General features: G+C 35.9%; 11 protein-coding genes, 6 long non-coding RNA genes and 2 pseudogenes across 22 annotated transcripts; 15 read left to right on the top strand and 4 right to left on the bottom strand.

The window, feature by feature from the left end:
• Window positions 1–10153: 10153 nt before the first annotated feature.
• LOC138138631 (uncharacterized) lies at window positions 10154–15626 on the top strand. The gene is made up of 2 exons (XM_069058620.1): window positions 10154–10430; window positions 14821–15626. Exons 1-2 carry the CDS (start codon window positions 10154–10156, stop codon window positions 15624–15626), a joined length of 1083 nt encoding a protein of 360 aa, XP_068914721.1.
• Window positions 15627–19317: 3691 nt separating this feature from the next.
• On the bottom strand, window positions 19318–20142 carry LOC138139385 (uncharacterized). The gene is made up of 2 exons (XR_011162281.1): window positions 19910–20142; window positions 19318–19852 (listed from the first exon to the last, which is right to left on the bottom strand). It is a non-coding gene; the product is annotated as an uncharacterized lncRNA (long non-coding RNA).
• Window positions 20143–26409: 6267 nt separating this feature from the next.
• Window positions 26410–27332, top strand: tsu (40S ribosomal protein S12 homolog tsunagi). The gene is made up of 4 exons (XM_069057671.1): window positions 26410–26602; window positions 26655–26798; window positions 26858–27119; window positions 27171–27332. Exons 1-4 carry the CDS (start codon window positions 26542–26544, stop codon window positions 27196–27198), a joined length of 495 nt encoding a protein of 164 aa, XP_068913772.1. The 5' UTR covers window positions 26410–26541; the 3' UTR covers window positions 27199–27332.
• A 4035-nt stretch (window positions 27333–31367) lies between these two features.
• On the top strand, window positions 31368–56165 carry LOC138138009 (uncharacterized). Its single transcript, XM_069057670.1, has 6 exons — window positions 31368–31509; window positions 49987–50355; window positions 54369–54921; window positions 54979–55307; window positions 55357–55712; window positions 55763–56165. The coding sequence occupies exons 3-6, from the start codon at window positions 54806–54808 to the stop codon at window positions 55934–55936; spliced, it is 975 nt and encodes a 324-aa protein (XP_068913771.1). The 5' UTR covers window positions 31368–31509; window positions 49987–50355; window positions 54369–54805; the 3' UTR covers window positions 55937–56165.
• On the bottom strand, window positions 37437–39614 carry LOC138138399 (tigger transposable element-derived protein 2-like). Its single transcript, XM_069058313.1, has 2 exons — window positions 39398–39614; window positions 37437–39032 (listed from the first exon to the last, which is right to left on the bottom strand). The coding sequence occupies exon 2, from the start codon at window positions 39030–39032 to the stop codon at window positions 37611–37613; it is 1422 nt and encodes a 473-aa protein (XP_068914414.1). The 5' UTR covers window positions 39398–39614; the 3' UTR covers window positions 37437–37610.
• Window positions 56166–59124: 2959 nt separating the features above from the next.
• LOC138138287 (juvenile hormone esterase-like) lies at window positions 59125–62721 on the top strand. Its single transcript, XM_069058121.1, has 8 exons — window positions 59125–59347; window positions 60513–60638; window positions 60689–61222; window positions 61274–61442; window positions 61882–62060; window positions 62116–62266; window positions 62318–62450; window positions 62505–62721. The coding sequence occupies exons 1-8, from the start codon at window positions 59159–59161 to the stop codon at window positions 62674–62676; spliced, it is 1653 nt and encodes a 550-aa protein (XP_068914222.1). The 5' UTR covers window positions 59125–59158; the 3' UTR covers window positions 62677–62721.
• A 6053-nt stretch (window positions 62722–68774) lies between these two features.
• LOC138138633 (esterase FE4-like) lies at window positions 68775–70137 on the top strand (annotated as a pseudogene).
• Window positions 70138–70749: 612 nt separating this feature from the next.
• LOC138138995 (esterase E4-like) lies at window positions 70750–71365 on the top strand (annotated as a pseudogene).
• Window positions 71366–71828: 463 nt separating this feature from the next.
• LOC138138334 (juvenile hormone esterase-like) lies at window positions 71829–74098 on the top strand. Its single transcript, XM_069058176.1, has 8 exons — window positions 71829–72075; window positions 72170–72295; window positions 72346–72879; window positions 72930–73098; window positions 73277–73455; window positions 73506–73656; window positions 73712–73844; window positions 73895–74098. Exons 1-8 carry the CDS (start codon window positions 71899–71901, stop codon window positions 74046–74048), a joined length of 1623 nt encoding a protein of 540 aa, XP_068914277.1. The 5' UTR covers window positions 71829–71898; the 3' UTR covers window positions 74049–74098.
• Window positions 74099–78709: 4611 nt separating this feature from the next.
• LOC138138320 (esterase FE4-like) lies at window positions 78710–81339 on the top strand. The gene is made up of 8 exons (XM_069058159.1): window positions 78710–78948; window positions 79003–79128; window positions 79176–79712; window positions 79759–79927; window positions 80137–80315; window positions 80596–80749; window positions 80803–80935; window positions 80992–81339. Exons 1-8 carry the CDS (start codon window positions 78766–78768, stop codon window positions 81152–81154), a joined length of 1644 nt encoding a protein of 547 aa, XP_068914260.1. The 5' UTR covers window positions 78710–78765; the 3' UTR covers window positions 81155–81339.
• A 2785-nt stretch (window positions 81340–84124) lies between these two features.
• Window positions 84125–121240, top strand: pyd (polychaetoid). 5 transcript variants are annotated; one of them, XM_069059353.1, is made up of 16 exons: window positions 84125–84297; window positions 110902–111065; window positions 111117–111355; window positions 111949–112524; window positions 112575–112638; window positions 112692–113461; window positions 113510–113735; window positions 113786–113963; window positions 114024–114245; window positions 114733–114942; window positions 114994–115367; window positions 115418–115550; window positions 115603–116295; window positions 116348–116682; window positions 120210–120652; window positions 120865–121240. In XM_069059353.1, exons 1-16 carry the CDS (start codon window positions 84190–84192, stop codon window positions 121086–121088), a joined length of 4959 nt encoding a protein of 1652 aa, XP_068915454.1. In that variant the 5' UTR covers window positions 84125–84189; the 3' UTR covers window positions 121089–121240. The 5 variants fall into 5 exon arrangements, with proteins under 5 accessions (XP_068915454.1, XP_068915458.1, XP_068915456.1 ...); XM_069059354.1 differs by lacking the exon at window positions 84125–84297 and adding an exon at window positions 90692–91036; XM_069059357.1 differs by lacking the exons at window positions 120210–120652; window positions 120865–121240 and adding an exon at window positions 118663–120197 and having other exon boundaries at window positions 84126–84297.
• Window positions 84471–87991, top strand: LOC138139166 (heat shock protein 68-like). The gene is made up of 3 exons (XM_069059359.1): window positions 84471–85234; window positions 85741–86616; window positions 87400–87991. The coding sequence occupies exons 1-3, from the start codon at window positions 84739–84741 to the stop codon at window positions 87915–87917; spliced, it is 1890 nt and encodes a 629-aa protein (XP_068915460.1). The 5' UTR covers window positions 84471–84738; the 3' UTR covers window positions 87918–87991.
• Window positions 121241–121345: 105 nt separating the features above from the next.
• Snoo (Sno oncogene) lies at window positions 121346–177643 on the bottom strand. Its single transcript, XM_069059360.1, has 2 exons — window positions 176240–177643; window positions 121346–123505 (listed from the first exon to the last, which is right to left on the bottom strand). Exons 1-2 carry the CDS (start codon window positions 177083–177085, stop codon window positions 122519–122521), a joined length of 1833 nt encoding a protein of 610 aa, XP_068915461.1. The 5' UTR covers window positions 177086–177643; the 3' UTR covers window positions 121346–122518.
• Window positions 163701–209634, top strand: LOC138139168 (uncharacterized). Its single transcript, XR_011162218.1, has 2 exons — window positions 163701–164109; window positions 209287–209634. It is a non-coding gene; the product is annotated as an uncharacterized lncRNA (long non-coding RNA).
• Window positions 184620–195841, top strand: LOC138137938 (dyslexia-associated protein KIAA0319-like protein). 2 transcript variants are annotated; one of them, XM_069057549.1, is made up of 9 exons: window positions 184620–184797; window positions 184867–185022; window positions 185075–185311; window positions 185361–186134; window positions 186198–186368; window positions 186426–186965; window positions 187469–187884; window positions 194616–195072; window positions 195172–195841. In XM_069057549.1, exons 2-9 carry the CDS (start codon window positions 184869–184871, stop codon window positions 195321–195323), a joined length of 2901 nt encoding a protein of 966 aa, XP_068913650.1. In that variant the 5' UTR covers window positions 184620–184797; window positions 184867–184868; the 3' UTR covers window positions 195324–195841. The 2 variants fall into 2 exon arrangements, with proteins under 2 accessions (XP_068913650.1, XP_068913649.1); XM_069057548.1 differs by having other exon boundaries at window positions 184622–184797; window positions 195169–195841.
• Window positions 209635–211393: 1759 nt separating the features above from the next.
• On the top strand, window positions 211394–212082 carry LOC138137841 (uncharacterized). The gene is made up of 2 exons (XR_011161892.1): window positions 211394–211852; window positions 211909–212082. It is a non-coding gene; the product is annotated as an uncharacterized lncRNA (long non-coding RNA).
• Window positions 212083–212229: 147 nt separating this feature from the next.
• LOC138137838 (uncharacterized) lies at window positions 212230–213358 on the bottom strand. The gene is made up of 2 exons (XR_011161889.1): window positions 213203–213358; window positions 212230–213043 (listed from the first exon to the last, which is right to left on the bottom strand). It is a non-coding gene; the product is annotated as an uncharacterized lncRNA (long non-coding RNA).
• A 31207-nt stretch (window positions 213359–244565) lies between these two features.
• On the top strand, window positions 244566–245535 carry LOC138137839 (uncharacterized). The gene is made up of 2 exons (XR_011161890.1): window positions 244566–244932; window positions 244990–245535. It is a non-coding gene; the product is annotated as an uncharacterized lncRNA (long non-coding RNA).
• An 11064-nt stretch (window positions 245536–256599) lies between these two features.
• LOC138138991 (uncharacterized) lies at window positions 256600–258029 on the top strand. The gene is made up of 2 exons (XR_011162176.1): window positions 256600–257422; window positions 257481–258029. It is a non-coding gene; the product is annotated as an uncharacterized lncRNA (long non-coding RNA).
• Window positions 258030–288358: the final 30329 nt, after the last annotated feature.

Consider the following 288358-nt stretch of genomic DNA (forward strand, 5'->3'; position numbering starts at 1 on the left):
TTGGCATATCAAAAAATGTCAATGTAAGCTGCCCTTTAAGTACCTACTGTTATTATGACGTTTATAAATTAAATCGAAAAATTAACGGTTTGAAGTAAACGTCTATCAAGTTTATAATAATAATTTAGTGATACAATGCCAGCCGTATCTGAATTTACTAAAGCCAAAATAGTAACCCTTCACCAGAGGGGTATGTCGTATGGGCAAATTTCGACGAATTTAGGGTTATCGAAGGGCACTATCCATGCCATTATGCGGAAGTGGGAACACACTGGGACGGTGGTTCGGCCTCCAGGTTCTGAAAGAAGGCGGGTGTCTTCCGTGGAACCGTAGAGGGATACGTGGAACAGAACGAGGCACCCCCGAACTATCACCGAAATCTGTGCCTGTTCATGAAGGAATAGATTGCTCTTGGTTGTACAACAAAATGGAGCAATGATCAAATATTGACTTCTTCAGTTTTAGTTGTAAATTTTTTTTTATTTTAAACTTTTAATTTTAAGTTTAATAAATAAATGTTATAATTTGTTAGTATTGTGGATTGATCTGTACTTTGAATTTTTTGATATTTGCGTACCAAAATACAACCTGTTGGGTCGTTCTGTCTTGACGTAAATAGAACTAAATTTGGTTTCATCTATGATAAAGACATTCCTGATTTTGTGTTGATGCTAAACCTCTAAGAACTATACTTGGGCCAACCAACAGATATAGTAATAAAACCGCCCACTAGTGCCCGCGTATTTTAAATAGCAGCTTCCAATTGGCTTATTCAAAACGTGCGCAGATTTTCGAAAGCCTGATGTACATCCACAAAAATTACTTGACGGCATCCGGCATCTCATTCGTTTTAACCTCGCTTCGGGAGTTTGACCACGTGTTTATGTTTGTTTGTTTTCCTTGTCATTTTTCGATTTGTATTACAAAATATATTTTTTTCAAGACTTTTGGTTCTCTATTTGTTAGAGAGAACCTGCTTCATTGTGAAACAGGTTTCGGCGTATATCGTTCTACGCAACTAGGCCACATCCCCTTTTTTTTATTACTATATCTGTTGGTTGGCCCAAGTATAGATAAGTACGGTCGGTGGACAAATAAAACTGGGACACTTAAAATTTAATCTGTGTAAATCAGACGATTGAATTGTCAATATATCTGTCAGTGTCTATATAATATGTCATACCAAAGTTAACCTATTTGTCATAAAGCCGTAATTAAACGATGCAAATTTGTAAATTTTGACTTATGTGATTGTCATTTTTGTCCCAGTTTTATTTGTCCATCGACTGTACGTACAAGGCGGAACGTTATAGATATGGATTGGGGACTTGTCGTTAAGTTGGCACTACCAGCAAAAGTAACTAGGCGCGCCAATAAGGTTATTGGAATTTATGACAGATCTCACTAATGTACAGTTCAATCATAAGTTTTAAGCGACCTTGAGTTTGACAACGGACAATCCATATCCAAAACGTTTCGAGTATATGTACATTCTACACCATTCGATAGCCTAGGGGCTGCAGCGACTTTCCCAATTTCGACGGCAAAGACGAAACGATTAAGATTCATCCACGTTCACCATTCGTGAGCCGACATAGGCACACCAAAATTTTTGTGTTAATCTATGATTGTCACTGGTGACATGACAAGAAAGGCAAAAATAAAAAATGAGGTTAGTTAACCATAAAGCCAGTTTTACATTTATATGTCAAAAGAATAACAAGTCCTTCAAAATTTTTTGTCCGCCATAGTACATTACAAATGCGGTAGGCTTCATTTTAACAAAAACCATTTTGACATTTGATCAATACGGTGTAACTTTTACCAAGACGGTCTCAAGGCCAGGACACTGGCTGTGTACACGGGGACACATTCAGTTGTCAAAATTTCTAAACCATACCTTAGCTACTCATAACCAAGCTTAAGTTAATTACTTAATTTGACAGTTTTTTTTAAATATCAATCACACGACCTGCTGTATAATAACCGGCCTGTTCATTTCATTAAAAAAGCATTGCGAAAATGTTTCCGAGAAAGAGCCAATTTTCGCCGATGAGGGCGCCACAGTACGGGCGCTTCTAAAGAATAAAAATGCGGAAAAATATGTTTAGACATGATTTTAAAGTTAAGATTGAGTACAGTAAGTTCATATTTTCTTTCTAAAACAATACCGAATACAACTGTATTTTTTAATTTTTTATTTTAAATTCGAATGTCATTTGAACGAGAAAAACTCTCGGTGACAAAAACTTAAGATGAATAATATCCCCAAAAAGCGCCCGTACACTAGCGCTCTGCGGGGATCACTCAAATTACACTTTTGAACAGGCCGGTTATAATACAGCTGGTCGTGATCAATCATAATGACAGTAAAGATGCATTACAGTGACACTTTTTGAAATGATATCCCCCTTCGTGAAAAACCAGTTATCGAACTTTCAACACGGCTTTGTGAAGGGCCGATCTACTGTTACAAACTTATGCAGTTTTGTGCAGTTTGTGGCTGATTGCATGAATGATCGTTCTCAAGTTGATGTTGTATTCACGGACTTGTCGAAAGCGTTTGATCCAATACTGTTAGGAAAACTTTCCAAATTTGGACTCTGTACCAATTTTGTCGAATTTTTTAGGTCATATTTCAGTGGTCGTTGTCAGTATGTTAATTGTGCTGGCTTTCAATCACACGTGATCAATGTTTCATCTGGTGTACCGCAGGGCTCCATTCTTGGACCACTTTTGTTTAATGTCTTCATTAATAATATAGCGGATGTTGTTGACTCTCAAATTTTATTATATGCTGATGATTTCAAAATTTACTCAAGAATTGACCATGCTGTTGACTGCCTGCGAATGCAGGATTCCATTGATGAAGTGGTAACCTGGTGCAACAGCAATGGTCTAAAACTAAACAAGGATAAATGCTGTATTATGTCAATTACCAGAAAGACTCAGCCTATTCATCATCATTCATCACTATACTATTGATATCTCAGACCTACAACGCTGTACAAAACATGTTGATCTAGGAATAACTCTCGACAGTAACTTGTCCTTCTTAGATCATGTTGACGGCATGGTTACCAGATCGGTTAGATCCCTTGGGTTTGTCATCAGAAACTCTCGGAGTTTCAATAATACTGATACTGTGAAACGTTTGTATTTTGCTTTCGTGAGATCGAAATTGGAATATGCTAGTGTGGTTTGGTCTACTGGTTATAAGTCACAGATTGAGGATCTTGAGAAAATACAAAGACGTCTTCTAAAGTACTTGAGTTTCAAAGTTGATGGTACTTATCCAGAGAACGGCCATCCACAACATGACTTGTTACGTCGTTGGAATGTAGACAGTCTTTTGCATCGCCGCGTTTGCCATTCCCTTATTTTTTTACATCGACTAATTAACAACGTCTTCGACTGTCCTGAACTGCTGGGTAAAATTAATTTTCATGTACCTAGGCTGGCATCCAGAAATCAGCTGACTTTTTATATGGATACTCCTCGCATTAATACGCAAAAATTTTCTCCGCTCTTCATGATGTGTCATAATTCTAATAAGTTGCCTTCCCTCGATATTTTCAACTGCACTATTAGAGACATAAAGGGGATGTGCTTCAATACAGATTAATATACTGATTTTGGTTTTTCCTACCCTCTAAATGGACTACATGTCTGTTGGGTGGTGTAATAATAATAATAATAATAATAATAATAATAATAAAATGACAATAGCAAACTGCCCAGGATTCCATGTCCCTCATTGTAGCCACATTCCCTGTTACAGTTGGCTTAAAAAAAAAACGGGAAATGAAATTTGACCTAATGTGAATTGGAAATTTAATTTGCCATTCTAAAAGGCCATTTCAAACTATAAAAATTTAATAAAATCTGACAGAACTTTTTCTGGCAGTTCCCGTTTTTTTTGAAGCCAACCATAGGCCATTCCATGACCTACGTTGTTTCTAAAACTTTGAAACTGTTAAGTACTGTGTCCCAGTACGAAACGAACAAAATACGCAGTGATAGTGTTAGCAAAATATGTATTTGAAATGAAGAACAGATGCTCACTTATTACATAACATTAATTGACATACAAGACAAAACTGAATACAAAAGTGAGTGAGAGCACACAACGCTCTCTCTTATACCTATGTAGATAAGCGACGGCCCTTTTTTATAATGTGGTATCGCGCACCACGGACCCCCGATAAGGGTGACCTAAGTTCCAACACTTCCCCTCGAGTCGAAGGTCTCACAAGTCACATGACAGTCCTTGATACAGTCCTTTTTCACATTACACTCAGACCTGATGACTCGACACACCACGAGTGCTTCATCTTGGGCAAACCTTTTGTGAGAAAGTCGGCTACTTGGTGATCCGTGGGCACGTGCTCCAGAGTCACCTTCTTCGTTCTCAACACGTCGCGTACGAAGTGCTGACGAATGTCGATATGCTTGCTCCTGGCGTGGAATGTGAGGTTCTCCGCCAATCTCAATGAACCTTTGTTGTCGCAGAACACGACTGAGCCTATCATTTCGTCGGCCCCCAGCTCCTGCAACAAACGTTGGCTTCTTTGACACCTTCAGACAGAGCCATGTACTCCGCCTCTGTGGTGGATAGGGCAACTGTTCACTGTTTCCTCGAGTCCCACGAGACTGGGCCGCCGTTCAACAGAAAAATGTATCCGGTGAATGACCTCCTATCCTCGGTACAGCTTCCCCAATCCGCGTCGACGAACCCTGTCAGGGGCTCGGAGTCGGGCTCGTAGACCAGTCCCAGGTCCACGGTTCCCTTCAGATACCGTAACACGCGTTTTGCCGCCGTCCAGTGTTCTTCGCCATAGCAGTTGTTGAACTGACCCAAGTGACTCACGGCGAAGGAAATGTCGTGTCACGTAGTGGTACTCAAATACGTGAGGCTCCCCAGGAGCTCACGATATGGAAGCCTCAACTCCTCGTTACTCTGCCTCTGCTTCTTGATCAACTTTGTCCCCGGCTCCACCGGAGTCGCGACTGGCTTGCACTCTGACATGCCGAATCGAGTCAACATATCCTTGATATATCCCGGCTGGTGCAATGTCACACGGCCGTCGGCACGACCGAACTCGACGCCCAGGCAGAAACTTGCGTCGCCAAGGTCCTTTATTTCAAATTTCCTGGATAGGACCTTACTAATCTCGGCAATTTTCCGTTGGTTGCGGGAGGCGATCAGAATGTCATCGACGTAAATCGCTATCAACGTCGCATCTTCCCCTGAACCAATCTGAAACAGACACGGGTCCGAAGCTGTCGCCACGGTCCCACTGTGCCTCAGCGTCTCGTCCAGCTTCAGATACCAGCTCTTTCAACTCACCGTTGAGAAAGGCTGTGGCGACGTCAAACTGCCTGATCTTCATGCCATATCGAGCTGCGAGTGAAGCCATAATGCGTATGGAGCTGAAACGAGCCACTGGAGCAAAAGTCTCTTGAAAGTGAATGCCAGGCAGCTGGCTGAAGCCTTGGGCTACCAAACGTGCTTTCCTTCTCTCCAGCGTGCCATCCGGTTTGAATTTGTTCCGGAGAACTATACGACTACCGACGATCTTGCAACCTCGTGGACGATCCACGAGCGTCCAGATGTCGTTCCTTATCACCGACTTCATCTCTGCCGCGATGGCGCCACGCCACTCGCCTGCGTCGTGTCCGGCCATAGCGTGCTTCATTGGAATTTCTGACAGGAACGTCTGCTCGTCACTTTCAACCTCAGTTGGATTTGCTTCTGCTGGAGCGGGACGAAACACCTTCTTCGGTCTCCCCTTGCGTCCAGCTCTGACAATTCGTGGACGACCTGGACCCCTAGCTTGATGTTCTGGAACGTTTTTGCGATCCGCTGTGGAAGACGTACCCTCGTCCCCGCTTTCGTCGGTCTTGTCGACATCGTTGACGTCTTCGCCTACGTATTCTTCTCTAACGTCTGCCTCGACTTCTTCTTCTGTGGTCTGCGGACTTTTGTTGTCGTATGTCGAGTGCTGTTCAATTTCGGTGAATCGTCGGACGGGGCTTGGAATGCTACGGTCACCATCCGCGCGGTTGTCGGACGTTTTGACATCAGAATGGGATCTGACTTCCTCCACAAATTTTACGTCACGACTAATTACGACCTTGCGCCCCTTTGTTGACCACACTCGGTAAGCCTTGGAGTGATCCGCGTAGCCTAGAAAAATTCCTTCCTGGCCGCGGGAATCGAACTTTCCTCTTCCGGACTCTCGATCCAGATAGAAGACTCTAGCTCCGAACACCCTAAAATGAGATATGTCTGGGACCTTATCTGTCCATACCTCGTACGGCGTCCGACCGTCCAGACTCTTGGTTGGCAATCGGTTTCGAAGGTGATTTGCAGTGTTAACCGCCTCTGCCCAGAACGAATTCGGCAGATTGGACTCTTTCAACAAACATCTCGCCATGTCGAGTAGAGTACGGTTCTTCCGTTCTGCGGTGCCGTTTTGTTCGGGATTGTACGGCGCCGTCAACCTTCGCGTGATCCCCCGTTTCTTCAGGTAGTCATCGAATTCTTTGCCTGTGTACTCGCCGCCGTTGTCTGACTGCAAGCATTTGACCTTCTTCCCCTTCTGATTTTCGACGAGGGCGATATATTCGGTAGTCGCCTTGAACACCTCTGCTTTCGACTTCAGGAACCTGACTTCGCACCATCTCGACGCGTCGTCGATGAATTCGATGAAGTACTTCGCACCTCCCAAAAATTGTGTTCTCATCGGCCCGCATACATCTGTATGCACCAAATCCAAAACTTTGTTCAGTCGATTCGATCTCCTCGGGAATGGGCTTCTCGACATCTTCCCCTGTAAGCAGATCTCGCAATTGAATTTCTCAGGCGAGTTCGCGAGGCGAACTCCTCTCATGACATGCTCGCGCACGGCACTCGAAATGTCTTTTGTGTTCGCGTGGCCCAACCGTCGATGTAACAATTCCAACGTTACCTCTTTGTTCTTCGAGACGGATGACGTCGCGCACACTTCTTGTCCGTTCTCGTTTACAAAGTATAAGTCCCCCACGCGATTGGCAATCAACATTATGTTTCCCTTCGAATCGAGTATCGTGGCGTCGTTTTTTCGGAAGTGGACCTCCAGCCCGCGATCCGTTATCTTACCGATTGACATTAGGTTTGTTCTTAAATCCGGGACGTGTAGCGTGTTGCTGAGTGAAACGTTCGTCGTGTCGCCGTACACGTTCGCAGTAAACTCCACCGTTCCTTCGCCCATTGTTTTTGTTGTCGTGCTATTCGCCAGATTCAACGTACTGCGTTTGGAGTCGTTGATTGTGCGAAAATATCGTATCTCGTTGCATAGATGCGAAGTCGCGCCGCTGTCGAGGCACCAGCTCCGGCTCGAACTCTCCGATCTCGTTGACGAAGTGTTTAAACAAACGCTCTTCGCGCATTTGACGTTCTCGCTTCCGTTCTTGCTGCGACATTCTGCTGCTTTGTGTCCTGGTCGGTTGCACTTGAAACAACGAATTTTGAATGTTCCTTCGCGTTTCCCGCCGAAGGTTTTGCTTCCTGTTGGTTTCTTTCGTTGCTCGCGGTTTTCGCTGTTCCTCGAGAACATGGCGCCGCTGGATGAAACGTCGTGCGCACCACTCCTGCGCGCCTCACTTTCCTCGATTATCTTCACGCGTAACGCTTCCGGTGTCGGGAAATTGTCACGCGATTCTACCGCACAGCGAAAAATCTCAAAACTCGAGGGTAGGCTGTACAGCACGAGTATCGTTAGCAGGTCGGCGTTGATTTCCACGTCCACCTCGTTCAGCTTATCAACCGCATCAAAAAATTCGTTCAATGCTCGCGCACGTCTCCATTGTCCGCCATCTTGTGCAAAATCAGGGTTTTCAGAAGCGTGGCTTTTCTCGTTGGTCCTTTTGACTGGTAGATTTCCTCTAACCGTTTCCACATGGCACGAGACGTCTCGCACTGTTTTACCTGTTTCAGCTCGCTCGAAGCGATGGATAAGATGATGTCCGACCTTGCTCTGAGATCCTTCCGTGTCCATTCCTGCACCTTTGCCGCGTTCTCATTATTCTGTCCTGGTTCGGGCTTCGTGGAGATGCCGCTGACGTGTTCCCACAAGTCTTCTTTGATCAGCAGGGCTTGTATTCTCAACTTCCACGTATCGTAATTGCTCTTGTCCAAGAGCTCAATCCTGTTGGTGGCGTTCATCATGGCGTCTTCACCACGTATTCGTCCTCGGCACGTGTTTCACTAACACTCACGAAATTCTGGACTCATAACCTGTTAAGTACTGTGTCCCAGTACGAAACGAACAAAATACGCAGTGATAGTGTTAGCAAAATATGTATTTGAAATGAAGAACAGATGCTCACTTATAACATAACATTAATTGACATACAAGACAAAACTGAATACAAAAGTGAGTGAGAGCACACAACGCTCTCTCTTATATGTAGATAAGCGACGGCCTTTTTTTTATAATGTGGTATCGCGCACCACGGACCCCCGATAAGGGTGACCTAAGTTCCAACAGAAACTAATTTAACATTTGAAAGAAATTTTGACAAGTCCTTGGTCAAATTCGTCAAATTGAATTTAAAATGTCATTTAAGTGTTGCGTACCAAATTGCAACTTGCGTCTTCTTTTTCATATTACGTACTAACGAATTCATGAAAAACTAGTACAGCAAAATTTTGTTGGAGTAAATTGGGCTATATGAAAATGTCATTATGACAGTTCGAATTTCGTAACGTTCTATCCCACCGCCGTCTTGATGATTGACCGTAACCTTCGAGATAGATAGAGGCCGCGACCAAAGCTTGTGTCACGTGATCTGACGTCACAAGCTGAGGCCCACGCGCCCACGTTGTCCATGCGATGCGTCGAGCGGGAGCTCAAAACAGTCTATTTGTTCGTTTATCGCGGCGTGTAAATAGTCCCGTTTTCGCAAGTTTTCTTTGTAAAAAGTGTCAAAAAAACTGCAAGAAAGTAAAAGTGATAAATTAAAGGTGGTAGTCTTTTTATATTTACCTATCAAATTTATGTTGAAGACAATTCTTGAAATCAGTGAAAAACGTTAATTAATTCTCAAGTGATTGATTGATGCTGTTAGCGTCAGCGGCGTTAGCTAATATATGGCCGCTGGCTGTGTTTGAAGTGCACCGAAAATTTGTGTTTTTGCAACAAATGAAAACAGTGAAAGCTATATATTATTAGTTAGGTATAAAATAAACTTTTGGTTGGTGCCCTTTAGGATATAATAATAAACATCATTTTATCAAAAGCGCTAAAAATTTGACTAAATAATTACCAGGGTGAGTCTTTTTCCTTTCATTAAATATGCCTGAAATTTATTGTTCAAGCAATTGCGACAGTACTAATATGTATGTGACCGTCTTTTCTTTTCCAAAAGATGAAGAAATAAAAAAAAAGATGGATTAAATGCATTCATAGGGAGTCATGTAATCCAACAAAACATTCAGCAGTCTGTGTCAAACATTTCGCAGTCATCGGTTCTAAGAGTCGATAAAATGACAAGAAACAATGGATCCCTATTACAGGTGGCAAGAAAAAGACCAACAATAATTAAAACTTTTAAGCTTTCTTAAATTAAAATCCGCGAAATTTGGAACATTTTCTTTAAGACTTTTCAGTTTGGATGACAGAAATAAAAATGATAATGGTCTTTTTCGGTTATCTGAAAACATCTCTTTCTTTTCAGATATACAGGGTATCCCAGAACTCGCGCGTCAGTCGTTAACTGCAAATTTTAATATTTAATCCGACAAGGATTCTACAACAAAAAACGTCAAAAGCATGTTAGTTTTGAAATGAAAACGATTTTAAGATAACCAATCACACACGCCTTCCTGAAGGTAACTGTGCAGTTTACCCGCACAAGGGTGGGGACACCGTAGGAGTAAGGAAGGGGAGTTGAGGCTGTCTCGCTCGTCCAAGAGTAGAATAAGAACTCCAAGAGAGCAGAGTAAGCGAATTGTAGTCACCATAATTATGTATCAGCGAACAATAAAGCAGTGAAAACCATCAAGCATATTTCAATCACATTTTCCTCGTTGCATGCAACACTGTAGTCAGCAGCAGTGTCCGCAACATTTGGTCTTTCGAACACGGATTTACTCAAAAAACAACGAATGTTGTATGCAACATCTGTGGTCAGCAGCAGTGTACGCAACATTTGGTCAATCAAAACGAGTTTAGTCAAAAAACCAACGAAAACACCAGTGCAGTTCTTCAAAATCGAGAGCAATCAAGCACCAGGGATCCAGAGCTCGCCCATTCCAGGAACCAGATGCATCATTCCGTTGGGAGACGCAGCATCAGCATTCAGCAGCAGGTTAGAGTTCGTTCCTAAAATTCCTTTCACATTCCGTTCAAACAACGAAAAAGCGAGATCAAACACGTACGTCAGTAATCGCAATTGTCTCTCACTCGTTCGTTAACAGTGATCAATTAGTTATCAGCGGAATGATTGAAACAGAAAGTATCGCGGAGTCAGTCACACAGACTCAATTACAAGCCGAATTAACGAAGTTAAACATTAAAAGAGGCGCAATAAAACGAAAGCTAGGATATACAAAAACATTCTTGAACAATTTTCAAAATAACGACGTCGGTCAAGTTCAAAATCGCATCAACAATTTAAGTTCCATGTACGAAGAATTTTTCGAGTGTCAATACCGCATTGAACATTTAGAGTCACTCTTAGGCAAAACATCTACGGAAAGTCAAGCTAAACAATTCGATGTTGAATACAATGAAACGTTGAGCGGGTTACAATCTTTAATCGAAACTCCGGCGAGCGCAAACCCCGGAAAGGCAATTGGTCACCAATTCGAGCGAGCTATCGGTCAGGTTACCAACAATCAATTTACCTAGTTTTGACGGGTCATATTCGGAATGGACTTCATTCAGCGACACGTTCGAAGCATTAATCGATAAAAATGACAGAATTCCAAATATTCAGAAATTTCATTATTTAAAATCTTGTCTAAAAAACGAAGCTAATCGCATAATCGAATCATTGACGGTATCAGCAGCAAATTACAAATCTGCATGAGAGACATTACAAAAACGATACAATAACAAAAGACTAATTGTACAAGAGCATCTTTATGCCATCTTAAACGCACCGACAATAAACAAAAGTTCATAGTCGACGCTCAAGCAATTAAGCGACACATTCATAATCAATCTAAATGCTCTTAAAGCTCTAAACATCGACACAAAGTCATGGGATCCTATTTTAACCTTGATATTAACGGAGAAATTGGACTTTGCAACAAAAAAAGAGTGGCAGGCAAAATTAACTGCAGAGCTACCAAAATGGTCCGATCTTACAGCATTTCTAGAACAACGGTGTCAAACAATAGAGTCGTTGGCAGTCAACAATACATTCTCAATGGCGAACAATACAAACAAATCGGGAGTTTCAAGATCAAACGGCGAAAACAACAAAGGTTACACTAGATTCGCAGCATTAACACTCGACGAAAAAACATCCGCCTGTGTTATGTGTCGCGAGAATCACTCATTGTTCAAATGTACAAATTTTCTAAGTTTATCCATACATGATAGAATCAACTTCGCAAAATCGCACAAGCTATGCAACAATTGTCTTAAATCAAACCATTCCACAAGGGACTGTAAAGCAAGTAACTGCAGAGTCTGTCAAAAAAGACACAATACGTTACTACACCTATATTCAAATTCAAACACACAAGAAAATCAAAATCCTAACAACTCGACAGAAAGAATTACAGCCGAACCGGCGGTGGCCAACTCTTGCGTCACAACCGCGTCCGCAAACACAATAAGTAAGTCGTCATTTACAAATGTCCTTTTGCCAACAGCCATAGTAATCGTCCCAGATGCAAACGGAAAAAAAAAACATTCCGAGCGTTGTTAGATAGCGGGTCTCAATTAAATTTCATTACGGAAAGCACCGTAAATAAACTTGGCCTACCAGTCACAAAGAAAGAGCTAGCAGTAAACGGAATTTATCAAACGGTCAAGCAGATGAACAAATCAGCTTCATGCGTGATACAATCGAGTTACACCGAATATCAGAAAAATTTAACGGGAGTCATTGTGGAAAAAATCTCAGAAAACCTACCGCAGTGCACGTTAGACGCGAGCAGATGGCAAATTCCGGACGGCGTCGATCTGGCCAACCCGACCTTCGCAGAAAATCGTCCTATAGACATCCTAATAGGAGCCGATACCTTCTGGGAACTCGTTATGCCCGGAAAAAGCTATTCAAAACCGCACGGAACTATTATTCAAGAAACAAAACTCGGTTGAATTATTTCAGGCGTCTGCCCAAACAACAAAAGAGCACATTTTAATTGCAACACGGTCAGTATCCTGCAGAAACAAATCGAGAAATTCTGGGAAATTGAAAGTTTCGACAATAAAATACCGTTATCCGAAGAAGACCGCCTTTGTGAAGAAAATTTCGAAACGACATTTGAAAGAACGTTCGCGGGTAACTTCTCGGTAAAATTACCATTCAAAAACAAATACGCAGGAGGAGCGGGCCTCCATTCTAATTACACGACAGCCCTCACGAGATATAAGGCATTGGAAACTAAGTTCAAAAAAGATCCGAAATACAAGCAGGATTATTTTAATGTAATGGAAGATTATTTGCAGTCTGGTCATATCGAAAAGGTTTCCGCAAAAAACATTCAAAATTCATTCAGATGTTTCTACTTGCCCCATCACGGAGTAATAAAACCAGACAGTCTAACAACGAAATTACGAATAGTTTTCGACGCGTCGTGCAAATCCCACAATCAGTTAAGTCTCAACGACATGTTGAGCGTAGGTCCGAAACTCCAGGAAGACCTCTTTCACATTTTACTACGTTTCCGCAAACATGCAATCGCATTCAGCGCAGACATAGAAAAAATGTATTTTCAAGTTGAAGTACCTACACCCAGAGCACAGGGACTTTCAACGTTTGTTTTGGCGCGCGCGAGATGACGGCCCAGTGGAAACTTATCGGATAAGAAAGGTAACGTTTGGAATCGCCTCGGCACCCTATTTAGCAATCAAATCCATGCAGAAACTAGCAACCTTGGAGTCCACTAATTATGGATGACCTTCTCACAGGAGCGGAAACAGTTGAAGAAGCGCTAGAATTAAAATCACAATTATCAAATTGTTTAAGTAAAGGCGGGTTACGGCTGCGGAAATGGTCGTCCAATGACGCGCAAGTCATAAAAAATTCTCAGCAACACGATATCACATTAAATTCAGATTCTTCCAAAATTTTAGGCATGTTTTGGAATGGTAACTCAGATAATCTATTCTATTCGACAAACTCAAACAGCGGTTCTCCATCAACCGATGAAAATTCAGAATAATATACAAAGCGACGCGTACTCGCACTCATAGCTCGCTTATACGACCCCTTAGGATTAATCAATCCGCTCTTAGTAACGGCAAAGGTAGTATTGCAAAAGTTATGGACATTGCAGCTCGGTTGGGATGATCCCATTCCTTCAGATTTGCAAATTACCTGGCGTCAATTCACCGAAGACTTGCGTAACATTGACAAAATTTCAATTCCTCGACGAGTCATCGGTATTCATTTGCCAGAGGCGCTAGAGATACATGCATTCAGTGACGCATCTCAAGCAGCATATGGAACTTGCATCTACATACGCGCGGTCAAAGGAAAACAAATATCAATGCGTCTACTTTGCGCCAAATCCCGGATCGCTCCCATTAAACCAGTAGCGCTACCAAGGTTAGAACTATGCGCGGCAACATTGCTAGCACGGCTTTTGCATAGTGTCAAACAGTCAATGAAAATAAATTTCTCAAAAACAGTTTGTTGGACGGACTCAACCATAGTATTGAGTTGGATAAATTCAGTTCCAAACACATTAGAGACATTTGTAGGCAACAGAGTTGCAGAAATCCAGGACAAAACAAACATTACAGATTGGCGGCATATACCAACCAAATTCAACCCGGCTGACGTGTTTTCGCGAGGATGTCGATCGGCAGAAATCCAACATAACAGTCTTTGGAATAGTGGCCCAGACTTTTTGCAACAAGCGGACGGGGTTTGGCCCCCAAATATTATGAACAAGGCGGTATCATTAACCAGTCAAGGTTCGGATCATAACGGAAATGTATCCTTGATCAAACGGTGACAAATTTTGGATAAATTTTCGCACTTTTGTAAATTGGTTCGTATAATTGCATGGTGCAAGCGCTTCACTAATAAATGTAGAAAGGATAAATCTTCGGGACCCTTAACAATAAAAGAATTAGATCAAGCGACAAGTATCAGAATTAAACAAGTTCAAGCTCAAAGGAAGTAAAAAAATTATCAGAAAATAAACAATGTCCACCAGAGAGCAAGATGCTTGCATTGCATCCATTCATAGATGAGGACCTAATTCTCAGGGTAGGGGGCAGGCTGGCAAATAGCACCTTGCCATATAACAGAAAATTCCCAGTGGTACTCCCAAAGAACGATTACATTACAAAATTAATAATCAAACAAATTCATTCTCGAGAGCTGCATGCAGGGCCGCAGGCAACTTTAGCAGCCATAAGACAAAAATATTGGCCGTTATGTGGTAGGAGCACGGTGAGACAAGAGATTCACAAATGTGTGAAATGCGCAAAGGTAAATCCCATAAAAATTTCGGAGTTAATGGGTAACTTACCGGCTTATCGAATCACTCAATCAACCAGACCATTCATTAACACTGGAATTGACTACGCGGTCGCGGAACGAAGTCGGTAAAATCGTACATCTCATTATTTATCTGTTTAGTTACTAAAGCGATTCACCTCGAACTGGTATCCGATTGCACATCAGAATATTTCATCAATGCTCTCAAACGTTTCATGGCTCGACGTGGAAAACCGTCAATCATAGTATCAGACATTGCAACAACATTCAAAGGAGCCGATCGCGAGATTCAAAATTGCATCAAGGCAGCAAAGGTTCGATCATTCATAGATGATTTGTCTCAGGACAAGATAGAATTCATTCCACCTCGTTCGCCTCATTTTGGAGGTATTTACGAAGCCGGTATAAAATCTGTCAAATACCACTTGAAACGGATCGTCGGACAATCATTACTAACCAACGAGGAGATGTATACGGTTTTAACTCTCATCGAAGCATGTTTGAACTCGCGACCTAAAACACCCTTACCAGAATCCCCTAGCGAACTCGAAGCATTGACCCCTGGCCACTTCTTAATTGGCTTATCATTGACGGCAACCCCGGAACCAGACCGATGTGAGACCAAAGAAAATAGACTCTCTCGATGGCAACGCGTGGAGCAGATAAGGCAGCATTTTTGGAAGCGATGGTCGCAGGAGTATCTAACCGAGTTGCAGCACCGAACAAAGTGGAAGACAACGAACCAGCAACATCTCAGTGTAGGCACCATCGTTTTAGTGCAGGAAGACAACCTCGCCCCGCTGCAGTGGCGTTTAGGCAAGATCGAGGCACTCCACCCAGGCAAGGATAATCTTGTGCGTGTTGTGTCTGTGAAAACCAAGGCCGGCACCTTCAAACGCGCCGTCCAAAAAATATGTGTGTTGCCGATAGACACTGACGCTTTATAGCTAGCTAATCGGTGGGTTTTTAGTTAAGTTGAGTTATACTTGTTAAGTCGAGTCATACTTGTTAAGTTAGTTAAGTCGAGTTATACTTGTTAAGTCGAGTCATACATGTTAAGTTAGTTAAGTTCAGTCATACCTGTTAAGTTGAGTCATATTTGTTAAGTTAAAATGAAGCAAATTTTTAAGTTAGTCATTGGCGTAGGTCACAAGGTGTTTCTTTCTCATCAAATTTTGTTGACCTAATGTATGTAGCATTCAATAAGTCATGCATGTATTACCATGTTCTCCCGCGGTGGGACCATGTGCAGTTTACCCGCACAAGGGTGGGGATACCGTAGGAGTAAGGAAGGGGCGGTTGAGGCTGTCTCGCTCGCCCAAGAGTAGAATAAAAACTCCAAGAGAGTAGAGTCACCGAATTGTAGTCACCATAATTATGTATCAGTAAACAATAAAGCAGTGAAAACCATCAAGCACATTTCAACCACATTTTCCCCGTTGTACGCAACACTGTAGTCAGCAGCAGTGTACGCAACAAATTAGTTTTCCTGCTTTATTTGTAACTATGGATGCATTTCAAATGATGCATATGCATTGTTGGATATCCTCATTGTTTGTGCAATGACGGACGTTTTTAGGTTATAGTATTTTTCAGGTTATAGTATTTCTGCTAGGATGTTCCCTATTGGGAAAACGAACTGCGTACTCCTGAGCGGCAACTGTGGCACTGTCATCATACTGTCCATATAAGACAAGCATATCAAAATATTCTGAAGAAGTAAACATTAAGCGTTATTAATGACTTTTGTAATTTATATAATTTATCATGACATAATATTCAATTATTATGTCTTTGCAACAATCAAATTTGTTTCGATAGTTGATAATATAATTTTTTAAGGTAATTTTATATCTACACGCGATTGGTCAATTAAAAACGTTCTTATTTTAAAATCCAATAAAGATGGATTTTTTTGTCAACTATCCCACCTCCACCCGGCGGCACGGCAATTTTGCCGGAATACATACACTATTACGGATATTACTATCAAGTAATAGTGCAGTGCTTATCAACATAATTACCGGCGTCTCGCCTCCGCATTATGACTTTGTTGTGTATTATGTTCTGTGTCAATGTTAAGGAACTTCCTCACGATGTGACATGAGTATAATAATATACCTATTATACTATTTTTCCTATTATTCCCAGAAGATTATGATTTCACCGTCTTATTTTGGTCCGCCAGTTCTGATAGACCCTGTATTTAGGTGCGTTTTATGGCCCCCTATCATCCATCTAATTGATCAATCCAATCGTTTTATTGCAAAAATAGTGTCAGCCGCTAGCTATCTTCGACATCGTCTCTGGAGACGATAGGACGCGCTAGAAATGGAGGGGGAACTGTCATCTGCACGTCAATTCTGTCAAGTCTGATATGGTTTGGTTTTGTTATTGTGTTCATTTATTGCCTTTTGTGTTCTACGCTGTTTTTAAAGATTAATTGACTTGAGATGGATAAAATACTCCAATTAGAAGACGGGAGTTTATTGTGGTACAATTCAGAAAGTAAGTTCAAACTTCTAAAAGAGAAGAACATGCTAAAAAACTGTTCCTAAAAATGTTTTTCTTAGCAAATGTTTATCAAGCGGTATCAACAGCCACTCCGTCCACAACTGCAACTTTTCAAACTACTGAGACTGTAAAGCATGATGATGATGATGTCTTGGATGAAGATGAGCATGAACTCGAAGTGCCCAATGAAGTCTCATCCAACATTTCAACTTGCAGTAATAACATTACAACTTCTACAGGGGCTATGAATAAACAAGAAACTGCATTGTTATTGACTTTGTATGGAGAATTGAGTAACAATAAACTTAAATATAAAAAATGAGGGACGGAGCCGAGTCGAAGACCCGGCCTAGTAACTTACCCGACATCAATTTAAACCAATCTGAATTGACCCGAGATACCTACCTTATCCGTGTTAACCCACATAAGTCGTCTTCTAATTCTCGCAAATAGTAAATATCATTTCCAACATAAAAACACATGCCCTTTCAACTGGTAATGTCAAATTTCCATGTCACCTCATTATTTTTTCGAGCAACCCCCACCCTCTTCCACCCCTCGTAGTCGGATTGACACCAAACTCTATTCGGTGGTCACTACTACAGAGTTATTTCCAATGGCAAGATCCGAGATTTTTTTGTTAAAAGTTTCAGCAGTTATCGCCGTCGACCTATGAAGACGTAAATTACTTCATAAGTCCGCCATATTGGAAAAATCCGCAAATGGTAAACATCGTTTCCGACATAAAAACACATGCCCTTTCAAATGGTAAAGTCAAATTTCCATGTTCCCTTATAATTTTTTCGACCTACCCCCACCCTCTTCCACCCCCCGTGGTCCGATTGACACCAAAAGTTTTTCAACTCGAGAGACCACGGGTAAGTTTGTGTTGGTCAAATTTGAAAGCAATCGGTCAAAGCGTTTTTGAGTAATCGTGGGAGAACGAAAAGTGGGACAGACAGACGCACAGACAGACATCATTCTAAAAACTTCATAAACGTGTTCAGAGGACCTCAAAACGTTAAGATCTGATGAAATTAGCAATTCGAAATTTTGGACCGATCACAATAACTTACCTACCTTTGGTCGGGTAAGTTAAAAAGACATTCATCAAGCTATTTCTATGAAAATGAAAGAACATGGGTATAATTTTTACCACTAGACAAATTAAAAATAGGATAACCACTCTAACAACTAAATACAAGGAGGTCAAAGACCACAACAACAAAAGTGGAAACAGTAACAAGGAGTGGGAGTACTTTGAAATTATGTCAGACTTTTATGAAGATATGCCTATCATAACTCCTGTTGCACCTTGCAGTTCCATTAGTTTAAATGTGGAAGCATCATCAAATGGTACTTCTTTAGAAGTTTCTACTACCAGCTCAAAAAGAGCCAAACCTTATACCAAAGTTTCACCACGCCAAAATATGCTGAAATGGTTGGATGTGTATAATAAAAATAATGCCGAAAAAGAAAAAAATAGACTTGAGATAATGGAGCATCATCATCGTGAAAATCAAGACCTTTTAAAGAAATTTCTCGATGTTCTTAAAAAATAATGAAATTTTTGTTTCGTGAATTAATTTTGCTCGTTTCTCGTTTTTAAGAGTACAAAGGATTTATTTATGTTTTTATAAAATATGTCTGAAGGGCAAACCACCAAATTACTGTATAGAATATTAATGTTAAGTTCCTTTTGTTGACCATTCAGTATTTATATTGTTCAAAATAAATATTAATATTTTTGCATGTTTGGATTTTATTTGATAAATTAAACACATATGTACTTAATAATTACAAAGTGTCAATTGGGTGTCTCCCCTAAGTAATAAATAAAAAATTTCAACTAAAGTCTATTTTTTCCTGGTAGGCGCGAGCGTGCCCATCTCCGAAAGGTAGAATCACATAGCTAAAATTTTTAGCAGGGAGCAGGAATTGTAAGTATTTTTGGTTGCATATTATCTAGGGGGATCAGTATTTGTGGTTGCACATTAAAACTCATGTTTATGATTTAATTTTTGTATCATTTCTAAAATGTAAACAAAAAAGTTTATAAATGAACTCGTGAAAAGATTGATAACAAATATTATATGTACAACATTTTTTATTTTTATTTTATACATACAGGAGTTAAATTGGGTACAAAACAACTCAATACTTTTGGATTCAATCGTTAATTTAAAAAAAAATAAAATAAAATAATCATCACCGCACTTTTCACCTAAAAAAATTAGTGACATCGACAAAAATTGACAGTTCACATGTTTGGAATTTCTTCCTTGTTTTGCAATTCCCTGTACACAGCATCAATTGTTGGAATTTTGTTTGCAGAGAAAAATGAGTGCACTGTTTTTCGAATGAGATATTTTGGATGTTCATCCAATTGAATCATACATTTCCTATCAGGTTTCTTCGGTGCCTGTAATTGCCCACACTTCTTTTCTTCAGCCAAGTATCGTTGAATGGTTCTATATCCACAACCTTCAACACAAAGTAATTAAGCTGTGATACAACAAAAAAAAACTCAGAAATCAATACCAGTAGGTATAATCTGCAGTTTTTTCCATTTGAGCCGTCTTGGTTAACTTGGCAAAATTCTTGGAGATCCCAGGAAATACTTTAACGATCATTTCTTTCTCGGCTTGTGAGAAATTTGCTATAAATATGCATTAATAAAAAACGGTTACTTGCTGTTAGCATAAATCCAACTTACGCCGTCTATTTGGTGATCGAAATTGAGACATCTTGTTGACATATAAAAACTTCTTAACCTCTAAGAACTGTTTTTTTAATAAATAAACGGACACAACACAAAACACGAAAGGAAAACTAAGACACGATGAAACAAAAATGGCAGCTTGGACCTGATTGACAGTACAGAACACTGCAATATTGCACATTTCTCTAGTGTAAGTAGAAAAATAAAGTAACCAATAGGAAAGTCGCATTTCGTTACAGGATTTTGTAAATGTGCACGCACGCGCCTACCAGGAAAAAATAGACTATAATTATTTTAACCAAATCTTTGGTTCCACAGTAAATTTACTAAATTATTTCTAACTAGATTTCCCGTGTTGTCCATTGCATTGTTGTTAGGAATCATATGTATGTCTCTAGGGTCCTCCCCCTCATCAATAAATGGTTGCAAATCATCTTCATGTTGCAGTATACAAATGTTATGTAGAACACAACATGCAACTATGGTTTTGGTATAATCAGCAATGTGTTTTCTTTCTAACATGTATTTTAATCGGCGAAAGCGACCCTTTAACAATGCAAAAGCGTTTTCTATAACAACCCTGGTTTTTGACAAGTGAGTATTGTAATAGACTTCTGCAGGTGTTAGATGTCCATTATTACGAAATGGTGTCATAACCCAGGACTTGCAGGGATATGCAGCGTCTCCTATTATGTGATAATTTGGTTCACATAAATTTTGTCCAATTTCATATATGTCTGAAGTTCTAAAGACTCTTCCATCATGCACGCTTCCGGGCCAACGCACGTCGCAGTCGATAAACATCAAATTTGGAGTACAGATTGCTTGCAATACAAGGGAATGATAATTTTTTCGATTATACAAGGTGATTTACGAGGGCTCATTATTCCTCGTAAATCACCCTGTAATAATCATTTCCATTTTCTTCAGGTTTTTTTATAGGAATATGGCTACCATCAATTGCGCCAATGACATTTGGTAATCCATATTTAGAAAAGCGTACAGCAATAATTTCTTTCTCGGCATCATTCGGCCAGGTAATAAAATGGGGGCACAAATTTTGTAATATTACCGATATTACTATGTTGATAGAAGTGAAAACTGACGATTTTGAGACATTAAAACGATCGCCCACTTCTCTGTAAGACTCTGGCGTTGCCAAAGTCCATAATGTAATTAAAAGCGCTTTCTCAGCACAAATTTGGTGTCGTCCTCCATGTAATTGTGGATTCTTCTTGGTAAATGTAACATTTAGAGCAATTCTATTTAAAATAAATGCAAATTGTGTTGGGGACACTCTAAAATGCGATTTAAACGTGCTGGAATTTTGATGGGGAACGTACTCTTCATAATAATTTTGCATTTTCACTACATGGTCATTACTCATACTAAACATTTTTTATTTCAATATTTTATTTTTGTCTTTATTTGAATACTTACTAAACAATTATTTGATGCAAAATACCTTCCGTTAGTTCTACGTTATTTGCACAAGAATTTAATTCGTGCTGGTGCACAGAATTAAAAAACTGTTTTAATGTTAATATCAGCGATATTTTTGTTGATCCATAGTTATGATCGCAACCTCAAATAAATATAATTTCCTATAGATACATTACGATCTGTCAAATGTCTATCCTGTTACCAGCAAATCGTTTTGTGCGAAATGTCATTTTTAACCTATCCTAAGATAGATGATAGGCAGCAATAAAACGCACCTATCATCCCATCAGTCAAACAGTCATCATATCCTATAATCTTCAACATTATAAGCGGGAAATTTAAATTTTAAAAATGACTGGTCAAATACGTCAAGTCATTGACAATTATTGACCGGTCAAATGGGTCAATTACCGGACCTCACAACACTACATTTTTGTTCCAGTTTTATTTGTCCATCGACTGTACGATTCTGTCCATGACCACCTTACACAAAAAAAAAACAGAATGTGTCGTGAAGACGCACGATAGAAGTGAAACTTTTGTATTACAGGGAAACATTGTAATTATTCATCAATCACTTTTAAATAGCATATTCACAACAAAATTGTATATTTTAATGAAGAAAATAAATTATAAACAACGATAACACTAAACAATATCGAAATGCCTAGAGTGCCTATAGGCTTTGCCATTTCTATTGAAACACCACCTGTTGATTGTCAGTTTGGCAACGCTGCAAATATGTTTAGTAATTTTTTGACTATTATTGCCAGTAGTGATGGATAAATGACCGGTCATTTATTTTTGGTCAAAGTTGACCGGTCCTTGATCGGTCAATTACCAGTCATTATTGGTCAAAAAGTAGGAACTAGTTAAACATCACAAAATGATTCTTTCAATGTCAAGGATTATTTTAATATTTTTAATACCAAATAATGGTTCTTAATTCCATTTTTTATAAGATTTATTGGTCGATAAATTATTGTTCTAAAATCGTGTAAGTGAGGTTAAGTTTGAATTGTTTGAAGTTATACTTTGTTTTTTCTTTAACATATTTGCTTGAATTTGAACTTTTTGTTAATTTAAAACGGTTTAAAACTTTCAACACAACTGTGTGTATTTTCAGTTTTTTAGTTTCTTTTAAAATACTTAAACATTCGTTTAGAATTTAAAAAAGTACTTAGGTACTATTGGGGACACGGAAAACTGAGCAGATGTGTCATTCAGTTGTCAAAATTTCTAAACCATACCTTAGCTACTCATAACTAAAGACCGGATAAAAAAGCATAAAAATTTAAGAAATAAGCGCTTAAAATGGCACATCATTTTGTCAAAAAAAGCATATAAAAAGACATAAAAAAGCATATAAACCCAAAAATAAAGCTTAAAAACCTGAAAAACGTATAAAATTTTATTAAAAAATACTTTTATTATGAGCATACCAAACTGTATTTTAACATAACTACAAAAATAAAATTATACCTTATTCTTATGCTATGGTAACAATCTTCCTATACAAGTAAATTTTAAACATATTTTGTGTACCTAATACAAAAGTAACTAACAAAAACCATATAAGATTTAAAAGTCAGATTCTTGTTCCTGCTTGAAACAGCTGCTAATAAGATGTTGTTCTATACTGGCCATTGTGAAATCACTTAAGATTTTTTGTACGCTGAAAAACTTCTTTCTACATCGACACTAGTGATAGGTGCGTATTTCAATTTAACAATTATGTCAGAATCCACATCGATATCAGCTTCTCCATTTAAGATTTTACAGATGTCCTGCAATTTAAGAAAACCTTCGTTTTTTGAAAATGTTTCCTGTTTTTTTTTAACGATTTCTCCTATTTTACCCGGGACAGAAAGAATCCTCTCTTTAAATTTCTCAATAATTTTTATCGATTCAGTTAACAACAACTGCTGTTTTTCAAGATATTCTATAGTTTTGCTCACAAAATTGTAGTTTACTTTAATAAACACCAAGTTGTTTTGTAACTCTTGACGTTGCATAACATCTTTGCAGTCTGTTATGGCTTTTGTAGTTGTATCAGTAAAATCCAAAACAATTTTCTTAAAATCTTTGCATAATAAACTGCGGCGTCTAACCAAGTGCCCCATCTTGTGAGTACTGGTTCCGGAGGCAGCGAAACATTAGGTAATGCCCTTTTAAAGTGCTGTACTCGTAAAGGTGCTTTCACGAAAATTTTCTTACCACTTTTTACCAACCCGTTAACTAATGGAAATTGTAAGCGAATTGTTTCAGCGACCAATTAATTTCTTATAAAAAAATTTAATATTAGATGCCGCTTTAACCATGCGCTGCATCTGAAAGCATTAACAAAATCTTGTTTTTTGGTACTGCATTTGGTAGGAAAAACCTTGCCAATTCTTCAGTAATAAATTGTGAAATTGTTACAGCATTGGTTTTATTCAACTGTTCCCATGCATTGTAGCTGTGCCGGCATATCATAAATAAATTAGGTACACAAGCCCTAGAAATTAAAATCTATGAAAAATTGATAAATTAAAATTAAGTTTTATATAAGCATAAAAGTCGAAAAAAAGCATAAAGATAAAAAATAAGCGTAAAACTACAAAAAAAGCAAAAAAAGCGCAAAAAACATAGTGTCAAATAGTTTGTTTTTATACGATTCATAAAGAAATGAATTGATTTTGTTGCTGCTTTTAATTTTTGTTGTAAGCATAAAACTTATAAATCCGGTCTCTACTCATAACCAAGCTTAAGTTAATTTGACAGTTTTTTTGAAAATAGTAATCATAATGACGGTAAAAGTGCATTTACATTGACACTTTTTGAAATGACAATAACAGACTGCCCAGGATTCCATGTCCCTCACAGTAAGTATTTTATAAAAATAAAAATATTTTGTATGTCATGTTAAGAAGACACAAAACGAATGAAAAACAAAAACCACTTCTTCCTAATAGATAAAAAGCTTAATAATCGTTTTCCACAATGATCTTTATTAATGTTTTAGATGTTTCATTGTCATAATTTACATATTTATTGTCATAATCCATTTCTTCATTGTCAGCAGCTACGTAAATGAAATCAGACAACCCAACATAACCTCATCTTATCAGTCAAACAGTCATCATATCTTATAATCTTCAACATTATAAGCGGGAAATTTAAATTTTAAAAATGACTGGTCAAATTCGTCAAGTCATTGACAATTATTGACCGGTCAAATGGGTCATTGACTAAGTCAATTACCGGACCTCACAACACTAATTGCCAGTCTTGATTTTTGTTGAATGTCATGTCATATTTGACTCAACGCGTCTTTCGTTCAATTATAAACCAATAATTATCAAGAATTTATTGTTTTTTCGCGAAAATAGAGCAAAATAGAAAAAACGAGTCCTTATGGGTGCTGACATGAAGAGAGCTCTTATTAAATTATATGATAAACTGCATTTAAGTCACCAAATGTGGTCAGTCTGAAAAATTTGTGTTGAAATTTCATAAATCTTTTCTGTAAGTTAAAAAAGGCGTCTTTCTATCATTCTAAAAAGCGTGAGCGTCTTCGGCTTAGAACGTATTTACATTTGCTAACATTTAGCTATAACATCAAAATTAAATCCCGCACTTTTTTTCACACGCCACTTGGCACATGCGCCTTGAGGGGACATCTTAAATTATTGTTCTAAAATCTAAATTTTAACTTTGATATTCATCTCTTCAGCTAAACTTTCAGCGAGTGCAGTTTTATTTGTTATTATTATAACTCATTTAACTTTAACAGCAGAAAAGTGAGGTTACGTGTAAGTTTCGTTCATCCTCTGTGGTTTCACCATAACAAAAATTCAATAAAAAAAAAGCATTTCAGCAAGTGTAGTTTATTAAAATACTTAATACATATAAGTACATTGAAATAAACCAAAATAATTATTTTTTTACTTAAACTTTTCCCCAATTCATTCAATTATGAGTTTTGAGTTCCTCCTGATTTTTTTTAATCCTTACAATCTTACCCCACATTGCCCACATACCCCCATAATACCAAATTCTTTTTCCAGATATCTGATATTACTGTCTACAGAATTATCCAATCACACCTGAGAGGCGAAATCCTTCAAGATTCCAAAACTGGCGCCAATCCTTTGATTTTGTAATTTCCTTGTTCATTGATTAAAATTCTTTGAGTTTCCCTTGGGTTTTACCTTCCAGCAGGAACACTAACAACGACAGATAACCACGCTAAAAACCACTCACTCACATTTGTGGTGGTAGGATTCGCAGGCGTAAAATTTTTAGATTTCTATTAACATTTATATTAAATTATATTAAGAATGCAGGATGCGTCGACGAGATAAATATGTAATTGCTATAAATGTGTAGTTAGATCATTGATTTATCAATTTAAAATATTTATTTTGACAGCGATTTGCTTTGACGTTTTAGGAACTAGAAAATGTCAAAATTTCAAATTTCTCACTAAAAGCCGTTTTACAACCAACCGAACCTGTTACACATTGCTAAATTTTAGGAAAAATCCAACAGGTGGTGTTTCAATAGAAATGGCAGAGCCTATAGACTAACTCATTGTTCATTTTTAAGCCTCCAAATTAAAAGAGAGGACATGATCGATAAATGCCGTGAATGTGACAAAGACAGAAGTATACACAATTTTAAGAGATGTTTGTATCGTGTCAAACAGATTAACTTACATTTAAGTGAGATGGAAATATTGGCGCAACCGTTGTGCGAGACACTGCTCCCACTCGACCCGATAGCAGACCGATAGTGTTTAACCCCACCACTTTTCGTCACACAAAAAGGTTGCCGATCAGAATTTCAAAACCCTCCCATAAAAAGTTTCATTTCAAAAAAAAATCACATTAAAAATTTCATATTTGCTGCCGTCCATACTGTTCTGCATCCCAGAAAACTATGTACCATATTCATTTGATTTGCCCCTTTTTAATCCTTGGACTTTATAATTCAAATCGCGTTTTCTCTCGCACATAACGTCCACATCGCACATTCTGTGTCGCACATCCTCTCTCTCTCTCTCTCTCTGACTCTGATTCAAAACCTTACCGTGTGACGCGTCGATTGTCATTTGTTGTACCGTGTTTTAAAATATTTTGTATTTTCCTCAAGAAAACATTTTATATCTGTAAATAAAGTGTCTTCAATACAAGATATCAATGGCAGACGTTTTGGACATTAACGACTCGGTGGAATTAGACGTCGAAGACGAAGGAGACCGTGAGTACTCCACTTATAACCTCACTTTTCCTAACCTCAAACTGTCTTGCAGAGAGCGTTTTACGCCTTAAAGACAAAGTAGTCAAGCGAAAAGGACGCGGATTCGGTCCCGGAGAAGCCAAAGAGCACGAGAAGATCCGCGGTTACGAAACCATAGATTCGGGGGACCACGGCGACGAACCCGGACCACAAAAATGTAAAAAAATGGTTAGTCTACGAACAGGACAGTTGTGAATAACTTTGTTGTGTTTGTAGCCGTCGAGGGATGGATTTTGTTTGTCACTTCGGTACACGAAGAGGCCAGCGAGGACGATCTCAGCGAGAAGTTTTCCGAATTCGGGGCCATCAAAAATATCAGTATCAACTTGGATCGACGTACAGGCTTTTTGAAAGGGTACGCTTTGATCGAGTACGGGTCTTACGAAGAGGCGTTCGCTGCGAGGGAGGCCCTGAACGGATCCCTACTTCTAGGACAGACAATAGGTGTTGATTGGTGTTTCGTTAAAGGGCCAAAGAAGTGAGTTTCTACAAGGTTGATCGCACCTTTCTAATGTTTTATTGGTTGCAGGTCTAAGAAACGAACCAGAAGGCATTGATTGTAAATTGTAATTTATTCTATTTTTTTCCACTTACATTAAGTCATAAAATTCTATTAATCCTGAGAGGAAGGTCATTTGGTGTTCTTTTTCTATTTATTACAGTGAGCGTAATAAACTGATATTTTCTATAAGATGAGGTTTTTTGAACCAGAAACAATTGAATGTTAAAAATCCATGCATCGTTGTCCTTTTTTCCATATAAAAATAATAGAGACCAGAAAAGAAAAGTTCCGTCTGGTACATCTAGATGGCAGTCGGATTCGCCACGTGATAAAGTCACTAGATATACAGTATATCTATATCTACAGATATACTAATAAAAAAAGGGGGATGTGGCCTAGTTGCGTAGAACGATATACGCCGAAGCCTGTTTCACAATGAAGCAGTTTCTTTGCCATTTGTCATTCTTGTAAGTCTTGAAAAAAAAAAATTTGTAATACAAATCGAAAAATGCCAAGGAAAACAAACAAACATAAACACGTGGTCAAACTCCCGAAGCGAGGTTAAAACGAATGAGATGCCGGATGCCGTCAAGTAATTTTTGTGGATGTACATCAGGCTTTCGAAAATCTGCGCAAGTTTTGAATAAGCCAGTTGGAAACTGCTATTTAAAATAAGCGGGCACTAGGGGGCGGTTTTATTACTATATCTGTTGGTTGCCCCCCCCCCCAAGTATAGTGACTTTACGACGTGATAAGTGGATATATCTATGGCGACGTGACACTAACGTACACTGGCGGCCATTAATTTGGAAACACCGGCCTAATCTAGTTTACTGGATATTTCTAATATTTGATAGTGTAAGTGTTATGTCATGAACTCATGTCACTCATGTCATCGTTGACCGCATTCAACAGACTGTCGCAGCCGAAATTGATAAGTCAACAACATTGTCAAAGTGACAAACAATTTACAATAGAAAAATCTTGGTGTTTCCAAATTAATGGCCGCCACTGTACATAGATGCACATAAATGGCGTTGAATTGATTATCGTTTGATTTATGCATTCTTCATCTCATCCATTATTACTTTATTCTCGCTTATTTAACTAAAATTCTGTTGTAGAAACGTCACATCAATTCCTCTTTTGACAGCTTTAACTTTTTACTTTGTAATAAAGTTCCATTTCCCTCACAGAATACCTATGTTATTATTATTATTATTAAATTAAGTTAAATTGCGGAGGCAAACCTTTTACGCAATTTTTGTTTAAGCAATTAAGCAGTAAAATTTAATTAAACAGTATTGTCGGATGAACTAAAGCGGAGGCTGGTATATTCAAATTTAGCCCTTGTGTTGATCATAACGCTTTTTAAACTGGCTAACATTTTCAGCATTGACAATCAAACTTGGAAGAGCGTTCCAATTTCCAAAAGCACGGTTTGTTAGGAAATGTTGCCAGGTAGTTGTTTTAAATGATTCCTTGGCAACTTTTAATTCATGCCCACGTAATCGTCTTCCTTCACTAAATAAACAAAAGTTTTCCACTTCTTCAGGAAAAAAATTATGCGTTAATCGAAACATTTGAATCAAATCAGCTCTATCGAATCTCTCTTCAAGTTGCGGAATTTTTAATATTTTTAAACGTTCTTCATATGGCAGGTGTGACAAATCGGGCGACCATCTAGTTACTGCATGTTGCACTCTTTCTAATAAAAGTTGGTCTTTCTTGTAAAGGGGAGGCCAGACTGATATGGCAAAGTCCATTTGAGGTCGTATATAGGTGCTATATAAATTACTTACTAAACTGTGAAGTGGAAGGAAAAATTTTCTTCAAAAGGTATAAGGTGCCAAAAGCTTTCCTAGCGGCGTTATTTGTTTGCTCTGTCCAAGAAATATCCTGCGTTATCGTCACTCCAAGATCAACTTGTGATGCTACTATTGGAAGATCAGTGTTGTCTATTTTATGTGATCTTTGGATTTTTTTTTGCCAAAGTGCATCACTGTACATTTGTTTGTATTAAGTGGAAGTTTCCAGGTTATGCACCACTCGTGAAGTATATTCACTTTGTGCTGTAGGTCACACTCTTTGTCTGTTGGACAACCAAATAATTTAAGATCATCAGCATATGCTGAATAACCAGTTTGCTGTGACAGTAACAAATCAGACGTATAAGCAAGGAATAATATTGGACCTAAAACTGAGCCTTGGGGAACGCCGCTGGCAACACTCTTTTCTAAAGAAAAATGACTACCAACACGAACCACAAATGTTCTCGCCGACAAAAACGCTTTTATCCATTCAATGCATCTACCCCTCACACCAAGAGCTTGAAATTTGTGCGGCAACGGGATGTGGGAAACTTTGTCAAACGCCTTGCTAAAGTCTAAATATACGACATCAAGAGAGCCTTTTTGATCCAAGATCTTAGTCCAACTATTAAGTGAAGATACAATATTAGTGATAACGGATCGATTAGTCAGGAATCCGTGCTGGTAAGTTGGAATATGACTGTTATCATGAAAATGATGAAGCAAATAATGAGTTATTATTCTTTCCACTAACTTACCAACAAGGCAAGTCAAGCTAATGGGTCGATAGTTGCTGACATCGAGTTTGTCACCTTTTTTGAGAATTGGAGCTTGTCGCCACAGCTTGGGAAGTCTATCAGTGAGAAATGACGTTTACAGTATTTTTGTTAATGGTTCCAAAATTTGGTCGCAGTTTGTTTTTATAACTTTAGAAATTAATTTATCCGAACCAGGAGCTACATTTTCAGACAAGTTGTTAATTTGTTGTCTAACCGTCTCTTTAGTTATACTTATGTCAGTTAATAAATTCTTATATTTGAAACTACTGATATTAGGCAGCAATACAGTTGAGTCTGATGAGTAAACAGATGCGAAAAAATCTGCAAATGCATATGCTGTTTCTGAAAAATTAGACCACAACACGTTGTCTTTGTTTCGAATGATAGGTATAGCTAGGTACTTTTGACGAGGTATGTTTTCGAACATACGAGTAGAATGATTGAGGTTTTTTAAGTAGTTTAGCTTCGTATTTACTTCTTGCATTTCTTATTTCAAAGCTCAAATTGTTTGAAAATTTTCGGTGGATATTATAATCACTGTTATTCTTACTTTGTTTAAATTTATTCCAGAGTTTTTTCTTTAAATTTACTTTGTTAAGCAGCTCGTTTGTAATCCAAGGTTTCATAAATAAAGATTTACTTACTACCTACTGTTTTTGTGTTTTTGGTGGTTAAACTGTTAACCGTATTTAGAAAAAAATTCCATTGATCCTCGACGTCAGCAGAATTGTATAAGATGCTCCAATCTGTTAGATCCAGACATTTAGAAAGCGATGCATAGTCAGTAAATTTATAAACAAAAGACTCAATATTACATTTAGAGTAAAGAACCTGCAAATCTATTTCAATTGTGCAATGATCAGATAAACCGATGGGATCAGGGATGCTAAGATTAGAAATAAGATTACAATCTGATATTAAGACAAGATCTAAGAGAGAGGATTTTTGGTTATGTCTAAATCGTGTAAAGTCTGAAACAGCTTGAGAAATATTGTTATCATTTAACATATCAGTAAAAAGTGAATCAGAAAAAGAACTAGAGGAGTAACAGTCTGCTTTCCATTTGATATTGGGATAATTAAAATCTCCAACAATTATTAAATTTGAGAGGTTTTTAAATTGATCTTCTACTCGTATAACGTTGATTAATTTACGATCATTTTCGATTGAGTTTGAAGAGGCGTTAAGTGGAGGTCTGTAAACGCATGTTATTACAAAAGAAAATAAATTACTGGAAAATTTAATCCAGAGCGTATCATACGGTTCAACTGATATATCTAAAACAGTTATCTGAAACTTATTTTTTATGAGATTTTCATTTACGTATCTACATACGCCTCCTCCTCTGCCATTTATTCTATCTTTTGTTTTCTCATTGTTGCATTATTTGTGCTAATGTGAGTTTGATTCTCACGTGGAATTAAAAGAAAAATGTATTTGTTTGAACTCATTATTAACGTTATTAATAATTCGTCCAGTTCTGGGAAACAGCGGAATCGATTGATGGGTTCGTCGTATTTCGCTGAACTTTGTAGAAAAGTTGTAATAATAGTGGCTGGGCATGGAAACGAGTCTGTTGCAGATAATAACGAAATTGATTATGGGGACGTCACATACGTCCTTAACGCAAACGCAGACGTCAGCATATCGATTTTCGGGTAATAAGTTTGCCGCCGCCGCCGCCACACCGCGTAGTTGGCGTCGCGACGCTATTCCTGGAGGACGAGGGAGGACAAGATCGAAATGTTGCCTAAACTACACACCCGATTGTAAAAGGTACAGTGCATTTTTATATTACGTTTTATCTTTATTCTTCGTTAGCTACAATGTTGTCAGTTCTTGCGAAACATGTGAAGGATTGCGGCTGGCGCTTCGATTTGACGAGAACAAAATACCTACTTTTGATTTTTGCTAACCACTTACTTGAACAAGAATTCAACTAAAGCTAAATTGAAGCTAAATTAATTTTTATTCCCTTACGTATGTTTCGTATATTATAGAATAATATATTATAGTACCGCAAAAACAAAAAGTGATTTGTGATATATAATAAATACAAATGGATCACTTCCATTCTAGTTATAAATAAAAATTTACGATTTACGTAATTAAAACATCTAAAGGAAACAATTTGTTCAATAAATTGAAAATTATGGATCGATTTGACACAAGCGCAAATATTTTAATTTTAAAAATACAGTTATAAACTAAAATTGTTTAGGTATATTTTGTAATTTATGGCTGTTGCTATTGCTTCACTGTGTAACCAAAAATGTTGAACCAATTTATAACCCCAGACTTGTAGATCGTAACTTATTATAAAACCGTGATGAAGTCAAGATACTGCCTTGAGGAACCCCATCCAGAATAACCTAAATTCAAACATCTTTGTATGAATATTCTGCATTAGCACACTTGAAATGTATTTCTTTAGTCTTTTTGATAAACCAACACTAACATTCTTACTTATTAAATAAATTGGTAAATTTCGCCTTGGTTCCAGTAAAGTTTGTGTTGCTTTTCGCAAAAAAATGAACTTATTTTGGAAAATTAAAATATTTCTTAAAAGTGGAGAATTGTAGCGTGTTAAAATTATTCGAGTGATGCTCGTACATGTCGGACGTGTTTTCACAGCGCTCCTAGTATTTTGCGTTATAATCTTGAATAGTTTTATACTTTTCCCTTGAAGTTTAATATCGATCTCTTGGTGATACAACGAGGAATCCAGTGCAATTGCTGTTTTTCTGACTTTAGTATTGGTAAGTTTTCTCATTGAACTATTTATTTAGCGGTTTCCGTTCTGCGACAAAGTGCGACAAACCTTATCGCTAGCGAGATAACTTTTTGTTGCGTTTCGGTATCGGTTGGCGACTAAATAATCGATTGGTTTTACAACAATGAATAAAAAGTGCTGTCACTGCTTTGAAAATATCCTGGATTCAGATCAATTTACTGGTTGTCATGGCTGTAATAGTTATTTATGTATTAAGGGCGTAATGAAGGCGTTTGTGGACACAAACGCCAATTATGCCCGTGGTACATACAAAATTTTATGTCCGGTGGAAGTTTTGAATTTTATAATAATTTAGGTAGATTCAATTTTAAAATAACGACACAAAAATCAGGAAGGTGGAATAAGCCAGTTATTGTTATTACTGTAGTAACGGCATAAACACGGGCCATAAAAACGTTTACAGCCCGGGGCTATAATATACTGAATTACGCCCTAAAAACTAGTCCATAAGTAGGCAAAATTCGCCCGATCGGACATAAATTACAATTACATGTTGACTGTTTAACTTTAACAGAAATAGAAAAAAAAGTTTTACCATCATTGCGTTCCAATAATATTAAAATGTTTTGTAATCGCTGCAATGTGACGATCTCTGCTGTTTCTGAGGTAATAAAAACCATGATTAACGACTTGAAACAATCATTTGATACCCGTTTAGAAAATTTAGAGTCTCTGATAAAATCTAATGCTCTTCAGACTTCAGATCAAAAAGAAGATACAATCAATGAATCGGTTGAAAGATCGATACGCTCTTGCAATGTGGTTCTTTACAACGTTCCAGAATCTACCTCTGATGACGATTTCAATCTGGCAAACGATATTTTGGAAGTTCTGGATCCATCTCTGGCTGTTATGCCAGATGATGTGTCCAGAATTGGGAACTCAAAAAGTAATAAACCGCGATTATTAAAGATTAGATTCAAGAATGCTGACATGGCCAGATTATGTTTGAGAAAAAAATCAGTGCTCTTGGGTAACAAAAATGTTTCTAAGATATATATTAGCGATGATAAAACAAAGCAGCAACAATCTTACTTGAAGCAATTACGTGATGAGTTGGCCGACCGCGTTGGAAAGGGTTAACCATAAAATACGTAAATAAGACACCAAAAATAGTAGAGAAAAAAAACTAATCACTGGCAAACCTTTTACTTGTAAAATAATGTATACTAATATCGCTTCTCTCATGGCTAAGTTTAATGATTTTTCAATGGAAATAGCTATGGGAATAGCGTATGTATATACGTAAATGAAAATCTCATAAAAAAATAAGTTTCAGTTAACTGTTTTAGATATATCAGTTGAACCGTATGATACGCTCTGGATTAAATTTTCCAGTAATTTATTTTCTTTTGTAATAGCATGCGTTTACAGACCTCCACTTAACGCCTCTTCAAACTCAATCGAAAATGATCGTAAATTAATCAATGTTATAGAAGATCAATTTAAAAACCTCTCAAATTTAATAATTGTTGGAGATTTTAATTATCCCAATATCAAATGGAATGCAGACTGTTACTCCTCTAGCTCTTTTTCTGATTCACTTTTTACTGATATGTTAAATGATAACAATATTTCTCAAGCTGTTTCAGACTTTACACGATTTAGACATAACCAAAAATCCTCTCTCTTAGATCTTGTCTTAATATCAGATTGTAATCTTATTTCTAATCTTAGCACCTCTGATCCCATCGGTTTATCTGATCATTGCACAATTGAAATAGATTTGCAAGTTATTCTTTACTCTAAATGTAATATTGAGTCTTTTGTTTATAAATTTACTGACTATGCATCGCTTTCTAAATGTCTGGATCTAACAGATTGGAGCATCTTATACAATTCTGCTGACGTCGAGGAACAATGGAATTTTTTTCTAAATACGATTAACAGTTTAACCACCAAAAACACAAAAACAGTAGTAAGTAAACGTTTATTTATGAAACCTTGGATTACAAACGAGCTGCTTAACAAAGTAAATTTAAAGAAAAAACTCTGGAATAAATTTAAACAAAGTAAGAACAACAATGATTATAATATCCACCGAAAATTTTCAAACAATTTGAGCTTTGAAATAAGAAATGCAAGAAGTAAATACGAAGCTAAACTACTTAAAAAACCTCAGTCATTCTACTCGTATGTTCGAAAACATACCTCCTCAAAATACCAATATACCAATCATTCGAAACAAAGACAACGTGTTGTGCTCTAATTTTTCAGAAACAGCAAATGCATTTGCAGATTTTTTCGCATCTGTGTACTCATCAGACTCAACTGTATCGCTGCCTAATATCAGTAGTTTCAAATATAAGAATTTATTAACTGACATAAGTATAACTAAAGAGATGGTTAGACAACAAATTAACAACTTGTCTGAAAATGTAGCTCCTGGTCCGGATAAATTAATTTCTAAAGTTTTAAAAACAAACTGCGAGCAAATTTTGGAGCCATTAACAAAAATACTGCAAACGTCATTTCTCACTGGTAGACTTCCCAAGCTGTGGCGACAAGCTATAGTTACTCCAATTTTTAAAAAAGGTGACAAACTCGATGTCAGCAACTATCAACCCATTAGCTTGACTTGCCTTGTTTGTAAGTTAGTGGAAAGAATAATAACTCATTATTTGCTTCAGCATTTTCATGATAACAGTCATATTCCAACTTACCAGCACGGATTCCTGCCTAATCGATCCGTTATCACTAATCTTGTATCTTCACTTAATAGTTGGACTAAGATCTTGGATCAAAAAGGCTCTCTTGATGTCGTATATTTAGACTTTAGCAAGGCGTTTGACAAAGTTTCCCACATCCTGTTGCTGCACAAATTTCAAGCTCTTGGTGTGAGGGGAGATGCATCGAATGGATAAAAGCGTTTTTGTCGGCGAGAACATTTGTGGTTCGTGTTGGTAGTCATTTTTCTTTAGAAAAGAGTGTTGCCAGCGGCGTTCCCCAAGGCTCAGTTTTAGGTCCAATATTATTCCTTGCTTATACGTCTGATTTGTTACTGTCACAGTAAACTGGTTATTCAGCATATGCTGATGATCTTAAATTATTTGGTTGTCCAACAGACAAAGAGTGTGACCTACAGCACAAAGTGAATATACTTCACGAGTGGTGCATAACCTGGAAACTTCCACTTAATACAAACAAATGTACAGTGATGCACTTTGGCAAAAAAAATCCAAAGATCACATATAAAATAGACAACACTGATCTTCCAATAGTGGCATCACAAGTTGATCTTGGAGTGACGGTAACGCAGGATATTTTTTGGACAGAGCAAACAAATAAAGCCGCTAAGAAAGCTGTTGGCACGTTATATCTTTTGAAGAAAATTTTTCCTTCCCCTTCACACAGTTTGGTGAGTAATTTATATAGCACCTATATACGACCTCAAATGGACTTTTGCCATATCAGTCTGGCGTCCCCTTTACAAAAAAGACCAACTTTTATTAGAAAGAGTGCAACATGCAGTAACTAGATGGTCGCCCGATTTGTCACACCTGCCATACGAAGAACGTTTAGAAATATTAAAAATTCCGCAACTTGAAGAGAGATTCGATAGAGCTGATTTGATTAACGCATAATCTTTTTCCTGAAGAAGTGGAAAACTTTTGTTTATTTAGTGAAGGAAGACGATTACGTGGGCATGAATTTAAAGTTGCCAAGGAATCATTTAAAACAACTACCAGGCAACATTTCCTAACAAACCATGCTTTTGGAAATTGGAACGCTCTTCCAAGTTTGATTGTCAATGCTGAAAATGTTAGCCCGTTTAAAAAGCGTTATGATCAACACAAAGGGCATCATGACTAAAATTTGAATATACCAGCCTCCGCTTTAGTTCATCCGACAATAATTAAATTTTACGTCTTAACTGCTTAATCAAAAATTGCGTAAAAGGTTTGCTTCCGTAATTTAACTTAATTTAATAATAATAATAATAATAATAATAATTACTTGATAGTATTATCCGTAATAGTGTATGTACTCCGGCAAAATTGCCGTGCCGCCGGGTGGAGGTGGGATACGAAACATAATAATAAAATATTTTTCACTTTCTGTACGAGTTCCATAGAAAAATACACCGCAAACCCTTTGGTTAGGTACTTTTCCCAGTCGAGCACTTGCGTTGCCACCTTCGAACGATTTCAGCAACTTTGACAACATTGTCCAGACTTTGACTGGCCACTTGCAAATTTTTTAGTTCACCGTCAAAACGCAAAAGCACTGTCAGAAATATAGTATCGAGAAAAATAAAAGACGACACATCAGTTTTTCCGAAACAAACAACGTAACAAGTCAAGTCTTTTTCGGACGCTGACCGTGGCGCCATCTGTTGGCCTGTTTAGTAAGTTAGCAACGAAACCGATAAAACCGTTGCTTGTCCTGTGTCCTGTCACCATAAATTATGTAAATAAGTAATTGTACATATTGCAAATAATCAGTTTCTAGTTTTGTTGGCAAGTTGATAATAAATACTATTAAAAAAAAAATTGTTAATATGTATTAATAAATTTATCTTTGTATGTATTTGAAAAAAGTAGATACTCGTACAAAATAAATTTGTAATTTTTCCAATGACGTCTTTTGCTATGTAATTCGCGCGATCGCGTAAAAAAATTAATGTGCACCTCAGCTAAAAAGTGTCTTTTGTTCTCGCCTGTTTTAAGCCTCGGCTGCGCCTCGGCCAGAAAAGAAATCTTTGTAATTAATTAATAAGTGGTAAACTTCTTATCCTCGCCATGTCTACATATGAAAACACCCTTTTTAGCAACTAACAAAGTAAACCTTCTTTATGTGTGGAGAAGATGACACAAAATGTGCAAATTTTAATTCACTTGTGTCAAAGTGGGGAAATTCCGATCATCTATTTAAAATTCGTACAGTGTAAGAAATAAAACAAAACTGGTAGTTATTCAAAATATGTACTTTTATCAATGTCCCTTCATATCAAGATACTCGAGAGTAAATTTAAATAGAAATTCTTACAAAATGAAATCCTCCGACTATCTCTAGTGTCCAATTTCTGCATTTCAGTTTAGCCCCTCGCTTGATTTATGAATTCTCGACGTCCCTAACCCCCTCAAGTCTCCATCTTCCTTTTTTTAAACTTCTTTTCACTATCTTTGTGCTGAGAGCAATCTAAAACTACACAAGACATTTTCCCATTTCTCTCAACCTCTTTTGCTTTTGGACAAAGAGCAACTTCCTGGGAACACGAAGGTTCTCCCAAATCGGAAGAAGCTACATCGCAGACCTGAAAGGAACGGGAAGATCCCGGAGAGGTGGTCGATTGTGGCTCAAAAACACCACAGGACTCGGGACTGCTAGTTTGGTTGTCACATTCCTCGTCCTTCAGTCCTGGAGACAAATCCTCTCGGTTGAAAGCCTCAGGGTCCGCGGGGTACATTCCTGTCTTCCTGAAGGCACTGACGGCGTTTTGACGGGTTGCCACCCCCACAAACGCAGTATTGAACAATCCTGAGATTTCTTCAGTGGAGATTTTTTCGCCGGGGTGGTCACTCATCCACACCCTGCACGCTTCGTAGAATCTGTTTTTCAACGGCGCGAAGAGGGCGACGTCTAGCGGTTGCATTCGGTGCGAAGTACTCGGGGGCAGAGACACCAACACGATTCCGGTTTTTCTGCAGATTTCGTGCGATTCCAGAGAGATGTGACTGCAGTCGTTGTCCAGAACGAGTAGAACAGGATTGGCAAGATCCGGTTTGGAGAAGTTTACGAAGTGTTGCAGCCACACTACAAATAATTCTTCATTTATCCAGCCAGTTTTTGAGCGATGGTATGAAGATCCAGCGGGGCCATTTTTCTTCATCTCTTTGGTCAATTTCTGACGTGGGTAGATGAACATTGGTGGTACAAAAGAACCACTCGCGCTCATACCACACACGACAGTTATGTGCAATGCACTTTTTTCGGCAAGGACTCTGCTCGACATTTGAACCGTATTGATTCCTGTTTCGTCCATGTTGTAAACTCGATCCGGCGGGAATTTGTACCTCTCCATCGCTCCTTCCAAATTGTCGAAAAACATCTTCACTTCCTTTTCATCAACAGTGCTTCTGTTCTTTCGAGACCTTCTGAGCGGTATGCCTGGATTTCGCTTCAGAAACCCTTCAAGCCAATCCTTTCCAGCCAATCTGTCCTCTTTGTTGAAACTGTGATTTAAGTTCATTTTCTCCGCATAAGAGAACGCGAATTTTCGGAGTTGTGTTGTTGTGACCCCGTAAAACAACTCCGACAAGAGAACCGCTTGTTCGAACAACTCCTTTTCTTGGGTGCGGTTCATCACTGGAGGTCTCCCAAACGCAGGTTTTGTTGGATCGTCCAGTTTTAGTCTCTCGTTCAGAGTGGTGTATGGAATGCCGAAACATTTTGCAGCTTGACGAATTGATTTTGCACCTTCTTTGATCGATTTTATGGCTTTGGCCAGCGAGTCTGCGCCCCAAGATGCTTTCTGGGTTGTTCGTTCTCTGTGACGTGGCATCTGCAACAAATATTTGTCTTGGCTTCATCCCTCATCACAACTACGGGGTAATTCCGATCACTCAAATTACAACTCACGCTTGATTGATATTTTCGATTAAAAATGAAACAAAGCTAGTAATTATTCAACAGACTCTTATCACATTAAACCACTGCAAGTTTTTTAGTTATAAGCTCACAAGAATACATACATTTTGCTTTTTATAATATTTTTTTAACACAAGTTAAAAATAAAACTCAAAACTCATATAAAAACTACAAGAGACAACCGTTTTTTGCTCTCATTGACAGTTGTGGGGTGATCGGTATTCCCCCACTCTCTATGTTAGAATTGTTAAAATTAATTTGGCACCAATGGCACCTTACCTGTAAAAAATTGTGCTGATTCCTTTGAGGAGAAATTCACAAAGAACAAAACCACATCCTCAGTGCGAGTGAACAGTTTTTGCGGCTTCGCCGTCGCACAAAAATGTTTCAAATGTGTTCCTCTAATGTCAGTAATAGCCACACCACATCGTGTTTTGAATGTTCTCACTGATGCAACGATACATGACGCATTGATCGGAATTTCCCCGATGATCGGAATTCCCCCACTCTACTGTCGAATGATCACCTTGTGGGTGGGACCTAACGGATGCGCTAAAAACTGAGTGGAGGTTGGCCAGCAAGCGGCGTCACCTAGAGGACAGTAGAAGAATCGGAAACTTTTGTCCTCTGGTTCTGCTCTGCGTGTGAAATTTGTGTTTTTTTTTTATTCTCAATTATACTTTATACTCGAGATTAACAATAATTATCTTTTCATTGGACGACTTTATCCTATTAATACTCGTAATATTAGGTAGTTAGAGGAATGACAATAACATTGGGTGGGACTTAATGATTGTAAAATTTATACAAAAAATATCTTATCAAGCGGAGCGGTATCTACGTATTAGAAGTACATATGAAATAGTTGAAGAAACAAGATTTTCTGAATCATAATAATTTGAGCATGAGGTTTTTCACAACGCAATAATGGTAATGATGATAATAAGTAATAACTTCATAGCTTCATTATCTAATTTTAGTACCTATTATCTGTAATCCATAACCAATAACCATAATGTTGTATGAACAAATTCCAACAAGATAAAATAAATGAAAGTATTGTCGATATAAATCCGTAATAATAAATAAAATTCGGCCTCGATGCCGTGCCCGCCTTTGATGATTTATAATCAGTAATATGTGATTATGAGTGAATAAGAAGCGCCACAATACAGGGTTGTAATGATTTGAATACATTACTTTTTCCGCCAAATATTTGAACCTGCGCAAAACGGTAACAAATGTGGTCGTGATCGTCATCGAATCGGAGGAGCCCTACGTTGTGATTTTCTTTTGGCGGAAAAGGTTCGGAATGCAAACGGTGAGGGTTCCAGTTGGAAGAGTGCCGCAAATAAAACACACATGTGAGGGACGCAAAATACCTTTTATTAAAAATGCCTGTAATAACTTTGATGAAAAAGAAATTGAAACGAATACAAAAGACAGAAATTAAGGTTAACGAAGTACAAGAAATTAACTAGTTGAGTACATCACATCACAAAGATAAACGACAAGATGAATGCAACAATATTTAAAATAGCAGAAAAACGGGCACATGACAGACAAAATGACAGTTTAAAGCTTGCGAAACAAGTAAACAAATTATAAGGCAGTTATTACAGACAGGGACGGATGAAAAACCCTCTTCAAAAACCGTATCCCAGGTATTACTCATATTTTACAATTCGATTAATGACAAACAAAGTTTAATTTGGAACTACGCGGTCAAGGTACGCCAACGGGAACTTAGAGCTGGAGGTAACAAACTTTCGGCCGCGAGGGGACTCAGAAGAATAATCTAAATCGGCTTGAGACCAGCGACGTTTCTAGATACTCAGGTTAGTAATGAACGTCGGGCTATTTCACCGACCCAGCAATAGTGACAGAGCGCCTCGGGGTTGTACGATGAGCTTCCCAAGCCGCTTCGAGCAGAGCTTGCTCCACCTTCCCCAACCAACCGTTTACCGACAAAAACCTAAGATCTCTAGAACCGCGACGGAGGTTTCACGTCAGCATCCCAGAGCCGCATCGAGCAGGACTTAGGTCCGCCTCCGCTAACGGCTGTAACTTAACCGTGGCCTCCCCAGAAATTTACTAGACAACCCCACGACTTCCTGATTGAAACCTAACCCCCCATAGTGGCGCACTTACAACATTTTACTTTAACTCTTCCGAAATCTAGCGGTGCTTAACAACAACATAAAGAAAACCCGAGTTTAATTCAATCGAACGACGCGTAACATTCAACTATGCGAAAATTCGACACAACAAAGCGCAACATTAAACAATGATGAAATACACAAAACATAACGCAACATTAGACAAGGATAACATAAGCAAAAACAAACCGCAACATTAAACAAGGAGGAAATAAAAGAGAACAAACGTGCAATTCAATAACGATAGAATAGAATCACTTTAAATGGCTCAAATATCAGGAAACAACATAAATCACGAATACAATAATCGCTGGTAATGTTAAACAAAAAAAGATGGCGGGTCGAGTGCCGCGAAAGTAAAATGTTAGTGAAGAAAAAAAGAAAACAAAATGGACGCTCGCGGTTCGGACGACGGCTCCTAATTTCCGAAATTACAAGATTACAAAAAAAGAACCTCCCGGGAGAAATTTAGGGATAACGCTTAAAATTAACAAATGGGCGCCTCTTAAAGAAACAGCATGCAACAAAATGAAATCTACAACATACCCTTACCACGTGGTCCTGGTCCCAAAACAAAACACAAAAAAAAACAACGAAAGTGGGATAAATTACCCAGGTGAATTAAAAACGTTGAATTCTTCACGGGGACACAAAATATCTACTCGGAACGGTAGTGTAATCGGTTCAGATGTAACTTACAGATTTTTGGAATATTGGATCGCTCTTCGCAAGGTCTGTTCGTTTCGAAAAACCAAACAAAAGTGCCCTACCCCCTTCAACCACCCGCGCGAGCCCGTTTTCTCCCCGCTATATTTCCGCTAGTAGTTCCCAGTCTAGCCGCTAGTACCTTCACATTTGGCGCGCTGTTGTGGCGGTACCGGAAACTTAAATTTAAATTTTAAACTGGGTCACTACAGGGTGATTCATCTTTTACCGCCGGTGGCAAAATTGTCCTTAAAAATTATGATTTCGTTTTCATATTGTGCAGACCTAAGTTATAAAGCACATAATATCAAAAAATGAAATTTATAAGTTAATTAGGCATTTTCTCAATTATCAGTTGTTTATTTTCAACCTTGTGGCATATGGTATATGTATATTAGGGGATCTTTATTGCTCTATTCGTAAAATGGAAGAAATTCCCCTAAGCAGATCAGTTTTACAGGGTAATCATTGTTAACAAGACCACAAGCCAAAGACTACCCAATAAAAGCAATTATTTCATTAAAATCGATTTAATCCAAAAACTGTCAAACATTTTTCGAAACGGATTGCAGATATTGATTTTTTACGCCATTAGCCATATTCTGATGTAAAAATTTAAAAACATGATTTTTTTTTAAAACAAGTTTTTTACAAATATCTGCTCATAAAAGTACTATATTGTAGACCTAGGCGGTAAAGTGACATTTTTCCAGGCTGAAAGAAGAAATGTACAGGCGAGCTTTAGCGAGGCTGGACACTTCTTGAAGCCTGGAAAAATCACTTTACCGTCAAGGTTTACACATTATTTTTCTTCCTACACAACATGACTGCAATAATTTTATACTGAAGCTGGTATTTACCTCTTGATTTTTCCGGTAGCAAATTAAGCGAAACGTCGTGCGCTTTGTCTTGAATTTCAGGCGGCGTGCAATACTCTATCTCTTCTTCACTTGGATCTTCCACATGTTCCATTATTATGGCTTTAAAATTTAAATCAAATAAATACAAATATTTTTATAGAAACAAAATTTGTTTTGTCTGTCCACTGTCAACAATAACCATTTGATATAATAACAAAACAAACAGTCCGAAACGCAGCGGCACCTACACACAGTTAGATATAACTTTCTGCAGAAATCTATATCTGTTGGTAATTTTAAAATAAAAATTTACTTATATGTATTAGATTTTATTAAGCAGGTTATTTTATAAAAAGAATACAGCTTTTGTCTGAACTAAAAAAGTTACCTAAAATCGTAAAAATCTTTTTTTTTGTAAATTTAATTTAACATATTATTGTAGCGCCTATTGAAAAAAGTTTTAAAAAAATGTACTGCCTAGCTATTTGTGTTTTTTTTTTGCAAGGCTAGCCGTAGAAACACCTACTTTCTCGTCCCTATGGAGACGGTAAAATTCAACTTTACCATAGTGTAGGAAGAAAAATAAATTATATACCTACATATTTTTCAATTTTTAAAGGTCATTTTACCCTGTATACCGGCTGTGCACGCGAAAAGTTTGCGTTAGCAATAATTTTTTGTGCGAAGATAAACTAAAAGATGTGCCATCTTTCATAAATCCGTCATTAGCAATGTAGAATGTCATTTAAAATTTCGAAGTGGGGGCGGCTGGGAGCGAAGCAATGACGTGACAACCGCAATAAATTGCCTCCCCCTATGTGCTGACTCACATCCTATAATTTCGAATTGGTCATATGTAAGACACCACAAATAAACCCATCCGTACTTTTCGCTACGACACCTGGTACAGACACGTGAGCATTTAATCATCTGTAAATATATTGTCCAAACAAGCTTTCCACATGTGGGTTTTGCAACAGTTTGTTGTCAATCACATGACCCAGATGTCAACTGAGATGTTAGTTTGTTTCTGCGAAATACAAAAATTAACAGGGAAGTCGCGAGTTGCTGTGATGTACCTAATTATTGATAATTGTCGTATGATTTAACAGAAACGCAAGTTTACAGAGATATGTATCAGCCACGATTGGGAATTTGATTGTTTGCAGTAAAAAAAAATACTTTTTTACATTACGTATGCGGTAGGCTACATTTTACAGTGCTGTAAAATGCCTACTGGATTAGAAATGTATTAATCTTTTGGCCAACGACCCACAATTTTGCAAAACCTGTCAACAGACTGACATTTGACAAATGAAATGGCAGAAAGTTATTCTATTATACCCATAGACTGACATGCTTACGATTTACACCACAAGATGCCGCCATCAGACTTCAGACGAAAACAATTAAATTAATTAAATTAAATGCTAGTGGTATCTTGTCCTAGTACAGGGCCATTATAAATGATTGTACCATCGTAGTTGGCGTTGAAAACCCACACAAATTTTGGATGTGCCGCTAGCTTCGCAACGTTAGACAAACTATAGTACTTTTAGTAGACAAATTTCCACTACCGCTAGCAGCGCTACCTATCGGTGATGCTAGTCTCACTCATGTTTCAAGCTTGCGGCACATTCAACTAAGCCACCAACGCCTACTACGATGATAATCATTTATAATGACCCCGTATAAATGGACTTTATCATAAGCTAACAGTTTTCTTGGAAGTCCCGGAAAGCTTAAAAAAATTTCGTGTTAGTTTACACACTTCGTGCGGTAAAGTGACAGTGTGTGAAAATCAAGATACTGTAGCTGTTCAAAATGTGTGAACATGTGAATTAGAGTTGAGCAGGTCAAAAATGGAATTTTGGAAAAACAAAATAAGTTTAATAATAAACAATTACTACAGAATTGTTTATGACAAATTAGTAAAAAAAAACTTTAACAATTAATAATCGTCATAACCATTTAATAATAAATTTCGTAATTGATTTGTTTTAATTTTTTTCCCATAATATTACAAAAATTCACTGTACACTGTACCATCATTTAGAGTAAGTAATCTGCAACCGAAAAATAGAATAATAATTTTGCAATAAATATCGGGCGTTCAAATGAAATCCTGGGCTGAGTAGGTGGAAAAATTAAACCGTTTAGAACAGTGTAAAGTTTGAATTTCCCGCCGTTTGACACGAATGACATTTGTTTATGTTTAATCTGGACATAATTGAACATGTTTGTTTTCATCAAAGCGTGCCCTTAGATATTTGCTTCGAGAATAGGAATTGTTAAGCTATTCTATTTTTAATGTAAAACATTGCAAAGAAAGAAAAAAAAGAAAGATTTTATGGCTCTAAATTTTAGGTTAGCTGTCAACATCCTCCAATTGATCTACGCTGTAAAAAAGCACAACAATTGACGGTTTCCAACAATTCCAACGCCTCCCCAGCCCAGGATTTCATTTGAACGCACATAGTACACATTACTAACACTAGGGAGCGTTTCAAAATTTTGTAAAAAAAAGAACGTGTGCTTAAGACCGCACGACAGAAGTGAAAACTTCTATGATGCTCGTTACTGGTTTTAAAAGTAATATGTAGGTATTCTAAATTAGGTATACATATTATTATGGATGATAGTACTATTGCGAGCATGGAATTTCGGGCAGCAATTTACATGTCATTTAAAAAAACCCAATGTAGTCTAAGCTTTATTGTCATAAATGTCATAATAATTAATTTTGAAGGAACTTCAAAATAAACTGTCACAATTATGCACAATTATTATTTTACATTTTAGTTATTGATTTCCAAAGTTGAATAAAAAAGACGGTTTAGTTTTCGGAAAATCACATCTAAGCACTTGCAGTTTTTCAGAAATGACGAATGCAATTTGCAAAATGATATGAGGCAATAGTAGATATTAAAATGAGGTTATTAATACGTCTAGCACCTAAAGTCTATTTCACATTTTATATCAGTCAAATTTCAAGTCTGCCCGAAATTACGTGCTCCCAATAGTACTTGGAGGAATAAGGAGCAAGGCATAAATAATTATTATTATTTAAATCCAATGCTGTTTTTAAATTAACATCAAAAATCTGTATTTTTCGCCCGTTTTTAGAGGTAGGTACACTCTGGCTAAATTTGTGAGCTTAGGTTTGTTTGGATGTTTAAGTTTTATTTTCTTGACGATGATATTGAACACACCACAAGTTTTCATAGCAATACCCTGTATTATGATAATTTGTCCATTTCCTCTTCACATTTTACTACACAAATTTTTCCAATAGATGAATTGTTGAAGCCATATAATTGATAATTACGTATTAAATCCTATCCTACATTCATCTGTAAACTTACAAAATTTGTCGTGTCTATCGTTTATATTATACAGTGTGGAAATTACTTATGGAATAAATTCAGTAATTTCAAAACTAATGACATTTGCCGAAAACGCTGAAACAGGTCATTTTTTGTTTTTAATAATGCTTATTTTAAGTTACTTCACTTTTTCATGACGGCATCCATTTTTGAGCTATGACGTCATCACCAATTTTTTTAAATAATAACCCCTACTTTTTTCTTCTCTTTCTGATAGACCTTCCTACTACCTAAACGATGAATGAAAAAAATTGGTACCTTACAAAACAATTTTTTTGAAAAAATAACAAATTTTATTTCAAAAATTTAATTTAATTTTTAATGTAATGTCATGAACACGTGAAGCAACTTAAAATAAGCACCATGAGAAATAAAAGTCGACCTGTTTCAACGTTTTTGACAAATGTCATCAGTTTTGAAATTACTGAATTTATTCCATAAGTGGTTTCCACACTGTATAAAACTATACAGGGTATTTCACGAGTGATAATGCGCCTGATGGAATAATAAATTCAATCCACAATACATTTTCAAAAAAAGCCGGACATTTTAATGACAGTAGCCAGCTTTTTTCGGAAATATAGTGTGGGTTGCATTTTAAATTACGTCAGGCTTATTATCACTCGTGAAATATCTTGTATATATTATATACAGTTACTCCTGCAGCTCTGCACTGAGGTCAGTCAGGTCACAACACAATTATCACTGAAAATTGAAAACTGACAAGTGACGCACAGCTGATTGTTTTTCGCTCGCTCCGCAAAAAATCTCGACTCCTTACCGTTACCGTGTCGTTCTGCGGACGATTTGCGCTGATCTGCGTTACGATTTTACCGTGTCGCATGAAACTAATTCACTGCCCGGAAATAAAATGTGTGTAGTGCGCCTAAAGAAGTTTTCACTTGAAAAAGTGGAAGTAAAAATCCATCTAATTCAGTGTTAAAAATTGAAAACGATTGGAAATTACTTCTAGTTCCCATTAAAAACTTTTTTAATAGCTATTTATTATACAGGGTGATTCATCTTTTACCGCCGGTGGCAAAATTGACCTTATAAATTAAGATTTCGTTTTCATATTTTGCAGACCTAATTTATTATTCACAAGGCACATAATATCAAAAAATAAAATTTAAATTTTGGCATTTTCTCAATTATACACTACCCGATATGATTTTTCTAACTGACCCAACTATGAAAATTTCTTATACCTTTCATTTATTAGAACTACCTAAAGTTGACTCAAGTTGCAAAAAACCACTTGTCATTTGCAACAGCATTTTTTCAATATTTTGGAACCAAATAAAGGCACAAAGGGACCAGCAAATGATAGTTTAGATTGAATATTTTCCATATAAGTACAGTTTTAAAGTAATTTCGAAGGATTAATGGCATAAAAATGCTGTTGCAAAGGCAAAGTGGTTTTTTGCAACTTGAGTCAACTTTATATGATACCCGATTTCCATATTCCATCACGTCACGGTTGCGAACTAGCTACCTATGAACATTTTTTATGTACTCGTGTATAATAAAATAAAATATTCATTGTAAATTAATTTCTCTTACAAGCATAAAGAGTACACTAGAAGGTGCAAAATTAAGTAGGCTTAAGTTGTGTTTGGCATATGTACCACAGGAGATGGTATCCCGCTATGATGGGTGATTTTTGTTGGGTTCTTCAAAAGGAAGATGATAGCCCGCATAAGAGGAAAAAATACATTTGTTTTGTGCCGGATTGTACTGGTACTTAATCGTCCTTTCTGTGCATTTTGCAACAGAATTATTATTGGTTTTTATGTTTTTTTACTGTTTTAATAAAAATAACATTAATGCATATGGGTTGTCACATGTTGTTCATAACTCGAAATCTAGACGTGCTAGAATAGATCTGTTGACGTTTATAGGATCAGCAGACCCTAATTACCCCAGATTAGGTGTTTTCACTGCAGTTATAAAAAAAAATTCAAAAACGTCGGGTAGTGTTATTAGTTTAATTTATTCAACCTGTGGCTTATGCACACTCAGGTATTTTCTCACAATTTTACCATGTTAAATTAATGTTAGCCTAATATGGTATTATTGAAATAAATGCATTTTGATATTCAAATTTGTATTTGCTTCATGATTTACGACATAATGTCCCAACATCTTAACAATAAGATCTATTAGGGGATCTTTACTGTAGTTTCAATTTGGTTGTAGGTCGTAAAATTTTATGGGATATTATGAGCGATTAACGGGCACAATGGTTCGGTTTGAAAAGGTTGGGAAGCGGCGCGTGCTGTTTGCCGTACAATGCAAATATACCAAATGTACAATACAACCCTGCTTAAAATATTGCATGCTAGTGGTAAACTAGGATTTATAAGCCCTGCAAGATCTTTGACTTAAAGTACCATAAAATTTTACGACCTACAACCAAATTGAAACTACAATATTGCCAAGGCAGTGGGTTCTTTACAACTCTATTCGTAAATTGGAACAGGTCAGTTTTACAGGGTAGTTGTTGTTAAGGAATATTTACAACACCAAAAACTAACGAGTAAACGAGTAGCAATAAAAGCAATGTTTCCATTAAAATCGATTTAATTCAAAAACTATCAAACATATTTTGAAACGAATTGCAGACTTTATACGCCATTAGCCACATTCTGAAGCAAAAATTTAAACATGAATTTTTTTTTTAAACAGTTACATATGTATTTATAAATATGTATCTGCTCATTAAAAAAAATGTTTGAAATTAATATACCAGCCGAAAGTAAATTTTTCGACAAATCAAATCTGTAAATTTCATAAATTTTTCTCAATTCTTTTAAGGGTCGGTAAAAGATGGGTAATTGTTCACTTTAACTACTTCTGGAATTTTCGCGTTTTTTCTGGCTAGACAGCCTCAGGGCGTCTTCCTAGATCATGTCCCACCATTCAAACCTTGTGCAAATGCCTTTTTTTCTCTCTTGTTGTGTTTCAAGGTCGCGTCAAGGTCGCGCCAAGTCTTAGTATAACTAAAGGATAAGGAAAATGTTTATTTGCACAAGGTTTGACTGGTGGGAAACGATGTAGGAGGACGTCCTGAGGCTGTCTAGCCAGAAAAAACGCGAAAATTCCAGAAGTAGTTAAAGTGAACAATTACCAAAAGATGAATCGCAAGTGTCTTATAAGGAAAATTAGTCACGAAAGAAATGTTTAGCCACGAGAGCTTGCTCAACAGAGGGGGTGAGCCGAAAGTGGTTGGACGAAGTTCCAACAATAATAAACAGGTGTTGGATAATTTATAAAAACAGCTTAATTGTGGGTTCATAAGTCCACTAGTGTTTTATAGACCTCATAATACATATATTCAAAGTCGGCATTATTATGACTTCATAATAAACAGGTGTTGGATAAAATATGCATCACATTAGGTGGTTTTTTTTGTTGCTAAACTAACACGCGAAATTGTAAAATTTCGCTCTTTCCCGTTGTTGAGTTTTTTCTCTGAAATGTTGTGCTCTATGCAACATCCCGAGAATCGACAAAATTGGTCGAGGTGAATCATTAATCATCTCACTTTTTGGAATGACGTGCAAACATTGCCTTCCAAGAAATAAATGTGTATTCTCGTCGTATGTACATTGCCGCTTCAACAAGGTAACTGAACTGGCAGCGCATCATTTTTAGCTCAATTGATCCACGTGACGATAAAACCCTCGTCCTTGAAAAGCAATTGAAAAGGAACGTGTGAGCGATCCTTATCACTGATTGGACGTTTTTTGTTCCAGACATGTCCAGACTCAGCACAACAATAATGATATTTCCGACTCCGGACGACATTGTAGTGGTTAATAATAACAAGTTGTGTAATCCCCATAAACACTTTGTTTACAAGTACCATTTGCGGACTGTGTGCTACAGTGGTTAAGTGTCTACAGAAATACGTCACCTGCTATAGACAAGGCCTCCATATCCGAGTGGGGATTTCATTGTTTGTACTACGTCAGACGAGTGGGGGGGCCCCCTCATTTTAAACGTCTCCCCAGGCCGCTTTTTCACATTGAATCCGTCTGTCGTCGGTTGGAGGTAGTAGTGAACACAACCTTCTCGACTTCTTCGTTTTCTTTTTTTTATTTTGATCGTCCCACATTGTATGGGTGAGTACTCTTCATCACTTCCGTACTAATAATTCTAGTGATCTCGGTGCTGATCGTGCTCTCCCGAAATAAACGTTGCCATTTTGCGGCGCAATACTCCAGGGGATGAACGACCTCCAACTGTGCCAATTCGCAAAGGGACTCGACCATCGTCCATCAAATTCCGGGAAAGGACGCAAAATGGTGTTTCGCTGATGGCGTGACGCACCATTTCTACGTATTCGGCGGCTTTGTGACGCACCACGTGCTCGCGTTCAATTGTTTCCGGGAGTTCAATGAATCGCGACCATATTCAACACAATTGAGTTATCAATCACCTGTGACGTCCAAGCACAAAATCCCGACGATTTTCTTTCAATTACGATCTGAACCGTGAACGATGAAACTGCAGCCTTGGATCGATTCGTACGATTCAAATGTCAAAACAAGAGTAGGTCACTTGGACTTTCCGAGAAGTTAATTGCGAGGTTCAAAGTTTTCCCGGTGATGCGTCACGGCTCAAATAGGGTTGTGCAATGCCACGTGACGGTGTTATTCACATGTTTTGACTTATATCGACAAGTCGTGCTTCTACAATGTTTCATGAAAAATTGAAGTCTTGTCGTTGATGGATTCGTATGATTTCAAGTGTCAGAATCAAAATAGGTCACGTTTGTCAATGACGTCAATTAAATTGAATAAATGGGTGTAATGCGGAGTGAGATTTGAATCTTGACGGTATGAAAGAGGTTTAGAACGCGGTGGTGATCGGTTGAAAATGTTTCGAAGCTTAATTTAAATACAATTAAGAGTGTTAAGTATCACTCAATTTGCTTATCATAATGGGATTATTAAGAGCTTTGTGGAATGTGAATGGTGACTGATAATCTCGCGTTTTGTTCCAAATTAAATCGATTCCAAAAAGTTCGAGTATTTGCTATTGGAAGCATGGAATTTCGGGCAGGAATTTATGTCATTTAAAAAACCCAATGTAGTCTCAGCTTTATTGTCATAAATGTCATAATAATTAATTTTGACTGAACTTCAAAATAAACTGTCACAATTATGCACAATTATTTTATATTTTAGTTACTGATTTTCAAAGTTTAATAAAAAACTGTTCAGTTTTAAGAAAATCACATCTAAGCACTTGCAACTTTTCTGGATTGATGAATGCAATTTGTCAAAATGACATGTCACAATAGTAGATATTAAAATGAGGGTCTGACACAAGAAATGTCATTATGTCTGACGTAATGAATGAAAAGTTTGGCATTTTGCTTGCCTCGATGACATCAAAATTGACAACAAGAAGGATGAATTAAACTGTAGAAAATTTGATGTAGGGATGTGGGTACTGTACGTCATCAACTCATCAATTAATTATTATTAAAGAAAATTAAATTTCCATGAAAAAGTTAGGGTAATTGCTCACTTTAACTACTTCTGGAATTTTCGCGTTTTTTTTTTGGCTAGACAGCCTCAGGACGTCCTCCTAGATCGTTTCCCTCCATTCAAACCTTGTGCAAATGCCTTTTTTCTCTCCTGTTGTGTTTCAAGGTCGCGTCAATGTCGCAGTATAAGTAAATGGTAAGGAAAATTCGTTTGCACAAGGTTTGAGTGGTGGAAAACGATGTAGGAGGACGCCCTGAGGCTGTTTAGCCGGAAAAAACGTGAAAATTCCAGAAGTAGTTAAAGTGAACAATGACCAAAGTTAGGTTCAATTTGACACTGACAGAGTGAGAAACTAACAACTGTCATTACGTAACATAACCTGAAATATTGAAAACAAGACGATTTTGAACGAACTTTTTTGGAATTGACAAGCGTAATTGTTATGAAAGGTGTGATTATCTTTAAATTGGGCAATTAAAGTTTTACGAATTAACGACAAGATTTTTATCTATCGTGACCATTTAGACGTTTAAACATTCTTCATTGTCCTGTAGATGTTTATGTAGATTAGGTATTTTGTGTGTTTATATTTGAAAAGTTTGTTGTAGGGTGGCTTGCCAAAAAGTAATAAATTTGACATGTGCTCGAGAACCGTTGATAATTTGGAAAGTTTATTTTAGCATTAGTAAGTACGGTCGATGGACAAATAAAACTGGGACACTTAAAATTTAATCGATGCAAATCAGACTATTGAATTGTCAATATATTGGACAATGTCTATATAATATGTCATACCAAAGTTAATCTATTTGTGATAAAGCCGTAATTAAAGGATGAAAATTTGTAAATTTTGAATTTATGTGATGGTCATTTTTGTCCCAGTTTTATTTGTCCATCGACTGTACATTAAAAATAAACTGTGACGTTTAATTACACCCTTATTGCGCAGATTATTGAAAAAACGAGTGTATTACATTTCATTTGAACGATTTTTATTTGACAGCAAGCACAATAATTGTACTGTGTAACAACAGCGCTTACTCGTGAAGTTGAATAATTTTCGATAAGATAACATTTATTTTTTGTTTTGCTTACATATTTTTAGTGAACAGTTGGGTATTTTTTAACATCACAGCATTGTTGAAATTCCTTTTTCACACTTTCACCCTGTTGAAGTCAAATTGACTGATGTTGGGTAAACAATAAATGCCCCTAAAATCGTACATAGTAATTGAAGTTGGCACAACTGAATCGACAGTTTAATTTTGATAAATTGACAGATGTGCTTTAGAAAAATTTAAATTTAATGTAATCGAAACGAAAGAAATTTGCATCACAAAAAATTGCAAAATTAATTAATACGGTGTGCGGATGAATGAGAAATTAATCTAACTTTTCATTCTCCATTAGATCACGTGTATTTTTCGTTTAGTTTCGAATAGTTTATACGGGTGGTCCAACACATACCATTTTTGCGATTACAAATTTAATAATTGTCCAAAAATTCCGAAACTCGGTTTTTTTTCACCACTAGTTACAGAGCTCCTCACCTTTTTGATTAATCCACTTCCGACTTTGAGTAATAATAATTAGGTAATAGTGAAAATTATTACGATCAAATATCAAGTTGTAGAAAGCTGGAATCCAAGACCGTTTATGGTAGGGCTGAATAGGACAGCTCATAATGATTATGGCCCCCAATAAATCTTTTTAATACATTTTTTTATCCCGCTTGCAAAAGACTCCTCTTTCATTATTTTTTAGTTCAATTTTGGTTCGAATCATTTTATTTTTTTTTTACTGACTTTTAACAGAAAATCTAAATGTTTGCCCAACATACCTATTTACCACAAAACATATTTCTCCCTTTCACCTACAATTATGTACCTAATTATTATATCACAAACTAAATTATAGACCAGGTTCAGTGTCAACGGTTCTTTTATTAGTCAACAAAGAGTCAACATTACTATCTACTTTCAATGCCAGTGATTTATGAAAACCTTGAAATATTCGAAGTGATATTTACATATGTATTTAAAATGAGGAAGACATTTTTTAGCACATGCAAATTTATATTTTAGAATGTTAATTTTTCAACTAAGCACGTTGTTTATCGTTTTTGAAAGTAATGTCTCTTTTTTATACCAGTTCTTTAAAATGTAAACACCAAACTAAATTAGAGCAAGTAATTAGTTTTTTCATAAAACTAAACACAGTGTAACTTCTTACATTCAAAGAATTCACTTCAAAATCTATTAAAAACCAACGATTTCGCCAGTTTTACACCTAGTTGAATAATTTTGGGAGAGTACGATTCAGACGTGGCGCCATTGCAGTTGAGATTTGGACATCACAAATTGAAATTTTTTTGACGTTTACGAATTACGAAAACATTACCAAACATGCGAGAGAAGAAAAAAAACTGTTGCGCTGTTCCAAAAGTACAAATATTCCACAATAATTTCTAAAATTTCCATGACCGCTCGAGTAAATCGTCTTTACTTTGCAATTCTATAAATACAGTTGAAGTCCAAGTTTCTCTCGCGACAGCCGCCAATGAGCCCCAACCCGTGCGCTATTTATAAACCAAATTTCCCCAAATAACTGTTGACGTCTTTGTCGCGTTCGTTTTCCAGAGCAGGAGGATCAATCGCACAGTAAAACGTCACCGTGTCCAGCTGTTTACGATGCAGCTGCACCGCAACCTCGCTTCGGGGCTTCCCCTTCCGGGGGGGCCTTCCTCCCAGTCGGGGAGACGAGCGCCGAGCGTGCCTACGTCCCCACCGTCGGCCGTTGGGGCTGTGAATGGCCGAGTTGACTCGAACACGCTGCACGCTGGGGTCCAAATTGCACCCTCCTAGGGGGGGCGGCCGTGCCCCCCGTCGCGGGGGTCCACTATGACATATTCATCAACAACAACGCCGACCTGTACGAACTCATTGAAAGAACACAGATCGAAGGACCGTGGCCCATCGACCATCCCCTGCCGCTGCCCAGATGGGCCTCCAAGCCCAAGGACTGCTACCAGCTGGGCTCCTTGACCCAGTATGAGAAGCTGGCCGGGAGCATCGAGATGCACGTGCAGAGGCTGCTGGAGGAGCACAACTACAACACTGTCGGAAACTTCGTGGACCTCTACCAGAACTTCAAGAAGAGTGGATATTGCACTTTCTTCAAGTTCTTCCAAAGGTACAACACCCCCAACCCCCAAATCTCCACCTGTCATTCTATTGGTGTTTTTCACAGCTACGCCCCTCCGATCACTCCGGATCATCACACATGCGTCGGCTTGGCTCTGGAGCTCTGGAGCAGACTCCACCAGCTGGAGTTGCACTTCCCGGAGCTGAGCAAGCACCTGTTTCTCGTCTCCTGCGAAGAGAACATCGAGGCCTTGAGCGAGTACACCGCGTTGAGTGAAAGACTAGACACTGCCGCCTACGATTTGGAAAAAGAACACGTCCTCTTATGCCTAAGATTCCAAATAAACGAACGCCAAGGACTGTTGCTTTGCGACCCCGGCTACCACGTCAGCCGAGTTGTCACAGTGATGCAAGACAGAGCGTACCCCAACACAGGTGAGTACCACGGACTAGTCACTCCTCCTCCTCTGACTCTCCGGTGCAGGTTGGTTCATACAATCGGAAGAGAACAACATTTGCAAAGAGTACAACTACCAGTTCTCGCCGATGAACGACAAGTTCGTCGAGTGGAACGAGAGGACCACGCGGAACGGCATCCAGGAGGCCTTCACGGGCCTCATCTACGTCGCACACCCCTACGCGACGGCAGTCGACGTGACGGAGCGCCGAAACTTGGTCTACAATTTCAGGAGTCTTCTGTCGAGGGACCAGAAGGGACACTTGATCGCAGGGATCTACTTCAAGGTGAAGGAGAACTGCGACGAGTTCACAATCTTCTACCAAGACATGGGGAAGCAAAGGATCAAGATGAAGTTCTCCAGTTTCACTCAACCCTTCGAGGTAGACTTCCAAAACGAAACCTCTCCAAGTTAATCGATCTTTCGTTCTAGATTAAAGAAAAGGCTCTGAACATCATCACCATTTGCAACGAACAGCTCAACCTTCCCGAAGGTTCACTCCTTAACATCTTGAGACAAGTCGGAGAGCTGATGAACGACAAATCGTATTTGCGACAGCTTTTGGAAGTTAACGATAGTGTCAACATCATGTCGGCTAACAACTAGCACATAGCAAATACAGATCGTGATTCTGTGTCCTTTTTTGTTACCGTGGTTGGTTTGTTTTTAGCATTCTTCCTCACGTTTCTTTTACTTTAGATTAAGTTACCTTAAGTGCATATTTACACAACTATATTAAGTCATTCTACTTATCTTAATGGAAATTGTCTCGTAAACGCTTATATTGTTTATTACTGTACACTGCTATTGCTAGTAGAATAGACTGGAAGCTTGATCCTGTATTTTTTTCTTTACACCTGATACTAAAAAATTCAAAACAAGCACCCGACGTAGGCCGTTGCGGTGGCAACTTGAACAGCATGACTTAAATCACTTCTCGGGACCAGATCGCTTTAAATAAGCCCAAACTGCTGATTTATTTTTTTTGTTTATATAATTTTGTCAGTGTCTGAATAACTGCGCCTTTAAACTTTTATTGGTTTTTTTACCTTCCACGGACAGTTAACAAGAGCGTTAACACTTTACGGTCCATAAAATATTAATCGCAGTGATTGTGTAAACGCGTCTTGAAAAATCGACAAATCTCACTGTCTTATGAGAGACCAGAAGGTCAAGATGAAATGTTTGTGGTGTCTCTTGTGTATAATTGCGATCGTTGCAAGTGCTCCACAAGTGCAACTTACTGAGTGGTTAGATCGATTTATCGAGTCCCTGAGGAACACCGACAACATCAAAGAAACGCTGTCGACATTTATCAATGAGAGTAGGTAGGGATTTGGGAAATAAACCTGTACTGATTGATTTGATTTTAGGGCCTGTACGGAGGGTTAAGACTGACATAGACTACAACGAGCAACTGTACATATGATTTCCTGGGAGTAGAATAATTTATATTTAAAGATTGCGCTTTTGTATCTAACTTAACATAAACAAATGTGTGATGAGTAGATAGATATCGCTTTGCGTTTTTTGAGTGGGTTTGTACAAAATCATAGACAAAATAAATATTATAGTCTATATTAAAAACGATTCTCTTCCAAGTGCTCTTCTTGCATTCACACATTCCAATCCCGTTCCTTTTAAATTCCCCAGCTCTTTTTCTGTTCTCACTTTCTCTTTCAGCTTCGCACGTTGTGGTGTCACGTGCTCCATTGTTTCCACATCCTCTCCACACATCCTAAATATTCCATCCCAAATTTGTTGCGTCTCATTTCATTCAATCACCCTTCTACCTTCCCTACTGATTTTATTATACCCTCCGTTGTAGCGGGATTCTCTATTCTTTCTGTTGGTCAGCATGTCGGATCCTAAATTTGCTATGGCATCTTCAATTGCTTGTTGCAGTTCTTGTAAATTGGCTGTCTAAACATTGCGTTTTTTAAATGAATAAAAAAATCAAGAAGAGTCACGTAAGGTGCTTGGTTTTGCCACAATCCTACACTTCTCAATAGGACTGTGAAGAACTCCTCTAAATAGTTCATTGTTGTTTATGCCGCGTGAGGAGTAACTGAATCTTGTTGGAAATAGCCCATTGTTAGTTCCACATCATACAGGTGATTTATAAATTATTCAAAAACGACTCTTTGGTATTTTTGATCGTTAATAGTTTCATAAAGAAGTTGATTCGTCTTCAGGACGTTGCAATCCAAACACCAATTTAAATTTGCTTGCAAGATAACCAAATTCTATAATTTTGAAAGTTGACGAAACCAGGAAAGTGAAACCAAGCCTCATCACTCATCAGAAACAAGCAATGTCTTGCACGTCGTTAATGAGTAAATTGTTATTGTACCAATCGCAAAATTAGTTTCGTGGAAAAATTTGAAGATAGGATCCAGGAAAATTTCTAAAGGTGTAAATGCAAATTTTTCTTTAGGATTCCTCTTGGGGACTCATCGGAATGTCTTAAAATGAAGAAAATTAATTTATAATAAATTATAAAATAGTAGATTATATCATAAAGAGTAGAAGTGAATCTTTTTGTGCTAAGTCCAGAGATTGGAGACCGACACGAGGTCGAGGTCGCCAACTGGGCGAAGGTCACACTCATTGATTTATTAATAATTTTAACATGTAGTATCATAATTTTTACTATTTAACGTGTTAATTAGTAAATAAATAATTTTATCATTTATAAACACAAAATTAAAATAATCTTTTGATAACAATGTCCATTGCATATTTCCAAGGAAAACATATCAAGTTGTAACCCTATTGAGTTGTAGAAAAAATAAAATTTTGTGATAATAAATATTAGGTAAATCGTAAACATAAATCTTCAGTTGTATTTTTTTTAAATTTCATCAACACCAAATTTACAGTTCTTTCTTATCACAAATACAAATGTAGAGAACCAGTTAAAAATTTCAATGATTTATTTAAACATCATGATCATGAATATTTAGGGCAAAATTAAATAAACTTTTTGCTCGACACCAACTCTACACAACATGTGTACAACACAACGTTCTTCTCGTTATTGTTGAAAGACCTGCTTCTTTAGAGTAGTCGTAAATCTCATGAATAATTTATCAGTAATTGTCAAGACTTCTGAGGGAAATTCCCGATCATTTACTACACGCAGCTGTGACAAGTCTGGTTTACACTTCGAATAATATATTCAAATCCAATTAAGAAGATAATATAAGAAACATTTCTTCTTTGTAACGCACAATCTTGCAACAATGCGGTTGCCTCAACTTCTCATTTTTGTTATCTTCATAAGTGTCTCAAGCGCAGACGTTTAGGTTATGACACCTCTGGGTAAAACCAAGACTCTGCATTGACATCAAGGTTGCGCAAAACAATCTGGGACTTTCAAAGAATTAGCTAGGCAAAAGCACAATGAACTCAGATTTGAAATAAGTACCTAAGTGTATTTTCTTCTCACTTTGTTACCTCTGGTTTAATTTGTAAATATTAATTTAATTATTTTTCTCTGAAACATACATATTTTCACACTAGTGAGGAAAGAAAATTTGTTTTCACAGTAGTGCGTTAATGATGTTTCTCTTTTGGAGCCACTGGAAAAGACGACCAGTTCTATGCACCAATGCTTTGTTGAAAAACCCATTTCTCGATAAATACCTAGATATTATGAATTATTTATTTATATTGTTAAAGTTATCACGGTGAAATTCCCGCCTATTCATTATTCATAAGTTTGATGTCTGTCTCATTCTTCGAACACTATTTACAAAACAAGAGAGGGGATAATATAAAATAATAGAATTCTTTATTTCGAAGACACAGTTCACAGTTGCTGAGATGATGTGGTGGTATCCACTTCTGCTGTTGGTTGTCTTAAAATGTGTTTCAAGTGCGCAAAATGTTCACGTCAAGACACCCTCTGGTGAGATTGAAGGTTCAACTTTAACCTCACGATTGGGCAAGACCATTTATTCATTTCGGGGAATTCGCTATGCCAAAGCACCAATCAACGAACTCCGATTTAAGGTAACTAAAGTGCCACCCTTATTTCTTTACAAAGTGATTCCCCACACATTGTCAACTTCTCGACACACTCCTACTTACAGCGTGATCAACAATGACTGAGTCTGTTGGCAATGAAACAATTGAAAATACTGGTGATTTTTGGGTAATTGTTCACTTTAACTACTTCTGGAATTTTCGCGTTTTTTCTGGCTAGACAGCCTCAGGGCGTCCTCCTAGATAGTTTCCCACTATCTACCTTGTGCAAATGCCTTTTTTCTCTCTTGTTGTGTTTCAAGGTCGCGCCAATGTCTTAGTATAACTAAAGGGTAAGGAAATTTTTCATTTGCACAAGGTTTGACTGGTGGGAAACGATGTAGGAGGACGTCCTGAGGCTGTCTAGTCAAAAAAAATGCGAAAATTCCAGAAGTAGTTAAAGTGAACAATTACCGATTTTTGTCTAGTAATTGGCACTGACCACGCACTGACCGGATGTTCTAACTTGAGATGACATTAAAAACATTCTTGGTTATGCAGGTTATGTTTATACTATTACAAAAATGAACCTTTGTTGGTAAATTTTAAATTGGCCAAATTTCATTGTTAGTAATTGTTACCAACAGACTCAGTCATTCTTGATCACCCGTATAAAATACAAAAATACTCGTAAGTTATAAGATTTGTCATCATTTTTTCCAAAAATAATTTCAAGAGAGAAAAATAGTGTAGTATTCAATGAGCGGATAATGATGGCTATAACTGGTGAGGATGATTTTGGGTCACGAGTCGCAGGCGAGTGGCGTAATTCATCCGAGCGAGTAATAGCCATTATCAGCGAGTAGAATACTATACTTTTTCTACGACTATGAAGAGAAATTGATACATAAGTTTCATTATTAGACAATCTGAAACTGATAATTATTACTTTGTAGTTTGTATACTTGGTACCGTTGCATTAAAATTTGCTATGATATTTGCAGTGAGTTTTGAAATTATTATTCAACGGGCCGTAGGTAATGAATCCTGTTATCCAATGAAAAATACTTTAATAATAATTACAATGTTATCCAATAGCAGTAGAAAAATAAAATTCAATTCAAAGTGAAAGATTTTGTACCAGAATTTAAAAAATTAATCAAAGAGAAGTACAAATTGATTAACAATTGTTATCAATATTTTTTTTCTGTAGCCTCCTGTCCCGGTGGAAAACTGGAATGGTACCTACAACGCCACCGCCGATGGTCCTAATTGTCCACAACCCGCAACAGATCCAGTTTCGGAAGATTGCCTCTTCTTAAACGTCTACACCACAAAAGTAAATGTTTAATTTACTTCTATCTTCCAACTCAAAAAATTAATCTTCAGCTTCCTGATGGTACCAACAATCCCAAACGTCCGGTCATCGTTCATATCCATCCAGGAGGATTTTACGCTTTCTCTGGACGAAGCAACTGGGTAGGACCTCAGTATCTCATGGATAAAGAAGTAGTCCTGGTCACTCTAAATTATCGTTTGGGCGCTCTAGGTTTTCTCAGTCTAGGCAAAGAGTCTCCTGGTAACTACGGTCTTAAAGATCAAGTGGTAGCGCTGAGGTGGATCCAAAAGAACATCGAAGCATTCGGAGGTGATCCTGGTTCCGTCACTCTGCACGGCTACAGTGCAGGTGCTTGGAGTATTAGTCTTCACATGGTGGCACTTATGTCGCGTGGTCTCTTCCACAAAGCTATTCTTGGCAGTGGAGCAGCTTTGGGACAGTGGGATTTACCCTATGCTCAATTGGACCTGGCCAAGAAACAAGCACAGATAGTAGGATGTCCTGATACCACTCCCAAAGAAATTATTGATTGTTTGAGGACCGTACCGGCAGAAAAACTAGGAAATTCGTTATTCCAGTTTAGGGTAAAGAAAAATTCTCTTGTTGTAAGAGCGAGAATTAACAACTGTTGACAGGAATTCGGTTCCAACCCTGTGTTAATATGGTCACCAGTTGTCGAAGACGATTATGGACAAGAACCGTTCCTTGATGAACCTGCACTTAGATTGTTTAGATATGGAAATTTTCAAAAGATTCCAATAATGACGGGAATAACCAAAGATGAGTTCGCCGGTTTAGCTGTTGGTAAGATTATAAAGTGACTACAACTGATTACTTTATGTCAAAAAAAGTAAATGTAGCAGGTGCATGACTAGTTTCGTGACAAACATTAGAATTAGAATTCAGATTCTAAAGCAACAGTCAATTTCGAGAATTCAAGGAGAGTTACTTTTGCTTTTTACTTTTACCTGTAAAGAATAACTCATTATTTCCTTCCTCACTTAAAGGTGATTCCGCTTTGTTTTTTTTTTTTTTTATTTCATTAACTCTGAAAACTTCTTAAGAATGCTTGCAACAATATTTCTGAGTTGGTGAAGGGTTTCGCCAATATTTCTCTTACAAATGAGTTACGACCACGTTTTTCGAGGAACCTTAGATTAGATGAAAATAATAAAAATGATTTTTTACATATCACGGTTAAACGTAGCTTTAACGGCACTTGATATGTCATATTTGTTGACAGAACTGGTCCAAAATGCAACACTACTGAAACAGTTAGATGACGATTTCGAAAAATACGCTCCCATCTGTTTTTTCTACGAAAGGGGAACAGAAAGATCCAAAGACATTAGCAGAAGCATACGCGATTTTTATTTGGGAGACGAACCATTAAGCAATGCCTCTTTGAATGGATTGTCCAAGGTAATATCTTGTAAGATTGGAGCATACAATATTTAATTTCAGAAAATAATTCTAGATCTATAAGGACATTGTTGGATTTCCAGTGGACAGAGCTGTGGAGCTTATTTCTAGAAAAAGTAGTAAACCGATTTATTACTACGAATTTACTTATCAAGGCCGGTACAGTTTTTACTACCTTCCTGGAACCAACAATACAGTTCCCAACGGTACCTACAATCAGAAATTATTTTTTATGTTGATTAATAAAATTGTTGCAGGAGTGGCCCACCATGACGATTTGTTGTATTTGTATTACATCTCTATCGCTTTTCCATTTTTTGGTCCAAATTCACCGGAGAGTAAAATGATAGAGAAGATGACTTCGATGTGGGCCCAGTTTGCCAAAACTGGGTAAGTTATCGTTATCAGTTTATTTTAAGTTGGTGATTTATCACATTGATTTAGAAATCCTACGATTGCTGGTGAAGTCGAGTGGGAACCATACAGTAACGACACTAAGAAATATATGGAAATCGGTGAAAAACTGACTTTGAAAAATAATTTGTCCGAAGAGAGATATGCACTCTGGAGAAAACTTTTCCCAATTTTTCCTAAAACTGTCTATTATACATTTTAATTATTGTATTACACGAATAACCAATAAAATTGATTGATTGATCAACTCCAAACAATCAAAACAGCGATTTATGAATACTAGTGTGAAAAGTGCAGCTTTAAGTGTCTTAAACGCATTACCTTCAAAATGACATTTCGCGATCGCATAGTAGTGCGCGAAATCGACGTTCGCCCACCACTATGCGGTCGCAGGCAATTTTGAAGCACTAGTGCGCGAAATCGACGCTCGCGCACTAGTGCTTCAAAAAGAATTCGCGTTTTTGTGCATTCTGAAAATAATTTGACTTGATAATAATAAAATCTGGTTTACAAAATGCCATTTCTTCAATTTGGATGATACATGACAAATCAGACATAATGTTCGTTTCAAAAAAATTGTACAAACTTCGATGCACACTCGAGTAAATGAACACTCGCTCCTTCGTCGCCCGGGCCTCAAATAATGCGCTCATGCCCGAAAAATGTTTTCTCGCACTCATTTCGTAAATACTTAACTATTTTCGAAGACTATCGTACAAGATTTTATCTTTACGCCATTTAAGAATGAAAAAATATTTTGACGTTTCTTTGAAGAATTAATTTCATAAAATATCAAAAGTGCCTCAGATTCTCAATCCGATGTCAAACCGTTTAAGATTTTTTCTGTAATTAAGATACTTAATGAAAACTTGTTTTTATTCTTTGGTTACAAACAACCCTTTTAAATTATCATGTTTCCATGACTACAATAAATTTTGATTAATTAATTTTTGCAGAAACATTTTTTCACACTAGTGGGAATAGAAAAGGTGTTTTCGCTCTAGTGCGTTAAGGTGACCTTTTTCAACCTAAAATGACAAAACACCTCTTTTGGAGCCACCGAAAAAGACAGCCAGTGCTATACAACACAGGTGCAACGTCTTTATCTATAACATTTTGATTCTTTGTTGAAAAACCCATTTCTCGATACCTAAATTCCATTCAAAAATCAAAAAACCACCAACGTCGCTTTTACAGGGATGGGCGGTGTCGACAATTTGTGTCGACGCGTCGACAATTACGTAGATGTCGACAAATTGGGAGCTGTCAACAATGTCGACAATGTCAAAAAAGTCGAGATTCCGACAATTAAAGTTTTAATTGCATTCAGAAAACGTCCTTACTCTCGAAATAAAAATTTAAGAAAAGTGATGGTTTTAAATGCACTCTTCATGTAAAGTAACGCTTAAGGTATAAGATTATATGGCAGCACTAAAATTATCCCAATAATGGAAACCAATATTGGCGTTAAGATGGTTGTCTTGGCTCGTGCAGCTGCATCCCTTTTCTTTCGTTCAGGGCAGGGATTAAAAATTTATGATAGAACATGTTTTTGCTGTTTATTGTAAATTTTGTTATTGTAACGAAATTCCCTTTAGTACTTTGTGTCTTGGAAACAGTAAAGATAATTTGTAATAGTATTGTATATTTAATAAATAAATATAATTTCGTCGGTACGCATTTGTTTTGAGGCCGGCTCTGGAATTCACAACAGAGAATTGCTCGAAGGATGATTTATGGTTGGGCTGACCGCCTACTGCAATTGCGACAAAAGGAACGTTTATCTCCGGCCAAATACTTTTAAAGGGCCATATAATCTTATACCTTAAGCGTTACTTTAAATTTTGTTCTAACGGTATACAGGCTGGTCCAACACTTACCATTTTTGCGATTACACGTTTAATAATTGTCCAAAAATTATGAAACTCGGTAGGCACAATCTACAATTAATATTCTATGATTGAGCATCAGCAATTTTTTTCAATTAAATTTTTGTGATGGAGCTAACTTTATAGCGATTTAATATCAAATTGGTCCAAATATTGAAAGCTTTTTTTTTCTCTATTAGTTACAGAACTCCTCACCTTTTTGATTGATCCACTTCCGACTTTGAATTATAATTAGGTAAGACCGTTTATGGTAGAGCTGAATAGGACAGCTCGTAATGTGATGGCCCTCCAATAAATCTTTTTGACGCAGGGCTGTCGGCTCCCCCGAAACCACCAGTACTGGTGAAATTCCAGTTTATTATAGAAACGATTCGCAGCAAGTAAAGGATTTTTCTTTAAATAAAAAATAGATATTTTAGAAAACTGAATATTGAATAATTTCAACTTCATTACGTAATTTATTTGAAAAAAGAATGTTTGCCGAAATTGCTAGGCGTAAAATAGTCGAGTTCGGCCCTGACCTGCAGTTTGGCGATGGGGTATTGTAAATCTTACTTCTGGTTTGGTTTGTGATTAGGCACTTAGTGTAACTGCGTCATAAATTCCTGTCAGTTGTGCGGCACCTTCTTTAATTGCAAATAAATCGGCAATGTGATACGTTTTAATTTTTTTTATTTTCAGATTTCTGTTTTCTGTATTAGTTTGAATCTATTTAGAAAAAAAAAATTTTTTTTGAATTTTGATTAATTTTACTTTATCGCGTCTTGACGCGAAACCCAATTGATAATAATAAATAAAATAATGGGACAGGCTTATAGCTCAATAATGTGTGTCTCTTCCTAGCCAAGCGTAAATTTTTTCGATAATTAGAATTAGAATTAGAAACCGCGTAATCGCAAAAATGATAAGTGTTGGACCACCTGTATGTACGCATTTCAAAATAAATTCAATTCTGAAAAATTAAGTAAGGTTATGTCATGTTGTTAACGAACATCAACTACTTTCTAGAAGCCTTTTTTGTGATAAATTAATAGGAATGTCAGATTATTATCAACGCATACAGTTTGGATAAATTTTAAAATAAAGTGGAACAAGTCTTGCTGCAGATTTTCGCTAATATTTAATTGATTACAACCGGTTGTAAATCTAAAGTTTTAAATTTGACACTTGTCAAAAAAAAATCCAAAACAATCAATTCGAACAAATATCGGTATCATACAGAATAACAGAATATCTACTCGAATATGTATATGAATCAAAATCTGATCTAGCTTGCTATGAAAACTTGTCTAATTTTGAGTCTGCAGCTTTATATGTAAAATAAACAAGAGAACAACGAGAAGGCACACTACCTTGATTTGCAAAAATCACCTTTATTGACTATGACATCAGATGACTCCCTCAATGATTATTTATTCATTTTTACCGTTATGTTTTAAAATTTTTCGCTACGGGACTGCGGCCGGTCGGGACCGAGTTAGGTAGAAAATTTCAAGGCAAAACCGAACATCTGGCAGCTTCAAAAAATTGCACCCTTTAACGCTCCAAATTGTTGTAAACAGCACCGACCCAAACAAAGCCTTTAATAAACATTGCAGTGCCGAGTATGACACTTTATGACATTTATCTGACTCTGAAGGCCGATTTAATAAAACTATAATAATCACCACATACAGGGAGCGGCATTGTGTAGGTGTATTTCCCAAAGTATTACAATTAAATCTGAATTTACTAAAAACGATCCCTGTACTGTAGTTTCAATTTGGTTGTAGGTCGTAAAATTTTATGGTACTTTAAGTTAAAGATCTTGCGGGGCTTATAAATCCTAGTTTACCACTAGCAGGTAATATTTTAAGCAAGGTTGTATTGTACATTTGGTATATTTGCATTGTACGGCAAACGGCACGCGCCGCATCCCAACCTTTTCAAACCCAACCATTGTGCCCGTTAATCGCTCATAATATCCAATAAAATTTTACGACCTACAACCAAATTGAAACTACAATAATTGAGGAAATGACTGTTCGTTCGGAGTTTCTACCTGATTTGACAAGAATTATGAATGAGACAAAAATGACCCTTATGGTAAAACATTTTTAAGGTAAAATTACAATGAAACGGTCGGTACCAACATCTTCATCTGATGTCCCATCGGTTTATTAGTCTGGCCTTCAGAGTCACATAAATATCCTAAAAGATGTTTGCAAATTTACGTTTTTAATTTTGATGCAACGCCAAGAAAACAATTTGCAGACCTTTTGACGGCTTTCAATTAGTTGTTCTCTGATGCCATACCCGCACAAAGCTTCCGTATTTGGTATGACGTCATTTCGGCGCGGATGAATCGGCGCACAGCGTTTCGGCGCTACGTCAATTCGGCGCAAAGACAAATCGGCGCAATGACATATCGGCGCACTAACATCACTAGATCAACACACTACGTGTAAGGTAGCGCCATTACATTCCTTCCATCATATTAACAATTTCCCTCCACCACTAAAAATAATTGACAATAATTATTTTTGTATTATTGGTCATTGTTCACTTTAACTACTTCTGGAATTTTCCCGTTTTTTCTGGCTAGACAGCCTCAGGACGTCCTCCTACATCGTTTCCCACCACTCAAACCTTGTGCAAATTAAAATTTTCCTTACCCTTTAGTCTTTAGTTATACTAAGACTTGGCGCGACCTTGAAACACAACAAGAGAGGAAAAAAGGCATTTGCACAAGGTTTGACTGGTGGGAAACGATGTAGGAAGACGTCCTGAGGCTGTCTAGCCATAAAAAACGCTAAAATTCCAGAAGTAGTTAAAGTGAACAATTACCGTATTATTACATAATATATGTATACATATTACTGTAATTATTAAAGTGCGTTTATTGGATAACAGGATTTATTACCCACGAGTCGTTGAATAATAACTTCAAAACTCACCGCAAATCATAGCAATTAGTACCGTACAATCAACAATCATTATAGCAAAGAAGCATTTGAAATTTTAAACGTATGTCCAAATCTGAAGTTCAGACGTTCAGATTGCTCTGGAAAGAATAATAGTACAGAATGAGCAACAATAACTGTTTCAGTTGGCAATAAAAAAATTTACATAAAATTTTCAAGACTGTGAATTGTACCTATTTCGGTTTGTTTTATTGACATTATTGACAGCTGGTATACATTTTAAATTTAAACGTCTTGGTTTTTGTAATCTTTTATTAATAAAATGGTTTTCTCGTTGGAATATGGCATAAAAGTCACCAAAAATCACCAGAATTTATTGCCAACTCAATCAGTACTTGTTGCTTGTTGCTCACACGGTAGTACTATCGCGGCCAAAATAGTTTGGTCGTCAATGTGATATATTATATGAAATTGAGTATAAATGATATTCAATTGTAAAGCAAGCTTTAGGATGTTTAACCTTATTTTTTACTGTTGTCAAAATTATTTCAATCCAGCAGTGTCATACGGGTGGGGTACCTAAATCCCAGCTGCGGAGGCAGGGTTCAAAAGCAAAAGATCAACATGGTCGCGGTTTAGACAACCTTCAGAAGCAAGTAAGACGATTCTATATTTATCAAAAACTGAAGATGCCATATTTTTGACAAGAATAATTTGAAATTGTCATGTATATTGACATTAATACTTTATTTACATTTGAAGTGTCAAAAAGTGACGACCAAAGTATTTTGGCCGCGATAGTATGTTATTATAGATACTCCCAAAACACAAATTTCGACATTAGCGCCTATTTATCGTTGCGCCGATTTGTCGTTGCGCCGATTTGTCTTTGCGCCGATTTGTCGTAGCGCCGAATCGTCATACGCTGAATTGTGGGGCGCTGATTTGGCAGCGCCGATTTGTCGTGGAACCTCCGTATTTACATAGTTGCCTGTTTACCTATGACACTTATCGCTAACATTTAAAATTACAACTAATATGAAGTACGAGTAGGGAGTAGGAGCAATTGTATTAGCTGTTCACGATTGATTTAAACACGCAGCAGGCCAAAATATTTTTTTGTTAGTTTGGCGCAAGGTCTCGTCATCGGTCATATGACGTTTCGTTATTAAATATTCGTCTTGTTGTCAATTCTGTAATTGATTTATTTAGTACAATTCAATTATACCCTAAAATCGATTTATTATGCCACATCAGTCACATCACAATCTTGCCAACAAAATGTCAGATTTTCATAGACATTACGAATTTGAAACAATCGTGAATAATAAACTGTTGGCATATGTACGACAGTGCATGTGATATTTAAGACATACATAACCTCACATTATTACATTCTCCGACATTGTCGATATTGTTGACGCAGTATCGACGTTTTATCGACATTGTCGACATTGATGACATTTGATGACATTGATGACGTATTGTCGACGTGTCTATGTCGACAAATAAAGTCGACGCGTCGACGCCCATCCCTACGAGTCGCGTTTTCTTCGATAATTACTAATATTCCACGTATTCATTATTCATAAGACCACATGTCTAATAGGAAGTCCGTTTCATTCTTCGAACACTATTTACAAAACAAGACATGGATAATATAAACAGAATTCTTCATTTAAAAGACAGAGTTGCTAAGACGATGTGGTGGTATCCACTTCTCCTGTTGGTTGCCTTAAAATGTGTTTCAAGTAGGCAAAATGTTCACGTTACAACACTTTCTGGTGAGATTGAAGGTTCAACTTTAACCTCACGACTGGGTAAGACCATTTACTCATTTCGGGGAATCGTTATGCCAAAGCACCAATCAACCAACTTCGATTTAAGGTAAATAAAGTACCACTTTTTCTTCCTTACTTAGTGGTTCCACACATATTTGCAACATCTCGGCACACTTCTATTTATAAAATACGAAAGCAAAAGTTTGCAAAGAATAGATTTGCAATGAAGTATTTTTGTACTTCAGCCTCCTGTCCCGGTGGAAAATTGTAGTGGTACCTACAACGCTACCGTCGATGGTCCTCTTTGTCCACAACCCGGAGTAAATCTATTTTCCGAAGACTGTCTTTTCTTAAACGTCTACACCACAAAAGTGAATATTTAATTTGTTGAAATCTCCCCAATCAAAAAATTTATCGTCAGCTTCCTGATGGTACCAACAATCCCAAACGTCCGGTCATCGTTCATATCCATCCAGGAGGATTTTATTCTTTGTCCGGACGAAGCACCTGGGTAGGACCGCAGTATCTCATGGACCAAGAAGTTGTCCTGGTCACTCTAAATTATCGTTTGGGCGCTCTGGGCTTTCTAGGTCTAGGTAAAGAGTCGCCTGGTAACTACAGACTTAAAGATCAAGTAGTAGCGCTGAGGTGGATCCAAAAGAACATCGAAGCATTCGGAGGTGATCCCAGTTCTGTCACTCTGTACAGTGCAGGTTCTTGGAGTATTACCCTTCACATGGTGGCAACTGTGTCGCGTGGTCTCTTCCACAAGGCCATTCTTGGCAGTGGATCAACTGTTGGACAGTGGAATTTATACAACAATCAGTTAGCAATAACCAAGAAACAAGCACAGATTGTAGGATGTCCTGACACCACTCCCAAAGAAATTGTTGATTGTTTGAGGACCGTTCCGGCAGAAAAACTAGGAAATTCGTTGGTCCAGTTCAGGGCAAAACTCGATTCTTTGTTTTGACAACTGTTGACAGGAATTAGGTTCCAATCCTGTTTTGATTTTGAAAAGGTTCCGGTCATGGCCGGAATAACCAAAGACGAGTTTGCTGGTTTAACTATCGGTAAGATAGTGGATTAGCTTTGAAAGTTGCCAAATACGTATGTTAGCAACTGGGCGCTTGATGCCAAAGAAAAGTTAAAGCGTTGGGTTCATGACTAGTTCCGTGACAAAAAAGATAGAGAACATTTCGAATTAAATTCAGATTCCAAAGTAGGAGTCAGCTTCGAGAACCCGAAGAGAGTTGGCTTTCTTTCTTGTTTAAAGTTTACCTTCAAAGTACGACGTGGTCTTTCTCCTTTTCCCCAAAAGCAGTTTTGCTTGGTTGATTTTTTTTAATTTCAATAACCTCGACAAACATTTCTAGAAATGTTTTGAAACAATAGTTCTCTCATAAAGAGTGTACAGTTTTTTTCCAAAAAAAACTTGGTCTAAATGAAAAATGATAAGTGATAGATCTCTACAAAAAAGGGTTTTATGTAGCTTTAATGGCACTTGCAATATTATATTTCTCCTCAGAAATGGTTCAAAATGCAACATTACTGAAACAGCTAAGGGACAATTTCGAAAAATACGCTCCGATTTGCTTTTTCTACGAAACAGAAACAGAAAGATCAAAACAAATCAGCACAACCTTACGTAAATTTTATCTAGGAGATGAACCTTTAAGCAACGCCTCTTTGAGTTGATTATTGAAGGTACTATCTTGCCTCAATAGATTAAACAATACTGCATTTCCGAAAATAATTCTAGATGTATAAAGATGTGGTCGGATTTCGAGTGGACAGAGCTGTTCAGCTTATTTCCAGAATGAGTCCCAAACCGGTTTATTACTACGAACTTGCTTATCAGGGCGGTTACAGTTTTTACTACCTTCCTGGAACTAACAATACAGTTCCGTATGGTACTACCAAAAATAGCTTTGATTTTGGTTCTTGCTATTGATTTTATTTTGCAGGAACGGTCCACCACGACGACTTGCTTTATTTATTTTACATGTCTATTGCTTTCCCATTTTTCGGTCCAAATTCGCCGAAGAGTAAAATGGTAGTGAAGATGACTTCGATGTGGGCGCAATTTGCCAAAACTGGGTAAGTTATCGTCATCAGTGTATTTTAAGTTGGTGATTTATCATTTTGATTTAAAAATCCTACGATTGCTGATATAGTCGAATGGGAACCATACAGTATCGCCACCAAGAAATATATGGAAATCGACGAAAAATTAACTTTGAAAGAGAATCTGTCTGAGGAGAGATATGCACTCTGGAGAAAACTTTTTCCTATTGCAGGATCTTAGAAGCTTTGTGTTATACATACACATTAATTATTGTATTGGTTCAATAACTAATAAAATTGATTGATTGTTTTTTTAAATCTATTAATTCCAACAAACCGCAAATATTGTTTTGGCCTCCTCAACGATAAATGACCTGTTTACACATTTTGAACAGCTTTGCGGTCGTGTCTCAATCTAAAAACCTCGCTCTGTAAAATGTAGCCTACCGCATTTGTAAGACCGAAAATATTTTTAAACGTCATCAATACTTCTACATAAAAAAAAACTTCCAAATAACTCATTGAAAAAGACTTCCGATTCTATAATCGTAGGTACGATGCCTTTACGTGTAGCATCTTTACGTTTTGTTAAAAAATAGCTTCTTAAAATACCTAGATTTCATTAATAAATAATGTATTGGTGGGGTTATCACCGTGAAATTCCCGTTCGTTTATTATTCAGGCCTCTGATAAGTAGGTTTCATTCCTCGAATAATGTTTGCAAAACAAATTATTGGATAATATAAATAGCATATTTTATTTGGAAGACTCAGTTGTCAAAACGATGTGGTGGTTTCAACTTCTCCTGTTAATTGTCTTAAAATGTGTTTCAAATGCACAAGTCACAACACCGTCGGGTAAGATTGAAGGTTCAACATTAACCTCACGATTGGGCAAAACCATTTACTCGTTTAGAGGGATTCGCTATGCGAAGGCACCGATCAGCGAGCTTCGATTTAAGGTAAGTACGACCCTCTTGGTTCCCAACATATTTACGAACCCGCGACAGTCTCCTATTTATCGAACAACAACAAAAAAATGTTTTTCTACTGCAGCCCCCTGTCCCTGTAGAAAATTGGAGTGGTACCTATAACGCTACAGCCGATGGTCCTCTTTGTCCACAACCCGCAGTAAATCCAGTTTCTGAAGATTGTCTCTTCTTGAACGTGTACACCACAAAAGTAAATGTCTAATTTGTTTGAATCATCCCACTCACAAAATTAATCTTTAGCTTCCTGATGGTACCAACAATCCAAAACGTCCCGTCATTGTTCACATACATGCAGGAGGATTTTACGCCTTCGGGGGACGAAGTGACTGGGTAGGACCTCGGTATCTCATGGACCAAGAAATAGTCCTGGTCACAATAAATTATCGTCTGGGCGCTTTGGGCTTTCTAAGTCTAGGCAAAGAGTCTCCTGGCAACTACGGACTTAAAGATCAAGTGGTAGCGCTGAGGTGGATCAAAAAAAATATCGAAGCATTTGGAGGTGATCCTGGTTCTGTCACTCTGTACGGCTATAGCGCGGGTGCTTGGAGTATTAGTCTTCACATGGTGGCAAATATGTCGCGTGGTCTCTTCCACAAGGCTATTCTTGGTGGTGGGTCAGCTTTGGGACAGTGGCGTCTACCCTACACTCAATTGGATCTTGCCAAGAAGCAAGCTCGCTTTGTCGGATGTCCTGACACCACTCCCAAGGAAATTATCGACTGCTTGAAGACCGTGCCGGCAGAAACACTAGGAAATACTTTGTTCCAGTTTAGGGTAAGTATATTTCTTTATTTTGTGACAGAGTGTATTGGAAGTGTTGGCAGGAATTCGCTTCCAATCCTGTACTGATATGGTCACCAGTTGTCGAAAGGGATTATGGACAAGATCCATTTCTTGATCAATCCCCAGTCAGGTTGTTTAGAGATGGGAATTTTCAAAAGATTCCAGTCATGGCGGGAATAACCAAAGATGAGTTTGTCAGTTTAGCTGTTGGTAAGTTTGTACGACTAGATTTAGACAAACCTATCTTGTAACATTCTGAACAAAAAAAAAGTTCTTGGAACTGTTAGTTGTTTGCTTGATGTCAAAAAGAAGTGAAGATGATTCTTTACACAAAACTATTTCATGCAATTTTAGTAGAACTTCCAATATTATATTTATTCGGTTCCAGAACTGATACAAAACAAAACTCTACTAAAACAATTCAACGATGATTTTGAAAAATACGCTCCGATCAACTTCTTCTACGAAAGAGGAACAGAAAGATCAAAAGAAATTAGCAGATGCTTACGTGAGTTCTATCTGGGTGAAGAACCTTTAAGCAACGCTTCTTTCAGTGGATTATCTAAGGTACAATTTTGCATAATACGAAAAAAAATAAATTTCAGAAATCATTCTAGGTCTATAAAGATATAGTGGGATTCCAATCAGACAGAGCCGTGGAGCTAATTTCTAAAAAATGTTCCAAACCAGTTTACTACTACGAAATCACTTATCAGGGCCGATATAGTACTTACTATCGTCCTGGAACCAACGACACAGTTCCTTACGGTACTACCAAACATTATTTTTGATTTTGGTTCATGTTGAAGAAATTATGTTGTAGGAGTGGCTCACAATGACGAATTGCTCTACTTATTTGACATCCCTGTAGGTTTTCCGTTTTTCGGTCCAAATTTCCCGGAGAGGAAAATGGTAGAGAAGATGACTTCGATGTGGGCGCAGTTTGCCAAAACGGGGTAAGGCGTCTAATGTGTTTTGAATTTGTGATTGATCAATTTGAAATTAGAAATCCTACGACTGCTGGTGACGTTCACTGGGAACCATACAATATTCACACCAAGAAATACATGGATATCGGCGAGAAATTAGTGTTAAAAAACAATTTGTCCGAAGAGAGATATGCTCTTTGGCGAAAACTTTTTCCAGTTTCTGGATATTAGAAGCTTTCTCTTGAATAACCAATAAAATTGATTTAAAAAATGCAAAACAATTTTTAACTGTATGTATCTAAGTTTATACGTCTTTAACATCTTCATTTCTTGTCGAAAATACAAACACCTAATTACCTACTTATTATATCGTATCACGGTTATCAGGGTGAAATTTCTCTTCATTTTTGCTTAAAAGTCTGATAAGTTTGCTCCATTCTTCGAGTAATATTTACAAAAGGAATCAGTAGATAATATAAATAGAATTCTTCACATAGAATTTCGAATTTAAATTGTACCTGTCATTTGATCGGGAGGATCCTGAGGATCTAGTTCGGCCTTCAAAGAGACGACTATTGCAGATTTTATTTCATTTCACATAGAAGACATAGTGACAAAGACGTTGTGATGGTTTCGACTTCTTCTATTAATTGTCTTAAAGTGTGTCTCAAATCAACAAAGCATTCAAGTTACCACACCTTTGGATAAGATTGAAGGTTTAACTTTAAGCTCACGATTGGGCAAGCCCATCTACTCATTTAGAAGAATTCACTATGCGAATTTAAAAATTATATTAAATGTCCAAAGAGGAATAGAAGGATGTTCAAGTAATTATTATGTCAAACAATATTTTGTTACTTCAGGCCTCTCTCCCAATGGTAAAATGGAGTGGTACCTACAACGCCACCACCGGTGGCCCTCTTTGTCCATAACCGGCAACCAAACTAGTTTCAGAAGATTGCCTATTCTTAAATGTCTACACCAACAAAGTAAATGTTTCATTGCTTCAATTTGTCCAATCAAAAAATTAATCTCTAGCTTCCTCATGGTACCAACAATTCTAAACATCCGGTAATGATTCATTTACATGCAGAAGGATTTTACGCCTCCACAGAGTGAAGCAACGTATGGATGCTTTGAGGTTACTAGATCTAGGCAAAGAGTCTTCTGGTAACTATGAAATGTTGAAGCATTTCGTAAAAATTATCAGAATTCACAAGAATGGTTGCTGTGTTGGCACACTCCAGTAGGAGACAAAACTGAGTCTGAAGAAAAATCTGCTCGTTCACGCCTAGGCTATTTAATCTGCTCTACCATAGGAGTTCTATCTTATTTTGTAACTTTTGCCTTCTCTATCATCTTCTATAAGACTTTTAAACGAAAGCAAGACGTAACTTTGTTTTACTCTAATCCTGCTCAGGAGTGAGTAATTTTGTTTTTCTAATTTTGACATATAAAGTGACACTTTTCAAAATTAATTGACGTTTGTAAACGTCACACTTTTCATAACTGGTTACGAACTGACACTGTCATGTTTTTTGTTTTTAAGCAAAATAACCGTGCCTACTTACCTACTTGATATTTTAACACAATAATAATTTATTATTAATGAAATTCATTACTTCGTTTAACGTTTGAAGAAACTTTTTTTTGTCAAAATTAGAAAAAATCTTGTATGTAACACGTTAGGAAATGCAATTTTGTGTAACTCGTGTGATTTTGCGGGATCTCGCTGCGCTCGTCCCGCAAATATTCCACTCGTTACACAAAATAACGCATTTCCTAACTGCTTACATAAATAGCTATTGTCTTTTCTGTTTTTAAAGTTTCAAAATTTAAGATAATTGGGAAAAAATTTTCAACTTCCTGATGTTAAAAGCTCTTATCACATATAAACAATTATTTATATTAAAAAACCTTGAAAGTTGTGTTTTACTTGATTTATCAAAACTGATAAATAAATAATTGTTTATTTAAATAAATTAATTAAGTGTGTTATCAGTTGTTTATTTTCTGTGTTTAATGTTTTTTTGCAAAGCCGAGACGCTAGTAAATACATTGATGACAGCACAGGTAGTCTAGGACCTAAACTGGACACTTGTGGCATGCCAGATATCTCTCCTTTCCTTGCACACTGTTCAACTAGCTAAAGAAAAAAGGAGTTGGTCCCAAAACACTTATAAATCTGCTACTTCATTAATTGTTTATCAATTAGATTTACCAATTTGCAAATCATTCTTAATTATTTTTTAAACCAATTCTGACATAACTTTGATAAGCGTGTCAACAACGATTCAATGCATGTTTAGAAAAAAAAAATCAAAACGGAATATGGAATACTCTTTATCACAGTGCAATGTTTTGGATAATGTATTCTTGGTGTCATTGATGAAAAACCCGCACAATAACAAATTCTCGAAACGTGTAAATAATTCATGTGACGATCGTTCTTTTAAATCCAATTTATGTATTAATGCTATTCAAACCTTAACAAATGCAATATGACATTCCAAGATATATCAATACCACACATAATAACAACCAATACGAGTATGTATTAAAACAAGTACTGTTTATAATGTGTAACATTTAGACAATGCGGTCTTCACAACCACTTATTTTGCTTTTTATAAAACATATCCAAGGCACCACAGCTTTGGGAAAAATTGTGGATACTACCTTGACCATTAGGTTTTCCAAAGATGTTTGATTAAAGACAATTCAACCATTTTCTACTACAGTAGTACCTTGTAGTACCTTGATCATGTGGAAAAAGAACTAACGTCTATTATAACACCACCATCGACCCATCGACGCCTCTGCTGTCAACAGTTCGGCAGATATCTTCTCCGAGGATTATCTCTTTCTAAACGTCTACACCACCAAAGTTACCATTTCTGATTTGGTATAATTCTCAAACTAAAATTTCCATTAGTAGCTTCCTCGAGGCAAACCTAACAATGCAAAACGTCGTGTCCTCGAGTCTTCATTTCTTTACACACAGGACGTTTTTACAGTGGTACTAGCCGAAGCAAATAGGAAAAACCTCGGTACTTCTTGGACCAAAAAATCGTCTTGGTCACTCTGAATTATCGTTTAGTTTGTTCCATAGGCTTTATAAGCGTGCAAAGAAGATCCTGATAAAAATGGTTTCAGAGACCAAATTGTCACAATGAAGTAGGTGAAGATACAGTGTAGGCTGCAGTGAGTTGTGAAGAATCAATTTCAGCACTCCTACTTCTGCCTCTGATAGAGTAGAATAGAAGGCATGCAATAGTAAGATAATAAAGGCTACACACCTTTAAATTTAAGTGATAATATAATTTCAGACATTGTTAAGCCAAATATACCTGACACAATAGCAAATATAAAACAGAAGTCTTTACATGGGAGATACTTTAAAGAACTGGAACAACCAGAAGTTAATATTCAGGCATCTCATGCATGGCTTAAGAAATCAAATATTCACCCTGAGACGGAGGGTTTTATATTTGCAATACAAGATCGTGTTATAAATACAAGAAATTATAAAAAACACATATGCGGTTTACAATCGATAATTGATAAATGTAGGATTTGCGGAACTGAAGGGGAAACAATTGAACACATTATTTCTTCTTGCACCGTTTTGGCTCAAAGCGAATATAAAAAACGACACGATATATTCGCTAAAATTATACACATGAATTTAGCTGTTAAATTCAATTTATTAAAGAATACACAACCACATTATAGTTATACACCAGAAAGTTGTTTGGAAAATGACAGTTACAAGTTATATTTTGATAGAACAATTTTAACTGACATTCATATTAAGCATAACAGACCAGACATTATAATTTTAAATAAACAACAAAAGCAAGCATATCTTTTAGATATAGCTGTTCCAAATTCACATAATATAACACAGACATATAACACAAAAATTAATAAATATTTAGAGCTGTCCGTTGCTATGAGAAATCTTTGGTGTTTAGAAAAAATTTCGATTTTACCACTTGTAATTTCAGCAACGGGAATAGTACCGCAATCTCTTTTTAAAAATTTAAAAATTCTGGATTTAGATAACACATTGGTAGTTGAAATTCAAAAAGGTATATTATTATACTCATGTCACATCGTGAGGAAGTTCCTTAACATTGACACAGAACATAATACACAACAAAGTCATAATGCGGAGGCGAGACGCCGGTAATTATGTTGATAAGCACTGCACTATTACTTGATAGTAATATCCGTAATAGTGTATGTACTCCGGCAAAATTGCCGTGCCGCCGGGTGGAGGTGGGATAGTGTATTTGAACATCAACGAGAAGCTCGTCCTGAAGGATAGGTTATTCGAAGATATTACTTCTGGAGGAAACTATTAAATGTCTGCGTAAACTGAGACACTTAAACAGTCTTGACAAAAATTTCTCATGTGAAATTAGGAAGCAACGATTTTCTCTTGAATTAAAAAAATCAAAAGTAAAACCATTTAATTTCAAAATATAATTTGAAGCGTTTGTTTTCAAGTTGTTATTTAAGTACCTAGTCTATTTTTTGAGAACCACCTAATATGTGGTCAGAAATTATTAAGAATTATTTTCTTGGCTGCCTAAATAAGAAGTTAATTGTAAAAATATTCTCATTAAGAAATCTTCAAATTAGAAATGCAAGACTTTTGTTATTATTATGATTATCGGTTAATTTGATAAAAACAATAAACCTTGACATGCAGTTAGCACGTTATAATATTAGTGCGGAATTATAAGGTCAACATGTTGTTTTCTTTTGTGAAAACCCATAACTTAGGAAATTCATAAATAAATAACTGATAACGTAATAAGTGGCATTTTTTTAAATTACATTCACATATTTGATAAGTGTGGTATGACATTCTCGGAATCATAAATATGTATTAAAAGAAATACCAGATAACACCAATTGCTTTTCACAGTTTAAGACAATGTGGTTGCCTCAAGTGCTTCTCCTCTTGTTTGTAACCTACAGTTCATCCCGAAATGTGCAAGTTAACACCCCTTTGGGGAGAATCTTGGGGTCCACTTTGACGACACGATTGGGCAAGACCATCTACGCCTTCAGAGGAGTTCGTTACGCAAAACCACCAATCAACAACCTAAGATTTAAGGTAAGTGAAATTGTTTTGACAGTTTTTCCAAAACTATTTTTTCTCCTACTGCAGCCCCCTGTTCCAGTAGAACAATGGACCAATATTTATAATGCTACAGTCGATGGACCTGTGTGTCCACAGCCCAGCGACGATCCAATTTCTGAAGATTGCCTCTTCCTCAACGTCTACACCACTAAGGTTAGTTCCAGTTCAAGAAATTTTAACAGTCACTGGTACACTTGCAGCTTCCTCCAGATGGAAAAACCAATCCAAGACGTCCAGTGATCATATTCATACACGCTGGAGGGTTTTATAGTGTCACAGGACGAAGCAACTGGGTAGGGCCTCAATACTTCATGGACCAAGACATAGTCTTGGTCACTATAAACTACCGTCTAGGTTCTTTGGGCTTTATAAGCGTGGGCAAAGAAGCTCCCGGTAATAATGGTCTCAGAGATCAAGTCGTAGCAATGAAATGGGTCAAGAATAATATTGAAGCGTTTGGTGGCGATCCTAGTTCTGTTACTCTATTTGGCTACAGCGCAGGTGCTATCAGTATAACTCTTCACATGGTATCTCCCATGTCTCGAGGTCTTTTCCACAAAGCCATTCTCAGTAGTGAAGCAGGAGTGGGACCCGCACCTCTGCCTAGAAACCAACTGGATTTGGCCAAAAGGCAAGCCAGAATTGTAGGATGTCCTGACACTAGTCCAAAAGTGATTATCGACTGTTTGAAGACGACGTCAGCTGAAGAACTAGGAAACTCTTTGCCTCAGTTTGCGGTAATCTTAGTTTTGTCTTGTAACAATAAGATAATTCATGATTTAGGAATTTGGTAACAATCCTGTGATAATATGGACTGCAGTTATCGAGGAAGATTTTGGACAGGAACGCTTTCTTACGGAACATCCCATCAAATTGATTAACAGTGGGAGATTTGAAAAAGTTCCAGTTTTGGCTGGAATAACCAAAGACGAGTTTGCCTACAAGGCTTTCTGTAAGATTTTACAATAAATTTTCAAGAGTGTGAAATAGTTTAAAAATTGTTAGTCAATTTCTAAAGAAAAAAGAATTCAAAAACAATATTGCCAAGGGAAAAGAAATGTTAAAAAATATAATAATGATAACTATTTGTATTCTTATAATTTTTGATAATATTTAACGGACCAACGTAAATATAGTTTGTTAATTTTTGTTCAATTTTAGCCATAGTTGACAATGCAACATTGTTACACGAACTCAACGACCATTTCGACAAATATGCTCCCATTTGTTTTGGTTACGAAAGAAATACAGAAAAGTCGAGAGAAGTTAGCCAATCAATACGTCATTTTTACTTGGGTAATAAAACTTTGACCAAAGCGTCTTTAACAGGATTAGATGAAGTAAGTTTTTAAATACCTAATTGTGATAAATTGTGGCCATTACTGTTATTTAAAATTTTAATTAAATATACTGATCGCTCATTGGGTTCGAGAGCAGAAAAATTATTACGATAGTGGCAAGGTTGTGTTCTAGGACACCTTCTTTTTTGCTAAACTCATTACTAAAGAGTCCTTCTGCACTAAACAACTTGAAGATTTATGTTCCAAAGCTATTTTCTCTTAAACTAACAATGCTGTCCAAATTTTTTCCTTCTTTTATATATTTTTATAATATTTTCAGGCTTTTGCTGACTCAATCACTGGATTTCCCGTCAACAGAGCTGTGGAACTACTTTCTGAAAAAAATCCCAATCATGTTTATTACTACGAATTTACCTACCAAGGGAGATACAGTCATGTTTACCTTCCAGGCTCCAACAAGACCATTCCTTACGGTATCTACACATAATTCATTTATTGAATAAAATATTTTTAAGAAATTTTCTAGGAGTGGTCCATCACGACGATTTAATTTACTTATTCTACATCTCTCCAATGTTCCCATTTTTCGATTCAACTTTTCCGGAGAGAAAAATGGTAGACAAATTGGCATCATTGTGGGCCAACTTCGCCAAAAACGGGTAAGTTGCGCACTGTGATGTTTCAAATAGTTCATCTAACGATTGTTTGAATTCAGCAAACCTATTTCTGCTTCTGGGAGTAAATTGAAATGGACACCATATGATAATTGTTCCAAGAAATATATGGACATTGGTGAAAATCTTCAAATGAAGGACCATCTGTTTGAAAACAGATATTCCTTGTGGCGCAAGCTTTATCCACTTTCTGAATATTTGTAATTTTATTATTATCCAAATATGGCTCCAATACAAAAGACGAGTGACCAAACAAGTGTTTTTATCATTATTATTTGATCAAGAAAATTCTAAGTACTGGCAAATAAATTCGCAGCATCTTTACTTGGTTTCACTGATTTAAAATTAGAAGAAAAATATGAATACTAAATAAACGTTGTATAAATAGATACTTTTGTATCAGTTTTTACACAAACATCAACAGGTATACAAAAGTATCTAAAATATTTAAGGTTAACGTCTCTGTCAAAATGAAGTTTCCTTGCTTTCCTTATCTACTTCATCAGTATTAAACTGATGGTTCTGGGTTTGGTGAAGCAATTTCCACGTCAGGTTTTACTGAATTTGCTTCCTCTTCCAATTCTGTTGCCTCTCCTTCCAGTCCAGATTCCATCGAATTCCTTTCCCCTTCAGGTTTTCCTGTCGTGCTTTTCACATTCTCTTCCGTTGAAGCAGTATTCACTTCCACTTTCGGTTCCGTTGAATTACTTTCCCCTTCAGTGTTTCCCGTCGTGCTTTTCACATCATCTTCCACAGAAGCTTTGTTCAGTTCTACGTCAGATTCTGTTGGATTACCTTCCCCTTCAGGTTTTCCCGTCGTGCTTTGCACATTCTCTTCCAGGGAAGCAGTTTTCACTTCGTCTTCAGATTCCGTTGCATTACTTTCCCCTTCAGGTTTTCCTGCCATGCTTTTCACATTCTCTTTCACTTCTGACGACGGAGTTGTCCCTTCCCCTTCAACAGCAATACTTTCCGGGATAGTTTCCGTTGAAGTAATTTTCACTTTCATTTCTGATAAAATGGTATCCCCCTGACTTATTCCTGTAACCTTCAACTTTGGTAGTACATGTACATTCTTAAGGTGTATATCTGACACATCTTCAATTTCTTTATTTTTGCCAGAGTTCCACCAGTTTTTAACGAATCTAACAACTCCGGCTTGAGACAAACTAACTGTGAACGCAGATAGTAAGAAAAAGCAATAAAACACTTTCATTTTTACTTCTTAGTTGACGACAGAGTCCATGCTTATTGTGATTAATGTTATATACTTCATATCATCATTAAAAAGTTTAGAGGCATTTAAAAGTTGATTACAGCGTAAACTTATCGTGTGGAGCAAAGTAGAAAATTAATTGCCATTACGAAATATGTGCTGCTTACAAATTAAAAACAAAATTAAAGAGAGAAATACCGGGTGTATTATGAAAAACCTTTGGTGCTATAACTTTCTTATTTTTTATCCGATTTTAATAAATGATACGTCAAACAAAATCGTTTTAAATGGGCTACAATTTGAATTGATCCAATATTTGTTCTTGAGTTCTGTTTTTGACAAATGATAGTCAACTTTTTTTTTTTCAAATGGCACTATTAACTTTGTTTGCTCAGTTTTATAGAGATTTTTATTTTAAATATGAAAATGTAAACAACCATGCTCATGCATAGAAACAAAAAAAAGAAATTAAAAAATGATGGTTTTTTTTTTAATTAAGCAGTCACATTAAACAGTAATAAAAGTGCATTCTAATTTTCCAAAGTGATTAAAGCAGCTACGAACATTCAAGACAATGTCTATTTGACTCCGGCCAATAACAGAGATGATTTAATAAAAAGAATCATAGCAGTATGTGAACAAATACCACCAGAATTTTTATTAAAGGCCGCAATGGGCGTCAGTGGAAGGTGTCGAATGTGCCTTAGACAGAATGGAGGTAATTTCAAACATTTGCTGTACTAAAGTTATGGTTACTTGATTTTTGGAAATTCAATTTTTTTATTAAAAACAAATTTTTGATTTTTTATTTTAATGTTTATGTATTCAGAAGATAAACATCTATCAGAATAAAGATAAAAAAATATACAGTGCAACTTAAAAAAACAAAGTTAGCTGCGGTTTGTCAAAAAATATAATGTTAAAAAAAATCATAGCATGTCGGGCTATAGTGTTTCTAAAACGATTTTGTTTAACGTATCATTTGTTAAAATCGGATAAAAAATAATGAAGTTATAGAGGTATTTTCATATTTGGTGGCGGAAACAAAAGACTGAGAAATGTCACAAAAATGTTTTGTCAGTGTCAAATTTCTCATAAGCGCCGTAAAAAGGAATGTCTAGGTAAATTTAAATTTTCGCTAAATAGATTGAAAAAACAAATTCTCAGGAAACCAATTTTTGTCAGTGCTTCAAAAGGAAAAGTTATTCTCATATAATCAAACGTATTACAAATTATTTCTCTAGTTCGACGATGAATAACTTTCTTATTGCCAATTTGCTGCATTTCTGTCAAAATCACGAACGTCTTTGAGAAATTTGACACTGACAGTACAAATTTGTGACATTTCTCAGTCTTTTGTTTCCGCCACCAAATATGAAAATATCTCTAGCACCAAAGGTTTTTCAAACTGCATATTAAAAACACGCACAAAGTGGGGTTAAACAGCTGTCAAACTTGTAATCCGGTGGTGCGTTCACAATCGACTCTTCAACGCCAGATTTAAAAAAATACCCATTACCGTAGACCTGTTACTAGAATACTTGAGATCATAAATGGGATTTTAGGAAATGTTTTGATTTAATTTGTGTTAGTTATGGCGTTATTTCTTGTTAAAATCATTTTTTGGGATCCGCTAATCCTTATCATGAAGATTTCCCTGACGAGTTCTTCTTGATTTTGGAAAATAAAATTCTTTCATTAGACAATCCCCTACAAGGTTTAACATTTCGTTTGTCTTGTAACAAGCAAATGCCATCGAGACGAAGTTAAAAGAGCATTTGCTTCTTATTATGCGTTCTAAATTTTTACAATGCAAAAATTTTGACCTTGCAAGTTCGCCAAATAAATGTCACGAGCCGCCACTGCGTACAAGCTCAATAAATAAATCCAAATATGCAATAACAAATAATATTCCATTCTTGCATTTGGTGTGTATATCTAATATTTGTGGTAGGCGTATACGCCAAACGCCGATTAAATTACTAAACGAATTGATCACTGTTCAAACGCCTTTTAGTGAACGATGTTCGAAAAAGTGGTCAAAGTGAAGACTCACAAGAGCAGACAGTCCAAAAGGCCGAAACGAAGACGTCCGAAACCGTTCAACCCACGAAGCTTCGTAATCAAAAGGGTGAGTCCTTAATTGCTTCATCTAGATTGTTTTGTGACCTTGCCTTGCTCACCGATGAGTAAAAAGTGCAAACATTTGTTACGTTACGTTTAAAAATAAAACAAACCCACGACAAACATCCAAGTTTGTTTAAATCGGTAATAACAAATCACCGGCGAGAATATGCGATTTTTTAGTCCTTGTTGAAGCTTCGTCCTGGCATTTTTTTTTTGGTTGATTTATTACGCAAAGTGCAAACAAGTGCTGGATCAATTTTCTCCGAAGTGAGTGTCCCTGCAACCTTCTGGAGCTTTCGATTTATTTAAACAAGTTGTTGGATCAATTCCTCTCCGAAAACAGCCGAACGGGTCGTCTCCTGGTCGCGATCTGCCTTGATAAAAGCTGGAAGTAGGCGCGACTCAATTCAAAATCCTGACCGTGTCAAGCGTGAAGAAGTGCAAAATGGGCAAAACACCGGCCATCGGCATTGACCTGGGAACGACGTATTCCTGCGTGGGAGTGTGGCAGCAGGGCAAGGTGGAGATCATCGCCAACGACCAGGGCAACCGCACCACACCCAGCTACGTCGCTTTCACCGACACCGAGCGCCTCATCGGCGACGCCGCTAAGAACCAGGTCGCCATGAACCCTAGCAACACCGTATTCGACGCGAAGAGGCTCATCGGGAGGAAGTTCGACGACTCCAAGATACAGCAGGACATGAAGCACTGGCCCTTCAAGGTGGTCAACGACGGGGGCAAGCCGAAGATTCAGGTGGAGTTCAAGGGGGAGGCGAAGAGGTTCGCTCCGGAGGAGATCAGCAGCATGGTGTTGAGAAAGATGAAGGAGACGGCGGATGCCTACTTGGGGCGGGAGGTGAAGGATGCAGTGATCACGGTGCCGGCGTACTTTAACGACTCGCAAAGACAAGCCACCAAGGACGCTGGGATGATCGCAGGTTGGTACCAATGGTATAGAATTACTCCATTCTATTGGCTTTTTTTTCGTTGTTGCGTCATTTACGGTGTTTTTTGCTTTCTTGCATAAATCTATACTAAATGAAGAATCTAAATTTTCTAAATTAATTTTCTATTCTTTCTCTTCTATTTCTCCGTTCTTCTTGCAGTACTAAACACCTTTACTTTAAAGGAAAGGGACCTTTCTTGGATGTGATTCATATTTACATGTGTTCATATTTACTTGGTGAAGACAAAATTGACCATTTGAAAAAAAAATTAAATAAGGTTTTAATGATGAAGATCTTTTTCAGTTATAAACTTAGCTTTCCCCCGTTACACCTTCACAGTCGTTTCTTTGAGACTTTCTAGACGATCGTGCGTTCGTGTTTCTCCGTTGCACCCCATTCACATTCATCATCATTTCTCTTAATTTAAATTTAAATCACTTGCAGTGCTCTATCGATCGGCGAGACTCCAGTTCAAGGTCCATTTTTCTTCATTGCAGGAATCAACGTCTTGAGGATAATCAATGAACCAACAGCTGCAGCTCTAGCCTACGGCTTGGACAAGAACCTACGAGGCGAGCGCAATGTCCTCATTTTCGACCTGGGAGGCGGAACCTTTGACGTCTCCATTTTGACAATAGACGAAGGTTCCCTCTTCGAAGTGAAATCGACAGCCGGAGACACCCACCTGGGAGGCGAAGATTTCGACAACCGCCTGGTCAACCACTTTGCCGAAGAATTCAAAAGAAAATACAAGAAAGACCTGACGAAGAACCCCCGAGCTTTGCGTCGTCTCCGCACCGCGGCAGAAAGAGCCAAGAGGACGCTAAGCTCTAGCACAGAAGCGTCTCTTGAGATCGACGCGCTCTTCGAAGGAATCGACTTTTACACGAAGATTTCCAGAGCTAGGTTCGAAGAGCTCAATTCGGATTTGTTCAGAGGGACGCTCGATCCGGTGGAGAAGGCGCTGAACGATGCCAAGATGGACAAGGCGTCCATTCACGACGTGGTGCTGGTCGGGGGGTCTACCAGAATTCCCAAGATACAGAATCTGCTCCAGAATTATTTCTCTGGAAAGTCTCTCAATCTGAGTATCAATCCGGACGAAGCTGTGGCTTATGGTGCAGCGGTTCAAGCCGCCATCTTGAGTGGAGATAGCAGTTCTAAGATACAAGACGTGTTACTGGTCGATGTTACTCCACTCTCGCTTGGTATAGAGACTGCAGGTGGGGTGATGTCCAAGATTGTGGAGAGGAATGCGAGAATTCCGTGCAAACAGACTCAGACGTTTACGACGTATTCTGATAATCAACCAGCTGTGAGTATTCAAGTGTTTGAAGGGGAAAGGGCCATGACCAAAGACAATAATCTTCTAGGTAAGACATCTGTGGTGTTGAAGTTGAACAAAGTCTAGGAGCAATTAAAATATAAATATTTTTCTTTCCAAATGGCAAAAGAATTTCTGTGCAGTTTTCTTTGCTAGGGTGTCTTACGTTTTTCTGATTTCGTTCCATTCTCCATCGAAGAGTGCCAAAATTGTTTCCAAATTTATTCCATTTTCCCATTAGTATTCAATCGAATTTAAATCTGGACTTTGTTGTGGCCATCTAAGACGTCTAGTACTAGAGCTTCTTTCCTTTTTCCTTTAACACCTTCCACCGCTTACATTATACTCTTGAAAAATAAACTTTTACCAAATAATTGTTCCAATAGTAGCTACTTTATGGTGCTTTAGCATCGGTAGACACACAGATATTTATTTTCTCTTCATTCTTCCTAAATCTTCTTCTATCTTAGAAGCAAAAACGTAACACCGAACCATCATTAACACTTTCTAATGGTTCACAGGTATTTGAAAATCTGGAATCTTCTAAGCCAATTTCATCAAGTACTTTTTATTTTTTTCAAGTGCAGTAAACCATTTTTGAAAAGAAAATGTACAAGAGAAGATCGAATGTTCATCATTTTTCCAAGCTGCCCAAGTGACCCAAGTTTTTTTATCGCTTCTTTGGTTGGTCTTTGCTCATGAAGAGTATTTACCTTTCTGGAATCTTCTAGGATTATTTTGCCTATCCTGTCAAAAGCAAATTGCTCTAAGACCTTGTTGACATGCTCTGGGCTCCATATTGAAGATGAGATCTGTTAATTTTGTATTTTAGGAACTTTTGACTTGTCCGGGATCCCCCCGGCCCCCCGAGGCGTCCCCAAAATCGACGTGACCTTCGACCTCGACGCGAACGGCATCCTAAACGTGTCTGCCAAAGAAGTCAGCACCGGCAAGTCCAAAAACATCACGATCAAGAACGACAAGGGTCGCTTGTCGAAACGCGACATCGAGAAGATGTTGGCGGACGCCGAACGATACAAAGAAGAAGACGACAAACAAAGAGAGCGCGTCGGTAGCAAAAACGCTCTCGAGAGCTACGTTTTCAACGTGAAGCAAGCAGTCGAAGAAGCCGGAAGCAAACTGAGCTCCGACGACAAGAAGAAGGCGATAAAGGAATGCGAAGCTTGCATCAAGTGGTTGGACCGCAACCAGACGGCAGAGAAAGAAGAATTCGAGTACAAGATGAAGGACTTGAGCAAGATCTGCGGCCCCATCATGACGAAGTTGCATCGCGGTGGTGGGGGCGCTGGTGGGGGCAGCGAAGGACCCACTATCGAAGAGGTGGACTGAATCACGTTGCCGGTCGCAATGCAACTTTTGGCTTGTAGTAAATTGATTTGTTGCAAATAAAGCACTCGACCAATCGATTGTGTTTGCTTATACCGGAAGTCATCGTCACGGCTTATCGATCTTGAATAATGTTCCGGACAATGACAAATCAAGGTCTGGCGCTATGAAATTTGCATCGACTTTCGTGTGCATGGAAATAGTTTTGTCGGGAGATTAAGAGCACGCGAACCGGAGCCAACAAATCGGAGGTTGGTTACGTGTTGCCTATATACAGGGCCGCCAAATATTAACATTGCTCTCGGTTTATCTCGGGCTTGATCGCCACCAGTCGAACCCGGAGCATTCTAAAAACATCCCATTTGAATGTTTCGTAACGGATAATACACGAGAACACCAGTGTTTGGCTGTGTGCTAATGCGGAAAACACTTGTTGAGTTGCGGAGGAGGCGCATTGCGGAGCGGCACCTGTTAAAATGGCAGCTCAACTCTGATAACATTTCATATCGATCTCAACTGTTTGTATTTTTTTTTTTTTGGAAATTTGTTTTTCTATTTTTTATCTTTGAACTCCCAAGTAAAGCGCGAAGGTGTAAACAATGTCAAATTTGCATTTGGATTTGCATTAAAATGAAACGCAGGTGTTGTGGTGATTGTCTAGAAGAAAAACGTAGAAGAATAAATCAATTAGTTCATAAATTATCATTATTTGTGTCTGTAAAAGGTGTGTTACAATATCTGAACCTGGATATAAAAAAGGACACAAATATTTTAAGGCAAAAAAGTGTTATTTGTGACACAATAAATCAGTAAGTGAGAAGTTGTACATTTTTTTTTAAATAATGAAAACAGGTTTAAAATGTATGTAGGAATATGAATTTAAAGAATTCACCCAAATCTACTAGAAAGCTTTTATAAGAAAAAAGCTTTCTAGTAGATCTGTGAAATGTAAAACTTTTAATAAAAAATATCTCGCCTGGACTATATCTCTCGTTGACTTAAGCTTTAATAGAATCACGTGATCACGCTAAAATTCCACAATTAAGCTTTTCCATCTCTTCCTCATATTTTCATAGGCCTCAGCTCAGTGGATCAACAAAGCTTTACTAAGCATTAATGGCATTAATATGTAGTTGAGTATTGAGAAGTTGTTTTTTTATGCGTCATTTTAAATTCCTACTGTTTTTGCAATGTTACACAAGTTTGTATTCTATAAAAATATAAAAGCAGCACAATTTCAAGTCCTATTAATTAGACGATAAATAAGTACATAACAATTTTCAACATAAATAACAAACAATCACTTCTATTTACTAGAATTTCGTATTAGATCTTAGAAGCAACAAATTTCACGGTAGATCATATGAGAAACATTGGTTTGTTGAATCAGCGAACAGCTATTTTGACAAATCCGCCATACTGTAATGAGGAGTAGAGTTGACCGATTAACGGAAAGAAAATGATTGTAAAATCATTCGTTGAGTATCAAAATCGTTATCCCGAAATCTTTATTAATTATTACCGATGTTAGGCCACTGTCCACTGAAGTCTATTACTCAAACGAGGCGCAACAAGAGACGGAGCTTCTTCGGCAGCCAGTCACATTGGAGAGTGGTGTGCACGTGATCCTTATATTGCTTAAATGAATGGAGTATTATGTAGTGTTAGTTAAAAACCAATTCACGCAGTTCAGTTTAGACAGATAATGACTTACTTTACTGCAGGATGTGCCATAATACATGTTTTACCGCACGGCGTGCGATAAAAAACTAATATAAAAAAATGAAGGAAACTAAACAACCTAATTTTTATTTGATTTGTGATTCTTCGATGACGAGAACCGATTGTCTGAAATGAGCTCTTCATTTCCTTTTCGCAAACTTTCCCCGAAACAAAAATCTAAATTTTATCGTTTGTGTAGTTTCCATAGCAATGATTTTGAAAATAATCAGCGCCTACTTCTACTTTGACTTTAAATAGAATTTTTATTCAGATAAATGTGTGGATTTTAAAACAGTTTACAGCCTCGTGTAGGAACTTCACAGGCCTGAGATAATCATATCAATATCTCACTTGTTGCGTAAATAACTATTACATATTAAAATACAAGTGTGATATGAAGTATACTTATACTTATAGAGCTTATACTTGTCATATAGTATCATAAAAAAATTAAAAAAAAAATATGTTGCTGAAAATGTTAAAAATTTGAAACACTCAAGTATTCCACTTAAAGTGACAGTTTCGTTTAATTAAAACGTCAAAAAACTGCACCTTTTCACAAAATCTTTACTACTTTACGTATTTATGATAATGTTGCTTTAATAATATCAAAAAAACTGTTGAATTTTAAAAATTTGTCTTGAATTAATTTTATGATTTTTTTTATTGATCTGGACATTAATTAATTTAACTTTATTAATATGACAAATCACGTACATATTTATGTTAATAAGTTTAACACTATCCAGAATTACAACAAAATACAATTTTCAATCTTAATTTACAAATTTCTTTAGTCGAACAAAGCTAAGACTCGAGTTTATTCGCCCAAGTGTGAATGCATTAGCATTCCCTGACGATTTATTCCGATTATTTTCTATTTTACTCGTGGGGCAAAAAATCGAGTGAACAAATGCATTGTTCACTCTTTTGCGTCTTTGCTGCTCACCAATAGTCAAGGTTACAGAGTTTAAGAAACTTGGAACGGTCGCAGCGGCTGATTAGGTGTCGCATTGTTGGTCCACAGCCTTCACCGGCTACAGAAAGAGAAGGGACCGTCGACTTTCTTAAGTCAGTTTAGTTGGTAGAGGCGTGCAGAAAAGACGCTAACTGTGTTGCTCACTTAACACAATTTTTTTTCCTGATAAATATGTGATAAAGTTTAGAAAGGGATCGTAACTGTACTTGTGCGTGCGAGCGTTTCACCCTTTCGCGGATCCGGAGACTGTAGCGACCACTTCTTGTCCAGCGACAACGTGTTGTGCGGTTTAAATGTCCATCATCAGTATCGGTGTTGTGCTGTCGGGTTGAATCGATGTGTTCCAGTGCGGTTGAATTTGTCAGACTCAACAATCATGGATAACATTGCGAACAACAACTTGGTCTCCAATTTACCTGAGGTGAGTCAAAAAACTTGATCTCGGGATGGTGTTCACGCTTTCGGGCCAGGTGTTTTAAGGTTTTTTCGATCTTGTTGCTTCGTGATTGTTTTTTAAGCAGGCATGGCCAGCTTATTTATAGGTTTTTGCCAAATGTTGGCGTCCTGTCGTACAATATGATCCGAACATTTTGCCACATTGATAAGTTGAAAGAAAAATTGCATTCTTTGAATGTACGAGTATGTATAAAGATAAAACACCTTCCCACGGTTGTATTGTAATTGAAACATGATACACCACCATTGTTTGTATTTTTGTTTATCTTGAGTTTTTGCAATCAGGTTCTGATTTCATAAAACGCTTCAAAAAAATCCAGAAAGCTTTAATTTGACTGCACGAAGATTATAGATCGATCGATTTTAATCACAATTGATTCTTCCACTTAAAATTGCCATTTTTCAAAACCTGGTTTTGAACATTTTCATTCCCAAGATTTTTTTCCTAAACCGAGATAAAAAAATGTTTCGCATTTTTGTGGAAGTTGATTTCTGTAATAAAAATTCGAAGGGTTTTAATTATCAATAAATATTGCCATAAAACAGTGAAGACAGTTAAATTATTTTCTCTTGGCTGAGTGATGTAGCCATACTGTGTGTTCTTGTCACAAATAGTTGACTTAAGAAGTATTTATGATTTAATAAGAAATGCAATAAAAAAGTTGTCTGCCAGCTGTCGTCTGTCTCATCTTAAAAAGAGAAAAAGAATTGATGCTTTATGGTCGTCATTTTTTAATTATGCGGTTTGCGGTTTTTCAAAATAAAATTGCTGCGCAATTCTTTCTTTTTTAACTGCATTAATGTTGACTTTTTTCAATGATTGATTTATTCTTGAAATGATTTTTTGTATCAACTTCGACAACACACACAGAAAATGTGTATATTTTCAATCTAAAAAAAATACTTTCAGTTGCTCTTCAGTACTAACAGATTTTTTCATATTTTGTCACTTTACTAAACTGGCAAAGATACAGATTTTGGTAAAAATGTAAAATGCATTCACGTTGTTTTGGCATAATGGGAGGCCCTGGAAATTTTGCATTTAACTTGGTAGTAAAGCTCTCTGTTGAATTAGGTTTTTCTAAGTTTGAGGTTATAAATAGCGTCAATGTCTAATGCATTGCTGTCAGTTTTACTACTCTGCAATAGAATACTAGGACATCGCGGAAAATTCAGCAACATGTTATGTTTATTTTGATAGGTCCGCATGTCAGGCACTTAGTGACGAAAATCAAACAGTGCGTCCAACGGTAAAAAAAATAAATCATAACCTCCCATTATGTCAAAACAACGTGAACGGTATGTATCGTATTTTTCTAGTGAGCACATCTTTACTGTACTATTGCGAGCAAAAATAGTGGGACATCAAATTTCTGTCAGTTTTGAAAAATTCGATGTAGTTCAAGCTTTATTGTCATTTTTTTGACACTATTCCAGCTGACAGTTTAAAAATTTATTTTATACTCGTATTGTCCTTTTCCAATTGCCCTCTTCTTTTGATAAAGGTAGATTTTGATTGGAACTTTGCATTCAATAAATATTCCCTACGTGCTTACTTACAATCATTCCCTACAACCTACAATACTTAATGACAACGTCAATCAATTCAAAGTAGGGTTAGAATCAGATAAGGGTTATTTCACATTAAAAGTCAAGAGTTCAAGACAATGACGTTGATGTCCCACTTTTTTTTGCCCGCAATAGCACCTACTATGTAAAAAAATAAGTTACCGTGTATAAACAAATTTAAAACAATGAACGGATGAAATAATTCAAAACGTTATGGTATTTTAAAATCTTTTCATTTTTCAGCTGTGACAAATTGGTCTTTCTTTTGGCACCCGTGAATCATTCTAAGAAGGTTTCAGATGTCTTTATTGCTTGTGCCTGACTTCACACAAAAGCAACAATCATGAAAAAATAAATGATGACACTACCTCAGAAGTGAAATCACTGAGAGGAACAGTTCAAAAAAATTTTTTTTATACATATTTAGATGTTTCGTAAAGTCCTACTCGTATATGTTAAGCAATTTTTATTTTGTTTTAATCGTGAGTTAGCACTTTATTTTCTAATTGTAGGTTAGAAACCTATTATGTAATAAAAATATTTAAAAACGGTTCTTAATTTTTCCTGAAATAAAATTTTCAGCCGAGTTTCAGAGTACCAGGAATCACGGAAAATGTGTAGAAAAATCGTGGTTTATTTTTAAAAGTTGGCAATAATAAAATCAAAATTTTTATCTGTTAATTTGTCTGTTAAATGCTGAAGTTTGGCCAATATTTTATTTTAAAATTTCATAAAATTTATAACTAAGTTATTTTTGAATGAAATATTTTTTTCTGAAAACACTACTTTGTAGGTTTCCATATCTCCGAAAAAAATTTTAATTGGATACCTTGTTTTCCAGTTAGATATAATAAACGTTTTATGTACATATTACCTTGCAGGATAGAATAGAAAATATGCTTTTAAAATGCGTTTTCTCTTAGACTTTTTTTAAGTGGATTACGGTTAAAAATGATTTACTGTTGCGCCGTGGAAAAAATAGCACATCGTTAGCAAAGATTTATTTTATTTTTGTCAAATAAGTGTAGGTTCGTAATAATACTGGAATTGCTGAAAACAATGAAATACACGTGTAATTTAAACCTGCTTGTTAGGGATTTTTTTGTTGACACTAATTTGTCTTTAGTTCCTAAATTAGTTCAAAATTGTGACATTAATCTGCACACGATTGCAGAGTTCAGTAACAAATGAAAATTAAACTTTTATGTTTTTCACTGTTACAAATAATAATTAATTATTAAAATTGTCTTATTCTAGTCTAGCCATCGTGAATTTTTTGAAAATGTTTACATAACATTTAGATTTGTTTTCGACTAATTATTATTAAGCTGGGGCCTACTAACAAATCTATAAATCAGGCTAAATTGGAGTATTTCGCGGCGTACTTTAAATACTCTTATCTCTCTATAACAAATGTAATACGGCCGTCCCTGGTTTATTTTTAAGAAATTTTGTTCTGTAAAAAAAGGTCGTATACAATTTTGCTCTATGTACGTTTTAAAACTAACAATTTTTATACGAGTATATTTTTTTAACATTTCCTAAGTAGATATTTCCTCCGGTGCAAATGTATCATACGTTTTAATAAATCGATTTATACTATAGTCGTGTTTTTATAATTTTTTGTTCGACACTGTCGGAATTTGAGAATTTTCTTCTGTGTGAACGAATTTTGATAAATTTGACAACTTGTCAAAACGAAACATCCAGCTAATTTTAAAGATTTTAAGCGATTTAGAGCCTTTAAGGGGCTCGTCGACCAAAAAAACGTTGTATTCAACTCGTTCTTGTGTAAATTGGCCTTTTTTTAGGCACTCGTGGGCCTTTAAAACGCCCGTTTTAAACTGGCCCACTCATGCCAAAAAAAGGCCAATTTACACACGAAGTCGTTAAATAAACTATTATTTTTAAACAAGTTGTTAGTTATTACATGGGTGCCATCGTAAACTGGACTAAAATTTAAAGTTCATGAATCTTTCAATTGAATTGTGTACGTGTTTTAAAAATCAAGTGCGAAATATTCGACTATTATTAGTACTATTAGACAAAGATGAATAGAAGAGTGGTAGACCATGAAGAAACAATATTAATTGGAAATGAATGGCAAAATTGCTGTGGAGAAATGTTGTCAGCAACGTTTTGTCATTCTACTGAACTGTGAAAATATTTCTAATGTAAAAGTGACAATAATTGCTTAAGTTTATAAATATTACAGTGGTTTCACATTAGAAAATTCTTCTGTTGGGAAATCGATTTTTTTACAAAATCGGTTGAATAATTTATTTTGCACAAAGATAATTAGGCCTAAAAGAAGTGAAATTGTAAAATCAAATAAATTATGACTGTTATCTGTAAATCTGTATCTTCATGAAGTTTGACAAATTGATATTTCTCCTGGTACCTGCACACTCTTCCAAGAAGGATTTACACTTGTACCTTTATTGCTTCTACCTGGTTTTTCACACTTACATTACCACTGTGATTGGTTAAATTTTGAGAATATAGCCTAAGGGAGTCCGTTTCGGCTCAGGGACGCGAGGGTCGCGGGTTCGATTCCGACCCAGGGCGAAATTAAAAAATGAAAAAAAAAAGGCTATATTCTGTCTGGTGATTCGGAAGTCACGTTAAGCCATTGGTCCCGGTCTATTGAGTTGGTCATCATGCCCCTCATAGATTTGTAAACCAGTCCTAGACTGTGTAACAAATTTTTATTCTTCAACAACATTGCATTACCAAAAACCATCAACAATCATTCAATCACAATAAATAAATTCACTCCATTTTTCAGGAGAATTTTTGTTTGATTACATTTAGTTTTTTGTTCCTAAAACATATCTTATTGTTATGAATTAACTTGTAGCTGAGACTGTTTAATGTCAAACGTTAATGTGTATTACTCCAGCTCCAACACATGTAATTATTCTAGGACCACACATACAATTTTTTTTATCGCACATGTCATACCATACTAACGGAAAATAAAATTAAACTACACTAATAGTAGTGCCATAAAAGATAACAATAAATCTATTTCGGAAGTTTGTTTTTTCTAGAACGTAAATCTACAGGCGCACTGGGATGTTAATATGGGGGCAAAAAATTAAAAACATATCCATTTCCATTTAAGTGCAGTCTGTGAGATTTAGATGTTTAAATCAACAGAAGTGGAAAGAGAAATGTCAAAACAAACACCGTGTAATTACATATGTATATGTAGTGCTTTTGATTATTTAATTTTATTGTGTTTAACATGTGTGTTAAGATTGTTGAAAAAAATTAAACGGTAGCAATTATATGCTTACAAGACTAAATTAAGCTCTTCTGCTCTCTTTGTCATTAAAGCATTAAATCGTGGGTGTTGACACCGAGTTCCGTATTTTTTTGACGTAAACAGATGCCCCAAAAATTTGTATCAAAACAAGCTTCTAGCCCAAAATCCCATGTCTATACCTACATATGTATTTTCTTCTGAAGGTTTGTTTTGCAATTCAAGATAATTTTAGTGCCGTTTAGTTGATTCGTGCTTCTTTCATCTATGGGAAAAGAAATCTTCTTCGATAATTTTAGTGCCGTTTAGTTGATTCGTGCTTCTTTCATCTATGGGAAAAGAAATCTTCTTCTGCATCTCCTACCAAGACATTTACTGGAAGTTTTTAATGCCTGACGACCATAATTATGTATTTCTGTTTTTTAAAATCTTCCTCATTTATAAGATTGAAAGTAAAACAGCAGCAAGAAGATCAGCAGAGTATGATTTTCGCCCAATGGCAATAGGTACTAAAGTTTAGCCGGCCTGAGATATGTCATTTGGTGGGGGAAATCTGCGCGGACAAATCACTTAAATTACTCAAAAAACAGCTAAATGGAAACTTTTACTCGTTCACCGGTCACTGAAAAAATCAGCTGATTTTTAATCTGTTGAAACCCCTATTTTATGAAAGATGGACTCGTCCGACTGTTTTCCGTCTTCGCGCACTCCCACCAAATGACATATCTCAGGCCGGCTTAACTCTACGTCATTCATTTTTCCATAATTTAATCTCAATTGTGGCATACAATACGAATCATTTATTCTTCCATTCCCGCCGATTTTTTTTACCGTTGTTAGTTCATGGATTTTTCATTCTCGCTGCTGTGTAGAAAGTCTTCTCGTTGCTGCTGTTAAAATACATTTTGTCAACAAATCTTTGCATTGTAGATAATTTTTTTACTTTTTTTCCGACGCTGTATTTTAGATTGACATTGTGTAACACCGTTAACAACATTTTTTGGTTCTTTTAGTAGTTTTATTCTCTGTGGGTAGAAGATTTCCAAAGTTTCAAGATTTCTTAATGTTCAGTAAATGTCACTTTCCTGGTTAATCAATTCATCAGTCCCTTCTTTAATACACGCCCAATAATAATTTGAATTCACTTTATGAAATTCCTTTTTTCCATAAAAAGTTTGTTGTGGGGGGGTACAAACTATCATCTACAGATTGAATTTTTTTGCTGAATTGCAATGTTTGTGCTGCAGAGAATTAGTCAATGAATGGTAGGGAATAAATCTTCATTATTTCATTACAGCATGGATTGTATTATGCAATGGGTGAAAATCAAATGCAATTAAGTAGTGTTCCGCAAGGGTCTGTGCGCGGTCCTCTCTTTAGAATAATAATTCTCAACTAGAGGACTAGAGCCCTCGTACATTAGCTCCAAATCAGTTTTTTAATTGCATTCTTTCCTTTCCAGCCAAAGACCAAATGATCAGGAACAAACCAAATAAATTGATAATAAAAGACATTCTACCGTGATATAGTATAGAACAAAATATGTCTTCTAAGTAATATTTTCCAAAGAGTCGTGTTCCTACTGATTTATGCAGAAATCCAAGAATAGTATTTAATGAATAATTCGTTGATAATAGATTCGTTCACGTGTTGATAAGATTCAAGAGTCTTAAATCCCCCCTCGATTGTTTCTATTCCTGGTTCGAAAAACTCGAACTATTACTTTTGACAAAACAACCTATTTGACTACTACATCCTAATCAACGTGTAAACTAGTCGAAGCGCACTCGCTAACACCACGTCCAGACAAACAGGTGACGCCTTCTTCAAGGTTGATAACGAGAAGAAAGCTATTTATTCGAATGTTTATTTTATTCAGCTCGTTTAAATTACTTTCACTAAATGGCGTACGACTGTCGGGCGGAAAAAATCTTGGCCTATCCTCCGACAAATCCGTTGCGCGTCGACCCTCCAGGAATTCGGTCCCAAACCCGAAGGGTACATTCCTCCCTCGACCTTGAAGGTTATCCACCTGCTCGTCTACAAGAATGCCGCTCAGATTAGGCCTCCGCAATCCCTAGCAAAGTGACGACAATAAATTCAGGCTCACGCAGGTGTCGTTTACAGCCGTGATAACGAGCCCGAACCGTGGCGAATCCGAGAGCTTTCAAGAAGAAGAAGAAGAAGTGGGTTATGTCGTCCGGTATGGAAGATTTTTTCGTGGCGCGGCCACGTTCACTTCGGATTTTGTCCGAGTGAATTTCTCTGGTTGGGTGTGTCTAATGTGGATTATGCGGCTGCAGTTGCGAGGAATGCGCCAGCGGAGATGTGCCCCGACGAAAATTATTGCGTCTGTGTGAAACTGGTGCAGGCCATTTTAGTATGATCGTCGGAAAAGTTGAATTGTGGATAACCTTGAATGTGGTTTGTTGTTGATAATTGTCACTCCATTTGTGCGAGGTTATGCAGATTGGGTAGTCACGAATTGATTGGATAATGATCCACTCGGGATTGCGGTGGAAATTGGAAAATCAGAAAATCGGGGTTAGCGGGTTTCAGTGCTGAAGATGGACTGAATGCAGAATTTTTGGGTCAGTTTTGATAGTTGTGATACGATTGATACGAGGCGGTCGAAGTGTGCCACGGTTGATAATTGTTCAAATTGGATGATAATTGGAGAGAGGAAAAGTGAGAAAAAAAAAGTTAAACAAAACTGTAGTTTTTTTTAAATGACAATTTTGAAGTGTTTGAATAGAAAAAAATATGTAATTCAGTTTTCAAATTTCCGTGGAAATGTTTTAGTGTTTTGGGTGTGAAAATTGAAGTGTTGTTGCCTTTGAATAACTGGCAAAAATTGATGATAATACTCGTAATTGGACAGAGGAAGAATTTGAAATTAAAAAAAGGAAACGTAAAACAAAACTATAATTTTTTGGACATGACAATTTTGAAAAACGTTTGGATAAATCGCAAAACTCACTTAAAAACAAATATGTGAAACGCGAGGGAGAATTTCGATAGAAAGTTTTTTCTATTTTGAATGTCAAAATTAAAGTGTTGCATTTGCATAACTTTCAAGACTAGATGATAAATGGACAGAGCAAGAATGAGAAATAAATAGAAAAAAGAAATAAAAATATGTAAAACAAAACTAGTTTTTTTGACATGACAATTTTGAAAATTGTTCGAATAAATCGCAAAACAATAGAAAGAAAATACATATGTAGTAAACGCCAGAATTAGAAATAAAATGAAAAATAAAACAAACAATAAAATAAAATTTCAAATTTCGATGTACCTAGGTATGTAAATATTTTGGTGTTTTGGATGTGAAAATTGAAGTGTTACCATTTGACCAATTGTCAAAAAAGGATGATAATTGGACATAGGAAGAATGAGAAATAAAAATAACAAACGAACAAATATAAAACAAAACTGTAGTTTTTTTGACATAACTCTTAAAAGCGTTCGAAGAAATCGCAAAATTCGTTCGAAACAAAATATGTAAAACGTAAGAATTAAAAATGAAAAATAAAACAAACAATAGTTATTTTTGTATTATGTGCGCAAAATCAAATCAAAATCAAACATTTCAAAAATGAAATGCAAAAATAAATAAAATCATATTTTCAAACATTGATGGACTGAATTTGTTTTTTTATCGTTTCTCTGCATTTTTAGGCTGATTGTCAATTGAGCGATAATAATGGTAGTAATTCATTATACAGGGTGATTCTGAAATAAGTTTGGAAAAAAACCGGTAATTAGTGATGATGAGAAGAAGTCATAAACAAAAAAAAATTCTTATAAAAGTTTTTTCGTTTTCGAGATACAAATGATTGAAAATTTGGTCAGAATTGCTAGTACGCTGCTGAGTTACAGCTGATTACCTGATTATCTTGGTAGTTTACCAACAATAATAATCAAAGGTAAAATGTGCCCGTCAGTCACAAACGTAACATTACTCCTCTCGATCATTTCCATAGAAACATTTACAAAGCAGTGTGCTTGCACCTACAACTTTATTGTGGAGTTGATGTAACAATGGTTGCTAATGAAGTGAACAAATTCGGACAAATTTTCCCTATTCATAGGCATTGAAAATACAAGGATATAGGGTAGTTTCCATCCTTTTGATTTCACCTCCAAAAGTCATTTACCCAGAATTAATTTGTGTCAATGGTACTCCACATTTTTTTCCAAACTTATTTCAGAATCACCCTGTATATAAGAAAAAACAATAAGGAGTAAAATATTACAAGACTCAATAATATTTAGAGGTACAGATGAAAAAATGTTCTTCCAGATGAAATAATGTATTGTTTGATAGTTATACCTATAACACATATACCAATTCACAATTTCTAAAATGGTATATCTAAGTTTTCATTATCGTTGTGTCCTGTACACAAATGGATAGTTGACGTCCATCTGCATACAATAGTGCATTTGACCTAGGGTCGACACCAACACCGCTAGTTAAAATACGAAATAAAAGTGGACCAATAGCTCAACCTTGTGGTACCCCGGACGTTCTAAAATACAATTAGGTATCTACAACACTGGAGGATTTAACGCACCAGGAACATCTTCAGCACAAGTGGACAATCTATTTTTAAATGGTTATTGAATGAAGTGGATGAATGAAATCTGATTGTCGTAAACCTTTCAGGAAGTGTCGTACTCCAAATTAATTTAAAAATAAGACGAGGTGACATGTGGTCTCACGAGTCACACGTGCGTAACAATAAATCTGGAAATAACCACCGAATAGAAGAAACTAAAAGTGTTTTCTTGGGTCACTGTTTAATTGCAGGCGAAGTGCCCAACAAGTTGATCAGTCCAGATTAATTTACAGATGACGATGTGTGATGTCATAATGTTAAATAGTCTTGAGGTGAAGGTTTTTTTGAGACGGTGGTGACGATATAAACAACACAAAATATGACATAAAACAGGCTTCAGATCTTCAGGATGTTGCATAGTCCCCTCTTGATGCTTCTTCAACAAGTTGGAACCTGTCAAATGTTAGTGGGCACCTAAAATACTTCGACTCCGGTACTAAATTCTAATACAAAAGATAAGATGTTCGAGTATTTAATTAACTTATCTGACATTATGACATTTATTGGCTTTTTATTATTCTTATTATTATGTTAGATTTATTGTTGATTTCATTTTTTTCTTCATTCCGACATTCCGTTAGAATACAAACAATTGTCTGTTGGGTCACTGTTGGTTGTGTGCAAGTCACATTTTCCCGGATGTAACCGTGGCAAAGTGTAAGAAGTGTCCATTAAAGTTGCATAATAATTAATTAGGTTTTCGCTTCAGTGTTCAAAATGTCGGCTAAAGTCGCTTTTTGTTAGAACTTTCATGAAATAGTTTTCAGTTGAGTCACAAATGTATGAGGAATCGTGTTAAAGACTTGAATTATAACTAAGAGACACATTTCATGATGAAATCTCCACGTACATCGCCTTTTCTGTTTCGTTTCAATTTTTTTTTACTACACTTGAAGATACATATGTATTCACCGCATAAAGTTTAAATCATTTTTAATTACAGTTCCAATCTATTTTGTTCGTTTTATGCTGTTTCATTTGTAGCACCAAATTCCACGAAGTGAGATCATACAGTGCAGGTTTCTTCTTATTTAATTAAATTTTATGAGTCGTGAAAATATGTATTGCAATGAATGTTATTTTATTATTTATATTGACTGGGAGAAACTTTTTGACATGTAGCGAATTTTCATTTCTTCTAATTTCTGCAAAATGCTAGTTATATTTGGAAGAATTGTGACTCTTAAAATCAAAAACCAAAATCATAACAGCTTAGTAATAATAATCATGACAATAAATACATTAAAACCCTCTTAATTTTACTAAATTATAAATACATTTTGCCTCAACAGTTTCATATCCAATCAGATGTCAGTGGTTACTACTGCAACTTTGTAACAAAGGAAATTTAAACGTACAGGGTGTTTTTATTTTTCATTTTTTCATTTCCGACGAAAACAAAAGAAAAGAAAGTATAATTAAATGTAGATATTTATTATGTAAGTTTAGGATTACCTTTCAGTTTTTTTTTAATTCTTTCATTGTTATACTGACCTCAATAAGTCAGATTAACAATAATTAAATTATGGCATTTGTGAATTGAATGTTTCGACCTTAACTAATTAAAAATGCAGATTGTGCATTTTCTGCCAGAACTTTCTCATTTGTTCATTTGTGATTTTGGACGTCCAACTGTTCCTTATTGTTAGATTACCGTACAATTTTTTTTTTAATTACCTTTTTTATGTACCGGGTGAGTCAAGTTTTACCGCCCACACGATTAACCCTCTTAAGAAATTAGTAAAAATTACGAAACTTTAGGGTTACGTTCTCTTGATATAAGATAAGGCTTCAAATGTGTAATCAATTTTCAGAGCCATAAAATTTAAAAATCGATTTTGAGAAAAAAAATTTTTTCGTACACGCTCTTAATTCACAATTAATTCAAAGAACACATTTATGAAATTCGCATCAAAATAAAATTATTAGTTGTTGAATTATTCCAATTTTAACATTAATAGCGAAAAATGACCAAGATTTGTCATAAATAAATACCTCATTGTTGGTAAACAGGCAATAGACATCTGTTGAGAAGTTTTCTAGTAATTCTTTAGTCCCTAAAGGGTACAATAAAGAACCCACGTCAACATCTTTGATGGAGGTGACCGCCCAGTTTAATAATAAATCATACCTAACTTTTTTCACTTTAATATCAAATTTCATTTATTTCAAAAACCAGTAATGTTTTCATGATTTCAATGATATGAAATTTTTCCTAAATGTTTGAAAGGACTGAGTAAAAATGTTTGTAAATTAATGTAGCGGTTATTGAATTAAAACGAAATATGTATTTACCTGTTTCATTAAAAAATTTGAAATTTTTACAAACTGTTCTACACCGATACACAATCATTCTTGAATTTTTTGAGAATTTTAAATTGATTATAAGTGGGTGTTTTCGCTCGGGCGGTAAAACTTGATTCACTCGGTATATAGACCGTGTGTAAAAAATTGTTACTTCTATGATAGGGAGTCATTCATTGGAGGAAATAAAACTTTACCTTAGACAGCTACGTGATACATACAGTGCGTTCGTAAAGTTCGGAATAAAATTATAAGTATTAATTTCTGAGAAAAATCCTCGGAGAGGTCAACTTTGTTTTTAAAAAGTGCATGTTGTACAGTACGTTATTTAAGTTGACAGCTTGTCGTCTCCTAATAATGACGTCATCAATAATTTTTTTAAATGACAACCCTCACTTTTTTCATCTTTTTCTGATAGACCTTCTTAGTACTTAAACGACTAATGAAAAAAATTGATACCTTACATAACAATTTTTTTGAGAAAATGACAAATTTTACTTAAAAAATTTAACTTAATTTTTAATGTAAAAATTTTAATTGACCTCAAACAAAGTCAAACAAACATCTCAGGTTAACAATAAAATTTAACGCAAATGTTGAAATTGTCTCCCGCCAACTATTTGGCGCTCACCGACACTTTGTACACTGCGCTCAATAATGTCAGGGCTTATTTGTTCCGTTTCAGTGCGAATTCTCTACCGCAAATCATTCTAAATTGTTTGGTCTATTAAAATAAACCTTCAATTGTAACTAAATCTATTGGAAAAAAAATTAAGTTAAAAATTAAAGTAAAATTTGTCATTTTGTCAAAAAAAATTATTATGTAAGGTGTCAACTTTTTTTTATTGATCGTTTAGCTAGTACGAAGGCGTACCAGAAAAATAAGAATAAAATGTCATTTAAAAAATATTGATGACGTCATTATTAGGAGATGACAATCTGTCAATACAAGCAAAGTACTGAACAATATGCATTTTTTAAAAACAAAGTTAAATTAAAACTTACAGTTTTATCGAATTTATTCCGAACTTTACGAACGCACTGTATAATTTTCTCTACAGGTAAATTTAACGCAAATTATAGCATCCACAATAAGCACTCTTGGCGTTATCAAATACATTTTTACATTAAAATAGTGCACGAAATCTCCCAGTAAATCTTGTTTTCCTTAATCACAATTGATAACAATGAAAACTGCTTATTTTAGCCAGTTCTTATTAAGCACGTATTTCAAACAATAAAGGTATTGTTTATCAATCAAGCTAAAACAAAGTAGAGGTGTACTGCTTCAATGGTTTTACACCTTTTGGTAAGCATTGATAACGTGTTATTAGTTATTAACTATTGAGTTTTCATTGTGTGTTATAAGATAGTTAAAAAAAAATAACCAAATCACTGCAATTGTGAAAAGTAAAAAATTTTCTCTTTTATAACCGTTTAGAATTTAGGTGATATCTTTTTATTCAAATGAAAAAATCCATCAAAAGACTAATTTTGAAGTGGCTTTTAATAAAGTGAAAATTAACATAATTTAAAAAAATATGCCAGAATCTTGTAAATACTTGTAAATTTTATTTTGATAAAGAACCTGTTTACATCTTTGACGTAATTTAGAGTAAATCGAAAACTCGAAAATCAACATCATAGTGAATGGGATACTCAAGGCACCATTTAGGATTAAAGCCATGGAAGAGAAACCGGTTCTCTTGTGCATAAAAAATGTAAAATACATTTGTATTTCTTATAGAAATGGGCATTTGTGTAACATCACCCGTAGTTCATTTGCTAAATATAAATAGCACAAAAAAAATGTAAAAAGTGTCACTACGAGTATATAATAATTATATTAATTCCACTGGACACATTGTACATTTAAAAAAAATCATACGCAGACCTTTTCGTCAATTTATATCGTAGAAGATAAAAAATTCTACGATATAAATTGACGAAAAGGTCTGCGTATGATTTTTTTTAAATGTACAATGTGTCCAGTGGAATTAATATAATTATTACATACTCGTAGTGACTTTGCCCAAAATTATCTTTGTCACTTCTGAACATTTTTGAGTATCTACCAAGGCATTTTTTTTTAAATAAATCGTTACAGTATAAAATCACAAAAAAAATTTGAGATGCATTTCAAGAAAGACAAGTTTTTCATTTGGATGCTTCATATGCTTCAAAGAATTTTTAAAATCAAATTATTACAGTACATATAATTTTTTTTTTTTTTTCAAAATATTTGACGTTCACCCGGTGTACCGAGCTGATAAAAATGAGGAATAAGGTTATCTGTGTTAATTTTTTTGTCGAGAGCGAGGTCAACACTCTTAAATAAGAGTACAGCAATTAATCATATTTTATGAAACGATTTTGATTAATGAATGACGGTACATTAAGAATAAAGATTTATCAAATAAAATAAAAATGATAAATACTCTACTAGTGTGGAAGATCTTGAATTCTTTTAATTAGATAATATTGTGTGAACTCTGACCGCTTGGGTAACGCCCGATCAAAAATATTTCTCATGGAGGTGCGTACGTTTCAGCTTGATTAGCACAGGTCTAATCATAACTTCAACGACAAATCGATTCAAGTCTTAAGAATCAATTCTTGACAAAAAGAAAACGACAAATTCTTTGATAGTGAGGCAATTTCCGTCAACTGGTCCAAATGTTTTTACATCAAGCAAACCCCAAACGACGAACAACCGTTTGGCGAATCCTTATTTGGCATTTACAATTCTAATCAAAGACGTGCCTTTTGTGTCTGTTGTAAAAGTACATTTTTTGCATTCAAACAAACACCAAATAACGAGCAAACGTCTGTTGAATCCTGATTTGACATTTACAGTTCTAATCAAAGACGTGCCTTTCGTAGTTCTCGAAAAGCAGTTTTTTTGCATTCGAACAAACGTCTAAACGACTGACAAAAGTCAGTCGAATGTGCTGTCGTCTTAATTCGACGTAGTCTAGCCGCAGAAACGGTAAACTGGTCCTAATTACGACCACTTTCACTGGTCCACGAAAAAGCCATCACCACATCAAGTTTTTCGATCTGGTCGTCGGGTCATCACTGACCTTGGTCTTGTCTCAGCTTCTTTTATTTCTGCAGAAATCGCGTCCTTCGACGCCACTTGAATGTTAAAACCGACTTGCCCCTTAGCCACCAGTTCCAGCCCCCTCTCTTCGGGCCCCCCCTTCCTCTCCTCATTGTCTTATTGGAATCAATGACTACAGTTTACGATTTGGAGAGTCTCTCCGGCCGGAAATTGCTCGATTGTGACTGCGATGACGACTGAGGGTCGCCATCTTCTCAAATCACACATTATTTATAGATTTTCAGGTGGACCACAGCCAAACGACTGTTACATCTAAATCGGTCCATCGGAACGGAAGAGCGGTGTCTTGTACGCGACTAATGATCGGCGGAGGGGGCATTGATTAATTTGAAATGTTTTTAATTCATTTGAAAGTAATAATAATAATACTGTGAGATCAAGAAGGCTTCAATTAATTTTAAATAATGATAATAGTCACAATAATAATAAATTAAAGCGGCCTGGATGCCGTGCCACCGGATGTGTGATGGTCTAGCGACAATTTGAACCATGTGCAAGAGAATGTTGACTAAAACTTTGTGTTCTTTTTTTGTCCAGTTGGCAGCCGCGATTTCATATATCTTAGCACCACTGCCTAGAAAATGTACACATTGTACGGAACAGTTCGACACTTTCTAAAAACACCTGTTTATTCCATAATTTTTTTGTAACGTTTTCCGTTTTGTGCGATGCTTTCTGTTTCCATTCGCATTTTTGCATCGCCGACCATTATTATTATTATTGCGCTCCGGTCTTAATTCATGTCGTACAGGTGTTCCCCGTTGTTACCACACCGTAACAAGGGTCGGATTACACGATTTACAATTTAACAGCTGTTAATAATTTAGTGCCGTTAAGTTAGCGACGGATTGAATTTCAATTATCTCAGGTGTGATGGGCGATCGAGTGACAGATGTGGAGGTGAGATTCACTGTCAACGTCAAGGTCGACGAAGTAATCGTCGGATTTGGACAGCAGACGCGATAAGGTTCAGTACCCCGGGTTCTCACGATTTTAATTGAGAATAATACACAACAGTCGGATGATAATTAAGTTCTAAAGTCTGGAAGTCGATAATTGTGGGAATTTGCGTTTGTTGGGTTTGCGCTGGGGAGGCGGCTGTGGTGGCAGAATCGGCTGTCATCGAGTCAGCTGCCAAAGCATTTATAGTTTATACTTCTACGTGAAAAAAAAATTACTGTGTCAATGTACGATACCTACTACACACACACACACATCTCATAACTCGTATATGTGTATTTGACAGCTGTCAAACTTGTCATGTGACTGTAATAACCAATACTATGTGACATATTCTGCGGACTACTTTGACAGCCTTGTTTATTAATTAATCGTTATCTAAGTGGTATTTGGTTTTTATTTATTATTTTTTAAAGAATTTCACAGATCACTGAATCAGAAAAACGCAAGTCGCTTCGATAATAATTAAAAACTAACTGTGCTGAACTAATCGGTGGATTACAAATAGTGTTGGTATTTTCGAAAGTAACTGCAGTTCAGAAAATGAGTGTCCTTCAAGTGATGATTTTAATTTTATATAAGTTTAAAAAGTCTCAGTTTGGAGAATTGTTTTCTTAAACAACTAAAATCGTTTAAAACTTGGTCAAAAAATATTTTTCAAATAAGTACACAATAATAATCGTGATAGAATGTCAAAGAACTGAAGTTAAAAGTTTGACTTTTGAAATAATTCTTTTTTAACCAATATGTTATTCTTCTAGGTTTTTTTAACTTTTGATGCTTCAAAAAACTATTTAAATTCAAAATGCACCTATGTTCAAATGAACCTATCAAATTGTGACTAGCATTCGTTTGTTGCTTGTAGTTCGTGCGGTCGCCTAAAAAATTTAATATGCACCTCTGCCAAAAAGTGCCTTTTGTCCTCGCCTGTTTTCAAGCCTCGGCCAGAAAACTGACTCGGACAAAAAAGATGCTCTTTTGGCCTTGATACACAAATAACTATTTTGCAGAACCATGAGACGAGGTTTTAAATCTCTGATCTTTTTTGAGCTTTTGAGAAATCATCTACTACGCAGTAGTACTGTTTCCGAAATCACTTTTTTGACCCACCTTAATCGCGATTTCTAAATCCTTCCCGATTTTTCTATTGCACGAGTGATTGCGCAACATTTGAAAAACTCAATTAAAACGGAAGAAATGTCGAGCTTGCTTAACTTACAAATGGCGAATAAGATTGCAAAAGACGCTAGAAGCACAGAATCGCACGGATTATCTCACTTGCATAATTGTCGCAATTAAGAAACAATAAATATCAATCGCATGAAACTGACGTCGGCACCTTTTGTTTCTCAAGGAAAGTGAAAAACATCAAGAATAATTAATACCGCAGATAATTTTTCTGGGAAAATGCATTATTACAGTTATAGAATATTGTGAAGACGTCTCCTTAAAATCCTTTATGTCTCATTTAGCTCTGACACGGTTCTGTAAACAGATCTAAATTTACTCATCAAAGAGCCAAAAATTCGACGAATCTCCACCGAAACAGAAATTTTTTAATCCCACAAATCTCTCACGCGACCATCCATCTTCAGGACCCGAGACCGTCGTGTCTTTCATCTCCGTTGATTCATGACGGTTTAATCGGATTCTGTTAAAAAATGTACGGCTCAGACCGTTTCTAATTGGAATTTTTACCTGTTCGTTGTTACGAACATGTGGATGTTGGAGACTATTTTTAACGTATTTAGAACGTGCAAGTCTGATGCTACCGCAACACATAAATAAAGCACTTCTATACAGTACCAAGCAGTCTAATTAATCTTCAATTAATCTAGCGTAGAAAATTGTAAAACAAAATTTGCAGTTGGGCTGAGAAAAAAAGAACCAAAAAGGAAATAAGAAAAAATAGGCAACAAAGAGAGGTCAGAAGCAATAGTATATTGTTATATAAGTGAGGAAAGGGATGCATTGCTAAACGAGAATGACAATTGGATCACGAGCGATAGCGAGTTGATCTAATCATTCAAGTTTAGCAATGGACCTTTCCTCACGTATATAACATACTATTTTTTCCAACGTCAAGAGCTTTCGGTTTATCTTGCATAGGTATTATCAATTTATTATTTTATGCAAATCAATATAGAAGTAAAATTTGAAAATCACGTTTCCATGCTCACAGTAAACAATAAAATTTAATTAATGAATGTCAAGTCGTGTTTTTACCAAAACTTGAAAATTACTCAGAATTTACTAAACAAATAGTGATGGAAGTAGAAGATAGTGTTGTAAATTTACCAAATCCAGAAATTAAAGAAGCAGCGAAGTACAGCTTGACCAGAATAGCTTGGCGTATGAGATGCGCACAAGAGGAAACGAGCGAGTCTCTGTAAGACAAGGATATGGCTATGGTTGTAGGTACGGTACACTCAATGAAGCAAATCTGCTCAAAACAGCCCGGACATGCTGTTCCCTTGAAGCTACAAGACGTACCCGCTTTTCTTAATAAATATTCTTAACTCTTTCCCCTACAGGTTTGAAGCTTGAAGCGCTGATTTTCGCCCCTTAGTACACGATCTAAACACCCAACAGACAAGTGCGCTCCGCTAATGGGAGGGATTTCAGTCCACTGCGTCACTCGCCAAGCTGTTCTGGTCGACCTGTAGGTATCTTTGGAATTATTACCTATAAAATCTCGAGCACGCTACGGAAAGGAATACAATGCGTTACTGAGATGGAGACAAGTAGTAAGAAGCGCTAGTTTGGCGTCAACGTCAAGCTCTGTACCGACACGTTATTTAGAAAAAAAAATCAGGAACATTTGGAGTTTTAATTCGTGTAAAAAATTGTACATTTAATTTCTATAATACTGATAAAAAAGTTAAGTATCTTTGTAAGTGCTAATTGTTAATAAAGAATTCTTACAAATGTATATACATATATGTATATTTGAACGTTATTTTAAAGAAAGTATGTACATACCTAAATGGGGATCAATTTTTTTTTTACTTTCCCCACTAGTGAGGGAAGTGATTTACTTTCCTCACATGTGATGCAAACGCCTACTTTCATCTCTAAATTGAGTGATGGAAATGTCATTTTCAGACTTGACGTTGGAAAAAAATTATTACATCACAAACAAAAATAAATTTAGATTATGGCCTAATGAATAGCACTAAATAAATTAAAACCTAACTTTAATCCTTTTTAACGGCTTTGATTGTCAGGTGTATTCGATGGGACTAGTAGAGGTCCAAGAATCGATCCTGGGGGGTACACCCGAACTGCAATAACAACATCCTAACAACATATTTTGTCATTTAATCCAGTGCTGGCAGCAGAAATAAGATTAAACGAATTTTTTTCACGTTGAAATCAGAACAAAGAAATTTTGTAAGAATTCTGTCATGTTCAAAATTTACCAAACTTCTTGGGTCATCAAATTTTTCTACGTGGAAGTTTTTTCTCTCTTGGTTTTTATTAGACCAAAGCTTTCTTAAGAAATTCTTGTAACGCACAAAATTCTCTTGCTCTAAATAATATCTTTCTCGTGCACAACAATTTGACTTGACTTTACTTGACCAAAATTCAGCAAGATTATCTTAAGTGTCTTAAATATATTCTGCACTATAAGATCTGTCCTTTCTCATGGAACATGAAAATACGCCCTTCTTAGATCAGCAAATTGCTAAAGTAAGAGTTTTCGTCTTTCTGGTCTTTCATTGGACGTTTCATTAAATTACTGAACAAAAAGTGTTTCTCTTTCCATTATTTATTTTTATTTTATTTTTGTAATAACACGAACCGCCGCTGCCGCACACAATTACCTCCAATTGCAGACTTCACAGAACCCTCTTTCACAATTCAATAAAACAGCACTTAACAGTGCAACCGGCAATGGTACCATTAATTTACGCAACACCACACATTGTTCTTGCATGACTAAGACTTCTTTATCTCTATCTGGAAAATGCTTACAGGAACGCGGCTGGGAATACAAACAAATATGCGTGACCAGAGTCCCGGGCTATGGCTTCGGAATTGCCGTTTCCGGCGGAAGGGACAATCCCCATTTCGCCTCGGGCGATCCCAGCATCGCCGTCAGCGACGTCCTGGCCTCAGGTCCGGCCGAAAGAATTCTACAGTAAGTCGTTGCGGTTTTTGTTGCGGTCGTACTGACGGGGTGTGCTGTTAGGGTCAACGACAGGATTATTTCTGTCAACGGAATATCGCTCCAGAACGTTGACTACGCCACTGCGGTCCAAGTCCTGAGGGACTCGGGGGACACGGTCACGCTGGTCATCAAGAGGAGGACCATACAACACCAGCACAGTCACAGTCTGAGTGCGTCGTACACCGGAACCCCGCTAGCGGCGCTCGGGATCAATCCGTTGCCGGCCAAAGTCACCCTGACGAAGAATTCGAAGAAGGAAGGTAAGAAACCAATAAAATTTAACACAAAGACCTGGAAGGCGGGCCTAGTGGGCACGCTCCAATCGTGCAAAAATGCGCTAGAGTGAACACGAATCAAAGAGTGAGACTTTAAGGATTTTATTGTTAAAAGAATGTTACGAAAACATAACCTCACTCACTCAGTGACAGTCGAATTTCTCACTTCTTGTGGTTCGAATTTCTTGTATTTAACTATCGCACTCACCGAACTTTTACAGTTCACTAGATAAACACAATCACAGTCAGAGATTTTATTAAATTACTTTAAACAATTTTGTAAATGTCAGCACAAAAATTCAAAATGTCAGTATTGCCAATATGATTATGTGACTGAACCGTTTGTAATTTCCATTGAAGTAAGTTACTTGAGATTTGTCTAGAATGCAAACTGATATGGGTCTGATCAGATCAAATTTATTTACGTAACGCAGGTCAGGTCAGATGTGAAAAAATCGACAGGAAGATTTTAAAAATATTGCGATAATAAGGCGTGGAAGGAATTCTGCGGCAGTTTACTTCAATGGGAATCACAAGTGGGTTGGTAGCAATGGCGATATTTTTAACTTTTTCTTCAGACTTTGGAATCGTCCTCGGATGCAAACTCTTCGTTAAGGAGATTTCTTCCAAGGCCCGAGACCAACTCCTCAACTCCAACCAGGTGTTGGTCGAGGGCGACTTCATCACAAAGATAAACAACACCAACTGCAACGACTTGATGTCACTAAAAGAGGCTAAAAAGATAATCGACAGTACAAAAGACAAACTCCACTTGACCATAGCTCGCGACTTCTCTTCGAACGTGTCGCATCAGACCCAAAGCTCGATCAGTACCACCGGCGCTGTCAATAACTTCTACAAAGGCGACGACTTCTTGACTTCCCAGAGCTACTCCAATCAAAATCTTTACGTTCAACCCCCTACGAGAAATCCAAACTTGAATACTAGTGGAGGGTTTGAGGATAAACTCGAACCCAACAGTGGTCCCAATTCATTGGTGGACGACAAGAGTAATCTGGCTCCCAGAGGGAGATCTAGAGGACCTCTGTCTGAAGCTAATTTGAATCAGTTAGAGAACAGGAACAGTTTGGTTGGGTATGGACGAGCGAAGGGGAGGGACGAACCTCCGAGACCGCCGCCCCCCAGAGCAGAAGGTAAGTCGAACTTCTTCTGGGACTGTTGGATTTGATGAAACTCCTTGTAGACTACTACAGTACTCGGAGGCAAATCTACGAGGACGATCCCATCATCCAGAAGAAGCAACCAATGTAAGTACTCAACCTGATGGTATACGCAGTACTGATCTACATTTTCGTTCTAGTCCCGACGCCAGATTTGTAACATTCCACAAAGAAGGCTCTGTGGGTATTCGCCTAACTGGTGGCAACTTCGTCGGCATCTTTGTCACAGCGGTCCAACCCGGCAGTCCGGCGTCCTTGCAAGGACTCCAACCCGGGGACAAGATCTTGAAAGTGAACGACATGGACATGACGGGAGTGACCCGCGAAGAAGCAGTTCTCTTCCTTCTGAGCCTCCAGGACCGCATAGAACTGATAGTGCAATATTGCAAGGAAGAATACGACGGCATAGTGGCCTCCCAGAAGGGTGACAGCTTCTACATCAAGACCCACTTCCATTACGACAATCCCGCCAAGGGAGAAATGTCTTTCCGATCTGGTGACATCTTCCACGTGATCGACACTCTGTATAATGGGGTGGTGGGGTCTTGGCAGGTCTTCAGAATCGGTCGGAACAACCAAGAGGTGCAGAAAGGGATTATTCCCAACAAAGCGAGAGCAGAAGAGTTAGCCACGGCGCAGTTCAACGCGACCAAAAAGGAGATGTCGGCGAACGAGTCGAGGGGAAGCTTCTTCAGGAGAAGGAGGAGTTCTAACAGGAGGTCGAAGAGTTTGGGCAAAGAACACTGGGATGACATCCTCTTCTCGGACACAGTTTCCAAATTTCCAGCCTACGAAAGGGTCCTCCTCAAACATCCGGGTTTCACAAGACCTGTGATCCTCTTCGGACCCATTGCGGACGTCGCAAGAGAGAAACTTCTCAAGGACTTCCCTGACAAGTTTATATCGCCTCGTGAGTCTCTCGGTGTGGACCAGTTCCAAGACTAATTGTTTCTTCTAGAACTAGACACCACGCCTGAAGAAAACACAAAATCGCAGAAGACTTCTTCCAACATTATTAGACTGTCGGCGATTCGCGACGTCATCTCCACCGGGAAGCACGCTCTGCTGGACATCACTCCCAATGCCGTGGAGAGACTCAACTACGCCCAGATGTACCCGATTGTGGTGTTCTTCAAAGCCGAGACCAAGATCGTGATCAAGCAGCTGCGCCAAGGCTTGCCAAAGTGAGTACCGTTAAGTTGTTTCTTCGAAAATTAATTGTTGAATTGTGCAGATCTGCGCACAAGAGCTCGAAGAAGCTGTTGGAACAGTGCCAAAAGCTGGACAAAGTGTGGAACCACGTCTTCAGCGCCACCATCACCATGAACGACAACACGGACAACTGGTACCGTAAGGTCAGGGACATAATAGACAAGCAGCAAAGCGGCGCCCTCTGGATGAGCGAGAGCAAGGTCAGTCTTCCTACTGTCAAAGCTTCAAGGTGATGGTTTCTTCTCTCTTCACTTTTTCAGTTGGGGGCAGATATTTTTTCCGACATTTATTTCCCTTTTCACACCTCTAGATATAGCAGATCCAGTTCCTTGCCCAACAGGCACAGACCCTCGCGAAGTCGTACCAGGAGAGTACCTCTGTCCATGTACAGCACTCCCCAATTTGTCTATCCCGTCGTACATTCCCGATTCTCTCCAAGTCAGAGTACTTTGTACAGTTGTTCCAGTACCGGTCTGCCATATGCAAGTACTATTCCTTACTTTGATGCTTGTGCCGAGTTTAATAACACTAAAGCGCTAAAGCAACTTGCACAGAGTGATAATTTTGACAGTTTTGAAACCATTGACGAACCATTGTATTACGATTGCGACCATTTGTCCAGAACTAGGACTTTCGGTACTACTTTTCCTCCCATCATAGAGGAAGTGTACGGAGAAGTCTAACACTAACACGAATAACGTGCATGTTGATGTGGCATGCGGGCATTTTGTAATGTTCAGTACGTATCAGTACCGTCTATAATTGAGTACTCTACAATGTTTCCACCACTACTATCGTCTAGTAGGACATTGTAAATGACTGAACATTATTAAATACCCTAATTTATTGGCAAGATCTAGCCTCTTCTAGATCTAGCACTTTCTATTGTAGCTTTTGTACCGTTTGTGTGCTTTTGTGTCGTTTCCGCTCTTGTTTCTTCACTCATCGTCATTCTCGCCGTCATTTTAGCCCGAAGAATCACTCTCAGATGATTTCCTATTCCCCATGTCTTCTCTGCGGCTGTCGTACGCCAGTAGCCCAGAAAGTGACCTTGAACACAGTCCTGGACCTCCAGTTTCGTCGAACTCTCCAACCGCCGGTCGGCTGACCAAAGCTAGTTCAGATCCGAGCGTCGTTATGCCCGACAGTAGCACCACGGATGTACTCCCACCCTACCAAGTAAGTAGTACCGCTTCGTAGCAGTACCAGAATCTCAATTGGTGGTTGTAGCCCAATTACGACTCGAGATACGGCTTCAATAACAATCAGTCGACCGATAACCAAGTCAATCTGACCAAAGAACCCAACTACACTTTGTCCAATCAAGATATACCAGGGTCCATGGATCAGTACGGGAAGAGTGGACTGTACAATGCCCAAATGGACACCAGGAACGATTTTGGGAATATGCAGCACAAGAGACAGGCCAGTACTTTGCACCATGGGTCGTACAGCCATGCCAAAGGGCACAGCATCAGTGAGCAGAGTCCCAGAAGGAGTCCCAAGGACGTGGTATACGGGCAAGTACCAGATTTGCCTCCCAGGATCGACCGTGCGATTAAACCTATTGGATTGTTGACCACGCCCAGTAAAATTCCCAATGGGTCGGTACCACATGCATTGTCAACATTTTTTGATAACATTGTCGTTCCAGGAGGTCCGCCCATGAGAGATTGTTTGGAGTCAAACCAGGACAAACTCCGGAGAGTGCAGAGCAGAACAATAATGAGAATAACAACTTCAGCAATAAGTTGGGCTCTTTGGAGCGCAGTCAGAACTCCAAATCTGTAAGTACTATGGAGGTAGATGTTTCCAGATTGATAGTACTGTTTCAAACAGGATTCGCTCTCGAGTTACGACTCCTTCAACAAGCAAAGCAATAACAGGATAGGACCGAACGCTCACGACGATCTGAAGACCACTCTGTCCAAGATCGAGCCAGGATCGGTCCAGAACAGTCCTTCCAAGTACAACTCTGGACCTAGATGGGAGCAAAACTCGCACCGTCACAACTCCAAGCTGGACCTCAAGTACGGTTTACCGCAAAACGACCACAACGAAAACAGTCCGAGGAACTCCCGAGAGATGGAGAAAGAGTCCAGACCTGTAGAAAACATGAGTCCGCGAGGGTCGGTCGAGCGCGACATCTATCGGTACTCCAGGTCTCCAGCGAAGTCTAAAGGTCACGTCGAGACCAAAACTGACTACGGGAAGTACAGCAGGAACAACAGTTCGGCCCAGGACTACGCCAGGACCTCGCACCAGGACTTGAGCCAGTCCCACTTGAGCGTCCACCAAGTACCACCGCACCACCACTCACCCATGAAGAGCCAGCCGGTGCACCACAACGGCTTCGATAACGGTCCCGTGGGGCACATGCCCCCGCCCAACGCGAACGGGTACAAGCCGGTGCCGCCCCCCAAGCCGAAAAACTACAAGCCGCCGTACAAGGGTCAGCAGGGGTACGGGGACGGGATGGTGCAGCCGCCCATGCCGACGTACCAGCACGGCAAGAGTCACAGCAATCCTGTGGTAAGATCGTTTTCACAGTAGAGAGTGTTGGATTGATCGGGTTGTGATCCAGGACCAAAGGACCCAAAACATGAACTATTACTACAACATGCCCCAGAATAACAGTTGGCACACCGAAACCGCCGTCAGGTTCAACTCGGACGTGCACGGCCACTACGACATGGCGCCCCCTTACGAGACTCGAAGGCACCCCAGCATATCGTACGCATCGAGGAGCGAGATCACCCCCATCGCCCAGCACGACAACCCCTACGGTCTGGACGGGGGAGACATGCTGATGGACGCGCGGCCCCCCGAAAGGAGTAACATCGTTGATCTGCAAGGGTCGAGGGAACAGAGAGGATCAGCGTTCGAACTGTACAGAAAACCTGTACACCACAACTTGAGGTAAATCTTGACATTTATTCCTGATTTTGTTCGTATCTGTGTAAAGTAAGTGTGTACACTGGTTTGAAACCATCTGATTTGGGTTTAAAATGTGTTGTTGGTTGGGTCGGGGTAGTTTGTCTGCATGCGTTGCATGGGGTGAAGTTGACGGTCCAATCGGTGGGGACCAAAAAAATATATATATTTCACACTAAGAAGGGGAGATTGGTTGTTGTAGACTTCAGTGTCGGTTGGAACGAAAATGGCACAGAGAAAATGGGTAGTTATTTTGCAAATTTGTGCTGTTAGCGCCATATCGACGACATGAGTTTTTGAATGTGTTGGGTTCACACGAGAAAGAAATCGAGATATAAACGAAAATGGGGAAGGTAAAGTGTTTTCTGTGGAATGTTACATAAATAACAGTTGCAAAATTTTTACGAAATCGATACATTTGCGACAGAGGTTCTAAGAAAATTGGTCTAAAATGAAATGTTATGTCTCGTGATTACAAGAGAAAGTGTAAACAGAACATTGCCAAATAATTTAGATAAAATGTTCCAATATACTGTCTGTTGTGTTCACAAACACAAAACAGATTAGGGAATTGAAGACAGTTCGTGTAAGATAGATAATTGAGAAAATAAATTCGGAAAGAACATGCAATTGAAAAAATAACAGTGTTAAAACTGTTTGGGCCATTTGACAGATAAAAACTAAAGAAAACGAAACTGTTAAATATATTCTGTGCGGAAATGCAGAAGCAGCGGCTATCCAGTTGGAAATTCATAGAAATTCTGAATTATAAATGACATTTTTTTTGATGAGTTATGAAAGCTCAGTTTCTTGTGTTCTTTTTGATTAGGTTTTGTAATCTAATAAAAAAAAACACTTGGAATGTAATTTTGTACATACTGAACGATCAAAAACAGCAAGTAATGAAAAACAAAGGTGGAGTCGTAGATTGAATCGTGGGAGTTTGAAATTGCAATTGTAAAGGAAAAAATCTATTACCAATCTGTTGTGTTATTTATACGTTTTTTTATATTAAAATTTCGCTTGTTATAATTTTATTGTCATCTCAACAAAAAGAGAAATCGATTCGAGACGCTGTGTGGGTTGTCAAAGCTGCACCTAACCTTACATTATACCTACATAAAGTTTCCTTAATTTACCTGAAATATGTGAAAGTTTCTACAAAATTTTAGAATTCTTCAAACACTGAAATCTTATAATTGTGAAATTTCCAGTCCATATGAAGTTTAACATTCGAAATGTTTTAGCCATGACAGCAATACCGTGAGATCATTTAAATTTATAATTAGAGTAGGCTATGACTTTAAAATTAGATTGGCAACACAGTTGACACCTTGATTTGATTTGTCAAAGTGACGTTTCAAAATTCAATAAAAAATATGAAACGGCGAGTTTATTGTATCGAACACCCGGTGCGTTTGTTTGTGTGTTTTGTTTTTCTTTTCCAGTTGTCATTATCTTGGCGCAAACATTTTTGACTGACATTTTAATTTCGTAGTTTTAAGTCAGCTTATTTTGACTTTTACAAAAAATGTATAAATGATGGCCGCGGGAAATACCCACCGAAATGACGTCAAAAACTTTTTGTACGCCATATTGTCAATATGGCGCGCTAGTAACAAATGACAACAAGGAACTTGTAAAATAAGATTGTCGTTGCAGATACTGAAATCTACGAGATCGATGTATTAGTCTTATTTATTTTCTTCTTATTTATGTCACAATGAGGATTTTTTTAAATTTACTTACGGCAGTGATGACATTAATAAAAATAATCTTAGGTTAAAAATATTAAAATAAGACTCTGTTGGTAAACTATATTACAAATGTCGTAGTTATCTACATAAAAAAGTGTAAATAAAAGCATGCTTCGGTGTTAGTACTAATTTGCTTCAAAAAGTGTAATGTTGATGAAGTTAATGTTGTATTTTAGTTGGTTAAAATATTGTCTTTAATTGGTTACAGAATGGTGGAATTTAGTTCAGGTTTGACCACAGTTTGTCCAGTCAGACTTTAAGTAATGTTTCTACAGCTTTTAATATATTTTTCAAATAATAAATAATAAATCACAAAAAATGTACCACATGCCATTTGTAACGTCAATCTTTTCTTTTTTACATTTTACTTCTACTGACAGTTTTGGGACTTCTAAACTTCCAAAATCAACTTATTCTTCGATCTATACTCGGCGTTTTTGGTATCCACGGCCTTGCAAAATTGGGCGATGCAAGTTATGTTTTGCAGTACCTAACTCTTAAACATAGAAAAATTGCTTCAGATCTCGCCTCTGCCGCGCGGTCAAAAATCAAAGCTACGTGTGGCCAACCACATAAAACAAAAAACACTAGAAGATTCTGCCAATATTACTTTTTATCTTGTAGTGTGGGGATAGTAATGAACGCGTGCTAGGATAATAAAAAATATTTGGCTCATCACATTTATTCAAATCTTCAGTTGCTTTTCACATTACGTAATTTGGGCCAAAACGCGCCAAATTTTTAATCTGATCAAGGTTTTGGTCAGGGAGCCTCAACAATTTGTAGACTTTCATGAAACTGTCACAACCTTGTTAAGAATGCAGTTCTTCCCCTAAAACAAAATGTTCATTATTACTCTATGTAACATTTTTATAATGCAAGAAATTTTACATTATATAAATTGCCAAGCGACTACAAATGTTTGTGATTTTTTTTTAGGTTGGCTACATATTTTAAGTTTTATGTTGGTATATCCGATTTTCAAATTCAAATGTGTCAACCCAAGGCGGTCTCAAGTTGTAAATGATGATCGCCTTGGTCAACCCTGTCAAGATTAGAACTTATTTTATAAAATTTTAATTACAATAACGCTGAACTTCCAAAACCCTAGCCTAAAAATTAATCAAGAGTTGACATGTTGACCATGATGAGGCTTACCAGTTGCTCAGGGATGCCAACCCACTAAATTTGTGTGAATCATTTATAGTCAATTTACACTGTGGCTTTGTATGAAGTAAAAAGATAAGCAAAATAAAAGATTCCGCATTAACAAATCGATTCTAATTATTCTAGTCGCAATTTAATTGCAAATTTTCCTCCGAAAATCTATATTTGGAAAGTTAACTCAATATTTTAAATTTTTTCTTAATGAAACCACAAGATTTTGTGCACCACAAGTTAAATTTTCTATCCAATTTAGTGTATTTTGCTAGCACGTATCATTCTGAAGTTTAGAAATTCTTCGGTGCTGCCATAAATTTTAGAAAACGTAGGTAAAGAATATTTGTACATTACTTAACTTCGTCACTGGTCAAGCTTTTTGTACCATAAATCATCAAGCTTAAATAGATATATAAAATATTAATACTCATTGTTGAGCATCTGACTTGCTGACGAGTAGTGTTTACTAATGTTTTCGTTGCTTTTATTTAAAGTTTGTAGATGGTAATAATAACCGACTAACGTTTAGGTAGAGGCGGCCAAAGTCCGGCCTAGGAGGACATTTCATTTTGATTTTTTTTTATCATTTTCAAGGGTTCAGGATGATGGCGCTTTGTTCGGATCACAGCCTAACATAGTACAAAAACTAAACACTAACTCGCCTAAAGTAACGCCAAAACTAACCAAAACCCAATCGTTCAAACATCACCGCACCGAGGGCGGCGGCGGCGGCGGCCTCATCACGTCGAAAATCTTCCGAAAATTCTCGTTCAAATCGAAAAGTCGAGAGACCACCCCGAAGATGTCGAAAAAATTAACACCGAGACCGGACGACGACCGAATGCGACCGAGCAAACGCGATATCACGTCGGCCATTGTCGACCATCGGGGTGGCACGATGACTAACGAGTACTGGGGGGTTTCCCTGGAAGTACCCGAACACGCCATCCCCCAAGGGGACCAAAAAGAGATTTATTTCGTTATATCCGATCCGAGGCTGTGCGATCACGACGGACCGCCGCTGGATTTGGAAAACGGTAAAATTATTTTTTGAGAGCCAGTGTACATGCGCAGCTTGACCATATTCCTCCCTGCGTGTGGTCCTGGAATGTTGCATCGAGAATATTCAAATCCGAAGATTGTTCAGGTTACGTTTGAAACGTCAAGTTTGTCCTGAAGCTGCAAGATTCCATTTTCGCACGTGCAGGGCAGCCGCCCCCGGTCAATCTGAATGTTCGTGATGTTGTAGGTGAAGCGATGCTGTCACCGATCGTGATGTGCGGCCCCCAAGGTACCGAGTTCTTGAAGCCGGTGATCCTCCACATCCCTCACTACGCCAACACCCTTCCCAGCCTGGGGATCAGTCTGAAAGCGACGGACTCGGAACAGGACGTGCACACCGACTGGGACAACATCCTCCTGCCCAGCAACCACGCCGCCAACAGCGTCGCCGTCAAGGTCGACCACTTCTGACGACAAATTTGCTCAAGTTTGCCATTCTTTCTTCTTTGTAGACCCTAGAACTTATGTTTTTATTTTAAATGTAATTCTCTTATTTTTAGACTGATGTAACAACTGATGCATTGTTCATAATTTTATTTGTAAATAAACGAAATTTATTTTAAGTAGCGGTGGCATTGGTTTTCTGCGGCGCCCTCTGGCGGCAGTTCGCGAAACGGCAGCAGGAATCTGCGATCGGGAATAAAATGACAGGTGGTAAAAATGACCGCTTATAAATTAATGCATTTATTGTTGTTTGACACATAAATTCAGAAATATATATATTTATGAAATAATTTGTGTTGATCGATAATATACCTATATAACACACAAGCTTATCAATCTTATTAATATTTAACTCAACTGCATCCTTACATATTTTGAGATCACAAAATATATAATTTAATAACAAATTCAACAATTTCCGTAAATTCTCCAAGAAACTTCCAAACGAACACAATATTGCTAGAAATCGAAAAGTTCGGCAGTAGTAGTCGCGCAGACTGTTTTGATAATTTTAGGAACAATTTGGAGTCGATTGTTTTATGCTTTGTAGTGGAGACCGACGATTGCCAAAAGCTGCCAAGAGTGGTGTTTCGTAAACTTCCTTACAGAATACTGCAACTCGATAATTCAATAATAAATGTATCACATAGTTGTCAACAAAAGAAAATATAAAAAATATCTATGATTATAAAATTAAACTTATAAATTTAACAAAAAGGCTCATGCAAAATTAAGAACAAACTTACGATAAAATAATTTAATATAGTACAGATAAAATTTATTGTATGGCATGTACGCACTCACTCCGGGGGCGGTGCGCTCGACCGCCGTCCGGCCAATAAACTTTTGATATGCGTCCCGCGCATTTTAAAACACCTACAAAATTTGATTGCGAAAATTCCTGAGTGAATCGGAAAAATTTGGTCGAGGCCGGAGAGGGTCGGGCTCGCCGCCCCGCCACTCACGCTTCATTAAAACTCTATTTTAAGATTACAATAACGGATGCTTCCAAAGCACCATCTAGTTTGTACTTTTCTTCGTAATTGATAAAAAATATTATCTCTGTAACAATTTCACGAATATAAATTAAAAACAACCATAACAAGAACAATTTTGAGAGACAAATCAGATGAAAACGAACAACTCTCGTCCTCTTTTTTTCTTTGTAAACATACAAATTTTACACGCATTTACAAAAGCAAATTAAAAATAAGAATCTCTAGTGCGCCTCATTACAGTAACCTATGACTAACGGTAGTACGACGGGTGGCACCCCAACTATGTACAGCGGAATCGGACAGTGCTGCCCCCTCTTCCGGATTGCTTCGATTAGAACTAAATAAGACACAAAGAAAAAAATTGACGACCGTTCATCGACGGCACAACACAATTACAGATCATTCGGGAGCAGTGTTTATTATTGCTTTGGGTTCCGCGACGACACCTTCCAAACTTGCAATAACACTCGTTTTTTGTCCTTCGACCTCACAACTCTCGTTCGTTTTGATTATGGAAGAACTATTGTTATCATCGTCTTTGACCTCCCCGTTGCATATCACTTTCGCCGCCGTCACCGTCGCAGCCGCCACCTCCTCCTCCTCCTCCGCCTTCGGCTCCACGGGTGGCCGCTCCAACTCCTCGATCCTTCCCTCCAACTCCCTGATCTTCTCCTCCTTGCTGCGACACTCCCTTATCCACCTCTCGTTCTCCTTCAGCAGCACCTTGAACGCCTCCAACACCCGCTCCCTCACCCCGCCCTCCGCCCCTTTCAGCATCTCTTCGATCTTCCCCATGTCGCTCGACTGCTTGTCCGAAGTCTCCGAAGCGCTGTCTTCGGTGTCCGTCGACAGTTCGATCTCCGAATTGTACCTGGGCAAGTTGGTGGTACTTTGCACCACCGACACGACCTTGGGGGGCTCCGGAACCTTCTCCTCCACCTCTTGTTTCACTATCACTTCGGTGTTGTTGTTCGTGATCTCCTCCTTCACTTCCACCGCTTCGTCCTTGACGAAGTTGTTCGTTTTGCCGTACCTGTGCTTTTTGGGGGTGGTGGGGGCCAGGGCGACGTTCGGCTGGAAACTCCTCTCGAATCGCTCCGATTCGGACATCCGGACCACCCTTTCCGGGTTCTGCAAGACGGGAGTGTCGCTGTATCTGATCCCCATCAGGTGATTGTACAATTTCGGCTCTTTGTAGTGGTTCACCGGTTTGAAGGCCGACAGGTGACGATTGGCAGCTTGGAAGTCCTGGAGGCAATGGTTCATGTACAAGGCGTCCAGGGAGGCGTACAAATTGTACGATTGCAAAGGGTTCATGTATTCCCCCAGCAGTTTCTGTTTCTTCAGGGGCAACTCCTGTTCTTTTATGATGTCCGATGCGAGAACCTGGAACAAACAAAAGGACTCTTTCAGCCGACGATTCGCCATACAAAATCTCTTCAAGAGCGAATTCAATAACTCGATGTTTTATTTGCCAACATATTGAGCAACCGCACCAGAGATGGATTCGCATATTTTACACCACAAAAAAAATCCATCCAATAAGACCCAAACATAGACTTCTATGCTGTCGAGACTTAAAAACCTCCGTTTTGAGATGTCAATTGCTATTACACTTTTGTAAATGTTTTGTGTGATGTGGTACCGATTCACAAAACATGGTCTTCGGCACCCAATGTTTGCCAAAATAAAAAGGAATTATCAAATGGACAGTACACAGTCCTGATCTGAATCCAATCGAAAGTTTGTGGGGCGCAGTATCCAGAGGCGTAGTTTAGGGCGATAGAATTCAATATTTCGAGAGAAAATTTCGAAAGACGTCTCTATATGAGGAAGGAATTTTGAAGAATTTTACATTTGTAGAAAAAATGAAAGAGGAAACAAGAGATGTTTTACTCAATGAAAGCATTTTTCTTCGGACAAAAGACATTTCAAACATTTTTATTTCTTGTTTGTTCGTTAAATTAATTATTATTAGTGCATAAATAAAATGTTTGTTTTTCACCAAGGGATGGACCTACTTAGTTCCGTCAATAGCAAGTTGATAAATCTATAACTCATCCAATTTACGAGGTCATAAATAATGGAATTTTCTGATTAATAATATAAAAGCAGGATTTATTTACAAGATTAATTGAATTTTTTTTCTATTTGACAAATGTATTTGTCGAGTAACCTGCGTGCATGCATTAATGCGTTTGAACTAGTCCGCGCTTTTTTGAACGTTTTGTTCATATTAGTACGTTTAATTTTAAATTATGTACGTTAAGTTACGACAAACTTGTCCCAAATCGCAAGAAACTCCAAACGAGACAGTTTTTTTGAACGCCCGTTACAAAAATAGTAATGATAGAAAAAATACCAAACTAACAAATCCTACAGTCATGGTGCTAAATAAAGCTTTTTTATACACTTTTGGTTATGTAGTCGTAGAATTAAGTGTCCAAAAATGTAGACAAATGCTGATTTTCTTCTGGTTGTTTTAAAAAGGTAGATTGTAAAGCACAAGTGTCATAAATGTTTTTTACTGCATTAGAAAAAAATGTCGTGAGCCACTTATAGCTTCTTTCATACTGTGTGTTGATCGCAAAAATATATTTCTTAGAACCTTTCTGAGACATTAGAAAGTTAAAAAGACCACATCTCCAGTACTAACAGTAACAGAAAATAAATCCGATATTTGTGCGACAGATTACTTCATCGACTTAATTGGTCAATTAAATTTATTTAATTAAAGTACACTTGTGTTCTAAATCCAGCATTATACAATTTAGAAAAAAAGGTAAGAAGGAAAGCTTTCATGTGCATGTGCAACAGCAAAATAAAAATTGTTAACTGGGTATCAACCGCACAATATATCAGTATAAAATTAAAACAATTAATGCAATCAATCATTTTCCACTCTATCGAAGAGTTCACCTAAATCGCCGTAATTCTAGCTTTTAATTAAACCATCAATACGATCCCACACGCTTTCCACCGGATTTAAATCTGGAAATTGTGAAGGCCAACGCATAAAATCAATTCTTCCTAATTTCTGAGTATAATAAAATGCATTTCCACCAAGCTACAGATTACCTTGAAACTTGAAAAACCTTTCTGACTTTTCTTTAAACAAAATCATTGGAAAATACTTTTCAAAATTCCAATCAATAAAATATCACTCTCATAGTTCTCTGGTGGACATTTTATATTGTGACAATTTTGGAAAATTCAAAGACCCAAATAAATATTTTAATTCGTGAAATGTCACAAATACGCTAAAAGTGAACCAAAATCGTGACATTGACTTCCCGAATAATTTTATAAAATAAAAATTTATTTTTATTTCATTATTTTGTCGGTTGACTTTAACGTAAGTGTTTCATTTTAAAAATCGCAGTGGTCTAAACGTGCAAAAAAATTTTTAATTTTTATTTTCTCTTTAATATACATATTTACATATTTTTTTCCTTATTTAATTGCTTAATGTCATTCATTATTGATAACTTCTGTATAAGATGGACCATGTATTTGTACTGTCCATTTTTGTCTCGGATTGTTATTAATGGAATGTTCACTACATCCCACGTTGTATAAATACATAGTTCCAACAGCTTATAAAATAAAAAACAAAAATTGGATTAAAAAATTGATCGAGAGAGCACTCAAGAACATAGATATTTTAGATTAAAAACTAGAATATTTAGAATTAATAAAATACATTTGAAGAATTAAAGCAACGCGACCCGCTAATGCAATCCATGTTAGCTCAGTCGGTCGTGCAAACTAATATCTTATGCATTCACCACACTATTTATTTAACAATGGCCAAAAGCAGAAAACTCCATCCTCCTCGCTCCGACCCTGTCCACGTCTCTCCTCATCCAGGGGAGATTATCAAAATCAAGTTACGGCGTAGATTTAAATCTCATGCATATCTTATTTCATCGCGTTTGTTCGCCGGGACTGGAAGAGGAACGAGGGGGTCGCTTCCATAGTTTCTTCGAGTTTCTTTGTCGACCTAAGTGTGTTTGGCCGTTAATAATTAAGGTTTCGTAAACATCGCGAACGTCCGAGAGGGGACGTGGGGGACCGGTTCGGGGGAATCTGCATTTCTTTTTTACTCTCCGTTAATTATTCAACATCCACTGGTGCAAAAACAGGAGCAGCGCGCACCGTCCCAGATAGAACGCCATAATGAGGCGGTCAAAGAGCATCGCCTTATCACGACACACTAATTTTAACGTTATCTATGGATAAATACGCCATTCGAGTACTTTGAACTCGACAAAAAGAGCTTGGCTCGGCGATGATGGTCACGGCCAGTGGCGTAGATAGCTTTTTGCTTTGGGGGGGGGTCCACATACTTTTGTATTAGGTACAGTTGCGGACACGGAATTTTAGACGTCAAATTTATGTCAATTCAAAAAGTGTCAATGTAAGCCACGCTTTACTGTCATTATGATTGACGTTTGAAACTATTTGACATTAGAAAGTTTTTCGCATCATCATTACAAAAATCGAAAGTGAGGTTAGTTGTACCTAAAGCCAGTTTTACATTTTTATGTCAATCGAATGATAAATCGTCCAAGATTCCGTGTCCGCCATTGCACCTATAAAAATTTGGTTTTTAATGTAGTTTGCTACATACAGCGTGATCAACAATGACTGAGTCTGTTGGCAATGAAACAATTGAAAAATATTGGTGTTTTTCAGTTTCGTAATTGGCACTGACCAAATGTTTTAACTTGACACGACATTAAAAAAAAATTAGGTTATGTCGGGTATGTTTATGCTAATACAAAAATGACCCTTTGATGGTAAAAAAATTGATTTTATCATTTTTCATTAAAATCGTATTTGCTGTGTTTAATGTTTTGTTTGTCGTATATTCTTTGGCAAAGAATAACTCAAATAACACTTATCAATAGAATATGATATACCAAATATACCAAAAATTTTTTCTAAGACAATGAATTACTTAAAATTCAAAGTGAGTCGTTTTGTGACTGTCAGTGTATATACTGAAAGAGTATTATTCAGTTGTAAAAGTATATGGATGAGCTCTGGGGGGGGTCCGGACCCCCTGGACCCCCCCCTTATCTACGCCACTGGTCACGGCTGTTATATTAATAAAATTTCGCCGCTTGTTTTTCGGGGCCTGTGACGTGCAGATCTTCTCGATTAACCTCGCGTTTGACCAATTTATGTGGGTTAGTCATTGGGTGCGTTGCTCGGGCTCGACATCGGGGGATCTTGGGCACAGATGACCCCACCGGACCTTGTTTTCGACCAAACACAATTTATAACCAAATCAATCCAATTAGTTTCGCGTTTTTCCAATTAATCTCTCCTTCATTTTCCCCCCCTAAATTTCCTCTCAATTATTTAAATCGTCTTGTTTTTCTATATTCTTGTAAAAATATCCGAATCGCGTCTTTCCCTCCGACTCCTGACAAAAAGTTATAAATAGGTACCACCAATTAAAATGCGGTCAGACGGAATGAGCTCACCTTTTTAAAAAAGTGCTAAATGCTAAATTTAACAAATTTTGTTGATAAATAACTGTAGTTTACAGATTTAATTCCTGGTCTTGAAAGGTTAATATACCCCTTCTATCCTAATTAATCGGCAGATGCTTCTTACGTTGTTGGAACCACTGCCGATCTTGGTTTCGAAATTCCACGAAACGGGTTCTCGTTTTTGGCAGATTTTGGTCGTTCGGAATGTTCCAATTTACGTAAGAGCCAAAATCTTTTATGGATTTGGCCCAGGGATGGCACCGTCCGGACGCGACATTTTGTCAAACAGTGTTATTGTTATTGCGGCGGATCAAATTTTAAAGGTTCACAGATAACACAAGACAAACAAAAAAAAATACAAACAAATATTATGAGATTTCGGTATCAACTGTAATTTAGAACGGACAACTCGGGAAGATTAAATGATTTAAAAATTTCCAAACTGCGTTTTTAATTTAAATGATCTTTAGAAGTCCAATTTTTAATAACTTTTACTGTTTTCCATATTTACTCTATAAAAATTGTTCTAGTTCTGAAAATTACACATTTGGACCTAAACTCGTCTCCGCACCCAAAATTTTGGCAAATATGCACCTTTTTCGTTTAAAAGCCCACCGTGAAATCATCCAATTTCGCGTGACTTACGCATTCGTCACATTTATTGGAAAACATTTAAGTTGTCTAAAAATCTTGAGAAAAATCCGCCTGGTATCTACATGCCACAAAGAAATATTTGCTACTTAAAACTAGTTTTCAATAATTTTTGATTTTTAACAGGGAAAAAATAATTTCAAATCTATCATTTTTCTTGTGAACTTTAAAATGCTCCCTGGTGTGTCTGTTACTAGATTTTGTTTATGCTTTACAGGTGGTACACTGTTTTTTTGTCATAATTACAAGTACAAAAATATTTGAAGACTTTCCTCTTGCGTTTCGTTGCGCCACCCGGTACAAGCAACAACCCCCTTCGTCGCGTTTTATGTTCTTCGCTATAAAGATCTCTGAGCACTTCCAGACTTCCTCCGCTCCTCCACTCCTATCCAGACACAACTAGTGTGACCTTGCCAAAGTTGACGACTCCATCCCCTTATCGCCCCTTTCCGAAAGTGAAAAACTCATCGCTTTCAAGGGCGATCGATGCGTGCCGACGATCGTCCGACCCCAGACGCACCGAGAGCTTCCACCTCTTCATTCACACCGGGGCCAACTTTGATGTTCATGCATGCGAAGACGCAAAACACCCCGTTGTTTTTCGTGTCCCACCCCTGTTCGCGGCGGTCAAACACGCAGCAGACAATTATCGATTCGCCTCCAACTCCTCGACCATCACAACTTCACTAACCGTATACCCTTCTCCCTGATGTTTGGGGAGAGTGCGAGTGATGAATTACACGCGGGGTCCCTATTCATCGCCGCCCCTCTCTCCACCGCCCGGCGAGTCTCATCGTGACAGTCGTCTCTGAGGGGTCGCAAACACCCTTTCTTTTGTCTGGCGGCCCCTTTTTCTTTTCGCTTTCTGACCTTCCCGGTGCGTTATATCTGCGGTGTTGAATTGATGTATACCGGGTGTGCTTTATTCTTCTCGGTGTGACCCACATTTCAATGGAGATTTTTTCCAGGGGTGGTTTTTTCACGAAAGGGGTACGTGTTAATTGCGTTAATGGGCCAAAGAAGCGATCACTTTGTGGGGTTTTTGTTGGATTTTTTTTTCTCCACGCTGAGGGGGATGCGTCACGTGGAGATAATTACGAAGGACGACAGATTACACGTGATGGTGGTCAACCGTGACGCATGCAAAACAACCTCCGACGCTAGTTCGGATCTTTCTAGACACTCAAGTTTTTTAGAATGATAACTGACCGTTCTTGAGTGAAACTGTCACCAATTAAATGGATAACAAACACACCATAAAAAAATCACAGTAAAATGATTTACAAAAAACAACAGAAAAATTAAAAACTCCTGGTTGATAATAATCATCCTGTTAAAAATCTATTTCATTTTTGCAGAAATAAAATGTCAAAATTCCCAGTTAAAAAAATCGTTAGTAAAAAAAAATTACATGGTACAATATACTCGGTAGCTATGATTGTTGTTATCTTGGTAATGGGTTAATAATGTCTTTTAAAACTCCTAAACATATCAGTAAACTGGTTTATCTTCGTTTTGTCATGCACTACGTGAGTGAACAGCTAACAAATAAAAAAAAGGAATCATGTACTTTTATTAATCAACATTCAACTTAAGTACATATGTACGTAACATTTTTGTTTTATAATACAAGAATTTCCGATAATAATGCGGAATCTGGAAAAGTGCCCCGAATGCTTGCAGCGTTTCCACGTTGAATGGCAAGGGAAATCCTCTCGAAAAGGGATTTCTTTGATTTTGAATCGCCTGATTCCGCAAAAGTTGGTTTCCGATGACATTAATGAAATCGATGGTTTCTTTGCACCAAGGGCCGAAGGTTTCAAAGGCAAAACCTTTAAATACGTAATTTGACGAAATGATTGAACTACATATATTTGCTATGTTTGCGTTTGCAAGCCATTTCAGCGGCAAAACCTGAAACTTCAGAAGTTTTCAAAACGTAACTGTCTGCAAGTGTATCTACAATAGTAACGTCCCAAACTAAAGGTTGCGCTTTAATCCATGGTACTAAAGTCATCCCAGCTGGGCGTTTTCCATCATCCTGAGACAGTCCGTTTGGTTCTAAAGTTGAATTAACATGAATAGAAGACCGGTTGTACTTGTAACTTTTAACATTTTTTTTACCTACATATTTTTCGAAAAAAAAAAAAAACTTGAACTGACTCGAGGGATTTTGTTGTTTTCTCACTACCATCTGACATTTTTGCATTTTTTTTTGGAGGATTTTTTGAAGTGAAACTTTTTATGGGAGGGTCTTGAAATTCTGATCGGCAACCTTTTTGTGTGACGAAAAGTGGTGGGGGTAAACACTATTGGGTCGAGTGGGAGCAGTGTCTCTGTCTTTGTCACACTCACGGCATTTATCGATAATGTCCTCTCTTTGATTTGGAGGCTTAAAAATGAACAATGAGTTACGCATTTCGATATTGTTTAGTGTTATCGTTGTTTATAATTTATTTTCTTCATTAAAATATACAATTTTGTTGTGAATATGCTATTTAAAAGTGATTGATGAATAATTACAATGTTTCCCTGTAATACAAAAGTTTCACTTCTATTGTGCGTCTTTACGACACATTCTGTTTTTTTTTTAATTATTTATAGGAGGAATTTTCAAAATTTTGTCCAGCACCAAAAAAAAAAAAATCACTGCACTACTATCTTCATTGTAGTCCCAATGTCCCAATTTCTTTATACCACAACATCCACACATCTGACTTATTCTTGTAGATCTTTAATTACTTAGCTCTCAAAGAGCAGATATGATTACTTAATTCTTCTAGTCCAGGTTGACTATTATAGCTTATAGCCTATCTAAAATTAACATTCATCGTTTTTTTTTTGTCAGATCAAGTATCTGTTTAAGAATAGCTACCGTAAAACTGGACCTAAATCCCATTGAAAATCTCTGGATTGCAATTTTACAGCAATTCAAAAAGTGAAAATTTAAAAAAAAATCAGAAATCAGTCGATTTAACCCCTTTCCACACGATGAGATCACGCCACTGACCAACACTGAAGAATTTGTATGAAAGCATAAATATGTTTCAGGTGGAAAAGAAAACTTGCCATCGACGGGAAAATACCAATACAACAGAGCTTAATAAGCATACAACTCTCAATTTTGTTTCGCTTCGCGAAAAGCCAACACAAAATCCAGTTGTAGATCTTATTGAGTAGCTTTAGAACGAAAATCAAATCAAATCTAAATCATCCATTCGTGCTCAGCCGGGCTATTTTACACTACATATGTTAAATACATTCATACATTCGACTTAAAAGATGAAACGTGGAGATGGTAAAGTTCCAGCACGCGGTTGTTCCTCGGATCATTAGGAGCTCTATTAATGAATAAAATGTTGCCACGGAAGATAAAACTTGTCATTAAGATATTAACTCTAAGCACGAAAGTACAATTGGAAGAGTGTCTGTTCTAAATTGGCCACCACAAAACCTAGGTCTAAATTCTACAGAAAATCTTGAGCAATTTTCAAAAAGTTCTTTACCACATGCGATAGATTGTTCTGCTCGCAGAACTTGACACATTATTAACAATTTAATCAAATAATTTCGTGCATATTGATTGGGCATTATTCAATATGGTGAACGTTCCCGCTTAAGCATACCAATCTATGGAGTGCCGCAGGGCTGAAACCTTAAACCGCTGTTGTTCAACTGCTTGTCAATTACATTACAAAAACAATAAAATTGGAAACGCATCCGAATCAAATCTGTTCAAAGATATATTTTTAAATGGAATTTGGAGTTTCTTTGTTCACACTGAATAGCGAATAAATTACAAGTTAGTGTGTATTTCTTTTTGGTATGTTCTGAATGGAAATCCAATTAGATGCAACCTTTTATGAAATGATAAAAAAGGGGTCAAGTCAGAGGGTGGTACACCCTTAAGCGAAACATTAATTTGCAACGCGATTCCATTATACTTGTGGAAATCAACCCCCGGTCAAACTTAACAGCCGCCGTCCACGAAAAAGGAAGTTCCTACCTAGGGCGAAACCGCCCCACAAAAAATCCGCGCACAATGGACCCTTTTGCTCCGCGGGGGGCGGTTCCCGGCTTTTCATTATTACTTTTCCCGTTTCGCTCATTGAACTCGACCGGTGAATAGAGGCACGGTACGGATTTCCTCTCTTGGGATTTAATATATGACACAAACCCGCCCCCCCGCGCCGCGCACGCGGGGGCGACCGGGAATTTTTCCTTTTTTTTTCGATTCCTCCGCTAATCCCAGAATCCGGGCGAGAGAATAATAAAACAGGTCCCCACCCACCCCTCTCCGCCGGTCACATTTTCATCGACGACTCGTAATTTTATTATTTGGTGGCGGCGGCACCGGCTGACGAAATGGAAATCGTCCTTTCGCCCCCTCGCTCCGTCGCCGACGTTCGTCTCGGGGTTGCCTCCTCTCTTTCTGACGGAGGCCTCCTCGTTTCTGATGGAAAGCAGGCCAAACACGCGCTCCGTCGACAATGAATCTCTCCCACAGGCGAAGTCTTCTTTCCCCTACGCAGGGGCGGCTCGTGCTCCCTTCAACTACGCGGGGGCGGGGCGCGTTAAAACCCAAACAATTTATTCTGTCAAATAAATAATTGAGTTTCTCCGATACTTCGACAACAAACGGAACATTTAACTTACAAGAATATTTTAAAAGGCGTTTGGCATAACACTTTTCAAACATTTAACGAAATGGAAGAGCAAACAATTTTTAATTCCAAAAATCCAATTAAAATATATTTTTAGCTCATTGTATTTACCTCATCTCTGGGCAAAACACAACTACATATCTTCATTTTTGTTGAAATTAGAAGACCTCAATACTCACTTTGCTAATGCCACTTCTGAAACGGTAATTTGGGCCCTTTTCAGTCTTCTATAATCTACATCTACAACTACTAAGTAGGCTTGTTTTGAACGTTAATACATTACATATTTTTTTTGTTCGACACTGTCAGAATTTGAGAATTTTCTCCTGTGTGAACGGATTTTGATAAACAACTTGTCAAAACGAAACGTCAAGCTAATTTTAAAGATTTTCGGCGATTTGGAGCCTTTGGGGGCTCGTCGAACAAAAAAACGTTGTATTCAACTCGTTCTTGTGTAATTTGGGCTTGCCAAAAAAAGCCCAAATTACACACGAACTCGTTAAATAAACTACTATTCTAGCCATATATTTTTATATTTTTGATTTTAATTTTCAATAACATTTTTTCGAGAGTATTTCTTTAATAACGGTTCACTTTGTTCATTCTCCACTGAATAAATTGAAAATATCCAAAAAATATCCAAAAAATATTTATTGTTCAATTCTCCCAAAGTTGAGTTTACGACTTAAGTCATTAATAACACTTTTGTAATTCTTTATGCCATATATTTTTGAAATGTCGTGAAAAGAAGTATTCATTTATTTAATCAGCGTAAAAATTGTAAAATACTGTACTTAGCGTAAATAGCGTAATTAGTGTACAAACTATATAATAGTAGTGTTAATCTTTTATAAACAACAGAATTCATTCGTTAACATTAAAACGGAATAGTGCACATGGTAAAGCATTCGCTTCCCATGCAAGGATTCGAGCAGTTAGAGTCCTCATGATTTCATGAATGACAACTTTTTTTCCAGTGTAACAGAACATATTAAAAAAAGTAAGAAATAAAAGAATATGTAATTAAAAAAAAAAACATTTTTTTTAATAATAACTTTTTAGGTAGGTATTGGGTTCGAAGCTCATCAAGATATATTTATTCTTCTATGTATAAATGGATAACATTAAGATGCTATTTTAAAAAATCATGGAATAATAAAAAACAGAATTCGTTTAAATCAATTTAAAAAACATTTAACCAAAGAAGAAACCTATAACTGATAAACTTGAAAATATTACTGGATTTGCACAGCAAGGATTAAGTCCAATAAATCTTTTCGCAATAGAATAAAGCAGAAATGAACCTGGAAACGAATTCTTTTAATCGATAATGAAAGCGATTTGTTATCATTACCAAAATCCAAAAAGGTAGAACCTGGATCACTTTCACCTTTAGCACCAATAAATTTGGAGCCAGATAAAGATTTAATTAAATTTTGATATTATTGAACAATTAAATTGGACAAACCCTCATATTTATTATACGAGAAGTGTAGATAGAAAATATAAAACTGTATTATAAGATACAGGGTCCAATTTCAAGTTGAATTGCCACCGTCGCAAATCCCTCGTTGCTATGACAACGGCGCAACCTTGTGGCCGATAACTCAGCAGTTGCAACTTTGCGTCGCGCTAGTGACCTCCGTCCGAACTTGAAATCTCGGCGACAGTGTTTTTCTTTTGGTTTCCTCTTTTGCCAATTGTATTCCACTATTTCTCAAAACTATTTCATATTTACGCCACTTTGACATTTAATAGACAGGAAATAGTTTTGAGAAATAGTGAAATATGTACCTACAATTGACAAAAAAGGAAAACCAAAAGAAAAACTCTATACGAAAAATTACTTTTTATGAAAAATCTCCCGAACCTAATGTGAAAACAGGAAACGGTATGTATTAGTATTTTTTTCAGATTCTAATGATATGATAGAACGTCTGGTTCTATTGATTGCGTCAAAAAATGCTGGAAATTATTCAAATGAAGGATATAATGAATACACCATAAGATTTTTTTTTAAACTGAATACATAAATAAGTTCACCGAAGATAAACGAAAATTGGTATTTTGGCATTCCAAACACTACTCCAGTACCAATTATTACAGAAGAATCAAATTTACCAGACTTATGTTCAATCAATCATCCAGATAATTTATTAACAACTTCAAATCACCGTTTGTACAGTATTCTCAATTTGGTTGTAGGTCGTAAAATTTTATTGCATATTATGAGCGATTAACGGGCACGATGGTTGGGTTTGAAAAGGTTGGCAGCGACGCGTGCCATTTGCCGTACAATGCAAATATACAAAATGTACAATACAACCCCGCTTAAAATATTACCTGTTGGTGGTAAACTAGGATTTATAAGTGCCGCAAGATCTTTAACTTAAAGTACCATAAAATTTTACGATCTACACCAAAATTGAGAATACTGTACATATGTATTTCACAAAAAATGTTGGATAATGAATTTAAATGTTATATATACAGGATCGCTAAAAAGTATGGATACAGCTAAATATTTTCAGAACGGTTCGAAGTGTATTTAATTGAGCAACTTGTTCACGTGTCCACTATTCTTCCAGACAGGGCAACAATATTCTGCCGTAGAATACTGTAGTTTCAATTTGGTTGTAGGTCGTAAAATTTTATTGGATATTATGAGCGATTAACGGGCACAACGGTTGGGTTTGAAAAGGTTGGGAAGCGGCGCGTGCCGTTTGCCGTACAATGCAAATATACCAAATATACAATACAACCCTGCTTAAAATATTACCTGCTAGTGGTAAACTAGGATTTATAAGCCCCGCAAGATCTTTAACTTAAAGTACCATAAAATTTTACGACCTACAACCAAATTGAAATTACAATACACTAGAGCTAGTCCTGCCACACGTAAAGCGTGTGCATTCGCTCCGCAACTTGTGCCTGCGAGTTTATGTATAACGTTGTTTCTCGTTTTCAGTTTCTGTCGTAACTTTCCAATGATTTAAATGATAAACGATATAGAGATGCAAAATTGATATCTGAATATTTACCCTTCGCAAAACAAATCTCTCATCTTCTGGAGAACTTGTAATTATAGATGAAAATAAATAATATTTCATTGACTTTCCTAGCTTTCAAATAAAGCAGCCTGGAAACATTCATTAGTTAGGAGTACCAATTAATAAAAAAAAATCAAACTATTTTGAATTCGTACACAGGACGGATTTTTATATGTATTTTATGATAATTATTATTATATTGAATTGAATGAATGTACAGTTAATTTCAAAATTACAGAGTACACCGAATTTTCTACAGTGTGAACTGCACTTACATTTTTTGTCAATGATCAATGTCAATTTTGACAAACCAAATGTCTAATAATCTAACCGAAAACGCGAAAGTGCTCATTCCTTCCAAATTAGAAGAAGGGTGGTCGATCCGAGGGGTAGCCCAGTATTATAACATTGAGAAGAGCACCGTGCAGAAGATAAAACAGACAATATTATGGTGTTCTAAAATATCAGCGACGTTTTATGTTGTCAAACTTACCTAACCTATATAAAAAATATGACGTTCAAATTTCAAAAAGACATCTTTACATTTGGAAAACACTGTAATAAATCGACTTCTTGATTTCTCAGGTGTACTCTATAATTTTGAAATTAACTGTACTATACAACCAAAATGACATGGAATTATTAATGAATTATTTCCTGGTGTTTCATCCGATGTAAATGGTGTATTCAGGTATGTTGTACTTTTTTAAAAAGAAAAACAACCAAACAATTGGCTTTTCCTTTGACGGAAATTAAAATTATTTTTACAATTCTTAATAAATCATTTACTTTATTACGAATATTAAAATAATAAATCTGGCAATGCGGTGGCAAGAAAATGTCGAATAGACACTGACAGAAAAAAAAATTGCATCCGTTGCAGCACTGAGCCAGTTAGTCCAACATGAAAAGAAAAAATAATAGCCAACTCGGTCCCAAAAAGATCGTGAATGCCTAATACCTGGTTATCCAAAATTTCCAGTTAATAAAATTAATACTATATGCAACACAGAATACAACTCTGAACTTGAAATTAATGCCAAGGGGTGCGCAATACACAAACGTCTGTGTTCAGACTTCAGAACCTTCTTCTTTCTTCTTTGTTCAACTCGCATACGTCCGCCTACGTCAGTGGTCTGCAGAGAAGCTGCCATTACAATTAGCCATTTTGTGTTGCGTAATTTTTTTATAATGATAAGCTAAGGGCGAGTTTAAGGGCCAGTTTATAGAAAGATATTAGTTTTCAAAGCGTTCACTTCATCTCCTGTTTTTACTTACATTTCTGTACATAAAAAAAATGTTTTTTATACAGGGTGTTAGGGAATTGTCTCCCAAGAATGTCAGGGTGCGTTTGTGAGGGAAAACGTGGTCGAAAACCTTAATACCATTTTTCCCAACATGAATAGTTTTCTGAAAAATAAAAATTTTAAATGGTGCCCCATTGGTTGGGAGATTTTGCACCATTTTATTGTTGTAATAATTAAATAAATAGTTAAAGTTCTGTAATGAAAGTTAATTGCTTAGCAACCAAAAGACAACAATGCCTTTATGTCAGATTGTATCGAGTACCTACTGCCACAATGACGTTTCGGTTTTAAATAGTTCCCATAGTTCTCATCAAAAACTACAAGGATTGCATTTTTTATTGTCAAAATCAATAACTTATTCGAAATATTTATTCACATTCATCACAACCTTGAGGTAAGTCCCCTTTTATTGCTGTAATTGAATTGAAATTATTTCTGCAGCTTTATTTGTGATACATTTCGATCAACCCCTAAAGGGATTTGAAATCGAGCATTGACTACCAACTAATAAGATTCGTTAATTTATGTGTAACTTTATTTATTTGTATTGAAAAATAAATGTTCAGTGTCCTCCGTTTGGCCTAATGCATTAGCATACCTTCGGACAGCAGCATTGGCATTTCCGCTACATTCCCCATACATAAAATGCATATGTGCATACTCCTCGATAGAATATTCGGGCATTGTAAACGCTTGTAATCTTCGCAGGCGACGGATAAAAGATAGATTAAATTAAAATGTAAACTTTGACAGTAGTAAATTTCGAATCATTACCAAGCAATCATTTTTAACTCGAAACATATAAGATTTTTATGTGCACAAAGCAATATTTCAGCAGTCCCAAAACAGCAGGGAACAATTTTATTAGAGTTTTCGCGTTACGTTCCGTTAAAATAACCGATACGCTATTCGCGAGAAATTACCGTAATCGCTTATTGTTATAATGAATCGGTTACGCTATTGCCTAGCAACACCGGCGTTAGCGTACACGGTTATCTGAAAAACGTAACGCGAAAACTCTCTATTATCAGAAAACGGTTCGATTTATCCAAAAACGGTATAAAGGTTTTCGACCACATTTTCCTTGGTAAACTCACCTTGAAATTCTTGGGAGACCATTCCCTAACACCCTGTATATGAAATGATAACATCAAAGTGTGACAGTATGATTCGTGATCTGTTTGTAGTCAAAATTGTATGTATGGACATTAATACACATAAAATTTACCAAATCAGGTTTTCCTAAATTGTTAATCTTTTTTTTAATTCTTTTCGGGATGAATTTAAGGCTCCCCTGTTCGCGTGAAGTTGATTTGACAGAAGAAAACATCCGAAATACCCTCATAAAACTGTATACAAAAGTTCAGTATTATTTCCAACCTAAAAATTGCTATTACTGGCACTGGAGCATTGGGTAGTATGAATAAGAATAAGCATTTGCTTATACTATATATATATGTCTTTTTCTATCTAATAGAGTCCATGTATTTCTATCTCTTACTAATACAAGTAAAAGCATTTGCTAATGGTTTATGCATATGACCCATTATCTACGAATAAACGTTTTCTCTCTTTTACTCATGAAATAAGTCCGGAAAACAAAATACTAGAAGATGGGATGATTTTAGGATTGGAGCAGTTCGCTTCCTGTGTAGTTGAAAAACAAATAAATGAATTTAAAATAAATATAAAAGAATTTCTGTTGGAATTTCATAATGAAACGAAGGCAGAATTGCTTTTTATCTCAATTACAAATGTGAGATAGAGAATTTTTGCGTGGCTGACAGAATCCAAGAAATGGCTATCGGGATAATCTAATTTGCTTCCATAAAAATTAATTGAATTTTTTTTAAGTGAACTACATATGTAATTTTAAAATTGTACCCGTATTTATTTAATCAATTTCACACCTGCCACTCAGAGTCATAATTATTCTCATTTCCGACCAGTAAAGTGGTGTATAAGTGAAAAAAGGTACCATTTTATTTTGTGCGCCTCTCCCCAAAAATATTTTTCTTCTATTCTTGATAAAGTACACGACCGATACAACTACACCACTCTTAGTAATTAGTGGTACTGTTATATTTTCAAAATTTGGGTAATTTGGGCCCTCTACAACCAAAGCATAACTTCATAAATTTAAAAAATACAGTTATGTTGAGAAAAAAATATATTCTTGCGCCACTTGAGTGACCGGTTTAGATTATGTATTGGCAAATAGGTAATTTGGGCCCTTAACTGTGTAGCGCAGCTCTACAAGAAACAACGAACGGAAATATTTTTTCCTTTACTCTTGATAAAAGATGAATCGAGCAGTTCTGTATTCAATCAATAAAAATTAATTATGTTCGAGTGTAATTATTTTTGGCAAGGATCGTCTACTACCCTGACCACCCGTCACTGTCCTTCCCCCAACTCCTGCCTGTCGCCCCCTTGCCAAGCCCGTAGCGACCCGTCGGTCTTTTCGTCTGCCTTTTCCAGCCGCGTGCTATTTCCGTATTTCAGTCAGTATTATACGGAAAGGCCGCCGCCGCCACCCCCGCCCCCCATTCCGAGCGCCGATGCGTAACGAAACCGACGCCGACGCCCCCACAAAATTAACACGCCGCGTCGATACTTACTACAGTGGAAATATGTGCCCCTACGTACATGTATAACACATAAAAAAGAGAATTTTACGCCGTCCGAACTCCGTTGGATGGGGAAAAAACTGTTGAAAGGTGGCGGCGGCGTCCCCTTCGACGTGTGAGGGGTGGCAGCCGCCGTCCGTTCTTCCCCACCGTCTGGATCGAACGGCTGTTATCACTTTCGCTAAGCAAGAACGACCTTGTTCGCACTTTATTGGGAAACCCTTGAAATTGCCAAGAAAATCGATGAAGCCACCTAGCAATTACGTGTTTTGCCCGATTAAACCAGCGGTCGGTGGCGGCGGCGGCGGCGGTTTTCACGTCGGGATCTTGCGGCCTTGCCAAAGTAAATGTTGTAAATTCTTTGGGAATTGTTATGGCCCCTTTTCAGGTTATTGGACACGTGTTCGTGTCAGCTCACTTTGGTTTCTCCTAAAATTAGATGTAGAATGATGGACAAATGGAACAGCATTTTTTTTGGGCAACATTTATTGTTATGTATTAATTAACATGATTGATTTTGTGTCGAGAGACCACAAAGGAATATTACGTAAATTAAGTAAGATCTAGAATGATTAGCTACGAAAGTAAATACAACAAGAAAAAGTTCGCGAAAAAAGATCTAGAATGAGGGGAAAAAAATCAGAAGAAACCAAATTCAACAGCAAAACTTCATCAGCTTCCAGATGAAGTGTTACCACATGTATCCCACACCTCAGATGACACGTTCTAAATCGAACAATTTCTAGACGGAAAAAATTCTTTAGACCAGAAATCACTTTCAGCAACAGAAACATCATTTTTGTACTCGTAGCCTCAAAATCGGTATTTTCCGGTTGTCCTCGGAGTGCGGAAACAACGATTTCCCGCACGCAGTGTTCTTTACTTAACTTCTGCGGGAAGAAATTTTCCGCGTTCGCACTAATTCAGCACTCCCTGCGGTCGTGCCGCAAACAAAGCGCTCACGCGGGAAATTTCACTTCCCGCATACGTTAGGTAAATAACTATTACAGAGGATCAAGATGTAACATGGTTGGACCAAACACATGTGAGTCTTTGACATTATTTTTCCTTGCTTTTGGATTAGATGACGAACTTTTCGAATTACTTTTACTTTAATGCAACAATCTGTTCTAGTTTCAAGCAAAATGTCTGAATATTCTTGAAAAAACTTCTAGCTTTACAATTTAATAAACCGCGTATAAACATATGAATATGTATTGTAATTTTCCCTGAAATCGTTACGTGATAGGAAACAATGGACCTCGTTTTCGGGTCCAGCGCACCAAAATGACACAAAATTACTTAATTTGGTAGTCAGTGATCACACGTGTTTAAATTTGTTCTGTTATTACATCAAACAATAAATATTTCTAAATCTGAAAAAGGTTCAGAAAATTTTAATGTTTTTAATTTGGTCCTTACTCCATACATATGAGGGAAAATTTCAGACATAATTAATTTAAAATACGTATCTAATGTACAACCAAATAGCTTTTTCGTCAAAAAAAGAATGCAACATTTTCACTGAGTGATCGGAGGAAATAATTGAAACAGACTTTTGAACTCCCTTTTTGATGCAAAAAGTATTTGATCTATAATGATAATAAACCAGACTAAATATCTTTAAAAAAATTACAGTTTATCATTTACAACAAAAAACTGATTAGATTTAGACACCAGAATTGCGACTGGAATTTATTTTTAGTAATCTTTTCAATGTACACCCTTGAAAAATTATCTGAGAATTATGAATTCACGGAAATTTTGAGATAATCGGAGTCTACTTGTATATTTCACCAGATGTAAACAAAACAATCCTTAACTCGTTTTAACTTTATTTGAACAACACGATAACGTGATTTATAAGTATTTCATATAGAGAGATAACTGATACCACCTCAGGATGCACCGAAAGGATGCATTTTCACCGATTAATTCCCACGTACATCAAACGCGCGTGTTCAGCCACTCAGATCGCTTGCTTTCATCCAATCAAAAATGTTTATCGCGATAAAAACGTCTTACTACTCTGTCATCTGTCAAAAGTGATTAAAATTGCATGCTACTCCTGTCAGATTCTCAAATTGTAATTAATAATTGTGTTTTTAATAACTGTATTATAAATAAATAATTACCTAACGTTAAAGTTTGTATTCTGGAATTAATCTTGCCAAAAATAATTTTCACTTACACATTTTTGCTTTAGACAATTTTACTCGTTGATATTTGGGCATTTTTATTGAAAAGTTAAGTCTAATCAGAATAAAAATGCCCAAATTCAACTCGTAATATTGTCAAAGCAAAAAGTTTTCGTAAAATTGAAAAATTTATCCGATAAAAAAATTAGGTCTTGTTTATTGTACCTTCGATGAAATGAACCAACTGTGTTAAAATTTCTGGAAAAAGAACAATAACTGGAAGTCAAAAAGCTCCGGCTAAAACTAATCAAGTGGAGAGCCATTTAGTCCTTGGCTATTTAAAAAAAATAATTCTGTATGTAAAAGTAGGTAAAAACTTAAATTAAAAAAGAAAAAGAAAGAACTAGGAAACTCATCGAATTATAATATCACATATTGCTTTGGGTGTGCTTCAGGGGAGTGTCCTCGCAGCCCTGTTATTTCGTATTATGAATATGAATGATGTAGTACTGATTGAAACCCTACTGTGTGATTCGTACAAAATTCAGTGAAACTGATCAATAACCGTGACATCATACATCACGTGGGACTTCGATAAAGCTGAGATACTACAATGTAAGGGAAACCATTGGGTAGGCACAGAATTCCATCAAATGCAAAAAAATAGAACAGATTTTTTTAACGACATGTCTATACTAAGGTATAATCGATTAAATTGACAGTCATAGTTTGTGTGATAAAAAAAAATCAAATTCATTTTGCGTCTTCCCTTTCTGGAATTATCTAGATAACAAGCTGATAAGATCGGATAATAGGACGAACGTCAAAAAAAAATCTCGTCTCCAACGTTATCTCGTCTAGAATGCAAAACAGCGTCGATCTGATCTAGATTAGCGAAAACGCGAAGGAAAAAAATCTGCACATTTTTTCGTCGGCGACTGTCTCTGCCTACGTCACTGATAACCGATAAGGGCGATCACCGCCAAGGACCGGATTATGGATGGGGTAGCAATCGTGCGTTGGTGCAAATGGCGTTCGCCCTTCCGGTCGTCCCTTCCTCGCGCTCCCGTTTTAGATTGCGTCGGGAGTAAGTGTCGGGGTGGCAGGAGACGGCGGCGGCGGATTCGGCGACGTAGGGAGGGAAAGGGGGAGAGGGAGAGGATTCCCCGTCTGGGCCCAGACTAGCCGGACGCACACCGCACCGCCGCCGCCACCAGGGACGCCTCCGCAGTGCGATACGGCGTCAGCGCAGGCGCACGCACGTTCATTGTCGCCCTTATACCGCCGCGCCGGGACGCCACCTCGCCCTATTCCCGTCCCCGCTCTCGCCAACTGACACGTATCCCTTTTTCCTCCCGATTTATTAGGACGCCTGAATGAAATTCGGCCGGGGTCGGGAATTGATATTCGACAAACAAAGAGGAGCCGGCCGAGTTATGGCACCGTAAATTCTTCGGGAAAGTCCACTTTCGCTCTCGGATAGATTGCCGTTTCCCGCAGGAGCGAATATTGCCACCGGAATTAACGCCCGGTCCTGGTCGTTCACTTCACGACGCTCTTTTTCCTAATTTCTCTCTTTAAAAGTTTTTCACATTTCGATTCTACTACGAATAGAAAATTTTAAGAAATCTGATCCTCTACAGATGCTTGCCTATTCTGTTCGTGGAGCAAAACATTCTAAAACAAAATATGTAGCTTCGAAAAGTGGCTTCAAAATGAAAAGACTCGTTTTTTAACCTACTGTCCAGAAAGGAACACATTTGACCACACTTTTTTCAAGATTTTATTTTAAAATTTTAAATAACAATTTCAACACTGATAAAGAAAATTATTTATCAAAATTAACTCTGGTCTATAACTCCCACCCATCTGTAAATTATTTCTTATTCGATATTACCTCAGTAACCGCCGACAAGTTACTACTACATTATCAAGAACTGTTTGAAATGTTCGTGTTCTAAACAAAATCAAAAACAATAGTTATTATGAAATATGTGTATACAGCACTACATTTTTCTTTACAAGTGGGAAGTTTACACGCACAAACGTAGCGTAAAAAATGCTTTACACGCAAATTGTATATGTATATCAATTTTGCAGCATCATTGTCTCTGTAAAAGAAAATTCTGTTGTCTTTGTAAATAGTTGAAAGCCAAAAAATGTCGCCATGTTGTAGTGTGATAACGAAATATTGACAAGTACTCCATCAGATATTCATTTTGTATTCTATTTCTTTCAGTGGCAAATTAGGAAAATAATTGTGCAAGTCTACCAAACTGTAAAAATCACGCATTTTATTTTAACAATACAGGAAAAAATGCCCAGTTTAGGCTACTCTCTGTTCACCAGAAAATAATTTCCTGCAGAAACAGAATAAGTACCTTATTAAATAATTTTTTACGCATTCTTTAGCCTTAGGATTAACGTACCATTACAACAAAATTGCTTTTTCACATTTAAAATTTAGCAACAACCAAATTACGGTTAACACAAGTTCAACAATAAAATTTATATTAAACCGGTAAGTTTAAATTTATGTAATAGAAAAAAAAATAAAAAAAAAATTAAACAAAATAAATCGGAAAAATAAAGACGAATTCGAAATGTTAACTCGAAGCCATAATAATAAAATGTAAATAATGTCAGAAATAAATATCCGGGGATGTTTCTTCTTTGCTTATTTTACAAAAAAAAAAACCGGAAACCAATATACATACAATGTACATACATACATATAGGTATACATATGTTTTTGAAACCACAACACTATGAATACAAAATTTCTGTTTTAGATATATCGGGTGTTTTTTTAAATTACACCTCGAAGAGTCGATTGTGAACAGAACAGACTACGGGTTACGGATCAGCTGTTTAAATCTTACGACTCTTCAATGCCTACTTTGAGGTGAAATTTAAAAAAACATCCGATACATACATATTTTAATTCACGTCTGTAAATTTTGATAGTTTATAAAACCATTGAGGGTTTATTTTATTTTTTAATTTATCCAAAAAATTGGACAATTCATCTGCAACTTATAAAAGGCGAAATATGTACTTGGATGTCAAAATAGTTATTTACGAAATGAGTACGCATGAGCGCATTATTTGAGGCACTCGCTCCTTCGTCGCTCGTGCTTCATTTGCGCGAATGTGCCGAAGTTCATGCAATATGCATTATGTCTGATTTGTCGTATACCCTTTGTGAATAGGATGACGCTTGTCCATGCGCTTGCCAAAGTGTCAATCGAATTAATAGACTTAAAATTTGTTTCCCAGTCTAGGACTGGCTTACAAATCTATGAGCGATGATAGATGACCAACTCAATAGACCGGGACCAATGGCTTAACGTGACTTCCGAATCACGAGATAGAAATAGCCCTTTTTTTATTTTAAATTTCGCGCGAACGTCGATTTCGCGCACTAGTGCTTTAAAATGGCCTGCGATCGCGAACATCGATTTCACGCACTACTATGAGGCCGCGAAATGTCATTTTGACGGTAGTGAGCTAAAAAAAAAAACAATTAAATTTCAGGATACATAATACGAGTATGTTACGAAATAAATATCATTTTTAGGCACCCTTAATGAAAACGGTAATTTGACGTACTCACAAGCGGACGAAAAGTAACTTTTTTTCGGACGCTGACAGTGGCGCCATTTGTTGGTCTGTTTAGTAAATTAGCAACGAAATCGCAAAATCGATTATTGTCCTGTCACTATAAATTATGTAAATAAGTAATTGTATTGCAAATACATAGTAAATTTCTAGTTTTGTTGACAATCTGATAACAAATACTATAAAAAAAATGGGTAATATGTATTAATAAATTTATCTATTTGAAAAAGGTACATACAAAATAAATCTGTAGTTTTTCCAATATCTTTTGCTTTTTAGTTCGTGTGGTCGCCTAAAAAATGTAATGGGCACGTCCGCCCGCCAAAAAGTGCCTTTTGTCCTGACCCGTTTTCAAGCCTCGGTTGCGCCTCGGCCAGAAAACTCAGACTGGGACGAAAAAGATGCACTTGATATACAAATAACTATTTTGATACGACCTCGAGAAAAAAGTTTCCCTTTTTAATTGTGCACATTTTCAATAAATTAATTTCGCCTAGCACTGGAGAAAAAACACTTTGACCTACGAACCAGTAGAGGGTTACGTCATTTTTTTTTTTTACAAAACGACAACAATTAATCAAAATTGAAAAAAAATCCAATTTGTGCAACTGGTCCCCAAAACACTAATTATTTGTTCTCGTTCGCCGACTTTAACGTCCGTTTTTTGTGTGTTTGTTTTGCTACATTAAATTCCCTTTCATCTGACATACGAGGGGCAACGATAAACAAGAGGGAGGGAGGCGAGAGTCCTCTCCTTCGCCTTTCATGTTTTCGTATACGACGACGCGTCTTGATTAGATGCGAAACGCTGCGACGTCGGCGGCATATGAATGAAATTGGCCAGGGTGTCGATCATCCCTTTTCCCTTTCGTCAAGGGCGGACGACGGGGTGGGGGCGGCGAGAGGGAAGGAGAGACGCGGACCGTGCGGCGAGGGGAGGGACGGATCGCCAGGACGCGGCGTCGGGATCGATCCACTCTCGTCTGCCCGTTGTCTCCCTGATTCTCCCCGATTTTCCTGGAGAGAGTCTGGTGGAAGTCTATGATGGGGTGGCCCTTTGCGCGCCGCCACCGCCAAATCGAATCGGGGGCGACGTTGATTGAAAGGTGAAGATGATTATCGGAAAGGAGGCGGTTTATTTTGATCCGCCACCCTAATTGTGGGCAATTAATGTGGGAATGGAAAGAAATAAAAAAAAACAGAGAAACAACTCAACTACGCACTTATTATTATTATTATTTCTTATTGTCAGCATTATGTAAGAGAACCTGGAGTACCGACACACGATTGAAAAATTCTTTTGTCTTGACTCTCCCCACACGAAGGAACCATTCATTGCTCGCCAAAAAAAATCCAAAGACAACCCCTTCTGTTCTGGTTCCTTTCGGGGTCGAGTTTCATTTATTCCGTTGAACAAAAGCAACAAGGAAGAACGTACCGTAGAAGAAAAACAAACGACAACCAGGCACGGTGCACTGAGATGACCTTGCTAGCCGTTGCACCGCGAGCTTCTCCAATTGCAATAATAATTACATGTATCTGACCGTGACGGAGTACTATGTGTGCGAGAGAGTGGATGTTTGTCTGTGTTGTTGGGTACCACCTAGTCTTCCTCCTTTCGTGCCGAGTTCGCATCGAGCAGAGGCAGAAGGTCGACTACGGTCTCGGCGGTACCACCTCTCGAACGACCAGACCAGGCAACCACCTGGACTCGACGTTCCGCAATGCAATCAGGATTCATCATAAATGATGATGGTTGATTACATTTTCTTCTTGGTTACGCAAGTTCATCTGTTTTCGTCTTCTTCTTTTTGCTCTGGCGGTACCTGTTGCATCGGATCACACCGAACGAATCGCTACGGTTTCCTTTCTCGATCGAAGGCTTCGATTCGCGGTAATTGCTAGTTCGAGATCGTTCTATTTTGTATCGGTGTCGTTACTCATCGGAGATAATGGTAGCGCCGCGAATGGAACGATTTTGGTTACGCTATTCAAAGGTACTACCATAACGTTCGTTCCGTGTTGTACTAAACCATCGATTTGAAAAATATTAGTACAATTCAACATTAATGGTGTTTTGAGCAATTATTACATCTTCCCACTTCCACCATGGGGTCAAGAGATTATCTGCTAGTACTTCGAGAATTACAACGAAAAATAAATTTAACTTGTAACTCCACTCAGTCAAGGGAGGAATGTCAAATTTGCAACTGCACAAATTCTTGTCAAGATACAACGTATAGACTGAAGTGGTACTATTCAAAAGAGAGAAAAAATCTAGCTATCTATCGTAGATACCGATCAAAAATTACTGATAAAATTAAGATAAATCACGACGAACAACTGCTAATTCAAGTTGAGAGTGATCATGGTTAAACAAAGAAAGTACTGATAATGGCAATCAAGTTTTATCTATGTGTGAAGAATGAAAAGGAAAAACAATATAGAATATGTATTTAAAAAAAAAAAAAAAAAAAAAAACCAACATAAGTTGGAGAGTTAGTTGACTGTTTACAACAAAAACATCAATATCAAAAAGATTTTTTAATTCAAAAGATTCAGACAATGAAAATGGATACACTTCCATTAGTACATACGGAACAATAGTACCGTCTTTTTGGCCATACCTCACAGTACTAATTTAACATTGATGAACTACAAATCCAAAGAGAGCAAGACAGCAAGTTTCCCCTACACAAGATCCGTTGAAAAATTTTGTAGCTCGTGTTGAACAACCAAACAACAAAACAAATTTCGAAAATATGTACATACTCAGAAAGAGAAAACTGCAAAACTAACGGTTGCAACATTGCTAGACGATAAAGACTCGATTCATTGACGACTATTCAAGAATACGAGAATTAATCTGTAAAAGTGAAATAAAATGTTATCAATGTTTAAACAAATACTAACCGACTCGGCGGTACTATTTACATTTACTGACCGCTTTACTTGGAAAGGTCACTGGTGCACCTAAACCATCGTCAATCTTCACCATGAAAGAATTTTTTGTTAACCTGCAGCAAAACCCCGTCCCAAGGGGTCACGACCCCCCATTCCCACCTTCCAGCGAGTAAAGGGTTGGATTAATTCAATTCCCACACCTCATCACAACACTGCACTCACCATTATCGTGTCGTGTGCAAGTTGCTTACTGTGTGGGCACAAAGTCATTTGTAAAACGAATCGGTAACTGCATAGTTTCTCGTTTGCATCGTCAATGATTCCTGATAGGAAATGTGTTTCCTGTCTGATCCCGTCTCTGGTGTTGTGCGATTCTTCCATGAAGTCAAAAGTCGACACGGATCAGACACTTTTGCATACGTTACGCAACTTCGCCGGTTTCGTCATTCGTCGCGACTTTTACTCCACAATCCTTGACGAAATGCAAACACAAACAGGCATCGATAAAGATAATGAGACAGTAAAAAAAATAATAAACGCGACACGATGTTGTGTCTGTGCGACGATGTCGGGGCTTATCGAAAAATCCCTGCATCATCGAAATTAGTATCACGTTCACGAAATTCCTGCGTGATCTGTTTGTGACTGGTATTTCGGAGAATTCGCGAGAAAAATCAATCCAATCAACGCGGAGGAGAGGCCCTAAATTGATACATTTCGGGGAATGGAGAGAGGACTCGATATTGAAAAATGATAGAGGGGCCGAATAATAAATTGCGTCTTTGATGGTGCCCCCTCTTGCGAAAATGCGACGCTTGTCGCGGAAACGAATGGCAAACAGTGAAATACAGTTTAACTACTTAAGCTAGAATTGCTAGAAACCATTTTTATCCTCGACGAGAATTCTTTACATGTATTCACTTACTCGTTATAAACAATGGAATGATGGATTAGCAAAAGTTTATTCACAAAGGAACCAGAAAAAGATGAAAGATTTGGCGAGTTTCCCTGAAAGAATTTCAAAGTGCAAAAAAATGGCCAAAATATGAGCTAAAAGGATCCTACAATGTAAAAGAATGAACTATCATAGAACATTGTTCAGTGAAAACCCAAAATTGAAAATTTTCAAAACCAACAAGGTACGGTTTGCTTGGTAATCTTACCTCTTGGCAGCAAAGCTATTCGAATTCGAGTCGTAGATCATTGAAGAGTTTTGGTGAAGTTATCATGCCAAATCATTGCCAAAATTCACACATGGCCTTAACAAAGTCCAAATCGGAATGCCATTGAGCATGTGTTGGAATCATTTGGTGGGAAGTTGGAAGGAAAAATCCACGCGACGAAAGCCAACTGTTTTAAATTCTTTTAAAGCAAATAAAATCTACTTCAAAAATAACGATTGTAGAAGAATCCCCGATTAGAGAACTTGCAACGTCTTTGTCCAAAATGATTATCAAATTATTTTTCCTTCTGCAATGGATAAGCAAAGAATGATCACACCAAGTACTAATTCTCCACGATTTTATTCAACAACTTCAATTCGTTACACGACTGGTTCACTGACAAGTTTCTATTCTTAGAAACAAAACTGATATTATTGCTCAACCATTCGTAAGTGTATTTAGTGTAGTAGCAAGCATTAAGATGAAAATTATTTTCCTTTAAATACGGTGTTGTTCTTGTGGCGGTAGTACCCACGGTTTGGCAAAATTGGAATTTGACAAAATTATTGGAAAAAGTTCTTTTTCCACGCAAATGACTTCTTTCGCGTCCAATATTGCCATAGTTTGGTATTTACCGTAACTGTTTTTTTGGAACATCTTCAGATCTTCTCTTCTTAAATTTTATTAGGAATTATTCTCTTCTTCTTTCTAGCAGAGCCCAAGATTACTTACACAAACTATCAAAACACGAAGCATTTTTTTCCTACAAAACAATGGTTTCTTGTCAAACATCAACGCAGTCGCCAACAATATCACTCAAAATTTGGCATTAACTTCTTCCAAACAGTTATTCTGTATTTTTTAATCATTTGAAACCACTTAAATGATCACAAGCACCATTTTGCAGCAGCAAGAATATCAAGGACCAGTTACAAAACGTATTTAACATTTTTTTCCCTCCTCTTCCCACGTGAAATTCCTCATCACCACGACTTCTCTTTACAAAAACGTCACGCACTCATTTTCAACTTGCCTCTTGCTTCAATTTTTCCTACCACCAATCTAGAACCTCTCCTTCGCTCAAACTCACTTGGTCTGCTGAAAACCGACGTCAAAACGTGAGAAACTCCACCGGCAAAAGTGACAATACGATTCTCTGTTGTCACGTTAATTCTCCTTTAATATTCACTCTCGGACCCTGCACTGCTGTACAAACGCTACCATCTGCACGTGGTCCGCATAGCGATGACTTTTCTGACCGGCAAATATGTCTTTGATGTGTTCCGATTGGTGTTTTAACGAGTCCAGTGATGGTGTTGTGACAACGATGCCGGTTGGATTTTAATTAAAGCCAACCAGCACGACACTTATGCTTTATTCGGTCCGGCCGTTCAAGACTTGCATTTATATGGAGCGATTTGTTTCTGTGCGCCGTAAACGGACGTCGCGGACTAGATGAATTACCGAGGATGCAGTGATAGATGCATTCTAGATGCACCGGTGCACATCGGAAAGGAACGACGCCGCGCATCTGGCCAGACTTTATTCAATCCATCTTCAATGAATCAATCCCGAGTTAGATTTACTGGTTGCGTTGTCACTTTTATCAATGATGGAGGCATAATGGGCTACTGTGTTCCGACCAGATTTGTACACTCTCAACCGTGCCGTGCGCGTCACTCATCAACTCCAACAGAACAAAGACTTCTTGCAATCTATTCCGTCCTACACATTTTTGTCGTGTTTTCCCCAACAACTTTTTTTCAATCAACATGGTGAAATTCTGTCGTGTCGATAGTAATTATACAGAAAAATCGTTTACGTAATAATTTTTATGGTCGTACATGTGGGAATCGAAATGATTGAGTGTATGTATCCTTCCGACCCAACGAAGGGGATGTTGGCTAATAAACCATGCATAAGGGTAACGACATAAATCAATCGCTCCGGAACTACGAAAATTCGATAACCGTGTCCTTGAATCCTTAACAGGATTATATCTTCTATATTTTAGCCACAATTTTTTCGCTTCGTTGAAATAAAAATTTACCGAATTGAAACTTGCTAATTGAAGCAATTGTCTTATTGAATTAAAACAAAATATTCATACAGTGTGTCCATAAAGAAAATGTATACTTGCTTTAAGGACTAAATCCTATATTGACTTTTGTAAGTGATGTAAAATTAACGTGTTTGGAACTTTGATTCGAAAGAAAAAAGCAACCCGAACCATCGCCATAAACTTAGACCCGAACTTGCGTTTATATTTAGCTCCAACTTAAACTTTAATGAATGGAAATTTGCGACCTTCTTTGCTCGTAGATATTCGACGTAATGACAAAAACGACTGGTAATGACAGTATAAACATGTTACGTAAAAATACAGAAAAAAATATTAATCAATAAGAAATACAGAAATGCTTTCTTATCTTTAATTAAATCTACACAGTAAATATTTAATAAACTTTGTGTTGTTACTAAATATATAATTTCAAACCCATTTGTCTTTATTTTGCTTACTAGCAATATAATATTGATTAAAAGATCATTAATAATATAATGTTAGATCATTTCAAACGCCCGTCCAAAATAGAGCGCTACGTTCTCTTTACAAAAGTTCCACTAGCACCATTACGTTTGTTTTGTAAAAACAATGCAAACATCTCAATTTACTTGCAGATAAAAAATTAAATCAATTATTAGCACGGTTAATAAAAAATTATGGCTAATGGAATCAAAATTTTGGAAAATCAAAAATCAAGAGTTTAAAAAAAAAATTGTCGCCTACCATGTCAGTAATTTTTATTAACATTTTTCAAGTTAAAAAGGAATCTGGAGATATGGAGAGTAAAACTGGTCAAATTTTAAAAATAATTTGTCTCAGATACTAGAACTTTTATTTATTTCAAACCCATTTATCTTTATTTTACTCACTAGCGACATAATATTGATTAAAAGATCATTGATAATAATGTAGTGTTACATAATTTCAAATGGGCGTCCAAAATAGAGCGCTACGTCTCTTTACAAAAGTTCCACTAGCACCATTACGTTTGTTGGAGATTACTTGGTACATACGGCTTTTGTAAAAATAATGCAACCAAGTCAATTTACTTGCAGATAAAAGATTAAATCAATTATTAGTACAGCTAATAAAGACCTATGGCACTGTAATCAAACTTTTGGAAAATCAAAAGTTCTTTAAAAAAATGTCGCCTACCATGTCCTTATTTTTATTATCATTTTTCGCAGTAAAAAGGAGTTTCTGGAGATATGGAGAGTGAAACTGGTCAATATTTTAAAAACAATATCTGTCTCAGAAACTAGAACTTTTTCTGAACAAATGGTCATTCATTATTATCACATTTAAATTTTGTAATAGCATTTTTATCTCAATTCCTTGATACAACCTGGAATCAATCAAGTCCAAATTTTCCATAATATTTTTTGACTTTCTGTAGTACTTAACAACTTTGATTTTGGAAAATTTTAATTTCTATAATTTCTTTCTACGAAAAGTTTTCCCCACAATCTCGAATCAAGCGTGTCCATCATCAATTCCCTTTTCTATAAATGAATGTATAACAGATTACTGTGTTGTTCATGAATAAAATAAACTTTTGACAGTTGACATTTCAAAAAAAGTTGCCCTTCAGAATGTTTCCCTCGAAATGAAAAATACACTTAGTGACACATGACATTTTCATCTTGAACCAACCACAAAAAATGTCTCCATCGATCCGGCACCCCTTATTTATTTATTTGCAGAAAACATTTCCCCCGCCAAAAAAAGAGCATTAATTGATTTTATTAGGGTTGCGTCCGCACGCTCTCATCCGCAACAAATTATAATATCACCGGCGGCAAAAAACGCTACCCTCATCGTACACATAAAGAAAGGTCAAGTTTACACAAAGAACGCCGCCCCTGATGATCACCGCGATAAGGCCGCCCGAGGGGCAGCCGGGGTAGGTAACGGAGGGAGAAAAAAAATGTACATAACCGCCTCCGGTAAATCACAATCGGGCGACACGCACACCGTCCCCTTTAACGCCCGCCGCCGCCTAACGTGCGGTTATAATACCAGGCGCGCGGAGTTCGTGTGCGTGGGCGGCGGGTATGGGATCGTCGCGACGACCGTCGGTGGCGTCTCCGGCCTGACCGGGGAGGCGGCGATCAATAGTCGCGCCGTCGACGTCGCCGTCGGTTCGGTTGCTAGGTCAGAATGGCTGGTGGTGTAAGGTATGTCAGGGAAACAATGAGACGGAGGAGCGTCGCGGCGGCCTCCGCCGCCGGCCAGACATCCCTATCGAGAGGGGGCGGCGGGGATCGATCCGTCAAGATAAACAAATAAATGCCAACCAGACCAGACGTGCAGATAATGACAGATAACTGATAAAAGGTGCGATATGACAGGGAAAAATTTTTACCGGGCCCCCGTTTTTTTTTTTTAATTTTCCCTCCAAGTTGTTTCTATTTTATCGAACACACTCGTAACACGGTGTTTCGTAAATTAACTCAAGTGGGCCTCACTTAAAATTTCATTTAACAAGGTTCGCATCATTAATTAGACGAAAAACATCATGTTGCTTGTTGATATCGTGGAAAAAGTTACCGAGGTGTCAAAATGGTTCAAATCATTTCCCTTTCGCGCTCGTGATTAATCTAAAATTGTGCTAAAATTTATTTTGATACAAAAAAATACAAAACAAGTATTTATACAATTAACACTAACGAGGGTTGATGTGTTTGAATTTTTCAAAGCGCAGGTTGGGGTTCACACATTTAATTCACCCCTAGGAACAGGCCAATAAAAAATAAATCGTAACATTTTTCCAAAAATTTCAAAAATCCATACCAAAATTATTTTGAAACAAAAAAAAGACTCATTTGTCACAAAATTTCTAAACAATTACCGTCAAATTTTACAAAGATTATTATCTGCTGCGTTTTTTGTTAATAAAATTTTTGGGAAAATAAAAATATTCATAAAAATTTGTGACAGCTCGATTGTTTGAAGTGTTCTAGTTCTTTGCTAGGCTCCGTGTTTAACACTTATTTCAATAAGAAAACAGTCGATCTCACTCTACACAAATTACAAAGCACCATATAAAGGGTGTTTTTTTTTTTAATTTGGCGTCGAAGTTGGCGTTGGAGAGTCGATTGAGAACGCACCACTCGTATAAAAGCGCAAGATTTAAACAGCTCATCCGTGATCCACTATCCGTATAGTGCGTTCACAATCGACTCTTCAACGCCAACTTCGACGCCAAATTTTAAAAAACACCGTTATGTATACTGAAGAACTCATTATTGATAAAATTCACATCTGTAATATATTACAGACTACAGTTTTATAAAACAGTAACAAACGAAACGATAAATACTCATATCAGAAACGAAATTACATATTAAGTTTTATTATTAAAACACGATTTTTTTTTTCTAATTTTGCGTAACGAGTTTATGATCAAATTAAGTGTTTATACTGTCACATTAATGGATTTTCCAGTCTATTCATAAGGATTGAAAAAAATGGAGGAGCAGTTACTTTGTGTATTGATAACAGTAATAACACTAATAACGCTGCTGACGCATTAAGCATTAATAATATCTGTTGTTGATTTGTCTAATGATTGATAATAAAAATTGCAAAAAATAGTGGATATTGTGCGAATTCCGGAGTATTTTTAAAGAAGTAAAAAAATATCTAACAGTAAAAATTGGGAAGGATTTGATTTACAGATTTGTAACACACGAATTAGATCCATAAGCTACTTTTAATATTATCATCACTATATCCACTATGACACGGAATTCAGGCCGAATTAATTTATCGTTTCGGGTATCACATTAGATGAAGTGATGACAAAATTACGAATAGTATGGAGTTCTTTGATCTTTTTCCAGTTTTTGATAAAATCTCTGCGTAAAATGACATCATCATTTCTGATAAGGGAACCGCAAACGACGCCATCGTATCACGATCTCCCCCCCGTAACGCCAACAATAATAATTTATAATAATCGTAATAATAACAATGTGAAAATATGAACTTGTTCCATTAGCTGGGGAGCGAACGTTAACACCGCACATGGGGTTTCCGCACTAGTGATAATTAGAATTAGGGCGACGAGAGGGGATTTTGTCGTCAGTCTGGCTCGTACAAAATTTAATAAAAGCAACACCAGAAACGCCGAAAAAATAAAAGAGAAAAAATTATGTAAGCTCTAATGAGAAGAGGATTTCCTAAAGCGGAAATAATACATGAAATTCTATTTAAAAAAAAAATCTGGTCGCAATTTTGTACTCTAATTTGGAAATGTCAAAAGGACAAAATAAAAACAAAAAAATTGATGGCACGATTATTACATATAAATAAACATGGCGAAAATAAAAAGGTATTTTTTTAAATTTCGATGTGATACTTGAAAACAGTTTTACAATGATCAATTTTGTAGCATCGTTTCTAGTGATTATTGAATATGGGGTCGGTATTGATAGTAAATTTCAGTGTCAAATGGGATCTCATTTGAATCTGAATCCATGTTGCGGGATCAAAATAAACTATTAACAACATTTGGGAGACAATTTGAAATTTAATTTTCAATAAAATGACATTGCCTCACAATAACAACCCAATTCCATTAAAATAAAAGTCACTAGATAATTATTTTTAATTTTTTTAAATTAAATTAATGAAGCCGAAATAGAAAAAATAGCATGTTACACACAGACATTTTGTCGAACTCGTTCCTTTAGAGCACTCCTCGTCGCGCTCATCGTGCCCTAAACCCTCTCGTTCCACAATCACTGTCTTGTGCAATTCGTGTAACAATAGACTATTTTAGGTTTTCGCAAATTTGGTGCAACTAGTGTAAAAACCCCAATCATTTTTCAAAATCATTAAGCATCAAATGAAACTGAAATTTCACGTTTTCTAAAAATTTAAAGGGGCAGAAAAAAATTAGTTATCGTACTAAAAGTGTACAAGACATTTTGAATCGAACTTTTGAGTTATTGCAAAATGGGAATTCACTGAAAAAGGATGTAACAGTGTAGGTAGTACAGTTGATTGTATAAAAAAAATTGCTTATTGATTTAGAGTTCTCAGGCTCCCAAGATAGACCAAGAGTCATAAATTAAATTTCCAAAGTGTCTAAACTTTCAACATTCAAATTTACAGTTCTTGTAGTCCTGTGTAGTACTGACCGGCTCGTCAGAGGAAATTTTCGCAATTAAAAAAAAAAACAGAAAACTCTTGTACCTGCCTCCTGTTTGAAATGTTTAACGACATCCCTTTACTTAATTTACGACTTCGGTTCAGAATTCATAGAATTTCAAAAACACTGTACCACTTAACGATCCGCGTCGACCAAAATATAAATTCTCTTGGTTTCTTGTGCATCAAGCTAAAATAAAAAAATGACCCTCTCCTTCGCTAGTTGTAGTTCCCTTTATCCGCGGACCCCATAAAATTTTATTAGATACAAATGTTTTGGTTTGAGCCAATAAACTGCAGCCTCCGAGTGGCGACCGTTCGCCGTCAAAAGGAAAGCAACAGCTTGTCTGCACAATTTACAATTTTTCTAATATGCAAGCCGCGTCATCTGTTTAACATTATCCGAATCCCGGCTCTCCTACATCCACGACTGTTCTTGACAAAAAGCAAAAGAAAAAAAACAACAAAATCCATGTATCAAACGAGCGCAAAGGAAACCTCGTAAAATTACGCTCGACTAAACAGAAAAATGAGATGGGGCATTAGTCGACGTTAAAAATATTAATTTACTGCAAGGCCGTAAAACAGACTTCCAGAGCACGTGTTAAGTCACGAACGCTACTAAAAAATTCAGGGGTCGTAAAAATGTATTTTAATGGCCACCATAGAATGGGTTCTTCGGCGGGTTATGTTGTTTAATTATGTACCAGGGAAATAATGACAGAGTAACTGGAGCTTTCGAAGTTGAAAATGTGTGTTCATGGAAAGAAAACGTTCATCTAAATCTGTCAACAGCTAACGAAGAGCAAAAATACTCGATCCTCTGACACCAATTTTTCAAATTTCATCGCTAGAAAGAAGTCGACTGAAAGTTCATTAACAGATACCATGCAGACTCTATTTAATCTCAACGATTTTACGGAAGTTGTATTGTCGCTTTCCAGTGGTATTCTTCATTTCTGAGTTCGATGCCGGTAAATCATCTACCCGGGTTGTCACAAATCACCGCTTAACAACCGCATGTGCAACTTTCTTTTGTTGGGAATTCTTGCGCACGGCTCACGTTAACGAACTGGCCATCCTTGTTCTGAAAGCTGTCTGAGGGCGTAAGCGTGATATTTGTTAGATGCCAGGTAAGGGATAGGCTATAGCAGTAAATCCAAAAAGTTGAATTGTAACATTTTAGTACCAGTAGAATGGCCTGGGAAAATAAGAATCACTAGGAACTATGTCAGTGGCGCATTATGCAATCGGAAATTTTCACCGTAGAATAAAACGTTTTAGCAGTTTGTGATGCTCTATTAGCATTACCCTTCCCGTCATGAAATGTTTTGGACGCAGTGGAATCTGTCAGCGCTTCGGTTGTTTTATGACTTAGCGGCCTCAGGCTCAGAAACAGAGTATAGTACTCTATTTTACTACTGAGAATAGAGAGGAAGCGAAGCTATTGTTAAGAATTAAATTCTTCTGTAACACAACGTCTGCAATAATTGCAGAGACATCGAAAGACTTTGAAGAGTGGTATTGACTGCCCAGTTCATCTCTTGCACTGCACAATACAAAGATATGATGACGCAGAACCGAATGTTATGAAGTTATCTCATCATTTTGGAGACTCTTTCGCTTCAGAATCTATTACTTAAATGAACAGTGGACAAAAGGTGTGCAAGAAAAAGGTTGAATGAAAAAAAAAATAAGCGTAGAGCCGCGAATTAATAAAAGTGAGGAGCAAAATTTCTTCTTTTCTCTTTCCAAACGATTCTACAATACGAATGTGCCACCAAATTGGTGGCAGAAAAGCGTCATACGAAAGCAAATATTGGTCATGGAACTCGTTATGAATATGTGTTTTATGAAATCGATTTCACTACATTTGGTTGGATAAAAATGTTGTCTTTCTTTGCAAGAGAAGAAATTGACCGAACTATATAGTCTCCTTCGGAAAATTTTGACGAATAGTGTCAATGTAAGACTAAATACAGATGAAGAATAAAGTAGTAAGTCAAAAATAGAATAATAAGTTAAGAATGGATCGATTTTGAAAGAGATCAAACTTAGTACCCATCCAGCATCCATCTAGTATTCCTGCTCATAGATATGCAGAAAAAAAAAGCAAGAAAAAATTATTGTTGCTTTGTACAGCCAGTTATATTTTGATAGTAGTATTACAGCCGTCGTTGGTTTAAAAAAAAACCTATGTTGTACATATAGTCGTGCCAAAACCAAATAACCACCAACACCGCATTCTACCCAAAAAATTAACCGGCAACGTTGTGTAAGTATCGAGCGATCAAATTAATTTGTAATCGAGTCATCCATGGATTTGAATCCGTATGTCTTTTGCGATTTATATGTCGAGATCTAACCTGTGTTTCAAGCTGTATTTTTGGATCGTGGAGTTCAAGTAACGACATACGATTTCGGATTCATGCATAACTCGATTACAAATTAATTTGATGGCTTTTTACTTAGATTTGATTGGTCTAGCATCCTAGTAATATCAAACTTGCCATTAGTACACTTAGTGTAATTTTATTTTCACCAACTTAATTCAACAGGTGGTGGTTATTTGGTTTTGGCATGGCCTATAGTAAAAATGTATGACCCAAAAAAATATCTGTTCAATAAAATGTCTAAAGATCTTGGAATCCTACAATTGTGACTTAAGGAGGGTGTGTTATTTTAACCAGGACATTTGAAGAAAACATTTTTCTAATCGCTTTTTCTCAAAGAATACCGTTTCGAAAATGCGTCTCTAGAATCCTCTCTGGAAATTTCCAAAATTGAGGTATTTATAACGGTGTGAAAAAAATACTCATTAATTAAAATAAGAAGAAAAAAGTATAAACATGTTTTTATCGAAAACATGTTTTCTCAAATGGACTCTTATAACATCTCAAGATCTAGTTAACCGATTGATTAAATTTGGTGTGTACCTTCCTCATGGATGTCAGTTTGTTTTGTCATAATTTGTATATACCTATTTTTTTCAAACCGATAAAATTCAACTGTTGATTGATACGAGATGAACACAAAAGACAAACAGCAAAATTCTTGGTAATTCTTCTAAAAAAAATCTCAAAAAATGATAAAACATCCTTTTCTTAACTGGAATAATAACCTCCCCCTCTCATTAAAGTCGACGGACCATTTTGGAGAATATTGATGAGAAAAAAAAGGAGGAAAAATTGTAAGTCATGATTTGGTATACAGCAGCCCGTTGGTTTTAAGATAGTTGTTGGATAAAAAGACATTTTTGAGCAACGTATGATTTACTATGCAATCGTTAAGAAATACATTATTGTTGTTGATTTTCCTTTGGAGAATTTAATTTTTGGGAATACACTCAACACCTATCTAAAATTTGTCTAAACATAAGTGAATTTTACAATTTTAACAACTAAAGTACTTTACGAGGGATGTTGTAAAAGTGGCAATAACCAAATCTGCAGCTTTTCGTTTAACAAAGACAGGCACGTGTTGCAAAATTTACAACACGTTAGCTAAATATTCTGTTGTGATGGATTTGTCGTGAACAACCCTAAAATCCCTCATAAAGTACTTTAGATGTTAAAACCATAAAATTCACTTATGTTTAGACAAATTTTATCAAATAAAGTTTGACCGACTTAAGGGTGGGGGATGTTATTCTAGCCTCGAAATTTGTGAAAACATTTTTCTAATCTTTATTTCTCAAAAAATAGGGTTTTGAAAAGGCGTCTCTACAATCTAATCTGGAAATTTCCAAAATTGAGGTATTTATAACGGTTTGAAAAAAATACTCTTTAATTAAAATAGTAAACAGTTTAAACACGTTTTTATCGAAAACATGTTTTTTAAAATAACTGGCATAATATCTCAAGATCTAGCTAGTTAAGCGATTCACTTCAAATTTGCTGTTTACCTTCAGTGTGCATGTCATTTCATTATCGTCAGTACCAGAATTAAGTGAAATTATTCTTTTTCTAATTTCTTAGCCCGCAAAAAAAAATTTCAACTGCATAAAAAATGTAATTACATACCGGGTGTAGAATTGGTTTACGAGACATAGGATTTTCCATGTAAAAATAAAGAGTTTCAATTATTGGCTCCCCTAATAATTTTATGCCAAAATAGTTAAAATGAAAGTTAGAGAGAATTAAAAATACTGTCTAATTCCACTCTTTGTTTTTTTCTAACATCTTGTGGTACTGAAAGAAAAGCAAGAAAGGAGTTAACACAAAAATACTAAAAAGTAGCACTAGCCATGAAATTTGACTTTTAAAATACTATGTATTTGTCGGATGGTTTCTCTATTATTTAATTGTCTTTTGATTTGCCTTTCAAATGAAGTCGTACTCCTGAACAGGATGAATGAAAAGGTGTCTTCCATTAAATGCTCAAACTTCTCTACAATTCTTCCAATTGTTTCTGTGGCAGAAATTGATCGGTCTGGGAAACCTGAAGCAAATATTGCTTGGAAGTTGCTTAAAAAAGATCCTCCATAATAACATTTAAAGAAAGAAATACAATTTCATGCTTAGTAGTACTTTTGACTGTTTTTGTGTCAACTTCTTTCTTGCCTTTCTTTCAGTACCACAAGATGTTAGAAAAAAAGTAAGACTGAAATCAGACAGTAATTTTAATTCTCTCCAACTTTCATTTTAACTATTTTGCCGTAAAATTATTAGGGGAGCCAATACTTGAAACTCTTTATTTTTACATGTAAAATCCTGTCTCGTAAACCAATTCTACACCCGGTATATGACAAAACATTAATAAATTTGAACAGAAAAGACAGACAGGAAATTTTTTTGCATTCTTACAAAAAAATCCTCAAAAAAAATATCCAATTGTCAACTAGAATACTTGAAATCAAAGGACCATTTTGGAGAACAAAAAAAGTATAAGTTATAATTTGGTGGCAATATGAGTGACGATTGATTTTCCAAAAAAATTAAAAAAGGTGTTCCATTCCAAATAAGAAAATTTTTGAGCTACGTATGTTTTAATTACGCTGCAATGAATGGTAAAGAAATAATTGTCGGTACTTTACCCTGTAAATGTAGATGTAATTCTTTGAAATACACTGAACTCAAACGAGGATCTATTAATCGCATAAAATTTCATCGTCATCATCTAAGTGCGATTTAATTGTCTTCTATGAAGCTTATTTATACACCGTAATGAAATATCTAATGACAGAAAAATCAGACTTGAGAAAACAACAAAAACGTATGGTGTCCTCATAGCTGTAAACGTGAAGACTTCCTCCCATCGACCGCGCTTAGATGTTGCACGGCTAGAAGAACTGCGGAACCACTCCTGGTACAGCGTCGCTCCAGAAGTCGTTCATTTCCCCCCAAATCCAGACCAGTCATACCTCTTCGCGCAATTATCGCAACAGATTCCATTTGGGGGGAGACTCCGTCCCTCGCCTTCGCTTCAAGAGGCCGTTCACACCGGGACTCCTACGCCCTCCCCTCGTCCCATCGGCGGGGTGGTTGTTGTCGTCGGCGAGCTGCAAGAGGCAGACTTCTTGCAGACGAACGAACTTGAGATCGTCGGCCGTTGACCCCGGACAGCTCACTCCGGTCGACACCTCTCGGCGGGTTCGCCTCCTTCTGCGGTTATAACCGGACCCTCACCCGAAGAAAAAATCGCTCATATCGAAAAGTGCACCCGATCCGATCCGTATTAATAGAAACGTGTGTTTCATAGGTATTCTCGTACCGAAAATAGGAGCTGCGATGTTTTTGTTTTCGGAACACTCCGCCAAGACCCAACATGTGTTACTCGTCTCATTTATATATAAATAAGTTCCTTTGTGCGATTGGCGGCGACGCAATTCGACGGAGGAGAGTCCCCTTCGTCGGTTTTTTTCTCGCTTCCACTGAACCAAATAAACATCGTCGACGAACAGGTTGTCATGGGGCCGCCTCCACGTGTCCCTTATTTTAGAATCGTGACGCATACGCTCGCAGAACAAGAGCTCATTGCTCGCCGTACAGTTATCGTTATTAATGTCTTCGTCCCTGCTTTTTTCCTCTTCGTCTTGGCGTCGCCGAATCTTCACCGTCGACGAAAGGGGAGTTACGCAAGCTTCCTGGAAGTCGATCGCGGAATTCCGCAAGGACAATCAGAACCGGTCGTCGGAACGACGATTTTTTTCCTCCGTTGGCGAGACAAGATCGTCGACGCTGGTTGGCCCCCATTTGGCTTTCAGAAAATCACGGATAATTGCGTGGTCGTGATGAGAACGGCAAAGGACGCGCGGTATCTTCGTGGATGGCCTTGAACCTCGCCAAACGAGTCTGCTGGCAACGACGCCAGGTCCACCGCAGACACACCAAATACGCTACCAAATCTCTCGACTTGTCCACGAACGCGCACTACGGTTCTTTCTGGGCGATGGTGCAACGGCTGCACCGATGCGTTCACCTCTTTTTCGAGAGCACCATGAAGCAAGCACCACAAGAAATTTTCATATCTTCGATTACGTGGAAGTTGTCGATGTTGAAAATTTGCGCGACTCAAGTTAATTTCAAGAAGAAATAAACATTTTCACCAACGCACTTTTTTGTCTTGTCGACCGCTCGTTGAGCAATGGAGGTTCTTGGTGGCCTCAAGGAGCACTTGCCAAAACAATAAAAACTTTAAATATCTTCAGTTACTTGGAAGTTTAAAAGGCGGATAAATGAAAATCTGTAAAAATAGCTTTAAAAGAAATAAGAACAATTCCGGCGAAACAAAGTATTCTAAATACGAGTATGTATACTTATGTACATTTTTTTAATAATTAAATTTAAAAATCACAGTTAAAATATTTTTTCAAAATATGTACTATCGCGGCCATCCAAAAGTGAACGTTTTTTTTTATAGTTTGATTTTTACTTTAAATCATAGGCGTCCTAAAATGTCAAAGTTTGACACTAGCGTTAAAAAAATTATTGAAACATTTTTTTTTTAAATGCTACATCTTACTCCGATTCAGACAGCTAGGGCTATTGAAAAGCTAGAAGAAAATTGGTCGTTGGCTGCTGTGACGAGAGAATTACATTGCAGTAAGACTTGCATCTTCAATATAAAGAGTCGTTGGCAAGAAAACAGGCTTGAGAGGCCAATACGAATAGGTGTGGAAAGGTTTCTTTACTAAAGTTTACTTTCATTTTAATAATGTATTAATTACCTCTCAGCCTCATTTTTATTAAACATTATTTATTACAACTTTTTATTATTAAAATAGTAACGTCTACTGCACGAACGCCAATGAATACAGCCTGATTTAATCTAATGAAAAATACGGAAATCTTCGCAAGCTATCGTTCACTTTTGGATGGCCGCGATTGTACATACATATGTACATGTAAAACGAATTTATATGTATGTATTTATTGACAGTGAAGAAAATTTTGTTTGTTGGTTTTATAATATGTAATTACAAATTTTCGGTTATACAAAAAATGTTGTGTATGTATACCTTGGCCGCGAAATCCTTAATCGAGATTGTTCAGCCTCGGCTGCAAGCGACCTCGACGACAATTCTTCTCTCGGTACGTTAAAGAATGATTTCGCGGCCTTGATATACAAATAAATAACTATTAATTTTAATTTCGGTAATTGTTCACTTTAACTACTTCTGGAATTTTCGCGTTTTTTCTGGCTAGACAGCCTCAGGGCGTCCTCCTAGATCGTGTCCCACCATTCAAACCTTGTGCAAATGCCTTTTTTTTTCTCTTGTTGTGTCTCAAGGTCGCGTCAAGTCTTAGTATAACTAAAGGGTAAGGAAAATTTTCATTTGCACAAGGGTTGACTGGTGGGAAACGATGTAGGAGGACGTCCTGAGGTTGTCTAGCCAGAAAAAACGCGAAAATTCCAGAAGTAGTTAAAGTGAACAATTACCTTAATTTCTCTCAAATAATCTTATAAAATTGCTAATATCAATACAACTTTGCAATTTTTAGCATTTTTCTAAAATATGAAAAGTAATAAAATCAACGATTTTTTTACGACCAATATTTTTTTAAATAATACTGGACTGATAACAAACAACCAAACATTTCTATTACTCTTGTGCTCCCTTCAATTAACCAATATTGACGTTCAACTTGTACCAAAGACAACAAATTGTTTCAGGATTTTACGATCTACGTATCTTTTTAAGGAACAGACTTCAGATTCAAGCACCAGACCGCTGTAATACGGAACACTCCATATATACACACACACAACAAAGATGACATCATTATTTCATTACCAGTAAGTCAATTGGTTTAATCCCATTCTTGCAAACAGAGTTCATGGGTTGTACTGAATTAGTTCGGATCAAAAATTAATCGCACGGAATAATTCCTGCGGACCTCGTTGATTTTTTCCATTTAATCGATTCGTCAAGGCCTAAAATGAACTTTTAAAAGCTCCGTGAACATTAGGGTTAATAATTAACAGACTTTTACGTTCGGAAATAGTACAATCAATTGCGAAGAATTGGGTTAAACAAAGGGGAGGATATTTTTCATGCTTACCCAAAGGGTGAAACCACAACACTAGCTGGGCTCGTGCGTGTAAACTTCCCACGTATAAAAAACGTACTGCCCCATCAAGATGTTGTATGTACTTATTTTATTAATTAAAAATTCTACATGGCATAAAAGATATTAGTGCGCTCTATTAAAATCTTGCTTGTACTGATTTTGTTCAATATGTAATTATATTTCAAAAACACACTAAATAATAACTGAAACCCTTGGAATGTAATGACTTCTTTATTTCCAAAAAGTCAAAAAGTCTCCTTATTAATTTATTAGACTTATTTTTTAAAGCAAGCTAACTCGCCAACAAAGTACTGTTTTCTCAATTTGGTTGTAGGCCGTAAAATTTTATTGCATATTATGAACGATTAACAGGCACAATGGTTGGATTTGAAAAGGTTACGAAGCGGGGCGTGCCATTTGCCGTACAATGCAAATCTGCAAAATGTACAATACAACCCCGCAAAAGATCTTTAACTTACGGTACCATAAAATTTTGCGACCTACAACCAAATTAAGAAAACGTAATAGGGTAGAAATCACACTGCACATTTAAAAATTAGTAATTTTAGCAGCAGTTTGTGGCGTTAAAACTGAATCGAACTTTTAATTGGGATGAAAATTCGAATTTTCCATCAGACAAACAGCCTCCCCCAATTAAGGATGTTTCCTATCACTCCCAACTTATAATTGGGACTCCCTTATCTCCATTCATTATTGCAAGCATCACTATCGGAAGAGCGAGTGTTTTCTCGATATACACGTTATAATTACTATCATTATCGGTTGTTTGTCGACGGCTAAATTGCGTTTGGATCAATTCTGCAAGACGATCAACGTCCGACGGTGTGTGCGGCGTTTCTAACCCCCCAAAATACCACCTGCGGTTGTGCAATCATCACCAGAACAACATTCACCATCACGACCAACCTTGACAGACACAAATTTAGTACAGGACAATAGCCAAAAAGATTGACGCAATCCGATGTTTTTGAGACGGTTTGGTGCCCGCGGAACCCGACGACCTCCCGACCCGCCAAATTCGCCACTTTCCAACGGGAACGAATCTGGACGGAACCGTCACCACGTCTCCGAAGAACCAGATGTTGAGCACGTGGTGGGTCGAGTCAACGAACTCCACCTCGAAGGGTACAAAAATCATCCGGATCGGAGGCGAACTTTTCCCGGAAATTGTTAAAATATCTCGCCGCTTTGGCATTCCTTCAATTTTTCCTTGGGACCTGCCAGGACGCGACTCATCCTTGCCGATTTCCTCTTGCACAGGTGGTGGCAACAAATATTTTTCAGCACGATGGTGATGGTCGATACGGTGGTGGGAATTTCACGGAACCTCTTCGGTGCCATTAAAAGTCCATTCGGGCCGAAGGACCAAAAACAAAAGTCGACACGGAGATTCCGGCCGGCTCTTCTCTATACCGAGTAATTATACGAAAATGGCTCCGAGCCAAAAACGTGTTGGACATGTTGGCATTTCTGGTGGGACTTGACCATTCTTCGGGGGGACTCTACGCCCGAAGTTATACATAGCACTCGACGTTCCTCGCTCTTTGCACCCCATCGTCGCCATCTTGCCGCGAAAAAAAAGACACTCGATCGATTAATTCCTCGTTAGCGGGCCAGATGATGCTCGTCGAAGCGTTGACATTGTGCACCTTTTTCGACTTGCGAGAGCGGCCGCGCGATGGCGTTTATGGAGGCTCCGGCCTGCTTAACATTCTGAATTATGAACGTCGCCTCGCCCGTGGGGTTCTCTCCCCCTTTGTGTTCGTCGCTTTTGTATCTTTTGACGTGTGTCACGACGTCTTTGTTTAGTTTAATATTCGTCGACGTCGTTAGGCCGCGTCCTTAACAGTCGCGAGAGATAAAAATAATCTAGTCGGGTTTCTGGTGTGTGCGAGAGTGCGTACACGTTAAAAAAAAAGTAATCTTTCGGTATCTCTGTCGGAATGCGGAGAGTGTCGTGTGGGCCAGACAAGGACGCAACAACTTATCTCCGAATAAATTCGACCGATAAATAACGTTGTGCAGGCGCCACATTATTTATACGGTTGCGGCCATTACTTGTTGATCTCGTCAATTTGTCACATTGACGAGACGATTTTCAGACGATGGTGAAGCGCTTCCGACGACAAAACAAGCACCATCGATGCTGATGATCGAACGATTGCATTTTCATCGAACGATGATCACATGGAAAAGTAATTTCAATGGTCGGGTTGAGATCTCGATGGTAAAAGTTCGAAAGCAGACACAGTTTCGTTCCCAACTTTTACTAGACGTAATCCCGGACACGACTTACCAAAAAAAAAAACACCAACAATGCTTCATTATAAGCATACTTAAATAATGGACTCGACGTCTACCGAATGACATTCAATTTGTCTTGATTCTTCTGTTTACTCCATTTTTGAAATCGTCCCAACTTTGCAATAAATTTTCATTAATACTTAAGCCTCGCTTAACACGACAAATGCGACTCGGTTGTAGTTTTGCGAAGAATACGGCTCATTTTGTAATAAACAAACCCGTGTGAGCATTGCAGATAAATTACTTTGGCACTAGATTAAATTTTTGTCAACAACATACTGCTACACTGTTATTTATCAAAATATTATGGATGTTCAGGACATCACGTCGGACTGCAAAATAAAATACGACAGGAATACTTTGGCTGTCCCGAAAATAGTACATTGTTCGACGACCGTGTAATGACGGCTATTACTCACGAAGTGAAGTTTGTTTACGGCACGACTCGTACAAGAGCGACTAATACACGCGATTTGAATACGATACTTTTTATATGATGTATCAATATTGCGCTGCATCATAGCCTGTGCGATGATTTGCAAATGCAATTTTGTATGAATATCATTACATTATAATAATTAAGAAGACATAATTTACATCTTTTGATAATTTATTTTTAGAATAATCTCAGTCACAACATCTAAAATTGTCACTTTTTTATTGCCTTCTATTTACAAAAGAAAAGACGCTACCATTGTGCGTAATATAAATTACCCAACATTGTACTCTGAATGTTATTTAATTTTGTCTTGTTTACTAAATAAAGTTGCACTTTGATACCTAATTTTCTTTTGAGATGACCTTCCCTAACAAACACTAACTGATCGCAATTTTTTAAATTTCTCATCTGCATTCATTTCTAATTATACAAGGTTTTAAAACAGTTGTTTGCATGAATGTGTTTAGATACATATGTTGATAAAAAAAATCAACACATCGGATTAAATCATCTTTGACAGTTCGGACAGAAAAAAATTTCATTTCAATGTTCTACAATGAATAGTATGACTTATGACAGACATTTTTTAAAACTGTTCCTAAATAATCTGTCTTACTACTTGACTTATTTTATTTATTATAAAAAATTAAAACAATAATTTTATGGAAAAATATTACGAGTAGTTAGCAGTCTGGTTGGTACTCCTAAAAATAATTCAAACAAAGGATACGTTGTACAATTTTAAACCTCTCAAAAGGACGTCAAGGGAATTTTCAAATTATTTTTCTAATTAAATATTTCAAGGCAACTATCCACTCAAATTTTTCCTGGAATGAAACAACTGTTAATAAAAAATAAACCAGTATAAAATATCCTTATTAATATTTATAAATCATATTTTTTTTTTTTTTGACCTATTAAAACGAAAATGATTCTTTCATTAAGTTGTCTTGAATAATGTTGGCGCTTATTTTAGAACCATATTTTTGTGTACAAAGATTAAATGATCACCGATTTCACAAAATATTATTTGAGGTGTTCATTATTTTTTGGACTGCAAGTTCTGCTGACTAAGATTACCAAAGGCTTAAAAGCGACATGATAGTCATTGCTGTAAAAATCTGAGATGTCCAGTTTTAAAATTGTCATTATTTACCACTATATTATTTTTCTGTTTTATTTATAAAAAAAAATAGTTTTCATAATATGTAAATAAAAGAGCCAGAAAGTGTTTGCCGAACTGTGTATCGCAAGATTGCACAATGAGTGATAAAAAAAAAAACAGAAAAAAAAATATTCAAGTTGTAATTACTGCTTTTCCACTACTAGTCTCAGAAGGCTTCATTATTGACTCTCGAACCGACCCCAGAAGTAGAATTTCTCTCCCAAGGTTAATAATAATTTTCATTATTAACCTAGGTGAATAATGAACAGCCGTCACCTAGCAACGAAAGATTTTCGTTGATTTCATTGATTAACGTAGACGATTTTCATAGGAACCGTTGAAAAATGAGAATTCGGATCGTCGCATCGGACAAAATAATTTTATTAATAATTATTATCGAAAGGGTTTTAACGTATCTAGTAGTGGAAAAAATAGTATATAAACCACGGTGAAGAAGTCCCTTATAGCCTTCGCGCCTTAGAACCGTCGGCACGTCTCGGGCTCTAATCTTGGCACTCTGGCTATAATCATGAACTTCTTCACCTCGGTGTATAATATACTATTCTTGTCACTTTTGAAATACAAACATGTATGAAAAAAAACTGATTTCTATACTTATAAAAATTTGTGCGAAACATTTTTTTTTAATTAGATCTAATACCAATCTTTAGAAGTTATTATCTCCAGAATAACACTAATAATTATTTGCAGTTTTTCTTTAGTCCGAAAAACCGTTAACAAATACTTTTTATGTTTTTCTTCTTCATTTCGCTCAAAGAGATTAACATTTTTCGCAGAATCGCAAAGACAATCAGCCAACTTATCTTTATTGGCAAAATTGTGCACAACAAATTTGGGTTCAATGTAGAGATCCTAAAGCATATTGGAAATGTTTGAATATAACAGAAAACAATTTATTTCGATTATTAAGAAAAACAACAAAAACAACTTGTTATTTTGTTCGCTGTTTACTTCATTCATTTGAAAAATCATAAGATTTGATGCTATCCAAAAGTGTTTTTTTTTTTGGCGTAATGTAAAAAGAAACTTTAAGACCCGGTTTATTCAACTTCAAGTAAATTTATCTGGCCAGTAGTTGCTATGATTTACAATCTGCTATTGGTAGATCCATGGTAATTACCATTCAAATAAAGTTACTTGAATGTGACTAAACTGGGCCTAAGCTAGTATGACACGATACTAAATTTCACAGAAAATTCTGTAAAAATTACAAAGACAGACTATGATCCTGATCGTTCATTGGTCCTGATCGAGGGTCTCCTCATTTTCTAACAAATTTTCTACAAAATTTAGCATCGTGCCAAACTAGCTTTAGTATACAATTTGAAGACAGTTTTTATCTTTTAGCTCGATTCATATTTTGAAGTTTTATCGATTATTTTCGTCGTAATAATTTAGTTACAGAGTAAATGATGTTCAATTATCATTTATCACTGTCTAAAAGGACCTTGTTTTACGCAGCGCTCGTGCGCGTAAATTTCCCACTTGTATAAAAAGTACTTTTTTATACACATGTTGCATAAATAACATGTAGGTATAACAAGACAGATACACAAGAGTGTAGAGTGTATCTGGCTTCATGAGTCCTTCAAGCTTTCTCGATTTTGACTAAATAAATCACTTTCAAAATCTTTCCAACTGAAAAATTTAAATTCACGCCTGAATGCTCAAGATACCTAGATTTTTCTTTTAAATCGATCCGATAAATTAAGATATGCATCTGCAACCCATTTCCCGCGTACATGTTATTAATTTTTTTAGTTGCGAAACATCTCGGGTCTCAGTTGATGAATAATTTTTTGCAAATCCGTCGGCAATTCGATATTGTAATCATCTCAAAATCGAAACGAAACGCATTCGGCTGTCCGTGCTTCCTCGCGACCATCGTCCTTGCGGGCATTTTTTCCCAATTTTGCATACATTTGAAATACGTTACATTTTTAGTCGCCGTCTTGAATTAACAACGTTGCAAACGGCGGAGTGAACCTTGAAACGTCACGTCGTTATGCTAAAAGTACGATTTCTGTGTGTACCAGAACCGGCGTGTAAAAGTAACAGCGCAACCTGCCGACTCCGTAATTCGGTTGACCCATAAAAACGCCTCGGCGAAGGTTACGTGCGCGACTTCCACCGGCGGTTGCACCTCTGCAGATGTCGCCGGCGAGGACGTCGTCTGCGGCCGTGGGCAAACGTGGCGCCTGCCATATTTACACAACGTCTTCCTCTCGAAAACTCCTCGCGCTCACGACCGCCCGCCGGATCTCCGTGTGTTTTATGTGGCGGCTGTAAAAATCGCCCGAGGACACCACCATCGACTATCGACCATAAAATCGAGAAGCGTACCATTCGCTCGAATAAAGTATTATTCTGGGACGGAGATATTTACGATATGGTGTGCTATTAATAAAAAAAAAAAACGAACTCGCTGTCGAAGGCGCCATCGGTGTTGTTCATTTTGATTTTTGACCTTTTGGACGGCAACGTCGAGGTCTCCGCTGCGACTCGCTGAATTCCTCGGGGTACCTTCGAAATTGATGAATTACACGTTACGCTCGTTGTGGCTTTTCTGCTGCCAAGGTCGTCCAAGACAGGTGACTCGGAGGGGGTTTCCGAACGATTCTGTGCTGGGAAAGTAGCGGTAACCGGCAATATTTTCGAACTGATTGATTTCCCGATTTTCCGGGAAATCTGGGGAAACGAGCGGAATCGGGAAAGCGAACGGTGCTAATTTGAAATGGTCGTCGAAATACTGCAGACATCCGATGGATAAATTTCGACACCCAAACCACACTTGCGCAAAAATTAACCGTACGGTTGTCGATCGGAAATTGCACTACTGCAAATTTCCACTACACTCGCTGAATGCTTAACAGACAGTGACAAATGCTAAATACAGATACTGCTGTCTGTACATTCCGGTATTGAACACCTAGACCAAATGACCTTTACCCGACGTCCAATTATACATATACAGTGTGGCAACGAAAATTAACACTCTCACTGTGTATTTCCCCACTTGTGACACCTGTTCGAATATAAATTATTAAGTTAAAAAAAATATATTTTTGGTAAATTATTTTACTTGTACAAAAACTCGGTGACATTTTGCAACCGTTTAAAATAAAACACTCTTAATAGTTAGCTGGAAAGTCGAGAAAAAAAACAAGAAATAGAAACGCATTTGACGTATCTTCGTTTTATAATAAAGTCACTTATTATTCTTATTAAATACCTATCATTTTTGTGGAAAATCTTTATGGTTCTAAACAGAGTTCTAGAAATCATCAGTTAGATTTCTTTTGCTGAATACTTTTCTTCTTCAAATTCAAAATAACACTTCACCAGTCATTTATTTTATCGAAAAGAAAATAATTTTCCCAATCACACAGAAAAAAACATTTTTCTTGTTATTGTTAGTCGCATAGTTAAGCATTTTTCTGTCTTATTTGGGTTCTGGGTACTTTATTCATATGTTTTTATTACTTCAACCAGGCCAACTTGATAATTATTTCTAGTCTATAGTTGAATTTTTGAATCTTCAAAGTCCAATATCTCAAAAACTTTCCTTTGTAACATCTTTTTCAATAGACGTATCCTAAAACTCTAGTGTTGCCTTATCCTTCGTTGAAAATGCAGGATCTGATTTAAAATTTCGAAGTGAAGTGGCTGGAGGCGGCGTAATGACCTAACAACTATACCAAGTTACGGCCCCTATGTGCCAAATAACATCCTAAAATTTCAGATCTGTAGCGTTAACAAGAAAAAAGATAAGCTCACCCCAACTGCGCGCGGACACCTAGTACATAATTATATAAAAATTAAAACAAATCGGAAATCCTTTTTCGACTCCAATTTACTTTGTCTTTTATTTCTTTATACAGAGCGATTACAAAAATTGGGTCTACTTTTCTGAATTTATGCACCGCTGGATCGATTAGTCGCAATTTTTCAACTCCATAATAATTTTCTTCTTTATACTTTTATTATTATAGTATTTATTTTTAACCAATTAAAAAATAAAATTATGTACTTAAATTTCACAGTGAATTACGATTATCATTATTAAGTCAATTTGAAAAAGTCTAAATTACATGTTACATCAATTTTTTTATTCGACACTCAGAATTTGAGAATTTTCTCCTGTGTGAACGGATTTTGATAAATTTGAAAACTTGTCAAAACGAAACGTCAAGCTAATTTTAGAGATTTTCAGCGATTTGGAGCCTTTGGGGGGCTCGTCGAACAAAAAAACGTTGTATTCAACTCGTTCTTGTGTAATTTGAGCCTTTTTTGACATGAGTGGGCCAGTTTAAAACTCGAGTTTTAAACTGGCCCACTCATGCCAAAAAATCCCAAATTACACACGAACTCGTTAAATAAACTACTATTAATTCGCCAAGTACCATTGGTGGACATTAAAAGCTGGGACAAGATGACAATTGTATAAAGTCAAAAATTACAAAATTTTTGTCGGTTAAATTTGGTTTTTTACGAAAAGGTTATAAAAATTATGACGGGGTGAATGATGTTTATTTGTCAAACCATCAAGTTAAAGTTCAGTTTGTTTCATACTGAATGATATTATTTGTTTTCCCAATTAAATAGTTGGTAATTATTCACTGAATGGGTTTTTTGGTGGTCAAAACAGGTAGGTAACAAAAAAACATTGAAACTCGATGGGGTAAGAGTTGATTGCAAAGATTGCAAAGATGTGATGTCAATGTGACAACAGTTAATCTGACAATTTGTGACAAAGCGAAAGTTTGATGCACAATGAAAATTTTTTCGATGTCCCAGCTTTTAATGTCCACCGATGGTACATACAAAAAAAATTGATAAAAACATTACAACGTCCAAGCCAGATTCACCTTTGTGTGATTCCTTGAATACTATATTGGGTGATTGTAAAAAAAATCGTACCTCTTATCAGCACGTTCATTATTTTTCAACAAAGAATTAGAATCAGTTTTAAAACATTTTCTAATTATTTTCATATTTATAAAACTAAAAGTAAATTTTAAGTAAATTAGGAACTTTACTTTTTAACTTTCCACAATCCCAAAAAAAAAAACTAAAATCGCAAGTTCTCTTTGTTTATATATTTTGAAGGTTGCAAATTATGTTTTTAACGGATTTTTCGATCAACCAAAGGTAGTAGAGTAATCGGAAATCGTATTAATGCAAAATAGCATCCTAATAATCAACTGTTAAAAAAAAATTGTAATGTGATTTTCACCATTTCATCGTATTTCTTCATTATACAATATCCAAATTAAAGCTACATATCTCTAAAATTCTCTTAACAGTATACCAGGTGTCCGCCTCATTTCAATTGTCAAAAAATAAGTAGTCTCCGTTTTTAAACTTTTTGTCACTATTTTGCCTCCGTAGGCACTTTTATTATGTCGCTTCAAGTAAGAAAAATTAATTAACCAAAACGCTTTAAAATGATCCAAGAAGCCCGAAGTATTTATTTAAGAAAGAAATTACAACTTTCTTTCGTTAATTACCTATGTACTTTGTAGAGTCCACACTACATTTTAATGGATGTTAAAAATTGTCAACTAAAAATAATTAGAAACTTTGTATTGTAACAGCAAATCACACCTGCTCTAGAACTTTTTGAGAAATACATGAGGAAAAAAAAACAAGAAGCAAATGTTCAATTTGTTTCAATCCATGTGACCGAAAAATAGAACGTTGTAAATTCGAAAAGAAATTTTATCGAAGTTCCTGAAAAAGTAGAGTGATTGGATTGTCACAGTCGGGATGATAAACAGTGCGAACTATGAAAAACGACTTTACAGTCAAATTAGCTGATAACAGGATAAAATTTATGGTCAGGACGAAGCTGCCGGATAGCTCGACTATCCAAATCAGAACAATAAATTGTTAAAAAGGTTCGATACATTTTTTAGAAAGGATAAAGTAGGTAGATACAACAACAACCAATAAACCGTGCACCATAAATTCAGATCTTGTTTGGAGTTACATATTTCAATATGGAAAGAGCAGTTTGTGCTATTTTTCTAGTTATTTTGACAAAATTGTACCAATTTTTTTTTCTTCGATTTAATAAAGATTGTACCTAAATGGTACAGTACCAATCTTGTTAACGACATGTGTAAAAGAACGAATAGACAACCAGGAAGTTTATTATTCCAGAATAATGTCCTGTTCTACATATTCTATTCTTTCTAGAAGTATGAATTAAATATGGATTTAGATCATCGCTCGAAAATTTTGCACAATTATTGATGGCCAGTAGAAACTCGAGTGAATTATTATTCATAATGCAATGACAGATTCTGCGAAATAATTTAACCCAAACCAGAACCGTATGGAAAGCTTGAAAGTCAACAGGGACTCTTATGCTGTTGGGGTTATCGTTGGTAAAAATCAATTGTTTTCCTGAAAACGAGTTAAAACCTATAATTGGCACCAAACAATCGTACCAAGGCAATAAAATTCCATCGAATCGTAGTTTTTGCGAAGTTGTAAAGCGACCGCGATTCTCGTGTTAAAAATTTCTCAGGATATAAAAAAAAACTATAAAAATATAACGCATAAATATAAATAAATTTCAATGCGTCTCTTTGCATGAATGATTTTGGGTTATTTTCATATTTCTGGTGCGACCCGGAGGTCATCACACCGACGCGTCCGAAGACATTTGAAAAATGGGATGAACGAGGAAGAAGGCAGTTGTTGAGATCAAAGATGATCCCAACCAACCAACCAATGTCGTGGATAAGATAAACCGAAACCCCCAAGTGGGAATGGAGTGTGTGGTGGTGTCTCACCTGTTTCTTCTTGAGCCCCGCGCAGACCGCCGGGAAGGGCATCTTCCCGTCAAACTGTTCCTTGAGGTCGTCGACGTACTTGACGCACTGGTCGTGATCCTGCTGATCCTTGGCCACCCGCAAGTACACCCTCCAATTGGCCGAGTCGAAGCCCCAATGCACCGTCCTATTCTCGGAGAAGTGTTTGTGAACGTGACATACGAACTGCTGGGGCGAGAAGCCGCCCCTGCAGTCTGCACATTCGATGCACTTGGCGTTCTTCGAGGTGTACAACTCGGGATAGCACACGCCCGTGCATTTCCCGAAGCACTTGTGATAAACGGCGAACGACACTGAGCCCTTCCTCGGCCTGATCTGCGCCCCATCCTGGCCGTGCAGGAGGGCGCTGCACAACCGCTCGGCGTCCGTCTTGGTGATGAGGCCCGAGCTGGCGGCCGTGCTGGGCAGGATGCCCCCGTTCTTGAGCACGTTGAGCTGCTCGGGGGTGCACCTCGAGCAGTAGATCTGCAACTGGTCGCACTCGTGGTTGATCTGGGGGAGGGAAAAGTCGCGCAAGACCGACTTGAGCACCTGGGGCAGGCACAGCCGCTTCTCGCCGCCCACCACGAAGCAGGAGATCGTCTCCCCTTCTAGGATGGTCTCGGTGCGCTCGCTGCATGATTTGTCGGGGGTGGTGAGGATGGGCAACTGCTGGACCGCGAACGGCACCGGCACGAATTCCTCCTCCTTGATCTCGGGCGAGGGCAGCTCGCTCTTCGCCAGCGACAGGCCTGGGCCCTGCAGGCTCTTGGTGGCGCTGTGCTGGTAGTTCTTCAGCACATTCTTCAAGTGGGGAGTCACTTCCATCGTGACGCGCTTAGGCGGCTCTAGGGCATTCCCTCACACCACCTGGGGGGCCGTCACCATCGCCCCATCGCACTGTCATAGACCTCACTTGTTTCGTGCACTGTCGTAGACTTCACTTGTTTCATGCGGCTGTGGCTGACGTTACGTAACCGGCGTTACTGCCGCCGAAAGAAACAGGATTAATCGCGAACACTACGGCTGTTTCGAACGCGAACCGTGTCCTTCCAAGCCTCTCCGTCTCTGTCTCTCCTCACCGACCGCCGCAGACGTTCACCTAAACTTGTCTGAGACTGTGACCGGCAATAATCGTCTCGCCTGTTTTGCAGACTGTTGCGACCGCACATGCGCACACTCCTCCAGATGGGCCTCCACACCGGATTTACGCCGAAAAACACCCCCGAAACTGTCAACAGGGCCTCACTGCTCGACGACGGCGTCACCTCAACCACCGCTACTAAGGGCCGACCACCACTTGGACGACGACAACTTTCGCAACCGCTCCGGCCATGGCGCAGACGAACTCGCAATGCTCTCTGTGGAAAGTCTAGCCGGACCCCGCCGAGCCCCGCGGCCCCCGCAGACACTCGGTGGGTCACGTGATCGACCTTCCCGTCAAAATAGGCGACGTGCCGGAGCGCGTCCGCGCCCGGGGCAGGGGGGGGACCGACCAGAGGGGAGCGGGGCCGGGGGGGTTTGGTGTGGCGGTGATCGAGTCGCACGTGCATTGCACTCTCGGACGAATTAAACGGCGTTTCTTCGAATTCTTCCGGTACGCACAGCCTGCTTTGCCATCTTCGGATCGGGAAGTTGGCGGTCGCGGTGGCCGCCGCTCGCGAAAACAATTCAACCAGGAAGTCTGTCGTTTGGGATCGCGGTAGGCTGGGGCCGGACGAGATCTGGTCTGAGCTTGATCTGACAACCGAAACGATTTTCTTGCTTGATACCGTCCTAATTGTCATCGAGTGTGCTAGATAAAAAGTACAAGTCTGTCGATGTCTTGTTGTGGTTTCTCACGATGACGTCACTTTTGCTATTTCAAGATAAAATGCGTGTTTTGCAACACAGTTATCTGTCCAAAACTTATCAATCGCCAATCTTGGTAGATAATGATTGTCACTGTCAGAAGTGACAAACTGGATTATATTCTCGGACTGTACAAGTACATGTTGACGAAAATATTTTTCATCGTTGACATTACAAATGTCAAGTTTCAACAATTTTCAAATGTCTTGTCGACGTCATTAAATAATGTGTCTTATTCTTAAAACACCACTTGTTAGGTTTAAAACATCAAACCCACATTGTACGAATCAAGCTCCAACGCACGGATTCTTAATGAAAAACTTTTTGAAGACACGTTAGGTGCGGACCATGTGGTCAATAACTTTTATATGTTCTCATAAATTGCCGTAATGTCTCGAAATCGTGTTATTTTTTAATTGGACGTTTTATTTGACATTAACTCGTGCTACAGTTGATATTATCAAAAAGAATCAAAGCTACTATACCAAACAGTTAAGGAAAATTATGACTGATTTTATCATTATTTGGTGAGGTTTTCTGCTGTTCCTAATTTAGAACTTCTTCAAAGTCAGTGGTGTAAATGTCATGTTTATAATAGGTAAAGAGTGATCAAATTAATTTGTAATGGAGTTATCCATGAATCCGACATCGTATGTCGTTACTTGAATTCCACGCTCCAACAAATACAGCTTGAAATACATGTTAGATCTCGACATATCAATCGCAAAAGACAAAAGACATCCGGATTCAAATACATGGATGACTTGATTACAAATTAATTTGTTCACTCGTTATCTTATGAGTAAATTTCGGATTTTTATGCACAAGAAATGATTCAAATATGCGCATAAATATGTCACGTTTTTCCAAGAAATATGTTAAATATTATGCTCCTTTTCTACCATTTATGCATTTTTATGCAGTTTGTAAGTTTCAATAAATACATACTCCTATTAGTTGAACATTATAATTTATATCAAATTGCTATATTTTGCTATACATACATATATTCAAAAATCTATAAATTATAAAATAAGTGTGTATTAAACAAAATTTTACCGTATGATCATTTAAATTTATAATTAAAAAAGGCTATGACTTTAAAATTATATTGGCAACACTGTTGACACCTTGATTTTAATTGTCAAAGTGACGCTTCAAAATTCAATACAAAATATGAAACGGCGAGTTGACGTTGTATCCAAACCGGGTGTTCGATACAACTGTTAACTCGCAGTTTCATATTTTGTATTGAATTTTGAAGTATCACGTTGACAAACCAGATGAAAATGTCAACGATGTTGCCAATATAATTTTGAAGTCATAGCCTACTTTAATTATGAATTTAAATGATCTCACGGTGTAATTAACAATGACTTAGATAAGGGGCGGCTATGACTTTGACAGTGTCAAATTTTTCGTATCTAAGCTACCTTTAGCTAGTAAACGTCAAACGACTACCACTATTAATCAAATTTTAACGCAAAAATTGTTTTTACTTCAGAAAATTCATCATTGAATCTTACTTTCGTAATGGTGTTTTCAATAACGGAGAATAGACATACAGCGCTGTTGCTTGTTTGGCCGAGTTTCGACAAAAATTTCCAAATTTTGCCTTTTTGGAGTCACATTTCTTGAATGTTCTAAGAAATACGGTTAGAGTGAAATTGGGAATGTAGAACATAAGAAAGGGGCTGGAAGGCCAACAGTACGTATCCTAGATGCTATAGTAAAAAATGTTAGGCAACAAATGGAAAATAAAAATTGTTTTTATTTAAAGAGGGTTTATCCGCTTGGAGACATCGTTCAAAATCTCAGGGTTTTTTAGCTGTATCCATACTTTTTAGCGACTCTGTATATTAAGATTAAGTGCGTTATATGAGTGCATGAAAAGGTCTTTTAACGCACAAAAAACATCTTCACGCACTATTTTCCTTTTCCAAATGCCCTCTTCTTAAAGGTAGATTTTGATTGGAACTTTGCATTAAATAAATATTCACTACGTGCTTACTTACAATCATTCCCCACAACCTGCAATACTTAATGACAACGTCACTCAATTCAAAGTAGGGTTATAATCAGATAAGGGTTATTTCACATTAAAAGTCAAGACAATGACGTTGATGTTCCACTTTTTTTGCCCGCAATAGTACACTGTACTATCGCGGCCAAAATACTTTGGTCGTCAATGTGACATAAATGACATTCAATTGTAAAGCAAACTTTAGGATGTTTAACCTTATTTTTTACTACTGTCAAAATTATTTTAATCTATCAGTGTCATACGGGTGGGGTAAATCGCAGCTGCGGAGGCAGGGTTCAAAAGCAAAAGATCAACATGGTCGCGGTTTAGACAACCTTCAGAAGCAAGTAAGACGATTCTATATTTATCAAAAACTGAAGATGCCAAATTTTTGACAAGAATAATTTGAAATTGTCATGTATATTGACATTAATAGTTGATTTACATTTGAAGTGTCAAAAAGTGACGACCAAAGTATTTTGGCCGCGATAGTACGATCAGTTTTAATCTAGATTAGATTCCGAAAGATAATCTAAAAACTTGAAAGTTTGATAATTGGCGCCAGTTACGAGTCAATTTTTGTTTTCTATGTCAAAACAAATTTGGGCATACACGTGTGTAAAACACTGAAACAAAGAAGTGAAATAATTACATATTATTATGTACGCTGGGGGTATTTTACAGCGCAAAAACTAGATGTAAAATACCTACCGTACGACATTTGTATATTGTACTTGACTCACTCGGTATATTAGACTTTTCGACTGACCAAATGTTTTATTTTGCACTTTTACAGATTTTTATGAAACAAATGTCAAACTTTTTGACATACAGAGCTGCCAGCCCGATAGGTCGTATTTTCCCTATTACGATTATGTTTATTTATTAGTCAATAAAAATAATAGTAGTTTTTGTAATTTGCCTCCATTTTGATTCTCTAATAGACATATTAACGAACGCGACGTCATCATCTGGAATGTCCTTATAGCCATTATTTCACGGAACATTTTACGAAAATTTTTAGGTTGGCATAGCTTGATCCGTCATGCGTGTCAGTTTAAATTACAAAATGTGAAAAGAATTATTTATCAGGATTTATCAGGCAACAAATTCGCGACCGTATTTTTGGCAATTTCACGTATTTCAGCGGGCGTACTATTCCGGACACGGAATCTTGGCCAACATTTTTTTGACATTTCTAAAAAACATGATGTAAACCAACCATTAGTGTCAATAATAAGTGACAATTATTAAAAACCACTTTGAAGTTTTTCTTGTGACATCAAAAAAGCAGGGAAATGGCATTATCGAGTCAAAAGTTGGGTTATATTTAATAAAGGGCAGTTCACACATATTTGTCAATTAAATGTCAGTTGTGGCCAAGATTCCATGTCCGGAATAGTACATGAAAGATTATCTTCCATATTCGTGTTTTGTGACAGAATTTATAGAAAACAAAAGGCGACTTTAAAGACTTCATCAAATTTTCACTTTTAAAATTAAGACATTACCAACCGCCACAAAAATCCCTTAATCGAGGAAAGTAAACATTTTTGTTTAAAAACGGCTTAAAAAGGGCAAATTACAAAAAATAGTATAAAAAACTCGTTCCATAAGACCTTGAAGCACTCATTCTTTAAAATAACTCGTGGCTACGCCACTCGTTTTTTAATCTTGAATTCGTGCTTCAAGACTGGTCTTATGAAACTTGTCTTTTAATATACACGAGTTCGTGTGTAAATTAAGCTTTTTTTGGCCCACGAGTGCCAAAAAAGACCCAATTTACACACGAACGAGTTGAATACAACGTTTTTTTTTTGTTCGACGAACCCCTTAAAGGCTCCAAATCATTTAAAATCTTTAAAATTAGCTCGGCGTTTCGTTTTGACAAGTTGACATTTATCAAAATCCGTTCACACAGGAGAAAATTCTTAAATTCTGATAGTGTCGAACAAAAAAACATTTATCGAAAAAATAAAACATAAATTTATTTTGTCGACTACCATAGCGAAAATACAATTTTAACGTACTGATTCAAGGAGAGAAAGTGACATTTTGTCTGTTTAGGCAGGTAAATTACTTTTCCTGACTTCGACTATGCCTACTTAACTGACGCGAGCAAAAAATTCTGGTCGTCAATGTCATTTTAAAATTTGGTTAGATTGTCACAAATAAAAAAATTTCCCTGTTTGATTATGCTTATATTAACAAAGTGTCAAAAAAATGAGAAAAAAATGACAACCAATGTCATTCAACATGATTTTAGGTTATGATATTTACGACCGTTTTACAATGGACCATTTTCCGTTGCGTCAAAGCATGATTTTGACGACCAGTTTTTTTTTGCTCATGAGCTCGTGACAGTACTTACAAATATTTTAAAGTTTAATAAATAATTAATCGGTTCCATTTAATTACTATTATCTCGTTATAACAGTTATTTACTTTCTAAAATACAAATCTACAGCTTCTGAAGTAAAAAAATTGATTGACTTTCGGAAGTAGCAGTGTAGTGGTAGTCGTTAATCGATAAAATCTTGTATGCAACACGGCAGTGAAGTGTCTATCCAACTCGTTTGCTTCTCGACTCGGCTCCACCTTGTCTCGCAATCTGCAAACTCGTTCGATAAAGTGTCACTTTACTGCCTTCTTACATTAGCTATTAACAAACTGTTTGATCTTACCAAGTAACGTAAAACCGGTAATTACCTACTTATTGTAAAAAAGATATTTTTTTGTCACTTCTTGTGTTTTTTTTCTCTCTCGTGTCGTCTTTAAGTTCTTAATCTAACTTGTCTCTAATTCTTCTTCTTTTCTTGATTTGTAATTGTAATGTTATTTTTTGTCACGCTCTCGCTTGTGGTGTCTCTTATATTGGGCGATTCAAAATGATTGTGGATAGGTATGGCAACTATGTACGAAAATGTATGTGGCAATTGTGTGAGTAGGATAGAGTTGCCATTTCTTTGACAATTCATAGTCACGCAATTTTGAAATTTGTCAAATCAATGTGCAATAATGGTATACAAAAAATCAAATGCACACTTATGAAATGTCATACAAATATCAACTCTACCCCATCCATACCTACAGTTGACACATACATTTTCCATAGTTTCCATACTTACGCAGAAGCATTTTGAATCGCCCAATATTGACGTTGAATTCCCTAACTTCACTTTCTTGTTCTTTGTTTCTTTTTCCTCTTCCTACAAGAGTTTTCTCCTTTCGTTTTCTTTTTGCTCTCTTTGATTTCTTTCACTGCTTTAATCTCACTGTATACCTAATCTCACAACCCCTAACGTCATGTCTTTGCTCCTTATTGTCTTAATTTTATAACACTACTCATTGATTATTGTTTGATATTTTTGTGCCCTTTTAAGGGCTAAATGGGGTCTATTCTGCATTTTTTAACAGCCTGTTTAAATTTAACAACCTGTTAAATATTAAATACGATTTTCTGATTGGTCATTGTCATGGTTACCTACGGGTATGTTAAAATTAACATGTAAATTAGAGAATAGACCCCAATTCTAACAATATGACTGTTAATTGACTAAATAATGGTTATAAGAAGCTTTTTGTGTTTCAGATTTTGCCTTCAAATGTCAGCAACGAGACTGAAATTAACATAAAAGAAAAAAATTGTGTAACATTTTGAGTTAACGTACTTTGTAAACAACATCCGCCAGAATAAATACATCGACTACAACAAATACGTGTATTTCCTCTAGTACACCAACAAAAATAGCGCACACAGACATGTCTGGACTGCTCATTATCTATTAGAAAATTATTTTTAGATCGAAAATTAAACATTCCCGAAATTTCCCATCAACAAGCGAACTTCTTGCTCCGCTGTTAACTGCCTATATAAAAAAGTATTTTTGTTTGTAATCCTAAAAATATTTTCACGCGGAGCCAAAAAGTGACGTGAAGGAGAGGATTTACGGGGGCACCAGATCCCGAGCCCGTTGGCAGTGTTTGATTTTTTAAATGAATGCACAGCCTTATTTTATCTCGATGTCATTTCAGATCCGCGGTCGTACATTTTTCAGGCGTGTAATTTATTCGAAAAATATTTAGAAAATGTTTGGCAAGTTTCCACCTGAAAATGGGTTATAGATTTGCTACAGCGGCGCGTTTTACGCGAAAAAAAGACAGTTCGTTATTAGTACATCGAGATTTTTATTTATATTCGTGCCCCCTTTTACAAGAATGCAATTTATAAAAATAATTCAAAAATGGCGCCGTCTTTCTCTACCCAACCACCACACCTATCTCCGTCTCTCTCCCACCTACAATTGACCTAAATATTTCCGGAGAGTATTCCGAATATTATTCAAATCAAAGATAAAGACGAACAAATAGCAGAAAGTGTTAACATTCTAGTCGAATCGGGGTCATTCACTCGCACTTCTTGTTAAAAATATTTTATTATTTATTTTGTTGCGACATTGCGTTATCTAACTGAGTAGAAATCTGTGGAATTTGACGTTTCACTGACATCTGTCAAATGTCAAAAACCAATCGTGTCAAATTAATTAAAAGTAAAAACACCTGATAAGTTTTATAAGCGATATTTGCCCAATGGATTTCAACTAATATCGCAAAGTGGCACAATCAACCCAACAGTTAAATGTGAACAATTTCCGATAACACATTGGTAAGTATCCTGTTCTTATCGAACAGTTCCTATCGGCAACGGAAACATTTCGTCTGAAAACTTCCACAGGAATGGACACGCATTTTACGTGCATGGTTTTTCTCTTTCTGGCGCTGCTACACCAAAATTCATGTTACCCAAATAACAAGAACATCCGCACGATTTGTCCCAGGCTGTACGAAAGGACCTTCAAGGGGTTCGTGCCCAAGGGCAACCTCACCGCAGGTACTGTACCCCACACCGCGATTAAGCCGATACTCTTGACTTTCCACTTCAGGAATCTTCAAAGAGATCGAAGGTGTCTCTAACGTGAAAGATTGTGTGGTGAGATGTTGTCGACACGAGCAGTGCAACGTCGCCTTCATGACCGACGACAAGTGCTACCAAGTCACGTGTACCACTGACGAGTTGTGCAAACCTGTCTTGAGCCCTAATTCGGACTCGAAAGAACACGTTTTTATGGTACTGGTGAAGCCCACAGGTGAAGACTCATGGCAGGACGTGTTGTCGCAAGGTTGGTAGAACTGGTTGCGGTTTAGCAAAAAATCGACTGGCGTTTTCAGATTTCTCGACCGAGCACTTGGATCGACAAGTCTATAATGCTCTCAATGACAACAGGAGGCTCCAGGACATCTACAAGGACTTGGTGATGGACGAGTCCACCTACAATTACGACATAGGTTGTGACGTGGGGGCTGATATTGGATGCGCGCCCAACGAGGTCTGCATGCAGAACTACCCCAAGTCCAGAGCTGGGACGTGCACTTGTAAACAGGGATACATCCGGAATCGCTCCGGAGATTGCATTTTGTTAGATTTGAAAGACGTGGATTTGCATCCTGGTAATGACATGTTGACTGAAAGGATTCTAGATCTTGCTAACAAGTCGGCACCAGTCACTCGTAAACATCTGATGGTGACGGCAGAGAACAAAGAAGTGAAATTGCCGATTAATGAAGTCACTCTGATCGCAAATGTCTCCCCGGATGATGTCAATGAAGATGAAAAGTACCAGTACGAGTGGACATCGCTGCAACAGCCAGATGGCAGCACCGCTGTCAAACATCAAAATGGCGGCCAGCTTGAACTGTCAAAGCTGGTCGAAGGGTTGTACACTTTTAAAGTTAGCGTTTCGAACACTTTCGCCTATGGAGAGACATTTGTCAACGTGACAGTGCTGCCACCTTCGCGGACCAACAAGCCCCCACAAGTTGTGATAATCCCGGCGAATCAGACCATCAAGTTGCCCAACACGGCGGCAGTTTTGGACGCTTCCACTTCCACAGACGACGACGGGATAGTCTCCTGGCACTGGGAGCTGCAACAAGGACCTTTGGGTAAAATCACAATCGATGTAGTTACAATCGATTTAGTTACAATCGATTGATCGATTATTTCAGGTTATCAACCTGAACTGAAAGACACGGCGACTCTACAGTTAAACGATTTGAAAAAACCTGGAAATTACACTTTTAAATTGACCGTGACAGATACAGACAAAGCCACCAGTTCCGGTACTGCCAACGTGACTGTCCTGAAATTCATCGACTATCCTCCAGACGCGAACGCCGGTTAGTTTGGCAACACTTGTTTTGTCCTGAACTGTCACACAACGTTCGAATTTTCAGGCGAAGACAAGATAATCTATCTCCCTCACAACAACATAACTCTGAACGGCAATCTTAGCACGGACGACCACGCGATCACCACGTGGGAATGGACCAAGAGTCCCGACGACGCTCAGAAAGCCGTCGACATGCAAGACACCAGGACTCCGTACCTCCAGTTGTCCAACTTGGAGGAAGGAATGTACACTTTTACCTTGAAAGTGACGGACAGCGCAGGTCAGAGCAGTACTGCGCAAGTCCACGTGTTCGTCAAGCCGCCGACCAACAAGCCTCCAGTGGCGGAGGCGGGGCCCAACATCACCATCAGTTTGCCCCAGACTTGGGTGGTTTTGGACGCCAGCAACAGTTCAGATGATAACAAGATCACTGCCTTCAAGTGGGAACAAGTGGAGGGACCTTCTACGGTGCAGTTTATCAACAACAGTCTGAGCAAGAGTAATGTGACTGGGCTCACGAAAGGGAGTTACATATTTAAAGTGAGCGTCACCGACGACAATAATAACGTGGCCAGTGATACGGTGAACGTTGTGGTTAATCAGAGTAAGTTGATTTGGTAATAATTGGTAGAGGGTTGGTGGTAGTTGTAAATGTAGTTTAGTCTTGTAAAATGTTTTAAATCTTGCTTTGCTAGTATTCATTGTACACATACGCAAGAGACAAAGATTTTTAATTTATGTGAAATAAAGTTATTGACAAATTATATCGATTTATCCAGAGACAAAAGTTTGAGTGTCCATTAACAGTTTGCTTACGTTTAGTGAATATGAAATTTCTAGTGTAAATGTAACTTTATCTTGTAATTTAATAATAATAAGTTGATAAATGGTAATCAAAACAGTTTTTATCTAAGAGATAAAATTTATTCGTGGCATTGATTTGGCGTAAATTTTATTGACCGTAAATAATCGGTGGAGTGATTGGTTGGGATTTTATTTTAGTACCATATAAAAAGATCAAGCTTTTTTAAACGAGGTTATAAAAAAATAAAATCGAACCATTTTATAATTGTGTAAAATGTTTATTGATTCTTTTCTATTTGGCAGACGTGAATCAGAAGCCTAAAGCCGATGCTGGCGGCAACTTCGAAGTGGAATTACCAATAAATGCGGTGATCGTGAACGGGTCCAAGTCGAAAGACGACTGGGCGATAGTCAAATGGAAGTGGACGCGTGACGACAAGTCTCTAGCGGTGGGCAAAGTGGCGGAGAAGTCCGACGAATCTCCCATACTGATCCTGACAGACGTTATTGCCGGAAAATACATTTTTAATTTGACAGTTTTCGACGAACAAGGTCTCAGCGACACCGACACGGTCACGGTTGTGGTCAAGAGCGATCCCAAACTGTTGAATCTTGTGGAGATCACGATCGATGTCAATTCTCGACATCTGACCAACGCGCAGTATAACACGTTGACTGGGAAGCTGGCTTTACTCGTCATCGACGGATCAAAGTTGAAAGTAAGTATAAAGGAAGTGACTTCAAGAAGGACGGGTTTCATCAAGAAACAATAATCAAAAGAATTTACATTTCTTCCCAGAGAGAGGTGATAATGAAATATTTTTTATGTAGAGAGGTTTGAGACTTGATCTCGGAATCCTTACAATTTTGGTATTATTTGTATTTAAAATTGTTTAAGAATCTCGTATTAAAGTGAGAAAGTAGTGAAAATAAATGAAAAGATAGATCTTGGAGAATAGGCACGTCACGAATCGCGACTGTTTAATAGTCCAGTCAAATTAAGATTTTCTTTGCATTAATTTAGAGAGTTAAAAAATATTTATATAACTGATACAAATCGATTCGTTAGACTCTACTATGAAGAAAATGATCAGTTAGTTGTTTAGATGATTTAGAAAATTACATTTTTGGACTTTAATTTGACTCCATATCGAATGCTATGACACAATTCTTGTAGAACACAAGAGTTCCTATTTATAAAAAGTCATGAACAGCCGTATTGTAGCTACTATGTGTATAGTAAAACCTCTCAATAGCGGCCACAAAAATTTATTGTAATAATGGCAGCTATAGAGGTGACCGTTATTGAGAGTGAACGATAAATAAATCACGCCGATTATTTTTATGATTAGTTTATCAAAACTAAATATTTTAAACATTACCTGCCATATTACATCATATAATTACATATTTTTGAATTATTTTTCGATAGAAGTTTGTTTTCAGTTCTTAATTTTTGTTTGTAAAACCTGAGATTCACAATTTGATAAAATGTTAACAACTTCTACAGCTAGTTCACATTTATTATGACAGAATAGGAAACTTTGTACATGCGTCTCTTAGTTTTTCACAAACTTCACCCATATCTTTGATACTTGACGTATAAATTTCCGATTCTTCCACATCACTTTCACTATTTGAATCACCGCTTGAATCACAAGAATGGCCGAAAGTAACTAACTAAAATCTTTTAAACTGCAGGCACCTGTATCTTTTCTACATACACAAAAGGATTAAATTTAAATTCAGAAAACGAGGATTAAAGAATTTTAAGATTTTAAGTATCTTTTGTAAAAATAATTTATGACCGGTATTGAGAGGTAGAATTGCAGGAAATTTTCAAATATGTAATATCTTTGTCAGAGTGGCCGTGGCCGGCGGTGACTGCTATTAGTAATTGAAAGAGAGGTTATTTTGGTCTAATTGAATTACTGCAAAGTTCTTTTTTTTTAGTACTTTTTTTTTTGGTTGGTAGGTTGGCTCAGAAGATGGAATATTGTTAGAATAAAGTTAGATTGTTATAGAAAACATTAAAATTTTCATGGTTACAAAAAATTGAGCCTAGTTAATCACACAAAACGACTCGTTTGGTAAAAAAATTGGAGGGCAAAACATCTTGGAATACTTTTGCGAATTTTGCAAAATGTTATTTCAAATTTTACGCGCGCTAGGTACTACTTTCTCTGCGTAGAATTTAGTGATTTTTATGTCAATCAATTTCTCTCTGGACAAACTATACCTATTTAGCCAATATACAGGTGTTCCACCTAAGACTTTCGAGCGTAATATCTCGGTTATTTGCCAACGAATTTTTATGAACATTAAAATGGAGATATGTTAGACGCTGAAGATTCAATTAGTAATAATAAAATTACCTCAAGTTGAAAAATGTACTTTTAACACATGTTTCCTTTATTGAAAATTAAGCGCAATTATTATTAGATTGTTAAAGATTAAAACATAGGTGTCCACACAAACAATTAACTAATGCCCGTTTGCACCACATATCAGTTTAATAAATATTAACTAATGTAGCATTAAATTTAATAAATACCTAAATAATTATAACGGGTGACTATTAAAATTTTCACTTAGGGTTGGCTATGGATCATTCTTTGTTTTTCGTTGCACCTTAGACACTGACAAGTTTGACATTTCAATAAATGTTTTTCTCTTAATTTGGTTATGTTTCAGTTGTACTGACTGACATTTGTCGTTCGTTCTTGCGTGTGTCTAAAGTAACAGAAAAAATAAAAACTCGTTCAAAGCCAACTCCAAGTGAAAATTTTAATAGTCACCCGTTATTATTGCACCATCACAAAATGAACGAGTATTAACTAATATTTTAGTAAATGATTTTTTAATTCGAAAAGGTGCCTAGTGACATTTTTTTGCGTCATATATTTACAATTTGGGTGGTATATTTCAAATTTCGACAATGGAAGCATCAAAAAAACGAAAACATGGGGCAAATTTTTCCCCTTTTGAAAAAAGCACTCTTTTAAACTTGGTGCATAAATTTAAAAATATTATTTCCAACAATAAAACCGATGCAGTTGCGGTTGAAGAAAAGGAAAAATGTTGGAAGAGAATTACCGAAGAATTCAATTTTGAATCCCCTAATGGTATTTTACCCTTAGGGGATTCAAAATTGAATTCTTCTCAAGAATCAAGATACTCTTCGAAGACTTTTCCTTAACGTAGTCCAAACTACAAGAAAAATTGCGGTTGTCGAAAGACAAGAACATTATAAAACAGGAGGAGGAATCAAATAAATTTAAACATGTTTGTTTCGTTAATCAAAATCTTCTATAGAATGTAAATTCATCCATATCGTGAAAATGAGCAGATCTAACACAGCACAAACGAGGAAATCCGATATCGACAATTTCTAATATGTATATCGAAATCATCTTCAAATATATCAACGTCATCAAATAATAAATTCATTGTGGGTAAATTAGATTTACGTAATTTACTATACTGTCATATACGTCAACTTATATTTTAATACTAATTTAAATAACCAAATTTTGCTATTTAAATTTAATAATAATTAAATTGTTTTTAAGGTGCGGTGCAACGTAAAATGAAATTTTAAACAATGTTAAAAATTAATAACCTTTAAAGTAATATTAAATAGTGTGGTGCAACTGGGCATGAATCACTCGTCTGATACAACGAAAAGATTAGATTTTGTTGTTAAAAATTTCATCTAAATTTTGAAGGTATTTGAACAGTCACTTTTTGAAATAATTGATGAAACGTTCCCAAACAACATTTTGTAAACACCTTAAAACCTCTCAAAAGCTTTATTAGAAAAGTAAAATTGTATAAATCTGTTGAAAAATACTTTTTTTAAGACTTTACCCCAATGAACACGAAAAACGTTATTCAATATTCATACGCTGTCACTTTTCAGTTATTCAGCCTGTTTGCATCACTCGGCTGACGCCTCGTGCTTCAAATTTCGGCCTCAGACAGTCAGACCTAAAAGTAATGTATCTGATAGCGCTACTCATATGAAAATAACTGTAAAAATAGACAACAATTGCAGAAATTTCAATATTGTTGAAAATAAAGCAATTTTTTGCAATAAATAATAACAATAAAAAAATAGAAATAAACGTCAAATGTCACCTCGTTTGTGCGAAGAGGGGTGACCAAAATTCGGCGATAGTGCGCATTTATTTCATACGCGTCTACGTGTTTGCCATTTGCAGCTACGTTTAACATAGTTTGTTCCTTTTTCTTGCAAAGCAGACATCTTTCAAGGACGAGTTTCTCCTTACAGCATTTTTTACTTACGATCGATTTTATCTTAAGTAATTTAGCATTTTAAAGAAGCATGTAAAAATTACCTTTTAAAGACTTGGGTTGTTGCATTAATGACATTTTACTCTTCAGTCTAAAATATCTGCATTTTAAATGTCACAAAGATATTAGGCTCGAAAGTCTTAGGTGGGACACCTGCAGGGTGTGAACAAAAATCATTCTGAATTGTATTGTTGAACCAATGACGAAGGCAACAATTAAAAAAAATTTTCTCTATTTATTATTAATATTTTTATAAACTATTTATTTTAAACAGTTTCACAGTAAATGTTATACAGGCTGTCTTAAAATTATCGTATTCCGAGTTCGGGGCTTAGTAGGGGACATGCTGTTGACCAAGTAAAAATGTTAAAAAAAATTGCTCACTTAGAAAAATATCAAAGTTGCCAATATTTGTTCAAAAGTACCTGTGATTAACATTCTAGCTATGTTGTACTTCCCTTTTGAACAAAAATTGGAAAAATAAAACTTATTTTTTCGAGATAAAGCTGTTTTTTCAAGAAATGTCTTTTCATTTAGCTAGCTGACCCGGCGAACTTCGTACCGCCTTAGAATCAATAAATGTTGTGTTAACTTATTAGCTGAATTGAATGAAGTTTTTTTATTAAGATGAAACGAATAATCAAAATGAATTGAAATTTAATGATTTAATGCATACACAAATTTAACGCTTACACATATTTAAATTTAATGCTAAGCACTACGCCCTCTGACGGAGATTATTGGTATTCACGTCACGTGATGTGCAAATGTGATTAACTCCCATGAATTTACGACAATTCATTGATGAGTACTGAAAAATTAAGTTTTTTCGGTAAATTCATTTGCAAGAAGTGAGAGTATAATGAGTAGTAGAGCAAATTGCTGTGTCCCGAGTTGTAACTAACTATGCAGTGAATTTTTTATCAATGAACCATAGGGATTGACATGGTGTAAACTTTATTTCATGTCCGAAAAATAATTTTGAAATTAGCAATAGAAACACCATTGACGCGAAATAAAGTTTATACTTTATACCATGTAAATCTCTATGGTTCATTGTTAAAAAAATTCACTGTATAAAAATAATCCGGAATTAACAATCACCATAAACGGATTGAATATTTTAATGAGTTTGGTTGGGATGTGGTTGGGATGCAGTCAACATCTGACGGGAATAAAATATGGAAAATTAAATTAAAAATTGGAAAGAGAATTACTAAGCATATGCGTGTTTGTTGGAAACATTTTGTAGATGAAGATTTTGTTCCACTGGTTTGTTGGTTTGATGGTTTGGACGCACTGTTCACTTGTTTTTGTTTGATAGTTTCGAGGTTAGGTATGCCGCACAGCAATAAATGTTCAACCCTAAAACAGCTACCCCCGGACGTAGCATTACTTGGGGTAGCATTTAAATAATTACAGACAGTTGACGTACTTAAATGCATAATTAGTTATATACAGGTGCGATACACTGAATAAGTGAATAAGCCCATTTCTAGCGTTGGCCTTGTAGGGTCTTTTGATGGTTGATATAAACGCGAGATTTCAAAAAAAAAACACAAACAAAATTGCAAGGGGACAAATCCGGCGAGCGGGCTCTCTACTACAAATTGCCCCTTATTGAGGTGAGACTCCAGTTCTTCGCCTTATCGCACTCCCGGTTTGTCTGAAATCATGGTCTGAACGTAGTGACCCATGTAACAATTGATTTCTGGTTCGGGACACGACCCAACATTGAAGCAATTTCGGAAGGGTTGCGATCACAGAAAATCAGTTTGAAAAGTAGACCTCGACGGCAAACGCAGGCTTTCCACTCTTCCAACGCATGATGGCAGCTGACAGGGATAGGGAACAAATCTTGAAAACCACGGCTTCCGAATGAGACCACTTCCGTCCCATTATGACCCCTACAGTCTGAATAGCGCGCATTTGAAAAAAGGAAGTTATGTTGTCGCACCCTGTACAATGCAAAAGTAGGTGTTGTTGAACACCATTGATCACCCTTGGTGTTAAAACTCAGCTGACGTTAAATCTCAGTTAAGTTCAAATTGTCGATGCGCGCACAATGACAGATTGTGACAGATGACATAACCTTTCAAAATGAATTTTCTTCATATTTTTTTTTTTCGTTAGTTTTTCGATGTTTTAATAGTTATTCTGCTAATCGGGGCGGAGACAAATCCAACAATATAATGATCATAAAAATCTGTCCAGCCGTTCTTGAGTTATAAATAGCGTAACTAACCCGACTTTGTTTTATATATCGCGCGTTCAAATGAAATCCTGGGCTGGGAAGGCGTTGGAAACCGTCAATTGTTGTGCTTTTTTAAAGCGTAGATTAATTGGAGTATATTGAAAGCTAACTTAAATTTAAAGCCAAAAAATGTTTCCTATTTTTTCTCTTTGCAATGTTTTACATTAAAAATAGAATAACTTAACGATTCCTATTGTCGAAGCAAATATCTAAGGGCACCCTTTGTTTTAAACGAATATGTTCAATTATGCCCCGATTAAACATAAACAAATGTCTTTCGTATCAAACGGTGGGAAATTCAAACTTTACACTGTTCTGAACGGTTTAATTTTTCCAACGCCTACTCAGCCCAGGATTTCATTTGAACGCCCGATATATAGATAGATAGATAGATAGATAGATAGATAGATAGATATTTTAAATAATAATCCTCACCATATTTCAAAATGAATGTCAACCATTTATATTTTTTATTTGAAGAAAACATGATGAAAAGTTTGAACCTTCAGATCCATATATCTTTGTAAAGACCCCCCTCCCCTATATTTGTTTTTTATTTTTTCGAGATTCCTGACATTTTTCCCTACAAGACCCCCGACTTGGAATACGCTAATTTTGCGACACCCTGTATTTATGTATGTTTATTATTTTTTGTACATTCAGGGTACCTATATTTGGTTAATTCCCAAATGATTCACCTAAAAACTGTAAAATTTATAACAATGAAAAACAAAGATTGAGTATTACTTGATTGTCTTTATTCTGTTCAGTGAAATCACTGTCGGGTTGTCGCTGTTCTTTTTGGTTTTTTAGATAAAAAATGTCTGAAGACTTTCACTGTCGTAGATTGACTGGACTATAATTCGTATTTTTTTTAAGGTTCGCGATGTGAAACCGGAGGTGGGCTCCGGCAAGGCCATGATAACATTCTACGTGGAGACCCCCGACGGCATCCCCTACCCCGCCAACGACATCGTCCAACACTTGCGCGAAAAGTTGAGGGTCGACGGTGGCCTCTTGGGCTTCACCGTGACCAAACTGCAGACGACCATCTGCCAAAACAATTGTTCGGGCCACGGCGTCTGCGTAGAGCAAACGAGAAAGTGTGAATGTGAAGCTTTCTGGATGCAAGACATGTTCAAAGTCTACCTAAAATCCGACGAGGATTCGGACTGCAGTTGGAGCATCCTTTACGTCGTCCTCGGTGTCGTCTGTACCATTTTGGCCTTCTTCGGGTCCATGTGGGCGCTGGTGTACGTCTGCTACACCTGGTGCACGAAAAGGTGGAACGGGACCAAACCAACAACCTACAAGCTGATAGAGGATTTGCCGCCTCGTAAGTTTCTTTCCAGACACATCGTTTTTTTTTTACTCCTCGACACGTAACAATTATCAATAATTACATTGTGGTAGTGACGCATTTTTTTTTCAGTAGTACCACGCAAGGGCAACCTGTCGGACAGCGACACCGACTCCGACGTGGTGTTCGAGTCCAGATCAAAGAACTCCCGCTTCGGAGAGTCCCGAAACGGGCACAAGCCCAGCCGGAACGGGTTCATCAAGGGGGGGCGCAGGGTCAAGACGTAGGCGGGTCCTCGAGAGCACGTCTCGCAAAGAGGCTTCACTTTCCTTACCCCGTGCCTAATTACTTAAGTAGAATGTTTGTATGTGTGTTTGGTGGAAACTTATCTAATTGTTGTACTTAACGCAGGTGTTTACAACATTTTTTTTAAACAATCGGGCTGTAATCCCAAAGTTACCCATCTACATTTATTCTGTCTTCTTTTCTTGTCTTATTAACTGGTGGTGGAGGTTTCGTTCTAGATGAAAGCTCAGTTTTATTAACAGGGATTTTATTTATTTTTATAATTTAATCGCATCGTTGTGTCTAGACTTCGTGGTAAATTAGCCAGTGACTGTAGCACGATCGCACCTAAAGCAAGTCAGTATTTTTGTGATATAATTACAAGGAGTATTTTAAGTGATTTCTCTGATTACCTTCTAAAGGGTTTGATATCTCAAAGTGGTGATTTTATATGATTGTAATATACGAGTTTTGTTTACTTTTGATTTGAAAAAATTGAATAAAGTACAGTTTTAATCGAGAGGGGAGTTTGATGTCGAGTTCATCGATAATTCTAGGTAAATAAGCGATAGTCGACTAGGATAAATAAAACAAAATTGGGACGTTACAAAGAAGAAATTAAATATAAAAGAGGACTTGCTTTGAATTCGGAATATAAAACTAAGTCAACAGCGTCCCGAGACGTCGGCGTCGTTCTTTATATATCGCGCATGAAATAAAATGTTTTTGTTTACTTTTATTCGTCCGATTTGCTTCACCAGCAGAAAGTGCCACTGCGAATTTTCTATTCCGATAGACTTTAGCCAAATCTGCACGGTAAATACGGCTCATTCGCCATTATCGTCCTTCGTTATCCTGCAGGGATTGAGGAACGTTTTTCCGTAACGAAATGACACTTCCTGCAGAAGGATTCATTGTAGGTAGAAAGTTGTGAATCTTGGCAGATGTGGATAGACGTTCGCGGTGGGATCACCACCATGGGAAATTTCGAGCAAGAAATGCAATTATCATTAGAGCGGCGGCGTGTTTAGTTGTGTTCCAATAATGCGGAATGGACGATTAAATTATAACGAGGATGGGGAGCGTCCGCTGGGGTGAAATAAAATTTTGTTGATAGAGGAAGACATAGTGGACTGGCTCACTTAAATTGTAACACGGTAATAATAGCAAGAATAAAATAGTATTTTTTGTAATATCTAGTTGTTAAAGGTTGCTTTCCGGACTGTTTGTCACCATGTAAACAACCTCATAACGGCCGGATTCCGTTAAGGGTGTCCGTTATGAGTAAATAACAATAGAAACGTAGATCTAAACTTTATTTTTCAACTTTTTTACAATTGGTACAATAATTAATGTTTAATGTTATGGGACACACCTTGAATTAATCGAAATCCGTATGCCACTAGCAGATGTAGACGAGATCGAAGATGATGCTTCAGTCTTTTAACACCAACACAAGCGCGATTTTGCAGGGAATAACGATGACCTCACTTGCTCTGCGGCCATCCGGACATCGGGAATATCTTGATCGTGATTTTTTATTGATTTCAGTCGTTTATTTTCAACGGAAAGTTAAGTGTCGAACAAATCTGACAAACAGCAGCAAATGGAGACAAGATCGAAGATGATGCTTCACTAACACAAGCGCGATTTTGCAGGCAATAACGATGACCTCACTTCCGGACATCGGGAATATCTTGATTGCGATTTTTTATTGATTTCATTCACTTATTTTCAACGGAAAGTTAAGCGTTGAACAAATCTGACAAACAACATTGAAACAATTTTTTTTTACAAACAACGGTTGACATGACGACGTCCTCCGCACACTTATTAATCATTCGGTTTTTTCGATGGCGGTGAAAAAAATGTATTTCAAAAAGATAATTGTGAACGAATCGTAGAGATATTACAAAAACTATTGTACAATACACGTCCGTTAGGGCCTTTACAGCCTCGCCAGTATTATTCTACTCGCTCCGCGAGCTCGTCTCACAAAATCTCAGGCTCGGCAGTAAAGGCTATCCTAACGGACTTCTACTGTAAATAGTATGTATATAACGGTATTAGGCCGATATGGGTTATATAACAGAGAAGGTTGAGGTATTGTAAAATCGAGGCGGAGCCGAGATTTTATAATCAACCGAGTCTGTTATATCCATATCGGCCGTATGTTGTTTTATAGTTTTCTTTATACCAATAATACTTAACATTTAACGATAATTTATTTGTAAGACTGACATTTCTCTTTACTTCAAAAATTAAATTTAGTTGTCATTTGTGCCGTAACCGTAGCAACGGCAGCAAAAATAACGGCCTCGGTCTGATAATTTTGAATAACGGCCTATAATTTTGAATAACGGCCTAGACTGTTATAGGTATCATATCAATCAAGCATTGAGTACTGATAAATCCTAATAACAGTATGGTATAAAGAAAATACTATTACAGTAGAAGTCCGTTAGGATAGCCTTTACTGCCGAGCCAGAGATTTTGTGAAACGAGTGGAATAATACTGGCGAGGCAGTAAAGGCCCTAACGGACGTGTATTGTACAATAGTTTTTGTAATATCTCTACGATTCGTTCACAATTATCTTTTTGAAATACATTTTTTTCAACGCGATCGAAAAAACCAAATGATTAATATAATAAGTGTGCGGATGACGTCGTCATGTCAACCGTTGTTTGTGAAAAAAAATTGTTTTAATATTGTTTGTCAGATTTGTTCAACGCTTAACTTTCCGTTGAAAATAAATGAATGAAATCAATAAAAAATCGCAATCAAGATATGCCCGATGTCCGGAAGTGAGGTATCGTTATTGCCTGGAAAATCGCGCTTGTGTTAGTCTTAAAGTTGTGAAGCATCATCTTCGATCTTGTCTACATTTGCTGCTGTTTGTCAGATTTGTTCAACACTTAACTTTCCGTTGAAAATAAAAGATATTCCCATGTCCGGAAGTGAGGTCATCGTTATTCCCTGCAAAATCGCGCTTGTGTTGGAGTTAAAATTCTGAAGCATCATCTTCGATCTCGTCTACATCTGCTAGTGGCATACGGATTTCGATTAATTCAAGGTGTGTCCCATAACATTAATAGTTATTTTACAATCGATCATTGATAAATGTAGGATTTGCGGAACTGAAGGGGAAACCATTGAACACATCATTTCTTCTTGCACCGTTTTGGCTCAAAGCGAATATAAAAAACGTCATGATATATTCGCAAAAATTATACACATGAATTTAGCAGTTAAATTCAATTTATTAAAGGATACACAACCACATTACATTTATAAACCAGAAAGTTGTTTAGAAAATGACAATTACAAATTATATTTTGATCGCACAGTTTCAACTGACATTCACATTCAGCATAACAGACCAGACATTATTTTAAATAAACAACAAAAGCAAGCATATCTTTTAGATATAGCTGTTCCAAATTCACACAATATAACACAGACATATAATACAAAAATTAATAAATATTTAGAACTCTCCGTTGCAATGAGAAATCTTTGGTGTTTAGAAAAAAATTCGATTTTACCATTTATAATTTCAGCAACAGGAATAGTACCGCAATCTCTTTTTAAAAATTTTGGACTTAGAGAACACATTGGTGGTTGAAATTCAAAAAGCTATATTATTATACTCATGTCACATCGTGAGGAAATTCCTTAACATTGACACAGAACATAAAACACAAAAAAGTCAAAATGTGGAAGCGAGACGCCGGTAATTATGTTGATAAGCACTGCACTATTACTTGATAGTATTATCCGTAGTAGTGTATGTACTCCGGCAAAAGTGCCGTGCCGCCGGGTGGAGGTGGGATAGTGCATTTTTTTTTAATAAACTAGTTTGTTAATAAAGGCGATTAATAATCGAAACTGTTTTTCGTTGACCGCAAACTTTTTTTTTGTGACAAAGTTTGTTTAAAGCCAAATCAAAACCAATTTCATCTTTTTCGATAAAGATGAGACCTTATAAAATACCTTCATCCTTTTTTTGTCCTCAGGGTAGGCCATTCTTAAATTTTTCAACACATTCTATTCACTTTTCAACAAAGAGTGTCAGAAGACGTCGACTCCATTCACATTCAATTTCACGTAAAAATCACGGTTGATAAGAAAACCCAGTTACCTTTGAAAAATATGACATGCGAATTATAACCAAAAAGGTCGGCTTTTGAAAAAGTGAATTCGTAATTGTGCAGTTATGGAGTTATAAAATATAGAAAACCCTGCTGCACTACCTGCTGCAGTGTTGATAAGTGCAAACAATGCATGTTCGAGGTTGTTTATACATCAAAATATCATCAAAACGTCAAAATCGCAAAAATCGTTGGTTAATGAAAAATATTGTATTAATGACTATATTTTAGGCAAAATAATTCATTAATATTGAAATTAACAAGCGGTCAACGGAAAACATTAATTATTGTACCAATTGTAAAAAAGTTGAAAAATAAAATTTAGATCTACGTTGCTATAGTTATTTAGTCATTCATAACGGCCGCTCTCGCTCATAACGAACACCCTTAACGGACTCCGGCCGTTATGAGGTTGTTTACATGGTGACATGACACACAGTTCGGAAAGCTACCTTTAACAACTAAATAGATATTACATTTTTTTTTTTATTGAAGTAGGTAGGTACTTACATATTTGTTTTTGTTTTGTTTTCATTGTGAGGCGTTTTCGTTGTTTGTCAAGGTAAGTATTTTGAAGTATATTTTGTTTAGAATATCGACATGGTGGTGGAATTCAGTGACCAAGAGTGCGACACTAGGATAACTTTGGGACCAGATTTTTTCGAAAAATGTTTCTTCATTTGCCACTGCCACTCTGCAAAGTGATTTCAATTAACGTGATACTCTGCTGTGTAACCGTAATGATGAGCTAGTCAAATATGTTGTGAGAAGCTTCATTTTATTTTACTTTTTATTCGACATTTCTCATTCTGTTCTTTTATTCTCTGATGTCAAACGTCCGTCATTACCGACTTAAATTACATATTTATATTAGAACAAAATAATGGTCTCTTGGAAAGCTCATATGAACTTTGAATTTATTGGTTATAACGATTTTTTTACAATTTTGATGGTTTTTATTTTTTTCCATTTAAAGATAACAATGTTTCTTAGTTATCACAAATTTAGAATATAGCCTAAGGGAGTCCGTTTCGGCTCAGGGACGCAAGGGTCGCGGGTTCGATTCCGACCCAGGGCGAAATTTAAAATAATAAAAAAAAGGCTATATTCTGTCTCGTGATTCGGAAGTCACGTTAAGCCATTGGTCCCGGTCTATTGAGTTGGTCACCATGCCCCTCATAGATTTGTAAACCAGTCCTAGACTGTGTAACAAATTTTTTTTTAAAGTTGTCTGTTTTTGATTTTATTTTATATTTTTCTTGTCAAAGCAAATCGATTAAAAACAGCAAAATGTGGCTTCAAATTCTAGAATTGACTATAAGAATTGATTATAATTTTTATTTTCATATCTACTGGTGATGGAAATGCAGTCAAGAGTTCCAAAATACTGTTCGTCAATTAAATTGTAACACAGGGAAAACAGTTAATTCTTTCTTTATTAGCATTGTAAACTGCAAAGTCATTTCAATTAACATGACATATTCTTTTGCGTGAAAATTTCTCAATTTGTTGTAACAATAAGATACGCCAAATTTGTCGTGAAGAACTTCACTTTACACACACTTCACACATTTAATTTAAATAATGTTTATACTAATTCGACACATTTCTCATTTTTGTTCTTTTAAGAATTATTAAAAATGAAAATTTTTTATTCGACACTGTCAGAATTTGAGAACTTTCTCCTGTGTGAACGGATTTTGATAAATGTCACAACTTGTCAAAACGAAACGTCAAGCTAATTTTAAAGATTTTAAGCGATTTGGAGCCTTTAAGGGGCTCGTCGAACAAAAAAACCTATTCAACTCGTTCGTGTGTAAATTGGGCCTTTTTGGCACTCGTGGGGCTCGTTTCACTCGCGTTTTAAAATGGCCCACTCGTGCCAAAAAAGGCCCAATTTTCGCACGAACTCATTAAATAAACTACTATGTTCTAAATAAATCAGACACTATTCGTGAATCACCTGTATATCGCTTCCGTTATTTTTGCTCAATTTTTCATTTTAAGGCAATCTAAAAAGTGCATTGGATTCAGAAGAATATAACCCATGGGGCGACTGTCTTAGTTTTTGGAAAAATAAATTAAACTGGAAGAAAAAAATAAACAAAAGTTTCAACAAAACGGACACAATTCGGTTATTAGGCAGCCCACTATATTTCTGAACTACCTGCCCAAAGAGGATTGATTTATGACAAGTAGGATTATATTTTACAAGCCGACGGTCCATTGTAGGTAAACCAACAATAATGACGGGCAGTTAATTTATTACTGGGGGATAACGTATTTTTTACTTTATTTTACTTTAGAGCAGGCTCGTTGGCCGGCTGCTGTATAACTCACAGCACGCAGTAGAAGCCTTTTTTTTTGCGAAAAGTACATAATTATGATGAAATAATACCTTCACAAGTGATTTCCACATTAGCTCAGAGGTACCCTAATTGATGCGTTGGCTCTTTACCTATCTAAAGTACAATAATCAATTTTTTTAGTTTCTATACATTTCACCTCTACAACTGATGTTGCTCCAATTAACCCATCTGGCGAAGCTGCTAAAAATCTTTTTTCTGAGTCAACAAATAAGCTACATTTTTCAATTTTTAAATTAGTGCATTGCTTCATTTTCTATATTATGTGCTAAAGATTTAGGTAACTTATTTGAGGAGTACCTATGACGCTTTCAAAAGGCATTTTGCGGTATTATCGGTATCAGGTGAAGCCTCATTCTGCAAATCTTTCCAAAATTACTAGCAGTTAATTGCAAAGACCTTTCGTTCTATTTTTTCTCTTCGCACCATTATTTTTTCTCATTCTCACTGCTTTGAAATGTTATTCTAAAATTTTTTGTGTATGCTATTCCATTACATTGTTATTTAATTTTTCAGTTGTTTTTAAAATAAATAAGCCTTTTGTACTGTAATTAACAATAGCGCTGTAACATCTACCTTCGTTTGAACCTTTTAGAGAAAATTTGATTCTTTTGTCCCCAATAAATTTATTCACTATTGAATTGTAACATTCTGAAGCATTATTATCTACATCAAATAAAAGGCTCGAAGAAAGATTGGCTACTCTACTAAGACAACGTAAAAACGGTTCAAATAAAGATGAATGAATAAAATCTGAATACAAAATAACATTCAATTGTCCGGCCTGCTAATGTTTACAAAAATATGATGCCCTTACTATATTTAGTAGGACTTATAACAGCAGTTCTAAACTTTAAAATATTGATTTCAACTAACATGAGATACTTACTCTGTTGCGTGAAAGTTTCTCATTTGAACTTTAGAGTAATGATGTAATGATGAGCTACAACAGATGTGTCGTGAAGAACTTCACTTTATTTCACATTTCACACTCAAAGATACATTGGTCTGAAGGTGCACTCTTTGAAATGCGTTTTCTTCAAATACAGACTGAAAAGTTCAGTATTTATTGTTATTTATGGTGTAGATGATTGTGGAAAATAATAACGTAAAACAATTTTTTGAAGAATAGCTTTACTTTGGAGTAAAAAATTTTAAATTTTTGAAATTTTTCTTAAAAATGGAACGGCAACGTAGCTAGAATAGTATTTTGTCACTGTGGATATGAAGGCTGCTAAGTATTGAACAAAATTAAAGTGCTTATAATCTTATATCTTCTTCAGGGAGAGCGAATTTTTCGAGCTCCACTGAGTCCTTCCTTACCACGCTCTGAATTCGGAATTTGCGAATTTAGAGACATCTGTAGATATTTCGGTACTTTCGGGGTGCATAAAAATTAGTGATTTTTGACGGATTTTACGTCTTCTTCGGTTGTTTCATATCCTTTTTTGGTGGTTTTTCGACGATTTTTCCGTATGCCAAACATTATGGTGCAGAAGTAAAAAACCATTTTGGGGTGTCTAAAAACAATGGATTTTGTAAGGTTCTTTGAGTGGTCTCAAGGTAATTTTGTTTGATTTTGGGTGATTTTTTACGATTTTTTCGTGTGCCCAGTTTTTGGTGGTCTATAGATATTGGGGTGCCTTTGGGGTGTCTAAAAAATTAGGGATTTATGAAGGATTTTGGGTCCTTTTCGGTTGTTTCATGTTCTTGTTTGGTGGGTTTTCAAAGATTTTTGCGTATGCTAAATGCCCTGGTCCAGAAATAAGTATCTACTCTCGTGTCAAAAATAAATTACTCCCTAGAATTCGAACTTTTAGGGAAATAACGTTTTTCATGTTGTGTGTAACTAGAATTTTCAAAAGTAATTTTGAATGTTTAAGGTTGGTTACTATGAATTGAGAGATTAAGTAAATATGCCGCCAGAAACCAAAATTGATTGTGAAACGAAAAAACATCCATCACTTAGCGAGAAATAGAGCCATATGCAACTGTTACAAGGAATTCGCTGCCTTACGATTACGATATCTTCTGTTTGTCACCAGAAACCACATAGCCTCCAACCTAACCAAATTTATGGCAAACAAGTAACGAATATGCCTAAATCATAGGGAGTAATTTATTTTTGACAAGATTATACCTACCTAACATTTTATGTACTACTTTTCACAATCGCCTCTCATCTTTTTTTTTGTTGATAACCAGGGAATTTTTTCGGAAATATTATTTTGTCTGAATGGTAAGTACCGGCTGATCAAGAAGGACCGTTTAAGGGTGAACTGGAGTAACAATCTCAGCAAAAAGTTGCGGAATTCTTATAATGCTATGAAACGATTATTACAAGAAATTAATATTTGAAAAAATAGTTTTTAATTTTTGGAAACGAATTGTAATGAGTTGCAAGTAAATTTTGTGTTTATTTTCTTGATATTTAGATAATTATTTACATGTGGTTTTACAATCTTTTGACTAAGACTGTACGTGAAAGTAAACAGAACCACACTGAATTTCAATTTTCATTGATTTCTGTTAAAGTTCTTAACGTAACTGTAGTAAAACGTGCGATATGAGTGTAATGTTGTATACCGACGTCAATTATATGCGTTTTGTTCACTTTTATTGAAATTAAAACAGATACATAACCTCAAAAACCGTGTTTTTCCACATATAATTAGCGATTACAAGGAAAATCCTCGACCAACTTTTTTTGTAAATTCATTAGAAAATTCTACGATATCGATACTTTATGTGTGAAAAATTTAAGAAAAATTGGCCTTTTTGAAATATGTTTTTTTATCAATTTTTATGCGACCATTGGTCGATTTCTCATAAGAACACGTGTAAAATATCCCAAAACTTTAAAAGGTAATAACTTTAAATTTCCTCGATCAAATTTTTTTAAATTTGGCACAGTACCTACTTTAGAATGGATGAAAGGACTATTGTACCAATTTTAAGCAAATTTCGCCATTTTTCAATGTTACTCCAGTTCATCCTTAAGTTGGCAATACAATGAAGAACATTTTTTTATTCGGCTATTTACAACACTGCAACTGGATATGTTTTGTGGGTATATTTGACAGATATCTGACGTAGCATTAATAACAGGTTATGAGAGTAAAAATTAACGGCAAAAACAAATCAAAGTTGGAATTCGGAATAATAATCTAAAAATTAACTAAAGGAAATTCTCGAAGTGCTCCCCATTTTGCTCTAACTAAACATAAATTAACTCTTCTCTCGAACGATTCACCAGCATGTTTAATTTAATTTGAAATGTCAAATTTGACTTGTCACTGATGCGGCTGTCAGTGTGAAGCCGTCAACAACCGGAAGTTACTCCAGTTGTACAATTTAAAAATATCACCCCGTAATATTGAGCTTTTATTAATATTTTTTTAAATTATTTTATTTGAACTTATTTAATTTATCAATTTACACAATTTTTGGTTTGAAAGCACTTTTACTGTTTATTATTTAAATAATGCGTACAATAATATTGTATGGTATTGTGTTGTACCTTATCAACTGTGAACGTAAATACGCTTACAAATTGGCGTCTTCAATTAGGAACAGAACAACAATAAAATCCCAAACAATTTTTACAATGATTGTGCCAATCAATGTTAAAGAATGTCAAGAATCTAGCGGAGTTCTTTTATAGAATTAACTTATGTTGATTCTGGTTAATAAACTAAATTTAAGTAATTTAAGTTTTACTGCAGTTTAATATCACACCGAATAATTTATACCATTCATACATTTCATTTCTAGCATTTTAAAGTTACAGTAGTTTTCATGTCAGAACAAAGTCCATCTATCCAAATAGTAACTGCCCTGATAATTATATTTTAGGTGTATGAACTGGTTGTGTCTAGGAGTCCAAGAATATTGCTGCAAAAGCTATTTCGTGCGTGCGCTGCGTACGATTCGGTCTAGTGGAGACTCGCCTTAAGACTGGCGGTGCGTTCCATTTAATCAAGCCATTTCAGATGCACCATTGTCCCAATCATTTATCTTCCATAAAAGGAAAATCATCGGATTTATATTCCAGTAGTTGAGCCATTTTACTGTTTCCTGCCGTCCCAACTACAACAACCACTTCCATTTCCAAAGTTGTCAACTATCGACGAACACGATTTAATTAAAATTTTTCGCAGCTAATTAATTCGGAACGGTCCCCCGACGCTCTCGCTTATCATCGGATAATCTTGGCCGAAAATATGTAAATTCCGAGCGGCATAAGTATTTTACGACTTCGTAAATGCTACAGTACACTTGAGAGTAAAAGATAATCTCGTTTTACGACACCGGAGTGTAATTCACGTTTTTACTCGCTCCGGTAATATCCCACATAATTAAGACACACACTGGAGTGCCCCATTCGCTCCTAGTCCAGTCCTGCTCTAAATAATTCAGGCAGCCACAGTAGGCGCGTGTTAAAAGCAAAAATGTGTTCGATAAAACGCCACTCTTCAGGTAAATACGTTTCCGATATTTAAATCGGGCTTACAAGCCCGAATCCGAGACTTGTCTCCCGAAACCGTAAAGCAGAGTAAATATTTCAAGCAACTTTCCGCGATTTAAATAACTTATCCCGGAGTCCGTACTTAAATAGTGTAAGACATTTTAATACACTTTACATGTAAAGGCAAAGAATACATTTCCATAAATATTGTAAAATATGTACCCCATTGTGGAGGGAATGTAATATTGAATTCAGTTTTGCCTTTACGAACTCATTTCAGATTCACGACCGAGTTATGGAAATTTCTTAATAAGATCGAAACAAGTGTTTTGACTTAAAGTATTAATTTAGACGGAGTCCCGTCAAAGAAATTCAGTGGGATAATTAAAATCCTTTTTTACCTTGAATCGAAATTTGCAATTTACTCGTCATGTCCGAGGAAAGAGCATCGACTAAAGATTTGCCATAAATTTAACACCACAGGCGCTACTGCCGCTCGGATTAAATAGCAGAAGAGTAAAGCCAATTTATTGCTCATACCCTCAGAAGATGCGTCCCAGCCGCTCGTTTAATGTCTCAGTTGCTGGGACAATTCGGTTCGAAACGAGTACATAAAAGGCATCCACCATAATGGAAATTGATGTATTTTTCTCGATTTTAGTGCATCTCGAGATGCTATTTTTAAGTTAAACTCATTTGCTAAGTCTTCATTGGGAACAAGCTCGAGGGTTTACTACTTGCTTCAAGGAACATTTCGTTTTGAGAGAGTTTTATTGATAAATAAAGAGTAATAGCGGATTTACTGTTGTTCAAGATTAAGAGTGCAAAAAATGGAGAATAAAAAGAAATATTTTTAAAATTCAGATTGTAGTGAAGAAGCGGACTCATGTAAATTGTGAGGGAGGGAATGTTTGAAATGAACAGAGTAAAGAAGGAAAATAAAAAAGAAACATAAAAAACAAAAAGAGAGAAGGAAACGAAGTACTGAGAAGTATAAGAATATTGAAAATAAGAAAATTAGAAAAGAGGCTAATAAATAATTATGGAAATGAGAAATACAAATATAGCAAGAAGAATAAACTAATTTTAATTATGTAATTTTGTCTTTTATAAAGTCCAAGTTTCTACCAAAAATTTGTGTCATGCAGTAGCGTATTTTTCATTAATTTTAATTTGTATTTATGAATGAGAAATATTATTCGACCTGCTTAAAATGTTAATCCTCTCTTAATCCAAGTGATTTTATTTCCTCAAAAAGTAAAATGAAAATATAATGAATAACAGAAACTGGAACCTTGAGATAAGACGAAATTTGTTGAAAAATGTTTGTTTAATGCAAAATCTAAAGCAATGTAAGAAATTGCTTGCTATGTGAGAAAGAAATTAGTTAATTGATAAACTATGCGGTTCTAGCCAACATCTCATGTATTTTCTTATGGAGGTTTGTTTTAAAATTCAAGGTCATTCGACTGACAGTATGCACGAGGACAACGTGACAGACCTGAGGTGCGCTCATGAGGAAATGAAAGTTAGTGTCTGAAAAGAATTGCTACATATTTCGTGGTCAGGTACAGTGTGTGACACAGAATCTGATGAACTACAAAGGATTGGTTTAACATTAAATCAATCAATCAATACGTTGTGAAAGTATTGTAAGTATTACAATTTGTTCTTTTTTTTAAACTTATAATTTCTACAAAGTCTATAGTTCTGGGAAAATTTGATTTTTTTCTTGTTTAATGAAACACCGGTTTTCAGCAGAGTGCACACGTTACGAGAAACATTCAACAGGTTAGCTCCGCTAGAGTGAGGGATTTTTGTTTACTGCGCATCGATCAGCCAAGTGCTAAGCTATTTCTGTCACGCTGTAGCCATTGACCTTGAATTGTAAAAACGAATCTCTAAGAAAATATAGCATAGCTTTTCTATCGACGTCTCTTCAAGTGAATGTAATTAAAATAAATTTTACGGTAAAGAAATAATAAATTTTAAAAGCAATGAAATATGAAATGTGAAATAAAAACAACAAACGTGATGCACATTTTCCACGAAGTGATGCAAATAATTTCCTAAAGACGTTTAAAAAGATGATTTCTGCTTTAGTTATATATTTTTAGCAAGTATTTTAGAAATTATAAATTAAAACCAGATTATCATTGAGGAAAAGCTGCCTCTTTTCTCACCTGACAGAAAATTATTTTTTGAACTAGCACCATATCTGAGTTAGACTGTTGCTTTTGTAAATTTTTATTGAAAATTGCCAAAGAAATTAAATGGTATGTTAAAAATGATTTCCGATTACAAAAAGATATTTAAAACAATTAAACTTAAACATTTTTAAAGCAAATAACCTCTATATTGTTCTTGAATTTTGATTTTTGGTTTTTGCTTAGTATGAGTACGACATTAACTTTGTATGTAACAAGGATTTTTAAAAATGTTTAATTTAAAAATTAGGAAAATTGTACTCACGAGATCCTTTCAAACAGACGAAACATTACCAAAAACAATAACATCGTTTTTATTAATTAAATACCTACATGTTTATCTCTTTTGTACATTCGCCCCTAATGGATTTTTTCTGTGGAGTCATGAAGTACTCATTTATGTATTTGTTTTCCAACTAATTTCGTCCTTTACGTAAAACAAATAATTTGATAAAGTATACATGTTTTTTTACTTCCTACACACGTATTAGCCTCCAAGATATCGAAAAACACTAACAAACACTTTACTAATATTTTTAAAACAATTGATTCACCAGAATCACAAGCGTGTAAAATAAACGTATTAACTAAGCAAGTGGAAAATAAAATAAAAAGGGGCCCTTACAAAATTTAATCGTTAAATCTGTTGTCCAATATGAATAAAGTTTAGGCACAAATAAAAAAGTTGTGAAGAAGACCATTTTATCCCGAATAAAATATCTTTTAGGTACCCTTAATGAAAACGGTAATTTTACGTACTCACAAGGGAAGGTAGCTCGGTGGCCGCATGGCTGTCGGAGACAGTGCTCCGAGGTCGCGGTCCCGGCGCTAGTGGGTTCGAATCCCACCGAAGGGGGAGGATTCCTTCGAAGGAAGGAAACTCCGCCGGGCCATGGATGTGTGTGTATGTCTAGTAGGGGCTGACGGTAGGGTGGTGGAAGGAAGAATCAACACTCTTTGGGCCACCACCGCGAGGTCAGCACGGGTTCGAGTCCCGTCGGGAAAAGGCGCCCATGGGTGTATAAGTGTTGTGTATGTCTGTGAATGTGAGGTGGAATGGGCGTGGGTGGCCGGGGAAAGTGCCCCGGAGCCCCGTCGCACCACCTGAAGGAAGGAGAGGATAGGCAAAATGGAATTGGAAAAAGGAAAAACCGCCGACCGAAAAGGTACCGTAAAAGCCGTATGGCAAAAAACGGGAATGGCATTAAAAAAAAAAAAACAACGTACTCACAAGCGGACGAAAAGTAACTCATTTTTAGACGCTGACCGTGGCGCCATCTGTTGGTCTGTTTAGCAAGTAAGCAACGAAATCGACAAAACCGATAATTGTCCTGTCACCATAGTATAGGTCACAGACAATTAAACTATAGTAAGACGTCGCATTGCTACCCAATTTTTGGAAACACGATTCCAGCGCGGCGCGAGCAGTTGGCCGAACTAGTTTTATAAAGCATGCTTGATGGAGTTGTTTAAATTAATAATTTTGTCCTCATTTAATATTAATTTCAAATGTAAAATGTCTTTAAAATGCATAACGTTTTATTAATTATAAGAAAAATTAACAATAAATGAATTAAATTAAAAACTAGAACCAAAACTAAAATTAAATATTCAGAAAATCCCCATTTTCTTCGTAAGTAACATGTCTTTGACGATTTTTTTTTAAATTCCCTTCTTACGTCCTGCAGTTTTTTTTTTTATAAATGACCAAATTGATTGATGCATCCAACAATTTTGTTTTAATTTCCAGAAAATGGCTTTTACATATAAACCCTGAAAATTAATTTTTCGTTCTAAGGCGATACGTAATTTCTTTCCAATACTTCTTTTATTCAAAAATACACTTAGATCGTAAATTTTGGCAACACAACACACAACTCTTCTGTTATACATATATACATAGTAGGTCGATAAAAACGTTACCAATTTTGTACGCTCATATTTTCCTGAGTTATTATCTGTTTTTAATGAGTAATATACCAGTGAAAACCTCAATATTTATAGAAAAGATTGTTGTTGTCCAGAACTCAAAAATTGTGCGTTACAACATGAAGACATGCAAAAATTCTCTCAATTATAAGTTTTACAGATGTGGTTCAATATGCTCCCCATTTTTATTAGCTACCATTTGCAATCGTCTTCACTAGTGATAGATGGAGCAACATCGCACCGAGCGGCACAAACAATCATATACCTTGAGCTGAAGGCTCCTGAACGATTAACGGAATGCTGGAATCAGCTACCTCCGAGACAAATATGTAGCTTCTGCAATTGGGGACGGACAAAGACGAACCATATCTGGAAACTCATAATTGAGATAGGTAATCTTCAAAACCAGAATTTTTGCATGTCTTCATGTTATGACGCACAACTTTTGAGTTAGGACTATCTCTGCACAGCAAGAGGACTTCATCTTTTCTATAAATATTGGGTTTTTCACTGGTATATTAATCATTTAAAAAACTTAATAACTCAGGAAGATATCAACGAACAAAATTTGTACCGGCCCACTGTGTATTTCAATTTCAACTTGTCATGCTCCTTAAAAGAATAGGTACCGGGGGCACACACTATTGTTTGGTTTCTTTTTGTCTTGAATTGAAACTGAAAGTATAACTTTATTAAGAAGTTTCATCACTTAAGTTTTTACCTATATAAATTACGTAGCAGATTCACAAATTGCCCCAAAAGTAGAAAATGTTATTTTTTTCCTTTCTTTATTGTTTTCTTATTGACAATTTCTCAATACTGAAAACGTTGGCTATTGTAATTACTTTCATTTAATAAATGGCACTAATTCCTACCTTTTTATTCACAGAAAGTCTTATATCTTTAATAAGTACATTTTTATTTTTTTCAGAAAAGTGTCACATGACAAATATTTTTTGACTGTTTTAAATACAACGGTAATAATCGAAATTTTACGAATAAATACGACGGAGTGTTTTTGCCAAATGCGTGCGGAGCAGCACCGTCGAAGCTATTCCAACATTATTATATGGGATTGAAGTGTCTTACTATAGTTTAATTGTCTGTGGTATAGGTCGTGCCAAAGCCAAATAACCACCACCTGTTGAATTAAGTTGGTGAAAACAAAATTACACTAAGTGTATAATGGGAATGTTGATATTACTAGGATGCTAGACCAATCAAATCTAAGTACACAACGTTGCCGGTTGATTTTCTGGGTAGGATGCAGTGTTGGTGGTTATTTGCTTTTGGCAAAGACTATAATTGTATTGCAAATAGTAAATTTGTAGTTGTGTTGGCAAGCTGATAATAAATACTATTAAAAAAAATGTTAATATGCATTAACAAATTTATCTATTTGAAAATGGTGGATACAAAATATGTAAATTTGTAATTTTTCTAATGATGTCTTTTGCTTTGTAGTTCGTGCGGTCGCCTAAAAGTGCCTTTTGTCTCCGCCGGTTTAAGAACTCGGCTGCGCCTCGTCCAGAAAACTATTGTTTCTTTTTAAAACCTCGCATCTGCCATTACTTTAAATGTATCGCTTGTACTACATTCCAGTAATAAAATCCTTTGCAACATATTTTTTAAACATAAGTTGTTCTCTACTGATTGTTTAAATTTAAATGGTAAAACTGCAATAAAAATAAACTTTCCATATCTGAACATATACTTACCATTTTTTGTCAAATCATCCTTCAAACCAGATCCTCCAAGGTTTTTATTTTATTCGTCGAATTAAAGTTATGTCTGTTTTTCGTGTTTTATTGTTGTCACCAGATCGAATAAATAAATTACATAAAACATTGACAATTATTACACTAACACACTTACATTAAAGCGGAAAAAAATATTTACACTTATGTATTTGCGCGAGATACAAATACAAAATACAGTTTTCCTCTAGTCTAAATGAAATGAAAACGTGGCAGTGAAAATAAAATTTAAATTAATTAAGCAAATGAGCGTGCAATTGTTTAATGATCTCACATCCCCAATTAACAATTAACACATTACTAAACAATTGGTTCAAGTTCAGTCTGGCTGAAACTTCAAGTTTGAAATTCGAATGTCCCAACTTTATCGAATAATCTACAAATTTCCTGTATTGACTTAACACAGGTGTATTTCACAACACAACAATAATAACTTAACCAAAGTTTGCGATTAATAGAGCAAGAACACAATGCAACGGTGAATTACAATTCGACTGATTCCAAGTGGACGTGACTGTTTAGTGTAAAATAATTTACATAAATAAATACCTACTCATTATCAAGTGTAACAAATCGACAGTTATTTGGTTGAACACACAAGCCTTGACTTTTCCAATAAAATCTACACTGTGACGTAGACCGAATTAAAGGTAACACTGTTGTTAAAATATCGTGTACCGGTACCTCTTGCCATTGTCGTAACTAATACTGTCCAGAAGGTGTACACAGATGGAGAAGAATATCACGAGTCCGAAGCAAACGTTCAAACCGAACGAGCACAAGAAGCAGGACAAGTCAGTCATCGTCTTCTTGCAGACATCCGTCAGTCCAGTAATCATCTTCTGGAAGAAAATCAGAACTGTTAAGTTGCCAAGTTAATGAGGTGACTAATGAGTGCCAAACGTTTAATGAGAATTGCTAAAGTGGCGCCACCAAGGACGGAATAATCGCAGAATACATGAATTTATAAGTTGGAAATAATCAAAAATAAAGGCACTCACCTCTGCGTACGATTGTTCAGAGTGCTCTACTTAAGCCAATTAAAGTACTTTCTTATTCTTGCGCGATTGTTGAACGGTAACTGCTTCACATTGCAGGAGGAAGTGGTTCAAATACCTTTTCATTCTTGAGCGTTTGCAGATTAAATGGTTCGCGCGGCACGCGTGTCTGGTTATTATTATTATTATTGCTGCGATGAGTAGGGAGTACTAAATTTAGAGTTGGCTATGTCTGGATGGCTATTTTTGGGACTCGCCATATATAAAAAGTGTTGGGGCAGTGGCGGGTCGTGAGGAATTCGTGTGCGAAAGGTGTTTGTCGGGTAAACAATAACAAATTGGATTTGTTGTTGAGAGCGGTTTCAATCGGCTGGGTGTTGAGATAAGGTAAAAAAGGTCGCATGAAAATAGATAATACGTGATGCGAAGTAATAGGTGGGTATGGATTGCGAAATGTTTAAAAGTTGTTTTGTGGAGATCTTGACTGCATTTTGCTTTAAAAAAAAAGAAATAAACACGGAAATCTAATGGGAAGCTTCGATACTTAAGAAGCACGAAATTGAAAAAACATATTTTAGAACCATTATACAGGGTGTATTAAAAATGGTGCATAATATTTCGATTGTAAAGGAGAAACACATTTAAATAGTATCAATAATACATTATGCAGCAAGTAAAATAAATATTCCAGCACTAATTTTAACATTTTGATTATTGGTTTATCTGTAATTTCATTTTTAAAATAATAATTTGTTAATAAATTTTGGACCTATTGCAACATCGCAACTAAGCCATTTTGAATACACCCTGTATACGCAATTATTTTTTAATTAATATTGTGCTCTGAAAATTATTAACAAAATGTACTTCATTTTGCAATTTGGGAAACTTTTTTACATTTTGCTTAGTTTAATAAAAAAATACAAAATGAATTTCTGGGAAAATATCTGGCAGTGCTTCACTATCTGTTACACCACCGTATTCACTCATTTTATGAAAATGACTGTAAAGGAAAACTCTAAAAATGTGCACACTTTTGAACATAGTGACAGCTTTTCACTTTTAGCTCATTACCTAAATTAATTCTGCCTGATTCATATTTTCAAAATTGATTAATTATTTTTTTCGTATTATTTTTATTATTATTCAGGAACAATGATGTTGCAAAAATTATGTACGAGTATGCTATTTGTGTACAAATCATTTTTACGCGTGGTAGGTATTACAAAATACGTTACGCTTTTGCGTGTAAACTTCCCCTTTCTCAAAAATTAACGGTTTATACACATGTCCAAATAATTATTATCAGAATTGTTTATAAAACTTAAAATGTCCATAGACATATAATAGTATATTATGTTATGAGGAGCAAAAATGGAGTTTTATGTGCTATGGCTGGTAGTTTGACAAACCAGTCAAAGCACATAAAACCATTTTTGCTCCGAATAATATATACTATTTTTTCTTCAAACCTTCACAACAAATTATTTAAGAAACGTCAAGAAACCAGGTAGGAGATTGGGTGGAGTGATAAATTAATATAGCTCATTTTGCAAAGCGTTACTATGACTATGACTAGTATAAACAACGCTGTGAACAAAATCCGTCTGTCAACCCGTTTTAATTTGGATAGATTTTGTAAGTACGCTTTGCAATAATGTACAAGTTTCTTGATTAAACCTTATTTATTTACTTCAGCTTTCAATATCTCACATTCCGACACGAATTTGTTACAATTTGAGGTAGGAATTTCAAATGATTTAGCTAGTTTACTTCACAGCCGCTCATCAGCGGAGATAATAACTTCACGGATGCTCCTCGGCGGAGATTAATAACTTCACGGACGCTGGTCAGTTCGCTAGATGCTTTTTACCTTTTTACATCCTATATTTGGAGCAATGATCTTAAAAACCATCGTATCTTGGGACAACTCCTAGATCTAGATGGATTTATAGCAACAGGTGGTTGAATTTCAACTTAAATATTCACAAATAATTCTCTTCCCGAAGAACATTTCACACTGTATCTGAACAAATCATTCCATTTTCTTTTTACACTAAGAATTAGAAATACTGGAGGTTTTTTTGGCACAAATCTTTAGAAAAAGTGAGATCCAGATTCATTTATAACAGATTCAGATTCTTGGAGATACAGAAAAACTCCCAAGGTTTTGAAACTTTCTTTTGAAAATTTACACGCTATGTCTTAATTGAAAATTTACCAACAGCGGCTTTGGAAAACCTTAGATAAACAGTTCTCCTAAAATACATTTGCAGTGCCATCCTTGAAGTTTTTACACTCTGTACCTGGTAAATGATCGTTAGCAACTATTGATTTAGTGAATTAAAAAAAAAACAACAAACCATTGGATTTTTAAAAATTTTATACAAATTCGTTTTTCGCATTTTATGCAGTAATTGATCATATTGCTAAATTATAAATCATTTAGTAAAGTGGTACTTTACAGCATGCAACTATTACTGCATGGCAACAAAGTTTGCATGAGAAACATTTTTGACATGGAAATTATTTATTTTTTTCTGTTATAAATATTTCGAATACAATTACTTAAATTGGAAATACCTAGCTGTGTTTAAAATATCTTGTCCAAGAAAAATTGTGCTTTCCGCTTAGTTTTCTTGAGCTTTCATTTTCTCCAAATTGAAATAATCAAATTCTCTGACAGAACACGTTTGGCAAATATCTTATTGTCAGTTTATTTATTTATGAACCTTTATCTACAAATGAAATATGTCACATTTTCATATACAATGCCAAAAAAAATAGTATTTGCAAGACGTACTATTAAGTACGAACACAGCGAGCAGCATTATAACATCAAAACATCATTTTTGTCAACTTGTTGCGGAATATAGGTATTTATTTCCTACTTTTTGGTTCTTCAAGCAAAAAATCTTTAAGCGATTTTTTTAATTCATCCAACTATTCCAACAAAATGACATTTTAAAGAAATGAGATAAAAAGTTTTCTTATAATTCTTAAATTTCTCTAAATTTATCATCGCCTTTCTGTTTTGAGTTTTAGGTGTAGTGAAACTAAATAACAAATCATCCAAAAAAACATTCATCTCGTACTATATTGTTTTACAACAGATTCCAAAAGACAGACATTTTTATATTAATTTGCATGATAAAATATCAGAACACTAAAACCTGTTTTTTATTTGCTATTATTCACCTTAGCACAGCAGGTCTAGATTTCGCAATTTTTCCTAATAAAACTAAGGACAGTTTGTTGTTTAACAGTTTCGTCGTATGTTTAAAATTTATGTTGGCAAATAAAATGACATTATGTATGTCATAGTAATGTTTTCTCGATTTTGGTAAATTTCTTGGACAACAAAATATTTTTATCTCTTATTGAACTTAAATAAACAATCTGTTCACGACGTGACCTTAGCTTCCCGTAAACAACGAGTGCATCAATTACAATTATTCTTATCTACAATTAATTTAAATATTTCCAATAGCACTACAAAGGAGAATTGATGTTTGCCTCTGGGCTATTTTAGATTTTTTGGCAAATAAATAATTTTTGCGTTGTTTTTTAATTTGTCTTTATTTTTCCTGAAACCCACCACTTTGTCCGAGTAATTAGAATTTACTCATTTTATTTTCAATGGATTTGTTTAGTCTCCCATTCAAATTCGAATAAGTTTGTTCTTGCATGTTTTATAGGGTCAGGCACAGAAGGGAATGGGTTTTATCGGAAAGGGTTGTGGTGTTGTGCCATGATCAAGAGCTTTGAACGGGATTAGCTCGTTGGAATTAACAAACAGGCCAATTTGAATGTTGTGTAAAGAAAATAATGCACTTTTTGATGAGTGGAAATACCACAATTCTACAAATAAATGATGAGCAATAATTATTTATTAACTGAGTATGACATCCTGAAAATGATATGGCATGGTACAAATAATAATTATTATTATGTAAAAAAAAATTACTACACCTGAAGCCACAAGAGGAAACTATTAAACATTTTTTAACAAAACTTTTTCAACTAGTGGCTGTGTTTTTACAAATCATGTCATAAGGACATGGAAATTTTGATCTAGCTTTGTTTATTTTATTGCTTTAAAAACAATTTCAATTTTTTTTGTTAGTACCACAACCCCACAACACAAACGTGGTTTAAAAAAAATCTCGTAAATATTATTTTTCAGTGTTAGCTTTTCATTGTGCGGTTTTGCCTGTATGGCAACAAATTAGAAACAAATAATCAGTTGCTGCATAGCGTTTAAAAGCTGTGCAAAAAGGTAAAATTCACATAATCAAGATTTATATTTCGCTATAAAAATTAATTTAAAATCGTAAATCAAATGCGTGCTGCATGACTCTCATTAAAGTAACTTATGCATTCCATAGAACTTGTAAACATGAATGGAAGGCCTTACATGTGCAATGAAATATTTTATTGCGGTCGTGCGCTTAAATTAGGGTAAAAATATGGAGTACTGCAACATTCCTAGTTGAGAATAAATGTACGCTAGTTAAAAATAATTTATTCATATTTGCAGTTATGCACCTTAGCACGACCGGTCTAAATTTGTAAATTTTTTTAAATAAAACTAAGGACACTCTTGTCGAACAAAGTGTGTTGACAATTATGTCGAGCCTTTGAATTCACGTTGTTAGTTAAAATGCAGAAGATGACCTTGTTCTGATATTGTTATGATAGATGTTTACCGTGTGAAGTGTTTTTCAGAATTGCTAAATTTTTTGTGTAACAAATCCGCCGTTTTCATTAAAATCAAGTTAAACGAGATTGTTTCTTGCAAGTATGTGTCACAAAAAGCTAACAACAATTTTCACATTAACAGTTTTTTTTATTGTTATTATGCAGCATTGTTAGAAAAAAATATGAAAACTACGTATTTTGGAAAGCATTTACTTCCAATTCATTTTGCTTTACGTATGTGAGTGTCGAAGTATAAAAAATAATTTAAAATACAAATCCAGTTCCTATCCACTTATGAACTGATAAAACCAATTTTTGCAATAGATTTCAAGGCCACGATATTCATTGTAGCGGAAGTGAAAGGTTTCATTAACATAATTATGCAGTTGTAATTAATCCAAGTGGAAATGACAACAAGCAACTGATAAGTGAACAAATAAAAAATGTAAAATATTGTAATCGCGAAGCGCTGAGGCCTACCTGGAATGTTCTACACAGGGAAGTTAGATAATTGGAATGAGCGATAACGAATTTTTGACGAGTCAAGGCAATGATTATCAAGAATTTGTACAAGAGAGCGATTTTAGTTAAATTTTCTACACTTTGAAGTTAATTTAGTACAAATTGTTAATCAGCAATAAATTAGTTGTTACTAAAGACCAGGATACATAATTTCTCAAGGATGTTTAAAACAACACGAAGCTGTAACAGTACTTAAAGACACTTTTACTGAAAACTGAAAATTATTTCTGGAAAACTGAAATATACCATTACCAGATTACACATTTGGAATGTACACTCGGCTCAACAGCCAATATCACAGGCTGAACGCATTTCTGCCCTAGTCTAACCTTGATAAAATTTCGTTGAAGCAAAAAATATTTTTGGTGTACTGTAGAGGTCAAAACAAAATTAATTTTAAAACAGAAACCAATTGGTTCATCCCAAGTTTATTGATATTTGTAAAATTTTAATGGATAGAATTCCTTACAAGTGAGGTGTTTGTCAAGATAATTACATGCTAATGCCTCGAGGACTTGATCAGCTTGTCAGATCTTGAATCACTTTTTATAGATGTTTACAACAAAGCAAAGTGGATTTATTAATTCGCAACATTTTACATTCGTAAGAATGGGTAATTTAGCAGTTCTATTGCCAAATGCAACGCCACCGGTAAGCAAATTTTTCGGTGAAGTGTAAATGTTTCCTGTAATTGTAAGCAACAATTAGCCCAAAATAAGTGATAAAATGAGTTTTATTTCATCCTGTGTCAAATTTCAATACTTTACGTCATCAGTTTGAATCCGGGAAAACGCAAAAAACGGCCGGACGCCGCTTAAGTGTTGCTATTGGAAACACAAAAGTAACAATCGCAATAACAATTATCCAGGTTTAAGAAATGTTTTATTCAAAACTACATCTAAATACAAATTAACAATTTAACCATTTCGGCCACAAAGAACAGGCACTTACTTTCTCAGACTAAAAACGTTAGTTCACAAATAAAATAATACAACCATTTAAACCAAATCTAAAAAATAGGCTAGCCAGCATAACCTCTTCCGTCATTTTCTTCACATTATTTTCTGATTTCCATTTACAAAAATGGCTGAATTGTTTTTGATATCTTTCATCAGACTTGTTAGGTATTAATTCAGCACAGGCTTGTGCAGATTTTCTTACAATTTCTTGAATATTTGCTTTAGAAGTCATTTTGACGCACCAAATTATTTCAAGGAAATCAACAAAATAAACAATTGCCAAACAGCCGTTGCTAATCATGTTCCAAAAATGTGACTAGATGGGGAGCATTTGTTGAATTATTTTGAAATTAATTTCAATGTTTCTTTCAAACGAAATTTGAGGCAGGATGAAATAAAATACATAACAACATTTGTCCGTGAACTCTTTCTACAGTACTCGTTTCGAGTTTCAAGACTCGTCTCCTTCGTCGCCTCGTCCTTAAACGTCTCACTCGTACTGTAAACTATAAGTTCCCGGATTTATAACGTTAATTACTATTACTAATGAAGATAAATCATTAATTGTTAATAATTAATTAATTAATTAATAATAGATTTTTCCGGAGGTAGGCGACCAATAAAATTACTGTGTATAGCAAGTATACATATGTGTACGATTAAGCTAAGAAGGACGTTTCGATAAAAAAAGATGTACTTAGTAGCAGTGTTGATTTGATTTCTTGTTGATCACTTTGTATATGCATCAATAGGATAATTATGATTTTATTTGGGAGAATTCGAAGGACAATAGCTTAACTTAGATCCAGATTGGTTACTTACGACTGCTTTATCAAACTGGTGAGTCGGCACGCCAAGACATACTAGACACAGATCCCTCGTTATTCAATATTTTTCCTTGAAACTTTTCATTCACATCCTAGTTCTGGTTTTTCGAAACAAGGCCACTGCCAATTTTTATTATTACCACTATTTTGAAGAATACTTTAAAACTGATCAAACTGATCAAACTGATTAATTTAAAAAAAAATGCTATTTTAAAGTCAGCAATAAAATAAAAAATACAAAATCTAAAAATCTCTATACAGATGTCCCAGAATGAACCAGCATAATTTTAACCACGAGCTACTGGCTTCATGTAGAACTCGGAAAAAATATTTAAAAAATTCTGTCAAAAAATAAAATGACATTTCATTTTTGAGGTACAATTTTTTTTTATTGCTTTGAGTCTTCTAGGTTGTCCCACGACCTCGTAGGTAAAATTTCGGCACATTTTGAAAATACACCCTTGTATATCATATTTTATAAAAGGTTGTGGGACAACGTAGAAGACTAAAAGCAATTAAAAAAAATTGTACCTCAAAAATTAAATGTCATTTTATTTTTTGACATAGAATTGTATAAATATTTTTTCCGAGTTCTACATGAAGCCAGTAGCTCGTGGTTAAAATTATGCTGGTTCATTCTGGGAGACACTGTATATTTATAATCTTGCAAGATACAAAAACACCCTTTTTACATTTTTAATTCTACAATGTAATTATTTTAAATAAATTGCATCTTGTATATTTACGTTTTTTTTGATGCAATAAAACCATTTCATTGAACCTTGATTATTATATCTGTCTCTCTCTACCTAACCACTCTTTAAACATCTATTTATAACTATAAGTATTATGAATTAATTATGTGTTGCGTAAGAACAGGAAATTGAAGAAAAGGTTGTCAAGTGAACTTTCTTTATTCTGATCGAAACCAATCAAATGGTGCTAAACCTCACACGTTTGATTCTACAATTTCCCACTGATGTAATTTTCCTGCAAGATCCACTCCATTCCAATCCTACGACCTAATCTGGTCCTGTGAATTTTTAACCTTCTTTTTGAAGTTTCTTTAATGCATTTTTCATATTCCATCACCATGCCGTGTGCACTTTTACGATTATTAGCCAATCTCCCGTTTTATCTGAAAACCACGAATAATTCCGAAATTTCAGCGCAAAACTTTACGATTATGAAGACTGTTTCGTTAAAAAACAAGTAATAAAAAGTAATTAGTTATAAAAGAAAAATCCCTCTGTCCTGCCACGTCGACATCACTTTAATTTTCCCCAGTGTCGAGTTCGCACGACATCAATGGAACTGTCATCCGTCCGATGCAACTGCACTTTTGTGCGCGATCGGTCGACCGATTTTTAATGGCCCCGTGTAGAATCAGACCTCAGTTGACTGGAGATCAAGTGCAAACTTAAACCTTCATTAATTAAACTGACCACACCATTCCGAACTTTATTGATTCCATCAGGTCAATTTAATTAGAAGAAAGGGGAGGATGTACGGCTGGCTCTGTTTGATGCCCTGCTGCACACCGTTGTAAATTATTCCGTCCGCTTGAAAATAATAAAAAGCGACCAAAAAAAAATCGTTACGCTGGAACTGGTGGCACAATTACAATTTGTAATAGATGCTCGCCGACCCTGTCAAATAACTCTTTATTACCACATATTATTGCGGAGGAATTTCACTTATCGACTGCAGGAATTGATGGTGTTTTGCGCAACGACGAAAAGTCTAAGAACTGGGGGGCGGGGGTTTGCATTATTTAAATTGGATGGATATGGAGGAGTGAAGCGAAAACGATTAAATATCCTATTAAGATTATTGATTAAGCTTGGTCCCCATGAATAAAACACTCGTGTTAGCTAGCCCGGACTCGCACCATTAGCTTTCATCGAGGGTAATTAAGAGCTGAATAAGTAAATGCATCAAATGCAAGCTAACCTGTCTTAGAAATGACCTGAACATTTTTTTTTTTATATTAAAGCCGAAGAACCAAGAGCAAATATGTCTAGCATCTATTTTTTGTAAAATATTTCGATCAGAATAAGATAGATGTTGAAATAATTTTTCTTACATTTTAACATGTCTTGATAATAATGTTTGTAACGATAAATTAATCCGGCCTGAATGCCGTGTCACTGGACGTGTGTTGGGCCAGAACGTAACCATAATAATAATAGATGTCAGTACATATCTCCTTTTTTTTCTCCAGTTTATTGCAAGTAGTAAAAAAACTGCAACATTTAAATATCCTTTGAGATTATGCATTAAGCCTGGTCCCCATGAATAGGAACTCTTGTATTAGCCGGGACTGGCACCATTAACTTCCATCGGGGATAATTAGGAGCTGAATAAGTAAACGCATTTTCAGTCAGTGCCAAAGCAAGCTAGTCTCCCTTAGAAGTTACGTAGACATTTTTTTTTAATTATTGCCTAACAACCAAGAGCAAATGCCTGAGATTTCTATTTCGATAGGAAGAAGACAGATTTTGGAATAACTTTTCTTACACTTTATAATACATTTTAACATCACTTGCGTATATGCAATGTTTGACGATAAATTAATCCTGCCTGAAGGCCGTGTCATCGGCCATGTGTGGTGGGCCAGAAGGTAATAATTGAATGTCTGCATCTCTTAATGGCTCTAGTTATTTCTTCAATGTTGCAAATAGTATTTAAAAAGAAGCGAAATACTTAACAAACCCTTGACAACACTTAGAAATCCTTTTTAACGATTAAGCCTGGTTCCCATGAATAAAGTATTTGTGTTAGTACAGACTCGGACCATTGGCTTTCATCGGAGATAAGAGTTGAATAAGTAAATGTATCTTCTGTCAGGGACAAGACAAGCTAATCAGTTTTAGAAATCACGTGAACAAATTTATATTTTTTTAACTTACTGCCGAAGAACCAAAAGCAAATAAACTTGTCTCATGTGTGCTGGTCCAGACCGTAATCATAATAATGGGTGTCTCTACCTCTTTTTATCGCCAGTTATTAATTAAGTTATTGTTAGCAAAAGAAGTGAAACACTTAAATAAATAACGTTTATCGATTAAGCCTGGTCCCCATTAAGCCGTGACTTGCGTCATCTGTTAGCTTGTCTCTTGTATAATTAATTTCCGAACAGCGAAATGCACCTCCCGACACGAAACAACAAATAAAATAAAAGATATGGCAACTTAAAGCCGCCTCTGCGACAACGTCGCAACCTGGGAGGTGTCAAAGGTATCGAAGTGGCAGCTGAGGGTAGAAACTCCGTCGCAAATTGCATCCCCGCATGCAGAATGTCAATTCGACTGCGTCTGCAGGTGCAGTAATTAATTGCAAACCACATCAGAGACAAGAAACATCCAGGTTAAACCGCGATGTCGTGCAGCGAAATGTTGTGTTGTGGGGTGGCGTGGGTAGGCGGTCTTAGAAATTAATGAGGTCGGGTAATTGCACCTTTCTGAAAATTCATGAAATTACAGGGAATAATGTAATTTCAGGATATTTAGATCGGTAAAGGTAATAAATAGGCGCTTTGTTGCAACGCAGAAGCAAACTAATTCAGTTATGGTTCTTAATTAGTGTTGTTTTTGGTGGAAGCAATTCAGTGCGGTTGCAAGGGAAGTTTGTTTTTTTAATTATTGACTTTCGTAATTAATGTTTTATCTTGATTGTCTGGCTGGCCGCGGTTTTTGTAATTTCTTCCGGAGTTTACAAGCTTAATTATTGTGTCTTGTAACTCTATAAAACATATTTTTTCAGGTTTTAATTAAACGGTTTTTCTTGTTTGCGGTTTGTAATTGGGTTTCTGGGAGGGAAAATCATCTGATTTAAATGAGGCAGAAGGACGTAAAATAAAAGAGGTTGGGGGAAAAATATGGTTTTTTAAAAGGTTTTCGCGTTAACAAAAATTTTGCAAAATACTGCAAATACTTCATGATTCGTATTGTACAGTAAAGATGTCACCGAGGTACTTTTTAATTGATCTACTCTTCGTGGTACGGCCGAAAGTTAAAAAAAAATTACACTTAAGTAATGTACTAAATACGGAGAAAAATTTAAAATTCAAATCTGAATAAATGTCAATAGAAATTTTCCAGCGCTGTTCAGTGTAAACATATCCTTTATAAACCATACAAAACTAGTTTTACAATAATTATACAAATCAAAAACGAGTTTATTTTTATTGGAATCTATTATAGTCTATAAAATTTTTGATTTCCTTATTTACTGAATTGTTTATTCATGAAGAGTCTCCGATTGATTAATAGTTATTAATATTACAAATGCGGTAGGCTAAATTTTACCGCGCGAAGTTTTTAGATTGAAACACGAAACGAAAAGGAGGGGTTAAACAAAAACCGAGCGATGTAAAATGTAGCCTACCGCATTAGTAATGTTAATGTATTAATCTTTTTGGCCGACGATCCATTACTAATTTTCTCAAATATGAATTTTGTTGTAACCAATAATTTTGCAAAATCTGTCAAAGACTGACATTTTGATTAATGAAATGGTAGAAAGTTATCTATTTTACCGATAACTGACATGCTTACGATTTACACCACAAGATGGCGTCATCAGACTTTACACAAAAACAATTAAATTATGTTCATTTTTGAAAACTGAACGGATGGTAGCGGTATCTTGTCTTACTATAAATGGACTTTATTTATGATAAGCTAACAGTTTTTTGGAGGTCCCTGAAAGCTTAAAATGTTCATGTTAGTTTATACACTCTGTGCGGTAAAATGACAGATAGTTTGGTCGGTGTGTAAAAATCAAGATACCGTAGCTGTTCAAAATGTGTAAATACGTCATTTAGAGTTGAGGAGTCCAAAAAGAGAGTTTTGAATGTTTTTTTAATAAAACAAAAAATTGGAACATGTCGGATTAATAGTTATTTTTATATCAAGTGCGCGAAGAGAGTGTTTTTTGTGCATGAAAAGGTCTTTTACGCCGAGACGAAGGTCGAGGCAGTATAAGCCTTTGAATGCACAAAAACATCTTCGCGCACGAAATATAAACAATATTTTTTCTATAATTGTTCAAAAAATTGAAATTAAAAATTCAAATTTTTGAAGGAACTCTGAAGTTTCAATGCAGTGACCATGTTGCTAGGTAACTAATAAAAAAACAGTGCGTGAAATGAAAAACAGAAATAGTCGTATGCGTGAAATTGCATTTCACACACTGTTTTGTATGGTTTCTATAGTTTCGATCTTACTAACAATGCAAAAAAAAAATACGTCACAAAATGACCCATTTCACGCACAGATAACTATGCGTGAATTTCAACTTTTTGAATCAATTATAGAAAAAATAATTTAGTTCATGTACTTACAAGAAAATCCTGGAGTTTTTTTTTGGATTTTGATAGAAAAAATATTATTGTAAAATAAAAGATAGAAAATAATAATGCCTGATTTAAATATTATTGTTAAAAATCTTTAGAGAAGTAATTAAACTGGAGGACTGCTACATATTTTAGTAACCTGAAAGATATAAATTGAATGTTTCGTAGTTATAGGAAATCTGGAAGTTTTTAGTAAGACCAAAGGAGAAAAGATCATTATTTATGATAAATGGAGAAAAGTTGTAGAGAAGACTATTTAGATAAGAATGAGAAAGTTGTCGCAAATATACGTAAAATCGATAAAAATGTCATAATTACAAAAATAAGAAATAATTTTACGAGGAAGTTTATTACAAAGTTACTCCATGTTACATTTAGTGCATTGTTACAATTACAATTAAAAATACAAAGAATTGTTAAAAAAAAAGAAAAATGAACATTGTATTGATAACATAATTACATAACATTTTTTATTTACAATGCAAAATTTCCGATAATAATGCGGAATCTGGAAAAGTGCCCCGAATGCTTGCAGCGTTTCTACGTTGAAAATGATATTTTTGTATTTTTTTTTGAGATATAAAAAATCTTTCAAAATTCTTCGGCATATTGTAAATAGCAAGGTTTTTAGATTAAATCCTAGAGGTATAATTAATGTAAAGGGTGTTTTTTAAAATTTGGTGTCAAAGTCGGCGTTGGAGAGTCGATTGAGATCGCACCACTCGTGTAAAAGCGTAATCCGTAATCCGTAACCTGTATAGTGCGTTCACAATCGACAGTTCAACGCCTGCTTCGACGCCAAATTAAAAAAAAACACCCGTTACATAATGTGCTTTCAAATAAATTCCGAATTAGAGTAGACTGTTATTTATATATTTGTCTATTAAGGGTTGGTAGACTTACATTTTTATGTCAGGATCAGAATAAACACATGTGCTGTGCTGTCAAATGTCACTGCTGTGCATATTGCCAACTTCATAATAGAATCACAGGCTACTCTAATTCCGAATTTATTTGAAAGTAGGTACGGTATATAGGGTGTTCATTTAAATTTATTCACAAAGTAGGCGTTGAAGAGTCGATTGTAAAAGCACCACGGATTACTGAGCACGGATTAGCTGTGTAAATCCAATCAAACTTTTTACATTGTTTGTGCTTTTACTCTGCAGATTGACGAGTGGTGCGTTCGCAATCGATTCTTCAACGCCAACTCTGTCGGCGAATTATAAAAAAATAAAAACGCAGAACGCAATAGCTATTTAACATTAAACATGATTTATTATCGATAAACGGCATCTTTTTAAAATCAGCAGTATCACGTTAAATTTAAATGTTAATTGCTTCAAACTTGTATTTTCTCAAATTATATTCAAATTAGGATGATGTAACGTGATTTGGAGATAAAGTTTCTCATCAGAGACTCCACATTTTTCATTTTCCATAACTTTTTCATTGTAGGTGAACACGACGAACCGTTCAAATTTAAGACAAGACAGAAATGAGCCAGTTTGGAAAATATAGATAGTTCCAAATTTATCACCGAACTAAATACAATCATTTCAATGTTTTATTTTAGCAACGTTTTTGTTCACGCAAGATAATTAATAAAGTTTTTATCTAAAGAATGGTAAACTTAAAATCAGACTGAAAAACCAGACCTGCTAAATGATCAATTTAAATCCAATTGAACGTACCTGGTGAGTGATGAAGTAAGGATTGAGGTTATGAACCCGCAGAATTAATTTTATAAAAAATGATTCTCTGCTAATAGGAAAAAAACTTCTTAATTAATATTTTTTGCATGAAAAAAGCATTGTCATTAATTTTATGCGGTGGTAATAGAGAGACATAATGAGTGAAATTAAAGTCATTAGTACTTTTTCTAATTAACCCCAACCTCGTTTAATTAAAAGTGATGAAGACACATTACCTGTTTCACTTCTGTATTTTGCTTTTGACGGACAACTCATAGTAAGATCTGGATGCATACGCCAAACAGTTCACAAACAACCGTCAACGTAACACTTCTTAAGTCAGTGACCTTGTAACTGACCATTAGCCCATTCAAGCAGCGACCACGAACTCTGCGGTCCCCTTCCACGCTCGATCTAATCAAACATCTCCACCTCCTAATACAAATACGGCGGAAATTCCGTCAAAGTCCGACCATAAAACCTCATTTTTGTCTAAGGTAACGTAGTCGAGGGCGCCACGACGTCGTCCTGTATCCTAGGCAACACGGCCAACTTTTTGGAATAAGACCGATTGTTATCCTGAAAGTTTATGACTTTCCGGGAGTAGCAGACGCATTTTTCTCGCATGGCTCCCTAAATTTATTTCGCTGAAATAATGTTGCAGTAAGTTGGTCTGGCTTAAGGGACGGAATTTGGTTAGATAATAATTTTAAAATGAAATGTTCAACGGGATCTAATAAAAAGGAGAGGAGGCCGGGTTAAGTGTTTCCATTACGCTACAAAAGGCGGTTAATGCGGATAAGTCGCCGTAAAGGGGGTTTCGTTGTGTTGTTTCTATTAAAAAATGAAATGGGGGTTGAGTGATTCTGCTGGCGACGTCAAAGTAAGGAAAATATTTGGTGCGAGATAATTTGGAATTTTACGATAAATCTAAGTCATAGTAGTTATCCTTGTCATTTGAATGTAACATACGTAAAATGTTTATTCTAATTTGTTGTTAAAAATTCGTTGCCTGGAGTTATTATTTATGCACATATTTATTGCAAGTAAGTAGTCCAGCACGACGCCAAATCTATAATCACTTCCATCAGGTATGAGAGTAATAAAATATATGACTGATACAAATCATCAGTTTTTTAGATCCTGACAAGAATTGCTTTAAAAGTGTCTAAATATAATCTAAACATCACTGCCCCCCCCCCCCCCCTAGCATCCGTGAATTACTTAGTTTAGCACTCCAATGTAAGAAAAGATAAGAACTAAAGTGACTGTCGTGTCACGCCGCTTAGATTAAAATCGACGAAACAGAAATAAGCGAGGCGAGCTCATATTCGGTAAAGATTTATCGTTATTGAGCAGCTTTTTGAAGTCATATCGCGATGAAACAAAGTGCAGAACACGAACAGGAATTTTACCTAACAAATTTTGTTTGAAGAAAATCGATCTATATCTATAAAGCCAATGTATCTATAAATCCAAGAAAAAGAGAGCAAAAAATCTGTAAATGATCTGTAATTGAATAGAACAAGAAACATCATTTAACACTGATTCTTTGTATTTGGACGTGTTATAAATTTAAATTCTTATTAAAATTATTCAAATTTTGACAATAAATACATTTTTAGGCACCCTTAATGAAAAAGGTAATATTACGTACTCCCAAGCGGACGAAAAGTAACTCTTTTTCGGACGCTAAATTTAATTTTGCCCGAAAAAGTGTAGTATCGTTTATTACTCGTGCTATTTGGTGCATAATAAGAAAATGAATGTTCACATAATCGATGGCACAACGTGATGAAGAAATGTCTAATGCAACAGTGAAATTCATGAATAATAATGTCCAATACGCCGCCGGACATCGCAGACGATAATCGCAAAATTGTTCTGTCACAATAAATTATGTAAATAAGTAATTGTATTGCAAATAGTAAATTTCTCGTTTTGTTGGCAAACTGATAAAAAATACTACTAAAAAATTGTTAATGTGTATTAATAAATTTATCTATTTGAAAAAAGTAGATATAAAATAAATTTGTAATTTTTCCAATAATGTTTTTTTGCTTTGTAGTTCCAGAGGATGCCAAAAAAATTTAATGTGCACCTCTGCCAAAAAGTGCCTTTTGGTCCTTGCCTGTTTTTAAGCCTCGGCTGCGCCTCGACTAGAAAACCCAGACTCGGATCCTTAATGAAAACGGTAATTTTACGTGCTCACAAGCGGACGAAAAATAACTCTTTTTCGGACGCACCGACTGAAAACAAATGAATATTTGACAGTTAAATTTAACAAAGGAATTTTATTTGCCAGAAAGAGTGCGGTCGCCTAAATTTTTTTTATGTGCATCTCGCCAAAAATTGCCTTTTGTCCTCGCCTGTTTTCAAACCTCGGCTGCGCCTCGGCCAGTAAACTCAGACTCGGACGAAAAAGATACACTTTTTGGCTTTGGTACAAAAATATCTATATTTCAGAAAGAAATTTGTAACAATAAATAAACAATTTTTTAATGATTCTTCTTTGGAAAATATCAATAATAATAATAGTTATTTAATAAACTACACTGACCTCCAAAATTAACGCATCACTTGTATTTTTACGGTTTTTATGAAAAGTTTTACTTTAAAGCAAAAAATTGTTATACACACTGAAAATAGAGGAAAACATAGATCATTCTACAAGAGTAAATAAAATTTCCAGCCACTGTGTACAAAAATGAGCAAAAATATCGTTTTTGCTCAATTTTTAAATTTACTCGAAAATAATTTTTTAGTAACAGTTGAAAAATGTAATCAGTATTGACATCAATCTTCATTTACTTTTAACATGGGTGATGTTAGGAACAACTTCGCATTTAAAAAGTCCGTGCCAGTGGTTTTGTTAGCCTAGAATTAAGGGAGTCGGAGGACTATAGCATATCACTTTGGTATGAACCAATCTACCGTATCTAAAGTTCTAAGAAGACATCGGGAGACTGGACGGCACACAAGGAGGCGGAAACAAGGCCGAAAACGGATCACAACACCTCACCAGGACCAATACTTATGGTTAATAAGCATTAGAGAAGGGTTTCTCACTGCTCTCCGACTTCAAGATCGCATGTTAGACAATATGCACTCCGCCTGGGTGAAAATACTGTTAGAAAATGACTAAAGGAGGATCAGATACATCCGAGAAGACCAGGATCCAAGTTAACTGCAGATCTTCGGAGTGCCCGTTTAAACTTTGCATTAGAACATGTCAATTGGGTCGAACAAGATTGGCGCAGAATTTTGGCCTTCGATGAATCCAGGTTCTGTCTATACAAGTCTGACGGACAGGTAATAGTGTATAGACGACCTGGTGAGTGATATGCGCAGTGTAATTTCGTTACTAACGAGAGTTTTGGAGGAGGGTCAATAATGGTACGGATAGGAATATCTTTAGACGTAGATACAGAGCTGGTGGTTTTAGTTAGACGCAATTTGAATGCACATATATATAGCACGAACATCTTGGAACCTGTTGTTGTACCTTATGCCCCATTCGTAGGGCAAAACTTCATTTATATGCACGATAATAGACAGCCACATATTGCAATGGTAATTTCCGACTAATTTAGGACTATTGAAATATCAGTTATGAAGTGGCCAGCACGTAACCCTGACCTCAACTCAATCGAACACTTATGGGATAATATGGAAAAACTGTTATAGGCAATGTAAGAACGTCCAAATGACTTCAGTCAGCTAACAAGAGCACTTCCTGGATATTTGGCAAAATATAGGCTAAAATCATAACAGAAACCTCATTTTTAACATGCCACTACGTTACTGAGCTACAATTAACGCTAGAGGGGACAATACAAGATTTCAGGAAAATAATCTTTAAATTTCGATGGTTTTTTTGATTTCTCATTTTTACTCGTGATGTTACCTTTTCGAATTTTTGTATTTTTTTTTACATTTATGTGCTCTTTTTTGTAAGAAAATGTGTTGAAAATATTTCCCATGGTTCAGCTGTTATTGTTGTTGACATATTTTTTTTAATATTTCAAAACTTGCTTTTTTAATTAAAAAAATCAAAGTGATGCGTTAATTTTGGAGTTCAGTGTAGTTTGTTAATGAAGGCGATTAATAATCGAAACTGTTTAAAGCACGAACGAGTGTAGCGAGTGAGTGCCTTTAATAGTTGAGATTATTAATCGCTCATTAACAAATGATTTGATTACAACATTTTTTCGTTGACTGCAAATTTTTTTTTTTGTGACAAAATTTCAAATTAAAGCCAAATCAAAACCAATTTTATCTTTTTCGATAAAGATGAGACCTTATAAAATACCTTCATCCTTTTTTTGTCCTCAGGGTAGGCCATTTTAAAATTTTTCAACACTTTCTATTCACTTTTCCACAAAGAATGTCAGAAGACGTCAACTCCATTTACATTCAATTTCACGTAAAAATCATGGTTGCTAAGAAAACCTAGTTACCTTTGAAAAATATGACATGCGAATTATAACCAAAAAGGTCGGCTTTTGAAAAAATGAATTCGTAATTGTGCAGTTATGGAGCTATAAAATATAGAAAACCCTACTGCACTACCTCCTGCAGTGTTGGTAAGTGCAAACAATGCATGTTCGAGGTTGTTTATACATCAAAATATCATCAAAACGTCAAAATCGCAGGAATCGTTGATTAATGAAAAATAGTGTATTAATGAGGTCCATTAATACACTATATTTTAGACAAAATAATTCATTAATATTAATAAAATGGTCCAAAACTAATTTACAGAACATAAACATTAAAACTAGAGTTCTTTTTACCAAATTTAGTAAACACCATCCTAAATCTGCCATCGAAAGATTTAATTTACCACGCGAAAACGGTGGTAGGGGTTTTTCAAATCTAGAAATACTGCTAAAAAATCAAATTGCTTCACTAAAAAATTATTTCCTCAATAGAGCTCGTGATAACACCTTTTTCAATGCTTTGGTTTCAGCCGATAAAGGCTTTAAATTTAAGTGATAATATAATTTCAGACATTGTTAAGCCAAATATACCTGACACAATAGCAAATATAAAACAGAAGTCTTTACATGGGAGATACTTTAAAGAACTGGAACAACCAGAAGTTAATATTCAGGCATCTCATGCATGGCTTAAGAAATGAAATATTCACCCTGAGACGGAGGGTTTTATATTTAATACAAGATCGTGTTATAAATACAAGAAATTATAAAAAACACATATGCGGTTTACAATCGATAATTGATAAATGTAGGATTTGCGGAACTGAAGGGGAAACAATTGAACACATTATTTCTTCTTGCACCGTTTTGGCTCAAAGCGAATATAAAAAACGACACGATATATTCGCTAAAATTATACACATGAATTTAGCTGTTAAATTCAATTTATTAAAGAATACACAACCACATTATAGTTATACACCAGAAAGTTGTTTGGAAAATGACAGTTACAAGTTATATTTTGATAGAACAATTTTAACTGACATTCATATTAAGCATAACAGACCAGACATTATAATTTTAAATAAACAACAAAAGCAAGCATATCTTTTAGATATAGCTGTTCCAAATTCACATAATATAACACAGACATATAACACAAAAATTAATAAATATTTAGAGCTGTCCGTTGCTATGAGAAATCTTTGGTGTTTAGAAAAAATTTCGATTTTACCACTTGTAATTTCAGCAACGGGAATAGTACCGCAATCTCTTTTTAAAAATTTAAAAATTCTGGATTTAGATAACACATTGGTAGTTGAAATTCAAAAAGCTATATTATTATACTCATGTCACATCGTGAGGAAATTCCTTAACATTGACACAGAACAGAAAACACAAAAAAGTCAAAATGTGGAAGCGAGACGCCGGTAATTATCTTGATAAGCACTGCACTATTACTTGATAGTAATATCCGTAATAGTGTATGTACTCCGGCAAAATTGCCGTGCCGCCGGGTGGAGGTGGGATAATTGAAAAATTAACAAGCGGTCAACGGAAAATAAATTTTATTTTTAATTAAATTAATGATTAATTTTATTTCCATTTTTCATTTGTTCCTTGTAAACAATTATTATTTATTACAAAAAACCAATACACCAATAATTAAATGACAAAAAGAATCTACGGTTTAATAAACAATAATTTTCCCATTAATACTATACCTGAGAGTTTTTATATTATTGACAATCTTTACAGAATGTTTTTTGTCAATTGTTGTCAAGCTTGTACTGACTACGAAATTTGTAAGTCACTCAAAATTGAAAGATTTCGTAGTGAGCTTTGAACTTCTTTCGCGTCTTACTATAAGGCCGTGACTTTTTTAGAGAAGATTTTGTGTTCTACAAAAATTGCTGTGTAAAATTTTGCTCCATCTGCAGTATTTTTTATAAATTGTCTAAAGAATTTCCTGTGCATTTTCTTTTTTATGGAAAGGCACTCAAATCGTTGAATTTTTAAATAAAATATGCTTACCAAAAATATAGCGATTTATTAACTGATTTATGATTTATTTCTCTTATCGTTTACAAATTCGCCTAGTTATCTATGGATAGCTCCCAATGGAAGGATTAAATCGTCCAGGTATCGTCACCATTATTTGTTATTATTAACTGGGAGCCTTTAATCCTGTCGGGATTATCTGAATCGGGCTTCCCAATCGTCCTTTTAACGCACCACCAATTCCAAATATGATTTCAATTAATTAGTCCCGATATTTTAACCTCTGTCGAAATTCAGCGAAAATATAACATCTGCACACAGAATAAAATATTTCTCGGGTTATAAAAGCTAATGGGTATGAATGGAAATTGAAAACATGCTCTCTCGGAATGATTAATAACGCTCTGTTCTAAATGTATCAAATTGAAATGGAAATTCTTCTCCAATTTTTCATTTCATCTGCGTATTTCAACGTCAGGACTTAACTCCTCTGCAATTTGTCCGTCCAACATATTTGATCCTGGAGGACGCGCTCATCGCCTCCCCCATTCATTTGTTTGTTTATTAATACCAACTTAAAAAGCCAAATCAAAATGAATTCGCAAACTGCACCGGTATTTTATCGTAGCTTCAAATATGAACGATTCAATAAGAGTTTTTCTGCATTTGTTCAGAAAGCAACTTTTGATAGCTTTATTAATTTTTCAGTGTAACCCGATACGATATTCAACTTTATACACAAAGTTTTATGCTGTTTTCTTTGCAATTTTTATGCAAAATTAATATGGGGCTTACATATTTGCATTGTTTGCAAAGTGAGTTTTGCCCACGAGCTATTTGGAAGTTTAACTGTGACGCTTAAATTCTGGATTAATTTCGTGTGATATGCACAGGTGTTCCTTGCAAAATAAATAAACTGGTGATGTTACACTGCACTTGTTTATCAAACTAGAAAAATAAATAATCGCGATCCTATAATAAATACGTTTTTTGTCGGTGTTTTTACAAACGATGCAAGCTGCACAAGATATCTTACCATGTGGCAGTAAAATTCAATTTTGCAAAATTTATGAAGCGTTAAGAAATTGTAAACTATAAAGAAATAAAGAATAAAAAAGAATTGGCCGGTCAGTTGTCCAGTTAAAGCCGAGCAATAATAATAAAATACCTCTGTTAAAAGGACTTGTCGAAGCAAGAAGTCCATAAAATTACAGTTGAAACTGAAGATAATTTTCATAGGACTTTTTTGCATTAGATTTATCATAAAAGAAAATTAAAACCCAAACCCAAACCCTAAGAGAGATAGATTGGTTTCGAAAATTTTTTCGACGCTTCAACTATTTTCCCAATCCATATAAACACATTTTTCTTAGTCTGTATTACAGATAGTCATGTAGTTTTCTGCACTTAATTTATCATAAGCAAATCTACAAAACACAGTTTGCCGATTGGATCTGATACAAATCATAAGCAAAATATCATTATTTTCTTTCAAGAAATAGCCTGGCGCATCCACCATTTTTGCAAGCCAGATAAACACAATTTCCCAGCTGTCGCGTAGAATTTTGTGTTTGATTCGTCATTATCAAGTGTACAAAAGATAGTTTCCAGATTTGATGTAGCTTAAATTACTTACTTTTATTAAAAACATTTCTTGGCGCCTCCACCATTTTTACAAATTATATAAAAAAAGTAATTTTCTCAACCGGTGTTAAAGATAGATCTAAGCGACTTTTATCATTAGGCTCACCATAAAGGAATCTACAAAATGCAGTTTTTCGATTTGATCTAGTTTAAACCGTAAGAGAAATAGAATTTTTTATTCTAAAATTTTCCCGGCGCCTCCACCATTTTTGCAATCATTTATACTATGATTGTTTTCACGGTCAGTGTTAAAGATAGAGTCATGCAATTTTCTGTACATACAATTCAGACTGATCTAGTTCAAAGTGTATAGAAAAATGTCCTTGAAAACATATCCTGGCGCCGTCATCATTTTTACGGGATGCATGAGTGAATGCAGTTTTCTCGACTAATATTAGATATCAGATGCCGCAGTATTTCAGTTCAACTCTCACAGTTGGATCTATAAAACTCGTATTGAATCTGATAGAAACAGAAATATCCTCATTTTTATGAACAAAATATTCCAACGTTTCTAGCATGTTTACAAAATATACAGATTTTTTATTTAATGCTAATAAAATAAAATAATGTATAAAACACAGTTTACAGATTGGATCTAACACAAAACGTAACGGAGATATCGTAATTTTAATTTAAAAAAACATTCCGACACCTCATTTTGCAAGCCACAAAAATTTTTTCCACAGCTGTTGAAGATGCAATATCTCACGTTCTACTCGTATTATCCTCAATCAAGACTCCACAGCATAATTTTCCGATTCGAAATAGCTCAAACCATAAAAGAGATATGTATTGTTCTTTTTATTCAAAAAATGTCTGGCACATCCACCATTTTTGCAAGTCATATAAAGACAATTTTCTCTACCGGTGTCAGAAATGGAGTCATAATCAAGTTTACAAAACACAGTATGCAGATTTAATTTAGCTCAAACGCATGAGAGTTATCACTCCTTTTATCCAAAAAGTTTCCTGGCGCCTCCACCAATTTTTGCAAGCTGTATAAATATGTATAATTTTCGCAATTTACATTCAAACTTACAAAACACGGTCCTCGGATTTGATCTGACTCAAAAATAACAGAGACCTCGTTGTTTTTATAGAAATAATATCCTAGCGCCCCCAACATTTGAACAAAATGTATAAAATCAGCAGCAGTACTTCGCACGTAACGTATGTTACACCCAGAGCATCATACATTTTCGAATCAGATCCACGGATTCATTAATCAATCAAGAAACAAGCTAAACCGGTGGGAAAAAAATTGAAATGAAAATTGTTTGGGCGCTTTTTGCTGCAGAATTCCGTGGCAACGTGTATCCGTCGATGAAGAGGGTTGCAATAGACTTTTTAGTGGGGAATAACGAATATCGACCCCGTCCCGGCTGCAATAGTAATAATTCTATCAACGGCGCCCGACTGTCGGGATGCTGAACGGCCGTTCTGTTTACGGCAATCTCTGAAAGTGCATCAATAAAAAAATTGTCGAGCAGTCAGCGATTTGACGCGTTGTGCAGTTTTGGCGGAGGCGCCGGGCTAGGTGACGACTCCCAAATCTATACCAACTCGTTTTGTACCCCAAAAACACCACGTCTGGTGTCTTTCACGAGCACTGTCGACATTTGAAGCGTGTCATCATCGCCGCGCCATGATTAATCTTCGGGTGATGAGTTCCCGCGGGAGAGGCCGTCGGTGGAGATAGTGGAGGCGATTAAAAACATTACTCATCTTCCTCGCCGTGTAATTCAGTTTTATTTTTCGGCGACTTGTCTGAAATCTGCATTATACGGCCAACTTAAGTCTCCAGATAAATTTAGTGGCTTATAAATCATGTAGCACCGAGTTCAGACCGGCACATTGAATCCTAACGAGCCCCGAGAATTGTCCTCGAATTAAATAAAACATCATTTCGGAGGCGTTTTAATTTACTTGAGATTAATTGAATTAATTTAATCGCGCCGGATCACGGCAAAGGATTCAAATAATAAATCCACCAAGTCTGCATCACACTTCTTCGTTTTGGAAATAGAACGAAGCTAGTGTTTTTTATTCATGGCCCCACATAAATAACAATATTTGAATGTTTGTGGAGTGACCGTTTCGCGGTAGGGCTGTGTGAATTCGGATTATAAATGGTTGCATTATCGGCCTTTGGGGCGATGTGCCACTGAATACCAAGAGCTTGGCCTTCACGTCCTCCGCCACCGTCTAACACCGCTCAAAGCACAGATTATTACTAATTAGGTGGGAGCAACTAATTGACTTCGTAAATGTGAATGCCCTGAGCGACACTCTGTACAGATGAGAAAAATCCAGATGAATCATGAGCTGCATAGAGTTTCGGTTTGCTCACGGATTTATTGATCAGGCAACTCTCCCATGATCGTTCATAATCCAGATGATGTTGCTAGATGGGATGTTGCCGAATAAATTACATGTAACGATGCCATTTGGAAGATGCACTGAAAATTTGTTCATTTTTCGCTAGGATGGAAATTATTTCGTTGCGAAATGTAGAAGTCTGTTTATTTACGCTTGATTGGATTTATTGCAGGGAAATGAATAAGTGAGAATTTAATTTAAATTAGAGATGGCGCCAATACGGCGCCAATATTTTATCAATATGCGAATAACTTAGACGCTCTGTTCGAATATTATTCAGAAATAATGTTTAGGATATTTTCTAAATTGGGATTTATGTGGTACAAATATGGAAATAGATGGCGGAAATATGCATAATGGATAATGAAAATGGAGATGATTATTATAATATTTAGATATTTATTATTAATAGAATATAATGCTCGGTTGATTTTAGCTTCTGCTTTCGTATTGTATTCCATAAAATACCACTTTAAAAAATATTTTTTTTTGAGTAATACTAATATGAAATAATAAATTTTATTCATTCTTAACAACCGATTTTGAATTGTTTTTGTAGTTTTGCAAAGCTCTTGCACTGCTACTTTCACATTCAAAATAAGTTGTATTATGCACTGGAAATATAGAGCAAATTTTCAATGCTTTATATCTCAAAAACAAAAAGACTTTTACTACAAAAAAAAATTGTATTAAACTTCTATTTATCGTCACCAACTACCGATTTTTTTGACATGCATTTTGAGGACACCTATATATATAAAAGCAAAAACAAAATTCTCTCCCGTTATACAAATGGTCACATTGAAGCCACTGAAAACTGTTTGGTAGTCACAAGAATACTAATGAATAAATAAGTACTTAACAAGTGAAAACATTATAACGGGTGTTCAAATGAAAAGTTCATCAAATTGGTTGACTTTTTGATGAAAAAAAATACAGCGAAAAAGGGGTGATGTCTTATTTGACAGATGTTAGTTGTGTTTTGTGGGTGTAACGTCTTTCTTTAAGTTTTCTGTGAAATTGGGCTTTAATTAGATTTAATTTTAATTTAATTAATGCACCAAAAATGTCTATCCGACAGTCAGCAAATTAATCTCTCTATTGGAACAACGGACGAATTTACGTTTTTATCCCAACCGTGTCACAGCAATACAGGAATTGAAGATTATCCAAGAAGACTACATCTTTGCAATTGGCTTGTCGATAACGGAGGCACTAATGTCTTGGCACTCGGAACTTAGTTGTCGTTTAGGAAAATTCACCTCCCGTGCTCTAATGTAAATAGTCATAGTGTTTTTGATTGTTCCCAATTCTAGGAACTGGTCCTTCGAATTAAATAAACCCTCCGAAGCCGAACTAGTCGGAACAGAAGGTGTATCTTTAGAAAAAAAAATTCAATTTTGATGGCAAAGGATTAATATTAGGACACGCTTTCTTTCCGACTCGTAGAAATGAATGTGTTGAAGTTGATTTAAAAAAATTGGTACCTACTATGGTTTTGATATTTCTCCATTAGGGCCCGGTGGTATAAAGCTTAGTTAACATCGTGTCAGCTAACAACGCGTCAAGTCGGAAATCCGCCCATTTGATTGGCTGATTCAAATCCAATGTTAAATATCCCCCAGTCAGATCACTTGACATTATGTTAACTTCAAAAACGAACTTGACATCGCTTTATACAACCGGACTTTAAGTGAAACAAGTTTGTCCAGGGTGATTCACGTAGCCTGTTCGTTAGAAAGTTTCTGATTTCCCAAAAACGTATTAATACGAAAATTGGTAGCCGACTATAATGGACCGCTCCAAGTTCAAATAAAATATTTTCAAAATGGCGACACTTCCGAAAATACCGGACATCGACGCCACTTTTGATTTTTTAAATGGAAAGGCTCTATTTTAATTTCATATTTGGATTCTAGATTAAATTTTGAGTTTAGAACGTCCTTCTGTTAACACTTATTTGTCTTGTCATCGTTTGTGACCTAGGTATGCCATTTTTTTCGCAAAAAAGCGGGGTTGCGAGGCTTCATTAAAACATTTATAACTCCTGAACCATTGGGAATAATTATTTGTTTTTTTTTACGGAATTGCCAAAGATTTGGCCGATTTTCTGCGCTATTGGAGACGTTTTATTTTTATTTTATACGCCTACTGTAGTTTTTCAAAATTAATAATCAAAAACTGTCGAAAACTTTATTAATGGCGCAACAGATCGGCTAAACCTTTAGGAATTCAGTTAAAAAAAAACAATTATATATTTCTAATGGTTCAGGAATTATACATTTTTTAATGAAGCCCTGCAACCTCGCTCTTTTGCGAAAAAGATGACATAGGTCAAAAATGATGACAGATAAGTATTGATAAAAGGACGTTTTAAACTCAAAATTTAACGTAGAATCGAAATATTAAATCAAAATGGGGTCTTTCTACTTGAAACAAAAAGATGGCGTCTATTTCCGGCATTTCTCGAAGTGTCGCCATTTTGAAAGTATTTTATTTGAATTTGGGGCAGTGGATTATAGTCGGCTACCAATTTTCAATAGTAATACAACGAGTGGGTACGGAATTGCCGGAAATTTTCGATCTCAGATACGAGTATTTGTTTCGGCGACAATTTTTACGAGTGAGCGAAGCGAACAAGTGAAAATTGTCTTAAGAAACAAATACGAGTGGTCTAAGGAGAAAATTTCCGGCAATTTCGTACCCACGAGTTTGTATTCGGCATGACAATTCACCGAGCGAAGATTGAAAAATTCAATAAAATAGAAAATAAAATATCCTAGTGGAAACATTTTGTTGGAAATTTTTGGTGGCAATTTTTACTAGTGAAAATTTCCGGCGGCAATTCTCACTAGTGAAAATTTCCGCGGCAATTTTTTTAAAACAAACGTGATTGGTCCGTACTGATCAATTTCGTAAATCTGATTACTCGAGAGAATGCGAGTTGAATTGTCATATTAATACGATTTTGGGAAATCAGAAAGTTTCTAATGAACGGGCTACGTGAATCAGCCTGTATACTGTATACACGAAATTGGATATGCTCAGGCTTTATGCTTTATGCATTCTGGTCACAATAATTCCATATGTATGCTTTTTACCCCGGATTGGGTTTACAAGAGGGTTTTTTTTTAATTTTTGATTTTACGCACAAACTTCAGAGGAATAACATTTTTTACTTTATTTAACACCCCCACTTCCATTAATAAAATCTCTGTTGTGATATACATACATACATTATAAATTAACATTTTCTGTTAAAATTTGGACTTTATTAAATTTTATTTTTCACTTTAGTATAATTGCATGATAACTCCTAGGATACGAAATACGTAAACATGTCCATAACAACCGGGGAATAAAACAGGGCGTAATAAGAATAAGCGGGCGTAATAAGAATAAGCGGGCGTAATGAATTCATAACGCCCTCATCAATTCATAATTGCAAAGATGCCATTTTTTTTTAAAGAACACGTAGTGAAAAATAAAATCTTGTATGCACCACGGCGTCACCGAATGATTACGCCCATTGAACGATATCCATCTCTCGGGCTAAAGCCCTCGAGCTGGATTCATCGTTCTCCGGGCGTAATCATCGTTGTAACGCCCTTGGTGCATAAATAGCTATTATGTTATAAATTTTATTACAATTGGCCTTATTTTTCGACAAACAACTTATTACTGTTTCAAAATGTTATCTTTAGAACAAAGAATTTATATAATCCAGTGTTGGACCGGTTTTTGTCACATAATTCAAAATTTAGTATGTATCATGCATGGGTGTTTAGAAGCTTAAACTTCGATATAGGGTTGAGTTATGTACAAAAACGGCGCAGAGTTATTGGAATATATAAAAAGAAGAATTTTATTAAATAATATTTTTAATTTACAATGCGAAAATTTCCGATAATAATGCGGAATCTGGAAAAGTGCCCCGAATGCTTGCAGCGTTTCCACGTTGAATGGCAAAGGAAATCCTCTCAAAAAGGAATTTCTTAGATTTTGAATCCCCTGATTCCGCGATAAGTCGGTCTCCGATGACATTAATGAAATCTATTGTTTCTTTGCACCAAGGGCCTAAGGTTTCAAAGGCTAAACCTTTAAATATGTAGTTTGACGAAATAATTGAACTATATTTGTTATGTTTGCGTTTGCAAGCCATTTCAGCGGCAAAACCTGAGACTTCAGATGTTTTCAATACGTAACTGTTTGCAAGTGTATCTACGACAGTAACGTCCCAAACCAAAGGTTGACCTTTATTCCACGGTACTAAAGTCATCCCATCAGGACGTTTTCCGTCATCACGAGATAGTCCATTTGGTTCTAAAGTTGAATTAACATGAATAGAAGTCAAAGACCGGTTGATAATAGAATTAATTTCAGTGTGTCTTGAAAATCTACCACTGCTTTTGAAACAACTTAGACCGTGAATACCAATTTTATCAACTTTCGCATTGCATTTGCAAATATGAGGTGTACAAAGATTACAACCCAATCTTACACCAATACAAACTTGGAAGGAAGTGTTATCTCAAAGATTACCAATATTAGGAGAAGGTATTGCATGTAACCAAGATCCTGATTCTCTGCATTGCAAAGCCTTAAAACGAGCCAAGTCCCTAGATGAATTAAAGATTAAGTCATTGTCAATTATTCTTTTGATATTGATATTATCCCAATTCTTCTGAAATTGTGGAATTGTTGGTCTTTCGTTCTCTTTTTCTTCATACAAGACTGCTAAAGCTTCATCATAATGGTGAATAATAAGCTCATTATCCTTTGAATTTAGTAATTGAGAAACAAGCTTTTTAACACCATGAACTGAAGATAGGAAAGCAGGGAGGCAAATATCGGAAATGCGGCGAATTCCCAGTCCACCAAATCTAATCGGTAAAGTCAGAGACTTGGTAAAGTAGACTGACACCATTGTAAATCAGTTAAACGTAAATTAAGTATTTTTTCTAAAGAAGAATCAATGGAATTAACGTAATTAGAAAATTTCCAAAAAGGAGTTGTTCTTAATAAAAAATTAAATTTTGGTATGAAAAGACAGTTCTTGATTAAGGTATAAGCCACGTGTCTGCTAAGAAATTCAGCTTTATTTAAAAGATTTTCAACTGTAATAATAGTTTCTTCGACAGTGTTTTTGAAGCCTTGGTCAAAGATTGGAGAGCCTAAAAGAGATAAACTTCCTCGGTCACAAATTTTAATACCTGGTGCTAAATTTTGAAATTCCTTTATGACTTTTAAATCTGTGTCTCCAGAACAGCTAAAGATCTCGCATTTGTTAAAGTTTAATTCAAGACCAATTTTTCTGGATAAATTGATAACTTTCTTAAAGTCGGACAAAACTACTTCTGGGTAATCAGCTAGGGTTCCATCATCTAAATACCAAATATTCAGTTCAGAATTCAAAGATAAAATAATTGGTTGAATGGCAAGACTAAAAATCATAGGACCACAAGGATCTCCTTGTTGAGCTCCAACAGAAGAAGAAATTAAATGATCACCAAAAAATAAAGTTGAAGGATTCCTATAGCATTGATAAAGATAAGGGTAAAGAAGTGGGGTATGACATTGGACTTCTTTTAGAATATAATCTCGTTCGACTGAGTTAAATGCGTTTTTGAAATCTAATTTAAGAACAACTTTGCTACGGTTTTGGTCGTTATTCACAAAGGTACGTGTAGTATGAATTGCTGCTTCGCATCCTAGCTTAGTTGCCACTCCAAGTTGGTGTGGAGATTACGACTTTGAAAACAAGCAAGCTTTGAAGTCAATCTTCGTAAACAGTTTCCTATAGCGATCGGTCTAATTCCTCCATCTTTCTTATGAAGGGCGCATAATAAATTACAAATTTCTGAAGGAAGTTGGCTAGACAATAAAAAATTGCACAGTTTTGTTAAAGCGCTTAGTGCCCGCTGACCTGCTTCGCCCGCTGATAAAGATATAATATCTTTTAAATATTGTGGTCTCATGCCATCTAAGCCTGGTGAAGAACCGGCAGGAAAGGAATTGATAGCTTCTCGAACGTTTTGCTCATTAACTATTAAAGAAAAGTCTTCCGTTTTGAAAGCGTCTGGAAAAAAAAGTTCGCGAGATGGTGAAGGATGTTTTTTTTTTAAATTCTTCAGCAACATCTTCATTGATGAAGCTAATGAGTCATCCGAGGACAATAATTTAACAGCTCCTTTGATATCAAAATTGGCTACTTTTGCTTCCACTAGAAAGATGTTCTTTTATATGCTTATTCAATTATTAGAATAGTTTTATATTCAATTATCGTTTGATTTTTTCAAAAAAAAAAAAATTCTGCATTTTCTTTTAGTTTAATGTTAAGTCTTCCTCTGTGTTGAAAAAGCCTTTTTAATAACAGAAATGGGGGTTTCAAATTAAGCGAAAAATGTTATTCCTCTGAAGTTTTTGCGTAAAATCAAAAATATGTATTTTTTTTTTCCCACTTGTAAACTCAATCCGGGGACATACTGTCTATGCCATTCACTATTTAGAGGGTGATTCACGAATAGTGTCTGATTTATTTACAAAATTATTTTGACACATTAGATTGACACTATTATTTCATTGTTCTGAAATCGGATCACTATGATCACAAAATTGTATTTAAATTGGAAAACAGCAAAGTATTCTATGAGAGAGTAATTTATTTTGCAGGAATAAGGGTGCTACGTCAGACGCTATAGGTATATTTCACACAAAGTGGGTTTAGATGGAGATAAATCTGAATGTATGCCTTACGATATTTAGTCAAATACCTGGGGGGCTTTATTTGAAGTCATTCGCAAAGTTGCGTGTGCGCAAATCAGCAACATGCGAATGGTATTGCGCATATCGCTAAGCGACCGTTCACAATACCATTCGCATGTTGCTGATTTGCGCACACGCAACTTTGCGAATGACTTCAAATAAAGCCCCCCAGTAGCACAGATAGCGATAAGCTACGATAATCGTCGAATGCCATAAAACACAACATTCTAGTTAGTTTTCTAACGCAGTGGTGTATAGTTCAAAACTGAAACTCTTGTGAATATTATGGCGTTCTCAGCACTGCTAATTGCAACAGGAGCTCTTGGTGGATCTTCCCTTCTAGCTTATATGGGAGGTACCATCGCCCAAAATGTTGCCAAATATTTTCTCTATTATGATGAATTTGAAACGAAAAAAGTTAAACCGTCGGCTCTTGAGTATGATCAACGACTGAGAACAGAGGGAGACTAAAATTATATCTTTTTTTTTTCCAGACGAGGTGATCACATTTTTGTTCCCGGGTCAAGTAGCCGAGGCTTGAAAATAACCGGCTGGGTAGGCTATTATCACCACGGTATTTATCTTGGTCTAGTAGACGGAAAAGAAATGGTAACTGATTTTGGAGCTGTAAATAGCCCGCGGCCTGTAATCCGACCATTTGATGAATTCTTGGGTGGTTACTCAGATCAACTGTATCGTCGGAAGTATAAAGTTACTTCGAAAATTTTGGCACCTGAGAAAACTTTGGAATATGCAAGATTAATCTGCAATGGTGAACATCCTTGGCCACCATACAGCCTTAACACTAATAATTGCGAACATTACGCATCATTATTAAAAATGGCGCAAGTTTATTCATCACAGGCAAAACATTTGCCACAAGATTTAGTGTACAGACAAATGGTTATACCAAATAAAGGAAAAAGTATTTTGAAACAGTATACTGATGGGGTCTAAACAAAATTATATCTAATCCACAACAGTTAGTTTATACATTAGTTACATGTATTGGTGAAACAAATAAAACCTTATTTAGCTCACGTTTGTTATTTTAATTACACTACCTTCTAGAGCTTGATGGTTCAGCATCTACACCTGAGTGTTTCTAACATTTACAATAAATACCTTGTTTGGTTCGTTCGCCTCTCATTTAACAGTACCTTGGTTCGATTCAACGAGCTAAAATATTAATTTTTAAAATTCCATTAAAAAAAGTTAATTTTTTTTTCATTGCTTTTAGTGTTAGAGGCGTCACTTTTTTTCACTAAGTGAGAAAAGTTATGACGTCATCAACTTTTTTTAACTGTTTTAATCCATGAATGAACGATATACATATTCTACAAAGAAATGATTTATTAAAATGAAAATTAAAATAACAATTAGAACAATTATTATTAGTAAAATTAAACCCACTTTTCTTTACTCCACTAGTAATTTCATCTGAATAATTCATTTTTAGTTTTATTGAGACTGACATAAAACTGATAAAAAAGATAATTTCAATAAACATATAACTGGCCACCGCACTTGACCAAAATGGAAGCACACAAAATTAAAGTTAAAACAGGTTTTGATTTAATGGAATTAAATTTTTTTTATAGACAACTCGTGTTAGTGTGCTTTTTTCTCACGCGTGTGGATTATTCAACTCGCCTACGGCTCGTTTAATAAAGTTGAGTGATAAATGTATGTTATTAGTATTCTCCACAGTATTACATAATGTTCATATTTTAGGGTAGTCGTGAACAAAACTATTTTTAGATAGAAAATGATTTAATTTTTAAAGAATTTAAGTATTACGTTTTGATAAATTGTAGATACATATCTGATTTTCTTATCGAGAAAAAATTTAAAAATTGTCAACCATTCTGATAAGATCTCTTCAAATGATTGTTTAATTGAAATATAATGAAAGTGACATTTTCAATTGAGACCTAGAGCAAGCCAATGAAGAAGAATTGTTTGATAGTAATGCTTTATTTGCTCTACGGGTTTTCGGAATCCTGATTACAAACATGAAAATAACAATTTCAAAAATTAACATTTTTTCCGATCGCTCCCTTTTCTTTTCCATTTTCCCCTTCTATTCAATATCTGGCACATTACAAGATGGCGACCGAGTCAGGTTCATGTACAATGAGCTCTAAAAATGTATTACCTATAGAGTGTAATTATTGTGGGAGAAAAATAGCAGTAAAATAGTGGAAATGTGTTAAATGTCTGGGAGTTTTTCATCCGAGCTGTTTTAATACAGCAAATCTGGCCAAAAACCCTAATTGTGTCCATGAAAAGGAGGTCAACTCAACGGGTGGGGTTGCTGAAGTTATAATCGAATTTTTAAAGAGTGATGAATTTATGGCGATAGTGGAAGAAGCCGTAAGTGCAGAAATTCATTCTATTAATGAAAAAATAAAAAGTCTAGAACTAGAGGTTACCATTCTAAGAAAATCAAATATAGATTTAATTAAACTACTAACGAAAAACAAGGATAATAAGTTTGAATCTCAACATGAAAATTTAGAAAATTTTATATCAAGCAAAGAAAAGCAGGTAAAATCTCATAATCAAGCCAACAAAAACTTATCTCCGTTAGTGAAAAGGCCGTTTGAAAAAAAAGAGTCCGATACCTTATCTGCTGGTATGAGTGGTTCAGTCATCGATAAAAGTGAGTTTACTTTTGCAAACAAATTAAAGAGCCTCGATGGCACTAACAAGAATGATACAAGTACCACTAGTAAGAAACGTAGTCCTCTTATCATAGGAAGTGGAGAGCAGATCATCAACGATAACGGTGAGGATTTTGCAGTAATTAAAAAAATTCGCATGTCGACTTCATCTTACTAGAGTCAATCCAAACAAGACTGCAGAGGATGTGTTTAATTACGTCTCCTCTAGAATACGGAACCCCTGTGAGTCGGAGGATATAAAACCGGATGTCAAAGTAGAAAAACTGAGGTCAAGATTTCCTGAAAATTATAGTTCCTTTAAGATTATTGTTAACTCAGAATTTTATGGAACTTTATTGTCATCTGAATTCTGGCCTAAAGGAGTCGCTGTAAGGAAATTTTATGAGAATGGAATTAAATCAAATCATACCAAATTCAAACAGAATTTTTCAGAACGGACACGAGAAATAAATCAAACATAACATCTCTTTCTATCTACTATCAAAACGTTCGAGGTCTTCGATCAAAAGTTCTTCGTTTTTTTAACTCAATATGTTCTAGTACCTTTGATATTATTGGCTTGACAGAGACTTGGCTCTCTGGCGACATTTGCACCTGTGAATTATTTCCGGGAAGTTACAGTGTTCTACGAAGTGATCGCAATTTTTACGCGTGTGGTGTAAGCAAAGGTGGTGGTGTTTTGTTAGCCGTCAAAAGCCATTTAAACTACAGTCCTCTAAACTTGAATACTATTATTAGTACTGTTCCCTCAATTGACATTATTGGCGCGAAAATCGTTGTTAATGCACACAGAGTTATATATGTCTTTGTCATCTATATTCCACCATCTTCCTCTTTCGAGATACTTGAGACCTTCTTCGAATTACTTTCTACTACTGACTATGTCTATAATGACAATGTTGTTATAATGGGAGATTTTAACGTTCCTAACTATATGTTTGAGAACTCTCAAGACAAGTTTGCCCTACTTATTAAAGATTACCAGCAATTACTCGAATTCTCTCAATATAATAACATTTACAATTCATATGATCGTATACTAGATTTAGTTTTGTCAACCAAAGGCTGTGAAGTTTTGAGAGATAACGTACCAATTGTTGAAGAAGACGCTCATCGTCCCCCTTTGATTGTTGAACTTTCGTATAATTGCAATAACTTAAAAAAATTTGCTGGGCATACTGACTATATAAGATACAATTTTAAAAAGGCAAACTATCCCTTACTTTATAGCCTGATATGCAGATTGGTCCTATTTAAACTCATTTACAGATGTGAATTTGGCTTGTGAAGCTTTCTATCAGCACCTCTATAGTATTTTTGACCTCACCGTTCCACTAACCAAATCTCGTTTGCCTAGATATCAGTATCCTCCCTGGTTTAATCGTGAAATTATCGACTGTAATTACACGAGAGGTTTTTTTTTGTCCGGATAAAATTGAATTTTTTTACGATAATTTGGTTGCTTGGTAAATTGACGACACAAACCACACGATAAATAAACGAGTCCTTCGGACTCGTTTTTTTATCTGGTGGTTTGTGGAGTCAATTTACCAAAAAGAAACCAAATTAGAGTTTCAAAAATGAAATTTTATCCTGGACGAAAAAAACCTCGAGCGTAATTCCATGAGATAATTTAATGAATAATAATAGGTAGGTAATTATGAAAAATTGAATTGGGCATTTTGCACTTCAATTTATTACAAGCTGTGTCAATGTTTAAGATTGTTGGTTCGTTATCATAACAACAAACAATAATCAGGTTCCAAAAAATTTGCCATGGAAGTTTAAGCACATTTTATCCAGATGCAAAGTTAGGGTTAACTTTATCCGATGTCAAAGTGACAAATGCATCACGGCTTATGGGATTTTTTATACATGAATTAAATTATCAATAACATTCGCAGAAAAGATTCGGCGTGCAAAAAATTTAAAAAGTATGGTTCTGAACTGCATCATAATGATTTTTGTAATCTTCGCTTACTTGTAAAATATCAAATTGGATTGGCTTTTAAGCAGTACGTTCGTCACATCGAGAGCGATATTAAAACTGATCCCAAAAAAACTATGGTCATACATCCAAGTAAAGAATAAAAAGACTAGGATTCCAAATGTTTTATATGACATAGATGGCCATGAATTCGATGATCCACCCTCAGTTGTTAATGCATTTTGTAGTTACTTTAGTAGCGTTTATATTAAGTCTGATTCTTTTAATACTTTGGAAGTTGATTTAGCCAACTTCAACAATCTTCACATTCCCTTATTCATGAAAGACGACAGTGCAGTGCCAATTAAAAAGCTAAAAGATAAACCAACGGCAGGCACAGATCAGGTACCAAGTTTTGTGGTTAAGGACTGCGGCTCCGCTTTTACAGAACCATTATTTATTATGTTCAATTTAATTCTAAAATGTTCCGTATTTCCAGAACGTTGGAAAGAATCGCGTATTTGTCCAGTTCTTAAAAAGGGTGACCCGTCTTTAATCAATAACTGCAGACCCATTTCTATACTGAGCAACCTCTCTAAAGTTTTTGAGATGATCCTCTATAAATACATATATGATTTTGCCAAGCAAAGAATTGATACAACGCAGCATGGCTTCATGAGAGGTAGATCAACCGTTACCAATCTTGCTTGTTTTAGTCAATTTCTTTCTAACTGTCTTGATAATAATAGCCAAGTTGTCCTTATTCAAAAACTTAGTAATTTCGGTTTTTCAAATTCCCTGGTAAATCTTTTTAAATCATACCTCGTTAGTCGCACTCATCTGGTTGAATATCAGAACGTTCGTTCAAATTTAGTGATGCCAACTTCAGGGGTCCCACAGGGATCCAACTTAGGCCCCTTGCTGTTTCTTATATTCATTAATGATGATGATAAATTGTCAAAAACTTCTTTTTGTAGACGATTTAAAGATTTATTGCGAGATTACATCTGTAAATGATTGTGAAAGCTTACAGGGGGATTAACAGCTTAGTAAACTGGTGCAATGTCAACCATCTTATCTTGAATATAGAAAAATGCTCAATAATGACGTTCAGTCGAACACTTAGCCCTATTAGCAATAACTATAAGATTGGTGACGTTTTGTTAAGTAGAAAAGAAAGCGTTGATGATTTGGGCATCCTATTTGACAAAGGTCTCAGTTTTGTTGACCACATCAACTCAATAACTTCGACAGCATTTAAAAATCTAGGCTATATTTATAGAAATTGTAAATCATTTCGGGATATTGCCTGTTGGAAATTGTTGTTTTTTGCGTTTGTTAGATCAAAGCTAGAATACGGTTCACATAAACCGAGTTGAATCTGTTCAAAGACGATTTCTAAAATTTTTAATTTTTCTTAAGGAGGGTAACTATCCTATACAAGGGATCGATCAAGCTGTGCTACTGCAACGTTTCAACGTGTACTCCTTAGGTGTTAGACGGATTGTAGCCTCAGTAAAATTTTTACATGATTTACTACACAATTGCCTTGATTGTCAATCATTATTAGATTATATAAATTTTTATGTTTCAAGAATCAGTTCACGCTCGTTTGTCCCTTTCTATTGTGATAAAGCTCGTACAAATATATACATTAAAAGTCCTATTTATTTAATGTGTAAAAATGCCAATGATTACTGCGCTGACTGTGACTTATTTGTAACCAATTCATTTCACATGATATCTGGACATTTGTACTGCTTACTGCCTTACCTGTTTGATTAATTATTATTAATGGCCACTGTTACATTTGTTTTTTTTTGTTATTATTTGTTTTTATTACATTATAAGTCGGTATTTATTTTTCCTGTCTAGGGTATCCAGACATTATCTTTTTCTTTTTACCTTATTTTCCTGTTTTTGGGTGTACAACCTGTTGGAAATAAACATATTATTATTATTATTATTATTATTATTATTATTATTATTAATATTTCTTTCATCCATCTTATTTTCCTTCTTCATTCAGTATTTCTCCTCTTTCCTTTCGCTCCTTCTTTCTCATATCGCTACATCCATTCCACATGTGCTGAATTGTCTCCCTTTCTTCATAGCACATTCTGCACCTTCTTTGCTCTCCTTCCATCCAATACCTGTTTTCTCTCTCCTTGTTCCCACATCTACACATAAATCTCTCCACAATTTTTCTTTCTTTTGCACTACCTCTCCCCAGGTACTCCGGAATTTCCTCAGTCATACACCTCTCATATTTCCTGTTGTATCTGGATTCTTTGATCCTTTCCCTTCTTTCTTGCTTGTGTGTATCTTTATCCCTTTCACTCAGCTCTACATTCATCCATCTTCCTTTTGCTCTTAATCTTTCCACTTATTCACTGGCATACCCATTTCTCTAATAGTATTTCAATCTCTCTTTCCTTCTTCTCTGTGTTTTTTTTCTTTTCTCTCCAGCATTCCGTTAGTATCCTGCAGTCTTCCCCTCCATCCAATTTGTCTTCAAACTTTGCCGCTTTCACTCTCAGCCTATTCCTCTTACACTCTTCTCTCACTATGTAACCTGGCGTTCCTCTGTCCTCTCCTAGCACCCCTCTCAAATATTTTTCTTGCACTTTCTCTACCTTTTTTTCATTCCTTCCTTCCCCGATCTCTGCCCCGTACATCATGACCCCACATAAATAACAATATTTGAATGTTTGTGGAGTGACCGTTTCGCGGTAGGGCTGTGTGAATTCGCATTATAAATGGTTGCATTATCGGCCTTTGGGGCCATGTGCCACTGAATACCAAGAGCTTAGCCTTCACATCCTCCGCCACCATCTAACACCGCTCAAAGCAGATATTATTACTAATTAGGTGGGAGGAATTAATTGGTTTCGTAAATGTGAATGCCCTGAGCGACAATCTGTACAGATGAGAAAAATCCAGATGAATCATGAGCTGGATGGAGTTTCGGTTTGTTCACGGATTTATTGATCAGGCAACTCTCCCATGATCGTTCATAATCCAGATGATGTTACTAGATGGGATGTTCACGAATAAATTACATGTAACGATGTCATTTGGAAGATGCACTGAAAATTTGTTCATTTTTCGCTAGGATGGAAATTATTTCGTTGCGAAATGTAGAAGTCTGTTTATTAACGCTTGATTGGATTTATTGCAGGGAAATGAATAAGTGAGAGTTTATTTTAAATTATAAATGGCGCCAATACGTCGGCAATATTTTATCAATATGCGAATAACTTAGCTGCTCTGTTCGAATATTATTCAGAAATCATGTTTAGGATATTTTCTAAGTCTGGATATATGTGGTACAAATATGGAAATAGATTGCGGAAATATGCATTATGGATATTGAAAAATCAGAATATTCTGTTTCCCTATTGTATCCCATAAAATAGTACTTTTTTGTTTTTAATATTTTTAGTCTAGAAACCCTAATTTTCCATTCGTTTAAATCGTCTGAAAACTAGCATTTCCCTGCCTAGGCAAGAAAATCGAAACAGGAATTTTTAATGAAAGATTTTAGGTTGGTAGCACAAAATGTTATTGTCATGTGGAATTTTTGTACAATTTTTTAAGTATCCTTTATCGCAAGCTGTACATTGTGTATAGCAGTAGAGGCCGAGGGGGTATCAAGCGACGTCTTAGCAATAACAGAGAGGACGACGACGGTTTTGAATATTTGAGGAATTGATTGACTTTGGTCGAGACTGTCGCTTCTTGGATCCTTTATGTTGCTAATGAAAGAAAAATAAATTCCCCATTCGGTAATTTTTCAACAAAAATAATTATATTTTGCTTTAAATAAATTGTCGGCCGAAAAAATTTGTGTATTACACGGCTAGAAAACGTTTTGCAAGTGCTCTCACTAGTGCGCCTCGGTTGGCGCCTCTGCTCCAGAAACCGTACTTCCACATTCAAAATAACTTTGCATCATGTTCACGCATTCTCCATTATCCACTGTAATGGTGAATTCGTCAGCACCCGGTATATACAGGTGAGTCACGAGGTTTCAAATCCCATAATTTTACAACTACCAAAGTGAAAAATTATGAAAGAAAATACAGCGAAAAAGGAATGATGTCTTATTTGACACATATTAGTTGTGTTTTGCGGGTGTAACGTCTTTCTTTAAGTTTTCTGTGAAATTGGGCTTTAATTAGATTTAATTTCAATTTAATTAATGCACCAAAAATGTCTATCCGACAGTCAGCAAATTAATCTCTCTGTTGGAACAACGGACGAATTTCCGTCTTTATCCCAACCGTGTCACAGCAATACAGGAATTGAAGATTATCCAAGAAGATTACATCTTTGCAATTGACTTGTCGATAACGCAGGCACTAATGTCTTGGCACTCGAAACTTAGTTGCCGTTTAGGAAAATTCACCTCTCGTGCTCTAATGTAAATAGTCATAGTGTTTTTGATTCTTCCCAATTGTAGGAACTGGTCCTTCGAATTAAATAAACCCTCCGAAGCCGAACTAGTCGGAACAGAAGGTGTATCTTTAGAAAAAAAATTCAATTTTGATGGCAAAGGATTAATATTAGGACACGCTTTCTTTCCGACTCGTAGGAATGAATGTGTTGAAGTTGATTTAGAAAAATTGGAAGATTGGTACCTACTATGGTTTTGATATTTCTCCATTAGGGCCCGGTTGTATAAAGCTTAGTTAACATCGTGTCAGGTAACAACGCGTCAAGTCGGAAATCCGCCTATTTGATTGGCTGATTCAAATCCAATGTTAAATATCCCCCAGTCAGATCACTTGACATTATGTTAACTTCAAAAACGAACTTGACATCGCTTTATACAACCGGACCTTAAGTGAAACAAGTTTGTCCAGGGTGATTCACGTAGCCTGTTCATTAGAAAGTTTCTGATTTCCCAAAAACGTATTAATACGAAAATTGGTAGCCGACTATAATGGACCGCTCCAAGTTCAAATAAAATATTTTCAAAATGGCGACACTCCCGAAAATACCGGACATCGACGCCACTTTTGATTTTTTAAATGGAAAGGCTCTATTTTGATTTCATATTTGGATTCTAGATTAAATTTTGAGTTTAGAACGTCCTTCTGTTAACACTTATTTGTCTTGTCATCGTTTGTGACCTAGGTATGCCATTTTTTTCGCAAAAAAGCTGGGTTGCGGGGCTTCATTAAAACATTTATAACTCCTGAACCATTGGGAAAAAATATTTGATTTTTTTTTACTGAATTGCCAAAGATTTGGCCGATTTTCTGCGCTATTAGAGACGTTTTATTTTTGTTTTATACGCCTACTGTAGTTTTTCAAAATTGATAATCAAAAACTGTCGAAAACTTTATTAATGGCGCAACAGATCGGCTAAACCTTTAGGAATTCAGTTTAAAAAAATCAATTATATATTTCTAATGGTTCAGGAATTATACATTTTTTAATGAAGCCCTGCAACCTCGCTCTTTTGCGAAAAAGATGACATAGGTTAAAAATGATGACAGATAAGTATTAATAAAAGGACGTTTTAAACTCAAAATTTAACGTAGAATCGAAATATTAAATCAAAATGGGGTCTTTCTACTTGAAACAAAAAGATGGCGTCTATTTCCGGCATTTCTCGAAGTGTCGCCATTTTGAAAGTATTTTATTTGAACTTGGAGCGGTCCATTATAGTCGGCTACCAATTTTCGTATTAATACGTTTTTGGGAAATCAGAAACTTTCTAACGAACAGGCTACGTGAATCAGCCTGTATACTGTATACACGAAATTGGATATGCTCAGGCATAAAGCATTCTGGTCACAATAATTCCATATGTATGCTTTTTACGCCGAAGGCGTCTTTTATTTATATACAGTATGTCCCCGGATTGGGTTTACAAGAGGGTTTTTTTTTAATTTTTGATTTTACGCACAAACTTCAGAGGAACAACATTTTTACTTTATTTAAAACCCCCATTTCCATTAATAAAATCTCTGTTGTGATATATATACATACATTATAAATTAACATTTTCTGTTAAAATTTGGACTTTATTAAATTTTATGTTATAAATTTTATTACAATTGGCCTTATTTTTCGACAAACAACTTATTACTGTTTCAAAATGTTATCTTTAGAACAAAGAATTTATATAATCCAGTGTTGGACCGCTTTTTGTCACATAATTCAAAATTTAGTATGTATCATGCATGGGTGTTTAGAAGCTTAAACTTCGATATAGGGTTGAATTATGTACAAAAACGGCGCAGAGTTATTAGAATAGTTTTATATTCAATTATCGTTTGATTTTTTTCAAAAAAAATATGTTTGTTCCTGCATTTTCTTTTAGTTTAATGTTAAGTCTTCCTCTGTGTTGAAAAAGCCTTTTTAATAACAGAAATGGGGGTTTCAAATTAAGCGAAAAATGTTATTCCTCTGGAGTTTTTGCGTAAAATCAAATAGTATATTATGATACAAGTTTATAAGGAAGCCTTTAAATTTAAAGCACGCGCGACGAGTTTAAGAGCACGACGCGTAGCGGAGTGCTTTTAACGTCGCAAGTGCTTTAAAGGCCCTTATAAACGTGTATCATACGCTATTTTTTATTATACCTGCACTACAATCTGAAAATCATAGCAAAAAAAGTAAACTGAATTACCTTTTCTGAGGTAATCTGTGTCATTAATCGTTGATATAGAAATGGTCAATTGTTGTTGTTTCGTTGCTATCATAGATCGTGTATCGATGTCTGTTTATCATTGTTCAAAATGTAGGTGAATTTGTTGTTACCTAAGCAATTTTTAAAGCTCGGCGTGCTTGAATCGCCTGTTTTCGCACGCTCAGGTGTGCTTAAAACGGCGATTCTGATGCAGGTATAATAAAAAATATGTTTTTTTCCCACTTGTAAACTCAATCTCGGGACATACTGTATATGCCATTCAGTATTTACAGGGTGATTCACGAATAGTGCCTGATTTATTTACAAAATTATTTTGTCCCATTAGATTGACACTATTATTTCATTGTTCTGAAATCGGATCACTATGATCACAAAATTGTATTTAAATTGGAAAACAGCAAAGTATTCTATGTGAGAGTAATTTATTTTTTGGCCTCCTGTGATGGAAACTTTGCAAACACGCACTGTTCGCGTCACATGAAACTTTGTTTTTACAGCGACTGTGCGACGGTGAATTTTTCCCACATACTATGCGGCAAAGTAAATAATCCTTGTTTTTAACCTTTAAGAAACGTAGAAGAAATACACAATTTTAACTTAATAAAGCTGAGTTTCAGGAGAACAATATGTACGAGTATACATTTTGAATTCAATTAGTTTAGAAAATAAAATCTAAAAGAAATGGAAATAGCTCTGTCGGGTCTGCCTTACATTTGACAATTCTTGGGTGCGTTCCATTAAAACTCGAAAATTAGTCATTGTTTTTAACATTTTAAATTAAAAAAACAGAATGTGTCGTAAAGACGCACGATAGAAGTGAAACTTTTGTATTACAGGGAAACATTGTAATTATTCATCAATCACTTTTAAATATATTTTAATAAAGAAAATAAATTATAAACAACGATAACACTAAACAATATTGAAATGCGTAACTCATTGTTCATTTTTAAGCCTCCAAATTAAAGAGAGGACATTATCGATAAATGCCGTGAGTGTGACAAAGACAGAGACACTGCTCCCACTCGACCCAATAGTGTTTACCCCCACCACTTTTCGTCACACAAAAAGGTTGCCGATCAGAATTTCAAGACCCTCCCATAAAAAGTTTCACTTCAAAAACGTCGGCCAAAAAGCATTATACATACCTTGTGTGTGAAACATTTTGCATCGCTTAGTTTATGAAACACTCCGCTGCGCGTCGTGCTTCAAATTAAACTTCGCGCTGCAAAATGTAACTTCCCACACTCGATTGTAAATAGCTATTGCAGGAATAAGGGTGCTACGTCAGACACTATTTGTATAGGTATATTTCACACAAAGTGGGTTTAGATGGAGATAAATCTGAATGTATGCCTTACGATATTTAGTCAAATACCAGTAGCAAAGATAGCGATAAGATACGATAATCGTAGAATGCCATAAAACACAACATTTTAGTTAGTTTTCTAACGCAGTGGTGTATAGTTCAAAACTGAAACTCTTGTGAATATTATGGCGTTCTCAGCACTACTAATTGCAACAGGAGCTCTTGGTGGATCTTCCCTTCTAGCTTATATGGGAGGTACCATCGCCCAAAATGTCGCCAAATATTTTCTCTATTACGATGAATTTGAAACGCAAAAAGTTAATCCGTCGGATCTTAGGTATGATCAACGACTGAGAACAGAGGGAGACTAAAATTATATCTTGTAAATTTTCCAGAGTTGGTGATCACATTTTTGTGCCCGGGTCAAGTAGCCGAGGCTTGAAAATAACCGGCTTGGTAGGCTATTATCACCACGGTATTTATCTTGGTCTAGTAGATGGAAAACATATGGTAACTGATTTTGGAGCCGTAAAAAATAGCACGCGGCCTGTAATCCGAAAATTCGATGAATTCTTGGGTGGTTACTCAAATCAACTGTATCGTCGGAACTATAAAGTTCAATCGAACGTTTTGGCACCTGAGAAAACTTTGGAATATGCAACATTAATCTGCAATGGTAAACAATCTTGGCCAGCATACAGCCTTAACACTAATAATTGCGAACATTACGCATCATTATTAAAAATGGCGCAAGTTTATTCATCACAGGCAAAACATTTGCCACAAGATTTACTGTACAGACAAATGGTTATACCAAATAAAGGAAAAAGTATTTTGAAACAGTATACTGATGGGGTCTAAACAAAATTATATCTAATCCACAACAGTTAGTTTATACATTAGTTACATATAATGGTGAAACAAATAAAACCTTATTTAGCTCACGTTTATTATTTTAATTACACTACCTTCTAGAGCTTGATGGTTCAGCATCTACACCTGAGTGTTTCTAACATTTACAATAAATACCTTGTTTGGTTCGTTCGCCTCCCATTTAACAGTACCTTGGTTCGATTCAACGAGCTAAAATATTAATTTTTAAAATTCCATTAAAAAAAGTTATTTTTTTTCCATTGATTTTAGTGTTAGAGGTGTCACTTTTTTTCACTAAGTGAGAAAAGTTATGACGTCATCAACTTTTTTTAACTGTTTAAATTCATGAATGAACGATATACATATTCTACAAAGAAATGATTTATTAAAATGAAAATTAAAATAACAATTAGAACAATTATTATTACTTAGTAAAATTAAACCCACTTTTCTTTACTCCACTAGTAATTTCATCTGAATATTTCATTTTCAGTTTTATTGAGACTGACATAAAACTGATAAAAAAGATAATTTCAATAAACATATAACTGGCCACCGCACTTGACCAAAATGGAAGCACACAAAATTACAGTTAAAACAGGTTTTGATTTAATGGAATTAAATTTTTTTTATAGACAACTCGTATTAGTGTGCTTTTTTTCTCACGCGTGTGGATTATTCAACTCGCCTACGGCTCGTTTAATAAAGTTGAGCTCGGATTCTATGCAAATTGCATATTTGTTTCTATGGCGTATATAGACAAAATTTTGGATTTTCTGGGCATATTAACAAATTTTGAATGAAATTACGCCATTTCAAAAATGCATATTTTGCATATTTGAAGCACCTTGAGCATATTTTGGCGAAAAATGCATATTAGTGCATATTTCTGGAATTTTCCAGATTTTTTTGTTCATTTATTGAATCATTGCAAGTCTACATGCTACAGATAGAGGGACATCAGAAAATATCCGCTTGCTTTCAAAACATAGGACTTCTTGGTAGAGCGCAATTCCAGAGAAATAAGATCATACATTTAACAATGGAATGAACAGATCTCCTGTTTCTAAAACTTCCCGCTAACGATGTCGACCCTTTCTTTCCAAGAATTTTAATCGCTATACGTGAATTTGCATTTTGCAACATTCAATCACAAACGGTCTGCTAGTCCTAGTCGTCACGAAAAGTGCCTTTAAAAACAATATACCGAAAATATCTGAATCAATTTTTGCTTGGATGTAACAATATCCGGAATTATTATTCGAAGATAGTTCAGGGAAAGTGTTTTGCAAGGCCTTGCAGCAAGCACTTGAGTATTTGAGTGTGAATACATACAGGCTGTATCTGAAATACGTGTGTTACTTTTAACCAGTGAAAGAACTCGCCAATTTATAAAACTTGTCTCTATAACATTTTGCAAAATTCGCATAAGTATTCAAAGATGAGAATTTAAATTTTAATTATATAATTAATTATATAATTTTTTCCATAATAATGTAACTTTTTAACAAGGCTCCATTTCTAGCACAACAGAAAATTTTCGCCCTTACCCATAGACGAGTATACACTTTGATGGCTAATTTATTCCCAATTTTAAATCAATAAAGCTTTTTCGTAAAAATGTTATAGAGAAAAGTTTCATGAATTGGCGAGTTCTTCCAATGGTTAAAATTAACACACGTATTTCAGATAGACCCTGCATTAATTAATTTGCGAAAAAAAAATGTTACTTTGCTACTAAGTTATAGTTATTCTATATTCAATGATAAGGATTTGAAGTTATTTTGTTTAATTTACCTCCAATTAAAACATTCATTTTTTAATATCGGGTGTTTTTTTAAATTTCACTTCGTAGTAGGCGTTGAAGAGTCGATTGTGAATGCACCACTCGTATAAAACGTACAGTTGGTTGCAAAAAAAATGGAAATTGCCAGAATGAAATTGACAATTTTTGCAACCAACCATAAGATTTAAACAGATTATCCGTGATCCGTAAGCTGTATAGTGCGTTCACAATCGACACTTCAACGCCTACTATGAGGTGAAATTAAAAAAAAACACACCTGATATAATTCCTATAAAGTTGTATTGACTATTGTATAATTTAAAATATATATGTGTGTATCAAAACGACCGCACCAACTACTTGTAATCGTATAAAGTAGTGAGAGGAACGTCAAAAAAAATAATACAAATGTTCTCCTGATGCTTTTTTGTTTTTTCTTATTTTTCGAAATTTTGATTTTTTTTGTTGACATATACAAGCACATGATTAATTGACTAAGATCTATTCAAAAATTATGTAACAAAAATTTTAAATTTCGGTTTTTAAAAAGGCAAACGGACTAAAAGAAAACTAATTTAATTAGTGAATGTTATTGCAATTGAAGGAATACTCCGTCTAATGTACCTAATTGGAACAAAACAAATTTTTTTTCAACATTTTTGATTAAAATTTTCTAAATTTAACACGCTGTAACTTTTAATTGAAGCTGGGAAAAAAAAAATTTCCAATTTTTTTTATATTCTTCTCCCTGTATTCTGTACAACTGCTAATAGTTGGTGCGTTCGTTTTGAATCACCCTGTATTAATAAATTTTGAATAAATAGATTAATTCTGCGAAATTTGTCTTTTTTGTAAAAGTGATAAAGCATATTATAGTATATTTATGCATATTTTGTGCATATTTGTGCATATTTCAGTGCATTTTTAGCTAAAAAGCGTGCATATGTATATATGGGCATATTTTCTTCATTTTTCAGTGCATATAATCCGAGCTTTAGTTATTAGTATTCTCCACAGTATTACATAATGTTCATATTTTAGGGTAGTCGTGAACAAAACTATTTTTAGATAGAAAATGATTTAATTTTTAAAGAATTTAAGTACTTATTACGTTTTGATAAACTGTAGATACAAATATTTGATTTTCTTATCGAGAAAAAATTTAAAAATTGTCAACCATTCTGATAAGATCTCTTCAAATGATTGTTTACTTGAAATATATTGAAAGTGACATTTTCACATTTTCAATTGAGACCTAGAGCAAGCCAATGAAGAAGAATTGTTTCATAGTAATGCTTTATTCGCTCTACGGGTTTTCGCTAGGATGAAAATTATTTGGTTGCGAAATGTATAATTCTGTTTATTACGAGTAACGCTTGATAGGATTTATTGCAGGGAAATGAATATGTGAGAATTTAGTTTAAATTAGAGATGGCGCCAATACGGCGACAATATTTTATCAATATGCGAATAACTTAGACGCTCTGTTCGAATATTATTCAGAAATGATGTTTAGGATATTTTCTAAATCGGGATTTATGTGGTACAAATATGGAAATAGATGGCGGAAATATGCATAATGGATAATGAAAATGGAGTTGATTATTTCCTTCATGTGTTTAGCAATCAATTGCGTGACAAATATTGATCAATCAAAACGAGAAAACAAAAAATAACCGGATAAAGTAGTCTTGAACAAAACTATTTTTAGAAAGAAAATGATTTCATTTTTAAAGAATTTTAAGTATTACGTTTTGATAAACTGTAGATAAGTACATTTCTGATTTTCTTATCGAGAAAAAATTTAAAAATTGTCGAGCATTCTGATAAGATCTCTTCAAATGATTCTTTACTAGAGATATATTGAAAGTGACATTTTCAATTAAGACCTAGAGCAAGTCAGTGAAGAATCGTAATCCTTTATTTGCTCTCCGGGTTTTCGGAATCCTGATTACAAACATGAAAATAACAATTACAAAAATTAACATTTTTTTCGATCGCTCCCTTTTCTTTTCCATTTTTCCTTCCCATCAATCTCTTTCATCCATTTTATTTTCCTTCCTTCTTCATTCAGTATTTCTCCCCTTCCCTTTCGCTTCTTCTTTCTCATATCGCTACATCCATTCCACATGTGCTCAATTGTCTCCCTTTCTTCATAGCACATTCTGCACCTTCTTTGCTCTCTTTCCATCCAATATCTGTTTTCTCTCTCCTTGTTCTCACATCAACACATAAATCTCTCCACAATTTTTCTTTCTTTTGCACTACCTGTCCCCAGGTACTCCGGAATTTCCTGTCTCATATTTCCTGTTGTATCTGGATTCTTTGATTCTTTCCGTTCTTTCTTGCTTGTGTGTGTCTTTATCTCTTTCACTCAGCTCTACATTCACCCATCTTCCTTTTGCTCTTAATCTTTCCACTTATTCACTGGCATACCCGTTTCTCTGATAGTATTTCTCTCTCTCTTTCCTTCTTCTCTCTGTTTTTTTTTCTTTTCTCTCCAGCACTCCGTTAGTATCCTGCAGTCTTCCCTTCCATCCATTTTGTCTTCAAATTTTGCCGGCCTCTTTGCCGCTTTCACTCTCAGCCTATTCCTCTTACACTCTCCTCTCACTATGTCACCTGGCGTTTCTCTGTCCTCTCCTAGCACCCCTCTTAAATATTTTTCTTGCACTTTCTCTACCCCTTCTCATTCCTTCCTTCCCTGATCTCTGCCCCGTACATCAACACGCTCTCAATCATGTTCCCAAACATCATCATTCTCCTCCAGAAAGCACCTCCCCACTTTCTTTCTCCTATCTCTCAAATACATCCCACAACTTTCTTTGCCTTTCTCACTATCTCTGTCATGCGTGCCTTTTCCGTGGCTGTTTCGTTGAAGCTGTAGTCCAAGTACTTCAACTCGTTCACTCATTCTTTTCACTCTTCCTCTTTCTTTTGTTGAACACCATAATTTTCGTTTTCTCAACATTCACCTCTAGCTTTTGATTCCTCACATACTTTCCCAGGCTCTTCATCATTTATTTCATTTCTCTTTCACTCTTTGCCCTATGACCAAATCATCTGCAAACACCTGGCTCCAAACTTTCTCTCTACCACACTCCCCCCCTTGTGTTTTCTTTAACATCACATCCATATCTGCCACAAACACGGTGGTCTACGAGTGATAATGAGCCTGACGGAAATAAAAATGCAACCCACAATACATTTTCGAAAAAAGCCGGATATTTTTATTTCAGTACCCAGCTTTTTTCGGAAATGTAGTGTGGGTAGCATTTTCAATTTCGTCGGGCTCTTTATTACTCGTAGACCACCTGTACATCGTAAATACGAGCAGGGAGCTAAACGGGCAGCTCTGTCTCACCCTTTTTGTAGTGCAAACCATTCATAAAAATTTTAAGCTTTGGCTTCTTTGGAAATTTTACTTCGACGCATTCAAAAGAAGTCTCTCGCTTTGCTCTTTTCATCCATCCGGATAAAACTTATATTATTTATTACTCAAATTTTATCTGAATTTTAGCTAATCCGACACTTACTTATAGAGAAAAAAAATCAAGAAATCACTAACCATTTTGGTCACTTCTTTTCACATTACTTATTACGTGAGATACATACAACGTGTTTCACCTAAGAGTACGAGCCTAAGAAGTCTAAACGCAACACATGATACATTTCACAATGGGAACTAGATTCATTAAAAATTATAAATTGCGGTTTTGGACACCCCTGTCTAACACAATCGCGGAGAGCTTTTGTGAAAAAGGGGAAATTTAAAAAAAATCAGGGATGTCCAAACTACTTTTTGTCAGAACGTCATTTTTTGTTCGAACCTGTCAGAATTTGAGAGTTTTCTCCTGTGTGAACGGATTTTAATAAATGTCATAACTTGTCAAAACGAAACGTCAAGCTAATTTTAAAGATTTTAAGCGATTTGGAGCCTTTAAGGGGCTCGTCGAACAAAAAAACGTTGTATTCAACTCGTTCGTGTGTAAATTGGGCCTTTTTTGACACGAGTGGGGCATTTTAAAACGCGAGTAAAACGCCAGCTTCGCAACCTTAGATAAACCCATTCAACTAAGCCACCAACGCCTACTACGATGGTACAATCATTTATAATGACCCTGTATATGCATGTTCTATTTTTTATGAATATCACCCATTGTGGTGTGCTGGATCACACGAGAGAGAATATTTTTCTAGTTTACATTTTACAATATTTGTTTTTAAATATTCTTCTAAGTAAAGTAAATGCACCTGAAAACAGCAAATCAACTTGTTGTCGTTAATTTTCAAGCAGATGAATGATTTAAATTGTTTGAGTGAAAATTGCAACCACTTGACCTAGTTGCAAACTCGCTGCACCTCTCGAAACTGCAGTTAATTGAACATCATAAACAAATCGAACAATCAGATCAGCAATAACAAATGTCTAATCGCGGAATTGTTCATCGGATTCTCCAAATCCCAGTTGCGCAATCGATAAATTTAATAACAGATAACTGCACAAGTTTGAGCTGTAAACAGAGCTATAAAACAAAATTAAAACTGCGTTTCTGTAAAAACGTTAACAGCGAATGGCAAGACGTAAACAGGACGATTACGTGAGGACCTCGAGGTCGACACACCTAACTGAGAAGAGACGTATGAGTTTGCATTAGAAGATAAATGCGGAAAGGCTTCTTCTATCGACGGCTTGAGACATTTTCCCAATGCAATCTCGCCAATCTATTGTAGCGCATCGACGGGATTCGATTTCGGGCTAAGTGAAGAGTTCTGACCAAAGTGGTTGGCATTTTCTTGATTTTTTCTCGATAAGTAAAGCAGACATGTCACTGTCCGATCAGCTAAAATCAGACGGGATCTGAGCAATAAATAATGCAGGTTTTATCCGGATAAAGAGAGCAAAATGAGAGATTTTCGTCGAAGGCGACGAGATAAAGAATTGCAGAGAGTAAAGCTCAAGATATTTAATAATTTTCTCTTTTGTTAAATATTTTTGACTGACGATTCATTTGTTTAAGTAAAGGTAGTACTTTTATTTTAATAAGGAATTTTGACTTAAGCCATAAATAACTTAAATAAATTTATTGTGACACAATGTCTGTCAATCACTAAGTGGTCTCCGATAAAGATTTTGAGTACCTAACACAAACCACTTGAATAGCCACCGGCTTGAGTATGCCTTACAATTAGTACATACAATGCACACCAGATGTCTCACTGTTAAATGGAATCGGCAGTATATAAATCAATAATTAAAAGGGTAAATTTTTACTTTGTAAAAATTTTAAGGAACTCAAGAGAATTTTCTTGAAAATTCTGTTGTAATATAAGATAATGAAAAATTTTAAAAATATATCCATGAAGTAGATAATGGAGTTAATGAGCGAAAGAAAACAGTTTAATGAATATTTCGTGAATGAGTTTGATAAAATAATTCCTATCTGAATAAACAATCAACCATTAATAAGTGAATTATAAGTTTCCACTTTATAAGAACTTAAGCAAAGCTCTGTTGAAATTGATTTGAGTGAAACGCAAATCGAGTCGATTATTGGAAATCGGAAACCGCGAATTAAAGTTAAAGACACACCGAGGACCACTCCTTCCCGCCGGAGTCCTTGCAAAGTTAAATCGAATGGAAAATTTCAACAAAAGAAGCGAAACAAAAACAAATCCTATCCATCCTGCCAAGCAACTTGTGTAACGAGATAACTTCATATTCAGTTTTGACGCGACTCTGCCCCTCGCCGAAGCAAGATGGCCCCTCAATAAAAATAAACGCGATTGATTTTATGATAATAAACGGATTTCGGATTACCAAATGGAAAAAACAAACCGGAAGATTAGGTTGGGTCGTTGCTTTGGGCCCTGACGGACGACGTTCTGAATGAGAATCGTGTTTTCACAGTATTAGGGTCATTCATCATCCACATGTTGTTGGTTCTCCTGGCCAATTACGGTTGCATAGTTTGTTAGTTAATAGTTAAGTGGGTCGGGGAAACACCGACTCCGGTCGGACCCAAAACAAACATAATTGAAATAGTCAACCCATTTTACCGACCTGGATCTACTTGCAGGACTGTTATCGCTTTATGCCATGAATAAGATTACAGTTTTAGTAATTATTCGAAGCGAGCATCTGTACATAATTGAGTGGTTGGAAATGGCGAAACCGGAAGCTGGAGCCGCTTAGGAGGGTGATCTTCGGAGCAATGAACAAGGTCGTTACTGCTGCTGAATCGGTACCACATGGAAATCCTCACGGTCTGTTTGAATCATTTCGATTTCAAAAAGAAAACATTAATTGGGGTAATAGAAGTGGAAAACTTTTAAAGAGGTTCATTTGTTTTTAATTGTAATAATCATAATTGATAATAATGGAATACGGAAATAACAAGAGTTAGATGAATTGAGAAATAAAAATCTCGGACAAATTTTGAGAGAGAGGAAACATTGACAAAAAAAAAATATAAAACGAAGCACAGAGAAATATACTGAATTATGAAAAATGAAGGGGAAATGGACAAAAGAAAAGAAATAATATAGGGATAATAAAGAATGCAAAAATAAACATTTAATGTTGGTAAAAACTTGTATGTATAAAGTTATTAAATATAGGTAAATTGAAATAGATAAGAAAATGTAAGTTGGAAATAAATGGTAATAAATTAGAATGTAACAAAAAAATAGAGCAACAATAAAATGAAAACATATAAATAACTGAAGGGGAAACCATTGAACATATCATTTCTTCTTGCACCGTTTTGGCTCAAAGCGAATATAAAAAACGTCATGATATATTCGCAAAAATTATACACATGAATTTAGCAGTTAAATTTAATTTATTAAAGGATACACAACCACATTACATTTATAAACCAGAAAGTTGTTTAGAAAATGACATTCACATTCAGCATAACAGACCAGACATTATTATTTTAAATAAACAACAAAAGCAAGCATATCTTTTAGATATAGCTGTTCCAAATTCACACAATATAACACAGACATATAATACAAAAATTAATAAATATTTAGAACTCTCTGTTGCTATGAGAAATCTTTGGTGTTTAGAAAAAATTTCGATTTTACCATTTATAATTTCAGCAACAGGAATAGTACGGCAATCTCTTTTTAAAAATTTAAAAATTTTGGACTTAGAGAACACATTGGTGGTTGAAATTCAAAAAGGTATATTATTATACTCATGTCACATCGTGAGGAAATTCCTTAACATTGACACAGAACATAAAACACAAAAAAGTCAAAATGCGGAGGCGAGACGCCGGTAATTATGTTGATAAGCACTGCACTATTACTTGATAGTATTATCCGTAATAGTGTATGTACTCCGGCAAAATTGCCGTGCCGCCGGGTGGAGGTGGGATACGAAAATGCATAAATGATAATAGAAAACATTTAAGAAAATAATTCAAGAACATCAGCTAAAAAATTGTGTAACGGAGTAGAAGGAGGAATGAAAAATTGATCAGACAAAGTTCTGTTAAGGGTTCAGCGAGAAAGATACGTTGGCAAAAACTGACAACTACAATGCAGATAATAAAAGTCTAGTAAATGTAATAAAAAGAATGCGAAAGGGAAAAGAATAATAGAGTATGCGATAAAATGGAGAAATAAGAAATATATGTACTTCGATTAGAATCCAAACTAAAATGAACTACACTATTCAGCATTAAATAAAATCTTTGACGAAACGCTTTAAATTTTAAAAACTTGCATTGATTTTAATTTTGCCAATAACATCTCTTCCAATTGGAACAAACTCATTGTCTCGTAATATTCTTGGAATTTATTTGTGTAACTCTTGACAGTTGCATAATGAAATGTCCAACAAAATGCACTTCAAGCCAAATAACCGAATAAAGCTATTGTAGCTCAATACAGAACAGCAGTTCTGCCTCGGCAATAATTAATGTAGAGTGCATTGGGACATGACAATAATGTTATATTGAACAAATTCAAACAGCTCGGCAAGATGCCAGTCACTACGAGTACAGCTAATACGATAATCTAATACAATATTTGATACTGTCAAAGCTAAATATGTACATACTCGTACGTCAAGATTAAACACTCTGCACCATTGCAATTAATACAGTTGTCTCTAATTATTTAATTTAATTCAGTTGAAAGTGTTTAATCAAAAAATGCATTTTCCATTAAATATGTACAGTCGATGGACAAATAAAACTGGGACAAAAACGACAGTCACATAAGTCAAAATTTACAAATTTGCATGGTTTAATTATGGCTTTATCACAAATAGGTTAACTTTGGTATGACATATTGTATAGACACTGACAAATATATTGACAGTTCAATAGTCTGATTTACATAGATTAAATTTTAAGTGTTTCAGTTTTATTTAGTAGAATTGATTCTAATGTCGAAACATCAACTAAAACATTTAGTAATCCTCATTTTGTTACAGAAAGGCGGCAAAGAAATTCAGGAAAAACTTCGCATTCGCCCAAGAAAATGTACACGTAAGGTTTAGCACATCTGACAGAAAATCAATTGCTTACAACGTCTTTACTGTTATGCCATTTGATAGCATCCTCAATCCAAAATTCGCAATAAAACAAGCCGGTATTAAATATGGAGGAGCGGCCATAACTATCCGCTCGCACGATGGCCGCCTGAGATGGAACAACAGTAGGTATAAAATTTATGAACTACTATAGGTATGACAGACGCATCGAAAAGGTTTCCCTTTTTATGAGGCCAGTAAATTCCGGATTGTTTTGGCGTATTTGGACGAAGGGGGCGGCTGTACCTTTGACTTGTTGGCGGTACAACGTGACGTGGGTTAGTGTTTCGGGCGGCGAAACGTGTTCATGGTAGAATCCGAGGCAATGCATTCGAAATGACGCGACAATAATTAATCGTCAAATGGACGCTTTCGCTGCCGATGACACGACGCCATTGTTATTTATTGCACACGGAGCCAATCGATTGTTCCAGAAGACATTATAAATAAATGACGGTGGCGCAATGACCAATCGTCGAGCTCGAGTACAGGTTATTGTTGAGGTTGAGACGAGAAGATGTGATCCATCAATTTCTTCGGTGATCGGTTAAGTATCGACGAATGATGGAATTCTGCACTGAGGTTTTGACAATAACAGATTTCCACTTAAACGCTTTCGGGGATTACGCCCACAGACAATAAGAAATTGAAAGTTTTTTGGAGATCCATAATTCCAATTCAGAAACTATGTTTTCTTGTAATATAGTTTTTTTTCGCCTTTGTTGATGCTCGTACCGTGTGTTCCAAAAATATGTACATGATAAAGATCGCGGTTGTAAAAAACAACAGCGTCGAAAACGTCTGGCGTAGTTTTATTTTATCACACATAACCTAACTTTAAATTTGTGAATTAAAGTGCAATTGGACCGTATCTACTGCACATGGGAAATGTTGGTAACCGTGACTCATTCATATAGGAACCGTTCTCAAAACCAAATTATTATTATTGAGTCATGCGTTTTCAAATATCTTTTTGAGACATATGGTATATTTGCACCTTAGGAAATACTCAGGAAATTATTAAAATTTTGAAAATAACGTTTTTGGACTCTTTTTTATCAGGCATAAAAATCCACTATTTAAAATAGAATCATAGAAATCATAAAAATTCACATTTACTAGTGTTCCAAATCGAGAATGATAATAACTTATTTCAAATTGCGATTGTTTCTAGAATTTTTAGACAAGATTTAATATTTTTTTAAATCATTTGTTACTGATCCGAAATGAACTCACGAATCTGTGAGTCATGTGAAATTGGAGTATTTCATGGCGCGCTCTTGGGCGTGGCTCACATCTAAACTATACGATTTTTGTCAGGATTTTTTGTACTCTATACAATAATTTTTATACAATTTTATTGTACGAGTATATATACATAGTTTTCAGCACCGAGGCGAATTAAGGTCCAAAAACACTCTAAATATGTAATGGACAGATCTGGTCCAATATTTTTGCATTCTTAGAATTAATGTAATGTAATGTGGTTCCTTGTGTGCATTAGTGGTCTATTAAGTGGACCACTAATCTTTTTTATTCCATGTCTACCTTTCAATTTAACTCAGTACGTTCTTAAATTAATGTGTTTATATTTGATTTGAAAAACATTTCGTATGATATCTACCTGCAAAGGGATAAACATTTGAAGGTCATTTTTTTTTCATATTTTCTGTTATTGATTTTAAATTGTTATTGTTTTCTGCCTGATGCTTCTCTAATATCTGTTGCAAATTATTTCATTTATTTTTCTCATAAGGTCAAACTCAAAGGCAACCTGAAAAATGTAGAACCCACTCACAAACAGTGAATTTTTATTTTAATTTTTTATAATAATGACTAATTGATTTTTAATTGAAATTAATTCAACCTATCTTATTTACGCTAAAATAATGTATAATTGATTGTCTTAGTACACTTTTTCAAATGTCCAACCGAATATCTGGTTTACCCAATAGTAGATTATGCACCGAGGGAGTGAAGTGCATGATTTTTACCCGAGGTGCAGTTTGTAGGGTTCTACAAAGCACTGAGGGTAAAAATCATACACTCCCGAGGTGCATATACTATTTTTTGCACGACCCAACAATTTTAATTGAAAAAAAGTATAAGTGTCATGTAGCTGAGCTAATATCAGAAGCATCATAATTTATTGTCTTTTTTTCAATTATTCTTTAAACAATCTACAAGAAGCAATTTTTAGATTAATTGCCGGAAAAGCCAAAGATCTTGTTTTGAATTAGTAAAAGTTATTCTATTTTCGGACTCATCAAATATGAAAAAGAGTAATGTAACATGTGAAGTCTGCATTTGTAAAAAAATCTACCTACACCTTTTTTGTCTTCATCCTTCATAAACATAAACAGGTTCTTTCACCGTTATGAATCTCCTGTCAGCTTACAACTTTTTTCCACCATGAAAAACGGCACATTCCCCGCTGGTTTATAATACAATTCATTCACCCCTAAATATTTAATTTTCAAGATATTTAAAGTGAAAAATATGGCTGTTATGTTTGCGTAGATTACTGTAAAACAGGGGAACTAGAGGAACAAGGATTTGACTTGCAAATCTACCAGACTCTTTCTTTGTCGTATGACGACTGATACGGAGTTGTGCAAGAATTTTCACAGATTTTTATGGCTCGAAAACCAGCGTTCTCACAAATTAAACCTTTAGGCTTTTTACAAAAGAATCGCAAGCTCTTGGCGGCTCCAGTTTACATAAAAATGCAACGTTGATGAGGAAAAGCGCCATATTTACATTCTTCAGTAAACTCTGCAGGTGAAATGGCGAAAGCTCTCAGTTTTAATCATTAGCGGAGTGCATTCTATAAATTTGACACCACTCACGTCTGTTCTCTTTACCCAGATGCAAGACAAAATTGCATTAAAAGTTTTTAATGGAACGTTGTTTGTTACAGAATGATGACCTAATTTGTTAAGTACATTACAAAGTTAAGGAATGGCAGACAAAAATACTTGGTGGTTAAAATAAACAGTGTAGACTAAAATATTCAATATTTTTTTTTTAACCTTTCATTTGGATTTATTGTAGCTTTCTGCATCGTCCAGTAACCATTTTTAAATCCTTGAATCAGCAATAGTTCTGACAGACTTTATAAGCAAAATAAATAGAATCACCCTATTCAAAACATGCTCTATTTTCAAAATACAATGTCATTGTTTACTTTGTTTAGTTCACTGATTAAAACAAAGCATTTGAAAAAAACTTCTAAATGCAGTTTATGTAGTATTATTAGAAGAATCCTTTTAATTCAATAAACTATTGACAGACTTTTTGCTTATATTATTTTTTATTCAAAACTATTTATAACATTCATTTGTTTTTATAACAACTGCTCACTAATTAATATCAAATATAAATTTAATATTACAACAGCCCCCCTTAAATTTATTTTTTCTTTATTCTATATTCTTAATGCCGGAATTTTCTAAGCAATAGTTATGTTTGAATTTTGATAGGGCCTTCGTTAAAAAATCGGCGACCATTTCACCCGTTTGTATGTATTTAATTTCTATTTCTTTTCTTTGCAATATTTCTCGTATAAAATGATGCCTGATATCTATGTGCTTGGTTCTGGAATGTTGAATTGGGTTTTGTGCGAGGCTCCTTGCACCTTGATTATCGTTCATTATTTGAATTTGTTTATCTATGTCCAACACCTCCTTTAAAAATCGTCGTAAATAGATGGCTTCTTTTGTTGCATCGGATAAAGCCATATATTCTGCTTCTGTACTTGAGAATGCTACTGTTTGTTGCTTTCTTGCTTCCCAGCTGACAGAACAATTTGCAAAAATAAAAATATATCCTGTGTAAGATTTTCTGTCATCAGGATTCGCTCCCCAGTCAGCATCTGCAAAACCAATTATATCTTCAACATTTTTTTCGTAAACTAATCCGTAGTCCCTAGTTCCTTTTAAATATCGTAGTACTCTTTTCGCAGCAATCCAGTGTTCCTTTCCAAAACACGTATTATATTGACTTAAACAGCTTACGGCATATGAAATATCTGGCCTTGTTGAAACTGATAAATACATGAGGGAACCAATTAAATTCTGATATGGACACATTGTCATCTCTTCTTTTTCTTTTTCCGTTTTTGGACACATTTCTTTTGACAGTTTAACATTTGGGTCCATGGGAGTTGAAACTTCTTTTGAATTTTCCATTCCAAAACGCTTTAATAAATCATCAACATACTTCTTCTGACTCATAGTAACTTTGTTTTTCTTTACGTTAAATTCAATTCCCAAACAATATTTAATCTGTCCCATATCTTTCATCTGGAAAATTTTCGCAAGATTTTCTTTCAGATTATTAATTTCTTCCATGCTGTTAGACGCTATTATTATATCATCTACATACACTGCTATTAAAACCATGTTTTCTTCGTTTCCTCTTCTTGTTTTTCTCATATAGATGCATTTGTCTGTGCTGAGGGGTCTTAAATTCAACTTCTGTAGGTTCTCATCTAATTTTTTGTACCATTGACGACCTGACTGCTTCAATCCATATAATGCCTTTTTCAATAAACAAACTTTGTTTTTGAACACGACTTCTTCTCCAATTTCATTTATTCCTTCAGGTAATTCCATGTAAATTTCCTCATCGATATCCCCATTCAGGTATGCTGTTACAAAATCCAACTGATGAACTATTAAATTGTATTGTGCTGCGATGGCCATTATTAGTCTTACAGAACTTAATCTTGAAACAGGTGCAAAAGTTTCTTGGAAATCTATTCCTGGCAATTGGGCATAACCTTTTGCAACTAATCTCGCTTTTCGACGAGCGATCGTACCATCCGAATTAAATTTTGTTTTCAGAACCCATTTACAGCCTATTACTTTTCGATCACTTGGGCGATCAACTATTTCCCATGTTTTATTTTTCTTTAGAGAATTAAATTCATTTTTCATTGCCTCTCTCCATTCTTCGGATTCTTGTCGTAAAAATGCTTCTTTAATTGTTTTTGGATCTTCTTCAGTAATTTCATTTGTTCTTGAACCTTCTTTCTCTGTTATTTCTTCTTCACATGCTTGTACGTATAATTTCTTAGGTCTTCCTTTCTTTCCTGTATAAAGAAATCTTGGTCTTCCAGGTTTTCGCTTTTCTCTTGTTTCTACTTCTCTTCTTTCGTTGTAATTTTCTTGCAAGTTGTCTATTTCTGTTTGATCTTCTAATTGATTCTCATTATTACTAGCTTCACGTCCTGTTTCTTCATTTTCTGGTTGATTTTCTATTGATTCATTTTCATTTTCAAGTTTTCTATAATTGTTCAAATATATTTCAACTTCTTTTTCTTTCTTCATAATATCTTCAGAAGTAAATTCTTCCTGCATCGGTTGTTCTTTTACTTCAAAATTATTTACAAATTTTACATCTCTTGTTGCATAAATTCTTTTAGAATCGGGGCACCACACTCGATACGCTCTTCTTTCTGTTGAATAACCCACGAAAATACATTTCTTACTTCTTGGATCAAATTTTCCTTTATTGGGAGTTTTATCTAACCTGTAACCTTTCGTTCCAAAAATTTGAAAGTGTTTCACGCTAAAATCCTTTCCCGTCCATAATTTATGCGGTGTTTGTCCATTTATACTTCTAGATGGACATCTATTCCTTAAATAATTTGCTGTAGAAATTGCTTCTGCCCAAAATGAGGGCGACAATTGCGATTGTATCATCATACATCTTGCCATTTCTACTAAAGTGCGATTTCTTCGTTCTGCGACGCCATTTTGTTCTGGTGTATATGCCACCGTCATTTCATGTTTTATTCCATGTTTCTCCAAATAACTTTCACTACATAAATATTCAGTTCCATTATCCGATCGAAGACATTTTATTCTTTTTCCTAGCTGATTTTCAACCATTGCCTTGTATTTAAAAAATGCACTGGCAGCTTCACTTTTCTTCTTGATAAAGTAAATTTCGCACCAACCTGACTTATCATCAATAAACGTAATAAAATATCTTGATCCACCAATCGAGTTTACTCTCATTGGTCCACATATATCGGTGTGAATTAATTCCAATAATGTTTCTTTTTTATGTGATTCATTTCTTGAAAAAGATTTTCTAGTTTGTTTTGCTTTCAAACAAACTGAACAATTTATTAAATGTTCATTGCATCCAATATTCAAACCATAAACGTCGTTACTTCTTGCAAGTTCTTTTAATTGTTGTTCATTAATATGTCCAAATTTTTCATGCCACTCTTGTATTTTTGTTCTTGAAATGTTCATACTTGCAGCTGCTGTCTCTCCCTTTTTTTTTTATCTAGAATTTCGCGAACATAGTAAAGATGATTTCTTTTTTGACCAATCATGATTTCTTTTCCATCTTTATCAAGGATGTAGACTTTATTGTTTTCAAATATCACCGTTGAACCTTTATCTATGATTTTTCCGACAGATAATAAATTTGAACGTAAATCATCAACATACAAAAAGAAGACGCTCCTGAGTCCACACACCACCATTGGCTTTCTGATTTGGTTCCATTGATTTGAAGAACTGTTTCGGTAACTTCTGCCTTTTTCGAAATTTCATTTCTTGCTTTGGCTTTTGACCAACAATTTTCAGCTTTGTGTCCTATTTTCTTGCAATAATGACATTTAAATCTGAATGCTTCTTTGAAATTATTTTTTCTTAAATTTTCCTTTGATGATTTTGGTCCATCTTCTTTCTTATAACATTTTTTAATTAATAGAGCACCCGGAGAATTTTGATTTTCTCTACTTTTTCTTGCTTCATCTCGAGATTCTATTGCGATCCGGAAATTTTCATATGAATCTGGAATGCTATACAGTAACAATATTGTTACGAGATCATCTACAATTTTTAGTTCCATTTCTTCTAATTTATCGATGATATTAAAGAAATTATTTAAGTGATTTTTCATCGTTTCTCCTTCATTCATTTTGGACATTATCAGTTGTTTTAACAACGTAGCTTTTCTTGCAGGACCTTTTGATTCATAAAGCTCCTTTAATTTTTTCCATATTCCATTTGAAGTTACACAATTTTTTATTTGCCTTAATTCATTGGGATTTATCGCTAAGATTAAATCTGCTCTTGCCTTTTTGTCGTTTTCTTCCCAAATCGTATTTTCTTCATTATTTGGTTTTTCAATAGATCCATTTACATATCCCCACATTTCGTTCTTTACGAGAACTGCCTCCATCTGAAGTTTCCATGTATCATAATTTTCTTTTCCCAGTGGTTCAATTCTTATTACATTTCCACTCATCTTCTTCAATTAAATCTTCTTTCTTTTAATATTCTTCTGGGCCCATAACCCTTTGTAGTATTATTAGAAGAATCCTTTTAATTCAATAAACTATTGACAGACTTTTTGCTTATATTATTTTTTATTCAAAACTATTTATAACATTCATTTGTTTTTATAACAACTGCTCACTAATTAATATCAAATATAAATTTAATATTACAACAGTTTATTTGTTAACTAAAAATTAAATGCACAATTTTAACATCTTTGAATGTTGAATACAACAGCAACACGTTTGTCGTTGCTTTATAACATTAGAAATAATAAATGCGAAAGATGTAAGAGCAAATGTTCGTCCTCTTTAGATACTTATTTACGGTAATGGATGGTTAAAAGTACAAATATATTTTTTATGATAGAAATGAGATAGAAATTGAATTTGTTTTGGAAAATTGTTTAGTTTGATTCGTCCACGTTTAGTTTATAATTTAATAACTTTTCACAATCTGGAGTTTTAACTAGTTGTTAATTTAATTTAAAGAAATCGTCTTCAAAAATAAATCAGTGAATAATGATCGCAACCGGTACTAGCTTAGGTCTTGTTAATAAATGAAAAAAGCTGCATCTTTGCAAAACGAAGCGTTTTGTAATTATAAAGACTCGATTTTCTTTTGACTGAAATAATTATCCAATTTTTAATGAACATAATGAAAACATCAATTAGGAAGTTTTAATTGCATTGCCATCGGCAACAGGTAAGAAAATAAAAAGCAAGGCATAACATTGCAAATTTCAATTCCAAAATTTGTGAACACTTTGTAGATTTTAAGTTTTATCGAGTGGAAGAATTATAAGAAAATAAAAAAGTGATAACTGCTATTGTACGAAATTCGTACATAGCTGCAAAAAATTTTTACTGTTTTTAAATAATAAATCTAATTTCAAAAAATAAATTGAGCGGAACCAAAAAAGCTGACTTCGATAATATGAAGAAATAGTATGAATAGTGATGAAAGTGCCTGATTTTTCAAAGGCAATACATGATAATTATACTCTCGAGCGTCAGCGAGTGAGGACAGTATTGCGAGTTGAAAAATCGCACTTTGATCAAGAATTGTGTATACTATATTTTCCAACATCTATTTTTTGAATTTTCCGGATCTGGAGTTTTAATTAATGCAAATAACAGTGTTTTAAATTTTTATATTAATAAATAGGTAGTAGATTGTTAATGTAATACATTGTTATAGTTATTAAGATAACTAGTGTTTTATAGACGATTTAAAAATCGAGGTCTTAGTTTAAATCAGACCGACCGCAGGGAGCGAGGATTTAATAGACCGAGATTTTTAAACTATAAAACACGTGTTGTCTTCAAGATTTTTTCTAACACTAACATCTTATCACAAATTTTAATAAATTCAGAAATTATTCTAAAATGTCATAAATTATTCCAGGCGCGTTACAATACACAAAATGCGAAGATTGCCGTGGGCACTATGGTAATAATATCAACAAATTTTGAAAAAAACAATTTTCTTCGTTGAAATGTGCCAAAACGTTCCAGAAGAAGTAAGAATAAGGGAAAATAATTTCGTACGAAAGGCTGGAAGAATAAAAAAGGCATCAAGGAGGTAACCGAAGATGTCATTTTGGTTTTTCTTGATATGAAGGTAAGTGTGCAGAACTTTATTGAAAAGTTAATTCACATTACTATAAGAATCCTTTGAAGAGAAAGTAAAGATTGCCAGAAAAGTCTTCCGTGGTGGGACGCTTGCATTGGATGAAACAGCAGAAGTTAAAGAAGTAGATGTTATAAACAAGAGCACCAAGCTAAGCAATAGGGAGGAATGTGGCAGTTCTAGCTCAAGCACAGGCCTGAGTTTTCAATCCAATAATTGTGCTTTTCATTTTGAAATAATTACTGTAAAATTAATAAATAAAATGTTACTTGAATAATGTGCATCTGCCTATTTTACAATCTAAAATAAGTTGCTATTGACGGCGTGTTTTATAATTTCATGAAAAACGTTACTACTGACGACGTGTTTTATAAAGAAATCGTATTTTATAGGTAACATAACGAGTGAGCTCAAATGCACTATAAAAACAGTTTAAGATATTAGTGTTAGAAAAAATAAATTTTCCTCACTAGTGAGTTTCCTTTCTCCATTTTCATCACTAGTGATGCAAACGCCTACTTTCCTCACTAAATTGAGTGATGAAAGTATCATTTTCATAATCGATGTTGGAAAAAAATATTCAGCTTGAATAAACAGAGACAAAAATGAAATGTATTTGATACGCTGTGTAAAACACATCGATGGCAGTAGAACTGTCAAGTTCAAACTTCAAATAAGCTTTTCAAAGGAGCAATTTGACTTATGACAGTTGTATTAAAAAATCGCGTACACCGTTTAAAATAACCGCATTTAGTCTACGTGTCATAGACTGTACTAAATTCCCACACAATTCGTTGCGATTTTCATATAAATCTCCAAGCCTGGTGAATAGTTTCCGACAACTCATTTAGAGTTGGGGCCCTGAAATTTCTTTTGTAAATGCCTTTTACTAATAAACCCCAAAGATTTTTCATAGGATTAACATCAGAACTATAAGCTGGCCAAGGTAATACCTACTTCTACGTTATGATTTTGAAACCATGGTCTCACATCATTCCCAGTATGAACAAGATAATTATCCTGTTGAAAAATAAAATTATTTTTAGGATACAATTGAGACACGGAAGGAAGCATGACGTTTTCTAATACAGAGTGACTGTGAAAGTTGTGCAGATATTTTAACCAATGGTAGAACTCCACAATAGGTAACGATTGAGCCAATAATGCCTTATATCAAGCAAGCAAATTAATTTGTAATAGAGTCATCCATGGATCTAACCTGTGCTTCAAGCTATGTTTATTGGAGCGTGGAGTTGAAGTAATGACACACGATTTCGGATTCATGGATAATTCGATTACAAATTAATTTGATCGCTCTTTACAAATGTTGATATTTTATGAAAAAATGGATTAAAAAATCATAGTAGACTTTTTTTGTTGTCATTTAATTCAAAATTAAGTCACTTTGACAAGAACCTCAATCTTAACTTCAATTTTAATCACAAATTGCTTTCACAAACCTGGAAAAACCGATATGATTTTGATCTATGGCGAATCTCGTGGATATTCAGAGCTAGCACGGCAAATCTACAGTGAAAAGTTTCCTCAAAGGATACTTCCCAATGCACGAACCTTTGCAAACGTTGTGCAGCATCTTCGCGATTTCGAGCGTTTCGAAATGAATAAGCGGGACCTTGGCCCCCAACTAGAAAATCGCATTTTAGTTGCAGAAGAAGAAATTCTTTGTGAAATTGAAAACCAGTACTAGGCCACTTGCAAATCACCTGGGAGTTTCTTGGTCTGTAGTCTGAGCTTTAAACAGTTTAAATTGATTGGCAGAATAAAAATATGCATGTCAAAATGACAAGAATCAAAAGTAGGGTTGCGGTTCCTAAAGGTTCATATTTTATACTTTACGTGAATGTCAAGATAGTGACGGCTCAAATTTTTTGGCCGCCATTGTAATACCCCAGGTTAAAGTATCTGCACAACTTTCAAAATCAGACTGTATCTTGGACACCGTTGTTGTGCTTTTTAAAAGTGTAAATTAATTGGAGCAAGTTGACAGCTAACCTAAAATTTAGAAACAAAAAAATCTTTCTCTTTTTCTCTTTCTCTGCAATGTTTTAGATTAAAAATAGAATAACTAACGATTCCTATTCTAAAAAGCAAATATCTATCATATCTGAAAACAAGCATGTTCAATTATGTGCTGATTAAACAAATGTCATTCGTGTCAAACGGGGGGAAACTCAAACTTTACACTGTTCTAAACGGTTTACTTTTTCCAACGCCTACTCAGTCGAGCATGATATTTATGTGTACAATCTATTCATTTTGATTGTGACCAGTCCCTAGTAACTTTTCAGTTACTAGGTTATTGATAGGGAATTTTAGATAACACTAAATCCAGCCGCAGTTGGCAACTCTCGAAGGCGCCATTTTGGCAAAAACGTCTCGGTGACACAACGACTTGCGCAAACGTTTTTCGACGTACCGTGTGCGCATAACTATGAAAATGAGTTTGGGTACGAAATTTCAGAGTTCAAAAAGAAAATGCCACGTCCGTCGTCTTGTCAAAGTTGAGGACAAACGGTTAATATTGACTTGTTTCGAGAGATTTATTGAAGCCAACGGAAAACAACTCACAAAGACGAACATCGCCAATAAAGTTAGCTCTATTTGTGTTATTTTGTTGTACATTTTGGCCAGTGTTGTATGTAATTTAATGCTTTTTGCCTTTTTATCCACTATAAAACATTTTTATGAACTTTATGTTCCTTGCTGTCCGATTAGTTTTTATCCGAAATATTTCCATTAATTAATAGGTGTGATTACCTTTAGAAATCCCCAGGTATTTTTCGCGTTTTTCTTACTGCCAAGTGACAATTTCCTTCATTCTTCATTTATAGCAAGAATTGCATGAGGTGATTTTAAGGTTTTGACATTGAATGATCTGTATCTTGACATAACCCCACTTTCCAACAGACGTGATCACAGCATCAGACAGACATTTTTAGTTTCTCCTACTACAAATATTAATTTCCATTATTATTATTGATAAATACATTGAGATCATTGCTTTACCACCATTGTTAAGTTTTGACAATTTTGACATTTTCACATGATGTTCACACCACACAAAAATTTAGTGGAAAACGTATGCAGCACACAGCTAAACACCGCCTACTATTCTTTTCGTTGTGGTCACAATCAAAATGAATAGATAATATATTAAAACGCTCTTCATTACGCCAACATACACCTGGACCATAAACACACACCCAGGCCCACACGTACAGTCGCGGCCGTTGAAAACTCAGACACTTTGACAACGCCAAACTTTTGGGTTTGTAAATGGTATTGAAAGTGACGTTTCTCAAAATGTCACTCAAACATTATCCACATTAATTTCTCTCGCAATGGCTCTTATACTCACACCGTCCCTCAGGTTAACAAATTTTTGCAAATCAGATAATTGCGGCATTTCAAAAGTTACGCTGTATTCTGACTCAATATGTCAAAAACTGACACTGACTTTATAATCCTTGATGAAAATTCTGTTTACGCTAATCAAATTTTGGAATTTATATAGAGTGTTTACTTCTTTCCTGTCTGAGATTTCAACGGCCGCGACTGTACACCGAGAAGCGATTAGAACTATTTGATGAATTTACGTATCGCTCCTCAAATCAACAATTTCTTGGTCTGTAAATTAGTGTTTTTTGAAGGATTTTGGGTCCTTTTCGGTTGTTTCATGTCCTTGTTTGGTCGTTTTTCAATGATTTTTGCGTATGCCAAATTTCCTGGTCCAGAAGTAACATTTTATACAGGTGTCCCCAAAAAAGAAGACGAGTCTATAACTCCCTTATTTATTGGAGGATTTTAATTATTTATACACCAAATTAAATGGTTGCGAATAAGCTACAAAAGGATCTAATAAATTCACGTATAGCCAGCCCTAAGTGCTTCAAGGGTAAATTGTCAAAATATTTTTTTTTCAAATGGGAATGAATACATACTTTTTTAAATAATTCTGATAGAGATTTTCATTCTGAAAACAACAATGTATCACAAGTATACACTTACATACCAAAAATTTAAAAAAATATGAAAAAAAAAACCGCTATTATCGTCTATGCTCAAACTGAGCTCCATTTTGCGACATCTGTGCGCAATCTCACATGTTATAATTTGTCATTTGTTTTTCCAGGTAATTTAATTTGGTTATTGTATTGTACTGTAACGCAATGCATTTTGATAGCTTCTCGCCTGGTGCTCGTCATTTGTTCAAAAGTTAGTGTTATTTTTTAAATGTGAGATTATACTTGTGATACATTGTTTTTTTCAGACTGTAAATCTCTATTAAAATTACTAAAAAAAAGTATGTGTTCCCATTTGAAAAAAAATTTTTTGACAGTTTACACTGTTTTTCTTTTGGCTTTCCTCTTGAGTCAATTGTATTTCACTATTTCTCAAAACTATTTCCTGTCTCTATTAAATGTCAATGTGACGTACATATGAAATACACTGCCCGCCAAAATTATCGCATAAAGTAAAAATGAACCGTAGTTTTTTGTATTTTACTTCTTCTGCGATTTCCTTGTGTGTGAATCTCTTGTTTTATCGTATTTCTTTTGTTTAGTAGCAAAAATCGCCATGCTGATAACTTCTAAAGTTGTTTATCATGAAAAGTCTGTATTAGTGTTATTGGTCAATTTCGTAAAGCATTTTGATTGTGGATTTGAGAGACGGTTAGTCAGAAGTTTTGGTTCCTTCAGTCATAAATTTCGAAAATGAATCCCTACGAACGTTTAAGTTGAAATACAACAGCCGAACGATGTGCACAAATTGTTGTACTAGTCGAAGACGGTATTAATCAACAACATATTGCAAACGGTCTTGATCTGCACCAGTCAACGGTATCTAGAGTTTTGCGTCGTTTCCACGAGACAGGAGAATACTCTTGAGACCTGGACAAGGACGCAGACGAACAACAACAGCTCAATGGGATCGTTTTCTGCTTTTACAGTCGTTGAGACACAGGACTCTGACTGCTACAGCTTTGCAAGTTATGACTTTAGGAAGATATCAGTTCCAAATTAGTGCAAATACTGTTAGAAGAAGACTTGCTGAACACGATTTAAGGCCCAGGAAACCAGCAAGGGGCCCACAGTTGACAGCGGCTCGCCGAAGAGTACGATTGCTGTTTGCCCAAAATCACGTTGATTGGGAATTGGATCAATGGAGGTTAGTAATGTTCTCTGACGCGTCCAGGTTTTGCCTGGATCACAGTGACAGATGTGTGCGGTAGAACCGATGCTCAGGAGAGCGATATGCTCAATTTAACATTATCCCGAAAGTCAATTTTGGAAGAGGTTCCGTTATGGTTTGAGCATGTGTCACTTTCGACGCTCCCACAGAGTTGGTGGTGCTAGAAAGAGGAAACCGAAATGCGGCGATGTACATTACCAATATTCTAGAACCTCATATTGTCCCATTCCGACCATTTATTGGGATGACTTTATTTTTATGCATGATAATGGTCGATCGCACGTTGCGGGAATAGTGCAGCATTATTTCCGTGAGGTCGAAATTGGGCAAATGCAATGGCCAGCAAGGAGTTCAGATCTAAACCTCATCGAGTAATTGTGGGATCCTACAGATAAAAGAGTTAGAAGGTTACCAAATCCACCAACAACTCTTCATCAGCTGTCTTTGGATCTAACACAAGTTTGAGAAGAAATTAAGCAAAGAGTTATACAAAACCTCATTTTAAGCATCAGATAATGTTGTGCAGCTGAAATAAAGGCACGGGGTGCCAACACGCACTATTAAATGTTAAATTTCTTAGTTTTCTCCGAATTTGAATTGTTTTATTTTTTTGTTTTCTTCATTTCTTTGTTGTGTTCTGATTATTATAGTGTTTACTTTTATAAATCAACTTCTTTAATACTTTACAGTTCGAAATGTTGTAACTGGAAATAAATTTTGGCTCAAAAACACGAGTTTTGAAATTATGCGATAATTTTGGCGGGCAGTGTAGTTTTAAGAAATAGTGAAATACAATTGACAAAAGAGGAAAACCAAAAGAAAAACACTGTAGCCTTGAAGCTCTTAGGGCTATATGTGAATTTAGTATGCCATCTTGTAGCCTATTCACAACCATTTAATTTGGTGTATATACAGTGAGCGGCAAAAGTATCGAATAAATTCCTGAAAAATTAAACAAAATTTTTTTCAAAAAAATCTTTGGACAGGTCAATTTTAGTTAATAAAAATACATGTTTTAGTACCAAACAAAATTCCAAGCAGTCATTTGTTTTCGAGTTATGACGTCATCGATAGTTTTATTAAATGGAAACCCCCTAATTTTTTTCCTGATTCTGATAGCCCTTTTAATTGTCTAAAAGACAGTGTAAAAATTTTGTTATCTTACATGAGGAAATTTTTGAGAAAACAAATAATAAAGTCGGAAAAAATAAATTTTATAACGAACAAAAACAAGTCAAAAAATCAAGTAGGTAAATCAAACAGTCAAATGTTACTGTCAATTTCATTCGTATGTGTTTTTTGTTTTACAAAACGTTTTCGAAAATGACTCATTTAACAGAAACACAAAGTATAGAAATTTTAATTTTAATTGGGTGCGGAGATAAAACTAAAACAGTGGGAATTTCTTCATAAACTTGCTTTTTGTCAACAAGCTGGGGGATGGCAATTCAAACATTTAATTCCATAATTTTAAGAACTTACTAACACAGTTTTTGACTTGTTTTTGTTCGTTATGAAATTTATTTTTTCCAACTTTATTTTTTTTTTTCTCAAAAATTTCCTTATGTAAGGTAACAAAATTTTTATACTGGCATTTAGACAATTAAAAGGGCTATCAGAATCAAGAAAAAAAATAGGGGGTTTCTATTTAAAAAAACTATCGATGACGTCATAACTCGAAAACAAATGACTGCTTGGAATTTTATTTTGTATTAAAATATGTATTTTTATAAACTAAAATTGACCTGTTCAAAGATTTTTTCGAAAGAAATTTTGTTTCATTTTTAATGAATTTATTCCATACTTTTGCCGCTCACTGTATATACAGGGTGTTTGAAAATTGCTAGTACAAAAAAATACTGGTAATTGGTGATGGTGAGTTAAAGTCATTGGCAAAAAAAATTTTTAATAAAAGTCCCCTAGTTTTCGAGATAAAAATTACTAAAAATTGGGTTAAAATTGTTAGTACCATTGTTAGTTGCCAAAATCTTGGAAAAAAATATGTATTTTTCATATTGTTGTATAGTCCTTCATTATCACGCTTGGTTACCAAGGTTTAAAAAATACTGCCCCGCCTGAGGCGTAAAATATGCTGGGATAGGGTTACTTTATCCCTTTTGTTTAAAAAAATTAAAAATTGGTTTTTTGGATTTCTTAGGGCTTCTAGATGCCACAGTTTTTTTTTGTACTAGCAATTTTCAAACACCCTGTATAATCTATTACATCTTTAAAAAAACGATAGATCGCCATGCTTTAATTTTGTTAAATTGGCAGTACTGAGGAAAGTAGTAGTTATATTTCATTTCATTTTGGTTGTAAATCTTTTGTAACTAAATTTGAAGTGCTATGTTGCAAGATGATTCTAAAACAAAAAGTAAATAAAGTTATCAATAAATGTCATTTTGACGTTTTTCCAATTTATTTTAAATTAGACAACACAAAGTAATAATTTAAAGGGTTTACTACAAGTGCATAATGCCAAAAGTTGTGTTTGTCGAGTGTTGAAGGGCTAGGCACATTTTAAACGAGGTAGGGCCGATCTAAGTAATGATGCTATTATTAATAGATTGATGGATATCTTCAATGTGAGAACAATGAATTTGTATTCGATGAAATCCTGAACTGTATAATTAATTTATAGGTGGGAAGATCTGTTATATATTGCATAATTACAAAAAAAAGGTCTGGAGGATACTAGAACAACAAAAAAAGGAAAATCAGAAAAGTGGAACCATTTTTTAAAAGAGATCTGAACGAAATTATTCGTGGGCTAAACATTAGAAGATGATTCGGAATCTAATGATGAAGATAATTCTGAAGATGAAATAATGGAGGAGGTTAAAATCTAGATGTCTTTTAAAAAAAGTGATTCCATTTTGGAGAACTTATCCGTTTTCTGCTTGTTAAACTAAAGCAAACGTTCTTGAAACTCATTCAACGACTAAAGCCTCCACCAGATGTTTATATTTTGATTTGTCTTTTTTTTTTTCAATTGCTATTTTTAATAAAAAATGCTGGGTTCTCTATTAATTTCTTGTAATACAGTTTCGATTCGCAAAAAAGCGGAACATAAGTATGGCAACACTGTGCCTTCAAAATTTTCAGAATTCCTAACCAAACTTTTATTCAGATATACAGGATGAAATCTGTCAGATTGTCATGGCCAAGCATCGTTTTTTTAAAGTTGGAATACATTATATGGACTCGTCTTTTTTTTTTGGGACACCTGTATACCTACTACCGTAGAAACCAAAATTTCTGAAAACCTGTGGCGTAACCTAAGCTGTATATGCCATTCACGATGTTTTGGCATAAGGGGAGGCTATGATTTCATTTTTTAACGTTGGATACATGTTTGATTTCTGTCATCTCTGCTGTCACTAAAATGCCTGACATGCGGACCTATCAAGATGAACGTAACATGTTGCCGAATTTACCGTAATCATAATTAAGCGACATTAATACGTATTGATGGTGTTTGTATTAGACTGCAGAACATATTTTCAGTAAGTTACAGTGAAGTCAAGTTCTTTTTATGTATAAATTGAATCGTAGGTGAGTACAAGATAAATATGTAGCACGGATAGTGAAGGAAGAAAACAACGACCCAATTGAAATGGCATAGGAGATTTGTAAGACCTATTATAACTTCGCGATAGAGTTGTGAATTTATGGCTTGAGTCTATTTTGAAATGTACTCCTGAAATTTGCCAACATTTTTGTAGATATTGTGAAGAACTTATTTCGGAAGATTGGGCAAAATTAATGGGAAATCTTTCATTTGAAAACGTTCTTCCTTTAATCATTTCATTAGGAGAATCTGACTCGGAATTTCATTGAGATTTTGATGCAGGTAATGATGATTCAGAATTTTCTAATGAAATTATGGAAGTTGAATAGTTTTGTTCTTTTTTGTCATGGACGATGGGTGTGTAAATATTTTGCAGAAAGATTCGAATAACGTAAGGCTTAATAAGTAGGTACAAAATTTTATACAATCTAATTCTAGGAACGTTTTGGTTAAAATGAAAAATTCATTGAGAAGTTACTAATTGGTTGGTTAAGACACTGTATAGATAGGTTATCTAAGTAGTGCATAAATTAACAGGAGCCACTTTTTCTTTCGGTTCTGGTCCCTACTATTCTGTAGTCTGTTCAAGTCAGTTTCCTGTTTTGTTAAAATAGATTAAAAATGTGTGAGTATTGTTCTATTGTAAACTAGTAAAACTGACAACAATGCACTAGACAATGACGCAGTTTATAACCTCAAACTTAGAAAAACATAACCTGATTCAACAGACAGCTTTACTGCCAACTTAACTGCACTTTTTCCATGGCCTCCCCTTATGCCAAAACATCGTGAATGGTATATATGTACATACATTTTATTTAAAATATTGTTTTCACTCAAAGACAAAATATTTATAATCCTATTTTCAAAATGGGAATGATGAAAATATGTATGTACGTTTCAAAGATGTTTTGCGAAAAAATGTAATTAACTGTTCAGATATCGTAAGTTTAGTTTTATTGCATTTTTACCATTTGAGTTTAAAGAATAAGTAAATTTTAACATAGATAAAGTGAGTTTTTTTGTGCTAAGCCCAAAGATTGAAAACCGAGACGAAGTCGAGGTCGCAACTGGGCGGATCACAAAAAAAAATCGGACATCTTATTTTTACGAAAATATTTTTTGATTTGGCTGCTTTGCCGCTTGCACCATTCCCGGGAAAGCTGCAATGCGTGCTTTTGTGCTTTAACAGTCTCGCCTGACTATTGGAGAAAATGCAGATATGCCAATTTTTCTGTGTGCCTTGTCGGAAACATTAAAATTGCATTTCGTCCTGATAAATGATTGCATGTTTGTCCGCAGACCGAAATCCCGTATGTAATGCTACCGGTTTGTTAACAGAAATTTTAATTACTTCGTTGCTGTAATATATGAGACGCAGACCAGAAATAAATGTATGAAAGAAGACGCATCAATCGTTACAGCTTTCGCAGTGGTGAAATATTATAGTCCGGTTAAATTGAAATTTTGCTTGACCGGTAGAAATCGGTTTATTAGGCTCTATTGTAATTGTTTAAACAATTTATAAAATGTTTTACTGTTGCGCAAATTACGTTTTTTGACATTAATTTACTTCTGTATCAAACACTACGATAGATAGAGCAAAATTGTATTGAAGCTTTTTAAAATTGAGCATAAAATTTTCTACAAAAAATCCGAAACGATTGTCTTGTACGAGTTATCATAGTTAAGTACAAAAGTCTGCCATGAAATATTCCGATTTTGCATGACTTCTCAGTGCGCCAACAGAATTCTTCCTGTTTTATTGATTGCAGGAAGGGGTTCAGGTGTACGAGGTTAACTACATTTTGAACGGTAAAGTAATTAATCATGTTAGAATTATAAAAGACTAAACACTTGTTCGGCTCTTTAAATTAATTATCTGGGCCGGAACCTTGCAGGAGTACAATAAAAAAACGGTCCAGAACCTTTTTCAACATCCTAATTTCAAGGAGTTTTGAAACAATTTCATTTTTGCATTTAAATCGGTATTTTGTGACATTTACGATCACGGGTTAAAGTTATTAGTAAATTAATTGCAACCGAATTAAAATTGTAATGAAATACAAGCTTGCAGCTTTGGCTTTAACAGAATAGAAGTAAAAAATCTTCTTGTTTTGTGGGTATTTGGCAGTGAAATCTTTCAAGTAAAAGCCCAACAACGCAAATGTCAACAGCTCTAGTATTGCAGTTATAAAAAAAAAACAAGGAGAGAAGCAGAGGATGTTATGGATTTCGAAGAATTATGAATAACCTTCTTTTTAATATTGAATAATGTGTGATAGATAAAAGACAAAATGTATAGTAATAAAAAAAGGAATAAAGTAAGAACCAAG

The sequence above is a fragment of the Tenebrio molitor genome, chromosome 9 (assembly GCF_963966145.1).
Source record: "Tenebrio molitor chromosome 9, icTenMoli1.1, whole genome shotgun sequence".
NCBI classification, from domain to species: Eukaryota; Metazoa; Arthropoda; class Insecta; order Coleoptera; family Tenebrionidae; genus Tenebrio; species Tenebrio molitor.

Bases quoted from the DNA above. Each gene is read 5' to 3' on its own strand.
- Snoo (XM_069059360.1), bottom strand. From the start codon at position 177,085: ATGGAAGTGACTCCCCACTTGAAGAATGTGCTGAAGAACTACCAGCAC. The intron at 123,506-176,239 runs GTGAGACACCAC...TGTTTGTTCCAG, and splicing joins CGGGGCTCAAGAAGAAACAG to GTTCTCGCATCGGACATCAT.
- LOC138138287 (XM_069058121.1), top strand. From the start codon at position 59,159: ATGATGTGGTGGTATCCACTTCTGCTGTTGGTTGTCTTAAAATGTGTT. The intron at 62,267-62,317 runs GTACCTACAATC...AAATTGTTGCAG, and splicing joins CAACAATACAGTTCCCAACG to GAGTGGCCCACCATGACGAT. The intron at 62,451-62,504 runs GTAAGTTATCGT...ACATTGATTTAG, and splicing joins GCCCAGTTTGCCAAAACTGG to AAATCCTACGATTGCTGGTG.
- LOC138138009 (XM_069057670.1), top strand. From the start codon at position 54,806: ATGCACGTGCAGAGGCTGCTGGAGGAGCACAACTACAACACTGTCGGA. The intron at 54,922-54,978 runs GTACAACACCCC...TGTTTTTCACAG, and splicing joins TTCTTCAAGTTCTTCCAAAG to CTACGCCCCTCCGATCACTC. The intron at 55,308-55,356 runs GTGAGTACCACG...TCTCCGGTGCAG, and splicing joins CAGAGCGTACCCCAACACAG to GTTGGTTCATACAATCGGAA.
- LOC138138631 (XM_069058620.1), top strand. From the start codon at position 10,154: ATGTTGTATGCAACATCTGTGGTCAGCAGCAGTGTACGCAACATTTGG. The intron at 10,431-14,820 runs GTAATCGCAATT...TTATCTGTTTAG, and splicing joins GAGATCAAACACGTACGTCA to TTACTAAAGCGATTCACCTC.
- pyd (XM_069059353.1), top strand. From the start codon at position 84,190: ATGTTCGAAAAAGTGGTCAAAGTGAAGACTCACAAGAGCAGACAGTCC. The intron at 84,298-110,901 runs GTGAGTCCTTAA...AAATGCTTACAG, and splicing joins GAAGCTTCGTAATCAAAAGG to GAACGCGGCTGGGAATACAA. The intron at 112,525-112,574 runs GTAAGTCGAACT...AACTCCTTGTAG, and splicing joins GCCGCCCCCCAGAGCAGAAG to ACTACTACAGTACTCGGAGG.
- tsu (XM_069057671.1), top strand. From the start codon at position 26,542: ATGGCAGACGTTTTGGACATTAACGACTCGGTGGAATTAGACGTCGAA. The intron at 26,799-26,857 runs GTAAAAAAATGG...TTGTGTTTGTAG, and splicing joins CGAACCCGGACCACAAAAAT to CCGTCGAGGGATGGATTTTG. The intron at 27,120-27,170 runs GTGAGTTTCTAC...TATTGGTTGCAG, and splicing joins TTCGTTAAAGGGCCAAAGAA to GTCTAAGAAACGAACCAGAA.
- LOC138138334 (XM_069058176.1), top strand. From the start codon at position 71,899: ATGTGGTGGTTTCAACTTCTCCTGTTAATTGTCTTAAAATGTGTTTCA. The intron at 72,296-72,345 runs GTAAATGTCTAA...ATTAATCTTTAG, and splicing joins TGAACGTGTACACCACAAAA to CTTCCTGATGGTACCAACAA. The intron at 73,845-73,894 runs GTAAGGCGTCTA...ATTTGAAATTAG, and splicing joins GCGCAGTTTGCCAAAACGGG to AAATCCTACGACTGCTGGTG.
- LOC138138320 (XM_069058159.1), top strand. From the start codon at position 78,766: ATGTGGTTGCCTCAAGTGCTTCTCCTCTTGTTTGTAACCTACAGTTCA. The intron at 80,750-80,802 runs GTATCTACACAT...GAAATTTTCTAG, and splicing joins CAACAAGACCATTCCTTACG to GAGTGGTCCATCACGACGAT. The intron at 80,936-80,991 runs GTAAGTTGCGCA...GTTTGAATTCAG, and splicing joins GCCAACTTCGCCAAAAACGG to CAAACCTATTTCTGCTTCTG.
- LOC138138399 (XM_069058313.1), bottom strand. From the start codon at position 39,032: ATGCCACGTCACAGAGAACGAACAACCCAGAAAGCATCTTGGGGCGCA.
- LOC138139166 (XM_069059359.1), top strand. From the start codon at position 84,739: ATGGGCAAAACACCGGCCATCGGCATTGACCTGGGAACGACGTATTCC. The intron at 85,235-85,740 runs GTTGGTACCAAT...TCTTCATTGCAG, and splicing joins GGACGCTGGGATGATCGCAG to GAATCAACGTCTTGAGGATA. The intron at 86,617-87,399 runs GTAAGACATCTG...TTTGTATTTTAG, and splicing joins CAAAGACAATAATCTTCTAG to GAACTTTTGACTTGTCCGGG.
- LOC138137938 (XM_069057548.1), top strand. From the start codon at position 184,869: ATGGACACGCATTTTACGTGCATGGTTTTTCTCTTTCTGGCGCTGCTA. The intron at 186,369-186,425 runs GTTAGTTTGGCA...TCGAATTTTCAG, and splicing joins TCCTCCAGACGCGAACGCCG to GCGAAGACAAGATAATCTAT. The intron at 186,966-187,468 runs GTAAGTTGATTT...TCTATTTGGCAG, and splicing joins GAACGTTGTGGTTAATCAGA to ACGTGAATCAGAAGCCTAAA.